General features: G+C 34.4%; 2 pseudogenes; one reads left to right on the top strand and one right to left on the bottom strand.

The window, feature by feature from the left end:
- The first annotated feature begins 247,889 nt into the window (after positions 1-247,889).
- LOC100688581 lies at positions 247,890-248,812 on the top strand (annotated as a pseudogene).
- A 35,536-nt stretch (positions 248,813-284,348) lies between these two features.
- The window catches only part of LOC106559101, a 5,800-nt pseudogene continuing 1,790 nt past the window's right edge, over positions 284,349-288,358 (bottom strand).

Below are 288,358 nucleotides of genomic sequence, written 5' to 3' on the forward strand. Positions count from 1 at the left end.
TTGTGAACAGCCCCAAGAGTTACCACAGGACATGATAGAAGCCATAATAAATAAGAAAATAAGATAATGGCAGCTGGGGCACCTGAATGGTTCAGTGGTTGAGCATCTGCCTCTGGCTCAGGTGGTGATCCCTGGGTCTTGAGATGGAGTCCTGAATCAGGATCCCTGCAGGAAGCCTGCTTCTCTCTCTGCCTATGCCTCTGCTTCTCTCTCTGTGTCTCTCATGAATAAATAAATAAAATCTTTAAAAAAGGATAATGGCAACCAATTTTAATGATTTGATGGAAGTCACATATCACCAGATTAAAAAGATGCACTTGAGTCCTAAAAGGTTAATAACTATTAATTCTACACCTAAATATACAGTAGCAAAATATATCAATGAGAAATATTAGAAGACACTCTAGACAGGGGCACCTGGGTGGCACAGTTGGTTAAGTGACCAACTCGATTTCGGCTCAAGTCATGATCTCAGGGTTGTGATATCAAGCCCCTTGAGCTTAACATTCTCTGCCTCTCCCTTTGCCCCTCTCACCCCTCTAAAAAAAAAAAAAGAAAAAAGAAAGAAAGAAAGAAAGAAAGAAAGAAAGAAAGAAAGAAAGAAAGAAAGAAAGAAACTCTAGACAGAAGAGATTATCCACAAATTGATACAATTTTTGATATAAGATTGGCAGAAGGTTTCCTATAAGAACAATACTAGAAAATATTAATATATTTAAGGAATTCAAAGGGAAAGTTTCTAACAAGCAATTGAACACAGGTTATGGTAACACATGCTGGTAATTTGTAAATTTGATTAACTGGCATGTTATTAGGAATGCTTACTTGTTTGAGACTAAGCTGGCTTCTCTACAGTGTTCTCTTTGTAATGTATCAATTTCGCTACACAAAACTACATTTCCCAAAATTCCCTTCCCTGTAAGTTTCTAGTTAGCCTGGGTAAGAAGAGATTTTATTTATTTATTTTTTTTTTTCATGAGATTTGGCAATCAGTAGTGAAGTGAAAGACATTTTGTTTAAAAACAAATGCTTGGGGGATCCCTGGGTGGCGCAGCGGTTTGGCGCCTGCCTTTGGCCCAGGGCACGATCCTGGAGACCCGGGATCGAATCCCACATCGGGCTCCCGGTGCATGGAGCCTGCTTCTCCCTCTGCCTGTGTCTCTGCCTCTCTCTCTCTCTCTCTCTCTCCGTGTGACTATCATGAATAAATAAATTAAAAAAAAAATGCTTGGAAGTTTGGGGAAGATGTAACACACTTCTTTGCTTATCTGGGAGGTTACCTCATTGGGGTTGGAGAGCTTTGGGTCAGCAGCTAATCTATCTCTTTTAGCTTCTCTTCTTCCTGGACCAGGTCTGTATTTAGCACTGTAAAGACATATTCCAACTTCTCCTTCAGGACACCCAGATTCCAACTTCTTCCTAAATTTAAGACACCCAGTTAACAAGGTTGGAGATGATAAGATGATAAACATGAATTTCCAGTCATTCCTTAGGGATTCCAGATTGGTTGTGGTTACAGACCCCAGCTCATTTTCATGAGTTGAAAATTGTCTCTACTCTCCTCTTCTTTACATCTGATTTTATATTCTTTGGACTTCAACCTTCAGTATAAGATACAAAGACAGCAGCTGTAAAGAGACTATTTAACCTCTGCCACAATTGCATAATGTCAAATCCCTGCAATGCATCGCTCACTTCATATGTAGGAGTGGTTATGTTTCTTTTATTGAACTCTAATACAAAATTTGGCATTGGTAGTATTTCTGATAGAATCTTAATTATATGTTCCCTGAATTCCTTTTAGGCTATCTAAAATGGATTTAATGGCATTAATGACTTTTCAATGATAAAGAACACAATGGTAGCTTATGACATGTAGAGGCAAATTATTACCTGTTAGTAATTAATATAAGTGTCTTTCTCCAAAAGGCAAAATTACTGGTGACAAAGCATTTTGCCATAGGAAATGCTAGGATATATAAGGATTATATTGGCATTGCGTAAGTATACTAGAGAACATGTGGTAAGAAGATCTTAAGCTCAAGGCCTTAAGTTAGTTTTCAACTTGGGGCACCTGGGTGGCTCAGTCGGTTAAGCATTTGACTTTTGGTTTCAGCCTAGGTCATGACCTCATGGGTTGTGATCTCATGGCTCCTGGGATCAAGCCTCTCCTCAGGCTCTTGGCTCAGGGGGAGAGTCTGCTTAAAGACTCTCTCCCTCTGCCCCTGCCCCCACTTGTGCACAACCACTCTCTCTCTCTCTCTCTCTCTCTCTCTCTCTCAAATAAATAAATAAATCTTTAAAAAAACAAGTTAGTTCTCAACTCAAGGTCTGCATAAGGGACCTGAAAGCTTCTGTGACTATTATAAAACAAGCACTTATCCTTTGTAGCCATGAAGCAGAGATTTCTGAAAACAATATCCAAAATCAAATCCTGCAAGTGGCTGACTTACAATGCAAATTTTATTTCTAAACATGTAATATATCTAGGAAGGGATGAGATCTTGAGAATTAGAATGCAGCCATATGGACAGATTCCAATGAAGCTAGGGAGGGACTTTGAACTCTTAAATCTTAATGAAATTTCTTTGCCAGCAGAAGCAGTCCTTCCATCCTTTCATACCGATAGTATTCCTCGCTTGCCTGAAGATCTGTAATGGCTTCTACAATGGTGGTTCCACAAGAGATTGCTAATTCTCTTTAGTACCTATCCCCACCACATTTTCTTATATATATATAACTAGACTGAATACCCAGCATGCCTTCAACAGTGAGTTACAAATGGGAACCTTGAGAAGATAATGTTACATAACCACAGAATTGCATGACTTTGCCAATTTATAGTAACAGAAATCTGTGGATGCTAAGAACATGAGATCAAAGTGTAAAGAATATAAGTTCAATCAGCACACATTTATTGATATGGCATAATAAGCAGAGATTCTAGATTCAGCGGATAGACTTGAGATGCTGGTAATGACTAGTCATTTGCTTGGTTAGCTGAATTGTTAACCCAAGAATGATCTATAATAAACTTAAATGTCAGAAGGTATTTAGAAAGGTATCCAAAGGCTTACAGGGGTTACAATGATAGAGTGGATTTGTCATTCAAGACCTGTTCTATTTATTCCCTTATGTGTCTTCTCAATTATAGAGGCTGAGAAGTCCTACAATATGCCTTCTGAAAGCTGGAGACCCAGGAAAGGCAGTGGTGTAGTTCTAGTCTGAGTACTAGGGCCTGAAAACCTGGAACACTGATGTCCCAGTTTGAGGGCAAAAGACTGATGTCCTAGTTTAAGCTGTTAGGCAGAAAGAGAATTCTCTCTTACCTTGCTTGTCTTTTTTCTTTATGCTTCCAATAGATTTGATAAGGCCCACCCACATTGAGGAGAGCAATCTATGTTAATCAGTCTGCTGATTCAAATGTTAATCACATCCAGAAATATCTTCATAGATACACCCAGAATGTTTAACCAAATATTTGGGCACCCTGTGCCCCAGTCAAGTTGACACGTAAAATTAATCATCACATTCATATATTCAGTGATTAAAATCCAATATCACTCTCTTGAACTTACTTGCTTTCAAATTTATTGCCCTTTACAAGCTGGAGAGTTCCTCAAAATTAGGGACTCATTTTAATTCACATTCATCTTCATATTCCCAAAGATGTGAGCAAATTAGATAGGGCATTTGATTAAATATACCTGAGGAAAACAGAAAAAAAAAAAAAAAAAAGTACATATTAGGCTCCGGAGATAGAATCAGGCATTCTCACTTGCTACTATGTCACCTATTGACATTAATATTAACATTAATTAATAAAAAGGAGTAGACTTACTTATACAAGAAAAAATAATTTCTGATATTGGTAAAAACAAACACAACTTCCTAAATATATAATATCAAAATGAACAGAAGTCCAGCATGAACATTATTAGAGACTTGAAAAGCAGTATTGTGAAATTCACAAAATGCTAGTTATGGTAACCCTTTAACTTGTTATTTAGCATAACCAAAAACATGTTTTTTAGGGGAGGGAAAGGATATATAAGTTGGCTTTTTTCCCCCTCCTAATTATGGCTTTGGAGGAGCAACTTTCTCAGCTACTTATCTATCACTTGACTGTAATAATAGTTACTATTTCTTGGAGCTAGACAAGAATTAAATAAATTGGCAACAGTGATTTTAAAAAAATATTTATTCATAACAGAGACAGACACAGAGGTAGAAACATAGGCAGAGGGAGACGCAGGCTCCTCATGGGGAACCCCATGTGGGACTCAATCCTAGAACGCTGGATCATGACCCTGAGCTAGGGGAAGGCAGATGCTCAGCCATTAAGCCACCCAGGCATCCTGACAACAGTGATTTTGTTTAGCAAAATTAAAGGTGTCTTAATTGATGGATGAAAAATTTGCTCTTGAATCTTGAGTGGGGGAAAGAACACCTCACAAACCACCAAAGCAAAGTAACACAGACTAAAACAAAACAGATTTAGAAAGCAGAAAAATAAGGGTTTGCAGAGACAATCTATACTATCTAGATTTCTTTATTTACAGTAAATATAAAAAGTAGCTTATATCTCTAGGTTATTAGCAAAAATGAATTATGTAATTATACATAATTTGAAAAAAGTTAAATACTTCCCAGGATGTTATTTTTATTTTGCCCACATACCAACACCTCTTTTCTATTTTTTTTTTCCTGTTCGTGGTATATTTCTAATCTTTAACTTGAAGAGGTTGATGATTTTCTTATTTATAATACCTTCAAGCCTCCAGTTAAAGGATCTGGCTTCCAGAATCAGATCCCCTAATTCTATGTACCTTTTCTTGAATGGTAGGAGTCATGGCCTAGGAACATACAGTACCAGTACTAGGAGCAATAGATAGCAACCCAAGCCAGGAACTAACTGGCACAAAGATAATCAGAATGCAATCATTAGTTTGCTGCTTTCTCTTCTGTAGGCTTCTAATTTTCTTTCACCTTATCACAGACATGCACCATCAGTGTTTCAAACCAGGATTGTATTGACAAGAATCGATGAAGTTCCCAAACTACCTTTGTAATCCAGGCATTTAAAAACTGAAGACTTAGGACTATCATTATTTCATTAATGAAAATTTTAGTTTTTCCTCCAATTTTTGACAAATGAAGAATAGGAAGAATTTTTTCATTAAAAAATATTGCTTTACATCTGACTCTTGATTTTGGCTCATGATTGTGAGATCCAGCCCCCGAGTCAGGCTCTATACTGAGCATGGAGCCTGCTTAAGATTCTCTCTCCCTCTCTCTCTGCCCTTACCCCTGCCCCGGGCTCCAGGCTCATGCAGACACTCTCTCTCTTTAAAAAAATAAAGTAAATTTTAAAAATTACTGCTTTAGATTTCCAATGAAGAGTGTTTCTTAGCTGCTCAGCTCAACCAACAATGGGATAGTGCTCAACAATACTGATAAGCTAGATTAATGAAAATTGGCACATTTCACAGTCAATATTTTATTTTATACTATAAGCATTTTTAATATATCACACTTTTTGATGAGAGAAATCAGAACATGTGGTAGGTGTTCAGCATAATATTTCATTTATAACCTCAAACCCTAAAAATTAGGTGTCATTGCCATTTTACAAAGGCATAAACTGACATTCATAGAAATTAAATAACACATAGAAAGCTTTAAAGCAAGAATCATATGCATATCTGAAATATCTCAAGTGGATAAATTTGTAGCTTTTTATTGTCTTACAATCTTACAGTTAGTGGTATTTATGCCAATTTCTTTTCACAACATAGGCTTGATTTTATAATTACTCAAGTTGAAATGAAACAAGTCATCTATCTATTATTACTATCACTCCTGCGTTTTCTGCAGTTTAGTACATGTCTAATTGCATTCAAAACCATTCAGAGGCTTTTCTTTTCTTTCCAAGCCATTATTACTTAAAAGGTCTCTCTTCATTAGACTGAATAAGAGTGCAGATTTTCAATTCCTTGGAGAGACTCAAGGCTATCTATCCCTGTTACCTTTTTATTATTCCTTCAGAGTCTCATTTTTTACCATCTGGCAAATTTCAAAGGCCAGAAACGTTCACTTCAGACATGATTTCAGATTCTGAAATAAAAGTCATACCTGGAAGCTTAATATAAGAGAAAAGAAATGGAATCTGGAAGGGTTAGGGAAGTTGCAATGTACTAACTCATTCAATTTCAGGATCAACACTTTGTATTTAATTTTGGGTTTTCTTCCTTAGCAGAGCATCTAGTTTGCAAAAATAGTTTCTATATACACAGTTCTTATTTATTTTCTGGATTAGTTTCTAATACTTTTTCCATCCATTTCTATGAATCGAATCTCCTCTTAGGATTTCTTCCACAGTTCTTTTCTTTGTGTCTAGACCTCCTCTTTTTTAGCCTTCTCTGACTTTTCCTTTCATTGTGCCTATCATCTTCTTTTTTCACTGCAGCTGTTAAGTTAAAAAAAAAATCAGAAAGCTATTGATGTCGCTATCTTTCTCCTGTCACTTTCATCAGAAAAAATGGAGTTCCAATGTGCAGCATCTAGTTGCTTAGCAACAATATTTTCAGCATCTCTGCCAGCATGAAGAGTGTAAAGCTGTTTCTGCTAATGTGGCTGCATTACAAAAAAAGAGCATAGTTTGAGTGGAAATAGGAAAAAAATAAGCCCTGAAAAATTCAACAATCTCAGGATATAATGAATGCAGAAAAGGTTGAGCATTTTTCAGTGGAAACTTTCTTTTTACCACATGACATATCACTTGCAGAGAAGTTCATTCTCTAAAGCAACACTTCAAGAGTTATGCAATCAAAAATACCTACATGACTGTTCTGCATCAAGTTACTATGCTGCCAGATTACTTTATTTTTCTATGTATATATTTACAATTCCAGGAACAACTAACTTTACTATTAATGTTTTAGGCACAAGCAAGAATAAAAAATTTTAATTATACCTTTTCAAAATTTCATTATTTGTTTTAGTGAACAAGAACTGATGACTTTACTATGTAAGTGTGCAAATGCATTCCTATTGTTTTTGTGACTTTATTTTAATCACACAGCATCTTTGCTGCTTTAGTAGACACTTGTATTTTTTCATGTTTGACATTTTTATAGTTGACTCATTTTCAAATAAAATATTTTGATTGTTTTATATTTATGTTGTTTGTGTGTTTGAAAGTAGAGAGATCTAGAAAAACTGACAATTGAAATTCATTAGCAACATTAAACGCAAAGTTATCCGTTCAATTAGAAGATACTGTTTAAATACCCCTTATTTTTGCTAACATCATTTAAAAAATATATTTCTTGTATACCATTTTAGAATTCTGTTTTTGTCAGCTCATATGACATTTGTATACAAGTTTACAGAAAGCTAATTATATATTTATTGAAATATTATTTAAATATTGAAATATGATACATTTATTTAAAAATTATTAAAATAAATAGAAATTTATTAAAATTTTAATATAATGTGTGATATTCTTTGTAGTCTGGAATGTATTTTTAATCAGAGACTAAGGTTCTGCATCTTTAAATGAAAATAATATTTCATAATTTCAGTTCTACTAGAAAAATTAAAGTGAGATAATGAATGCAAAACACTAGGCATGTCTGATGTGCAAAAAATATTCAGTAATTTAAAGCTATTGTTGTTTAGAAATTTTCATAAAATAGACTGCTGAACCAGATGGATTTTTTTCTAGATACTTTCTGCCTTTTTTATATAAATATATTTTTTGACCACCAAGTTGTGCTGAGAGTTGCAGCATTCTTGACATTAAATGTTTAAACATATACAATCCAAAGAAATAGATGAGATATGAATAATTAAAAATATTAATAATAGCCAGGAATATTGGATGGGTAGACATTAATATTTATTAATATTTTTGAATGATAGTGTAAATAGTAGATTGTGGACAACATGATTACAAAATTATTTATTTCCATAATTATGGGGATTATTTCTTTTATAGAAAGAAGTCTTCCACTTAAAAAGTAAAAATTAACTTTCTGTTCCTAAGGGCAAGAAATTCTCTCCAAAGATCACAAATGATAATACGGAAATATTGTAAATAGTATACGTTTATAAGAATGTAAGGAAAGAATCAGAAGCAGACACTGCCTTTTAAAAGAACTCATAAAACAATGTCAAAGAGGTTGCTGCCTCTATTCTCCTCTAGGATTTTGATGGTTTCCTGTCTCATATTTAGGTCTTTTAATCCATTTTGAATTTATTTTTGTGTATGGTGATAAAAAGTGATCTAGTTTCATTCTTCTACATGTTGCTATCCAGTTTTCCCAACCCATTTGTTGAAGAGATGGCCTTTTTCATGAGGTATTCTTTTCTGTTTTGTCAAAGATTAGTTGACCATATAGTTGTAGGTTCATTTTTGGGTTTTCTGTCCAGTCCCATTTATCTACAGGTTTGGTTGTTGTTGTTGTTTTTAGGGTGTGTGTGTGTGCGTGTGTGTGAGAGAGAGAGAGATACCATACACTGTCTTGATGACCAAAGCTTTGTAATATAGTTTGAAGTTTGGAATTGTGATGCCTCCAGCTTTGGCTATTTGTGGTCTCTGTGATTTCATAAAAATTTTAGGATTGTTTATTGTAGCTCTGTCTGTGAAAAATGCTGTTGGTATTTTGAGAGAGATTGCGTTAGGACAGTCCGGGTGGCTCAGCGGTTTAGCGCCGCCTTCAGCTCAGGGCCTGATCCTTGAGACCCAGGATAGAGTCCCACGTTGGGCTCTCTGCATAGAGCCTACTTCTCCCTCTGCCTGTCTCTGCCTCTCTCTGCGTGTCTCTCATGAATAAATAAATAAACTCTTTAAATAAAAAAAAAAAAGAGATTGCATTAAATGTGTAGATTGATTTGGGTAGTATAGACATTTTAACAATATTTGTTTTTTTAAATCTATGAGCATGGAATGTCTTTCCATTTCTTCCTGTGGCCTTCAGTTTCTTTCATCAGTGTTTTATAGTTTTTAGAGTACAGATCTTTTAGTTCTTTGGTTAGGTTAGATACCTAGATATCTAGGTATCTTATGGGTTTTGATACTATTATAAATATTTCGGGTACTGTCATATGATGATCAAAGAACAAGGAGGGGTCCAGAGATTTTTATATCATCCTTGTCAATATGATATGACTTAAAAAGTTGATAAAGATGTCAATTTTAATTTAAAAAATAATGGTAATTTAAGGCTCCAGGAAACACAAAATCATGTATTAGAAAAAAAATGCATTTGTTGCACAATACTTGCCTGTAAAGTGACTATTTAAAAGACATTGTAATGTAAAAACAGATTTTGAGTGTATTGTGAATACTTAGTGGCAACCCATAGACAAAGTATTAGCAAATGCACAACTCTACATAAATGATAGCAAACCTGACAAGGTAAAGGTAGAAATAGGAAGCAAACAAAAAAACCCAAGAACGTTGTATAATAAAGTAAGGAGTCCATACATGCTTTCAAGAAATAATGAAAAAATAAATAAATTTTTTCATTTGCAATTAAAATACATGGGACAGTTAAAAATCATGATATAACTATAATGCAAAAGAGAAAGAAAGAGATGATTCATGATATACCCTTAGATACTAAATCAGGGAATTAATAGAAAATGTCTAAAAGTAATTAAGTCAAGAAATAATGATATAAACATATGGTTTAGAGATATAAATTAAATAAAATACCTTTTAAAACATGAAGTGTTTTCTGAATTTACAAACTAGGTAAGGTGAGAGCCAAGGAGCTCTCGTTTTCCATTGTTAGTCCATCTGAGATATCATTTTTCATCAAGTTCACACATTATTTAAATATGTGTATTTGCATATTTTAATATAAATGAGTATTTAGAAAAAAAATAGTTTATAATTGTAATTTATTGTTTCTGCACTTTCAAAAGATTTTATTTTTATTTAGTTAGTTATTTGAGAAAGTGAGAGTAAGAGAGAGAGATGGGGGGCGGGGAGAGAGTGTGAGCAAAGGAGGAGCAGAGGAAGAGCGACAAGCAGATTCCTCCCTGAGCACAGAACCTAGGGCAGGGCTTGATCCCATGACCTGGTCACTCAACCAATTGAGCCACCCAGGCATCCTTGTTCTGTATTTTTATAGTCAATAATAAGATTATATGCTCTTCTCGAAAAAACAAAATAAAACTTGAGTTTCTTTTAGAATTGGTGAATAACTTAAAGATATAGTTCTTGTCTGTAAGATTTAAGACTGTTGAAACTAAAAATTTCAATATAAGTACACCAAAAAACTGATACAAGATATTAAAAAGAAAAACTACAGGACACATCATACTTAATAGTAAAAGACTAAACTTTCTCCCTATGATCACAAACAAATCAAGGATGTTTTTTTTCACCATCTCTATTTAATATTTTACTGTAAATCTTATTGCAATAAGGTAAATAAAATTACATCAAAGACATAAAATTTAAAAGAGATGTATTAAAATTAGGTTATGGTGATAGTTGCATAACTTTGTAAATTTTCTAAAAACTTTTGAATTATACACCTTAAACCTCATGGTATTAAATTATTTCTTAATGAAACTACTTTAAAAGAAGTTCAGCTTCCTTCATTTGTAGTTAATATGAAATAATAAATAGAAAATTCTGTTGGTTCCACCCAATACTACCAAAACTTGATTAATATTATAGCAAGATGGCAGGATACACAGTTTTGAAATAGAAAAAAATAATTTTGTTTCTGTATAGACTCAATTAAAAATTGGAAAATATTTTTAATATGCCATTTACAATATTATGAGAGCAATATCTAGTACCTAGAATAAATCTAAGCCAAATTATTCATGATCACTATAGAAAATGACAAAACATTGAGAGGATCTTAAAGAGAAACTAAATAAATATACCATATACTCTGCTCTGTATATGGACTGAAATAAATGATATTATCATCAGTTCACCTTAAACTGAACTCTATATTCAACACAATGCAATTGTAATCCAAGCGTGTGGGTTGTTTTTTTTGTTTTTTTGTTTTTGTTTTTTTTTTAATAGAAATTGACAAGCAGGTGAATGCTATTACTATTGTAGAAACTATGCAGAGGGCATGTGATGTGATGTGCACTGTATGTTACATGCAATTGATGAATTATTGAACTTTACATCTGAATCTAATAATGTACTATATGTTGGCTAATTGAATTTAAATTAAAGAAAGAAGCTATACATAATTTCTAAGGTTTTTATATGTTCCAGTATTACATAATTTCTTGTAATTTACAGAAATTACCAGATTTTATTGTCAATTGTATTAAATAAACCCTCATCAAATCATAAAAAAAAAAAAAACGGAAAAAAAAGTGGAAATTGACAAGCAGATACTAACATTTATATGGAAAGACAAAGGTTCTAGAATAATTAAAAATTTTGAGAAAAAGAAGAGTAAAATTGAAACACTACTCAATTTCAAATGTGTTCTCATCATCAAGACAGTTGTATTAGAATAGCAATATATAAATAATCTAAAGGAATAAAACTGATATTCTTAAGAACATACACACAGAAACATATACCCTTGCTCAATTAATTTTTATTAAAGACACCAGTTAATAAGTAAAGTCAGTTAAAAAGTAAAGGAATGCCATTTTAATAACTGGTGTTGGGATAACTGGATAAACATGTAGAATATGAAAGAACCCATTCACTTCACTCCATATAAAAATTAATTATTAATTGATCATAAATATAAATGTGTTGGAGCCTCCATGTTTCTATAAGAAAACAAAAGAGAATTGTTTTGTGCAATTAATGTTAAAAAATATTTTTAGGGGATCCCTGGGTGGCTCAGCGGTTTGATGCTTGTCTTTGGTCCAGGGCACGATCCTGGAGTCCCGGAATCGAGTCCTGCATCAGGGTCCTGGCATGGAGCCTGCTTCTCTCTCTGCCTGTGTCTCTGCCTCTCTCTCTCTCTCTCTCTATGTCTATCATGAACAAATAAATAAAAAAAAATCTTTAAAAAATATTTTTAGATATCACTTAAGAAATAACCTTTAAAAGAAAAAAAAACATGTAAATTGGGCTTTTATAAAAATCAAAAACCTCTGCTCATCCAAAGACATTATTTAAATAATAAATGATAAGACTTAGGTTAGAAGAAAGTATTCACAAAAAAAAAAAAAAAAAAAGAAGAAAGTATTCACAATATATGTCTGTGAAAGAAGATTTGCTTTTGGAATATATAAACAACCCTAATCCAACAACAAAAGATAAACAGCCCAATTAATAAATGAATAAAAATTTAGATGGTTACTTTATTAAGAATAATGCAGTGTTCGAAAAACATAAGAAAGTTCCCCAACATCATTAACCATTAAAGAATTCAATGTAAAGCACATTTAGATAACACTATAGACCGAATAGAGTAAGTAGGCAAACCAACAAACAAAAACACTGACCAAACCACATATTGATGAGAAGATGGAGCAACTGGAAACTCAGTATCACTGATGGGAGTGTAAAATGGCACAACACTTTGTAGAATGATTTCATAAGTCCTGATAAAGATCAACAAACATCCACCTTTTTACTCAACAATCTTCCTTTTAGTTGCTCAAAAGAAAGAAAACATGTCTGCACAAAGACATGTACTATAATATTCAAAACAGCCTGATTTAGAGTTAACCTAAGAATGGAATAAAGAATGCAGATGTCCATCAGAGGAAGAATGAATAAACACATGTTGGTTTATTCATTACAATAGCTTTTATTTAACATTAAAGAGAATACTCACATAATACCCCAGATAACATGATTTAATATTGAAAAGTTTATGTTGAGGGCAAGAGATGAGTCAGAAAGGAAGAGTATACTGTGTGATTACATTTATATTAATTCTAATGGGAAAACTAATCTATAAGGTTGGAAATCGGTTAGTGGTTGCTCCTGTGATGGGGGCAGGGATTACTGAAAAAGAACAGCAAGGGACTTTCCAAGAGGATAGATATATTCTTTCCCATACTCTCATGATGCAATGAATATAAGGGTGCATACAATTGTGAGAATTAATCAACTAAACACTTAAACTCTGTGTTTTTTATGTATGTGCATCAATTAAAATAAATACACAAATTTTAGATAAATATATATATTTCAGATTTTAATAGTACATATCTTTACTAACTTATAAAAATATATATATTCCTGAAAAATAAGTATTGTGTTATTACTGAATTTATATTTTGCTTTTGTTTTGTATATATCTTTTAAATTGGCTTATAAACATTCTTCAGATGATTGCATAAGTCATAATACAATTCTCAGTATGAAGAATGATAGTTATTTTCAATATTGATAGTATTTCATATGGAAACTTAACTATTTTTTAAGTATGTGTTATTCTAATATATAAAGACTAAATTTTCTTTGATATTAAGTTGTATAATTTTCTTCTCTGTTACAGTATGATTTTTTAAAAAACTGATTCCTGATAGTATATTAGGCATAAATTCAAACACAAGGTAACAAAAGTTTTGTTTTGTGAACATTTATTTTCTCATATAAGAAGAGATTAATCTTTGCAGCTTTTTATTATGTAGGAATAAATCTACTTTTCACGAATGGCTAGACGCTAAGTTCAGTTGCTTCAGAATGGGAAGTAAATTTAGGATAGAAGTAGCATCAGTATATACATACCACGGAATATGACTGAACCATATAAAAGAATGAGATCTTACTCTTTGTGACAACATGGAAGGACCCAAAGTGTATTATGCTAGATGAAATAAATCAGAGAATGACAAATAATACATGATTTCACTTATAACTGGAATCTAAAAAACAAAACAAATGTACAAACAGACAGAAACAGAATCATAAATACTGAAAACAAACTAGTAGTTGCCAGAGGTAGTTGTGTGAGGGATAGGTGAAATAGGAAAAGGGAATTGAGGGGTACAAATTTCCAGTTATAAAATAAATAAATTACAAAGATGAAAAGTACAATACAGGAAGTGTTGTCAATAGGATTTTATAATGTTGTATGGTTATAGATAGCAGCCACATTTACCATGGTGAGTATAGCTTTAGGTATAGAACTGTGGAATCCCTATGTTTTATATTTGAAACTAATATAGCAGAGTATGTCAACTATGCTTTAAAAAAAAAAAAAAAAGAGTAGAAGTAGGGATGCCTGGGTGGCTCAGCAGTTGAATGCCTGCCTTAGGCCCAGGGCATGATCCTGGAGTTCCAGGATCTAGTCCCACATGGGGCTCCTTGCATGAAACCTGCTTCTCTCTCTGCCTATGTCTCTGTCTCTCATGAACAAATAAATAAAATCTTAAAAAAAAGAATAGAAGTAGCATGTAACTTCTTTCAGGTTTATCCCTTTTTTAGTAAATATATGGACTGATTAATATTTATTATTAGAACATGCACTTTCTATGCATAAGGCTTTTTTTCTGACTGATATGCTAGTGCACAATAGCATATATAAAAGTAGTTCTAAGTAGCAATGGCAATAACATGGTAATTTGATAATCATTTTTGATATATTTTTAAACCTTTGGCCTCAGAAAAATTATCTGGTAACATGGGAAGAAAATAGGGCTTTCAACATATGTGAATGCACAGTGCCAAAATTATGCACATGGCAAGTAAAATATAGCAAATAATTCCCTCATTTGTTTGGAAATATGTAATTATTTAGTATTGTAAATATAGCAAATATTTTCTTCCCAATAACAGCCTGTGAAAATAATTAAAAATAGCATACCAATTGCTAAATTGTCACATATAGAAAATTACGCACAGGCTTCCTCTAAGAAAAAGAGTTTAAAAATGGTTAAAACAAAAAACAGTGTTCTTCCTTCTTGAAACACTTTTTTCCCTTGGATCCTGAAAATAATAACTTTCCTAGTCTTGATGAAATTACATAAATCTGTTTGTTTTTAATAAACGGACATAAAAAAAAAATAATAAACGGACATATTGATTATTAAGGTGATTACACTCAAACTACCACTTTGTTAACTTTTCTTAATTAAGAAAGCCCACTTAAAATTTATAATTTAGAGTATTTTGGTTAACATTAGCTTTTATTTTTAGCATGCCCAAACACATCAGTTAACACGTAGTAGACACTGATAAATGTGTGTTGTATATTAAATATATAATTTCAAAATTGAGCAATCTTCAATTGACATTTAGAATGGTCAACTGTTACATGATAAACCAAAACAATAGAATAATTAGGAAATATCATTCAATTATTTTAAAGGGTGCTGTAATGCTTCAATCTCAAAATAAAGCATGGTAGGGAGAGAAAGGAAATTATTTCATTGAGAAATCATTCTATACAAAAAATACTATTATTGGAATTCTTGATCAGAAGCCAGAAATTTAGGAATTTAATGCTTTAAAAAGCTAATTAGGCAAAAGAATATATACATATAATGAAATAACTAAAGAGTATAACTAATAAATAATGGAACATGATATTTTGGAACAAACTTCATGAAAGTTAATTTTATATTATGAATTGCCCAACATCTTTCCTTGACCAGGTGTGGCCTCAAAAGACCTGAGCTAGAGCACACAGCATATATCCATTCCACCTTCCTGCCTATATAAGCAATAGATTTTTCTTTTCAGATGGCCCAAGGACTTTTACTATTTTTCCAAATTGTTTTGTGTATATTTGAGAGGTAAGCCACCGCTCCAAGTTGCATTTTTCTCTCATACTACTTACCTCCTATTTGTTCTATTTAAAAAGTCTTTTATAAATCTGTCCTTCATTATAGATATTTGAGTGAATAAATTAATTTTTTGTCAGTTATAGCAGGACCATGAAAATGTGTACATGAAAGAATAAAGTCAAATGTTATTAGCCATTGCATTGACAGTCTTAGGCACCAAATATAGAACATAAAAAAATATTTCTTTCTTAAGAATAAATGTTATATGAGTAAAGGATATGTGAGGAATAAAGCATGGTTTCCAAGTTAAAATAATTCCTCTAATATTTGCTGTTTGTAAGTGATTAAAAGTAGCTCTTAGTTACTTCTCTTTGGTTTAAAAGCTTGTTTTATAGTATGATTGAGTGTTGGAATGTAAAGAAAAACAAAAACAAAAAAACAGAGAAACAATTGCCATTCCATTGGGGATTCTTTTGTGACAGTTTTATAAAAGTTATGTCATGGGAAGATAATTATTACAACTGACATTTTGACAGAGAAGGTATTATCAAGTTCCACCCAATTTTATCTGCCCTGTTCTATGATGTTGGTAGAATATTGTTTCCCTTACCTCTGTGAATATAACCCATTTCTCTGAGTTTTGTTTTTGTGTTTCAACTGAAATCCTAGAAATGCAAGTTCAAACTTTTGCAAAGGACCTTCATGAATTGGGGAGGTATTTTGTGTTGACATGGAGAGCCATCTTCCAGAAACATCAATCACCCATGATTTAAAGGGAGTCATTGCTTGGTGTATGAATGTTCCAAAAAAAAAGACTCTGGAGAAAAATGTAAGCAACCTTATCTTTGAAGTATAATGACCATTACCTTGAATTAAGCCAGATAACCAAGGTTCATATTTCAAACCCATCACTTTCAAGATTTCAAACTCTGGTGAATTTACTTAATTCTTTGGTGACTTGATTTTGTTATTGATTAAATTATGACAATAGTTTATTTACTTCATGAGGTTATAGTGAGCCCAAATTTAATGAAAAATACTTGAAGTCATCTCTGTCATTAAGTAGATTCAATAAGTAAAATCAATGTTATATATTACTACTATGATAAAAAAAAATGGCACCTCATTTGTAAAGACATGTAAGGACACCACACTTGTAAGCCATGAATGTAAGATGCCTTTCAGTTTCTTCATTGGAGGGAGATGATTCTCCATGTTGTTGCTGCATGTCTTAAATAATTTTTGTTCTAGAATATCTTTGCCAGTATATTGATATAGTAAACTTTATTGGAAGTTATAGTGCAGCACTTGGGCACAGAAGGCAGCTCTGTTTTTCGACTAGGCTAATAAAGATAATGTCTCCTTCACATGTAAAATTTGGGCTACTTGGCTAGTAATTTCCTTAAAAGATTGGGGGTTTCCTAAACAGAGTTCATTGGCTATGACATAAACCTGCCGTGTGTAAGCATCCCTTTGGGCTCTGCTTCTCATTTCCCAAGTGTGACTTTAACTTTGTGTGTGTGTTGAGGGTGGTGGGCAGTGGAACATACAAGAAGAATGAGGCTTATTCAGCCTCCTGCATCTTGAGCAATAATGCCCTTTTCCTGTGACCAGGAATCTTGGGCACTTTGCCAACTTCTATGAAACTGTGGCAGGCTAAGTTGCTAGCTTACAATCATAAGGATAAATACATCAAGTCCTTCATTGTTCTTGCCGTTAATTGCCTAAGCTGTAGCAGAAATAAGGGTGAGTCATCAGCCTTTAAAAGGTGTGACAATTAGTAAATATAGTAGAATGTAATAAAACTCAGTAAATAAATATTCACCTTCTCTACCTTCTATGGAGAAGTATAGTTTCTTACTGAAATGACTCTGTGTTTACCCATGAGACTTATATTTTATGAGTATTGTGAGAAAAAAGCCTTTAGATGTGCTTGTGTGGGTTGGTTTGACCTCTTGTGCTCCTGTCTTCCACCATGGGAAAAATATGCCAAGCTAGCTACTAGTCCTAAAATGTGACAAGAAATAAAGTTAACTTGAACCCAGTCTACGGCCTAGAATAAAGTCTAGCTACTTTCAGCCAATATTAGCTGAACAATTGGCAAACAGAACTATAAAAGGAAAATATTATTTGTGGTTAATGCCACTAATATAAAGGGTCATCTTGGAAAGTATATAATAAGCCATAAGTAGTAGATACCAATTCCAGGAATCAGTGGATAGCTGATTTTTCAAAAATGTCACCTCTAACTCGAATTATTTCTACCTGCAAAATCAAAATTTCCTCTAAGGTGAGAATATATAATTGAAATATAATATTAATATTTATGTGCTTATGCTAATCATAATAAGAACCTTAGCACTATTATAGCTTTCAGGTATGCAAATTATTATTATTATTTTTAAGGATTTTTATTTTATTTATTTATTCATGAGAGACAGAGAGAGAGAGAGAGAGACAAGCAGAGACCTAGGCAGAAGGAGAATCAGGCTCCATTCAGGAAGCCTGATGTGGGACAAGATCTGGAGAATCCGGAATCAAGCCCTGAGCCTAAGGCAGAGGCTCAACCGTTGAGCCGCCCAGGCGTCCCTCAGTTACGCAAATTACTACTTATTTTTACTGTGTGAACAAGAAAATGAGATTTCAGGGATGGCTTATATACATTTGTTTCAAGCCTAAAACTTAGACTTTTTATAAACTTGTTCAGAGCTCAAATTTAAACTATCATGATTATTTGCCACCTACGTTTATTATGTTTGCATCTGAATAATTCCCTAGGGGATAATTTTATAAAAAAAAATACTTTACTATTTCCTTTAAATACAATTTTATTGACTTTTTATACAAATACTAGTATTTTATAAATTTATAACATTTGTTATACATACAATTTATTTATATCTTACATATAACTTTACTCATGCATGCACAAGCACACATACACATACGTGCTAAAACTTGGATATTCCTAACTAAAAATTAGTGGAGATAATGACTAACATTAGCCAAATTTTCATCAGGGCATGTAAAAATATCTGAATCCAACTCCTGAGAAGCAATTTCTCTTCTTGAGGCCTATAAGGAAATGATTTTCTACAGGGAAATGGTGAGCAGAGCAACAACTTGATTTTGACTTCAAATAAGTCTGCATAGCATGTCACCTCTTCTAATCTCACTTAAAACTCACCATTTATCCAGTAAATTCACTGGGCTTTATTTAAACTTCTCTTAAGGTAGAAAAACAAAAGCTCATTCTGCCATTTTTTTTTTCTCATTATAGCAATACTTGTTTTTATTTGCTAGTACAGCAAAAACTATGACTCCTACCAGTGCACAGTCTCAGTGTGCAAAGATGCAGCACTTCCTCTCTGCCTGTTGCCAGGGCATATTGTCCCAGTCCTAGATATGACTGACATTTTTTTTTTCCTGGATTTATGGCAACTAGAGGTATTACTGTAGATACTTTTAATTCTTAGCCCAAAAGTAGTTCTGACCTCCAGAAGCAATGATATTCCTGCAATCTGAGATCACTGAGGAAAATTATCCTTAATCCAAAAAAAGAAATCCTTTGTGTGCCATAACAAGATTCTGACCTTCATTTTGCAACTCAGAGTACTATCTATGGATAAATAGCATTGGCTGTTATTCTCCCCCACTAAAAGTTAGAGCAATTTTTTTCCCCTAAAAGAAATGCAGATTCTTAGGCCATGCCCCACACCTACTAAATTAGAATCTGAATTTAGACCTGATTTCTAGTAATTTAAAACACATTAAAGTTTGAAAATCATTTGTCTAGCTGATTTCCTGCCAGTGCAAAAACAATGCCCACCTATAGGACCTTTCTACAACAAATGTTGATAAACTAAGTTGTCAGGTGTTCAGCACTGTTTAATAGAAACTTTCTGTGATGATAGAAAAATTCTTTATCTGTGCTTTCTGATATCATAACCATTTGCGACATGTAGCTTATCAAACAGTTGAAATGTGGCTAGTGTCATGGAGGAAGGAATTTTTATATTATTTTAGTTAATATACTTTCAAAATTAGATAGCCATTTGTTGCTAGTTGCTACCATGTCATTCTTTGATGATCTAGACAATACTGTTTTGTCCCATCATTAATGAACACACTTTCTTTGTGCATTCAGGACATTGAAAACAAAGTTTTGTGGTCAAAAGCATGGACACAAGGATTAGGATTGTCTGCATTCAAATACATCTCAACTACTTCCCAGTTGTGTAAATGTCTTAACTTGTTAAACCTCAGTTTCCTTACCTGCAAAATTAGAAAATAGTACTTATGATTAGTATAATATTAAAGGAATTAGTCATCTAAAACCATTAGAGCAGTATTAGGGAAATGATGCTAAATATATGTTTGTTAAATTAATAACTATCCTTTTAGCTCTACTTGAGTTAGAACCTTAAAAACTAAAAGAATGAGTTCTAGCCATTTTTCTAAATTTAAGCACGGTATTTCCTTCAGAAAACTGTTTGCACATTTAATGCAACCCTTAATAGAAGTAGTGAAGGAGGAATAATAACTGGACACTAGGACATTAGTAGGAGAATAGAAGGAAGTAAGGTTATTTTGTGACCATTGTGAAAATGGACACTGGACGTTAATAGAAGCATAAGGAAGCAATGTTGTGAGGGAATGCATATGAAAATCTTCAGATCTGAATATAGTTTAAAAACTTTCTGCCAAAGATATTCTGTCATCTGGATTGAGAATACTGTCCTAGAATTCTCTTTAAATTCTTAAACATGGCAGATATATGAGTTGTCTTGCTTAAACGATGTCAAATGTAAGAGATGGAACCTATAATTATGGCATCCAGGGACACCTGCCAGTAAATCAGCTTTCTGTCTCAAAGTTGTGTGCCTTTAGGAGATTCTCAGGAAAAGATTCTTAAAAACAAATAAATATTGGCTAGATCTTAGGCACAAAACTTCAAAGCAAGCTTTTCACTTGTCTATACTTGACTAGACAGGCTTCAGTGGCCTTCTTTAACATGGGGCTACACTCATTCCTTCTTGGTATGATAAAGTGTGGGGTGTCTGAATGGTCCTATCACTCCAGCTGCTAAGCAGAAAGCAAGCCTGGTGGTGAGAATATATCCAAGTATACTTGACTTTTAACTAGAAAACTGGCCTTTAAAGTGTCCTTGATTTTGACCAGTAAAGGCCTTCCTCCTCCTTAGGAATGCAGTTAAAGGAGAATGGTAAGTGAGTTTGAGCTTCTGCAAAAGGCCAAACCACAAAACATTTTAGACCTTCCCCGCATCTGCTAGGATGAAAGGTGGAGGCAAATGGCATCACAGACAGGGTACACTCCTGATCTCAGTAGGAGATCAGACAGCCCAATGTGGTATCCTTCATGCTGGGCAGCAGACCACCTGAAGGGGAATGACTGGGCCGAAGCTGGGTCAGCAGGAGTGTTGCACCTTATATTGGTGTATATTTTCTTCCTGCAGCTTCTTCATCTTTTTGGGATATAACATTTTTCCTTAGCTTAATGATGTTCTGGACTTGGTACCTCACTCTACTATCCTCTTTAGTTCAGAGAAAAGTTATGTACAAATACTTAGCGGAGAAAGTGTGAAATGATCACAGCGGGAGATCGTCTCATCTATGGCATTATGCGTTTGAGAATAACATTGTATCTGACTAATTGGTATATTATATCTCCTGTGATAATATCTCTTGTGCCATTGAAAGTTTGGTTTTGGTTTGTGTCTGTGGACATGTGTATATATTGTAATTGACATTTTTCTAGGTAAGCCCTCTGATTCAGGATGCATTAGAAATCTTAAGTATCTAACTGTGTAGCTGGGCTAGATTGTGTATGCCTTGTAGACACATCCCACCATATATAATTTTAAGACGCATTCATGGCCTGCATAAAAAAGATGATCAAAAGTGTTTTCAGACTGTGTTGATTTAAATAGTTTTGTTTTACCTCTTTAAAGAAGAGCACTTTATGCAAGATATTGTTTTAATTAGAGAGGACTAAGTAATATATATTTTTTAATCTATAGCCTATCCTAGTGGAGAGAAAAAATCAAGGTGCCTTTTTATAAATAATTTTCTTATATTGAATCTTAATTTTCAGTAGAGAATAGGTCCATTTTTCATTATATTGAAATCAACATTTATTGTGGAAGAAGTAAGGACCGACATAGATTTTTGCTTTGAAGGAGATTACACTTAATTTTGAATTAATCAGTAGACAAAGAACCCACTATTATTTAATAATGGTGCTCTGCTTTTCTTTCTGACTTAAGTTTAGTTGTCTAGATGCCAACAAGATGAGCAGATTTTTCATGTGTGAGTGTCTCGTTATTAGTTAAAGTTTATGTAATACTTATGAAAATAGATCTTTTTGAAAAGAATTACAATATCTTGTTTATTGCTAGGTTAAAAAATTTATTGACAAACAAAAATTATATGAGCACGGGCAGCTTTAGATTTTGTAAAATAACATGTTCATGGAATCAGAAGGAAGATTTTTTTTTATCATTATCATCTCATTTTAGAGATGAAATAGCTGGGCTTTTGTTAACTTCAGCTTTAACTAATGTAATTTTTTTCAGCTAGGTTTAATTTTTAATAAAATGTGACCATTCTGTGCTTAGTCTGGTATAACCTATTTGTTTTACTCATATTTTGAGTATTTTTCCATGTCATTTTATCTCCTACCACTTCCTTCATTCTTATTTTAGGTATATTTTATCAAGGATGAAAGAAAATTTATTCAACCTTGATTTTGGACATTTATATTATTGCAGATTCTTCTATTATAATACTTTGTAGAACGTGCTTGAAACTAGATCTTAGTTTATATACATAATTATTTCCTAATGTTGAAATTGCTGGTTTGGGCACATTCATTTTTTACAATTATTGATAAATGCTATAAAATTACTCTCTAGAATCCTTGGATTTTTTAATTCCTTATCCTTAAGAGGTTAATTATGAAATTTTGAATTCTAGATATGGGAAAAAAGTTCAAGGGATTTGAATTTTTAGTGATTTTTTTTCCAAGAAGGAAATCATTGTATTCTTATAAGAAATTTTATGCACACAGAATACAAATCTGAGTTTAATTTTCTTTCTTTTTTCTTTCTTTATTTGAGAGAGAGAGTGAGCAAGAGATAGCATGAATGGTGGGGAGAAGCAGAGGGAGAGGATGAAGCACACTTCTTCCAGAGTGGGGAGCCTGAAGTGGGGCCCAATCCCAAGATCCTGAGATCATGACCTGAGCCAAGGTAGATGCTCAGCCGTCTGAATCACACAGGTACCCCTGTGTTTAATTTTCTTATCATTATCATAATTGCCACCACCACCATCATCATCTCAGATTAGCAGATGCATCCATTTATATTTTAAGTCACCTCTTTAATAATTAAAATGAGGACTTTGTGAAATAAAATTTCCTATCAAAGAGCTATTTATTTGGCTAGGGGAAAAAAGGTAAAAGAGGAAATTGAGGGACGCCTGGGTGGCTAAGTGGTTGAGCGTCTGCCTTTGGCCCAGGGCGTGGTCCTGGAGTCCCAGGATCAAGGTCCCCGCAGGGAGCCTGCTTCTCCCTCTGCCTGTGTCTCTACCTCTCTGTGTGTCTCTCATGAATAAATAAACAAAATCTTAAAAAAAAAAAAAAAAAAAAAAAAGTACCTCAAGAGGAAATTGATATACTATGAAAAGTGCTGTCAGTAATAATGGTAGACATCTTCTCAAACACTAGACACTGGAAATTCTTTTATCAGTCTTCATTCCCTCCTGGAGTCTCCAGATCTCTTAAATGATTTTTATACATTAAGCATTATCTTTTGTGCTATAGAGTTCTACTGGTTTTGATAAATGCATTGTGTCAGGCATTTACCATTACACATGGTTCAGGATAGTTTAAAAATTTTAAAACTGCCTTGAAAATTCCCCTATGTTTTACGTATTCAATTATATTTAGTATGTACTGTAATACTATCTTCCATTTGTAGATTTCTAACTCAAGTCATAATTCCAAAATACTACTTGGGGACAAAGACTGAATCAAACCCAAAGGGAAAAAGTGTTTTCAACACTGATAGCTAGTCTGGTAACCAGTTTGATGTCTGGCCCCCAACCATCCTTACCTTCTAGTATTCATACTCACATGTGATATTTATGTAAAGCATTTTAACCTGCTACACAATTAATTCAAAGCCTATCAAATATTAATGATGCTTAGGAGCAATGCCTTTTCAGCTAATGTAGTTTGCAGTGCAAGCTTATTATATAGAGTACCCACAATGTTTGACATGTCTATAGCTGATGAGAAAGCAGATAGAGCCTGAAGTAAACCCCACCAAGACAACTGTAGTAGAGGGTGCAGTCCTTTTAAGCAAGTAAATATGTCATTTTTACGAAACAGTTTTGACATAACATATGGCTCTGACAGAGAGTAAATAATATACCAGGGACAACAAATGACTATCTAACATGAACCAAACCACTGTACTGCTATGTCACATTGACCTAGCAGCAACTTTCAATTCTGCACTCCAATATGATACCACATTCCAGCAGAACTAGCTAACCAATTGGATAAATTGGTTAGTTATATGGGATACTTCTCATTAGAGAGAGATTATGTATCTGTCTCTATTGGAATAGGAGCTTAGGCCAGATTTACATTTTCTTTATCTGCAAAGATATTTATATCATCAGCATTACCATTCTTGTATTTTCTGAATACTTTTTTTAAAAAAATTTTTTTAAATTTATTTATGAGAGACACAGAGAGAGAGAGAGAGAGAGAGAGAGGCAGAGACACAGGCAGAGGGAGAAGCAGGCTCTATGCAGGGAGTCTGACGTGGGAGTTGATCATGGGACTCCAGGATCAGGCCCTGGGCTGAAGGTGGCACTAAACCACTGAGCCACCCAGGCTGCCCAGATTTTCTGAATACTTTTATTCACCATTATTGTTTCTCATATAATATTACTCTGTCCAGGGAAATTATTTCCCAATTAAATATGAAGATAACCGATTAAATCTCATAGCTTATCTCTTCTCTCAGTTTCCAAAAGTGAAATACTTCTATCAGGAGACAATCCAAGTGAATTGAAAGTTGTGACTCTCGTCTAATCAGCTTACTTGCAGTACATCCAAAAATAGGGAGAAATAATGTTGGATTTAATGAAATATTTTGTCTATAAAGATTAAAGAGAACTTCCACCTTAAGATAAAATGATAGCATATAGATGGAATTCTAGGAAAATGCTGGGAACATTTTAGAACATCCATAATTCTCCAGTCTTTCTGGTGATTCTGGAAAATATTCTTTTTGTAATATTTTAAAAGAAAGTAGTTTTTACTCTTAATTTTGGTATAAAGCATATCTCTAATATGTCAGTATAGTGAAAGATTTATTAAAGAAGATACTAAATGCGCAAAGCGTAAAGGTAGATCAGTTTAACTAGATTATATTTAAAAATGTCAGACAAAGGGCACCTGGCTGGCTCAGTCAGTTAAGCCTCTGCCTTCAGCTCAGGTCATGATCTTGGGGTCCTGGGATCAAGCCCCACATTGAGCTCCGTGCTCAGCATCAAGTCTGCTTTTTCTCCTCCCTCTCCCTCTGTGATCTCTGGCTTTCACTCTCTCTCATAAAGATCTTTAAAACAAAAAATAAAAAATAAAATAAAATGTCAAACAAGAAATATTCATAAACTGAAAAGACAACTACTTGCCTTTTACAAAGCATACATTGATTCATATTATATCTTCCATAAACAATAAACATTTTGATGTTTGGAATTAGTTTATATTTGATGGTGCTAAATAAATATTATTAATATAATTAAGTTCTTTTTTAACTAAACTTGAATATTATTACCAGAAAAAGATCTGTAAATAACTTTATTATTTAGAAAACATATGTGAAAGATTACCTTATATATTTATTTCAAAATATAAATCTAAATTACTCAACAATTGAAACAAATTACACCATGACTCATTGTTATAGTAAATGCAATGACATTCTCTGTGAATATGGGTCTCTCATATTACCAGTATACTTAAATGTCATCACGGGAGGGACATTAGATGTTATTTATACTTATATATCAGTTTGGAAATAGTACTTCAATATTTCATTATGCTTAGATTTGTCTCTATTCCTTTTTTAATAAAGCCAAATAAGGATCACCAAGACCATGATCAGCAAAATATGAAAGACATATAACAAACACAATTAAAAAATAAAGAGACAGACGAGGAACCCCTAATCATGTAAAAAATGATAGTCATTCAAGATGCATCTTGGTTAAATAGTCTCCAGATGGCAGTCTAGCACTACCTCAGCCAAAAACTTGAGCTGGAGATGCTGGGCATCTTCTCTGTTCTTAATTTCTGGCAAAGGGATCACTTAATATTTACCATTGTCCTTGTGAAAAGTAGGAGTGAAAACTGAGCTTATTCAGTTAGCTGTTTAGGGCTTTCACAAAACATACAAGAAATAGTTCTATAACATTTAGTTGTTTTTGGAATATACATAGATTTAGTTTTTCTCAGATTTATATTTTTTTAAATGAAAAAGGTATATATTATCAAATGTATTTTTTTAATAATATTACACTTCAAACAATTGTACATCCAGTCAGAGTCTAGGGAATAGCTGTTCTTTTCACTCTCAAAATGATGATACTTCCATTGGACCCACATTCAGATAAGGCCAACTGTAAATAACTCAAATAGTTCCTTTCACATACATTTTAATAAAACCTAGGCTTTAATTCATTATTAATAATGTAGGAGAGAAAAATATTCTAGTGTAACACTTCAGTAATTTAAAATTATGGGCCTTCACAAATACTCCATGCTGTTCTTCATTTTAAAAAATACATTTAAATACATTTAAAAAATACATCTCTTCTGTATTCTTTGCTTATTTATTGTGTTCATCAGTTCAGGGTGCTGTGACAAATACAGTGTGATTGGGTGGCTTAAACAACAGAAATGAATTTTCTCATAGTTCTGGAGGTTGGGAAATTCAAGATTAGAGTGAAGGCCTATTTGGTTCCAGGAGAGAGCTTTTTTCCTGTTTTGCAGATACACCTTTCACTTTGTCCTCACATGGCAAAGATCTCTCTTCCTATTCTTAAAAGTTTCCAATCCTGATGGTTTTGGAGTCTACCCTTGTAAATCTCATTTGATCTTAATTATCTCCTAAAGGCTCAATCTCCAAATACAGTCACATAGGGTGTTAAGGCTGCAGACATGAATTTATGGAAGAGGCACTGGGAAATTCAGTCTATAACATCTTAAAAATAAAGAGCAAATGGTTTCAGTGTTACAGTAGATCCATTTTCCTTTCTGGCCAGATTGTCATAATTGTAAGAAATGAGAATCTAGTAATATATCTGCTATGATTTATTTTGTGAATTCTCTGTTGAATTCTCTACAGATGTCCACTATAAAAATGGGGATATACGGTTTTCAGCATAAGACTTAAAGTGAAAAGTTAAATAGATAGAATAAGAATCGTAAAAGAACAATAAGTAAAACTCACCAGAGAAAACTAATGAAAATAAAAGGAAAAGAAGATATCAGTGGATAATTTCTTTGAATAATATACTTGTTTACAAACAAAAAGAGAATGGTTATAGTGACTGAATGGAAAAAGGATCAGAGGAACAAAGAAAATTAGTTGGGGAAAGTTTTTTTTTTTTTTAAGATTTTATTTATTTATTCATGAGAGACACAGAGAAAGGCAGAGACATAGGCAGAGGGAGAAGCAGGCTCCTTGCAGAGAGCCCCGTGCCAAATTCCATCCCACACCGGGATCACACCCTGAGTCCAGGGCAGACGCTCAACCGCTGAGCCACCTAGGAATCATAGGGGAAAATATTTTAAAAACAAGTCTATGAAAAGATAAGAGCCAGATAAGATTAAAATGGAAGTAAAAATAAATCGATATATTTAACCTGAAATGTTAACTAAATGCAATGTGTGAACTCAGAAACTAACAATTTTTAGTCCAAATACATTATAAGTATTATAATGTAGTAAATTAAATTATATAACTACATGTATTATTACTAGAAGCATTATCTACTATTTTTAAAATGTGTCATTGACTACAAAAAAGGAGAGTATATAAAATGAACCATAGCTATTATTTTTTAAATGTCATTTGTTTGTTATGAGGATTATATATTTTCCCTAAAGGAATTTATGAAATACAAATAAGAATATATCATCAGAAAACAAAATTGACTAAAAGCTTAAAATGTACATCTTCTACCAGGGTTGAAAAAATATACATTTAAATCTAAGCAGTTAACGGCAGTCCCAGGAAGCTCAGCAGTTTAGGGCCGCCTTCAGCCCAGGGTGTGACCCTGAAGACCTGGGATCGAGTCCCACATCGGGCTCCCTGCATGGAGCCTGCTTCTCCCTCTGCCTGTGTCTCTGCCTCTCTCTCTCTCTCTTTGTGTGTCTCTCATGAGTAAATAAATAAAATCTTTTTTAAAAAATAAAATAAATCTAAGTAGTTAACTGGAAGCCATAAATAGTAAGCCAACATTAGAAAAAAACCTTAGTAACTTTGTAAGCTAGAGAATTTATATGAATACATAACAGAAAGTAAAATTCAGTAGAGATAATAAAAAATGATGTATTTTAATTAAGACATAAGCTCTGATGTTAAACCAGAATTGTATTTTATATTATTTTATTTTTATACTAGTTTATAGATTTGCATGGCATATACATATTTTAGACATTTAAAAAGTAGCTGAAAGCTGCAACTGTTGAATATTAAAATACATTTAATCATTTTAGTATCACTCATTCATTATTCCTTGGGAAACATAATTTAATTATTCATTAAATTTGTTTCTCATTTATAATAAGTAAATCAGTCTAATGGAATCTTAGGATTTCTTTTTTTTTAAGATTTTATTTATTTATTCATGACACACACACACACACACACACACGAGAGAAAGAGAGAGAGAGAGGCAAAGACACAGGCAGAGGGAGAAGCAGGCTTCATGCAGGGAACCCGATGTGGGACTCGATCCCAGGTCTCCAGGATCACATCATGGACTGAAGGCAGCACTAAACTGCTGGGCCACCGGGCTGCCCAATCCTAGGATTTCTTGATAGTTTTTTTGTTTTTTTTTCTGAAAGCCAGATGAAATCATATAAAAATCTCTTGAAATTTGCTATCATTAAAATTTGAACTAGAAAATGGGTAGAAAGTAATCTCCCACACTCTAGGGTAGAAGCTGTTTTCTTAGCCTCCTGTTTTTGGAGGATAACTCATGTAAAATATGAAGAAGCCTATTTAAGAAGGGAAGCTTTTAAATGGTCCCATCATCATTAATAAAGTGGTATAGACAAAACAATGAGAGCAATTGTGAAGGGAATTTCTGAGACCATCTGTATCAGTCAGGGTCCCAGAAGGAACCCAAGGCACTCAACAAAGGAAACTTTCAGGAAGATTTCAATGAAAAGACTATTTACCAAGGTGTACTTACAGGATAAGGAAACTACAGAGGGGTAGTTCAGTACTACTGTGCTTATAATAGTGAAATTGTAACCATCCTGAGGCTGGAAAGAATGAGAGGCAGAAGTTCCTGCAGGGACACCTGGGTGGCTCAGCGGTTGAACGTCTTCCTTTGGCTCAGGGTGTGATCCTGGAGTTCTGGGATCAAGTCCCACATCAGGCTCCTAACAGAGAACCTGCTTCTCCCTCTGCCTATGTCTCTGCCTCTCTCTCTGTGTCTTTCATGAACAAATCAATAAAATCTTAAAAAAAAAAAAAAAAAAAGAAGTGATTCCTGGAAACCAATAGTCATATACAGATGAACCCTGAACATTGCAGGGGTTAGGTACATTGACCTCCACAAGTTGGAAATCTATGTGTAACTTTTGAATCCCTAAAACTTAACTACTTAACAAATAGTCTACTGTTAACTAGAGCCTTAACAATAACATAAAGCTAACATATATTTTGAATGTTATATGTAGTATATACTATGTTCTTAAAGTTAGAGAACATGTTAAAATTATAAGGAAGGGAAAATACACTTATAGCACTATACTGTAAACAAAAAAAAAAAATCTGTGTCTAAATGGTCCCATGCAATTCGAACCTATGTTGTTCAAGTCAACTATACAGAGGGAAAGTTCAGTCCCTGGAAAGAAACAGTGACCTTCAGTCAAGGGACAAAGCTACACAATGGCCACTCAAAAGGAAGAGAGCCAAAGAGATGCATAACTTAACCTCACTACTCTTCACTTTAATCTCCTATTAAGTCAACTAGTTAGCTGAGGTCTGTCAGAACCCAGAGCTCAGGTATCCCTTGGATATAGTCTATGCAGGTCAGTCTCCTGGGATAGAGTCTACAGTAGAGTGGAGAATGGCAAAGAATGTGTATTAATTATGCTTCTCCAGAGAAATAGAACCAGTTATGTAATTATGAAAGCCAAGAAATCCCATGATCTATAGTCTATAAACCAGGAAGGCCACTAGTATAAGTTCAGTTCAAGTCTAAAGGCCCAAGAATTGGTAGTCGATGATATAAGTCCCAATCCAAGTCCAAAGGCCCAAGAATCAAGAGTGCTGATATCCAAAGGCAAGAGGAAATGGGTGTATCTCCTCAGGCAGATACATCAGCAATTCACCTTTCCCTTTTTGTTCTGTTCAGTCCCTTAACAGATTGGATGATGCCAGCCCACATTGATGAGAACAGATCTTCTTTACTCAGTCTGCTGATTCAAAGGCTAATCTCTTTCCAAAACACTCATGCAGACACACCCAGAAATAATGTTTTACCAGCTGTCTGGGAATCCCTCGGTGCAGTCAGGTTGACACATAAAATTAACTATCACAAAATGGATCTAGTGGGGCAACTGATAGCTATCTGGAAGATGGTGTCTTCAGGAAATATTTATGAAATGAATATAGTCAGAATAGTGAGCTTCTATTTGGCTGATAACCTAGTTCAAGTCCCATTAATAGATGCTTAAGATCAAACATTTTTTAAAGCTGTTCAAAGTTCTATATTAGGTCAGACTTGTGTGGGTCCACTTATCCATGAGTTTTTTGCATTCCTAGATTTTTTACAGTATACGTTATTCTATATACTCTGTGGACTTCTGCGGATCCATGGAGTATACAGATTCAATTGTGACTTCCTTGTCCTACCATTTAAGAATCTCTTCAGTCTAAAATCAACCTGTCATTTTCTCCTTAATATCTTATGGGTAAATATTTAAAACAACCATTTCTATTCTCCCTGAGTATTTTAGATTTTTTCTAGAAGCTTGATAAAGATGAGATGGATGTCAAATTTGTTATTAGGCTATGTACTATGGCAACAATGACCTAAGTTTAGCAGTCCATATCTGGACTAAGAGAAATAAAAATGCTAAGTAGAACATATATTTGGGTTTCTTTGAATCTGATTTTTTTTTTTTTTAACTGGTAAGTTCCAGGCAGAGACCTGGAACTTGTCTATGGTATTGTAATAAGACACATCCTAAAGACCATATGGCTTCATATTATTTCTATACCTGATAAAATTTATTTCATTGCTTCTGAAACCATCTTTGGGTATAGAGAATCACTCCTGGATAGCTCTGTGGACTGCTCCAAGAACTACCCTAAGTGAAGATAAACATGTGATTCTGCTATGCTGGCAAGCTCTGCTTTCTCTTCTATAGTCTTCCAACAAATCTAATGCCGAGGTTGACCTTAGCTGAGATATTTAACAGATTATCAATATAATATAAGTGGCAGGGGTAAATTGAAATACATTTTTCTATTACCTGGGTCTCAATAACTATACTTTATGAATCAAATAGGAATTGCATTTCACTGATAATCCTAGTGGCAGAAATACAGAAAAACATATGCTTAAATATTCTGGAGGTTTCATTTTCTCCCAAGTTAAATAAAAATAGAGTTAGATGTTACCAGACTAGTAGCATAGCTCCTCTACAATATTATCAGTGAGACGGCCTCCTCCAATCTTCCTGCTCTGCCATTCTTAGTGTATAACTTCCCATTTAAAGTTGCCTCATGATTACTTAGAGGTTCAGGAATCTCCTGTGTTCCATGCAGGTAAAAGCAAAAGGCTACTGGGAAGAGATACAAGCCCGATGAACCACCCACCTCCCCCTTTGCTTTCAAAGAGCATTCCTGATACTATGCTCAACAAAATTATATTAAAATTTTACTGGGTTGACCAAAAGAAGAACTAAGAGGAAAAGAAGGAGGAGGGGAAGAAGGAGACAGAGGAGGGAAATGTAGTTTTTTCAGCTGTAAAGTTGTTTCCAATAATAGAACGTATTCTTAAAAAAAAAAAAAAAAAGAGGTGAGGATAATATCAACTTCTGTAGGTTATGCCTTTTCTTGTTAAGCTTTTCTACATTTTTTTCTAAGGCTAATTAAGAAGAAAAGATTACATAGAAATTGACTAATTTCTACCTCAATCCCTCTGCTAAATCCTCTCATTTTTAGTAATGTTATAACATTGCTATGTTATTAGCATGCCTTTTGCTTCCAAATATTCTACTAAATGAATCAGCAAGAATTTTTAGATTACATTCCATATGTTCAATTGTGTATTCCACCCAAAACCACTACATTGAGCAAAGTTAAAATAGTATATTCATGATTTGTTAACCTAATGTCCATCTTGAGATGAATAAAGAAGATATGATATATACACATGATGGAACATTATTCAGCCTTAAAAGAGAAGGAATTCTGAAATATGAAACAAAATAAATTTTATTAAGTAGGTATAGAAATAATATGAAGCCTCTAGATTATTTAAGCATCTGTTTTACCGTCACTACGATTAACAGTGACAGGATAGGATCGCATAGGATTATGCAATTCCTACTTGATTCATAAAGTACAGTTATTGGAACTGAGGTAATAGAAAAAAAGTACATTGTATTTGGATACCCCTGCCACTTGTATTATATTGAGAGCATGCCAGCAGGACAGAATCACATGTGTATCTTCAGTTGGAATAGTTCTTGGAGCAGTCCACAGAACTATCCTGGAGTGATTCTTTACACCCAATGATGGTTTCAGAAGCAATGACTATTTTAGGTACCTCGTATAAGGTTGAATTGTGTGATATTTGTCCTTCCAAAACTGGCTTATATCACTTAGCATAATATCCTTAAGGTTCCCTTAGGTTGTTTCTACATTTTGGATATTATGAATAGTCCTGCAATTAAGATTAGGATTTCAAAGAGATATTCACATTCTAATATTCTGTTTAAGATGCCGAAGTTCAAGAACTGAGTTTGAGATTTGGAAATTTGCACTAATATTACATTCAAAAATTGTTGAATAAAATTTACTGTATTAAAGAATAAACATATTTATGTTCTAATTATGCTTGATCTAGTCATGTATTATCCAACATTTATTTAGCACCTCATATATATCAAGTTTTATGTTAGTTGTGAGCATAAGGTGGAAAATCTAACAGTCTCTGTCCTGGTACTCACGGCACAATGTGAGACGTGTTACAAACAAGTTCTGAAAGCACTGTAGTTCCAGCTAGCGGGAAGATCCTTGAATCCTGACCTGGAATTTGTGCAAAGGCTTTCGAAAGGTGATTACACTTGAGGTTTCTTTGTTTCTGTTTTGCTTTTGTTTCTTTTTGTTTTCCTGAGGGTTACAACCAGAAGAATAGGGATAGGAAAACTACATTTTTAAAAGAAAAAGAATTTAAGAGGATAATCTGAGGAAAGCTTTATGTGCTCCTTCAATTTTTAAAATAGGTATTCATATATATCTTATAAAATAAAACAGTACAGAAAAATAAAACAAATTGCTTTTTTTTTTTTAAAAGTTGGACTCTAATTTGACCTAAACTAGTGGCAATTTTTAGTATGCATTAGCTCCTGTCTACATCTAGTGAGCACTACAGTTGTCCACCACAGCATCACTAATTCACTCAGCTCACTGTCCTTTGGCATTTGTTCCTTTGCCATTTCTGTCATTATTTTTTAGTTCAGCTTCTGGAGTGAATAGACTAGTTAGCTAATTTTCATCATTCCTATTGAGTAGAGCCTTCTGATCCAGTCTCATCTACAGAGAAGCATAACCCCCTGCTTTACAATGTACAGTCTAGTTCTACTTTTCCTGAACAGAGAGCAATTTCAGAAGTTTGAAAGATATTGTGACTGAGTAGCACAGAATAGGATTTTACATATATATATTTGCACACCTTTGCGATGATGCAGTGTTTGGAGAATGTGTATGTGCTTCAGAACTTCACACTTTTTGTTTTCTCCCATTCTGTGATGGCCTTGTGGGTGTTTAATAGATTATTTTTTAATCTACTGAGGAAGTGTTTTATAACTTCAAACAAGAAATGAGAAAGGAAGAGAATAAATCCAAGGGTGGGTTTCTTCTAATTTTATATGAAAATTTCTCATCCTGTATATTCGAACTATTCTTAACTGGCCATCCTAGTGCTATTTAAATTTATGTAAATGTATATATATTTAAATCCTATTGAGGATTATTGCTGAGATGGAGACAATTCTCAGAATACTCCTAATGCATATCAGTTAGGAGAGATTAGAATTTATGGATTTCTAGTAGTGTTCAAAAACACTTTTGAAAAATGGTTAAAGAAATGTAAATGGTCATTGCCTATTTTTTGAAGTGGTTGACATTCTTTAATTTTGACAAAAGTATCCTTTTTTACTTCAACACTGATGTTATTATGTGGCATTGTATTTCATCTTCTTTTTTTAGAGGAGTATTTGTGTTTTGTTTGCTTATTTTGTTTTTTTATTTTTGCTATAGTCATTTAGTTATTAACCAGCTACCTTTGAAACCATTTTGAATGTGAACAAGATATTACTGACCACTTTTCACTAATAAATACTGAATCCTAGGGAGTTATTATAGAAATAAAATCACATCTCTTTATAAAATTTTCATTGTCTTTTTGTAAAAGGTAAGATACATTAGATAAATAGGTTAGGGGAATATATATTTATTAATTTGTCTTGGATTAGTAGTTTCCTCAGACTTGAAGCTCAATTTTCTAGACATGGTTTTTAGAGGATGATGTACTGCCGCATGCTGCAGCTCCTTGTTCTGTCACTGCTATTAATTTGCTTACAAATAGCACAAGTAAACCAGGGAATATTACTTATTGGTACCAAAAGTAATCACAGTTTAATGAACTAGCAAGAGACTATGTTGTGCTAATTCTTCCCTATTGAACCAATTGAGGGAAAGAAAATGTATGATTGCTTTTAAGTGGACATATGTTCCATGAGATTGTTTACGATGTAGATTAGGAATATGTTAAGAACACACCAAAAGGGGCATTAGAACTGCTTAATCTAGAAGTGTTCATATGGCTAAGGTGTAACCAGAAAATATACAGCTTGAATGATTACTCTAATACCAAATCATACGCAAGATCTCTTACAAAAAATAAAAAGGAAGAAACAGCCTAAAATGGGCAGGAGAAGAGACCAGAATTCATGTACTACTTTTCTAGGCCTACATTTTACTTCACTTTGTAACTGGCACATTAAAGATTTTTAATTCTGAGCTGCAGATTCCTCTTGCATAAAGTGATGTAGTGTGACTTACTTTCTAACTGGTTATGAGACAGTTCTTTAAATAATGAGAAATCAAGGTTTTATCGGATGAGATTTTAAGATTAAAGATCTTTTCTAGCATGCCACTTTGATTAGCAGGAAACTCTATATTGAAAAAGAAATAAATGAATTGTTTTTGTGGCTAAAAGTAAGTAAATAGCCACATTTTTAATTAATTGATTTATTAATTTCAAAATTAAAAAGGTAAATTAAGCCAGTGAAAAAGGTTTATTTAATATTACATATGAGATATTTGTAATCAAAGAATAAGTTTGTTGTTACAGATTTTTACCTGATACAATAGATTTTTCATCACCATTAAAGTTTCAGTTATCAAATCTTGTTCTAAAATGCAATGTGGGGGGCAGCCCGGTTGGCTCAGCGGTTTAGCACCGTCTTCAGCCCAGGGCCTGATCCTGGAGACCAGGGATCGAGTCCAACATCTGGCTCCCTGCATGGAGCCTGCTTCTCCCTCTGCCTGTGTCTCTGCCTCTCTCTTTCTCTCTCTATGTCTGTCATGAATACATGAATAAAATCTTTAAAAAAATGTAATTTGATGATGCCTAGGTGGCTCAGCAGTTGAGCATTTGCTTGTCTGCCTTCGGTTCAGGGCTTGATCCCGGAGTTCCGGGATCTGGATTGAGTCCCTCATCCCTTGTGGGGAGCACGCTTCTCTCTCTGCCTATGTCTCTGCCTCTTTCTCTGTATCTTTCATGAATAAATAAATAAAATCTTAAAATAAATAAATAAAATGTGCAAGGAATGTGCAAACACAAGGTTTAAATTATGAATAAATTTGACATCAAATAATCTACAAAGAAAAGTATGTATCTACAGAACAGAGAAGATAAGGCTGCCAGTAAAATACAGACACCAGAATGAAACATGCTCTTAATCAGCATCCTCTAGGAAGCTGCATGAGCCCTGAACCTAGAAGAGCTGCCTGATAGTACTTAAGAAGCAATGAGAGGAAGAAGCCCATATGCTGCAGTGCATCCCTCAGGCTCAAATGGTTTTTTGGATTTAGTTTAGTGCTTGTGGCTGCCACACAAACCACAGGGTAGCCTTCCTCTTAATCTTGCCTAAAGATTTCAAAATAGCTTCCTTGCTATGAATAAAAGGCAAAATAAATTTTTTAAAAAGTTGAAACTTGTACTGCTGCCACAGAAACAACGAAAACTTCTTCAGCTGTGCTTTACACAGAGGCAGGAGGGATCAGTAATAGTGCAGGGGGAGTTAACCTGAGGCACTCAGTAGCATGGGCTGTGGTTCATCAGCCACCCCATAGGATCACAGTGTAGGTCAGCCACCTGCCAGCATTAGATCTAGCGCAGCAGGCACCTGTATCTTTCTGGGGAAGTTGTCACCAGAGTTAGTTACTTACTTGCAGATGGTGTTAAGTGTAGTGACATGGAGTATGTACTGCATCACATGTGTCCTTAGGGATAGTCAAATTTCCCTTATAAATTGCCGCATAGTTTCCCATCAATTTTCTAAAAACAATGAATAAAAAACAAGTAGAGAAAATTATGTCAGAATTACTTTATAACATTCTCAGCCTTTGAAGTTTGGGGGCAACTCATGTATACATATACTCATGTATATTCACATGTCTAAGACCTAAATATAACCAGTAAAATGGGTAAAGGAGATTTAAAGAGGTCATTCAAGCTGATTTTATCTATTGCAAAGCATTAATATATTTTTATGGGTTCTAAGCTCTCAAATTCTTTGAGATTATTTTATTATATTCTTACTGTTATAAAATTGATTCTGGGACCAACTTTACCTAGATATGTTTTTGAGTTTTTTATCTTTGCTTTTTCTAGTTTTGTATAGGAATTTTAGCATTATGTTTGCATTCAGGATTTTCCAAAAGCTGAAAAGGTTTCACCAGCCAAATTATTCTTGCTTTGAAGGATAATACCTGAATATATGTACATGTCCTAACTGAAAGGAAAAACTGTTACAGAGTTTGAATTTAATGACTCTGAACATCAGAACAGAAACTTAGCTTTTTATCAAAGCTACATAAAACAGTTACCTGACAGGAAGATTTTTTTTTTTCCTGGAAAAGGAAGAATTATATTTGATCACACAGAGAAATCTAATTGAACATATTTCAGAATGACTCTCAAGTAAAACAGTTGTTGAACAATGATAAAAGTGTAAGACTTTTCTATATTGTCTTCATTGGCACATTATCTTATCATTTTCTGATTGGTTTAAGTGGAAATACTTGTAGAAATACTAAATTACATATGACTAATCATTATAGAGATCTAAGCCTTTGATTTTTATAATGTACTTTTCAATATTTCCTATACAAGGAATTCTTGTGTGTGTGTGATTTTTTTCTTACTTAGCTTGGATATTTATAATTGGACAACCTCATGACATGTAAAACAAAACTTTGGCCAAGTCACATTACTCATCTTTTGCAAGTCCTTTTTTTCCCCCAAATTTTCTTCATCAAAACCCTTGCACCATTTTAACCTTCCTTTAGTTATCATATCCTATATCTACTCTATTAGCATCTTTTATTCCATTCATTCCAAAGAGTTTTTATTTTTAAAGCTTTTAAAGATTTTATTTATTTATTTTGGGAGGGGTGTGAGGGGGAGAGGGGAGGGAGAGAGAGAATTTCAAGGAGGCTCCATGCATGCTGAGCCTGATGCAGGGCTTGGTCTCACAACTCTAAGATCATGACCTGAGCCAAAATCAAGAGCTGGTTACTTCACTAAACACCCAGGTGCCTCTATTCCAAAGCGTTTTTAAAACATTATTGAGAAGGAAAACAAAAAGCAAAAGTTCAAATGACTATGTCATTAATTGTGCACCTATAAGAGATTAATTCCTCTAAATCCATAGAATTATGAACTGTGCCCCTATTTGTATTAAATTAACTTCCTGAGTGCTGATACTAACTCATTTTTTTTCCACTCCCCTGTCCTTAAAGATCAGGAATGTGCCTAAATAAGCCTAAAATCATCTTAATTACTGTATTTTTAAAACTATACTTTGCATTTTGTCTTTGTCTTAATATTTCTTGATCTCCTGGATTCTATGTGACTAAAATGTCTGCTTGATTTTACTCCTGCTTTTTGTGTGTGTGTTTTTACTCATTTCTGGTCTATAATTGACTTCAGTTTTTTGCTTTGTATTGTTTTTAATATTTATCACTTTCATTCTGAGATTTCATTGAACATTCCTTGGACTAGCAAGCCCTTTCCATAATATGAGAAGTTGGCAACTTGACTTTCTACCTCCAGGCAGGCAAAATTCACAGTTATAGTACAAATACACAGAGAACATTTTTGACAAATATTAAGGGGAACAGTATGTGACTCAGCATTTTATGGCAGGTGTATGATCAAGTTAAATACTACCTCATGCTTTTCCTTGACTTGCTCTTCAATTGCAAATCAAAGCTTAACAACTTACCATACTTAAAGGGAAAGGTTTAAACTATATATAGATCTACTTGATGTCGTCTGAAAGGTAGTCACATCAGAATTATCCTCCATGAGTAATTTGGGCACTGTCATTTCCTTACTGGTTTATAGGAAGAGTGCCAAATCCTTAGTCATTAAGTCTATTTCCTGCGGAGATGTGGTGGCAGACTTCAGGAGAAATGCAAATACAAGCTACAGCCATCTCCTCAGATTTGACAAGAGGAAAATCCACAGCTATATGACTCTGGACTTCTGCCATAAGTAATCTTGAATAAATAACTCTGAACTTAGGATATATGAGCACATTGAAATTCAAATGAGGGCTTGAGAGTTCCAAGGTTCATTTAAACACCCCAGGATGAAACATGTTTAGCAGTGCTCCCAATTCTCTTACACAGATTCTCTGAGGCCACTGCCTGTCTATATCCAATTTAACTCTCAAGTAACTCTGCTTGTTCTGTATATTAGGATTATGTGGATTAAAAAAGTATTTAAAGGAAAACAATAATAAATGACTTATTCATAATAAAAATATTTTTATTCAAAAACATCATTAATGAAGCAAAAATTCTACACTATAAGGGCATATGAATTGATTTTCTTTTTACTTAATGATAAATTACATTTTCTTGATTCATATTTGTTACATCTGGCAGCAATTTTTGAAGTTTGTTAAAAAGAAAAAAGAAAAACAAGTGTGTTATTTCCATTGAAATTATAAATTGGGTAAGCATATCATTTATTGCCCAAACCAGAACACTTTTGAAAATGATGAAAATTCCTTTAGAATATCTCAAAACTGGATCTGTCCTGAGCACATCATGACACATGATCTCTTGAGTTTTGGAAGATATATATGTACTAATTTCTTTTTTCAAAAGTAACAAATGTTACTCTCATTGGTGATTAAACTATACAAACAATCCTACTTTTACAAATAGATCAGAATGTTTTAAATAAAACCACGTAGATCCATGTGATTTTCACTGATTCAGTTTTATGAAATTGTTTAAATTCTTCTAATTTTCTGTAGCTTTTGAAGGATATTTGGCAACTATCTATTGGTTTCTGAAGTTAATTGTCTATTTAGATTTCATTCAGGTAATAAGAACAAAGATCATATTTCATGAAAGTTTAATTTGGATGCATATCAAATTTATTCATATGGAATTAGGAGGGAAATTAGGATGCAGACTAATTTATATGGTATTAGGAGCAATATAGTTTTATTCCTAAATAACATTTTACACCTCATTCTCTCAAATATTTCTAATACTCAATGAACTCTATCACTGTAGAGATTTTTAATGTAGTAGATATTCCACAGTGTTTCATCAGAGGTATGTATTTAACATCACATGTGTTTTTATTTATGGTTCCTTACAATTTTTGGCAAGATAGACTGAGGGCTAATATTTCACTGGAAAAATCAAGCTGGCTGCCCTACATTTGAGTAAGTGATATTATCTCTTTGATACAGTGGTGCAGAGTGGACATTTAACATTTAGCATGGCTTCCTATAGCCCTTATCCATAATTGTCTCTGTGGCTTTTCAGAGTGAAGCCAAAATAAAATCCCTTCCAAAAGCTCCTTTATCTAAGTCAGCCTTCTTCATAACACCCAAAATTACTTGAGGTGATTGGTTATTACATTTGGATTTATAAAAATTTGATTTTAAATTCTAAGGAGGAAAATGATTGTTTTTGCCTCAAGACTAGAAGATAATCGAATTAAATGAATTATTATTATTGCATCAAATAGGTCTATGAACTTTCAATAACTCATCATTCCATTCTTTTGCAGGGTTTGAACAGCTTTGCAACTGGTCTTCTAGACCCTGTTATGATTCCATTGGCCTACTGCAAAGTAGAGGCTATCCTGGGTCCACGTATAAAATTACGTGATTGTTCTCATTTAGTTTCAACATTGGTTCTGGGGACATGTTTCATAAGAAAGGAACTACAATTACTATTTTAAGAATGGATGTGGAAAGTTATATTTCCTTTAACAATGCCCACATTTGAAGCAACATTTTTATTCTTTTCAAATGTATATGCTTTTATGTGATCAGGTGGTTTTTGCCCACAAGAAGTCTTTTATGCCTAACCCTATGCCTGAAAGTTTTTTTAAATCATGAAATTCTTCTCAACTTTATCCTCTCATCCCAGATCAATGTAGTTATAAGAGAAATAATTTACTTTCCAAGTATTTCTAAATAGAAAATTCCCACATTGTGAAGAATTTACTATTTCTTGTTCTAAATATAAATTATGTGATGGCTCACTTTTTGCTTTTGAAATCCTATGATTTATATCAAAATATATCTTGAAATGAAAAATTCTGAGAACAAAGAAAGTATTTTTCAGCTTGCTTTGAACAGTACTGAAGTGTCACTATGTGAAGTTTCAATGATTAAATATATTTTCTTTTACAAAAATAATGTGTCCCCTAAGGACAATTCTATTCCCAAGTAGATTGGCAACACTATCAGACGGGTTACTTTTTAAAGTTCCTTAATATAGTTATAATAGTTGCTTACTGGCCAAATAAAATCTGAAATGTATCTAATTATCACTTTTATCTTTTTGGGGGCAAGTTGACTACAAATTGTATTATATATCCTCTTAATTGTAAAATTAAATTTACTCTTTGGAGAAATGCTCAACAATTTAATAGATCCAGGCAAGGTAACTTTACTACATAAAGCCAGAGTACAACTCTGTGTCATGGAAGTGTATTTAAAGCAGAGAAAGACTAATATTTCTGAAGCATAAAGAATGTTGCAAATTGATGACTTTGGTGACTTAAAAGGCTGGACTGAGTGCAATGTCTATCTAATGCAGCTGTTGAATTATGTCTAAAATATTTTATTCCTCAGTAGAAGAGAGGTTTCAGTTACACACATCATTTATGCATGTACTATACCCCCATTGAAAATTAAAGGTAGTTATGCTGTATTTCAGCATAAGGTAGTTCATGTACTTGCCAGAATGAATGATACACAGGCACCTCTTCAGATGTCTGTGTCTATAGAGAGTTTTCTGCCTATGTGTGATTTTTCACATCTTGGCTCACATTTTAAATGCAAATCCAACACTAAGGGACATTATGAATATATGACACATGAAAGATCTGTTGATTTTGTGGACAAGGATTACACTTCTTTATGTATTCATCTTTTTAATGAGGAAAAGTGATACAACACACAAAAAATGAGCATGTAATTTAATTAGAGTAATTTGCATGGGGTTTAATTCCATTTTTAAAATGAAATTCTAATGTCTGCTTTATTTCAGTTTCATCTCTCCACATTTAAAATGGTATCTAGAAATAAATTTTATTTAATGAATGGAAACAAATGAATTCCTTCTTTTGCTGGCTGGCTGCTAATGACTGAGGAATGGACAAAGTAACCTACCAATGATGCTAAGGCCAATTATAAAATTACTTTCTTAAAATAGATTAATTAATTCACAATACCTTCTTTGTTCACTTTGACCTACATTTTTGGAAATATGGTAATCTTAGTTTGGTAATTAAGTAGAATTCTATTAGGTGGGGTGGTTTTTTTTTTTAATTTCTTTATTTGAGTATAATCCACATACAATGTTACCTAAGTTTCAGGTGTATAACATAGTGATTCAACATCTCTATATGTTATTTTGTGCTCACCACAGAAGAGGGAGAATTTAAATGTAAGTGGATTGTTCTGATTTAAGTAACTACAATGGTAAAATCTGGTCCAGAGCCATAGTATTTTCTTTTCTTTTTTTTAAATTTAAATACAATTAGCTAACATATAGTATATCATTAATTTCAGATTTAGTTTTCAATAATTCATCAGTTGCATATAATACCCAGTGCTCATCACATCACACATCCTCCTTAATGTCCATCACCCAGTTACTCCATTCCCTCCCACCTCCTCTTAAGCAACCCTCAGTGTGTTTTCTAGAGTTAAGAGTCTCTCATGGTTTGTCTCTTTCTCTTTTTTCCCATTCAGTTTTCCCTCCCTTCTCCCTTATGGTCTTTTGTACTACTTCTTGTATGCTGCATATTGGTGAAACTATATGATAATTGTCTTTTCTGATTGACTTATTTCACTTAGCATAATGACCTCCAGTTCCCTCCTTGTCTATGTAAATGGTAAGTATCCATCCTTTTTGATGGCTGAGTAATATTCCATTGTGTGTATATATATCACATCTTCTTTATCCATCTGTCAATGGACATTTCAGTTCCTTCCACAGTTTGGCTATTGTGAACATTGCTGCTATGAACATTGGGGTGCAGGTGCTCCTTTGTTTTACTACATCTGTATCTTTGAGGCAAATACCCAGTAGTGCAATTGCTGGGTCATAGAGTAGTTCCATTTGTAACTTCTTGAGGAACCTTTATACTGTTTTCCAGAGTGGCAATTCCAGCTTGCATTCCCACCAACAGTGTGAGAGGGTTCCCCTTTCTCCACATCCTTTCTAACATCTGTTATTTCCTGAGTTGCTAATTTTAGCCATTCTGACTTGTGAGAGGTGGTATCTCATTGTGGCTTTGATCTGTGTTTCCTTGATGACAAGTGATGTTAAGCACTTTTTCATGTGTCTGTCGGCCATCTGTATGTCTCCTTTGTAGAAATGTCTATTCATGTCTTCTGCCCATTTCTTGACTGGATTATGTGTTTTTTGGGTGTTGAGTTTAATAAGTTTTTTTATAGATCTTGGATACTAGCTCTTCGTATTTTCTTAAAGAAAATATTTCCAACCAGTGTGTGGCAAAATAATATCTTCTAGTAGATTTTGGATCTACACTGAGAAGATTGTTTAGAACAAAATTCTACTACTTGTTTTATTGTCAAGACTTGCTTCATCACTCATCCATGGAGGAACAGATCTAATATTCAATACAAAACAGTCTTTCTTTATTCTTTATGACTGTCAGTAATCCCCTGGTTCTTTACAGAATGGGGCTCTGTGTTCACTGTTTTAGGTTTCTGTATTACCTAATCTTCTACATAAGAGCTATTTTAATTTCCCTAAAAAAATTAATGTAATAGTGAAATGATGGAATAATTTAGTAAGCTTTCTTATAGCTATTTATGATGAAAATGAACACATTTAAAAAGTAATTGTTTATAAATGGATTAATGATGCAGTATTCTTTACATATCAAATTAGGTTTCAATCCTTTTTAATTTTATTATTTTTATATTTCTCACATATGTTGAGAAATGACTGATGACTATATAGAAACATGACAAAGTGGAGTTGGAACTCAGAAACTAAGAAGCTTATTTGAGGGCAACCGGGGTGGCTCAGCGGTGTAGCGCCGCCTTCAGCCCAGGGCGTGATCCTGGAGACCTAGGATTGAGTCCCACGTTGGGCTCCCTGTATGGAGCCTGCTTCTCCCTCTGCCTGTGTCTCTGCCTCTCTTTCTCTGTGTGTCTCTCATGAATAAATAGATAAAATCTTTTTTTTTTTTCAAAGAAGCTTGTTTGAATTTTAGATACCTTTTACAAAATTTAGGAATCTTAAACTGCTATTGTAACTCAGTTTAACAAACACTGTTTTGTGAGGGAATAGGTGATTTTGGTGATAGAAAAATGGCCCTGCTGAAGTTGTTATTGCTTCCTTTTTATAGGCTTCCTTATTCGTTCTTCCACCTTGTAATAAAATTGGCCTCTTAGAAAATTTGAAATTGTTCAACTGTGCCAAGTGCTGGCAGCTACAAGTACATCGTTAAAACACCAACGTTAAAAAAAAAAAAAAAATCAAAGCTCAATTATCATACATGATAGATGCCTGAAGCAATGTGAATCTTAAAACAAGCAAACAAACACACAGAAAGTTCCCTAAATCTGCAAATAAGAAGTTTAGTCATATGTATATATTTTTAAATTCATTCCTATCCTTCGTGCTTCTTAATGATGGATCCTCTTGCCTTCTCTAAATACCTAAATACCCTTTCATTCTCTCATTTTGTTTATACTTGAATACATTTAGCAAAAGTATTCATTCTCATACCATATGACAGTAATGAGAGGCATTTCCATAAGGTGATTGAATACCTCCTTGAATTTTTGACTACTAGAAACTTTGAGCAGACATCATTCCAGTTTGAGATGCTGAACTATGGTCTATCTATCCCATTTTTTGCTGTTGTTTGTTGTTGTTATTATTATTATTATAAATCATTTATGACAATCAAAGAGTATATAAGAGTACAACTATTCATTCAGGATGGATGAAGAACAGTAATTAGATGTTAGATTTACCTTTTTGTTAATTATGATCTACCTACTTTACATATTTATGAGCTCTTAAACATACCAAAGAATCTGTATGGCAATTATTCTACTCCAAATATTTCCTAATTGTAATGTCCCATCACTATCAATTTATATTTGGTAGTACTGGCTTTGTCTTCTTTTACTTCTTTTTATAGTGTCTCCTTTAGTGGGTCAAGTAATTAGTATGTAAGTTTGAGGAAATAAAATTGCTTTTATTATTTTGTTTTATGAAACTTGATCTAACAGAGTAGAAAGAAACATACGAGAATAAGAAATAGCATGAAGAGATATGGATCATGGGTAATGACTAAAATGAAAGCAAGGGTTTAGTGTAAACATAATCCACTTTACCCTGAGTTGATCAAGGAGACAAAAGTTGAATGGGACTACAATGAAGTCATAAATTCTGCCAGAACATTTAGATGGATGTATATGATGAGAAGGTTGTCAGGGAAAGGAGATTTTTTTTTAATTTATTTTTTATTGGTGTTCAATTTACTAACATACAGAATAACCCCCAGTGCCCGTCACCCATTCACTCCCACCCCCCGCCCTCCTCCCCTTCCACCACCCCTAGTTCGTTTCCCAGAGTTAGCAGTCTTTACGTTCTGTCTCCCTTAGGGAAAGGAGATTTTTAAGGGTATTTCTTCTCAATGAAATAGAATAAAATTATACCTCATGATATGAAATAACAGGATTATTGATCATGCAACATTTTTATTTAATGTGTGACTACAATAGATATCTAATTTATATATATGTATATATATGTATATATATACATATATATAAAATAGATTTAAGGCTAGACTATAAAGACCATAATCTTGGATACAAGAGAGAGTAATTTGGATTTTATTTAGTAGGATTATTTTTGGGTAGTGTTGTGTTGCCAGTGTTAGAGGGCTAAAGGTACATGAGCAACAGGCCAGTTAAGAAGGTACTGCAATTGCAAATGCATGAGATAATACCGCATGAGGCAGTAAAATGGATGCCAAACTAAAAGAAAAAATAGATTTGGGGAAATACAAAAAAAAAAAATTAGTAAGATTTTATTGCTGGCTCTGAAAAGTATATTGTTGTTTATAGTTCAAGATTGACAAGATAGAATTATAGTGTTTGTTGCATTTTCAGCACTCAAACTACATCAAAGTGTTTCACTAATCATCCTTTATTAGTTAGTTAAAAAGTATGTAAGCAGTTTATTAAAAATATAAGAACTCTTATAGTGAATTTAATAAAGATTAAAAATAAAATATATAATGAACCCAAATCCAACACATATACATATACAACATATGTTTAACTACATTCCTAGCCATATGTTTAATTATTAAACTTTAATTTTATCTTATGTATAATTAATATGCAAACATCAAGTTTTATATAATACTTTCAAAAAGCTTATGTCAGAATATGGTCCTGTGTCATTAGTGTTTTTAAAATTTCAATATTAAAATGCATAGCATGCAGTTTATTGAAGCATCACCTGTGGCTATGCATTTATGCTGCTTCTTAATTATTAGACTTTTCTATCCATTCTTTTGAGATCTTTATTACTAAAATCTTTGCACATCCCTAGGTTTCCTCTTGATATGACTATCTAAATGCAACATTAAATTAAAAAATAGAAATTAGTTGTGTTCTCATCAGATATGTTTAAAAGACAACTGCATTTAACAAACTTCTTTTATTCACAATTTAACATTACTATCATTTTTCAAGATCTTTGCTAATTTGACAGATTAAACGTGGTAATTTATTTTTTACTTCTTTAATTATTGGATTTATATTTCTAGATACTTATTAGTAATCAATATAACCTACGTGCACTCTCTGTATGATGACCTATTGTGTTTCTAATTTAGTTATATGATTATTAGTATAAATAATATGGATTAATTTTAATGATTTTTTATTGTTTTTGATGTCTTTAAGTAATTTCTTATACAAATGTCATATCTCATATGTAACACTCCTTTTTTCATGTTATAATAAATTTTGTCACGTTCTTGTCCTCATTTTTATAGTCGCTTTAACATTAGCAGGTCATTACTAGAGTTTATTTTGTTTTGGTGAAAACACAAATGAGTTTTTTGGTATAAAGTAACTCCAAAGTTATCATTTATTGCAACTTAGGAAATTGATTAATTCTGTATCAAAACTAACACTAATATTTAATGTTCTCTCTCCAATTAAAATATAACTAATTCCTTGAAAAATATACATCCAAAATGTATGCAAACTCTGGCTCTCAGTATAACCATTCTTTCTTTAACTGTTTTACCAAGTTATACTTTAACTGTCACTGCTTGAGAGTTCCGTTTTCTCCACATGTTCCCCAATGTGCTATAACTTTCAGACTTCTAAATTTTAACCAAAATGATAAATATGAAATTGCTAGTACTAGTATATTAGCTTACCTGAGTGCTAAACATCTTGAGTACTCTATACTTATGAGCTACACTAGCTTTTCTACTTTAAAAATTGTTTACAAACTTTTACACTAAACTATTGTGTTTGTCTAATAGTCTTACAGAACATCTATATAATTTTGGCCTAGTTCTATTTACATTACTTCTTTTAAAAATATCATTTCTCATTCATGGCTTGTATTTCATATTTTGTGATACATTTTATACAGTAGAATTTCAGTATATTAAAATTTCAGTGTTATTAACATGTCCGTTACATCTTGCCAAACATTAAATTGGGTTTAGCCATGTAGTTCTTCTGATTCAAATGTCATATCTCATTCAAATGTCATTGGCTCGCGTCATGACTCAGCTGCACTGCATTAGTGGCTGGATTGGGCTGGAAAATTCAAGAAGGCTTTATTACATCCTTGGCACCTCACTACACATCCACATGTTTCTCTTTCTCCATGTGGCTCTCTTGGTCCTTCACACATTGTGCTGATCTAAGGAAACTCAGACAACTTACGTGGCATGTAGCTTCTAAGGAGTATTCTAGGTATGAAAAAGGAAGCTGCGGGACTATTGAGGTCCAATGTCAGACTTTAACAAAGAATCATTTCCAGCATACTTACTTGACCAAAGCAAGTCATGGGCAAGCTCATTTTAAAAGGATGGGAATAGGGATCCCTAGGTGGCACAGCGGTTTAGCGCCTGCCTTTGGCCCAGGGAGCGATCCTGGAGACCCAGGATTGAATCCCACGTCGGGCTCCCAGTGCATGTAGCCTGCTTCTCCCTCTGCCTATGTCTCTGCCATTCTCTCTCTCTCTCTCTCTGTGTGTGTGACTGTCATAAATAAATTAAAAAAAAAAAGGTTGGGAATATAAATCTACTTCTCAATAGGATAACTGGCAAAGATTTCATAGCCATCCTTAATCTTCCATGGATTTATTTCAGACAAGATACAATTATCTTTTTCCAGTAGATTTGAATCTAGAAATACATTTCTAAAGTTGTATATGTGTGTATGTATATGTGTGCACAGTAGACTAGTATCAAAATCCCAAGGGTAGGCCATTAAGATGGAAAGTCAGAAAAGATGTTGCATCTTTGAGTCCAAAATAAATACGATAGTCTAGCAGTCTGGTACCCAGGCAGGATATCTATATTGTAGTCTTGGGGCAGAATTGCTTCTTTGGGATATCTCAGTTTTTACTCTTAAAACCTTCAGCTGATAGGATTAAGACCTTCACCAGCATTATCAAGAGTAATATCCTTTACTTACAATTAACTATTGTAAATGTGAATCACATCTACAAAATACCATCATAGCAACATCTCTAGTAGCCTTTGATCAAACAACTGGGCACCATAGCCCAACAGGTTGACATAAAATTAATCATCACAAGTCTGAGGCAAATGGGTGCACAGTTCTGAAAGAGGACCAGAGGGCTAGAGTACTAAGGGTGTTGCAAGCGAAGGTGTGAGTATAGTCCAGACGAGGTGGATCCGTGATATTTTCTTAATAAGAGCTATAAGCACACACTCAGTTATTCTAGCCTGTTTGACCTAATAGCATATGAACCCCAAATGCCTCAAGATAATTCATTGACTGGCCTTATTTGAGTATAACAAATATTTCCTAAAAGTAACCACATCTTCTCTTAAAACTTTTGTCTAAGCTACCATCATTTCTTGGTTGGACAATTGCAACAACCTAAGAGGTTGCAATTAGAATGGCTTCATTTCTACCTTGCTATTATCCCGTACTCACAGAGCAGCCTAATAATAGTTCAAAAGTGGGTTTCAGGGTTTAAGCCATCTCACAGCTTAAAATCCTCCATTGTTGTTTCAATTAGATTAAGTCTGAATTCATGAATATGATCAATCTGGCTCTGTATAGTCTGATTACTCCTAGTTACCTGACTACAACTTCTTTTGTTTTCATCTTTTTTTCATGATCCAGCAAAAAATTAACTTTAAGTTTTTTCTTTACAGAAATAAAATACATTTACCAGCTTAACCAAAGTATACAATTAATGATTTTTAATATATTCACAATGTTGTTCAATGATTGACACTATCTAATGCCAGAACATTTTTATCTCACCCAAAAGAAACCCTGGACCCATTAAGCAATCACTTTCCATTTTCTCTTCTTCCCTTACCCCCAAAACGAAACAAAACAAAACAAATCTAAATTGAAACTTAGTTTTGGGAAACAACAAAAAATATATTCTGTTTTCTATAAAATAAGGGTGATCATGATCCACCTGTGTTTGAATAGAGAAATGACATGCTTCATAACTGGAATGTGCAACACAGTGAATATGAACACCCCTAGGTGTTCAAAATCAGAAAAGTAGTTAATAGTGTTAAAGAGATATTATAATAGAGTTTGTTCCTGCCCCTGGAGAAATTCATTTAGAAACTGGAATCTAAACTGGGATTCATAGTTATTATTAAGTTGAAGAGAAGTCCTCCTATTGCCATGGGATGCTCAACACACAAAAATACTGAATGACACTCGTTCTAGAAGTGTTGCACAGATATTATCATCTCCACAAGATATGAAATAAATATTATGATATGTTAACTTGTGCTACATGGTAGCAGTGGGTAGATGTGCATATGCTGTATTAGTCTGTGAGGATTTATTAAAATCAATATAGAAATGATTTTAAAAGGCTGGTTCTTATATAGGCGCATGAGGCTTCTCAGGGGAAATCGTTAATCAATTACAATAGCATGTATTATATTTACATGAACAAGGGTGATGCCTGATACTTGCGAATAAAAGCCAAAGAAAACAATTTAGGAATGACTCACAGAGCAAATTTCATGCTTGAAAAGTTCATGAATTAAAACTCATTAATTGAAAACTCTTCTCTTTGCCTTTCCTAATTTTTGACTTAAAGATGACATTGATTTGAAAGGAAATGTTAAATACGTATATATTCAACAAACTCTTTAATTATTAATCTATTAGGTTATATTATAAGCAATATCTACTTAATTTTATTTATTTTTTTTAAATTTTTTATTTTTATTTATGATAGTCACACACAGAGAGAGAGAGAGAGAGAGAGGCAGAGACATAGGCAGAGGGAGAAGCAGGCTCCATGCACCGGGAGCCCAACGTGGGATTCGATCCCGGGTCTCCAGGATCGCGCCCTGGGCCAAAGGCAGGCGCCAAACCGCTGCGCCACGCAGGGATCCCTCTACTTAATTTTAAAATGATTACATAAACCCTGTTAGTTACTAATCTTAAAGGTAAGCTTTCAAGTATTACACCATTTCATAATTGGCTCATATATTTTTTCTGTGTCCTCCATACTAAGTTTCTCACTTATAGAAATATTAGATTACTATAAAATTATGAAGGTAGAAAGAATTTCTTTATAATAAAGTGCACTTAAATTTTATAATCTTTGTGTGTGATATAAAGCTTGGAATCCAAATAAGAAGCAGATCTATCCAGATAAAAATGTGAAGCATTTTCCCTTCTATAATCTATCATCTAAAATTTGGAAATTGTATTGCAGGAAAAAAGAAGGATTTAGTCATTGATCACAAAAGGCTTAATATTTATTTGTGTAGACATTAACATACCCATGTCCATACATAGAATATATTTACCAATATTTTAATTTGAAGTGATACTGCTGACCAAGATTAAAGTTAATTACATAATGATGATTTTGAATTATTGTAGGAAAACAATTAGTAGTAGAAAAAAAGAAGGGGTAAAATACTGTAGTTTTAGCTTCTGAATGTGTTAGCATGTGTGTGCACACAAACACGTGCACTCACTCATGCCTTGTTCATCAGAATTCATCCCAGAACAATATTTTCAAGCAAGTGATTATCTAACTCACCTAATTATGTATGAAAATAATATAATTTCCCCTAAAGGAAATTAAAATAAAGAGGTATTTCTACTAGTAGGGTTTTCAGATGTTTGAAAGATACTAACATATTCATTGGTAAGTGAGGGAGGCCTCTGTCTGGATATTTCAAACCCAAAACAATATCAGAAACTGAATGTGGCTAGCACACAGATGAAGACTTCAATTTGTGAATTATGAATTTGAGATCTTGCCCTTTATGTTTGTTTGGCAAATGTCAACTATTTGCAGTATGACTAAGATTACATCTCTCCTCTGAGGGACTGGTTAAGGATTCTTTTTGTTGCTCTGGAATAGCAAACCCCATTTAGGGATTGTTACAGTGATAACTAAAGGACAAGTTACAGATCCCTGATGAGGACCAAGATGCACACTACAGCAGTCATTTATAAAAATGATTAAGCAATCATTTGGCCATCTTGTTTTCCACTTGTTCAATGTTGTTTATTTCAGAATTGAGTGGTTAACTATTTGTAGGATTTCTTGTTAGTTTAAATTCATATTGTATGATACAAAAATTTATGATTTGGTCCAAGCTAAAATAGAATTGTTTTATAGTTATTAATGAATGTTCTTGTTAATATCTACTTCTCTTTACTATATGCATCCTCCTTTGCGTTACCTGATTTCTCAATCAGCCAAGATAATTAGCTTTGGCTACCCCTCATCATGCCTGTTCCACTTCATATTTTCATCACTACTTTCAACAAAAATTCTCCAAAATAGAGCTGGGGAAGCATTAACATATGAAATGCTTAAACTTGTGGTTTGTGTCTTCAACATACTACCTTTTTTCCAACAAGCATATTTTTTCATTAGCCATCTAATTACTATATTAGTGTTGCAAGTGAAGTAAATTAGATAAATACACAGAGAAAACCAACATAAAAGCAAATAATATTTTACCTCAGACTTTAAATCAGTGAAAGGAAATGCAGTTTCAAAAAATGAAAAATGCATAATTAGACTGTCAACATATCACATGAGAAAAATATTCTAAAATATGTTTATTATCAAATTATCAAGTAAGTTAATGGAAAAAAATTATAACAAGAACAATATAATCTCTCAACTCAGAAATAACATTTCTATTATAAAATAGAACACAGTAGATGTGTTCAAGTTGCCAATAAAATTAGGACCTTAATGTATTAATATCATGAGTTTATAAGTCTTATGGTGATTAGGACTAAATATAACAACTTAAGTTTTAGAATTATATATCTAAAAAACACATAAAGTAAGTAAAAAAGGTAGAACAGGCTGCCTAGAGAAAAGGGATTTGTTCAGTTCTCCAATTTTATGTTTTACATAAATTTAAACCTGTAGTCTTTATTTTTTATTTAGTGTTTTTGACAATTGTGAATTCTACATATTTAATGTGTACAATCTGATTATTTCATAGAAATATACCATGTGAAAAATAAATCACCACATTCAAGCTAATTAGCATACCTATCACCTCAGATTGTTACTTTTTTGCTTTTTTTTTTGTTTTATTTCTGTAATGAGAATACTTCAGATTTACCTCCTTGATAAATATCAAGTATATAATAAAGTGTTGCTAAATATAGTTTGCATTGTTGTACATGTGATCTCAATAGCTTATTCATCTTGCATAACATTTCACCGATTTCTCTCTCCCACAGCCTATGATAACCATGACTCTACTCTCTGTTTCTGTGAGTTTGGTTATTTCATATTCCACATGTAAGTGAAATCTATGATTTTTAAGTATGTGTTTGCTGGGATTCAGAAATGCATAAGCCTATTTATAAGATAGATATAGGTAATTTGAAAAATTATTGCTTCATTAGGTTGTGAAAAATGAGGTAGTAAAAATCATCAGAAAAATTTTTTTGAATACTTCAATTTCTAGAATGATATAATTTGATATGAACGAACTTTCTGGTATAATTATTAAATTATTTGAAATAACTAACAAAAAGTTATTAAGAAGAAAAAAAAATGAAAGAATGAAGTTGGAGAAGAACCTGAAAACTGAAGTGAAAGAAATTACATAAATATAATTTATTACCTTGGGAATAGAAATCTATGGATTATTAATTCTTTCCTCAGACTCCCAACTTGCTTAGTCTTTTGGTCATCATTATTTTGGTGTCAAGCCTAAAAATTCAATGCCTAGTTAAAGATCTTGTTGATTTTTTTTTTCAAAAATTCAGTTTTGTTTTATATTTGTCCTGAACCATTTTGATTTTATTTTTGTGTAAAATGTGAGGTTTAAGTTAATGTTTCCTTTTTGTGGGTGTTTAGTTGATCTAGAGACATTTGTTGAAAAGGATATCTATGTATCCTTTCTACACTGAATTTATTTTACACCTTTGCCAAAATCAGTTGGATATATTTATGTGGGTCTGTTTCTGAGTTTTTTTTTTTTTAATTTTTTTTTTTAATTTTTATTTATTTATGATAGTCACACAGAGAGAGAGAGAGAGAGAGGCAGAGACACAGGCAGAGGGAGAAGCAGGCTCCATGCACCGAGAGCCCGATGTGGGATTCGATCCCGGGTCTCCAGGATCGCGCCCTGGGCCAAAGGCAGGCGCCAAACCGCTGCGCCACCCAGGGATCCCTGTTTCTGAGTTTTTAATTTTGTTTTATATTCATCTATGTGTCTTTTTCCTCAACCAGTAATTGTCTGTCTTGACTATTGTACTAGGTAATAGGCTTTAATAGCAGATAATTATTTCCTCCTTATTATTTTTTAGTATAATTTTACCTATCCTAGTGCCTATTCCATTCTACATAAATTTTAGAAATAGCTTGTCTATATTTGCAGAAAGTTTTCTGGAATTTTGACAAGAATTGCATTAGCTCTATAAATCAATTTGGAAGTAATTGACATTTTTACTTTGTTGACTCTATGAATACAGTATGTCTTGATTTTTTAAGCCTTGATTTATTTCAAAATAATTTTGTAATTTTCAGCATATAGATCCTAAATGCTCTGTTAAGTTTATACCTAAGCATTTGATTTCTTTTGGAGTAATTATAAATGTGTTTGCATTTTAAATTTGCTTTTACACCTGTTCATTATTAGCACTTAGAATTGAAATTGAATTTTGTGTATTGATATTGTGCCCTATTGGCCTTGTTGACCTTACAGTTCTAAGACTATTTTTGTAGATTTTGGGGGGATATTCTATGCATACAATATCTGCAAGTAAGAACAGTTTTACTTCTTTCCAATCTATATGATCTTATATCATTTTTAAAAAATATTTTATTTGAGAGAGAGAGCAAGAGAGCATGAGCTAGGGGAGGGGTAGACTCCCCATTGAGCTGGGAGCTCGATGCAGGGATCCATTCCAGGACCCCAAGATCATGCCTTGAGTGAGCTGAAGTCAGACACCTGGCACCCCTCTATGATCTTATTTCATTTTTATGCCTAATTGTAATGGCTAGTATATTAGGTACTTGGTTGAATAAGAGTGATGAAAACAGACATTCTTGCTTCTTCCTAATATTACAGGGAAAGTGCTCAGTCTTTTTTTTTTTTTTAATTTTTATTTATTTATGATAGTAACAGAGAGACAGAGAGAGAGAGAGAGAGGCAGAGACACAGGCAGAGGGAGAAGCAGGCTCCATGCACCGGGAGCCCGACGTGGGATTCGATCCCGGGTCTCCAGGATCGCGCCCTGGGCCAAAGGCAGGCGCCAAACCGCTGCGCCACCCAGGGTTCCCAAGTGCTCAGTCTTTTAACACTAAGTATGATGTTGTTGGTTTTTGTACATGATCTTCATCAAATTGAAGTGGTTCTCCCCTATTCCTAACTTGCTGAGAATTTTTATCATGAATGGTTGTTGGATTTTTACCAAATGCTTTTTCTGCATCAACTGATATTATCAAATAATTTTTCTTCTTTAGCCTATTGTGATGGTGGATTACAGTAATTGATCTTCAAATGTTTAATGAACTTATTTTTCCACCCCTATATTCTGGGCTGGCTCATTAACCAGTGATAGAAGCAACCCTTTCCATTGTTGTCACATGGACACATATAGGCTAGCTAGTGGGGTGATGGAGACTATGTATACTAGAGACATAACATGCCCCCTGTGGCTTTCTTAAAAGCCAAATCCCACAAAATCAGCAGCTGTTTGAATGAACTTACTGAGAGTAAAACAACTACCTGCTAACCTGCAGACTCCTGAGCTATTAAATGCTTCTTGTTTAAGCAATTGAGTTAGGGGTAGATTATTATGTAGCGTAGTATACCTGATATAACAACAGCCTTGTAAAAACAGTATCAGAAAGTTTGTTTTCAAAATAAACTGAATTTCAATAATTTAGATAGTCAAAGAAAAAATAGACAAAAATTATCTACATGCCCAAGCTGATTTGATGTTAATAAGTGTAAGATGGATAAAAACATAGTTTCCATACATATTTTCTCTTCTTTTGTGGAGCCAATATGGAGAATCATTTTAAATTATTAACTATTAAATCCATCTTATAATTTTTTTATTTTTATTTTATTTATTTTATTTTATTTTATTTTATTATTTTATTTATTTTTTGAGAGAGAGAGTGCAAGCAGGGGGAGGGCAGAGGAAGAGAGAGAGAGAAAGAATCCCAAGCAGGCTTCACACTCAGCACAGAGCCCAAGGGGCTCAATCCCTGAACACTGAGATCATAACCTAAGCCAAAATCAAGAGTCAAATTATTAACCGATTGAGCCACCCAGGAGTCCCTAAATCCACCTTATAAAAAGCAAACTAAATTCCTTGACAAGGTGAAAACATACATACATGATTTAAATGAAGTAATATCCAGGTTCAGATGTACTACATTCTCAAATACTAAAAACAAATCTGTTCTCATCATGAAACCTTTATGATGAATGTAAAAGGCAGGAAGATAAGCAAAGAGATTAAGAGAGAAAAAGGCATTAATATCGTAAAGCCATAGAAAGGAGACTGAGAAAACTGTAGACTTCTTACTTGACATTAAAAAGAAAAAAAGAAAAATCAATACAATATTTAGGTCAAGCTTATTGATCTTTTAAACAACCATTATTGGGATGCCTGGGTGGCTCAATGGTTAAGCATATGCCTTTGGCTCAGAGTATGGTCCTAGGGTCTGGGGATTGAGTCCTGCACTAGGCTCCCTGAGGGGATCCTGCTTCTCCCCCTGCCTATGTCTCTGCCTCTCTTTCTCTCTCTCTATGTGTGTCTCTCATGAATAAATAAAATCTTTAAAAAACCCATTATTTATATACTAATTTCTGTGTTCTGAAGCGCATCCACAAAATGCCATTGGAGCATCACAACTACTCATTAACATATTATTTTATCCCCATTCATAAATTAAGGTACCTGATAGTTTATGGGATTTTGAATTGCCTAAAATGTTACCATATTCAAGGAACAGAACTGGAACTGGATAGAATTCAAGTATTCCAAACCGTATCCAGTGTAATTTGTGCTTTGTCAAATTTCCTACATCTGTGTCCAAGTTGTTTTTTGAAACATTTTGTGCAATGAATCAGAACCAATCTTGGGACATATAATATTAACAAGTCAAATATCCACTGGGAATCTATCAATCTATATCGATGTATGATTAAAACTGTAGGAAATAAATACACTCACAAGTTTTGCAGGAAATCAGCCAGCGTGCATTATTTGTATTTAATTTTATTTAAATGAGTGGGTTTTTTTTTTTTTAAGATTTTTAATTTATTTATTCAGAGAAAGAGAGAGAGACTGAGAGGTAGAGACACAGGCAGAAGGAGAAACGGGCTTCACGCAGGGAGCCGGACGTGGGACTAGATCCAGAATCACACCCTGGGCTGCAGGCGGCGCTAAACGGCTGCGCCACCGGGGCTGCCCATGAGTGTTCTTTTTATATTAAAACATTTTCAGCTAATTTTTGCATAGAAGAGACCACATTTAATTGATTTTATTGATTTCACATGAAAATAACATAAACTCACAGCATGACATTGTGTTTAGAAATATACACATGTGCGGAATAATATACTAAGATTAGGAAATAGAAATTTAGAATTGAATCAAGGGAGTTGCAATTTATAATCTGAGTAAGCTACAGCTGGGATGCAGTGTTCAGTTCTATATACTGCTAATAGCTTTTAAAAATAGTCTTTACATCAAAATCTATTAACTAACTAATTTATATTAGTCAGTGTGTCACTAGGTAAGTGTACAAAGCAAGACAAAACAATATCCTTGTTCTCAGATTCCCATGGTCTAGTTGTGATGTTGGGTAGAAATGCAAATCTTTGTGAAATGATATTAAAAAATGATATGAATAGGGGTTTAGTCCCTGATTAAATTAAGTAGAATGAATTTGGGTCCTCATATAAATAATTATTAAAAATATGGAAATAGTTATATATTGTGAAGATTGGCAATTGCCTCACAATTTAAAATATTTTCATATGGAAGAAAGCTTATACTATGTAATGCTAGCAGCTGGAAATTTATGAGTTTTGTTTGTTTTTGTTTATTTTATTTTTTGTAATTAAGTACAAAGATGTTCTGGGAGGTCCCTAGGCCTCAACATAATGGAAGATATTTCAAACAATCAAAATGCTCCTGAATTCATTAGATTACTATTAGAGAGAGTGAGCTCTCTGACAAGGGACATATTCAGAGAGAAACTGAATTATCTTCTGATAAAGAAATTACAAACTGAGTTAGTGCTTGGTCTGGATTATATTGAAAGACTATTCTAATTCATAAATTCCATGAATCTGGTAGACACTTGCAGGGAATCCATTATGTCATTTATTATAAATTAACAGGCCGAGAACTGAAAGATTAAATGACTGTCAATAAATTTGTCATATCCTATTAAGAATGACAAAAACAAAATGCACTTCAGGAAAAATATGTGAATCTTGAATAATATTTCAAGTTAATGAGTCTATAAGGGGCTGTAAATATTGTTAATTCTATCCTTTGTTTCCTCTTTCAACTCACTCAGGAAAAGTAAACGCATAATTGACACTGACTTAAGAGTTTTAAATGAGTATAGTTAGTCAGAATAATTAAACCAGCCTGAAAAAATGCATAGTTGATCCTTGAACAACACAGATTTGAACTGTGTGGGTCTACCCAAAAGTAGGTTTTTTTTTTTACAGGACTCTGTAAATGTATTTTATTTTTCTTATGATTTTCTTAACACCTTTCTTGTCTCTTATTTTATTATAAGAATACAGTAAACCATGCCTCCTTTTGCCTTGCATCTTATATATGTCTTTATTTTATTTTAGTTAAAAAGTAATGTGTGCTATACAAAAGAGGCCAAAAAATACATAAAGAAAATATCAATAATCTGCTTTTTCTATTCTTACAATCCCACATCTTTCAAATTAGCCAAAAATTGCCAATCCGTTTACTTTAGTATTTTTTCTCATGCTTTTTGTATGTGTGTATTAGATGCATGAACATATGTATTTTTATTTACTACAATTTTATATCATAGTAATAAGCACATACTTCATGCACTCACTAGCAACTTTTGACATAATTTAACAAAATACCATAAACAAAATTTCAATTGGGCAAAAATAGTAGTAACTAATTATTCTACTTAATTAATTTTTTGAGAAGGCAAATATAATATTATTTAATAACAGTTCCCCAACAATCAATTGTTCCTTTTTTTTACACCGAGAAAAGTTCCCTACTGCAATATTTTTGTTAGTATGAATTCCAAAACTGGGATTATTTGGTCATAGTACATATGCATTTTTAATTTTTAATATTGTCTTCCTTTGTTTTACAAGTGTTTTAGCTTTTTAATTAATCCACAAACACCTTTGCATAAGTCTGTTTGCCCTTTTTTCTTCAAGAGAACATACAGTAATCTGAGATCAGCACAGAATTTGATAATTGGGGCAGCCCGGGTGGCTCAGCGGTTTAGCACTGCCGTCAGCCCAGTGTGTGATCCTGGAGACCCGGGATCGAGTCCACCTTGGGATCCCTGCATGGAGCCTGCTTCACCCTCTGCCTGTGTCTCTGCCTCTCTCTCTCTCTGTATCTCTCATGAATAAATAAATAAAATATTTTAAAAAAGAATTTGATAATTGAAACCCATGATACATTTGGGCACACTTTTAATTTTTTTGTTTCTTTTTTAAAATTTTATTTAAATTCAATTAACTAACATATAATGTATTATTGGTTTTAAAGGTAGAGGTCAGTGATTCATCAGTCTTATATTATACCCAGTGCTCATTACATCACATGCCCTCCTTAATGCTCATCATCCAGGGACCCCATTCCCCCCAACCCCCTAGTCTCCAGCAATCCTCAGTTTGTTCTCTATGATTAAGAGCCTCTTACGGTTTGTCTCCCTCTCTGATTTCCTCTTGTTTTATTTTTTTACTCTCTTACCCTATGATCTTGTTTTGTTTCTTAAATTCCACGTATGAGATCATTTTGATAATTACCTTTCTCTGATTGACGTATTTTGCATAGCAGAATATCCTCTAATTCCATCCATGTTGTTGCAAATGGCAAGATTTCAGGTTTTTTGAAACTTCTTTTAATGTAGTTTGTTGACTTGGTTTTTTTTTTTTAGCTATAGCTTGATTGATTGATTGATTGATTGATTTTTGTTTTTATTGATTTTTGATTTGCCAACATATAGTATAACACCCAGTGCTCATCCCATCAAGTGCCCTCTTCAATGCCCATCACCCAGTCACCCCACCCCCCTACCCAACTCACCTTCCACAACTCTTTGTTCATTTCCCAGAGTAGGAGTCTCTCATGTTTTGTCACCCTCTCTAATTTTTCCCATTTTCCCTACTTTCCCTTATAATCCCTTTCACTATTTCTTATATTCCCCATATGAGTGAAATCATAGGATGATTATCCTTCTCCTATTGACTTACTTCACTCAGCATAATACCCTCCAGTTCCATCCACATCAAAGCAAATGGTGGGTTTTCGTCCTTTCTAATGGCTGAGTAATATTCCTTTGTGTGTGTGTGTGCGTGTATATACATATATATATACATACCACATCTTTTTTTTTTTAATTTTTATTTATTTATGATAGTCACAGAGAGAGAGAGAGGCAGAGACATAGGCAGAGGGAGAAGCAGGCTCCATGCACCGGGAGCCCGACATGGGACTCGATCCCGGGTCTCCAGGATCGCGCCCTGGGCCAAAGTCAGGCGCCAAACCGCTGCGCCACCCAGGGATCCCTACATACCACATCTTTATCCATTCATCTGTGTTGGGGTTAGATGTAGACTTTGGGAGCTGTTACCAAGAGGTATTATTTTCTCTTTAATTACTTTCTGTATTCAAAAGCCTTGATAATATCTTGCATGAAGCAGTTGCTCAATAAGCTCCATTGAATTACTGAAAATTGATCACTTGCCCTTAGTAAGTAAATTCCCATTACAAACAATACAGCTTATTATGGTCAATTATTAGGTTGTTTTGACTAAATATATCGGTAATACGTTTTAAGCTTAAGTGCTTTTTTTTCAACGTGAAGGGCTACCCTGATCCATGAGTCCTTTAGTTCATCTTGCTTGAGTCCTTTAGAGAAAATTCAGAATGTAATGTTTTAAGAATATCATTTTATTTTCCATTTGCCACCATGTTTTCTTCAATTGGAAATATAATCTTGGAATTTTAATTTGAGAAACCTCTTCATTTACCAGATCATCTCTGTTTTACTTTACTTTTGTTTTTGTTATTGACAATATTTAATCATGGGTAAATTTTCTAAATACATTGATGGGAGGAAATGATGATGGCTATGTTAATAAGTGTTTCATTGAATTTTTGAACCAGCAGAGCAATAGCACATTATAGCCTATCTCTGGAAGAAATATATCAAGCACCACAGGTTACGGGTGTCAAAAGACAGCAAGTTTTGATATTTGTTGGGTAGTTGGTGGGGTGGGAAGAGGGCATGAGTAGGGGTGAACCAGTTCACTACCCAGGTGTGATCTACCATTGAGAATGAAACCTGGAATCATGAATTTTTGGCTAAAGTGAAATGAACTCCTAAAATAGAGATGCTGTATCAGAACAAAAGTGGCTCTGGACAAAATCTACCTCCAGTAAATGTCTGACCTAAGGCAAATTATCATGATAATTTTCTTCATTGTGATTCTGAGAGCCCTGTGGACCATTATAATTCTAAGTTACCTAAAATCAGTTATTACATTTAAAAAGTCATTTTCTAAAATAGACCTAGAGTAATTAAGTCTCTTTTAAAAGCAGGTATAGTTATGATTTATACAGAAACATTATGAACTAAAACTTTTTTAGGAGGTAAAATGTTATATTCTGTGAACCTGTTGGAACCCAAAAGCTGCAGGTGTTTCTTTGAAAAATGACATTTCCATCATTTACCTGACAAGCAGAGCTGAAATATCAAAGTTATAAACATTCTGCTTGTGTGCCAGCTGCTGTTTCCGTGGAAACAGCCTGAGTTGTAAAAGGAAGGTAAATGTCTTTAACATAAAATTTCGAGGTTTTGAATATTTTACTAAATATGTATTTGGATATATCTGACATTTTTGAGATAATTAAAATGTTTATTTTGATTATTTTATGCACATTTATATATACGTATATAAGATCAAATATTATTAAACTATTAAGTAAGGGGTGCCTTGGTGGCTCAGTTGGTTAAGTATCTGTCTTTGGTTCAAGTTACAATCCCCGGATCCTGGGATCAAGCCCCCATATCAGGCTTCCTGTTCAGTTAGGAGGCTCCTTGTCCCTTTCTCTCTGCCCCTCCCCCTTGTTTGTGCTCTCTCTCTCTCTCTGTCTCAAATAAATAAAATCTTTTAAGCCAGAAGGGCATGCTCACGGGTCTGCCCATTCTTGGAGATACCTGCTTCAAATTCACCAACACCAGCAGCAACAATCAGGACAGCACAGTCAGCCTGAGATGTGCCTGTAATCATGTTTTTGATAAAGTCTCTGTGTCCTGGGGCATCAATGATGGTCACATAATACTTGCTGGTCTCGAATGTCCACAGGGAGATATCAATGGTGATACCATGTTCATGTTCAGCTTTCAGTTTATCCAAGACCCAGGCATACTTGAAGGAGCCTTTTCCCAACTCAGCAGCCTCCTTCTCAAATTTTTTGATAGTTCTTTTGTCGATCCCACCACATTTGTAGATCAGATGGCCAGTAGTGGTAGACTTGCCCGAATCTACGTGTCCAATGACGATGATGTTGATGTGAGTCTTTTCCTTTCCCATTTTGGTTTAGGTTTAGCGGTGGTTTTCATGACACCTGTGTTCTGGCAGCAAACCCGTTGTTGTTGGTGTTAACAAAATGGATTCCACTGAGCCTCCCTACAGCCAGGAGAGATACTTGGAAATCGTTAAGGAAGTCAGCACCTACATTAAGAAAATTGGCTACAACCCCGACACAGTAGCATTTGTGCCAATTTCTGGTTGGAATGGTGACAACATGCTGGAGCCAAGTGCTAACATGCCTTGGTTCAAGGGATGGAAAGTCACCCATAAAGATGGGAATGCCAGCGGAACCACACTGCTTGAAGCCCTGGATTGCATTCTGCCACCAACTCGTCCAACTGATAAGCCCTTGCGTCTGCCTCTCCAAGATGTCTACAAAATTGGTGGTATTGGTACTGTACCAGTGGGTCGAGTGGAGACTGGTGTTCTTAAGGCTGGTATGGTGGTCACCTTTGCTCCAGTCAATGTTACAACTGAAGTAAAGTCTGTTGAAATGCACCATGAAGCTTTGAGTGAGGCTCTTCCTGGGGACAATGTGGGCTTCAATGTCAAGAACATATCTGTCAAAGATGTTCGTCGTGGCAACGTGGCTGGCGACAGCAAAAATGACCCACCAATGGAAGCAGCTGGCTTCACAGCTCAGGTGATTATCCTGAACCATCCAGGCCAAATCAGTGCTGGATATGCATGTGTGCTGGATTGTCACACAGCTCACATTGCTTGCAAGTTTGCTGAGCTGAAGGAAAAGATAGATCGTCGTTCTGGAAAGAAGCTGGAAGATGGTCCCAAGTTCTTGAAATCTGGGGATGCTGCCATTGTTGATATGGTTCCTGGCAAACCTATGTGTGTTGAGAGCTTCTCTGACTAGCCTCCTCTGGGCTATTTTGCTATTCGTGACATGAGACAGATGGTTGCTGTGGGTGTCATCAAAGCAGTGGACAAGAAGGCAGCTGGAGCTGGCAAAGTCACCAAGTCTGCCCAGAAAGCTCAGAAGGCTAAATGAATATTATCCCCAATACCTGCCACCCCAGTCTTAATCAGTGGTGGAAGAACGGTCTCAGAACTGTTTGTGTCAATTGGCCATTTAAGTTTAATAGTAAAAGACTGGTTAATGATAACAATGCATCGTAAAACCTTCAGAAGGAAAGGAGAATGTCTTGTGGACCATTTTTTTTTTTTTTTTTTGTGCGTGTGTGGCAGTTTTAAGTTATTAGTTTTTAAAATCAGTACTTTTTAATGGAAACAACTTGACCAAAAATCTGTCACAGAATTTTGAGACCCATTAAAACAAAAGTTTAATGAGAAAAAAAAATATTTTAAGAAACTATTAGATAACAAATGCTTTTATTTTAATTTTAATCTTGCATGATATAATGTCTAACTTATAAAATTAATTGTACCAATCACAAATATATTGATTATTGATTATTTATTTATTTATTATTATTTTTTTAAATTTTTATTTATTTATGATAGTCACACAGAGAGAGAGAGAGAGGCAGAGACATAGGCAGAGGGAGAAGCAGGCTCCATGCTCCGGGAGCCCGACGTGGGATTCGATCCCGGGTCTCCAGGATCGCACCCTGGGCCAAAGGCAGGCGCCAAACCGCTGCGCCACCCAGGGATCCCTGATTATTGATTATTTAAATATTAGTAAATATTCATCAAAATCTTAGAAAACAGTGGAAATGGCATATGTAATATTTTATATTGTTTATCTAGATTATTTTTATTTATTTTTTATTTTTTTAAAGATTTTATTTATTTATTCACGAGAGACACAGAGAGAGAGAGGCAGAGACATAGGCAGAGGGTGAAGCAGGCTCCATGCAGGGAGCCTGACATGGGACTTGATCCCTGGACTCCAGGATCATGCCCTGGGCCAAAGGCAGATGTTAAACCTCTGAGCCACCAGGGATCCCCTAGATTATTTTTATGAAGAAAGAATCAAATACATTGTTGGATTTTTTTTAAAGATTTTCTTTATTCATGAGAGACACAGAGAGAGAGGCAGAGACATAGGCAGAGGGAGAAGCAGGCTTTCCACAGGGAGCCTGATGTGGGACTCAATCCCAGACTCTGGGATCACCACCTGATCACTACACAGGTTCCCCCCATTGTTGAATTTATGTTGATGGAGTCCAATATTTTCATCTTCTATTTCTCTGCCAATACACACAAAGTTTGATATAGGCAAAAAAGTTATGGCATGATGTCTGATGCAAAATAGCAGCTATTATGGAGTAATCTTGATATTTTCTTGACCTTTATAACATTTAAATTTGTAATATGTGATAAGTCAGTGAAAGACCTTTGCCTTCTTCAATATACCTTCTTTTTTTAAGATTTTATTTATTTAGGGATCCCTGGGTGGCGCAGCGGTTTGGCGCCTGCCTTTGGCCCAGGGCACGATCCTGGAGACCCGGGATCGAATCCCACGTCGGGCTCCCGGTGCAGGGAGCCTGCTTCTCCCTCTGCCTGTGTCTCTGCCTCTCTCTCTCTCTCTGTGTGACTATCATAAATAAATAAATAAATAAATAAATAAATAAATAAATAAATAAATAAATAAGAAAATAAAAAAAAAAGATTTTATTTATTTATTCATGAAAGACACACAGAGAGAGGCAAAGACATAGGCAGAGGGAGAAGCAGACTCCTTATGGGCAGCCCGATATGGGACTTGATCCCAGGACCTTGGGATCATGATCTGAGCCAAAAGCAGATGCTCAATCACTGAGCCACCCAGGTGCCCCAACATATCTTCTTAGACATGGAATTTATAAAGCAATAACTTTTATAACTTCAGGAAAGATTAAAGTATAACTTTATGATGCCCTTTATGTATAAGAACCAAGGATATTTAAAGTGCCAGGCCCTAAGAGCATAGCACTGGGTCATATTATTAAAAGATATGCTTTACTCTGTTATCAATAAGGCATTGTTAAATGTTGCTTCCATTATTGCAGTTACTTGGGAGATGAGTTTTTAGTAGCAATGACAGTTATTTGAAGAGTTTCCTAAAGCCCAATAGATTAACTTCAATTTCAAAATTTATAATCATGGATGGGCCGAGCCCCTGGCAGACTCTGTATCATTATCAATTCTTAGTTAACTTTGTTATAATCCAAAACAGTACATATATTCCTCTCATAATATTTGAAAAGGAATTGATTCTATTGCCTCTTGTTAGGTAAACTAAATGGAAGACATATTGATCTTGGATTAAAGCATTTTTAAGTTTCTTAATACTGTTCATTAATATTTTCAAAACACTGGGATAAAAATATATAGTATTAGAATTATTAAAAATCAGATAAACATATACATATAAACATTTTAACTACATTGGGTGATTTTTAGTGGCTGTGTTAAATATACATTTTAAAATAAGATGTTTAGAGATGCCTGGGTGGCTCAGCAGTTAAGTGTCTGCCTTCAGCTCAGGGTGTGATCCTGGAGTCTCAGGATCAAGTCCTACATGAGACTCCCCGCAGGAAGTCTGCTTCTCCCTCTGCCTATGTCTCTGCCTCTCATGAATAAATAGATAAAATCTTTAAAGCCAAACAAAAATAAAAAAGATGTTTAGAATGAGTAAAGATTATTAACTTTATAGCAATGAATTTTCTTATTCTTCAGGTTATCTATGATTACATCTAATTCTGAAAGTGCTAGAAGTTAATGTTTCTGTATTAACTCTGATTCTTTTCTCTACTACACTATCGAGGAATAACCTGGATCTTAGGTTGAGAAATGTGAATTTGTTGTAGCCATAGCATATAATTCAGCAGCTTTAGAAATTCAGTGAGATTCTACATGGAATATTATTTTTGTAAATCAGCTTAGGTTTTATTAGGAATAAATGTCATAAGACTTCTATCTTTTTGACCTTTTCTATGCTTTAATTAGCTAAGATCTATTTCTTTTTCTCTTCCCACTTTCTGTATTTTCCCTTCCAGTAATAACCTGGTATAATGCTTTGACCCCACTCTGAAAAAATAAAATAATATTACTCATTTTCAATCTGATTGTATTTCATATTACTGATAAAAAATCATTTATAGATAATAGTGTTGGTGGAAAATATAAATTGCAAGTTTTCATTATCATCCAAAGTTGTTATATATTAAGTATATCATGTGGCTCAATCAGTCACAAACCATTGTTTCTGCTATCCCCTTCCTTCTCTATTCTTACTCTCTATCATAATACAGTAGCTCTGGAATGGCTAGATGGCTGGTCACTTCTGAACATGGATGGCTACAGTGTCCTCACTCCCAAACCATGTCTCAGCCCTTCTTACCTTCCTACGTGTATCCTCTTCTCTACTTTTAGTTGTGGAGATTGTTCTGCCAGTCTTTGAGTCATTTCCTGGATTATTTACAATGATATGAGCATTATCTAGTTGTATCCCTAGGATGAGGTCCTCCTACTCCACTATCTTCCCAGCCTGTTATATCTCATATTTTAGCAATCATCTAAGTTCACTTGATTGTTTAATTTTTATCTCTTAACGATTTGATTAGTTATTTTAGGGAGAGGGAGAGAGCACTGCAGTGGAGGAATGGGTAAAGGAAGAGGAAGAGAATCTCAAGCAGACTCCCCTCTGAGCACAAAGTCCTGAGATCATGACCTGAACTTAAATCAAGAGTCAGGTGCTTAAATGACTGAACCACCCAGACACTCCTAAGTTCACTTTAAAACTAATGTTTGTCTTAGTTCTAACTTGATAATTCATTCTAATATGCACATATTTTATGAAATTATAGTTGTATGCAGGATTTTCATTTTAAAATTAACAACTAAAGAAAACCTTAAGAACTCATCACAATTACATTTGAATATGAACTTAGGTTTGTTTTCTAGTTTTTCATTTCACTAGAGATGTCAATTTGTTAACTACTCTTAGGATTAAACAGAAAGAATGATAAATAGTTTTCTTTGTTGTGAATATCTGAAAGAGAAATGATTTTATTATTATTTTATTATTAGAAAACTCACAAACATCCTATCATTTTCAACCATGAGAGTAATCTACTTAATAGGAATAGAATTGTCTGTGTGTTGATTATGACTTACTTGAATGCAATCTGCATGACAGCAGGTTTCTGTCAATTTTGTCCACTTGTTACATCTAATGTGCCTATAACAGTGTCTAGCATCTAGGTGAAATTTAGTAATTTTTGAATGAATGGAAAACTCTATAGTTTTAAGTTATTTTGCTAACTATACTTTGATAGATGAAGAATATGCTATGAGTTTATTGTGTTTATATATACATATGCTTGTTGCATGTGTAACATATATATATACACTTATATATATACATATACATATGTATATGTATATCTATATCTATATCTATCTATCTATCTATATATACTTTCTTTTCAACTTTGGGAAGTGAAACAACAAATTATTGAATTAGAAATGACAATCTAGGAAATTAAATTATAAAAATCAGATTTAAATGGACCAGGGGGATTACTGATATGGGACAGTCTATTTTTGAGCCAATGTAAGTCTTACAAAATAATTCTCTAATGTGATTGCAAATGTGTCTTAGTTTTTCCTTGTCTCTAGTTAGTGGTAAAAAAATAACATCTAGTTGATGAATCACTATTCTATAGCATGCAGGGAAATTTCTGTTACATGGTATCATTTAATTATCAGCACATATAAAAAATAATTAATCTCAAAACCCACAGGCCTGAATGGTATTTCCGTATATTATATTATATCATATGCTTAGTTCCTTATAAATAGCTATTTAAATATTGTGAGAGTCTAATCCATGACAATCTGAGTTTCTGTTTAATATTTTGAGTATCATAGATACAGATTGAGACTAACAGGAAACACAGGAATTAAAAATAAATAATATATAGAGCATAACGTCTGACATGATAGTTTGAGGAGCTACAGAAACCATTGCTCAGGGAAAGTAGTGAAAATGATTAAAAATACAAAAAACATTGAAAAATCTATGTAAAAATCTTAAGGGCAAAAGGCAAATGAAGAAAATCTATTGAAGAAACTCAAAATTCAGTATGAAAGTTGAATCTGCAGAATTTGAAAAAAGACCATTTGTCTTCTCCTTCAGCTCAGAAAGCAAAGACCCTAATCCAGACTGATGCACATAAAAGCACAGGACTTCCTTTCTTCTCAGGTCTCAGTTGGAAGACTTTCTTCCCAAGTCTTCTTCCCTAGGACAATGTTGGTGTTTCTTTTCTTGCCCCCAGCTATGTGGTGCTGAGGCTGTCTTAGATAAGTTCAGTTAAGAAATGGGATTCTTTTCTTTAACCTAGCCATTATTCATGGAATGGAGGCTATTCCTTGGGTATGGTGCCCTGGGAATACTGGGGCTCTAATCACTCTTGATCTTGCTTTTGAGGCTGTTCTTCCACACCAGAAGAGATGAACCAAAAGGACCTCAGACTGTTGTTTCCTCTCCAGCAAGCAGTCAGCTCCTAGAGCAGATGTGACACTCAAAGAAAAGCTTGTCATTGTCAACCTCGGCTACAGAACCCTGGCTTAGTGATTTTACTGGTCAGAGAAGAATGCCTTAAAAAAGAAAGTGCCCTGATCTTTTACAAAAGGAACTTATTTCATTTTCATCAAGGTATGGAGAAGTTTAAGTTTAAGGGTGCTCTTAAGCATAGTAGAGATTATGATGAAAGGCAATTGGGAAGGGTTTAAGAGACTGGCTAAACTGTAAGCCCAGTAGTTTCAAGAGAGAACTAGGGGATATGACAACTAGAGGAGTCCTCCTGGGTCAAAGTAAATATCAAACACTGAATTCAGAAACCATCTCTTCAAAGGAACCAGAATTTGATGGAATTACTTTTTAATTTATGCCAGAAGGCATTGTTGAAATAAGAGAGCAATTAGCTGGCAGTTAGTGGAACTTAACAGCTGTGCCTGGTCAGGGAAAGAGGAGAGGAGCCCTATCAAAATCACCGTCAGCCCAGAGTGAACCAGATTCACTAAAAGCTCATCTCCCAAAGGAAGAATATCAGAAGTTTAAGACTATGTGTGTGTGGGGGGGAGGGGGGGGGCGGGGGAAGGAGGAAGGTAGGATTGAGTGTTACTTCACTAAAATAATTCAACCAGTCAGTAAACAAATAAAAAAGCAAATGACAGTAAAAGTCCCAGGAGAGAATGAGACCAGTACTCAGAGTTACTACAATGTGTTATCTAAAGTGTTATGTTTCCAACAACTATAACAACAACGACAAAATAGGTTGCTTATACAAACAATAAAGTAAAACCCATACACTGGATAAAAAGCAGGCAATCAAAACTGCCTGTAAAAGTGACAGATACCAGAGTTAACAGAAAAATACTCTAAAGAACCCATTAGATTGACAGAACTAAAGGAAACCATGATCAAAGAAAAAAAGGAAGTTATAGTGAAGATGTTGCATTAAATAGAGAATATCAATAAACAGAAATTATAAAAAGTTAACTAAGTAGAAATGAAAAGAGTTAAATAGTGCAACAATTGAAATAAAAAATTCCAGAGAGGTTCAACAGATTTGAATTCATAGGAGAAAGACAATGTGAACTTGAGATAGAGTAGAGGCCATGCAAGCCAAGAACAAAAAAATCAAACAAAACAAACAAAAAGAATGAGGAACTTCAAAGAAATATGAGGAAGAGGTAGGCAAACCAAAAAAATGCAAATTGGGTGTTCCAGGAGTTGAGAGAGGAAGGAGAGGAAATAATGTTTGAAAACTTCCCATCTCTTTTTGTAAAATAATAACCTTCACATCTATGAAACTCAACAGATTTTAAATAGGATAAATGCAAAAAGAGCCACAAATAGACACATCATAATAAAAATATTGAAAGTCAAAGACATGGAAAAAAATCTTGAAATAAGTAAGGAGAAAAATCATAGATCACTTACCTGGGAATTTAAAAAAGACCAAAAGCTGACTTGAATAGAATATATCAAAAGACAGTGGAATAACATATTTGAAGTGCTCAAAGTAAAAGAAAACTGTCAAACAAGAATTCTGTATCTAGCAAAACTGTATTAAAAAAATGAAAGCTAATCAGTGACTTTCCAAGATGAAGAAAAAAATAAGAGAATTTGTTACTAAAGGGCCTGTCTTACAAGAAATATTAAAGAAAGTTTTTCAGGTAGAAAGAAAGTAATCTGATGTGGTAATTCAAATCTATACTAGTAAAGGTTACAATGTAGTTACAAAGATCAGTAAGAATCTATATTTTTTCTCTTTTCTTCTCTTTACTGTTTAAAATGCCATTGTATAAAATTATGTATGAAATTATGTATATAATTTGTATATACATAAATATGTATATAATTATATACATAATTTTATATTACACATATAATATATAAAAGTGTATACATGATATATAAAATATATAATGCGATACAATGCATAATTATAGCATGTCTAATTTCATATTAATATTTACACAGTATATATAGTGTATATAAATATGTTGGGCTTATAACATTGAAATATAACATACAACATATTTGGCAATAACAGAACAAAAAAAAAACACATGTAAGCAAAGCTGGTTTAGCCTAAGGAAATGACTAAAGATAGTAACTAATAATTATAATGAAGTATTGTTGGATTTGCACATTAATGCAATATGCATAATGATAATAACACAATGAGAGAGAAATACAACAGAGATATAAAAGTATAATTTTGTATATAACAGTAGAATTAAGGTGGTATAAGTTGGAAGCTGATTCAGATAAGTTGAATGCTATGTGGTAAATCTTAGAGCAGATAGTTTAAAAAAACCTCAAGAATACAGTTTAATTACTAAATAAATTAAAATGTTATGTTAGAAAACATTTACTTAATGCAAAAGAAGGCAGTAAAAGGGAAATAGAAGAACAAGACAACATAAGACATATAGAAAACAAAAAGTAAAGTGGCAAAAATGTAATTCCAAATATATCAGCAATAATGTAAAAGATACAAATAAAGTGGGAGTAAAAATAAAATATAAAAAATATTTCAAACAGCAACCACAAAAGCACTAGAATGGTTGTACCAATACCAAACAAAATAGACTATAAAACAAGAAATGTTTCTATTGGTAAAGAGGAACATTTTATAATTATAAAAGTGTCAATATAACAATGGGTTATATAACAAGAATAAGCATATATAGCATTGAAAAGCCCCCCAAAAATGTGAAGCAAAGATTAAAATAAATGAGAAAAAATAGACGATTCAATAATAATATTTAAAGTCTTCAGTACTCCATTTTCAATAATGGTTAGAACAACTAGACTGAAGATCAACAAGGAAATAGGAGAAACAAAGATATTATAAACCAAGTAAACCTAACAAACATCTATGGAACATTCTACCCAAAACCAAATATACTTTCTTCTCAATGGCACATGAAATATTTTTCAGGATAGAACACATATGAGCCCATGAAACAAACCTCTACAAATTTAAAAGTATAGAAATAATACAAAATGTTGTCAGAAATGGCAATAACTTATTTTTTATGGCTGTGTAATATCCCATTATATATTTATATATATCACTTTTTTATTCATTCATCTATTGATGGACACTTGAGTTGCTTCCATTCGTTGGCTATTATAAATAATGCTGCAATAAACATAAGGGTGCATATATCTTTTTGAATTAATGGTTTCGCTTTCTTTCAGTAGTGGAATTATTGGATCATATGGAATATTGAAACTATGTAACATTAAATGTCACTATACTCAAATTGAAAAAAAGCAAAAGAAATTGTACAAAAATGTTGCATTTGGGATCCCTGGGTGGCGCAGCGGTTTAGCGCCTGCCTTTGGCCCAGGGCGCGATCCTGGAGACCCAGGATCGAATCCCACGTCGGGCTCCCGGTGCATGGAGCCTGCTTCTCCCTCTGCCTGTGTCTCTGCCTCTCTCTCTCTCTCTCTGTGACTATCATAAATAAATAAAAAATGAAAAAAAATAAATAAATAAAAGATGTTTAAAAAAAACAAAAAAAACAAAAACAAAAATGTTGCATTTGATCACAATGGAATGAAATCAGTAATCAATAGCAGTAGAGAAAGCGAGGCACTTATAAATACATGTAAATGAAACCACATGCTCCTAAATAACAATGGGTCAAAGAAAAAATCAAAGGGAAATAAGAAAATCATTTGAGATGAGTAGAAATGAAAATAAAATATTTATAGGATGCAGCTAAATCAAAGCTAGAGGAAAACTTATAGTAGTACATGACTACATTAAGAAATAAGAAATATTTCAATAACCCACTTATTGAGTAGAGTCTGATAGATAGCTCTCCAGAGAAGGTAAACAAATGTCCAATAAGCATGTTAAAAGATTCTCAGAATCATTAATCATCAAGAAAATACAAATCAAAGCCACTATAAGATACCACTTCACATCCACTGAATGTATATAATCAAAAATAGCTATCTCTACATTCTCACCAACACTTGTTCTTTTCGTATTTGGTTTTCTTTTATAATTAACATACAGTGTTATGTTAGTTTCTAATGTACAGTTTAATGATTTAACATTATTCAGGGCTCATCAAGATAAGTGTATTATTAATCTCCTTATATTTCATCCATCCTCCCACCCACTACCCCTCTGGCAACCAACAGTTTGTTTTCTGTATTTAAGAATCTGTTTTTTGTTTTGCATCTTTTTTCTTTGTTCATTTGCTTCACTTAGATTCCATATATGAGTGAAATTGTATGATACTTGTCTTTCTCTGTCTCGTTTCACTTAGTGTTATACTCTCTAAGACCATCCATATCATTGCAAATGGCAAGATTTCATTCTTTTTAATGGCTGAGTAATAATCCCTAGTATGTGTGTATACAGACGTCACATCTACTTTATCCATATGGATTTATATATGGATACATATGGAGATATATATATATATATATATCACATCTACTTTATCCATTTATCTATGGATGGACACTTGGGTTGCTTCCATATCTTAACTATTATAAATAATGCTACAACAAACAGGGCTGCATATATCTTTTCGAATTAGTGGTAATTATACTTAACAATGTTTAAGGAACATCCATATTATTTTCCACAGTGGCTACACCAATTTACATTTCCACCAGAAGTTCATGAGGGCTCCTTTTTCTTCACATCTTTGTCAACACTTGTTATTTCTTATATTTTTGGTACTAGTTATTCAGACTGGTGGGAGTAGATATCTCAATATGGTTTTCAATTACATTTCCTTAATGATTGATTAGAAGCTGGGCGTCTTTTATGTATCTATTGGCCACCTATGTCTTCTTTCAAAAGATGTCTGTTTAGGTCTTCTGCCCATTTTTAAATAAGATTATTTGCTTTTTGGGTGTTGAGTTGTATGAGTTATTTATATATTTTGATATTAACTCCTTATCAAGTAGATCATTTTCAAATATCCTCTCCATGGTAAACAATACTTATTGTGGTGAGCATTGCATAATATATGGAATATAAAATCACTATTTTGTACACCTGAAACTAAAATAACATTATGTCAACTGTACCTCAACAAAAACCAATGTTATTATTAATATAAGCAGAAAACAAATTTACACTTTCCCACATCATGTGGCAATAAGCATCCATTTCCAAAAGGACTCCTCCATGAACCATATATATAGGTGGGTATGAATATTTTATGAACACAGTGTTTTGAAACCTGGCATTTTGTCACAAAATGAATTATACATCTTTTGATATCAAATATAATGTGTACCATAGCGGCATATGTCATGGCTATAGACTGTCTGGCTCCACTATTTAATCTGACTCCAGTTCTTAGGTAAATTACCTAAAGAGAAGGGACACCCCTTTGAAGGGATCATTTGCTTTAAAAGAGTATAATAATTATATGTCATTTAATTACATTGAAAGCACTTGAAATGATATTCTGACCCACCTTCTTTGTTACCCAAGTTTATATTACTCTATCTTCAAAGAAATTAAGCTGACATAAAAAATAACAGATATAATCATTGTTGCCAAGATGTGGAGAAATCAGAACCCTCAGACTTTGCTGGTAAGACTCTAAAATTACACAGCTGCTCTCAAAAACAGTTTGGCAGAATGAACAAAAAATTGCCCTTGAATGTTAGTAGCAGCATTATTCATAATTGCCAGAATTTGGAAATAGCCCAAATGCCCATCAACTGATTAATGGATAAAGAAAGTATTCCCTACAAGGGAGTGTAATTTGTCCATAGTGATAATGAACTTCTGATACATACTAACACATGGATGAATTCTGAAAAAAATCATGCTAATTGAAAGAAACCAGTCACATACACCTACTTATCTGATTTAATTCATATCAAATATCCAGAGTATAGAAATATGTATACTATGTTTGGAAATGTATATGTATGGAAATATATATGAAATAGACGTTTGTATATGGAAATATATATTTATATATACATAAATATATATGTGGGAATATATATTTATATATGTATATATGGAAATAAAAATACATATGTATATATATAGAGAGAAAGTAGATTAGTGATTGCTTAGGAGTGGCTGGGGTATGGAGATAAGGGGGAATAGCTACAAAGAACAAGCTTTCATTTTGAGATTATGAAAACATTTTAAAATTGGTGAGGATTACACGTATTTGTGAATGCAGCAAAACCATTGAAGTTTTCATTTTAAATGAATAAATTGTATATTATATGAATTCTATCTCAATAAAGCTGTTAAAAGTAAATAAATAATGTGTCGAACTAGTTTTTTAGAAATTTTATATCTAATTTTATGAAATACAATGTTATCTGTTTTCAAATAATTTACTGAATATTCCTTATCTCAATTTCTTGCTGGTGACAAGTATACAGAATTCACAACTATTCCTGGAAGCTGATAGAATTCCGGAGTTCACTGTCCTACCTGGCCTAAGACATTTGATTTTATGATCTTGACCCATTGTCTAAGTAATGCCAAAATTTGCTTACTTATTAGGCTTATTGAATACATCGGAGGAAATGAACAGACCAATCTTGTTATAAGAGGGATTGTACCTGGCTCATCTTATTCTAATTTGTTTTCCTTTTCAAATTAGTGAATCATATGTTATTTTTTTATTTGTCCTAAGTAATACAGGTAGCCACAGTTCAATAACTTTTCCCAAAATTTTGAAGACCCAGAAAAGAACAAAACCATGCATATATAAATTATTGTTATTGTAGTAATCTACTCTAGTATTTTGATTGCTAGTTTTAATGCTTATTATTAAAAGTAACTGAAAAGGAAATAATTACTATTATATAAAATAAGTTATTCATGATGATGACTTTATTTATATCTTTTAATGGTACATTGATCACAATACCTCTGTTTAGGGAACTAACTAGTATACCCCTAGTTTATACTTAGAGAGGGCATCCTACTATAGGGTATATAATATGTGGCCTATTTGGGGCCAAGGGCTAATGAGAAAATGGTGTAGAGCAATGCAATGAGAAACTAATATAGAGTAGTCAGATTTTCATGTAAATAAGGAAATGTCTGAGATTGTTAGTAGAGCTAATGTATGAAGAAAGTTGTGATAGCTATAGGAATATTAAACTTATGGAGGAGGGGGAAGCCCAGGTGGCTCAGTGGTTTAGCGCCATCTTCTGCCCAGGGCTTGATCCTGGGGACCTGGAATCGAGTCCCACATCGGGCTCCCTGCATGGAGCCTGCTTCTCCCTCTGCCTGTGTCTCTGCCTTTCTCTCTCTCTCTCTCTCTCTCTGTGTCTCTCATGAATAAATAAATAAAATATTTAAAATAAAAATTATGGCACCTGTTTGGCTCAATTGGTTAGGTGTCTGACTTTTCATTTCAGCTCAGAACATGGTCTCAGGGTCATGAGATCAAGCCTAGTGTCTGGCTCTGTGCTGAGCATAAGAGTCTGCTTAAGATTCTCTCTCTCCTTCTCCTTCTCTCTTCCCCGCCCCCATCTCTTTCCCTCCCTAAAAAAAATTATGGAGAAGAAATTAAGAGTAGATAGAGACAAATAGTATATAGAGAGAAGACAAGGAAAATGGACAAGGAAAAGGAAAAGTCAAAATTCCTGAAGGGGAAACCATATGACATATGAAAAAATTATAGCCAGATACATCTTGATACTATAAAGATTATCCATGTAAATCTTGACATTATTTGCACTTCAGAAATGAGCAATAGGCTTCTTTATATAGATATTTGACATTTAGTTGGAAAAAAAATCTTTGAGAATCCTATTAAGTGAACTTCTCAATAAAAACATGTTAAAATTCTCTTTTAAGCTTTTTTGAAATAATGGATCCAGAAGGTATTTATTTCTTTAATAGTCTTTCTTTCAGAAGTCTCTAAACATTGCCATGTCATTTAACTTATTCTTGACATCTTGACCTTTTTCCCTTTAACAACTGTCTCTATTACGAACAGCAGTTTCACATCAATGCTTTCCTAGCCAGAATGCCAGAAAAGGTTTAATCTGAAGTTTGATTATTTTGAGAGCGATGGTTACAATTCTCTAAATGATATAGATCTTGAGCTTTCATTCATGAAATAATGTTGATTTTAAGGTAGTATTTCCAGTTAAGTATATACAAAGTTGAAAGTACGTTAAGCAATGTCAGTGCTCTTCATACATTTTTCTTTTGTCAGAACCCTTGCATTTTCCGCCATAGATCAAAACAGTGCTTGTGAAACAAATCACCATCTTTATAGAACAAAAATTTAAAAATGCTCTTGTTAATAATTCCTAATAGAAAAGCGATCAATTTAGTATTAATAATTTGGCAAGATTACAATGCTTGATATATTTTCTTCCATTTTTATTAAAATATATGCTAATTATATATACATATATAATGAAATAAAAGTATTGAATAATATGGGTAAAAATGGAAATGTGAGGTTTAAAGTGTTATATTTGCCTCAATATTTCAGCATTTACATATTATTTTAACTCAGAATTGTGAAATATGCATACAGCACACCTAAACCAGAATAGCTACATGGCAGATGAGGAGTAGACTAGAAACATACTTACCCTTTATTTCTTCAGTTCACAGACATAATACCTACCCTTTTCAGAAACTAGGATATCAACTGTCCAACCACAGTTAAACTAAGATAAAGGTCAGTGGAATATTTACCCATATCAACAAAGACCCATAAAATGTCATTGTGTTACTAGAGTATCATGTAAATGAGGGATCTCAAGAGAAAAATACCTTTCCAATTACCAGCCTATACTTTATGTATCTCCAGAAAGTAGAAGGAAGAGAGAAACAAAAAAGATCTGTAGAAATTATTTCCTAAAACAGGAAAAAAGAAAACCTGCAAACTCTTCAAATGAATAAATCTACTATATGTTTAGTTAATAAAAAGGAACAAATATAGACTATTATGTTGAACATTTAGAAACTTAGAGTGAAAGAATTATCCCCCCCAAAATTCCAAACAATTGAAAATAAAAATATACTGCCATCTACAAATGGAATTCAGTTTGACTACAGATTTCCCATAATTAACTAACTAGTCAAGAAAGCAGTAGATTAGTATCTTGAGGAAGATCTTTGTAATCTACAAAGATTATAAAATTCCTGAAGAAGAGACGGAAATTTATGAAGGCCAAACACTAAATATAGGCTTATTAAAAGGCCAAGGCATAATCCCAACATCGTAGAATGGTCTCTCCTCCATACATTAATCCTATAGTCTAAACCTCCAGTATAAGAACAGTGGATTACATATAAAGATTTACATCACATAGATTGTCTCCGTGTAGCAATACATATGGAAATCCAAAAGCCTACAAGTAAAGCAAAAACAAGGACAGTAAAGAAATTTGAAATCTCTGGTACCTATAGCTACAATAAATGTTAAACATATCTCAAATTCTAGTCAGATTATCATAAATCCTCACACTAAGGGCCCATTTACCTTACTATCTATTATCTTCTGTAAAACATCTTAATTTAATTTTATTTTTTTAAGATTTTTTATTTATTTATTAGAGAGAGAGAGAGAAACAGGCAGAGGGAGAAGCAGGCTCCATGCAGGGAGCCCGACGTGGGACTCGATCCTGGGTCTCCAGGATCACGCCTTGGGTGGAAGGCGGCGCTAAACCGCTAAGCCACTGGGGCTGCCCAGCATCTTAATTTTAATTAAAGAACTACAATGACACACCAAAAGGTAAGAATAAAAGATTCTGAAGAGACAAAACAAAAGAACAAAAGTCAGATATGACATATAGATTGGAATTATCAGTACAAGAATTTAAAACAACTATTATTCAGGGTGCCTGGGCTGTTCAGTAGGTTAAGCACCCAACTCTTGATTTTAGCTCAGGTCATGATCTCAGGGTCATGAAATCAAACCCTGAGTGGGTTCCCAACTCAGTGGAGAGTCTGATAGAGATTCTCTCCCTCTCCCTCTACTCCTCTCCCAACTTGTGCTCTCTGTCTCTCTCTTTAAAAAAAAAAAAAAAAAAAAAAAATATATATATATATATATATATATATATAATAACTGTATATCATGGGTCTAATGGAAAAAATAGACAATATGCAAGAACAGATGGGTAATGAATGATATTAGGGACATGGGAACTCTAAAAAAGAATAAAAATGAAATGCTAGAAATCAATAACTAAGTAGCAGTAATCCAGTAGCAGAAACTCAGAAATGAGTAATCCCTTCAAAGTGCTCATTCATTGACTAAGGCAAGTATCAGTGAACTGAAGATACGTCAAGAGAAAACTCCCCAACTGGGAGAAAATATTTACATAGTTTATGTCTCCTATAAGACTGATCCTAAAAATATGCAGAAAGTTGTTCAATCCCAACAATAAGAAACAAAAGCCCAAATAAGATAGAATCGAATGACCTGAACTAAAGCTAATTCATGAAGATAAACCAATGTCAAATAAGTATATGAAAAGTACTCAATAATATTTGTCAGGGAAATGCAAATTTAAACAACAGTGAGATATTACTACATGTCTATCAGAATGGCTAACATTTTTTTTAATGAAAATACAATCACTTACAAGAATATGAAATATGAGGAATTCTTATTTGTTGCTGGTGGGAATGAGCAATGGTATAGTCCCTCCTGAAGAAAGTTTGGCAGTTTCTTGCAAAGTTAAACATAATATTACCATACCAGCAATTTTGTGCCTGGATATTTGCCCAATTGATCTGAAAACCTGCATGTGAAAGTTTATGGTAGTTTCATTCTTAATTGTCAAAAGCCACACCAACCAAGATATCCCTTCAGTAGGATGAATACATAGATACTGCTATGTCTGTATGGAATACCATTCAAAGATAAACATTAATGAACTATTACCATATACATCAACATGGATGAGCCGTAAATGCATATTGCTAAGTGAGACAAGCCTGTCTGAAACAGCTGCAAACTCTATGATTCTATTTATGTGACATTCTTGAAAAAACAATCTAGACTAGCTGTTGCCAGGTGCTTGGTGAGGATTTGAATAGATGAAGTTTCAATAGATGAAGCTCAAAGGGAGTAACTGTTAGTATGGTAAAGTCACTCTGATAACTCTAATAGTCATTACATGACATTATGCTTTTGTTAAAACTCATAGAAATTTATGGCACAAATAATACATGTGAATAAAGCAAAATTAATTAGGGAATTGGGAGACCTCAGGATGGAATGTGGAAGGTAACAAAAGAATTTAACTGTGTTAAAATGTATGGTAAAACCTCACTTAATGGGATTGGGGAAAAGATTTTATCTAAGTAAGTTTGGAAATAAGTGAACACTTTAAGGGCAAAAAGAACTGTACATTAGCATTGTACTCTGGTTATGAGGTTATTTCTCATGGGTGTGCGGGTTTACACATTACATGTATACTGAGATTTTTAAAAAGGAAGTAAATTGATGGTGGATGGTGGGAGCCAGGTTTCTGGTGACACGGGAGGTGATAAATAAACAACTAGGAAGGCTAGGAAGAACCATGTAGTACTAGATTAGGGCTGGATACTTCAGTATGAATTCATTCAAATTTAGTTCTAGATTGAAATAAACATATGTGAAAGCATATAGATAGAAGCAATAAGCACCCCCGGTACCCAGATCTTGGTTTCTAATAACAGTATGAAAAGAGAAGAAAATTAACAACTTGACAGTAGAATAACCTGATGAACATAACCTCTATCAGGTCATGAAAGTTATTGTTAGTAACCTATACACTCAATGTAATCATAAGAAAAACATTAGACAAACCCATATGGAAGGACAGCCTAAAAATTACATTATCAATATGCCTCAAAATGATCAATGTCATTAAAAACAAGGGGAAGCCTTCAGAACTGTGACTACAAGGAGTCATGATGGCTATAGATAATGTGGTAGATTGGATGGGGTTCCAGAAGAGAAAAAAGATATTCAGTAAAAATTAAGGACATCTAAATAAATTAGGGTTTAATTAATAATCATGTGTCAATATTCTTCATTGTGTTACAAGTTTACCAAACAAATGTAAGATATTAACAAAGGGGAAACAGGACATGGTGTAAATGAGAACTCTGTATTATCTTTGCAATTTTCTATAAATGTAAACCCATATGAGCGAAACCATATGATGATTGTCCTTCTCCGACTGACTTACTTCACTCAGCATAATACCCTCCAGTTCCATCCATGTCGAAGCAAATCATGGGTATTTGTCATTTCTAATGGCTGAGTAGTATTCCATTGTATATATAGACCACATCTTCTTTATCTATTCATCTGTCAAAGGACATCGACGTTCCTTCCACATTTTGGCTTTTGTGGACATTGATGCTATTAACATTGGGGTGCAGGTGTCCCAGCGTTTCACTACATCTGTATCTTTGGGCTATCTTTCTTTTGATATATTTCTTTTTTTAGTTCACTACCTTGATTCTCTATTACCCAGTGGTAAACTTCATAAATAATCCTGAACTGCGGTTAAGGTTTGACCTGAATACAGATGTACTTGTGAAGAAATTACTAATGCTAAGACTTTAATATGTTGTATCATATTCTACTTGTATTGAAATGGTTGTATTGTTCTAATAGAATTTCAATCTTATTTTAAAAAACAGCAGCCCTTGTCAGTTTGTACATCTAATTACATTTTAGGCTTTGGAACAGAGGGAAAGTATTTTAGTATAAAGCCTTTGTGCAGAACATCACCTCTTTCTCAGAGTTCTGGAAAACACAGTAGAGACTTCCATTAGAAGTAGTTAAGAGGCTATCATACATCTAACATGCAACAGACAAAGGTACAAAGGTTACTGATTAGGCAAATTACAGTAGAGTCAAAGTGCTGGTTTCTTGGCCAAATTAAATTAGAAACAATTTGGAATATACACATATAATGTTGATGTAAATGAAAATATCCACACCTAGTAAAATAATGAGGAAGTAGAGATGTATGAGAAGCTTTAAAATCTAAAGGCCTATGTTTCATAAATGTTGCTAGAAATCTCTGGTTTTTACAGTAAAAGTTAGCTAGAGGTTAACTACCCTGAAGATTTCACTAACAGAGATAAGGTACCCTTGGGCAAATTAATTTAAAAGAAGCAAGAATACAACTTGGGAAAATTATAAAATATTTATGTTATTTTTTTACCCTAGATTTCTATTTACTTTATTATGCATTTTATTTTTGTAGCTACTTTTATTAAAAAGTATCATTTGCTATTTTTGTTGTTGCTATTTCCCTAGCATTAGTGGCTGAACAGAACATGAGGCCATTCTAATTAATAAGATGTCACATTAGTCACATTTATTAATGTGACAATAAGATGTCACATTAATGTCACTTTTTGTTATTCTCAATCTCTATCCCATCCCTGAAAAAATTTGCCTATCACTTTCAAAATACAATTCTTCAGCTCCCCCTTTTTGTCATTATATATTTTCTTTACATTTTGGATTGGCACATTTCTCTGCTAAATTTGGCAAAATCGGCAGTTCCTCCTTTTTCCACACATGACACATCCACCAATCAGTCTATCTCCTTCATGTTATTCATATTTGTTCCTTTCATTTCCATTCCCATTGTCACGGTATTGAATATTTGTCATAGAGTCTCAGTCTGGTGCTCTAGAAAAAAACAAACAAATAAATAAAAGCTAAAAGAAAGATGATTATTTGTAAGGCTAAAAGCAAGGACAGTGAAAATGAAGAAAAGAGAAAATGAGGAATAGAGGGACATGAAGCAATGTGAAGTGGTCCAATATGGAGGTTCCTTCTGCTTCATAATGAGCTGAAAAGAAAGAAACAAAATATGTTTTTTGGCAGATGTGTATATCTGGATTTAGAGGTTGTGGTGGGTAAAATTAGGAAAATGACCCCCCCAACACACACATAGCATTTTTCATACCTTGTTATTCAAGTAAACATCAGGACACATGAATTTCTCATCATGTGGTCTTCTCCATCTTCAAAGTTAGAAACAGTGCCTTGAATACATTTTTATACTTCAAATCTCCCTTAGTTAGTCTTTTGCTGCTAGTTTTCAGAGGTACACCTTATTGGATAAGGTATAACCACATAATCTTCACATCTTAAGTCCAGCTGACTAGCTGTTTTACTTATGTCACAAAATAATTCTCTCACTAAGTGTTTTATAATGTTTACTTGAATAACAAAGCAATTAACATGCTATGTGTATGGGGGGGGGTGTCATTTTCATAACTCCATCCACCACAACCTCTAAATCCATTTAGTAGAGCCCAAAGTTTAAAAAATGAAGGAAGAATTTGCAGTGTATTAAAAGGGATAATTATAAGAAGAGGTAATACCAATATTATCCCTCTATTCCCAGACCCATGAATCCAGAGTATGGGAGAAATAGGACAGTATAATGATTTTTAGTATCTATCACATCAAGGAGGATATTATCCCAGCTCTACTGGGATCAAGCCAGCACCATGCCTAAATTTGCAAAGGGTACATTCCACTATTTATCGGGGTGGTGGGGGAAAATGATAAGATCAGTGAATTCCATGAGCGAGAACTGATTAACACACTTAATTTTATGAACAATGAGTTCCTTGATAAGAAACAGGGATGTTGGGAAAACAGAAGTAAAGATCTTGACACAAACTTGATGTGATTTAGACTACATCGGTGACATGTTTTCTTTTTTTTCTTTTTAGCAGAAACATTTAAAGCAGAGAATGCAAATCAATATCCAAAGTAGATCTCTATTGCGTGAGAACAAATCACTCCACCTCCCATTATAGAATTAACCCAATATGGTCAAAAGGTCCTCTTAAGGAATGGGGGCCTATTGTGACATCAGTGTTAGTCTCTGTTAACAGATTTGACACTCAACAGTGGCTGTAACCAAATGATTCTTGCTGAATAGAATGCCATGTTGCTGAATCCATCACCTCCATCTCTGCCCAAGACTACATTATTCATGAGTCCATCAAACAAGAAGGATAGCTTAAAGAGACTAAACACTCAAGATACCATTTTCTGATTATTAAGATTTTCATCTGCTTCCATTGTTTTTTTTTCATACCTTTGGCATGAGGCACAAGTATCTTTATTAGAAATGTCTCTCTATACATCTATTTGTCAACAGTTTTCCGATCATATTTCTTCCAAGTTCCTGACTCACAAGCCAAACTGTTAGCCACTGCCTATTGGTCAATGCAGACCTAAAGTTATATGGCCCAGATTAACAACAAGATACACTGCTTGATAGAAGGATTTTGTCTAAAAATTTTGTTTCAGAGCTACTCTTAAGGAAGGTGTTAATGCTGTAAATGTCCATTATTGGGAGATACCAGAATATTATGTAGAACTATTTGTAAGCCAGGCCAAAGGGTCTGTCCTCCAAAAAGTGAGCATAAGGAATGCTTCATGAATCATAAGTATCAGTTGAGAAAGAGGAGGCACTATACTGGTAGGAGAAGTAATGGAAACATGAGCACCGTCTCGTAAGATTTATTTCTGTTTTCAGTAACCACTTGAGCCTTATTTATTTATACCACCTCCACTTGAAAACTGAGTGCTATCGTGTAGTGCCCACCCAGCTTAAGGCTTGATGGGTCATACAATGCCCAACTAATGATGAGCATATGGAATTGGTGGACAAAGGTCAAATGTGTAGTCTCTTATAGGGCCCCTAAACAAGCATGAAATTGCTTCTCCTCAGGAGAATAGTTCTCTAAGGATGGAAGAGCTTTGTTCCAAAATTATGAAAGTGTGTACTGTGATTTACTCACAGAGGCTTGCCAAACATTCCAAACGTCATCCTTAACTTCAAATACTGTTAAATCTGTTGGGTCAGATGGGCAAGTGGCCTAAAAGTTTCCACGGTAGCCTGGATCGATTGCACAACCTCTTCTCTGTATCACACTCAAAACTGGCATGCTCTAAGCTAATTAGGTAAATAGATTGATATTGCAAACCCAAATGAAGTTTATATTATTTCTAAAATCTAAAGAGGCCCACCAGGCACTGCTTCTCTCTTAAACGTAGAAACTGTTGTTTTTAGTTAGATATACAAGTTCAATTGTTACATATTTCTATTTTCCAAACTTTCTGCGGGAAAGAGTGTTGCCAAAATTTCCAACACAGGGCACCTTTTTCTCTAGCCTCCAATAAAAACTTCCTCATTTCATTTTCATATTTACTAATATTCTCCTCAAGGCCCTTCTAGCTTGCACCTGACAGCTGGTTCCAAAGTTCATCCACGTTTCAGTTTCTTGTCACAACTGATCTAGTACCAATATTTGTTTCGGTTATCTATGCTGCATAACAAATCCATTTGAAAACTTTCTAGATTAAAGAGCAGGGATTTTTAAAAAATCTCTCATGATTCTGTTGATTGTGGCTCAGCTGGGTGGTTCTTTTGTTTCATGTCATTGTCATCAGGTGCAACAGGCATCTGGAGTCTATACTGGGCTGGAATGTTCAAGACATTTAATTCATTTAGTTCTAATTAATGCTGGCTGGGAGCTCTTTCATGGATGTTGATGAGAACAACACAGTTTCTTCAATGTGACCTCTCCATGTGGCTTGGATGGCAAATAGCATGGTGATTGGTTTTTAAAAGGAAATGTTTCAAAAAGGTGAAAGTTGACACTTCAGATCTCCTGTGGAAATTACACAGGACTGTGGAATTTACACAGTCACTTCAGCTGCACTTTATTGATCAAAGCTAGTAAACAGGACAAGCCAGTTTCAGTAAGAGGGGACAACTCTCTTAGTGTATTCTTAGTATAATATACACTAATATACTTAGTGACTACTCTAGTATTCACTATGTGTGAATACTACAAAGTCTCATTTGTTGGAGGCCATCACTGTGGATCAACTATAGTAGAAGAAGTTTCAAAACATTTGTTGCTAAATATATACAATAATAATGCCTAAAATCCCCTCATCTTGAGCATTACAATATGTTCTGCTTAGTTCTCTTTAGTTTTCTAGTATCCAGTCCTATTTCTGACTCCAGAATATTCTGTATAAAAGCGGATCATACATATCTTTCCACTACTCAATACCATTTAATGACTCCTTTTATACTTTAGAGTTTATGCTCCATATCTTACAGTGTTTTATGATTTTAGTTCTTAGCACAGGGTTGAGCAGATAGTGCAAATACAATTTTATAAATGAATGAATAAATGATGAATGAAGTAACATTTAGTGCAAGCTTCTCTAAATTGCAATTCCAATTTTCAAAACCAAGAAGGCATATTTAATTTCTCTACTCTATTAGGATATGATATGATCAGCATCCTCAAATTCAAAGCTTAGTAAGAAAGACAGATATAGAAAGTGATAAAAAAAAGTACATTATGGTAAATTCATGAAAAATACATTTAAAAAGCCTTTAAGAGAGAAATGGCAAAGTACTTAAAAAGAATATGTAAAAAAAAAAAAGACATGTATACATGCAAAACAATTTAATCTCAAAATTATTTTTTTTTATTTTTTTTATGATAGTCACACAGAGAGAGAGAGAGAGAGAGGCAGAGACACAGGCAGAGGGAGAAGCAGGCTCCATGCACCGGGAGCCTGATGTGGAATTCGATCCCGGGTCTCCAGGATCGCGCCCTGGGCCAAAGGCAGGCGCCAAACCGCTGCACCACCCAGGGATCCCGATCTCAAAATTATTAAGTGTTCCTTTGATGCCATGTATCTTTGCTTTTCCTATAAGATTTTAATTTATATAAAACTGTATGTGTATAAAGACATGCATGGGAAAATTATTTAATAAAGAAAAGATAATATGTATATTTCTTTTTAAAATAGATGCATAGGCAGGAGTGGCTTATTTTTATATTGTGCACTCAAGCACTCATATATAATATAGAAATCAATTAGATTAATTTTCATCTTGTTTTGTAAAATGTATAAATAATAGAGTAAGCCATGTGCATGCATTAGCTTCTGGTAGTAAACTAATAATAATAATAAATCTATTTGGCATTTTAGTGTATACATTTTGTTTTCCTAATTATTTCTACACTAATCAAAAAATTAAGATGTTGATTTAATTTTATTTTAACGTGTGCATAATAGGAAGAAAATTCCAAAGATTCCTAACTGACTTCTATAAACTTATTCTTCAGATAAATGATGGTCTTTAGCAAATATATTTATAAATATATTTTCTTACTATAATCTGCACATTTTGAAATTGTCTGCATTCTTGTTTTACTTACCACTTGAAAAAGATATGGCTTCTTGATCTAGGCATGCTTATCTAGATATTACTTTGGACAGTGTGCAAAAAATCTGTTCTGCATCCTGCTCTCAGGATTGGTTATAAAAAGCTTCTCTCCAAGACAAAGTCCACATATTTTAGATATACTAAATGTTAGTGTTAGAAAGTTAAGACAATGTTTTCCATATAGATTTTACATGTTATAATAAGAGTCATTTGTGTGTGCATATACATTTATACAAACGTAAGATTACAACATGTTTAACTTCGTGTACAACCAAATGTAATAGGCTTAATGCTGTCATTTTACTATATTGTATATTAACTTTAAGAGAGTCTACTTAATTTCTTCGTGTAGATTTGGATGTAATTGTGTACATGCTTAATTTGGATTTTTTAGAATTCTTTTACCTAGAAGCACTTTCTTATATGATCCCCCACCCCCATGTAAGCATTCTTCTCCATCAAGCAATCTGTGTTAACAATTGAATATGTATTTTAAAATATTTTTTCTTTATGCTCATGGGATCAGGAAAGGAAAGGCAAGCAATAAGGGCATGTCCTCAAGTGACTTAACCATGTAAGACACTGGAACATGTAAGCCATTGTGGAACTTGAAGGGTCAGTATAGCACATGCACCTCAAATTATCTCTCTAAAAGGAGCAAAAGAAATGGGGTACTTTTCCACCAGTTCCTCTCAATTATTGGTTGAAGGCTGTTATTGAGGGCACTGCACAGCCTGCAGTGTCTGCAAGCAAAGTGGGTTCATATTGTCAGGGAAAGCCCTCAGGCAAGTGATGCAAATGCTGGTACTTGGAGAACAGGCTGAAATACACTGCACTGCTAAGTTCCCTGGGGCTGTGGACAAGATGACTCGAACAGTTGCTGACAGAGAATCACCTGCTGATAATGGCAGAGCCCTTATCAGCCTGTGTTACTGAGTAACTGTGTGGAACCTCTACTCCAACACTTTAGATTGGACTTTAATAGAGCAAGAAATAAAATTATACATGTTGAAGAATGGAGACTAGGGGTTTATGTGTTACAGCAGCCAATGCTAATATATGCCTAATGCTTCTCTGACTCTGAAGGACCCTAAAAATGAAGAATCAAATTTTCAATAGCCTTAATCCTTTTTTGGATACTGTTGCCTCCTTTGTTGGATATTGTTCAAATCCATTTCAAATACTTTACGTAAAATTCTTCAAAAAGGGGGGCGCCAGGTTAAGTCAGTCAGTTAAGCGTATGACTCTTGGTTTTGGCTCAAGTCATGGTCTTATGGGTTGTGGGATGGAGCCCCACATCAGGCTCCCACTCAGGGGTGCGTCTGATTGAGATTCTCTCCTTTAGCCCCTCCCCCTTTCTTTCTGTCTCTAAAATAAATAGTCTTTAAAATTCTTCAGAGCTACTGAAATTTCTTTGTTACTCTCATTCTGCATTGCTATGGAGTGATGCATAAGTGATGCATAAGTGATGCGTAAGATGCATATATTTGATTTATTTTCAAGGTGACAATATCTTGCCTGCTAATGTGTTACTAGAATCATCAGAATTCTTGAATCTGGGATCCCTGGGTGGCGCAGCGGTTTGGCGCCTGCCTTTGGCCCAGGGCGCGATCCTGGAGACCCGGGATCGAGTCCCACGTCGGGCTCCCGGTGCATGGAGCCTGCTTCTCCCTCTGCCTGTGTCTCTGCCTCTCTCTCTCTCTCTCTCTCTCTGTGTGACTATCATAAATAAATAAAAATAAAAAAAAGAATTCTTGAATCTATTTTCATTAATTACCAAGATATCTATAGACTTCATCATCAGTCAATCATTCTCTACCGTCTCACCCTTCCTTTAAACATCACTTTTAGCAAGAAATTTTAAGCTCCTTCTAGATATTATGGTAAGAACAAATAGCAGAATAAAGATTTTAAAATTTTAAAATATTAAGAAAAATCCTTAATGATTTATTCTCACTTGGATTTTTATCTATAGTACCTCCTCTCATTTGTTGCCTGCTTTTCCTGCTTGCCTAAGGCTTACCATGGCAAGTCATTTTCAAAGTTCTTTATCCCTTTGGGTCTCAAATTGTGTGAATGAGTTAAAAACCAATACACTTTTATTATTCTCTTATCAACTACCTTTATTGCATTTGTTGGAATTAATTGGTTACTTATTAAGCATAGAGAACTTAGAACAACAGTTCATATATATTGTACATTTCAGTTATTATAAACACATTATAGAATAGGCACTAATATTTTGATTGATAGATGAAAATACCAAAGCTGTTGTCAAAGGTTTCAGAACCGTTAAGTGACAAAACCAAGTTTAACTCAAGTGTAGCTATGCCAATATACTCACTTTTGTGTACCTCCTCTCTCACTAGATTTATTGTCTACTGTCTCTGATGCCCAATGTTACAGCAACAGAAAAAATAGATTAATATCCCATAATATAAAACATCATTTGAGATATTTACCATTGAATTCAAGGATTAAGAACATTTCCTAATATTGAAAATATTTGTGGATGTGCCTCTTCACTTGTAATGCTTATTTTAAGTTACTTTACAACAATAATGAACTGGACAAATTTTTTTTTAAGTTTTATCACATGCTTGTTCTCAGGTTATAAGAAGATAAATCAGTTGCCTTTAGCAATTTATTCTCGGTTCAGAATAAACACTATACATATATTTGGCAGAGTTCTCTATTTGTTGTTATCTGAAGAAATATATTAATTTCAAAAGTGTGGCATATTTGAGCAAAGTAAGAGAAAATAATTAATGTGGTACAACAACATTGTGTGGGATTTACTCATATTACTGCCAAGATTTGAGCAGAATGTAAAAATAAGCGATGATCATCAGTGTATCATGATTTCTTTCATCAAGCTAAATCACAGTCACATCTGGAGTCTTTAATTGTGCCTTACAATAAGTTTGGCATACTGTAAGTGCTAATTAAAAGAATTGGAAAAGGCAACATGAGGGTAAGCAATTTCATGAAATAATGTATTTCTTTTAAGCTACTACCAGCATATACAATTAGTTATAGAATTACTCTTTTATTTCCATTGTCTTGTACCTAGGAACTTTAATGTAATGATGTGCTTTAGTAAATAGACATGCTCTTCCTTTTCCTTTTTTTCATTGTTTCAATCTCATTTGCTTTCAAATTCTTATTCTTTAAACTTATAATTTTTATTCACATTGAATTATTTTATTTAAATATTTTCTTTCTTCTCATTCAGAGTGAAGGTGGTAATTTGTTAGGAGGTAGGTATGTGGGTTTTTTTTGAAAAAGGATTTAGCTACTCTTAGAAAAATGCTATAAATAAGCTCCCAAGGAAAGAATCCTTTTTGGGAAAACAACATAGAGCCGTGATTTCCAAATATTAGTATGCTTGTGTAACCTGGACAGTTTTGAAATTTTTCAGTTTTTAGGACTCTACTTTAAGATTCTTTATTTTCATAGGTGGAGAGAGGAAGCAGGAAAATAAATTTTAATCAGTATATTGGCAGATCTGATTTAGGTGGTCTGGTAATGGAGAATCATTTATGCAGAATCTAAGAATAGAAGGTCTGATACAAATATTGTTGAGGAAGACTTTGATTATCAGTCTGTGTTTGTTCCTGGGAGGGAGACATCTAATGTCTAAGCCACCACATTTCATTGTACTCCAGTGGGTCTGATAATAATCTACAACCCCAGCTAGGAAATCTTTCCTGTTGCTAGAACTTTAGAACAGACAATAGTTAGATCTGTCCATCATACGTCAATATACTAGCAGGTTTTTCATGGGTCTCCCAGACTATCTCATCTCCTCTGAGATAGAGGGCTGAAGGATAGTGGTGCTGTCCAGTTTGGGCAAAGCACAGAAGCAAACAACTCAGCTGTCCAGCACCTGCCCCTGAATGGCTGACAGAACTTTCAAGTGCACTGAAAGCAGAATGTGAAAATTAGCTTTTCCTGCTCATAATCAAGTAGCCTTGCTTATATGTCATACTATCCTGGATATATATTTTAACAGTAATCCTGGTTGAAATGGTAGTATTGAATTTGATTATGTTACAAGCTTCTTGCTTCTTACCTAAAATAATTTTATTTCTAATAAATGGAATTTACTTTTGAAAGAAATGAATAATTAAAAAATATATATACAAGCTTTGCACACAATGAAAATGCTTTGCATCTACATTTGATTATTCACATTTATACTTCATTTATTGAATCATGATTCACTGACCAAAAGAACCTTTAGCAACTACACCAGAAACTCTCATCAAGCTTCCAGTTTATAGACCATAATTGCTCCAAAATGTCTCTGTACATCTTTATTTTTTTTATTTTTTAAAATTTTTATTTATTTATGATAGTCACACAGAGAGAGAGAGAGAGAGAGGCAGAGACACAGGCAGAGGGAGAAGCAGGCTCCATGCACCGGGAGCCCGACGTGGGATTTGAACCCGGGTCTCCAGGATCGCGCCCTGGGCCAAAGGCAGGCGCCAAACCGCTGCACCACCCAGGGATCCCTGTACATCTTTAACATAAAAAAATGTGTTTTGCAAATATAAGAAAATTTTGTTAATATGGACACATATTTTAGAAATTATTATAATTTGGCTAGTTTTCTGTCAAAAACGTAGAATGAAAAGTGGCATTTATTATGTAAATTTATTGTTTTTTAAAGCGATAGAGTTTTAGGCAAACAAATCTGAAAACAGTATAAACTTAGACTGTTAGATGTATCTATTTACACTTGATTAATCAATGATTAGCATTTTTTTTTTTTTCAGTTTAAAATATTGGGATGCCTAGATGGCTCAGTGGTTGAGCGTCTGCCTTCGGCGCAGGGTGTGATCAAATCCCGGAGTCCCGGGATCAAATCCCACTTAGGCTTCCTGCCTGGAGCCTGCTTCTCCCTGTGCCTGTGTCTCTGTCTCTCTCTGTGTGTCTCTCATGAATAAATAAATAAAATCTTTAAAAATATATTACTTATAGCATATTCTAGGCAATGTTTTGAAGAAAAGCTAGTTTTCAAAAGTGTTTGCTGTTCTAAAGAAGTGAGAAGTATTTTATCTAAGAGATTCCGATGGTGGTATTGTATCCTCAGCACCAGTAGTGTACAAAAAATCCTGCTCTATGTTTCTGAATTTTCAGGCTAGATTTTCTCCATTCATTTTTAAATAATTTCAAATTCACAGAAGATTTGCAAAAAAAGTGCAAAGACCACTCATATACCCTGCATTCAATTTATATAAGGTAGGATTTTGTTCTTTTGTCTCCAAATGCTTAGCATAAGTATTTTAACACCAAGGACATTTGTTTACTGCACATGTAATTATTTTAATTATTATTCCTAGTCCACTATGGTGGATGAAGTTTGGTCATCCGGTCAAATTACTATCCACCAGATTTTCCCCTATAAAATTAGCTTTCCTTCCTTCATAAGTGAAATGTGGCAATAATTTTTTAGACAACTTTTCATTTACCCAGTAATCTTGGTCTCTGTTGATAAATCTTACCTGAATTACTACTATGACATTCATGAAATGTTAATTTTCTCAATCTATTATTCCATGCTTATGATTTAATGTTCTATTGTTTCTTTTCCTTTTCTCTGATTTTTTATATCTGCCCATCATTTATCTTTTAGCTATCTATATCTATTTTTATAAGTACTGACTAGTGGATTAGTAATTTATTCAATGGATCAAAATTTAATATTTTTGTTATTCATTTTGATGTTCAAATCACGCTGGATTGGACAGTATTAATAGAGCCTTCTGCACTATTCCCGTGTTCCTTTTACATGATCCCATCACTTTTTTTTCAGGATTTCCTAACTTTTGATTCAAGACTTTAAGGCTCAGAATATATATATATTTCTTGCTCTAGCACTGGCATCACTAATCTTTACAAGATTCCAAGGAGACTTGGGTTAACTATATTGGTAAACAATATTTTACAAATACATATCTGGATCTGGGTTGTGGCTGTTTCTACTTGGTTGTTATTGCTCCTGTGCCCTTTAGGTGGACAAAGAGAAAGTACAATGTCATCAGTTCAGCCCGATATGTGGGGATACTTCTAATTCTAATCCAGTGCAATTTTCTATGTACTTCTCAAGTCCATGTCTTACATCATTCCTCCTTCAAGGGGAACCAGAGTTCCAACACCTTCTCAAAATTGGCTCATTTGCTCTTCTACCAAATAGTTTCAGAATGGCTGTATAAGTAAATATTATACATTTTTAAATTTTCCTTGTTTTTAACCAAAATGCCACTATATATGTGATTGTAAAAATAAATATATATTCAGTTGTACTTCTTTTAAAAGTCATAAATCCTAGAAATCCATCCATTTCATTTCATGGAGATCTTCCTTACTATTTTTACAGATATATAAATTATATAGCTAAAACAGAGTGCTTTCAAATGATTTCTTAGTTTTGGAGCTTAAGATCTTGTCACTCACTTATTTCCCATTAAAATTATCATTGTCATGGATATCTTTGTATATATATTCTTTTGTACAATTGAAGGCATATCTTTAGAATAAATACCTAGAAAGGAAATACCTCAGTTAAAGAATAAATGCATATGTGATTTTATACTTTGTTAGATACTTTCAAATGCTCTTGGTTAAAAGTTGAATTTGCAAGTCTCCTATTATGAGTAAAGATGAATAACTTTTCATAGGGCCATTTTTACAGTTTTCTTTTTTAATGAATAGATTATTCATGTCCTTTACCCAAGTCCATTTTCCCTAAAATTTTTACTTTATACTTTTCCTCTATTTTAAAGATTCTCTTTATATTGGGGATGTCGGCCTTACATTGGAATTATTTATTTATTTATCTTTCACCATGCAAATATTTTATTTACTTATATTTCATTTAATTAAACTAAGCCTATTCCCATACTCAGTTTATAGAGTAATTAATCCTAGGTTGCTTGCAGGATTTGTATGGCTTTAATATTAACATTTAGATTTGTGATACATATTGAAATTTTCTTGTGTATAACTGAATTTTGTTAACTTTTCCTGTATGAATTTCCATTTCCTGAGGCATCTTTTTTGAAGTCCATTTTTGCCTATTGATGTGAGATGCCACCTTTATCATATGATAAGCCTCATTATGAACTTAAATTATTTTTGAATTTTCAATTTTATTTTATTAGTATTTCTTTTTATCCATGTGCTACTACCACACTGTATTAATCAGAAAATTCTTTAGTATGATTTAATATTTATATGTAATATTTTGCTTTTGAATATTTCATAATTTATTTTTAGTTTTCATTCTATTAGATGTGCATTTATATTATTTCCAATTTCTAGCCATTGCTTTGATATCCCAGTTGATATTCCATATGATGACTGGGGCACATGAATTTATGTTGGGTATAAATCTAATTTCTTCAGTCACAAAGGGTTTACTCTTCTAGTTAGTCTTTCAGATAAATTTAATAAGTATTCCATGTTTTCCTGATACGATGTAATCTATCCTTGTGAGGATACCTGCTTGCACCTAAACACCTCTCTGGAGTTATTATGTACTATATCAATCCATTTATTTCATTCAGGTTATAATTTTCTCTTTTTGATGAATATTGATATTGTATGTATCCTACAATATTTGCATGGCTAGATTTGTGATGCAGGTCATATTTTTCTTCCTTTGATAATCACACATAAATATTGTTCTTGACATTAGTTTGTAGGAGGGAGGGGAAGGAAGATGTCTAAAGCAGAAATTTTGGTAAAACATGAATTAAGTTATTTCTTTAATGCTTCAAAGGGACTCTAGAGTAGCAAAGTGAAGAAAAAAATGATCAAAATATAATTCCAAATCAAGAACCAGCATGCCTGTATCATAGAATCTTAGAAATTTGCTTTACAGTCTCTAGGAGTGTCCAAATTTATTGCTCTTCTATTAGGATCAAGGCATCCAACATATGTTCTGAAGAGTAATAAGCAGCCTACCTGAAAATCCTAGTTATAACATTTCTGAAACTGTAAGCAAATACCAGAATCATCCAATTAGTTGGCATACCTGCATATGTAAGCTAGTAGGGTGCCCAAAGGTACTAGCTAGTGCCTGTTGCTCCCAGCTTTTGGATAGAATTTACTAGAATTATATTGACTATTAGTTAAATTTAAAATTGTATGTAACTCACTATATAATGAAGATGTTTATACATTTTCTTCCACTAATGTATTAGCAAATAAAAAGCCCTTTGAGAATTAATGACAAAAATGCATTTGAATACACTGATCATGCATTCTCATATTTCAGATATTTACAAAAGATCAAACTCAATTGTCTCATCACTGTTACCAATTAAAAATTTCATGGAGTCCATAAATTTTGATTATCAGTTTTGTAATCATTTTTAGAAAACAAAAACTAAATTAAAAATTATAAAAAGCATTGGCTAATACAATTCACTCATGGAGGATAATGTCTGCTGTCTTTAATTTCCAATTGAGAACAGAAAATCTGAAGAAATATTGAGTCATTGCCTATATTAAGCAGCAGTAAATATAAAATAATCAGTGTAATCCAGTGAATGATACCATGTGTTTTATTTTTTAAAATGTCCATATTTTTTTCAGTTTTATTGATATATAATTACACATAATGTTGTATAACTTTAAGGTGCACAACATATGATTTGATATATGTATGTATTATGAAATGATTACATAAATGTTTAGTTTACCACTACCTCCCATAGTTACAATTTTTCTCCTAGTGATGAGAACTTTTAAGGTTTACTCTCTTAGCAAATGCCAAATATACAATACAGTATTGTTAACTATAGTCATCAAGTTATAAATTATATCTTAGCACTTATTTACCTTGTAACTGGAAATGTGTACCTCTAGATTACCTTCACCCAGTTTCCATACCTTCTCACCCTTCACTCCTGCCATTCACAAATCTGATTTTCATAATTATGATTATTACTACTTTTTAGTTTCCACATATAAATGAGATCATATGGTATTTGTCTTTGACTTATTTCACTTAGCATAATGCCTTCAAGGTCCATTCATGTTGTTGCAAATGGCAGGATTTCCTTCTTTATATGACTGAATAGTATCATATTGTGTATACATACCACTTTTTCTTTATCCGTTTTATCTGCGGTGGACACTTAGGTTGTTTCTGTGTCTTGGCTATTGTAACTAATGATGCAGTGAAGATGGAGGCATAGCTATCACTTCAGAATAGTAAATTCATTTTCTTTGAATATATATATATATACCAGAAATGAAATTGCTACATTGCATGGTAGTTCTCTATTTTTAATTTTTTAAGGAAATTCCATACTGTTTTTCATAGTGGTATATTAAATTACATTTTACCAACAATGCACAAGGATTCCTTTACCCTATATGCTTGTCAGAATTTGTTTCTTTTGTCTTCTTTGATGACTACCATTCTGACAGATGTGAGGTTTGTTTTTTTTTTTTAAGGTTTTTATTTCCTCTTTGAACTCATTTTGTTCATGCATTGTTATTCTAATTTCATTTAGTTGTCTCTGTGTTTTTGTGGTTCACTAAACTTATTTAAAACTATTTTTTCTGAATCATTTGTCAGATGGTTCATAGATACCCATTTCTTTAAGGTAAGTTATTGGAGCTTTATTACTTTCCTTTGATGATGACATGTTCACCTGTTTTTTTTTTTTTTTTTTTCATGATCCTTGGTTCCTTATGTTGGTGACTGCATATTTGAGTAAGCAGTCTCTTCTTTCAGACTTTACAAGTTTACTTTGGCAAACAGTCCTTCACCAGTCAACTCAGGTTGTGGTTTTGGACTGATCAACTGGTAGCATTCTTGAGCAAGTGTCAAAGGCAAGTATCAGAGCTCTGAGGTTGAGAGGGTTGCTGCTGGCTGGGAACTTGGACTAGGACTTCCAGGTTTGTTCCTTACCAAAGTTTGGCTGTAAGATGAGTGTTATGGCTGCCTGGATTCTCTCGTCAGGCTTCCTAGTCAGGCCAAACAGCATACTATACTCAACAATAAGTGGGGCTGTGAATTAGCTTCCCTTGGCAGGGTGGCAGAATGGATCCTAAGGTTGGTACAGCTTGTTCTTTGGGGACCCAAACTGGCAGAATTGTGTAATCAGTTCTCTGGCCAGATAGAGCTGTCAGCTGGACTCTTCAGAAGGGCAGAGCTAAGTCTGGCCTCTTTGCTCAAGTGCTGCTGGGATAAGTAGCTTTGAAAGTGCTCCAGCCAGACATCCTGGTTAGCAGAGGCCAGAGGGATACATTCAAAAGTAAGCAGGGCTATGAATTAGTTTCCCTACCTTGTTAGGGTGATAGAATAGATCCAAGGCTAACAAGGCTCAGTGTTTAGGGTCTTAAATCAGGCACAACTGAGCACCAAATACCCTGATCAGACAGGGCTATCATCTTGGCTCTGAAGATAGACAGAACTGTGTGTTGAGATTTCTACTTGAGTGTTGCTGCAAGTAGGAGTTCAGTCAGCCACGAACTGAGTGCTGGCTGCCATAAGCCTTGTCCCCTTTCTCCATCTCCAGTAGTCAAGCCCCTCAGATTCTCCCTGCAATCGCCATTAGATATGACCTGAGTGGGCTTCCCAAGAAGGAACTCATACCACTGGGGATGCTAAATGTTCACCTCATGCTATCTTTTTCTTACTGGAGACTCTAGGCCCAGGTGGGCCCACTTGGTGCAGTGTGGTGTTAGACTGGGGATGCAATAATGCAGTCAGTCTTACCCCCTTGATCTAGGATCTTTACAATGATGTCTTGTTTATGGATACGTGCTAGTTGGTCTTCTATTGAAGGGGGCTGAAGTCAGAAACAACTTATATCACTATCTTGATGATCTCACACATTTTAAATAGGTTTCCTTCTTTGTGCAAGTTAAACAACTCAGTAAATCTGTAAATTCTGTTTTCAATGCTAAATGAAGGGAAACTAATACATACTAAGTGCTTACTATATAGCAGGCACTTTGCTAGACAATTTGTATAGTTATTCAAATGGTAACAATCACAAAATATGTGCTCTAGTTTTATGGCTTATAAAAATAAGTACAGAATTCTACCATTGGAAATTTTGCAAAATAAATAATTCAAAACTCCTCTCTTGCAGAATGCCTAGAAATGCTGAATAAATCTGATGATTCTTTAAATTCCATATCTGAATTCTCAAAAAGAGAAATTCCAGAAGCCAGGAACAAAGAACAAAATAAAAACAAGAACAGTAAATAAACATTGAGCCTTGGTAGCTTTGAGGTGTTATTACCTAGTATGATATCCAAGAGTCAGTGATTTTCCATTCTCTTAATTATAGGAGAAGAAACCTTGCGCATAAGCTAGCTGGAGAATAGCAAATGAAACTTCTTGATTAAGCCATCATCCTGAAAGGGCTAAATGTTTGTTAAAAGGGTCCACCAGACACAAGCAAAAACATATATTTATATATTACACACTCATATATAATATAGATATATTTTCCCCCAGTGGCAAAGAATGAGAACAAATCAGACCATATTGACCTGGTTTTGAAGAAGGATAAAAGAAAATCTCCCTTGAGATTTCATAACCACATATTTTCCCTCAGATGTGATTGGGATTTGAACTGAAACTCCAAGATAATGAATTAACATGAAATATTACCCTGAACAATACTAGGTCTGAGGTGATAGGAGGAAGGAAATACAAACTTATTTGTGAAGGTCAAACTCAAGGAACATTTGATTTCCATATTAGAATGAATGTAAACTCCAAGATCACAAGAGTCACAACTAAAACAATTCTTCATGAGTTAGAATTAGTAGAAACAAAACATCAACAAGGCTTCTAAATATAATTTACATCCAATAGAGTTGTTTCATAAAAAACAGCAAAGAATTACTGAAGATCATTTATAATTATAGGATGTTTAATTTCTTCTGGAAGATATAACACTTTTAAATATTTAAATAGTAATAGGGCTTCAAAATATATTAGTAGACAAATTCATAAACGCAGTGTGAGATTGTAATACTACTCTAAAATACAATAAGAAAGAGAAAAAGAATGCACATCCATACATTATTGTTGCAATAAAATTGGGTATCACTAAAGAAACTGCAGTTATCAAAAAGTTAAAGAGGATGTTATTAAAACTCTATGACAGTATATCTGAAACTTTTAGATGTGTTAGACTAATTCCAAAAATTAAACCATCAAAAACCGGTTCAAAAATACAGAAAACTCCACTATTTCTGCAAACAATGAATACATAGAATAACTAATTTTCTATAAATAATTTTTTCTATTAAAAAAACTAAGAATCCAGGAAGTCCTGCAAAGTTTTGCTCATAATTGTTTAACAACCATGAAAGGAAACATTTTTCTACTCACTTTCAAACTATAATCCAGAAAATTGAAACGAGAAGTTTTTCCTATCTCTTTGTAAGAAGCAAGAAATCTTTTGACACCAAAACTCAAAATGAGAGCTGACAAAAATAAAAATCAATACAACATTTCTAAACAACAAAGCAAAAGAACTTTGCAAACTAAATGCTGAAACCGATAAAAAGATAAAAGCAATAGGGCACTAGAATATTACTTTGCATTTTACGATATATTGCTTCATATTTGTAAACTACAGAAAAATAATGACAGATCTTTCTGAATTAAAACCAATTTGAGACATTTTAAAAGATTTTAACAATTGTGAAATATGAAGAAATGCTTAGCAAAATTGTAACTAAATTTAGAAGTATAAAAATAAAGTTTAATTTTTGTTCAGTGTATGGATATAATACAATGTTTCTTTAAAATTGAAAGCATGGGGGGATCCCTGGGTGGCGCAGCAGTTTGGCGCCTGCCTTTGGCCCAGGGCGCGATCCTGGAGACCCGGGATCGAATCCCACGTAGGGTTCCCGGTGCATGGAGCCTGCTTCTCCCTCTGCCTGTGTCTCTGCCTCTCTCTCTCTCTCTCTCTCTCTCTGTGACTATCATAAATTAAAAAAAAAAAAATTAAAAAAAAATTGAAAGCATGGGGCAGCCCAGGTGGCCCAGGGGTTTACCGCCGCCTTCAGCACAGGTTGTCATCCTGGAGACCTAGAATCGAGTCCCTCGTCCGGCTCCCTATAGGGAGCCTGCTTCTCCCTCTGCCTCTCTCTCTCTCTCTTCCTGTCATGAATAAATAAATAAAGTCTTAAAAAAATTAAATAAAATTGAAAGTATGTAACATTAACTAAAAATTAATGTTGATATTTCACTTTCAAAGAATGTAAACTATGTGTTGTGTGTTGTTACTATAGGTGTATGTCAAAGTTTAAGTTCTGTGCTGCTAGCATTTACATTTTATAAATACTGGGACTTACATATTCTGGTGAGCTTGAAAAAAATTTAGGCTTTAATCCTATTCTTTCCCTTAGAAGAAAGAAAATAATATGTAATTTCATATTACTGTCAAAGGAAATTGAAAGATATAATTCTCAATGCTTGTAATGTAATATGGAACTATTCTATACTTTATTACATTTATGGCTCCACATATACTTTTGTATTGAATCATTTAAATTTCATTACAAAATTATGGCTGGATATTATGAATATGTTACAATTTTGGTTTTTTTGGTTACAGAATTTGTCATAAGACAGTATAATTTTAATATTTTATATGCTCTGCAAATTGCAACAGAATGGAGTATTTTCATTTATATCTAAGTTTGATTTTTGAGTAAATTTGCACCTTCCATTTATAATATTATACTAGAAATTAGCAAAAATCAGAAAATGCTTAAGATAATGTAAAAATTTTGTATGTTTTTTGTCAATCTTCCTGGCTAGTAGTCACTCTTAAGTTTTAAATGTAGATAATGTACATAAAGAAAGAAGACAAAATGCAGATCTATATAAACCTGTTGGGTTTCAAATAAATCTATAGAAGTTTTGATATTAGTTCATATTTCGGTCAAAAAATCTACACTTCTAATGCTGGCTTCAGTCACAATGATTTTGAATGCAAACAATACTAGATAACTGTGTGTGTGTATGTGTGTGCACACAAATTTTATTAAACAAAAATCAATGACATTAATTATTTATAGTCACTGGTAAACATACTTTATAATTTTATTATTTATTTATTTGTATTTTTTAAGATTTATTTATTTATTTTAGAAAGAGAGAGATTGAGAGAGAGAGAGAGTACACAGGAGCAGGGAGGGACAGAAAGAGAGAGCCAGAGAGTCTTAAGTAGACTGCTAGCTGAGTGCTGAGCCTGAGGCAGGGCTCAGTCCCACAATCCTGAGATCATGACCCCAGCTGAAATCAGGAGTCAGACGCTTACTGACTGAGCCACCTAGATGCCCCTCTACTTTATAAATTAAATTAATTAATTTTATTTCATTCATTATAGCAGGAGATACTTAAAATTGATATTTTAAAACTAAATATATACTTGGTAATTTTTCCAAATAGCACACAAGCATATGTAATTATTATAAATTATGCAGTCCACGTGAAAGCACAAGTTTCCAGAGAAACTATAGTCTTTTATTTTTATGCAAGCAATCTTCTAAGTTTTTTTAAAAAAATCTTTTGTTATTATTTAATTTTTTATTTTATGACAAAATTGGTGTTGAATTAAACATGCACAGTTTGAAAGAGCATGGGAGAATTATTTTTCGGAAAATGAACATACTTGGGTAATACCACTTAAATTAAGAAAGAAAATATTACTAGCACTTAGAAGGTATTCTCCTAAAGCTTTGAGACAGCAGCATAACTGGAGAGCTGTTCCATTTAGTCGAAATGTGGTCATTTGAACTTCATACACCAATAGCCAAAGAATTAAAAAAATAGTTTACAACATTCTCTCATGAGAGTAATGGTGAACATAGGGGAGACTTAGGTGAATGCTAAGCAAGGAAGAGAAGGAGATGCAGGGATGGAACTCAAGGAATCCTGGGATACTCCCCTCATAATCTCTTGCTCATTGAAATGTTATATTTACCCTAAAGAGGTAGGACTACCAATGTGTAATACCTCTCAGGAATAAAGGTCATATCACTAGATAAAAACTTTAGAAATATGGAGAGAAAAAATAAATAAAAATATGGAGAGAATGCTGAGAGAAATGAGAATATGAGATACATATATGGTTGGGAGAAATAGATAGTGATACTCAGGAAAACGATCACCTTGATATATATCAGATTTAGGAAAGCAGTCACCTCATGTGGGAAGAGATGTTTGATTAGGTGTCTATCTGTCTATCTATCTATCTATCATCTATCCATCCATCTAATCAAACTCTTAAGCTCTTCCCACGTGAGGTGACTGCTTTCCGGAATCTTGTCTTGTCTGTGTCTTATTTAGTGGCTTTTAATAATAGGTATTTTTCTTCTAAATTTTAGTTGATGTTAACTGTACGGAAAACATCATAGAGTTAAAAGGGTTAGATAAGTGTCACCACAATGTTGGTTATTAGAAGGATAAAGTTGTTATCTGTTTTATTGAGATATAGCTGACATACAACATGGTATAGGCTCAAGGCGTATAGCATAATGCTGTTTTTAGAATTTTCATAGGGATGTATAATTATGCCCAGTTTTGTTTATGTACTCATATTGAGATAGATCATTATTTCAAAGTATACTATGTTTCCTCTCTCTCTCTCTTAATTTCTTCTAGTTCATGTATGGTTTTTCAGTGAAATAATAAGAAATCTTCACTGAAATAATAAGAAATTATTTCAGTGAAATAATAAGGCATCTTGGGATGCCTGTGCGGCTCAATGGTTGAGCATCTGCCTTTGGCTCGAGGTGTGATCCCAGGGTCCAGGATCGAGTCTCACATTGAGCTCCCTGGAGACCCGGAATTGAGTCCCATGTTGGGCTCCCTGCGGGGAGCCTGCTTCTCCCTCTGCCTGTGTCTCTGCCTCTCTCTGTGTGTCATTCATAAATAAATAAACAAAATCTTTAGAAAAAAAGAAATAATAAGAAATCTTGATTCCTATTATATAAAAGGAAAAGGAAAATTTCCAATATCTACGTATTTCATACTTATATCATATTTACATTTACCTGTGACAATCAAACATCCTGGTGGAACTGATAAAATGTTTTCTAAAAAATTATATATTATATAAATCTGCTATTAAATGATAAACAGTATTTTAGTAATCGTTGTAAAATTTTTTGCATACTATAACAATTGCCTTATCCAATTTGGCAACAGACTATAACATATGGGGCTATATAAGATTTTTCATTTTTAGGTGAATATAAAAAAAATAAGAATACTTGACAAAAATTAACTTTGCTTTATTTTATCTTCCTTGCATGATATGCATGATATTTAATCAAGGCTTTTTATCTTTAGCAATTTGTGAATACATGGTTTGATACTCATTATAAAATATATCTTTTCTGAGCATTTCAACACCTGGGGTGAATTATGATAATTAAATACTATATCATTATGTTCTTACTTTTCCTTTCTGGTCCCTACTGTGAAAATTCAATTTCCAGATGCTTTTGATGTTTCCAGTTTAAAGGTGTGAAAGAGATCTGTCTTTTCTAAGCTCCTAGGTTTGTCATATTGGAGATTCATTTTATAGCACTCTTTCAGTGGTTTCTTGCTTCTCTAGCCAAATTAGGTCATGCATTTTTCAAGGGAAAGAAAGATTCTGCATGGATAGGTTGGGTTCCATTGAAAGTATTTTAATATTTTAAATTTTTCTGATCAGTATTTTTGAGAAAACAAGAAGGAGTTATAATTAAAATTACATTGAATTTGTTATCTGAAAACAAACGAATTCCAGCTGTGTAATCTTTAGTGGGTCATTTAATCATCTGGTCAATTTTTTCCCCTTTTTGTCAAAGGAATACAACCACTTTCTAATGTAAACACAGTAAACATTAAATGAAATAACCAATATAGTGCATCCGATAACTACATAGCTCTATTTAAGAAATTAAGGTGGTATTGCTATTGTTGCATGATCATAATTTTCTTAGATACATATCTCTAGACTTGATCCTTGATGTAGAAAATACTATGTAGTGTGTTTTATTTACAAAATATATAAAGGTAATTATTTGTAAAAGGCCACGAAAAGGCAAGGTATATAATATTCTGAGGTTTCTAAATTAGCGTGAAGGAGTTACAGAGTTTTCTTTATCTATTCCTTACATTACAGGCCAAATTTTAAAGGCAAAATATTTAATAATAGTTTTGTTTGATATTCTATTGGGGCTCATACAAGAATGATTCAAATGCAAATGCATAATAAATGTTTGAGTAGTTGTGTTTGTATAAATATACATAAGACATATAATTACTTTTTTCTTATATCAAGAATCTGCATATAATGTGGCTGAAACTGTCTGCCTCAGAATTGACAAGTGGCATTTCTGAAAAACAATATACAGTAGAAAAACTAGAAATAATGAGAGAGATTTAAAAAGTGTGTAATTTGATGCAAGTGTCACTTATTTTCAAATTTGTTTTAAGATATTACAGTGAGATTCAGTTAAAGGAAGCAGGATACTGGTATATTTTATTTTGTTATTTTAAGTAAGCCATTAGTGTGTAACTTTATATTCTATAATTTTAAAAATTGTGAAGAAAGCTGTCAATATATATTTTTTAACTTTTAAACATAAGTTGGAAGTTTATGACAAAATGGAGTACATTATTGGGAAATGGAAATGAAGAATTATAATTATTATTTAGTATGGGAACTTAGAAGAAGACAGAAAATCAAAAAGAAGAGAGCTCTAGAGCAAATATTAGTAAGTCACTCTTCCAAACAAGTATTTATACTAGAAAGATAAGATAACAAAATGGTTAGGACTTTGGAGCCAGAACAGTATTAAAATTCTAATTTTATCATTTTCTATTGTGTGACCTTGAACATAAAACCTATCTGTGTATTACTTATTAATTAGGAAACAAAGATTAATTCAAACAAATTTAGAGACCCTGTCCAAGATAAATTAGGTATTCAATCTTTCATAATTTTGTCCAATGTGACTCAAGTGGAAATAAAGATTATTTAAGTTATCTATCAAACTGTCCCAATCTTATGATTTATAGAGTAAAATGGATCACTCACAAAAATATTATCTAAAAACTCTGGTTCTGTAGATTGCAGATAAACACTGGGGACTAACTCATGACTTCACAAAATGTCAAACATTCTGTCCTGAACCTGATGTTTGAGTTGGATTTCTAACACTCAGAAATGTGATTATTGATAAATCTTTAGGGGTTCACATGGAGGGAAGGCAGAAAGACAAAGGCCAAATTAAAAAAAAATCTATATTTAAAAGAAATCAGGGCACCTACCAGCTATAATAGAAACACCACTACCAACAACAAGAAAACCTCACTCCTAGACGTTGCATATCTCACTAATTCAGTCGTAGGGCTAGTTTGGGTCCAGAATTTATCATTATTGAGGGGCCAACAGTCCCTAGTTTTTAGTCAATAAAATTAAACTGGAAAGAAAAGTTTCTAAATTAATGAGTTAAATATTTAGCATAAAGTATTTAGCATAAAGAAGTTAGAAATAGAAAAATAGTAAAAGCCTAAAGAAAGTGGAATACAGTTAATAAAACAGGTGATGAAATTAAGAAACCAAAGAAGTACTAAGTTGTCATGGCCACTTTTATGTGACTAGGCCATGGAGTATACAAACATTTTATCAGAGATTATTCTGACTGTGTCTAGAAGGATGTTTCTGGATAAGATTAGCGTTTGAATTGGTAGACTAAGTAGATTGCCTTCCATAATGTTTTGACTCTCATTCAATCCACTGAAGTCCTGACTAGAGCAAAAAAGCTGACCCTCAGGAGCAGGAAGGAACTCTTCTTGGCTGACTGCTTTCTGACTGGGACATTGGGGCTTTTTTATCTCCAGACTGAAATTATAGACACCATTGGGTCTCCTGGTACTCAGGACTTCAGACTCATACTGAAACTACACCACAGAGTCTTCTGGTGTAGACTTTATGGTGTACACCATAGAGTCACAGACTGAAGATATTGAGATTTTTCAGCCTCCACAATTATGTGAGAAAATTCCTTTTAGTAAATATCTTTACGTATGTGTATATGTATGTGTATTTTATATATGTATACACATATCCTATTGATTCTATTTCTCTAAAGAATCCAAATTCAAGAGTATATCAATAAAAATAAAATGCTTTCTCTATAAAACAATAACAACAACAACAGCAACAACAAAAAGACAAACCTCTGGCAGAGATAATAAATAAAAAAGAAAGAACGTGTGCAAAAATAATTATAGAAATGAAAAATATATAGGTTTTATAGAGATACAGGATTGCATCAATGCATCTAGAAAACACTAAAAATATAGAGAATGACTTTTAGAAAAATCTTTTGCAAACATTTTTAATATAATTAGCTGAAATTTCCAATTTCCTAGGCAAATACAAATGATAAAACTAACAGGATAAAACAGAAAACTAAATAGTGCTGTAATCATTATACTTTGCATGACTAATTAAATATCTTCCAACTAGGATAACACCAGACCCATTTGGAAAAGAAACTAATTCTACCAAATAATCCAGAAATAGATCATTCAAATATTAAGTAATTAATTCAGAGATGAAATAAAGACCACTCATCCCTCAAATTATCTTATAAGTTTGATATTAATTAGATCTCAAAACAAGATAAGGACTGAATTAAACTAAGATATGTGTCAAGTATTTTTTGTCAACTCAAATGAGAAAATACTAACAATAATTAGTCACTCACTGCATTTCATAAGTGTAAGTTAACAGACCTTTGCTATATTCACCTTATTCCAGGAATTTGAGATATTTATGTATTATTTTTCATATTAGTTTATTTATCATATTAACTTATTAAAAAAATAAGTGCAAATAATCATCTCAATAGGTGCAGTAAAATATTTATAAAGTTCAGAAAGGGGGATCCCTGGGTGGCTCAGCAGTTTAGCACCTGCCTTTGGCCCAGGGCATGATTCTGGAGTCTCAGGATCAAGTCGCACATCAGGTTCCCTGCATGGAGGCTGCTTCTCCCTCTGCCTGTGTCTCTGCCTCTCTCTCTCTCTGTGTCTCTCATGAATAAATAAATAAAATCTTTAAAAAAATTTTGTTGTTGTTGAGATGTAATTGACATATCACATTGTTTAAGTTTAGGGTGTACAGCATAGTGATTTGATACATACATATATTGCAATATGATTGCAACTCTCTTGTCAGCTAATACCTCTATAATGTCACATAACTACTTTCTTTTTCATGGTAAGAACAATTAAGATCTAGTCTTTCAGCAACTTGGAAATTCATAGGACAATATCATCAACTATATTCACTAGAGTTATACAGTAGGTTTCCTGAAATTATTTATCTACTAGTCACAATTTGTATTCTTAAACCTCTCCCTAACTTCCCCCCACCAAGGCCCTGACAACCATCATTCTATTCTCTACTTTTATGAGTTCAGCTCTTTTAGATGCATATATAAGTGACACCATGCAGTGTTTGTCCTTTTCTGTCTGGCCTATCTCTAAGTGTCCATCAACCAATGAATGGCTAAAAAAATTTTTTAAAAAAAGGTGTATATATACAATTGAGTATTACTCAGCCATGAGAAAGAATTAAATTCTGAAATTTGCAACAACATAGGTGGACCTTAAGGGCATTATGCTAACGGACATATCTTTTTTTTTTTTTTTTTTTCCGGACATATCTTTTAAAATCACTTTGTGAGTGTACTTAGAACTTGAACTTGAAACTTTTTTCTCTCAATGCCAAAAATGTAAAGATTAGATTTTCATTGATACTATATATATATATATATATACATATATAATATATTTTAATGAATTTGAATTCATACAAATTGATTATTCATAAGTAGGATCATATTGTGTGTGTATGTACATGTATGTGTGTATAAAGCATTTTATTTCCCAGTCTCCATAAATTGGAAGACATGCAAATTCACAGTATTACAATAATTTTTTTTTTTTTAATCAAAGACATGTTTTTCTCCTGTGTATACAAATATGTTTTGGTCAGAGCAATTATGTAAATTTATGTAGCAAAATTATTGCATTAAGTGATTTAGTCATCAAAACACTAATTTTGTTATCACAATATAAATATGAAATTGATTACAAATATCCAAGTAAAGCTATTTGCAATGGAAATGTAATTGAGGTGATAAGACAAGGAAATTAATGTTGAGGTAAATGAGGTTATTTAAAACATTTTAGGTTGTGATTGCTTTATTTTAAATTTCACTTTCATTTGAAAAATTTAAATATGCAAAAAGATGATACTTAAGATATCTGATTTTCATTTTTTGTGACATTTCTACAATTTTAAATAAACCTGTCTCTAATCAATTTCTTTTTGAGAAACATATCCAAGTCTCAATTTGTAAAGAAAATTTGCATTTAGAGTATTTGTTGCTCTCATGTCCCTCCTCTCTAGTGAGCTATATACTCCCTTCACAGGCAACTTGACAAAAATGTAAGCATGCCTATGATCACAATTCATTACTGTTGAGTAATATCAAAGTGTTTTAGTATGGCTTACAAACTTTATAAGTTAACCTTTCTTATTTTTTTACTTGATTCAACCCCTTCCCATTTACATTAATTTATGTACTCATTCATTCATTATATATTTACCTACCGTCTACTTTATGCCATGGACTACTAGAACATCTCTTGTTATTTTGAAGCACATATTGAATCACTGCTAAATGCCTATATCTCTGAATATATCATGTTGTTTCATATCTTAATGCATTTGTTTGCTCCAGTAGCACACTCTTTACTGTTTACCACCATAGTTATTTGGCAGACATTCTATAAATTATTCAGAACTTCAACCAGCCTTAGTTACTGTGATGCTTTCTGTAACAGAGTTCATTATTTATAGGCATGTATAATTGCTTAATTTTACATATGCATCCAGTACAAATGCTTTAGTTTGCAAGTATAAAATCTACTTTAAAAAATCTATTATAAGGCTGCATTTCTTCCACTTAGAGAAACATGCAATCCATACAATGCCTCAAACTTTTAAAGCAGAGAGAAAAGCCCTTGCATCTGTCATTCTATTATAGTTGTTGTTACTCTTTTTCCTTACTGACACATAATATCAGTGTTTTATGTGGTCTTCTGACATTTGGACAGCAAATCAGAGCCTTACTAGAACTAAATCCTGCAGATCCAGCTGTCAGCACAGATCAGGATGATTTAAAGGAGAGAAAAAAAATTACTAAAGATGCTTCTCTCTCAATATTACATTCCACATAGTGTGCTCTAACCTTAGTTTTTCAGTCCATAGCCCTTAAGTTCCATACAATCATTTAGATAACTCTTACAGACATTGTCTTTTGAGGTCATGACACAGAAGTTCTGTCTCAAAAGTAATTTAGATGTTCATTTCTATTAAAACCAATGAATATTTTTTCTGGTTCCAGGACCTGGGTCCCACCAGAATTTTGGCTAGTTTCCTTTTCAATTCATGAAACACAATGGGATCTTAAAACTTTTCTCCTTGTCACAAGTATTTGATTACTCCAATGGAGCAAAACATTGGAATGCCAAAGTGTTGTCTTAAGGTGTCTTTAATTACTTAACAGTTTTCCTTTTGCAAGGTCAGTACAAATGGCTCATTATTCCTGCCTTCCATGTAGCTTATCTACTCCATACTCCTACCTCCCCAACACACAATCTAATCTATGGTTTGGGGAAAACTTCTATTAATCTATGTTCATGTGACCTCTTATAGATGGCCAAGTTCACAGCTTTGACAGAACAGAGAGCAATAAAGTCAACTCCATCATGTTTAATGTAGAGAGCTCCATTTTGCTAAACATATTTTAGGTTTGTACTTAGGTAATATTATATCTTTGTGTGGCTGGCAATCTTTCCATGTGAAGTCTTTCAAGCCAGGAGCCAAGTTTATTTATTACTGTACCCCAACTTATAATGGTATGGGTCGTTGGGACTTAGTTTTCATTTTCTTCTATTAATATTTTATTGAATTCATGGGTAGCCAACTATTATAAATTCATTATAAATAAAGTTGTATAACTCATGATAGAAGCTCAAATTTTAAACATGCATTTCAGAATCATAGTAAGACATATATAGGTTGAATCTATGACTATTGCTAAGATCACACGTGAAGATATGTACTGAAAGAAGAGACCAAATATGGACCCCTGGAAAATGTCAACATCAGTGGAGTGGCAGAGGGCATGATTCCTGTAAAAGAATAAATGTGGACAGAGGTTGAGAACCAGGAGAAAATACCAGCACAGTAATCTTGTAAACATCAAGTTTAACAATGTTTCAATAGTGGAAAATATGGCAAATTGTTAAGTAGGATCAAAGATGTGGTTAGTTGGTACTTACCTTGTAATTACAAATATTCAGAATTATAATGACAGGACCTTTGGAAAATGGGATGAGTTAAGGAATTATTAGAAATAATGAAATAGGGGATCCCTGGGTGGCTCAGTGGTTTAGCACTTGCCTTCGGCCCAGGGAGTGATCCTGGGTCCCAGGATGGAGTCCTGCATCGGGCTTCCTGCATGGAGCCTGCTTCTCCCTCTGCCTGTGTCTCTGCCTCTCTCTCTCTCTATCATAAATAAATAAAATTTTAGAAAGAAAAAAGAAGAAATAGTGAAATAGAACAAGCAAAGAGGAATACCAGAAAATATTTTTAGATATTTCCAGAAGTTGAGATAGGAGAAAAACAGTGTTCTCAGAATGCCTACAAAACCCAGTTTGCCATGCATGGAAGCTTTCCAAATCAAAATCCTTACCAATATGGATTGGTTTCCTACATGGTTTCCTACATTGCTCTACCCATTCCCATACTATATCTGATTTTATCACAGGTAGATACCTTACACAGAGCATGTTGGTTCTTTTAATTATGTAGATAATTTGCACTTGGCTAGGTTCACAAAAGAGTTTAAACAAATAGATTATTACTTTTTAAATTTTGAATTAAGACAAAGACTGAGACAGTAGGTCACAGGCTAAAAAGACGACTTGTGAAGTAAGACTGTGAGACAACAAGCACAACAATATGCAGGATAGAGACATAAGGGTACAGAAACAATGAGAAAATGGTGGATGCCTGTCAGAAAGGAGAAAAAAAGAAGAAATGTTGTAAGCCATAGTGAAAATAACCCATGAGAGCATACTGTTGAAAGAGTGGCTGCCCTTAGAGATGGATTTCCTTATGAAGCTTTTGTTCCAGCTTACCCTAATCCTTAATAATAAGTTAGTTTGAAAAATTTAAGCTAGTGTCTGTTGTGTGTAGTTTTTGCTTTGTTTTGTTTCATTTTATTTTTGTTGAAAGGGCCAAAACAAAACACATAGTAAGATTTGAATGCAGTTGAAAATTCATTCACTTTCTAGCAACAGGTATTCTTCTCATGGATGTGTTTCATTTCCTCATTTCTTAGATTTAGAGGAAGTATGGCACAATATCAAATATAAGCTATAGGTAAAGAAGAACAAGATCTCGACCTAGTTTCCAAGAAATGGGACTTTATCACAGTGACACAGTAGACATAGTAGAAACAGCACTAAGAAACAAAGCATGAGTGAAAACAAAAAAGGCTACCATAAAGTTTGATTTCCATGCCTTTTAAATTAAAATTTTATTTTATTTTGGATTCTAAACCATTGATTCTGGTTTGAGCCCTCAGCTGGGGAACTGGAGATTATTTTCAATGGAGAATGGACCTCAGTTCTAGGAATAATTGTATCTGTATTTAACTATTGTTGATAATGCTTTATAAACATTGGGATGCATGTATCCCTTTGAATCCATATTTTTGTATCCTTTGGTAAATACCTAGTAGTGCAATTGCTAGATCATAGAGTAGCTCTATTTTTAAGTTTTTGAGGAACTTCCATGCTGTTTTCCAGAGTGGCTGTACCAGTTTGCATTCCCACCAACAGTGCATCCTCACCAACACCAGTTGTTTCTTGTGTTGTTAATTTTAGCCATTCTGATAGATACAAAGTGTTATCTCAGAGTAGTTTTGATTTATATTTCCCTGATTATGAGTGATGTTGAGCATCTCTTCATGTGTCTGTTGGCTATCTGGATGTCTTCTTTGGAAAAATGGCTTTTCATGTTTTCCATTCATTTCTTAACTAGATTATTTGTTTTTTGGATGTTGACTTTAATCACTTATTTTTAGGGATGCCTGGATAGTTCAGTGGTTGAGCGTCTGCCTTTGGCTCAGGGCGTGATCCTGGAATTTTGAGATGGAGTCCCACATGGGACTCCCTGCATGGAGCCTGCTTCTCCCTCTGCCTATGTCTCTGCCTCTCTGTCTCTCATGGATAAATAAATAAATAAATAAATAAATAAATAAATATATTTTCTTAAAAAATAAGTTCTTTTTGGATTTTGAAGACTAATCCTTTATCAGATATCAGATTTTGAAGACTAACCCTTTATCAGATATGTCATTTGAAAAGATATTCTCCCATTCCATAGGCTGCTTTTCCATTTTGTTTCCTTTGCTGTGCGGAAGCTTTATATCTTAATGAAATCCCAATAGTTCTTTTTTGCTTTTCTTTTCCTTGTCTCCGGTGGCATGTCTAGTAAGAAGTTGCTCAAAGAAGTTGCTGCCTTTGTTCTTCTCCAGGATTTTGATTTTTGATGTTCTCCACACATTTAGGTCATTCATCCTTTTTTTTTTTTTTTTAAATTTTTTTTTTTTTTAATTTTTATTTATTTATGATAGTCACAGAGAGAGAGAGAGGGGCAGAGACACAGGCAGAGGGAGAAGCAGGCTCCATGCACCGGGAGCCTGATGTGGGATTCGATCCCGGGTCTCCAGGATCGCGCCCTGGGCCAAAGGCAGGCGCCAAACCGCTGCGCCACCCAGGGATCCCCTCATTCATCCTTTTTTGAATTTATTTTTGTATATGGTGTAAGAAAGTGTTCCATGTTCATTCTTCTTTATGTTGCTGTCCAGTTTTCCCAACACAATTTGTTAAAGAGACTGTCTTTTTCACATTGTATATTCCTTTCTGCTTTGTTGAAGATTAGGTGACCATATAGTTTTGGGTCCATTTCTGGGTTTTGTATTTTGTTCCATTGATCTATGTATTTGTAAACAAGTTTTTAAATGAAAATATATAAAACATCTCCATAATTTTTGAGAAAGCTAAGATTTCTTAAACATGTCACAAAAATACCAGGCACAAAGGAATAAAATTGTTAATTGGACTATATTAAAATTATCTTATATTAATTAAAATACAACATAAAGGTAGCAAAAACCCAGCTGGCAGATATTTCAAATACATAGATCCTATAAATATCTTGTTTCAGATTATAGAGTCAGCAAAAGACAATCTAATTGAAGATGAACAAAAATTCAAATGAAAATTTTACAAGGATAAATTAGCTCATGAAAAAGTATTCAACATCATTAATCACCTAGGAAATGAAAATTAAAGTATAATGGAATACTTTTGCATACCCACTAGAAATGCTGAAATCAAAATAATAGACAATAATAGACAATGCCAAGTGCCAGTCAGGAAATTGAGCAAGTAGAGCTCTCCTACATATCTGGTGAGAAATTTGTTTGGCAGGTATATGCATAGCCTATGACCCAGTAGTACCATTCTTAGGCATGTCTAACAGGTACATATACACATGTTTATCAAAAGACAGGTAAAATGCTAAAATCAGTACTTTTGTTTTTAATCCCAAACTGGAAAATATACAACTGTCCATGGAAAAGCACTTTGGATAAACAAATAGTTGTATATTCAGACAATGGAAAAATTTACAAGCACTATGTGAGAATTATAATTGTAAGAAACAATATGGTTAATCTCACAAAAATAATATTCAGTTAAGAAAAAAGCCAAAGACAAAGAATTATACAGTTTCATTATAGTTACATGAAGTTCCAACAGAAGACTTAATCCCCGATTTTATAAGTTAGAATAGTGGGGGCTATAATGATTAAGAAAGGAACGACTTGTTCTGAAATTCTGGTAACATATGAGTTACACAGGTGCATTCAATTTGCAGAAATTCATGATCTCTGCACTTGTAATTTGTGCATTTTTTGAGTGCATATTGTACTTCATTAATAATTTTAAAATGCAGGATGTCTGGGACACTCATTTGGAAGAGTATGTATGTTACTCTTGATCTCAGGGTTGTGAGTTTGAGCCCCATGTTGGGTGTAGAGATTACCCAAATAAATAAATAAAAGTTTTTTGAAAATTATGGTACATATAGATTTTACAGATTTTTCAGTATTTGTATGACTTTTATAACAATACTTAAAAGAATAAAAAGAAGGAATTGAAAACAGTTTTTGTCAGATAGGAAAAGATTACCATGGGATTTGGCAACAAATCATCGGTGACCTTGACAAAGAATATCTTGCTGGTGGTTGCAGATGGGTCTAACCCAAGAAAAATAAGGAGAAAATGTGGGATGGGTAGTTTGAAGGTGTGTTTTAAAAATCTCAGAATTGGGATCCCTGGGTGGCGCAGCGGTTTGGTGCCTGCCTTTGGCCCAGGGCGTGATCCTGGAGACCCGGGATCGAATCCCACATCAGGCTCCCGGTGCATGGAGCCTGCTTCTCCCTCTGCCTGTGTCTCTGCCTCTCTCTCTCTCTCTGTGACTATCATAAAAAATAAATAAATATTTTAAAAAAAATCTTAAAAAAACTCAGAATTTTCCTATGAAGAGAAATTGAGGAATCTTGTGAAATGCTGTTGTGTCAAGACACTGATTTCTAATGATAGTTGCTCTTAGTAATTTGGTATGCTAAAGAGAATGATCTAGTATAAAGCCAATGGGTAGTAATATATGAGACAAGATCTTATTTTGTTGGAAAAGTTCTAAAAAGTGCCTAAAGAAAAGGGACTTAAACCCCAGGTTGTGGTCTAGATCTATCTTTTCATAGGAATAGGGGAACTTTAGGTATAATAACAAAGTGAAAGCAAAAATTATGGGTATACTTGTGAATAGATTGGTAGTTTGGGTGGTGAAAAAAGGAGAATATTATAGTTGTATTTATAGTACCTTTTCTACAATATATGACACAAGGACATCAGTCAATAGAGGGATTTAAAATAGGAAGATTGAGGAGAGAAAAGAAATAAGAAATTTTCATTTGAAAGAATAGAAAAGCAGACTTCATAATGAATTGTGGCATTGTTCTTTTTGTTTCCCTTGACCATGAATTGATGGTATACTAACCAATACAGGTTTGTGTTGCTTTTTCACCAGTACTCATCAACTTCTGAGTTAAGTTAAAATGTTGACTGATATTTGGCTTTAAAATGAGTTTGTGTCATACTTGCAGAGTATAGATGAAGTATAATGTAGGGAGTCTGAAAGTGACTAGTAGGAAGTAAAAAATGGAGGATCGTATCCCATGTTTATGAGTTGAATGAATCGATACTGTTAAAATGTCCATATTGTTTAAAGTTACCTATAGAGTCAGTGCAATTTCTATTAGGATTCGAATGACATTTTTGCAGTCAGAAAAAACAATCCTAAGTTTCATATGGAAACATAAAAGACTCCCAATAGCCAAAGCAATACTAAGGAAGAACAAAGTTGAAGGCATCACAATTCATGATTTCAAGCTGTTCTATAAAGCTATAGTAATCAAAACAGTATGGTACTGGCATAAAAACAGAACCGTAGCCAATGAAATAGAGTCAGAACCCAAAAATAGATCCATGTATATATGGTCAACTAATATTTGACAAGGAAGCCAAGAATACTCAATAAAGACAGCCTTGGGGAAAGTGGATATTCATATGTAAAAGAATGAAACTAGACCCCTGTCTTATTACCACTCACAAACATTTACTGGAAATGAGTTAAAGATTTAAATGTAAGACTAGAAACCATAAAACTCTTAGAAGAAAGCACAGGGAAAAAACTTGGCATGGCTCCCAACAATGATTATTTAGTTAGGACAACTAAAGCATAAGCAGCAAAATACAAAATAATCAGCTGGAACTATTTCAAAGTAAAAACTTCTGTGCAGAAAAAAATTAGCAACAAAATAAAAAGCAACTTACAGAATAGAAATTATTTGCATATTACATGCCTCATAAGGGGTTAATATCCAAAATATATAAAGAATTCATATAACTCAACAGCAAAAAAAAAAAAAAAAAAAAAAAAAAAAAAAGAAAGAAAGTAATCCACTTAAAAAAATAGGCAAGGACCTGAGTAGACATTTTCCTGAGTAAGATATTAACATGGCCAACAGACACATGAAAAGATGTTCGATATCACGAAATTATAAGGGAAATGCAAATCAAAGTCATAAAATATATTAAGCACATCTGTTAGAATGGCTGCCATCAAAAAGAAGAGATAAACACTGGCAAGAAAGTGAAGGAAAGAGAACTCTCTTGCACTGTTGGTAGGAATTCAGATTGGTCCAGTCACTAAGAAAAACAGTATGGAAGTTCCTAAAAAAATTAAAATTAGAACTACCATATGATACAGCAATTCTACTTTGGGGGATATAGCTGAAAGAAACAAAATCACTATATTAAAAAGATATCCATACCCTCATATTCATGGCAGCATTAATCACTATAGTCAAGACATGGAAATAGCCTGTGTCCATCAACAGATGAATGGATAAAGGAAATGTGGGAAATACATACATAATGGAATATTATTTAGCCATAAAAAGGAAATCCTGCCATTTGTGGCAACATGGATGGACCTTAAAGATATTATGATAATAAAATAAATCAGAGAAAGACAAACAGATACCATATAACCTGATTTGTATGTGTAATCTAAAAAAAACAAAACAAAACAAAAAAAACAAAAAAAAAAAAAACAAAACAAAACAAAAAAAGAAACCAACTTAAACAAAAAGATCAGATTTGTGGTTACCAGAGGTTGGGGAATTGGATAAAGATGGTCAAAAGGTACAAACTTCTGATTGTAAGATCAATCAATTCTAGTAATATAATGTACATCACGATGACTATAGTTAATACTGCTGTGTGGTATATTTGAAAGCAGCTAAGAGAGTAGATCCTAAAAGTTCTCATTACAAGGGAAAAAAATTAACTATGTTAGGAGATGAATGTTCACTAAATTTATGATAGTGGTCATTTTGCAAAATATGTATGTCGTTATTATTCAGTATACCTTAAACTTATACAGAACTGTATGTCATTTATACCTCAATAAAACTGAAAAAAAAAAATGTCTGCAGAGCTGCATACCTTCTGGAGACTACAGGAAAATAGATTCCTTGCCTTTTCTTGCTTCTATAGTCTGCCTGCATTCCTTGGTTCATGGACCCCTTCCAGCAATGGCATTTTTTTAACCTCTGCTGCTATGATCTCTTTTTTCTGATTCTGACTCTCTTGCCCTTCACTTGTAAGGCTTCTGCCCACCAAGGTAATCCAGGACAATATGCCTATCTCAAGACCCTTATTGCATCTTCAAAGTCTCTTTTGTCATTTAATTTTGGGGATTAAGATGTGGACATTTTGGGGGAGGCATTACTCTACCTACCACATCAATACCCAAATATAAGAGGCTAGGGAAGAAAGAGCAAAATAAATTGAAAGTAAGTATAAATATATAAATAAATAATGAAGATAACAGAAGTTCAGTTGAGACTACTAGCAATTAATTTCAAATGATCAACAGAATTTTCAAAACTGTAGCTAGACTGATCACTAAAATTAAGAGAGAAACAATTCATCAATATCAGGAATAAAAATAGAGATTTTCATCACAGATCCTACTGACATAACTCACATGATTGGATAGATCAAGAAAACCAAAGTAACTTGACATAGGGCCAGAGATATCTATCATTCAACAAAAAACTTTTAACTCCTCCATACCTCCAAGCACCCTAATTTGTGTGGGGTGATATGACTACTTCTGGCTAATAAATTCAATCTGAAATGACTTGTGTTATGGAGCCAGTATAAAGCACTTATATGGCCAAGCAAGTCTCAGTGTCCTTACTGTGTTAACATAATACCCACCAGCTAAGATGATGGCATCAGAAGATGGAGGCAGTCTGGATGACTGAGTCTAACAGTGAGTTGGCCCACACAGTTTTTCTTCCTTAGTCAAATCAGCTATCCAAACACTGTCTCTGGTTTCTCCCTCTACCTCTGAACTTGGATAGAGCACCACACTGTAGGACATTGGGACTGGTTTCCTTAGAGTTTGCTCAAATGGCTAAGTGGATGACTTTCAAGCAGTGGAAATTAGGAGGTAGAATAGAGCCAGAATATTAATCCACCATTTTTCTCTCATTAAATATTCTTAACTTCAGTTTCCCAATACAGTTAGTCTGGAGATGTCACACACAATCAAACAATATTTTGTATTCATTTAGGAGTTTTCATGAAGTGGTGCTCAGCATGGAAATGCATCATAATTTACTTCATATTCTTTGTTGCCTCTCATGCTTTTTTTTTTAATTTATTTTTTATTGGTGTTCATTTTACCAACATACAGAATAACCCCCAGTGCCCATCACCCATTCACTCCCACCCCCTGCCCTCCTCCCCTTCTACCACCCCTAGTTCATTTCCCAGAGTTAGGAGTCTTTACGTTCTGTCTCCCTTTCTGATATTTCCCACACATTTCTTCCCCCTTCCCTTATATTCCCTTTCACTATTATTTATATTCCCCAAATGAATGAGAACATATAATGTTTGTCCTTCTCCGACTGACTTACTTCACTCAGCATAATACCCTCCAGTTCCATCCACGTTGAAGCAAATGGTGGGTATTTGTCGTTTCTAATGGCTGAGGAATATTCCATTGTATACATAAACCACATCTTCTTTATTCACATCTTTCGATGGACACCGAGGCTCCTTCCACAGTTTGGCTATTGTGGCCATTGCTGCTATAAACATCGGGGTGCAGGTGTCCCGGCGTTTCATTGCATCTGTATCTTTGGGGTAAATCCCCAACAGTGCAATTGCTGGGTCATAGGGCAGGTCTATTTTTAACTCTTTGAGGAACCTCCACACAGTTTTCCAGAGTGGCTGCACCAATTCACATTCCCACCCACAGTGTAAGAGGGTTCCCTTTTCTCCGCATCCTCTCCAACATTTGTGGTTTCCTGCCTTGTTAATGTTCCCCATTCTCACTGGTGTGAGGTGGGATCTCATTGTGGTTTTGATTTGTATTTCCCTGATGGCAAGTGATGCAGAGCATTTTCTCATGTGCATGTTGGCCATGTCTATGTCTTCCTCTGTGAGATTTCTGTTCATGTCTTTTGCCCATTTCATGATTGGATTGTTTGTTTCTTTGGTGCCTCTCATGCTTTTTCCATTACTCTGTCTTCCCTGGGATTGCACTTTACAAATAAATCTTTAGCAATTAATTCTTACTCCAGGTTTTTTCCTAGTAAAGAGGGCTAAGGTTACTGACATTGAAAAATGTTCTAGAAATATACTTTCAGGATAGGATTTTTGAGTTGTTTTGTGCAGAACGGCAAAAAAAAAATGATATTCTGGTGGTAAGTGGGGTAGTAATAACCTCTGTCAGGCAGTAGCATCACACTTACTTAAACTTTCCTCTGTTGTTGTTTAGGATGAAGCTCAAGTGGAAGGTAAAGCCTTAAGAGATAAAATTATACACTTATTAATCTGGTGGAATCCAAGATAATCACATACATTTTGAACAGAAAATCTGATTAATGGGACTAAAAACCATAAAGAAAAGAAAAGTTTAGACTCAAAGCAATTGGTTGCTAACTGACATTATGATCTGAAACCCAGAGGGTATCAATAGAACCTTAGAAAATTACTTTTACCTTGTGTAGTCATAAGGCAAACTGTGCTGAAAATCAGAAAAGAACCTACCAAAAATATTAAAGAGGTGAAAAGTTAAATGCATAGACTTGACATATTTCCTTTGTTAAATAAAGTAAGGATATTGATAGGAAAATTATGGGATACTAATACCTGGAATCAAGACAATTTTGAGAATTTTGAGGCCTCACATTTTACTGAGCCAGTAAAGAAACAACCTCCTTCTTTTTGCAAGAGAATATTTTTATCTTTAATGAAGAACATAGAATAATCTTACCTAAAACAGGTACCTCAAAAGTTGAGGCATAATATTTTTAAGAAAAACTCCTACCACCTGTCAATGCATCCAGGTTGATAACTAGTATTCATTTCAGCAGAAAAGAATCATGTCACAGAACAAAAAATGCTAAATATTTTGGGGAGATATATATATATATTTCCCCCAAATATTTATGCTATGGAGCATTCTGCATACAATTCTCCATTCTCCTTGAACAAAGGAGCACTTATCTATAACTTTACATTTGATGTATTTTCAAGTACACTAGGTGCTTGAAGCTGGTCTAATATTCTGAGATATTAGGCTTTTTAAAATCTGAGAATTGTTTGGTATGCATAAGAATTATTTGAAGGTCTTATTAAAACACAAATTACTGGAGCCTCTTCCCAGAGGTTCTGATTCAGTAGGCATGGGTTGGGGTCAAAAATATACATTTCTAGCAGGACCCAGACTTTGCTGATGCTGCTGGTTCTGGTACCATATTTTGAAAACAATAAAAAGTAAAAAGAACATAGATACTAGATACTCCTTCAGAGTTTTTGTGAAAACTTTCTGGAAATTCACAGAAGATCCATTCTATTTGAATGGGCTGATTTATAACCACTCCCAGAAGATGATTCCCAAAAGACCTATGGGGCAGCTTCTTTAATAAAAAAGTAATAAATGTGCCAGTGATGAAAACACTAGCATATTTGAGAGCTCGGTAGCCCTTAATAGTGGCCAGGATTGAGATTAGGAATGCTGCTATGGAAAGTGAACTCTTCAGTTTCTACAATGATGCAGTCCTGGAAAAAACAGAAGCAGAGTAGCCATACTTAAGCATTAAAGTAAGAGGGAATATAATTCCACTTATAAGCAATATAAGAATAGTAATCAGGATACCATTTGATAATTGATTGAGAGCTCCGTGGAAGATGTGCTTTGTTGAGCATTTATCTGTGCTCATTCCGAAATTACTTTACCACCAACTTGCCTTCATGTAACTTCAAAGGTCTTGGACATCAAGCCAAACTATTACCAATGTCTTATGAATTGGTGAGATCTCTATTGATAGTCATCCCCTACTTCAAAGTAAGTAGACACCCTTAGGTACCAAAGTTTTCATCCATACATTTTTTTTCAGATGTATCCCTGAGTGAGGCTCTAGTGTTTAAACAATCCAACCTATTCAGATTATGAAGCAATGTATAGTAATCTATAATCCATATTTAAATTTCTTTCTCTTTAGTCATCTAGTCATAAGGAGCTTCCCAGGAATCCATAAGCATGAATTGAAAGAAAAGATGCAAAGCAATACAAATAAGTGTCAAAAGAGTCTGAATGTTCTGCTCATGCAACGTACTTTCACTTCTGGGTTTGCCTGTGCTCATTCTCTTATAAATCATTTTCATTTGATGATACATTGCTGCTACACACTCTCCACTGTTATAGCAGGTTCAATCAGACAATGCTCAATTCATAATGGGAAGCTGAGGCCTCATGATTCCTAGATCTTTTATTTTTAGCCATTGTCTCTACTTACTCATTAGCAAACCAGGGTTATTTGTCAAAAGTGTAGATACTTGCAGAATAAGAAAGATATACCAGAGTTCTGTGCTATGATTTTCCTATGGATCTTTCCTGAGACTTCATATAACACTGACACTTCTATTCTGCTAGATCATAAGGCTCAAGTACTAGAGCAGTTATGCTGCAGGCTGGATTTGCTAGAGAGCCTTTTCTTGCTCTGGCCTCCTGGAAACTGGCAGCCTAACAGGTGAATCTGTAGATGGATTAATATAGTCCATACAATTGCGGTATATTTAGCCTCTCAAATCCAAAAAGACCTAAAATCATTGTCCCTTTTTCAGGGTAAGTGATGTCAGGCTCAAAACTTGTCTTTGGTGGGTCTATCTGAATATGCTCAAAATCACAGAACTCCTAGCAACTTTATTGAGGTAAAAATGCTCTTTTTTTTTCAAGTTCATATCCCATTGTCTATTCCATACATCTCTTATTAAAACATCTACAGCACTTGCTACTTTCTGTTCATCAGTCAAGTCAGCATATTATCATTAATACAGTGGGCTGTATTATGATGTTTTGTGAAATTTCAAGATTACCGATTTCTCTCTGGAGACAATTTCTGCCTTAGACCAAAATGGGGTAACATTAATCTTATTTACCCTTTTAAGACAAACAACTAAACTCCCAAAATATAGAAATGACCATTTTCAGATGTTAGATATCAAGCAGCCCAGTCAGGAATTCCTGAAGGAAAGAAATAAATGACTGAGTTCTGCTATTGCCACAAATTACAGCTAGGAGAGAATTTTCTCGATGTAGCAAAAAAGGAGGAACCCAGTCAAAGCACATCAATAGTTTTGAGTTGAGGATATGGATTAAGAATCCTTGGAAGTTCAAGAAACAGAGTTTTCAGAACAGAGTGTCAGAGAATAGAGGTGTGCACACCAAGGGAGCTCCAATGCCCTATTACTCCATCAGGGCTGGAAGAAATTTGGCAATGGATGATTTTTTAAATCTATACAAATGTTATTGAGCTATGTGCTGGGATATATTGAATCTTCTTGGAAATAGTTTGACCTCTTCACAGATTATTAGGTAGAAACAGAACAACATTAATCTGGGGCATATTATTTCTTCTGCATAACAACCAAATCCTTGATGAAATATATGAAAGAATACATTGAAATAATGCAAAGGATAGAGACCCTTGAGAGACAGGAAATAAATACTGTAAGCACAAAATTGCCCAAGTTTACTGCTTGAAGAAATGCAGGGTCAGGAGTAATCTCTGTCTCCACCAGTTAGAATAAAAAAATTTCATTATTCATGAAATATCAGGTAAAGTACTCAAAAAGAATTTTGCCTCAGAAGAGAAGAAAATTATTCCTTGAGTTAATACTGCACTAATCTCACCCAACAGAGGCTCATATTAGTCTGTTTCAAACACTTGGGCAAAAAGCCATTCATATGAATTTTATAGAATCATTTAAAATTTCCTTTTTCCCTATTTCTACTCAATATGCAAATATGGTCATAGTTGATACATGGTTTTCTTTTTTTACATCATAAAACCTTTTCTTTCCACAACACAAAATAGGAATTCTTGTTGAAAAAACTTATTTACTTATTATACAAATCTGTGAGAAAAGCATGTTTTCAGTTCAAATATTATCTAGCTTTCATATATATTAGTTAAAGAAGATTTCTATATTCAGCTATAGTTTAGCATATCTAATCATTGTAATTAGGTTATGCTTCTTTATTTGGATAATGAGCTCAAATATTTTTACTGATGATATGTGAAAACTGAATTAAAATGCTCTGTCAAGTTTGTTAAAACTCAACTGCATTGTACCATGGCATTTGAAATCTACTGCCAGAGATTTCATGCAGATAGTCAATTTTAAAAATTATATATTTAACTTATTATTGAAAACATAAAGTATTTTCTCTTTGAAAGTTTCATGACATTTAATTAAATTTGTATATACATTCATTTGCCTTATTTTCCATTTATTTTCTAGAACTGACCAATAATATTTACCTTGAGAGTATTATTTTGCATTCTGTGTCTGTGAAAGAAACGTATTTTCAATGAATACAACAGCAACAATTTTTATATTTTTCTCTATGTATGGAATCATTGCTTTCTTTAGATTCTCACATTACATATTATACCCAGATTACATTCGTTTTAATACTCTTAAATAACTACCTATAGCACATGGTTAAATTAACTCTTTGGGGATATACTCAGTTGTTTTCAATTGGAGTGAATTCCTGTTATTTATATGTCATTAGATTAAGTAATATAAAGACTCAACTACAAAATCTATGGCATGCTCACTGTCACAGAGTAGGTTGAGTAAGGATGATGAAAGGAACATTGATGACTACAAAAGAAGATAAAATACTATAGGTAAGTTATTAATGATACAGGAAGATAGCATGGAGCTGCAGTTTATATAGGTAGAGCATTAAGAGATACCTTCCTAAAGTAGGCTACATAATTTTAGAGTCTTGAGACTGAGAAGTATGGTGCAAATTTTCATTTATAGGGTGCTTGGGTGGCTCAGTTGGTCGTGTCTACTATTAATTTTGGCTCAGGTCATGATCTCAGGATCATGGAATCAATCCTCATCTCAGGCTCTGCACTCAGTGGGGAATTTGCTTGAGATTCTCTCTCTCTCTGCCCCCCTACTTGACTCTCAACTAAATAAATCACTTTTTATAGAAAAGAAGTGTTCGTTTCTACCAAACTCAGAGCTCAGTGGCAGGATGTTTAATCATGAGATCAGTGGAGATGGCATCAAAAAACAGGAAAGGCTTAGCTCAGAGTGAGGAAAGTGTTCACACAGGATTTTGATCCACAGAAAGGTTGCAAAGCCAATAAGCTTCTGAGGTTAGCCTATTGCAGTATCAGTACCTGAATGGGGAGAAGATGTTTTTTATCTGGTAGTGCAACCCAATATGGGATGTGAGAGTTTGACTAGGGTAAGAAGGGCATTTGTGTAAGGAGAAGGGCCAGAGTGGAGGTAGGAGATTTGTTACATATGGAGAATTTATTAAATGAGAAGATATAAGTTAATAGGAGCAAGGTGCCTCACTACCAGAGACAGTAGTTAGAAACAGGATAAAATGTATTCTGTGGTGCTGGACTAGAATTGGAGATAAGTATCAACTTGTGGTTTTCATTTGACTAGTAGATATATTTGATTGATAAATATAGACCTTGATGTACATATTTATTACAATATTATACTTATATACAAGAATTCCCTACTTCTTTCTACCAAGGTGATCTAGGAGCAACAGTACTTCAAAGGTAATAAGCACACCAGCATACCTAGCACATGACTCTTGGCTACTCTGACAGTTTTCACTAAAGAAACCAGGACACCTTGGAAAAATGTCTGATCTGAGGTCTGGACAATGAAAGTAAAAAGGGCTATAGAGCATCTTGTTCTTCCAGAAAGTGATAGGGTGTTAAGAAAAAAAGTGCTCCAAAAATGATACCATATCAAAAGGACACAAAAACCAGTTACCACTAAATAATTTAAGCTAAAACATAAATAGCCACCCTACAAGGTTATAGTTCATTGCATAAAATATAAGGGCATAAATATATTCTAATATAAATAATGAATAAATTTAGTTTAATAAGGGAAAAAATATTATACAATTGCATAGTGTCTTTCCACAAAATAATTTGTTACAAAAGGGAAATAAGAATAACTTCATGGTGGAAAAGTATGTCAGTCTCCACCTTAATGAATTAATCAAAGTGAACTTCATCAGTACTGGGACAAATTGAAACTGTTACCCTTTTTGAACTCGGCCATAGTAACTTCTTGCAAGATACATCCACGAAGGCAAAAGAAACAAAAGCAAAAATGAACTATTGGGACTTCATCAAGATAAGAAGCTTTTGCACAGCAAAGGATACAGTCAACAAAACTCAAAGACAACCTACAGAATGGGAGAAGATATTTGCAAATGACATATCAGATAAAGGGCTAGTTTCCAAGATCTATAAAGAACTTATTAAACTCAACACCAAAGAAACAAACAATCCAATCATGAAATGGGCAAAAGACATGAAGAGAAATCTCACAGAGGAAGACATAGACATGGCCAACATGCACATGAGAAAATGCTCTGCATCACTTGCCATCAGGGAAATACAAATCAAAACCACAATGAGATACCACCTCACACCAGTGAGAATGGGGAAAATTAACAAGGCAGGAAACAACAAATGTTGGAGAGGATGTGGAGAAAAGGGAACCCTCATACACTGTTGGTGGGAATGTGAACTGGTGCAGCCACTCTGGAAAACTGTGTGGAGGTTCCTCAAAGAGTTAAAAATAGACCTGCCCTACGACCCAGCAATTGCACTGCTGGGGATTTACCCCAAAGATACAGATGCAGTGAAACGCCGGGACACCTGCACCCCGATGTTTATAGCAGCAATGGCCACGATAGCCAAACTGTGGAAGGAGCCTCGGTGTCCAACGAAAGATGAATGGATAAAGAAGATGTGGTTTATGTATACAATGGAATATTACTCAGCTATTAGAAATGACAAATACCCACCATTTGCTTCAACGTGGATGGAACTGGAGGGTATTATGCTGAGTGAAGTAAGCCAGTCGGAGAAGGACAAACATTATATGTTCTCATTCATTTGGGGAATATAAATAATAGTGAAAGGGAATATAAGGGAAGGGGGAAGAAATGTGTGGGAAATATCAGAAAGGGAGACAGAACGTAAAGACTGCTAACTCTGGGAAACGAACTAGGGGTGTTGGAAGGGGAGGAGGGCGGGGGGTGGGAGTGAATGGGTGACGGGCACTGGGGGTTATTCTGTATGTTAGTAAATTGAACACCAATAAAAAAAAAAAAGAAAAAAAAAAGAAAAAAAAAAGAAAAAAAAAAAACTGAAACTGTTCACCATCTGTTGGCATGCAGTTGAGAACCTAACATAACTGCTGTGATATTCCTGCCAAGTATAGAAACCCTGAATCAAATCAGAAGAAAATATCAAGCACATTTAAATTGATTAGTAGTCTACAAAATAAATGGTCTGTATGCTTAAAAAGGTTATTAAAATCAAGGAAAGAATAGGACCCTACTACCTTTGTACTCCTTGTTTAGATATGTTGTATTATAGCTAAGAGTATTCCAAATAGTCTATCTTAAGTCTCTTTCTTCTAAAATTCATAATTTTTTGAAATCAATATGGCAAAAGCATGTTTTTTTTCATGCTAATTGGAAAAATCTCAAACTTCAGCATCATTATATACCATACTGGCCAGGAATCTTGCCTCACTACCTTCTCTAGCTTCTACTTCTTACTTACCAGAAAATTATTTCAAATTGAATTACTTTCTGATTATCAAATAGAATTCTATTTCATTTGATTCCATTTTTTTCTATTAAAATATTATTCTTCAGGACTACCTCATCTTTCATTTTCTTTATGAAATTTTTTGATTCCTTAGATGAAAATAGCTTCTTATTTCTCTAAACTCATATTGGTCATATGTAAATAAACCTGCCCTGCATTTTTTATATTTGTAAACAAGTATTTATGTATAAGGAATGTGCATAAAATTGTGTATTTTGTGCATATTCCTTGTTAGTATAAATTCTATTTTATCTTCCACATTAATTAGCAAAAATGTAGTGCTCACAAAAGTATTGGAATTGTGAATTATTGCTGTTTACATACTTGGTTGAGAAAAATCATGGAGCATCTAAACATAGTTAAATATGAAACTGACATAAATATTTTGTATGAAGAGACTCCTTGTATTTGGATAAACATTCATAATCTTCCCTATATTTTAAATACAAAGATAAGTGGGATTTTTTTTTTTTAGTAGATTCCACACAGCATGGAGCCCAGCACAGAATTGAACTCATGACCCTGAGATCAAGACCTGAGCTGAGATAGAGTTGGAAGCTTAACCTACTGAGCTACCCATGTATCCCAAGAATTTTATTTATAAATTATTTTTAAAATTGGATTTACTTGTTGCATACCTTCTAGCACCAAAAGTTAATATCCTATGCTATTCTTTCAAGGCATAATAAACGCAAGAGGTTATCAGTGAGTTCTGCATGAACAGAATCCATGAGTAATGTAACAAAATAAAGGGCTGAACTTTATGTCTTCACATTTTAACTTTGGGCGTTGCTGAAATAGGAAATTCAGAACAGACCCTAGAAGTCTCAAAAAGCATCTCTAGTGAATAAATTTTATCTTCCTTAGAAATCCACGGAACTCTATTTTAATATGGCTCCATTTAGCACTTATTTATCATTCACTCATTCATTCAATAAATGTTTTTTGAGCACTACACTGGTCAAGGTACTGTTTTAGGTCCTGATGATATAGTAATGAACAAAAAGGACACATTCTCTGCCATCATTGAGTTCATATTCTATAATGGAAGAGAGGCATTGATCAAATGAAAAAAAATAGTATAATTTAGATGATATAGGTTATGAAGAAAAACTAAAGCAAATTCTGCAATTACAAAATATATATTTTTTAAACTAAAGTAATAGTGAAAGGTCTCCATGGTAAGGAGACATTTGAGTTAAGATCTGAATGAACTGAGGGAGTGTGCCATGTGAACACAGAGGGGAAGAGGTGACCACTCTTTTCCTTGTTTAAACAACTGTCTTTATTACCACTCATTGATATTCTGTTATCATTTGCACTTGGTATTTCAGCGATCTTGAACTACCACAACATATGTTACATGAGACTTTCTACCTCTAGGCTTTTAAATGGGATATTTGGCCTCTGTGCATACCCTCTCAACTCTGAGTTTTGCCAAAATTCTAATACCGAGCCTTAAACATACACACCGATGAAACTAACACCTAAACAAAAAAGAAGCCGTACAGGGATCCCACTGCAGTCAATACCATACCAAGGTTACCATTATTTTGACTTCTTACACTATGAATTAGTTTGCATGTTGTTAAACTTAAATGAGTGGTATCATACAGCATCACTCTTTTGTGTCTGTATTTTTTAAATTAAATATTATGTGTCTATGATATCTGTGTTAATTTGTGTGGTGTTAGTGTGTAACTATATACTCTTATGGTTATTTTCCTATATATGAATTTTTAAATCAAGAGATTTAAATCATGAGAAAAAAATATATCACTATTATTTTTTCTTGTCTCCCTCTGTGTAGCCTTTTGTCAAAGTTTACTACTAGGCTTACTGTTAGGCTTAAAACAGCCTTTTAAAATAATATTGAGTTATTTTCTTTTTTTTTCTGTTCTCCAGAACACATAGCATGAGTATCAACTGAATTGGAATGGTGACTTACTAACAGAAGGCTATTGATAAAACATGTATTGTGGGGCGCCCGAGTGGCTCAGTGGGCAGAGCGTCTGCCTTCAGCTGTTGATTTTGATGTATTCCCAATAGTTTATTTTTGCTTTTGTTTCCATTGCTTCAGGAGACATATCTAGAAAAATGTTGCTATGCTGATGTCAGAGAAATTATTGCCTTTGCTCACTTGTAGAATTTTTGTGATTTCATGCCCCCATTTAGATCTTTAATCCATAGGAGTTTATTTTTTGTTTTTGGTGCAAGAAAGTGGTCCAGTTTCATTCTTTTACATATAACTGTTTAGATTTCCCAACACCATTTGTTGAAAAGATTGTCTTTTTTTTCTTTTCTTTTTCTTTTTTTTTTAGATTGTCCTTTTTTTCATTGCATATCCTTGACTCCTTTGTTGAAGATTAATTGACCATATAATCATGAGTTTGTTTCTGGGCTCTCTACTCTGCTCCATTGATTTATGTGTCTATTTTTGTGCTAGTACTATAATGTTTTGGTGACTACAGCTTTGTAGTATATCTTGAAATCTAGGATTGTGATACCTCCACTTTTGTTCTTCTTTTTCAAATTTGCTTTTGCTATTCAGGGTCTTTTGTAGTTCCATACAAATTTTAGGATCATTTGTTCTAGTTCTATGAAAATGCTTTTGGTATTTTGATAGGATTGCATTAAATCTGTAGATTGCTTTAGGTAGTATGAACATTTTAACAATATTTATTCTTCTAGTCCATGAGCATGGAATATCTATCCCTTTTGTTTATGTCATTAATTTTTTTCATTTTTTAAATAGTTTTCAGAGTACATGTCTTTTACCTCCTTGGTTAAATTTATTCCTAGGGGATAACCCGGGTGACCACTGTCAGCCCGGGGTAGAATCCTGGAGACCCGGGATTGAGCCCTGCATGGAGCCTGCTTTTCCCTCTGCCTGTGTCTCTGCCTCTCTCTCTCTATGTCTATCATGCATAAATAAATAAAATCTTAATAAATAAATAAATAAATAAATAAATAAATAAATAAATGTTAAAATATGTTCCTAATAGACTAAAATTTTTTAATAAAGACAGTGTCCATAATACATACACAATAAAAGATCAAATGACAGATAATTAGGTTTTACATGGTATGTTATTTTAAAATATTTTTTATTTACTTATTAGTGTTTATGAATTTGTGACTTAAAATAATTATTTCATTTATTTTCTTGGTTATGTAATAGTACATTTCCAACTTCTTAAGCTTTTTATTTATTCTTTATTTTATATTCTTTCTTTATTATTCATTTCATATCTTTACTATTGATGATTATGTTTTCTTTGTTGCAAAGCTAGAATTGAATGTTGACAAGCCCATAATCAAATCTAATTTAGGAAGTTATTATGTAAGTGATTGACTTCTATTTCAAATTTACTTGAAATCAAAGTTTTACAGCTGCCTTGGAAACATGGCTTGAATATAAGTTATAATTTACATTTGATGATTTGCCATAACATGTATCAAGTTAAATAAAACATAATGAAAATTGGGATACAATACTCATGAGAACACTTTTAAGTAATTATTTATGTCATCAATTATTATTACAATAAAAACCAACACATAATTAACATTTATATAAAATGAAAGCTAATTGGTGAACACTACAAATTAGCTTCAAAACATTACTAATTGTCCAAATCCATTGCTAATTAGTTGTTAAAATTTGGCAACTATGTAAAATATATTTCAAAATAATGTTAAATTAAAGGGCACAAACAATAAAGCCAAAGTGAAAAATACTTAGCAACTATCAATAAAAATATAAAGCAATCTAGATTTGTGATTTTAACTTTTATAATAGCCATAGTATTAAAATAAGTTAAAAAATAAGTGAAATTAGCTTCAATAATATATTTTATGTAACCAACTACCCCAAAATATTTTAATCTCCATGCTTAATTAAAACTATATTATTAGTGAGATTTTTTTCATAAGTCTTCAAAGCCTGGTGTACATTATACAGTTACAGTATATCTCAATTTGGAGTTGTCCTATTTCAAATTTTCAAGAGTCATATGTGGCTAGTATCACTGTATTGGAAAATGCAGATATAAAGCAGGGGTCCTTACAATGTCAGCTTTAGACCTTGAAAATCCTGATTCTATGAATGGTTGGCAGCTATATTGTGATTAAAGAGCTTAGACACTTAAGGCAGTTCTTAACTTCATGAGGGAAGTAAAATATGAAAAGTACATGTGTGTATTTCTATGCACACACAAATCTACATATGTATATACATACATAATGTTTTATTATTATTCACATTTAATAAGAGGATTCTAAAGCCAAAGCTTAAAGAAAACAAAAATTACTCAATGTCACATATTCAGAGTCTCTCATGCCATTTTCTAAATAATCCCTTTAAAGCCTACATTTTTAATCACTAAATAATCATTAAATTATTATGTCATATAAGAATCCTATTTAAGACTAAAATGCTGGATAGAGGTCACATGCATCACTGGGTCATTCTTTTTTGGAGGAAATAAAGAATGTTATATAAACCTTACGATTATGCTAAATAATTTTCTGATATATACATATTTTCTTTCATTTTCTGGTTTATATTTATTTATTTATTTATTTATTTATGATTTTTATTTCAATATTAATGAAGTAATGTAGATTCAAATAATTTTATTAAATTTACTCTCAGGGGATGTTAGAAGATATCACGTTCTTGCATTTCTGATGCTACAGCCTAATGATTTGTATATTTTATTATAAATTTAATGATATAAAGATAATATCAGAAATATTGTATATATATATGTCTGTGTTATAGAGGTACTCAGACATTGTTTTTACATTCTTCAAAATATAGTTTCATATAAACAATATACTTTTATGTAAATTGATAGAATTCAAAATAGAAATCAAAGTAAGCCAATTTAAAAGGAACAGTACCATTATCAATACCAGATATTTAAAGCATAGATCAGGCTACTGTTCTGCTGTATATTGGATGGTGGGATTATAACTAGATCAGGCATTTGATAAACACATGAACAAATCTATAAAAACAAGACATATTTATAAGTTTTTCTTGCTTAATTTGAAGATAATTTTTAAGGTTAAGCCCTCTGGGAAAAATCCTTTGATATTTGCTTTAAAAATGCATTCTTAAATAGATTTGAAAATGTTAAAATATTCATTTTAATATTAGCCTGGGAAATAGATCTCTTAGAATGAGTTCACTGTTAGCTTTTAAAATGGTCTTGAATTATTTAATGTATTTCTAAGATCTTTAGTGAATCATGGCATGATAATTTTTTCATGAGTTCAGTCATCACAATGGTAGAATTTTAAGGTTTTTAAAATTCATTTCCTTTTTACTTTGAAAGCTAATAAAATAACTCTTCAGCTCATAGACCTAGTTTCCCTAAATTGATGGGGATATGTAAGGAGAACTATAATGTCTGATGTTGCAGTTTTGGGTATAAGTATAAAGTTATGATATGTTCAATATAAAATTGATATATTTCCTGGTTTCTATTTCTGCTGAGCCATCAAAACTCAAAAACAAAGAAAGGAGGCGAACTCCTGCTAGACGATTTATGTAAAACTCGGCAAGAAACCATCTCAAAATAGTTGATGATTCATAGTCCACTGCAAACTTCAAAGAAATATAAAGGAATTGTAAGAAATTGACCAGAAACTTAGTAATAGGGAATTTTTTGTGTAGCACTGGGCTTAGATGTTTTGCTTTTCCTCTCTTATGCTTCAAATTACATCAAAGGGTTTTCAAGATTTTTATTCAGAAACTCCGGTATGTGAACACTAGATCTTGGAGGAGGGCGAAAACACAGGAACCAATAGCTGAGTCCTTAGTGACTTACCTAAAGGTAAGAGACAGATTGGAATGATCTATAGTGAAAGGAAGTAGTTAAAAAGTATTGCAATGGTGAGATAAGATTCATTTTCCAAATGGATCTGTGGAATAGAGCCAGTCAGTCATGAGCAAAGGGACGATCCAAGAGGCTCACTGTAGTGTGATTGTGTGTGTGTGTCTGTGTGTGTGCATCCTCACGCATGTGCTGCAGAGGATTGTCCTTCTTGGGACTTCATTTTCAAAATAACATTTGTATTTCTGCTACACCCAGAATTAACTAATGTTAGATTATACCCACAATAGCCATAACACTTTTTAGCTACTTTTCTCTAATTCCTCTTTTCATTAACCCTAACTTTGTACAATTTCAAATTCATACCTTGTTGTGATGATAGAAAAGGTTCCTACATTTCCACCTGTCAGAAGCTCAGCTGAGTTCGGAGAGAGAGAGAGAGAGAGAGAGAGAGAGAGAGCTGAGTTGCCAGGTGTCAGAGCAGCTGATTAAAGCAACAAACCAAGAATGTTAAAGTCTAATCACTTACTGATAAGCAAGTGTCTAAAACTTAAGAAAGCCCCAACTCATTCTGCTCTATTTTCCTGTATGGAACAGTGCTGAGGTGGAGGGTCAGGTGGATCAGGACAGGTACGGGGGTGATTGTTCTACTGTTGAGGGAGCCCTGAGCAAGAGGCTCCAGCAGTTTCACGGACCCTGATCTTGGGAGGAGTATGAAGAGTGGGGAAAAGTGTCTCCAAGATTTCTGCCTCCTCCCATCACCAAAAGGGCCTCAGTGAGGGGACAGAAGATCTCTGGTCAAAGCCTTAGATTTATAAGGACCTAGAAATGCACATGCCTGCATCAGGAATGTAAGTATTCAAGAGAATGACTGGCCAGAGGGATGTCCATTGTCCTTGACTACAACTCCTTTCAGAAACTACAATGCCCTGGCGGCCTGCCAGATAAAGTCTTTGTTATTTCTTGTGATCTGCCCTGAAAAATCATACATAGGTTTTTAAAGGGAAGCCAGACTCCTCCCTTTCAAATTAAAGGTTCATACATCCAAAATAGATCATAAATGAAAGAGAGGATTAATCCTTATTTGGATGACACTGATGTTTTGTTATCAAATGAACTGGAATTCTGTTCCTAAATATTTCTATAAAAGTTATAAAATAGGTGTAGACTCAGAGCCTGGAAAGAAAAGGCACCAGTAAGAATATATAAAGTTTCTTTCTAACTGAATGCTACTAACCCATCTTAGTCAATACACAAATCATATATAGGTATATATATATATATATATATATATATATATATTACCCATGTAATGTTTTTCTTAATATAAAAGCAATGTATATTGCTTTGGTGTAAGAAACTACCTAATAAAAAAAATGTAAGGTATAATTGAATTGTCAGGTATACCATTGTGGCAAGAAAGTGTGTCCTCAATTTCCTCTTTGCTCATTCAAGCATGTATAAGCCTATATAAAAAAAAAATGTGTTTCTGTTTATAGGTATATTTGTCTTTTTTTTTAATTTACCAAAGAATCCTATAACTTTTTCTAATACTCTACTTCCCTAGTGTATCTTTAAAATTAAATGAACTTGTGGTGAGAATAAACCATACATGTTTTTTTTAGTTCCAAGCATAGAGATAACTGAGGTTGAATCAGTTTCCACAAAGCACCTCAAAATGAATGTTGATGTTATCATCATTATTATTATTGTTGTTGTTATTTCCTGTAAATGCCTTGTTTGTTTAGAATGCAACTACAAAGAAGCAAATTATCTAGTAATTTACAGAGAATACAACTGAATATTCAAGTACCAAAACCTGTGAGAAAGGGGAGGACCCTCCTTCCTTGAGAACTGGACAAAGTGTTTCCTCTTAAGGTACACATAGGTTCCCTTGAATAAGGCTCAACCAGAGATATCAGTGAATTTCTGCAGGACAGACAAAAACAGAAAACAATTCAGCTGGTACTCTGAGACTATGTAAACTTCCTACTATATCCAGTCGTTATCATGGACTGGAAAAAGCAGAGAAATTCCTTTTGAATGGAGTAGAATGAAGTTTGATGATAACTTTGAAGTTTTAATTCACTGAATATATCAAAAAAAGTTGAGAGTATTAAATTAAAAGATTCTCTTTTATATTTGAAAATGCTAATCTACTTTTAATTGGCAAAATTTAAAAAAAATTATATTCTGTCAAGAGTGGGTGTGATACACAAACATAAACTCAAAATGGATGAAAGATCTAAATGTGAGACAAGATTCCATCAAAATCCTAGAGAAGAACACAGGCAACACCCTTTTTGAACTCGGCCACAGTAACTTCTTGCAAGATACATCCACGAAGGCAAAAGAAACAAAAGCAAAAATGAACTATTGGGACTTCATCCAGATAAGAAGCTTTTGCACAGCAAAGGATACAGTCAACAAAACTAAAAGACAACCTACAGAATGGGAGAAGGTATTTGCAAATGATATATCAGATAAAGGGCTAGTTTCCAAGATCTATAAAGAACTTATTAAACTCAACACCAAAGAAACAAACAATCCAATCATGAAATGGGCAAAAGACATGAAGAGAAATCTCACAGAGGAAGACATAGACATGGCCAACATGCACCTGAGAAAATGCTCTGCATCACTTGCCATCAGGGAAATACAAATCAAAACCACAATGAGATCCACCTCACACCAGTGAGAATGGGGCAAATTAACAAGGCAGGAAACCACAAATGTTGGAGAGGATGCGGAGAAAAGGGAACCCTCTTACACTGTTGGTGGGAATGTGAACTGGTGCAGCCACTCTGGAAAACTGTGTGGAGGTTCCTCAAAGACTTAAAAATAGACCTGCCTTACGACCCAGCAATTGCACTGCTGGGGATTTACCCCAAAGATGCAGATGCAATGAAACGCCGGGACACCTGCACCCCGATGTTTCTAGCAGCAATGGCCACAATAGCCAAACTGTGGAAGGAGCCTCGGTGTCCATCGAAAGATGAGTGGATAAAGATGTGGTTTATGTATACAATGGAATATTACTCAGCCATTAGAAACGACAAATACCCACCATTTGCTTCAACGTGGATGGAACTGGAGGGTATTATGCTGAGTGAAGTAAGTCAGTCGGAGAAGGACAAACATTATATGTTCTCATTCATTTGGGGAATATAAACAATAGTGAAAGGGAATATAAGGGAAGGGAGAAGAAATGTGTGGGAAATATCAGAAAGGGAGACAGAACGTAAAGACTGCTAACTCTGGGAAACGAACTAGGGGTGGTAGAAGGGGAGGAGGGCGGGGGGGGGGGGTGGGAGTGAATGGGTGACGGGCACTGGGGGTTATTCTGTATGTTAGTAAATTGAACACCAATAAAAAAATAAATTAAAAAAAAAAGATGGGTGTGAGCCCTCTTGGGAAATTTGAACTTTGTTATAAATAATAAAGAAAGCTACATACTTTTTTGTATATTTGAATAGAAGAGTAAACATTTCAACTTGACTCTGGAAGTGAGATAAACAATTCAAGAAATCATTGACTCATAGTGAAAATTAGATAAGCTATGAGCATATATATGAATAATAGGAGATACAAAATTACAGTATGAAATAGAAAGAATCTGAAAGTTAGAGGGGTTATCTCAGCTTTTTCCATGATAGAACATTAATCTTTGTAGTTTAAATGAAAATATTGTTTAAATTAATGAAACTGAATTGACTTTAAATTCCCAATAGTATTCCAGTATTTTCTCCTTAACTTTCCTTAGAGAAGAATTTAAAAACCAACACTGCTTGTGGAGAAAAGAATTAAGTTTCAGGGCAGCCTGGGTGGCTCAGCGGTTTAGCTCCACCTTCAGCCCAGGGTCTGATTCTGGAGACCCGGGATCAAGTCCCATGTCAGGCTTCCTGCATGGAGCCTGTTTCTCCCTCTGCCTGTGTCTCTGCCTCTCTCTCTCTCTGTGTACCTCTCATGAATAAATAAATAAATAAAATCTTAAAAAAAAAAGAATTAGTTTCAGCAATCCTTCTCTTCAGTTGTTTTATAATTAAAAGTGAAATATAATACTTATTAAATATGAACATGTATATGGAATTCATATGTATATCTATGCACCACATATCTGTGATTTCTCTGTGTGTCTATAATCATAAGTGAGAAGGATATTACTGTTAGCCAGTTAATTTATCTGAATTTTTTTCCTAAAGGACCAAATGTTTATTAAGGGTTTTATAATTTGGTTGACACAAGTATCATCAAATTTGATCAAACTTGGCAAGGGACATCTTAAATTCTCTATATATGGAGAGTTGGATTTCAGAATATCTCTTTGAGAAAAAATTAAGAACTTCCAGTAGGTACTAACTTGTCTGGCACTTATATTATAGTCCTATATGTAAATCTGAAGCTGTCTCAACATTAAGAATGTTCAATGACAAGCAGATTAAGTCAGCAGAAATGTCAAAAATGACAACTTCCATCTAAGGTGTATGGATTCTCAGCATTCTCAGCAATCATCAAGATGTCTCCAATTTGCCAAATACAAACTAATAGGAGTAACAGAAAAACATACATAGTATTGCAAGTATAAGAAATGGACATTTCAAGAATACCTCAGCTAGTGTGCAAATTTAATTATACACTTAGGAATGGCTGACTTTGGTGTTTTTTAATGGCATCTTTTTATTTTATGTTAAATATGTTGCTAGACTGAAAATTAGAACTTGCATAAGCCCAGTGTTTCTGAAGTTAACAAAGTGTATATCAAAAGAATTTAGAGAATTTGTTTGTATCCATAAATAAAATAAATATTTAAATCCTTCATTCAATAAAGATATTCCAGAATATCTCAGAGCACTCTGACCTATTTCAATCTTGAAACTTTATATTCTCTGTTCCACTCCCTTTCCCCCCAAAAAAGACATGCTTATGGGCTTATGGGGACTGTGACAATAGAATTGTTTACTTATCCAGAAGAACTGTGATGAAGAACTAGAACATAAAATACACTACTGTGTTGATTGAAGCTATCTCTTATTTAAAAATACGTTTTTACTCAGTATTTTAATAACAATATATACTCAAAGGATTATTTTGCCTTTCATGTAGCATTATATATTTATTTTATTAAATATTATTAAAATGCCTCTGTGAAGAAGGTTTCTTTGGGGGAAAAAGAAACAATATTGCCAATAAATTTACATATAAATCTGAAAAATGTTAAATTTTGCATTAATATGACGTCACTGACTTTAATACTGCTTGACAAGAATTATTTGACATATGAATGGTCTAGGTTGTCTTCTGATATAATAAAATCCATTTATTTCAGAGTCAATAATGAAGTAGTTAATGTATATTTTTTCATCATCGACCTATTAAAAATTAAAAATCTATTTGCAATGGCTCTTAATTCTTCTCAAATGACTTTTATGAAGCAAAAGAAAACTGCTTTTCCAATTCTTTTGCTTAGGTGAAGGCTCATTCAATCTCTCAACTCCTCAACCTTGTTAATGCACATATGGTAAATGAAATAATAGAATCATTTGTTTTTGCTCAATTTTATCTCCACATGTGATTTACTCAAGAACTTTCAGGACTGCAACTATTTCCAGAAGACTTTTAGAAAGCAAATTATGTTTCCCTGTTGGTTAATGTCTCAAATAATTGTCTTATTTTCAGACTGGAAAAAATATATTTTGATTTCTTAAAGAAAAGTGCCTAAATACACATGATTCACAGTCAGAAGAGAGGGCAGTGTAGTTCCTTGATTGATCTCTTACTTTAGATAATGTAATTTTGTATTCTAAAACAGATGTTGGAGCATGCTTATAATTTGTTTTACATTAAGAACAATCTTTATTTGGTCTCTAACTTCAATAGAAAAAATGACGACAAAATGTTATTTTGTATTAAATGGGAAGCTTGGCTATAATGTTAGTTTTTGTCTTTCTTTCAAACATATATACAACTAATTGACAGGTATGCTATGTGATAGCATTATAGAAAAAAATTCCATTAATATCTCAGTAATTTATATATGGCCATTATCACAGAAGTGAACTATTGTGTATTTTGTAGTGTATATGAAGTGTGAGAACTTCATTCCTTCAATTTATTTTGTGTAATGGAAATACTACACCTCATTTTGTTTTTAATATGCACTTTTCCTTTCTTTAACTATATTTCTCCCAATACTGTGAGAATGAATGGAAATTTACTCCTTTTAGAAATCTTTTAGACTGAACTTTGATGACTTCAGTTCAATGGTAATGTGTACTACAACATATTTATAAAATATATTTCAAAAACCTTGGTTAGAATTGAAGAAATGTAAAATTAAACTTTATTAATACTTTCAAGTTTTAAAATATTTCTTAGCCAATCTAAGCATTCATATAATTAATGAAAAATATATTAGGCTCTCTTATATTCATATAATTTCATTATTTCTGAATGTTATCATCAAAGTCAGTCTGGTGTGAAAATGCCCTCCTGTATTTATAAAACAACGGTTATTTGGGCCTCATATTTCACAGTATCTACACTCTTTGCATATGCCTTCAATCGTGTCAACACCAAGATGTTACCTCCTTCATATTACCCTCGCCAGGCAAAGTAGTGTGTCATTAAGAGGCAACACAGAGATAGCACAGATATAATCCATCAGAAAAATTAAAAACACTTAGCAGGAACTATTTTCAGTGCACTCTTGCTTGCAAACTTCGGATCTCTGAATATTAGAGAGCCTGATGTGCTCAATGTTAGAAAACACTCTATTCATTCTTTTTCTTTCCAACCTTCAACTCCTCTATTACCAGAAGCTCTTCATTATTTTAACCTTCCATCCTTCTGTTTTCTTATGCCTCTTTAGATTTTCATTATGATTGGTATGGTACTGCAGAAGCCTCTTCCCAAGAAGTAACCCATATAGCTTGAACATTTTAAGACTTTTACTTCATTAACCATTTTGCCAAAAAAAAATAATGTATTCTCCTTATGATTATATGGGACTACTGGTGCTGATAAGTACTGCCTCTTCTTCTTATAGTTTCAAGTGTTCCTTAATCATCTGATTCACTCTTGATATACGTCTTTCTAATTCAAGAGACATAGAACTAGAATTTAAGGGCAGAGACCTTTTCTGTATTGTTTACTTATCCAAGCTCCTGAAATACTTCCTGCCACATAGCAGTCAGTAAATAAATATTTGTTGATTAAGCAAATGATTGAAAATAGAATTTATATTCATGATAAGATATATAGTAAATACAAGCAGAATGACTGTATATAGCTACACAAATCTCAGTATTTCTACACCATTGTATTATTATCATGTGTCTTCTCCCATCCTGAAATATCAGTTTTGATAAATGCATTCAAAATTAATTCAGTGAATATTTATTGAACTTCTATAAAGCACTATATGCTGAAAATAAGCTGGTGAAAAAGTTATGGTAAATAAGAAAACTGAGAAAGCTCTTAAACTAAGATAATGTTGAGTTTATTAAAGACAACAATAAAGGAATAAAAAGTGATTAGTTACAATAGGTAGCTGAGAGATATGTTAGAGACGCTATGAGGAGATGTTTGAGCATAAATATTGAGTTATGTGAATAAACAGCTGGGAAAAGGGCATTTCAGATGGAATGAATACCAAGGAAATGCCTACAGTCTTGGAAGAATCAGGCAACAGCAGGAAGCCCAGAGCAGTTGATGCACAGTGAGTAATGAGGAGAGTGGTCATGTTTTGCAGGCTTGGTAATGCATGGGATTTAACTCAATCATGATTCAATAGTTTGGATTTTAAACACAGGAGTGGTATAACTTGACTGCCACTAATTTCTCTGTAAAAATAAAAGCATCACTCTGATGAGTGAAGAATACATTATGAAGGATCAAATTAGGAAAAGCATATTCAGAAAGAAAGATTTCAGGGAAAATATAGCTGAATGACCATACAGTTCTGAATAAATGTGAGGTTAGTGGTCATGTGTTTCAGGTGTGACTACAATACAATGAAGTGTTTTTCTAATTAGCTGCTTAACTGGAGTCACAGTATGTATAAATTTGAATCTCTGATTGGAAATTTTGTTTCCTTCTTGTTTGTTTTGTTTTTGCTTTATTAGTTTTAGCGTAAAGTTTAAAAAGAAGGACAAGAGATCTGAAAGTGATGCAAGGGATTCATTCTTAATCGGGCTGTATTTTTATCTCAACTAAGTTTCTGAAATACAAAACATGTATATTTTCAGAGATCATATCTTACCACTTCACACCTGTCAGAATGGCTAAAATTGACAACTCAGGAAACAATAGATGTTGGCAAGGATGCAGAGAATGGGGCACCCTATTAACTATTGGTAAGAATGTAAATTGGTGTAGCTACCTTGGAAAACAGTATGGAGGTTCCTTAAAAAGTTAAAAATAGAAGTATCCTAGGATCCAACAATTGCACTACTAGGTATTTAACCAAAAAATATAAAAATGCAATTTCTAGGTGGTACATGCCCCCCAATGTTTATAGCAGCATTGTCAACAATATCCAAATTATTGAAAGAGCCAAAATGTCCATTTTGATGAATGGATAAAGAAGACATGGTACACACACACATACACACACACACACACACACACACACACACACACTGGAATATTACTCAACCATCAAAAAGAATGAAATCTTGGCATTTGCAATGACATGGATGGAACTAGAGTGTAGTATGTTAAGTGAACCAAGTCAATCAGAAAGACAAATACCATATGATTTCCACTCACATATGGAATTTAAGAAACAAAACAGATGAACCTTAGGAAAGTGGGAAAAAAGAGGGAGGCAAAGCATAAGAGACTCTTATCTATAGAAAACAAGCAGAGTCACTGAAGGGGAGATAGATGGGGAATGGGCTAAGTGGGTGTTGAGTATTAAGCAGGGCACTTGTGATGAGCCTTGGGTGTTTTATGTAATTGATGAATCACTAAATTCTACTCCTGAGACTAATAATATACTATATGCTAACTAAGTAGAATTTAAATAAAAACTTAAAAAATATGCTTTTATGATCTACACATAGGCATTAAATATTTTAAATATATCATTACATTTAACTCTTATAAATTTCCTGAGATAGATTATGCTGCTCTTTGTATTTCACAGATCAAAAACCCTGTTGCAAAACAGATTACACAGGTAGTAGAAGGCAGAGATTGGATATGAACTTCTGTATTAGTTAGCCAGATACTTTACTTTTATCCACCAATTTTCACTTTTTTTCTATATCTGAGAGGTAAATAAAATAATTATCTTACAATCTGTAATTACTAAGATTTGATGTAATACAAACATATGTTTAATTATTAGTACTCTGTTCATCCTTCACCTGAATTCTTATAATTTACATTATCAAACAATTAAGCTTATCTTTTTCTCATGTTGTCCATCTTTACTCTGTTTGAGCTTTTTTGTTTGTGTGATCATTCAGAGCACTAATACAATTCCATCAATAATCATTATTACTTTAAGTTCTGTTTTTTTTTATTTAAATATTCAGAACTGGAAATTAATCATCTTCAGTTCTAGAGTGACAATTTACTATTGTGACAATTTCATTAAGCCTCTTCATTCTTTCCAAAGGTTCTTATTTATCACCTCCGTTGGTCTATTTTAATAGGTGCCTCTCAGATTTTCCTTTTTTTGTTAAAGTTAGTGACTTTTTGGGATATGGCTTGTAATTTTCCTTTGCTAATTCATGTAGGAGTTTTCTAAGTTTGTAAGATATATAAATAAGGGTACTGCTAGTCTCAGACCTCTTTGGCTAAACACAGTAGAAGTGAATTTTTCACCCATTTACAGTGTACCCATTTGTCAAGTAGCCTTCTATGAATATCTACGGATATTCATGAACTCAAATCTTTCTATCTTGTATATAACAAATTCTCTGGGCACTTGAAGTGTTTTGTTTTAAGTTTATGGTAAGAGGAAAAGAAAAGGTGAAAAGGTTATAATTTATAATATGGAAAATATAATCTAGATATGTGTCTATCTGGGACTCTTGAACAATTTCTGTCATGGAATAAATGATATCTCTGATAAATTTAGCTTTATGACACTATTTGGAAGAGGAGGAATAGGGATCTCAGTAGTATCTTCATTCAGGAGAAACTTGCCTCAGACTCTCCTGGACATTTCCACCTTCTTACCATCTGTTGAGCTCCCTGGAATTCTTCATCAGAATAGGCAAAGACATTTCACACATGCTTTGTCATGTAGAAAAAGTCTGGATTTAAATGTTTCACTGGTAAACTTCATCTGGCTAATGAAAAGAGAGTAGGAAGAGAGATGCGGTTGGAACTTAACACATAAGACAATAATTTTTAAGGAACTCCGTCTTCCAAGAAAAGAAAAAGAAAAATCTTTAGCATGGAAATAGCTTTCTTTTTGAAAATATCCTCCATTTTGTCTCTTATCCTTTTTCATCTCATAACTGTATGTCTTAACTAAATAGGTTATGCTACACTGAGTATCATTACAAATAAGTGCATTAAATTTGGACTGTTTAATTAACGATACCAGTACAATTGGCTGTGTATATTTAAAAATAGGTTATGAGTAAAAAATAAGATATGAGTAAACACCTATACTGTATCTTATCAGTTATTTTTAAAATGAATAGGACCTAAACATGAAAAGAAAAACTCGAAATTATCTAGAGTGTTTTCTGATGTCTTAGACAAGATTTCTTAAATATGCACATGATGCATAAATAATAAGTGAAAGTTGGGCAAATTTTAGTACATTTAAATAAAAATCTATGTGAACTTACACAACATAGATTTTTTTAAATTATAGAATGGGTAATTATATTTAAATATATATATATAGAGAGAAGAGCTGAGATGGTGAAGTACTAGGAGGACCCCAGGCTTGCCTCATCCCTTGAACACAGCTAGATAGGTATCAAATAATTTTGGATGCCGAAGAAATCGATCTGAGGACTAACAGAACAAAGTGCACAACTAGAGAGAGAGAAAAGGCCAATTATGGCATATAATTGCCATAGGAGGTATGGAGACATTGTTTGAGGGAGAAATGGATCTTGGGCGCTGTGGAGAGGAGGGAGCCCTGGTTATAGAGAGAGGAGAGAAAGAGAGAGAAAAATCAGACACACAGAGGGAGGAGCACATAGAGAATAGTATAAGGAAAACACTTCACAAAGCCTTTGACTGAGAAAATGAGAGGGGCTGATTTTCAGGAAATTTTTTAACCAGTGGGGCTCAAAGATTTGTTTTAGACATCTATGGAATGGCTAGTGTGGAGTCCTGAGGGGACTGCAGTGCTCCTGTGGAGAAAGAGAGCCCTGAGTGGACATGATGATCTAATGATCCCAGAGTATGCACTGGGAGAGATACTTCTGCTTTCTTGGAGCACATCTGGAAGAGGTGGCATTGCCCCTCTGGGACCACAAAACTGCTGGTGGGTACCATTTCCTTGCTCTCCCCCCAAGCATAAACTAACTTCAATAAGTAGCACAGCACCAACAGTGGTGGCCTAAAACTACATACATCAAAGCCATGCCCCTCTGTGTTCTGCTGGCCCTGCTTTTTCTCAGAAGAGTGTGCCTGAACCAGTGCAGTGGGCCCCTCCCCCAGAAGATGAGCACAACCCCACACACAGAAGCACTATGTCTATTGACCAGAGAGTTCTGCAAAGCTTCAGCTCTAGTGGAAATAGCATCAGGTCTCTTTTAAAAAATAGACCAGAGCAAAACTCATTAACACTTGCCATATTATAGCCAAGGTCCAAACATCCTGACTACAGGTAAGGAGAACTACATAGTACTGACCTGAAGGAAAGAGCAGCCAAAACATAACAACAGAGTGCATACTTCCTGAAATGCAAGTCTCTGGACAGTATATGACCTCTTCTTCATAAAGCCATTACTCTCAAGAGCAGGAAACATAACAGGCTTTCCTAATAGACAGAAGACAAAGACCTAGACAAAATGCCAAGACAGAGGAATTCACCCCAAAATAAAGAACTAGAAAAGGCCATGGCCAGGGATCTAATTGAAACAAATATAATATGCCTAATGCAGAATTTAAAGCAATAATCATAAGGTACTAGCTGAGCTTGAGAAAGAATAGAAAACACCAGGGACTCCCTTACCACAGAGATAAAAGACATAAGAACTAGGCCAAAAAAAAATGCAATAACTGAGATTCAAAAGCAACTGGATGTAATGACCACAAGATGAAAGACATAGAGGAATGAATAAGTGACATAGAAGATAAAGTTATGGAAAATAATGAAGTTGAAAAGAAGAGGGAAACAAAAATATTGAGACTTGTGAATGTCCACCAATGTAGACTTGGGAAACTTAGTGACTCCATAAAGTATAATAGCATTTGTACCAAAGGACTCCCAGAAGAAGAGTGGGAAAAGAGAGAAGAAGTTTTATTTGAGGAAATTATAGCTGAAAATTTACCTTATCTGGGAAAGAAATATCCAAACCCAGGGGGCACAGAGAGCAACAGACTTTTCCACAGACACTTGAGAGGCAAGAATAAAGCAACATGATATATAGTCAAGGTGCTAAATGGGAAAAGTCTGTAGCCAAAAATACTCTACCCAGCAAGGCTATCATTCAGAATAGAAGGAGAGATAGGGAGTTTCCCAGACAAAGAAAATCTAAAGAAGTATAGAACCCCTAAACTAATCCTGTGAAAATATTAAACGGAACTCTTTGAGTAGGAAGACCAACCAAAAGTGACAGACTATAAAGGAACAGAGAAAATATCTGAAACAAAGACAAAACAAGTAATTAAAATGGCACTAAATTCATGTTGATCAATAATCACTCTGGATAATGGGGGGGGGCAAGATGGCAGAAGAGTAGGGGTCCTCAACTCACCTGGTCCCACCAACTTAGCTAGATAACATTCAAAACATTCTGAACACCTACGAATTCGACCTGAGATTTAACAAGAGAACCTCTGGAATGCTACAGAGAGAAAAGTTTTCACTTCTAACAAGGTAGGAAGGCAAAAAAATAAAATAAAAAATAAAAATAATAAAGTAGAGGAGGGGAACTGCAACTGTCAGGGCTAAAGCAGAGTGGTGACAGCCTCTTGGGCATGAAAGCCCAGCCCTGGAGAAGCAGGAACTTTAAAAATCCGCACCTGAGTTCTCCCTGATGGAAAAGAGCTCAGCAGGGAAATCAGACAGAATTGCAGGAGGGACAGTGAAGCCTCAAGATTCCTGGAGTCACTATAAGGGAGGAGCCCCCGAGAAAAAGCTTACCACACAGCTTACTTACCGATATCAGTAAATGACTGGAGTGCTGCAGCCCTCCATGGCTTTTGGGAGAAGCCAGTTGGTTAGGCGGGCTGGCTCCAAAGAGGCATTTATACTAGAGACCAACAATGGATAGAAGGGGCTGTACTCTGTTCCTTTTGGAAGAGGCTGTCCTTGGGAGTACGGGTCCATTAGCACAGGGCCCAGGATCCCAGGGAACCCAGTCAGACAAAGCTGGTGATCCTCCATTCCTCCGGGGACAGGCAGAAATGGGGAGGGCATGGGAAAGCAAGAACTCTCTGCCACTGGGCACCCTGCAAGCTGTGCAGATCAGTCCAACCATGCCTGCCCCCAGGGGCATCTAGGCCAGTGTGGACTGGGAGATTGTGATTAGTTACTCACGGGGAGCTCAATTACAGAGCTGGAAATCTGGCCACCACCATTGTTGTTTGTCCTCTTTGTTTCACCTTGTGCCTGGGAGAGGCAGAGTTTCTAAGGAACAAAGGCATCAGCAAGTAAACAGCTCCTACTGACCACCTGGCAGGGGGCAGGGCACCTCCTCCTAGGTACAAACACCTGAGAATCAGGACAGCAGACCCCTCCCCGAGAAGAACTGCTGGAGGAAGAAGGGAAAAGCAAGTTTACTGAACAAGCAGCACCAGAAAGCTCTAGGACTGAGGGAAAATTTTTCACTTCTGGATTCCCCACAACATATTCAATTTAATTTTGGTAGATATACAAGATATGTGTATTTGTTTTTGGTTATTTGTTTTTTTTTTCTACCTAATTTTATTCTACAATGGTGCAAGTTAGTACCTTCTAGCACACGACCAAAATACACCCAGAACCAAGTGGAACACCATGTTGGTCATTCTGTGAGATTATATTCTCTCTTCCTTCCCATTCTGTCCCCCTCTTTTACCTTATTAAGGTTTTTGTGGTCAATGTTGGGGATTTATATGGGTATTGCTGGTTTATATATTATGTAAGTATTGCTGGTTTATATAAATTTGGGATTGAGCATCTTCTAACATACAGAACAAAATACCCTCAGGACCAAGAAGATCACCCTCTAAGACCCCTCAGATAGACTACATTCTCTATCTACTACCACTTCCTCACCACCACCATCCCCCCTTTATTTGTCTTTTTCTTCTTCTTCTTCTTCTTCTTCTTCTTCTTCTTCTTCTTCTTCTTCTTCTTCCTTCTTTGTTTTTGGTTTTGGACTTTTTTTTTAAATGCTTTGTTTTAAAATTTGTTTTTCACTTTAGTGATCTTTGTGTTTTATTTTGTTCTGTTCTTCTTTTTCTTTTGTTTTCTTGTCTCTGACCTCTCTGGAAATACCTAGTGTATATTTTACTTAGATCTTGGTTGATATTTTTGACTCAGTTCACTCATACAGTCACTCTGCATTGGACAAAATGACTAGAGGAAGAATTCACCACAAAATAAAGAACCAAAAACAGTACTCTCTGCCACAGAGCTACAGAATTTGGATTTAAATACAATGTCAGAAATTCAATTCAGAAGTACAATTATAAAGTTACTGATGGCTCTGGAAAAAGTGTAAAGGACTCTAGAGATTGGTTACTACAGAATTGAGATCTAATCAGACCGAAATTAAAAATAGATTAAATGAGACCCAATCCCAACTGGATGCTCTAAATGCTAGGGTTAATGATGTGGAAAAGAGAATGGTTGACATATAAGACAAGTTGATTGTAAGGAAGGAAGCTGAGGACAAAAGAGAAAAACAAGAGCCCATGAGGAAAGGCTTAGGGAAATAAATGATAGCTTGAGAAGGAAGAATATACGTCTAATTGGGATTGTACAAGAGGCTGAGAGAGAGAGAGGGCCACAAAGTATATTTGAACAAATCATAACTAAGAACTTCCCAAATCTGGGGAAGGAAACAGGCACTCAGATGCAAGAGATAGAGACGACTCCTCCCAAAAATCAATAAAAACCATTCAACACCTCAACATTTAATAATGAAACATAAATTTCAAAGATAAAAATAAATTCTTAAAGAAGCAAGAGACAAGAGATTCTCAACTTACATGAGGAGAAATATCAGATTAACAGCAGACCTCTCCACAGAGACCTGGCAGGCCAGAAAGGGCTGGCATGATATTTTCAGTGTACTAAATGAGAAGAAAATGCAGCCAAGAATACTTTATCCAGCAAGGCTGTCATTCAGAATAGAACGAGAGATAAAGAGCTTCAAGATAGACAGAAACTGAAAGAATATGTGACCACCAAACCAGATCTGCCAGAAATATTAAGAGGGACCCTGTAAAAGTAAGAGGGAGACCAAAGGAACGATTCACAAAAACAGGGACTGAACAGGTAATATATATTAAATTCATATCTTTCAATAGTTACTGTGAATGTGAATGAGCTAAATGATCCCATCAAAAGATCCAGGGTATAGACTGAATAAGAAAGCAAGATCCATCTTTATGCTGTCTACAAGAGACACATTTTATTTTTTTTATTTTTATTTTTTAAAGATTTTATTTATTTATTCATGAGAGACAGAGAGAGAGAGAGAGAAAGAGAGAGAGGGGGGCAGAAACACAAGGCAGAGGGAGAAGAAGGCTCCATGCAGGGAGCCTGATCCCAAGTCTCCAGGATCTCACCCTGGGATGAAGGTGGTGCTAAACTGCTGAGCCACCTGGCTGCCCAAGAGACACATTTTAGAACTAAGGACACCTACAGCCTGAAAATGAAAGGATGGAGAAACATTTACCATTCAAATGGCCCTCAAAAGAAAGCTGAGGTAGTAATCTTCATATAAGATAAATTAAAATTTATCCCAAAGACTGTAGTAAGAGATGAAGAGGGCACTATATCATACTTAAAGGGTCTATCCAACAAGAAGACCTAACAATCATGAATATTTATGCCCCTAATGTGGGAGCTTCCAAGTATATCAATCAATTAATAACTAAAGTTAAGAGATACTTAGATAATAATAAACTTATAGTAGGAGACTTTAACACAGCACTTTCTGCAAATGACAGATCTTCTAAGCAGAACACCACCAAAGAAACAAGGGTTTTAAATGATACAGTGGACCAGAGGATTTCACAGATATATACAGAACTTTCCATCTGAACGAAATTGAATGCACATTCTTCTCAAGTGTGCATGGAACTTTCTCCAGAATAGACCACATACTAGGTCACAAATCAGTTTTCAACTGATACCAAAAGATTGGGATTGTCCCCTGCATATTTTCAGACCACAATGCTTTGAAACTAGAACTCAATCACAAGAAGAAATTTGGAAGAAATGACGCCTGGGTGGCTCAGCAGTGGAGCATCTGCCTTTGGCTCAGGGCTTGATCCCAGGATCCGAGATCAAATCCTACATCAGGATTCTGCAGCCTGATTCTCCCTCTGCCTATGTCTCTGCCTCTCTCTGTGTGTCTCTCATGAATAAATAAATAAATCTTTAAAAAAAGATATTTGGAAGAAACTCAAACACATGGAGGTTAAAGAACATCCTATTAAAAGATGAATGGGTCAACCAGGAAATTAGAGAAGAATTAAAAAGATTCATGGAAGCTAATGAAAATGAAGATACAACCATTCAAAATCTTTGGGATACAGCAAAAGCGGTCCTAAGAGGGAAATACATTACAAATCAAGCTTCTCTCAAAAAATTGGAAAAACCTCTAATACACAAGCTAACTTCACACCTAAAGAATTGGAGTAAGAACAGCAAATAAAGTCCACACCAAGCAGAAGAAGAGAAATAATAAAATTTGAACAGAACTCAATGAAATAGAGACCAGAAGAACTATAGAACAGATCAACAAAACCAGGAGCTGGTTTTTGAAAGAATTAATTAGATAGATAAACCCCTAGCCAGCTTTATTGAAAAGAAAAGAGAAAAGCCTCAAATTAATAAAATCATGAATGAAAGACGAGAGATCACAACCAATACCAAGGAAATACAAATAATTTTAAATATGTATTATGAGCAGCTGTATGCCAACAAATTAGGCAGCCTAGAAGAAATGGATGCATTTCTGGAAAACCACAAATTATCAAAACTGGATCAGGAAGAAATATAAAACCTGAATAGGTCAATAACAAGCAAGAAAATTGAAGCACTCATCAAAAACCTCCCAAGACACTCTGGACACAAAAGTCCAGAACCAGATGGCTTTCCAGTTTATTTCTATGGAACATTTAAAGAAGAAATAATACCTATTCTACTAAAGTTGTTTTGAAGGATAGAAAGGGATGGAATACTTCCAAACTCATTTTATGAGTCCTGCACCACCTTGATTCCAAAACCAGACAAAGGCTGCCCTCCCAAAAAGGAGAATTATAGACCAATATCCCTGATGAACATGGATGCAAAAATTCTCACCAAGATATTAGCCAGTAGAATCCAACATTACATTAAGAGGATTATTAACATTGACCAAGTGGGATTTATCCTCGGGATGCAAGGATGGTTCAACACTCATAAAACAATCAGAGTAATAGATCACTTCAACAAGAGAAAAAACCAGAACCATATGATCTTCTCAATAGATGCAGAGAAAGCTTTTGGCAAAATACTTCCTGATTAAAACTCTTCAAAGTGTAGGGATAGAGGGAAAATTCCTCAATATCTTAAAAGCCATTTATGAAAAGCCCACAGAGAATATAATTCTCAATGGGCAAAAACTGAGAGCCTTTCTCCTAAGATCAGGAGCATGACAGAGATGTCCACTCTCACAACTGCTATTCAACATAATACCTGAAGTCCTAGTCTCAGCAATCAGACAACAAAAAGAAATAAAAGGCATTCAAATGGGCAAAGAAGAAGTCAAACTCTCCCTCTTTGCAGATGACATGATACAGTGCATAGAAAACCCAAAAGACTCCACCCTAAGATTGCTAGAACTCATAGAGCAATTTGGCAATGTGGCAGGATACAAAATCAATGCACAGAAATCAGTGGCATTTCTATATACTAACAATGAGACTGAAGAAAGAGAAAGTGTTCAATCCTATTTACAATTGTACCCAAAACCATAAGATACCTAGAAATAAACCTAACCAAAGAGGCAAAGATCTGGACTCCGAAAACTATAAAACTATAAAACACTTTGAACAAAATTGAAGAGGACACAAAGAAATATACAAACATCTCATGTACATAGATTGGGAGAACAAATATTGTTAAAATGTCTATACTATTCAAAACAATCTACAGATTTAATGCAATGCCTATCAAAATACCACCAGCATTTTGGTAGAACAAACAATCTTAAAATTTGTGTGGAATCACAAAATGACCCCAAATAGCCAAAGCAATCTTGAAAAAGAAAAGCAAAGCTGGAGGCATCACAATCTGGACTTTAAGTTATATTACAAAGCTGTAGTCATCAAGACAGCATGGTACTATCACAAAACCAGATACACAGATCAATGGAACAGAACAGAGAACCAGAAATAAAACCACAATCATATGGTCAATTGATCTTAGGCAAAGAACGCAAGCATATGCAATGAGAAGTCTCTTCAACAAAAATCTCTTCAACAGCAACATGCAGAAGAATGAAACTAGACTACTTTTTTACATCAGCCTCAAAAATAAATTCAAATGCATAAAAGACTTATATGTGAGACAGGAAACCATTAATATTTTATTTTTAAATAATCTCTATAACCAACATGGCATTCAAACTTACAACCCTGAGATCAAGAGCCACGTGCTTCATAGACTGAGCCAGCCAGGTACCCTTTTCGTTTTTTCAATTAAAAAAAAGAGAGAGAGCAGAAAGCATAACTAAAAACAATAGTCAAAACTAAGAAAAATTAGATAAGGGAAAACACAGCATAGAATGAATAAAACTAATATTGAAAACTAATTACTGCCAGTCTTGGGCTAAAAATGGAAGCAGATCGGAAGGCTACTATGTTTATTTTATAACCTTATGTGACACTGAATGTTACCCCCATGTGCATATATTATTTTGAATTAAAATATGTCTCTATTTAGATTAGATGTATGCGGTACATGGATGGAGGTGACAATGAATTTCCATGGCACAGTGGAAAATGTACCTGAATACCCTTGAATAAAGATGGATTTTGGGGATCCCTGGGTGGCGCAGTGGTTTGGCGCCTGCCTTTGGCCCAGGGCGCGATCCTGGAGACCCGGGATCGAATCCCACGTCGGGCTCCTGGTGCATGGAGCCTGCTTCTCCCTCTGCCTGTGTCTCTGCCTCTCTCTCTATCTCTCTCTCTCTCTCTCTCTCCCTCTCCCTCTGTGACTATCATAAATAAATTTAAGAAAAAAAAAAAGAATAAAGATGGATTTTAGTTGTGTCTCTGTCTTAAGTAGCCATTAGATTCTGGATATATTTCTTAATCTCTTCATATCTTACTTTCCTTATGAAAATATAATAACTACAGAATAGCTATACATTTTTTCCTATCTGATTTACAATGTGATATTCAATATCCACAAATGTGCTTTAAAAAACAAGTAGTGTAATCTAAACTAGCTGGTGATGTTTTACTCAGTTTCAGTCTGTAATTTTTCTCTTCTCATTCTTATAGCTTTATTATATTCACAAATCTTGTGGTTTCAAGTAAGAGATTTGATGCCTAAATAAATTACTGATTTAGTGTAAGAAAAAGCATGAGTGCCATTTTAACTTATACAGCATTTAAAGCTAGTACTGTTTAATCCTCTGACTAAATTAAATATACTATGTAACCAAAAAATAAAAATGTTGCCAGAAGTCATAAGACATTATCTAAAATAGCCATGTCTTTGGGGAAAGAATATGTGAATGTTTTGGCAAAATTTATAGAGGAAGAAATTAGTCCTGTAATTGAGCATTGGCAATGATTTCCATAATAGTCACCTCAATGTTATGGGCAAAGAAAGAAAACATAGTATTAGCAACATTTTATTGCCACTTTAATTAGAATAACTAAGTCTTCCAAAATGATATGATGTAATCCTATAAGGGATTGCAGTGTTCTGATACATTTTGGTTTCTATTATAAACCTTAAAGTAAAAAACATGAGTGTCATAATCACTACTTATAGGCATTCAACAATTATTGCATATAACATTATGTTGTATATAACATATTAATAATATATTAAAATATTTAACAATTATATATTGACTATTTAATATAGGTAATGTATTATATAACATTATACATTATATATGTATTGTATATATGCATATATGCATATATGCATATATATATATATATATATACAACGCCAACCATACATCAAACATGCCAGGACCTTTAAACAAGATTAATTAATAATCTTTTGGGACTACAATGAAATAAAAAAGGATGATCACAATAGAGATAACCACAAATGCCCTAGGATATAAATAAACTTTTTAATAGTGTATGGCAATGGACATTTATATTTTAACCTCATCACTCAGAGTTTCAATGAGATTAAAATTTGTCATTGAGCACATAGTAAGATCTATAAAGTGGCAAAAGTACATTCATCTTAAAATCATGTATACAGGACAGCCCTGGTGGCTCAGCGGTTTAAACTTTTTTTTTTTTAATTTTTATTTATTTATGATAGTCACACAGAGAGAGAGAGAGAGAGAGGCGGAGACACAGGCAGAGGGAGAAGCAGGCTCCCTGCACCAGGAGCCCGATATGGGATTCGATCCCGGGTCTCCAGGATCGCGCCCTGGGTCAAAGGCAGGCGCCAAACCGCTGCGCCACCCAGGGATCCCGGCTCAGCGGTTTAGTGGCGCCTTCAGCCCAGGGCGGGATCCTAGAGACCCAGGATCCAGTCCCACATCGGGCTCCCTGCATGGAGCCTGCTTCTCCCTCTGCCTGTGTTTCTGCCTCTCTATGTCACTCATGAATAAATAATTAAAAATCTTTAAAAAAAATCTTGTATATATAATTACTTAATGATCATGTTGGGTAGAATTAACATTCCTGTTATAACTAAGGAACCTGAAAAAATACAGGTTTTTTGACCTCATAAAATACAGCAAACTTATGATACAAAAATAAATTTGGAGTCTGAGTATAGAAACTTCTAATTTAGTGATTCACTGAAACATGCACAATTGTTCTACTATGTGGGTGAGACTGTGGTAAACAAGTGCTTTGAATTGATATGTTTAAAATTGATATGTTCTTTATTCCCTCATCTGTGCTTTTCCTGATTCATGTTGCCAATAATCTATTTATGGCCAAAAGAACACCTTTAATAAGATGGGCTTTAATGAAGGAAAAATACTGTTTAAAGCATCATTTTTGTATATATATTTTTTTCAATTTCCTCCAGTGTAATCTGTGTGTCATAATACTTTCTCAGCAGTATTTTCAAGGAAATTTGTTTTTGTGTTATTCTCTACTACAAATAATATGTACAGCTTCAACATATGTTATTATCATTATGAATCAGAATTAAGTATTATCTCCATGAAAACTTTCTATATGTTTAACTTATGTATTGTGTATTAACACATGCCCCAAATAACTGATAGACTCATGAATTGATATGATCCTTTGGTTCTTAGGTAGTTTGCCACAAATACTTAAAAACTTGAATTAAAAACAAAACTATCTCTTGTCCCAAAGAGTTTGGTATGCTTTCATATGAATATGTAGATGCAGCATTTTTGTGTCTAGAGGAGAAATACATAGTTCATTTATTTTTTATCTGAAGGCTATTTTAAGCCCCACTATTGTTTTTGATACTAATAGTATTAATAGGAAGAATGGCTATCACAAATAGTAATATAATTGGTTTTACATAAAATCTTACCACCACTAGAATCTGAATAGTCAGTTATATTTGATAGATAACCAAAAATAACTTTTTATTTTTTCTAGAATATAAATTAGGTTAAAAAAACTATAGTATTAAAAATATATAATAACTTGCTCAATAAACTAGTCTTGTAAACAACTGCAAAATCCAAGACTTCTTATCCATTTTGTAATCACCTAGTAGTGTAAAAAAAAAAAAAAATCACTAAAAATCATCCAATCCAGATTAGGTATTGCCAGAGTATACAAAGTTGAAAAGAAATTTAATTATTAAAACTGATGAAGTTTTTAAAAATATTTTATTTATTTATTTGAGAGAGAGAGTGTGCATGCCAGAGAAAGCAAGAGTGGAGTGGGGGGCAGAGGAAGAAGGAGAAGCAGGTCCCCCACTGAGCAGGAAGCCCAATGCAAGGGTAGATCCTAGGACCCTGAGATCACGACCTGAGCCAAAGGCAGATACTTGACTGACTGAACCACCCAGGCACCCCTAAAATTGATGAACTTTGTAAAAGTTCTAGGTTCAAAGAATGAAGAAGAAAAATCTTCATTTATAAAATATTACTACTATTACTATTACTACTAAAAATAACAAATCAGATGAAGAGTCCAAAACAGAACATCTTGTTAGAAAAAGGGCAAGCTACTTGGTTTGAATGTTGCACTATCGAAAAGGATGTTAGGGTTTATGCAGTATCCAGAACTTACTGCTGAATAATCAAGTTCAATAAGATGGTTACACAGTAGTCCTTCTTTATCTGCAGGAATATGTTGCAAGACCCCTGGTGGATGCCTGAAACTGCAGATATTCCGTGCTTTTTCCTATGCAGACATACCTATCATAATGTTTAATTTACAAATGCTGATTTATAAATCTCTCAGTAAGAGATTAACAGCAATAACTAATAATAAAATAGAGCATTTATAACAAAATGCTGTGATAGGAGTTATATGACTGTGGTTTTTCCTTCAAAATATTTTATTGCATTGTACTCACCCTTCTTCATATGATGATGTGAGATGATAGGATGCCTATGTGATGAGATGAAGTGAAATAAATAATGTAGATGTGGCACAGCGTTAGGCTACTACTGACCTCTAAATGTCAGAAGGAAGACTAACTGCTTCTAGACTGAGGTTGATCACAGGTAACTTAAACCACAGAAAGCAAAACTCTGAATAAAAGGAATTACTGCACATGATCCAGAAGTAGCAGGTTGTTCCTGGGAGGACAACCACCTTAGTGGACTAGATAACAGTGGCCGTAAAGTTCTTTTTCTGTGGAAAAGGGAATTGTCCTTCCTCTACCTTCAAAGCAATGTGCCACATGGAAGTGTCTGATATACACTAATACAAGCTATTCTGGACTGGCTTGATGCTGATGGAGATGTTCATGCAGGTCATGGTAAATGCTATGTTTATCTGAGAACCTTTTGCATAGGCCTTCCATGTAAACTCATTGCTATAAAATCACACAACCATTCAAATGTCCATATCAAATTTGTTCTCTCAACTTTCTCTTATAAGTTTTAAAGATGTTTAAAAAAGGGTGATACTCAAGAAAATGGGAAAAGACTGTATTGAAATATTTATATGGTTATTAAGACATGGACTGGTTAAAGAGACATGGATGAGATTGAAATGTAGCACTGATAGAGGTGAAGTGGACTGATTGGAGACTTTCATCATTTAAAGGCCTAAATAAAGTACTCTATTTTACTCAATTTGGAGGAGGCTGTAAATCTAAAGGCAAAATGAGAAACCCGACCTCAAAGCATCAGGTTTAAGTTAATCAGGAAGAGCATTGACAAAGGGACCAAGGTCCCTTGGCCCTGAACCTGCCATATGCACATGTATAGTCAAATGGCCAGGGGTGGAGAAGAAACTTTCTGAGGCTCCTTGACATGGGAGCCCAATGAACTGTGATTCCAAAGCTTTAGTGAAGACCTAACAGGGCTACCATTAGATTGAAAGGATGTATATGTGCAAACTTAGATGAATTAAGGTGAAAGTTTGGATAAGAATTGCTTTAGAGAAGATAGGTGCCAGTATTAACATCGTGGGGCAAACTGAATTCACTTTTAATGTGGAATGGTACTGAGCAGAAACGATTTGGGTACTGGAATGAGGAGATTGAGGAAATTCTTTTCCAGGAGGAAGATACTACCATGACTGAAATTTTCCTGAAGCCTAAATGCTGTGTCCTTAATGAAACACTTTTTGTTACTTTCTTTAGTGTTCTTTACCCATTCTTAGAAGGATGGAGTAACTCTTCTCATCATGAGCCTTATACTTTTCAAAAATTACAGTGGTATCTAGTCTTTCTATCTTACTTTTTTATATTAAGATCTTTTAGCCTCCTCTCTTATTACTTTAGACTCTCTCTCTACTTCCTGACCATCATACCACAGACCCGTTGAATGCTTTGATAGAATGCTGCTTTTGTCTCAGAGAAACCTATTCACTTATCAAGTAAACACTCAAGTTGTTTTAGACAGATCTACAGTATAAAATTGCATCTCTTAGTTTCTTTGCCTCACTTAATTCCAAATTTCTACATAGAAAAACTAGTTTTTATTCTTTGTTTTAAAGATTTTTTTTTTTTATAGGGAGACAGGAGAGCTTGAGCAGGGGAAGGGGCAGAGGGAGACAATCTCAAGCAGACTCTGTGCTGGGCATGGAGCCTGATGTGGGGCTTGATCTGACAACCCTGAGATCATGATCTGAGCCACAACCAAGACTTGGATGCTCAACTGACCAATCCACCCAGTCACCCCCAGGTTTTTATTCTTATATCCAAATCTAATATTCTATGATCATTTGTTTTCTATTGCTGCTGTAACAACTTTGGTGACTCAACACAAATTTGTTCACTTAAAATTATGGACGCCAGAGTCCTGAAATTAGTTTGTGCTAAAATCAAAGTGATGGCAGGGTTGTTTTCATCTGGAGGCTCTAAGGAAGAGTCCATTCCCTTGCCTTTTAAAGCTTCTGTAGACTTCCTGAATTTCTTGGCTCATGTCTGCTTCCTCATATCATTCTAACTTCCGTTGTCACATTTCCTATTTCTTCCTTTGCCCTCATTCTTTTGGCCTTCTTATGATAGTTACAGAGAGAGAGAGAGGGAGGCAGAGACACAGGCAGAGGGAGAAACAGGCTCCATGCACCAGGAGCCCGATGTGGGATTCGATCCCAGGTCTCCGGGATCACGACCTGGGCCAAAGGCAGGCGCCAAACCGCTGCGCCACCCAGGGATCCCTCTTTTGGCCTTCTTATAAGGACCCTTGTGAGAACATTTAGGGCCAACTCAGATATTATCTAAGGTAATTATCCAGGAAAGAAGATAATCTTGGAATTATCCAGGATAATTATCAAGGAAACATTCACAGATCTGTTGCCATATAAGGTGACATTCACAGATTGTGGAGATGGTGAGGTGGACACATTAAGGGACAATTATTCCATCCATCATCCACTATCATAGTTTAAATTTGTTAATGTCAGTATTTTGAACTACTTAAATTTCTACTTTCTATTTTTTTCAAATGTATACAAATGTTCCATGCAAAGTATACAGATGTTCCATGAATCCATTTATCTTTTTTATAACATGATTTTCAGCTTATGTGCAATCCGCACATATCTGGTGTTTACTGCTAATGGGGAGAAAGGTAAATGGAAAACAATGAAACAGTGTCATCAATCTTTCTTCTTTAATAATGAGATGCACGTGACTTTTGACTTCTTGGCTGGTTATCTAATCGGAATGTTAAAAAAATCTTCTTGAATTCTGGCCAACTTAGATCTTGAAGCTGCTGTTTATGTGACTCATTTTTTCCCCTGTCTCATTAGTTTCTATCTATTAACCCATATTATATGAAATTTATCATCAAATTAATATTAATTACTTACCTCTCCCAAATACTCCCTTTATTATTCATCTAGGCATTTTCCTGTCACCTGTGTGACACTATGTGGATTAACATTTCTAGAGTAGCAAGGATTTTAGGAATATCTAATTTTACTAGTCAGAAGAAGTGTCTGGACCACTTACATGATTAAATAATTTTAATAAGTGGTAAAATTTTGAACCCCTCTTCTCCTAAATCAAGTGAGTAAATCTTGAATCCATATCACAGTGGGTATAAAATAATTTGTGAAACTCTTATCTGTGATATTTCCAGTTTTAGAAATAGTTGGTACTAATATGTTAATCTTAGCAATTCATTCTATAAAAACACCTGGGTGCTGTAGAAATGGTGTGGGTTTTAGAAACAGATACAAAAAAGGGATCCTCTACACCTACCACTCACTTTTTGATAATTTGGCAAAATCCCTACAGTCTTTGTATCTCAGTTCTCTTTTCTATTAAATGGAGTTAACAAATACTACCAAAGATTGTAAAGTAGTTTTGAAGGTTGATGAAATAATGACTCTTAGACATTCAAAATAAATTCATTTCTGCCAATTTCATTATCAGTCTTTAATTCACTTTTGTATGCAAAATCCTAGGTATTGGACTTAAGTTCTGATAGTTTACTATTTGTTTTTGTTTAATTATAATAAAAACTGCCCAAGAGAAGTTATGAAAAAGTATGTGATCATATAAACCCAGCTGGCTTCTTTTAAGAATCTCTATAGTACAGCAGTCCCCATGATAAACTTTTAACTCAGTCACATGATTATTCATTAGATCTATGGGTCAAACTGAAACAATCCATAGATGAAACGATGGATATTTGAAATCTTCAAAATTTTAAACCAATATGTTAATATGTTCTTCCATAAAAGGAACAATATTGTTGAGAGAATTAATTTTTTGAATTGGTTAATCAGTACAAAATCTACAAAGAGGTGAGCTTTATGGTAAGCCAACATAATAATCAAAAGAAGCATCCATGCCAAAAGCCGGAATCAGTGTTATTATCTGATTCACATTTTAGACACACTTGCCACATGGATGGAAAAATCTCAGTCCATGGAGTATTTTTCGATGGCATTGACAACTACATTTACTTTTCCAACAGGTTGATCTTTTTAACTTTTTTTACATGATTTTTCTCTAAGCAAAATAGCAGTTGATGAATTAGATTTCTGCTTTGCAAATTAAAATTACATCTACTCTTGTCTTATTATACTCATGGTATCATGTTGCAGTTTTGAAATTTCTAAAACTCTTTGTGATATCATTTTCACAATTTTTTGATTTATTTTCCTAATCGCCTTTTACATGGAGATTTTATTTTTTCTCTCATAATGCAAACTTACTATTATCATTTTTGTCACTATATACTAGAGTAAATTGATTGTCATTCTCAATTACACATACTAATAATCCAGATTAACTGCTGAGAAAGCCAAAATAATTTTACTGTTTTGTTTTATAATGAAAATTATTAAATTTGTAATTCTGTAATGAATATTGTTTTTCCTAGACCAATAGGCCTGATGGATTGCAGAAGGGAGAAGAAATGTTCCAAAAACTTGCTAGTAGGGGCGTCTGGGTGGCTCAGTGATTGAGTGTCTACCTTTGCCTCAGGTCATGATTCCCAGGTCCTAGGATTGAGACCTGCATGGGGCTGCCTGCAGGGACCTTGCTTCTCCCTCTGCCTACATCTCTACCTTTCTCTCTCTGTGTCTTTCATGAATAAATAAATAAAATCTTAAAAAAAAGAGAGAGAGAATATGTTAGTCAGTTAGCCATATTATGGCTTTGAAAATGTCTTTTATGCAATATAGTTATTCTTTAACCAATTTTCTGTTATTGTTGTTTGGGAAAAAATTACTAATTATACTGAATTGAATTTTCTTAAATCATTGGCTCATAGTGTAATGTGCCTAAAAAGAAATATTTCTGTTTACCTAATGCTATCTGAGGACCAATTTTACAGAAGCTTGATTATTAAGACACAAAATTATGGAAGTGTATTTAAAATAGTAAAATAACTGGGATGCCTGGATGGCTCAGTGGTTAAGCATCTGCCTTCAGCTCAGGGTGTGATCCTGGAGTCCTGGGATGGAGTCCCACATCAGGCTCCCTGCATGGAACCTGCTCCTCCCTCTGCCTATGTCTCTGCCTCTCTCTCTCTCTCTCTCTCTCTCTCTCTTTCTCTCTCTCTCTGTGTCTCTCACGAATAAATAAATAAAATCTTTAAAAAATAGTAAAATAACTTTATTAAATATAAGCTTTATCTACATATTTTAACCACAGTATTATTAAAGTTAAAAATGTCAAAGAATCTGCCTTGATGGAACCACAATATATCAAAAAATTAAATTTTAATCTAAAGTCACTTTTAAAAAAGACAAATATTGAAAAAAATAATGTGGAAAATATGGTATTTATATTTATACTCGAGTAAATTTTATTTGATTTCAATAATATTTTTAAAAAGCAATAAATCAAATTAACTGTCTGGCATTCAGTGTAATGAAGAAAGAGCAAGGAAGCTAGTCAATTTACAGTCTCATGTATACCACTCCTTGTCTAGGACTGTCATGGTATTTGATGTTATTTTCTTATACAATTAATGCTCATAAATAAGACTACTATGATCCTTTTAACATAACATATATTACTGATTTTAATGTCACTTATAAAATAATTACTAGTTCATGCTGCATTTTTCTTAGAGTATATAATCTCTAGATGAAATTGTTTTTGTGCATACTTTCTCTAAAAATTCCTAGAACAATTCTGAGTTCTGAGACTAAAGTATTCACATTCACATGATACTAAGTTGAGATTTCTGATAGTTTAATAATCTCAAATTCAATAAGTTTTATCCTCAGTATGATAAAATTAGACATTTTTAAAATAACATTTCTGATTCTATTCTTGTCCAAAAAGTCATCATATAGAAAAATCCAATGGGTTGGATCCCTAAGTTGAGAATAAATCTTGCGCACAGCTTGGAACAGAAGTGGCATTCTGACTTGCAGTAGAAGAAAAACACTCAGACTTCTAGTTGTCATTACCTCCATTTAAATGTTTTGAACATTAGTGTCATTGTTAAGGGCAAAATGATAGTTAACTTTTAGCATTTGGGGTTGCTTACATGTAGCCAGCTATTGTGATAGGTCTTTATATTTTCTCTTTTACTTTGAAAAACTACACTATGAAATATGAATTAATAATAATATCTAATTGAATAGAAGGAGACTTTTTCTTGTAATGTCAGTATGAGTGGCTAAAGCAAAGAGCCCTAATGATTTTACACATTTGAAAATTATTTTATTATAATAGTGTTATTCAAAGTGTGGTTTCTGGAACTCTAAGGGAACCCTGATGTCTAAACTAGCTTCCTAAGAATTCTCAGACATCATTTGCCTATTTTACTCTGTTGAAATTACACTGATAATGAAAAGGCAAGGTTGGGTAATACTGCTGTTTCCTTAGTATGAATTAAGGCAATGACAACAAACTGTGCAAGTATCATTGTATCCTTTACTATTGTCCACTTGTAGAAAAATAAAACAAGGAAGAAACGAAATGAAAGCAAAAAGCCAGTGTGACTACAATATTTTTGATAAAGCCTTAAAATTTATCACATTTATTAAATTTCAATCTGTGAATATATGTCATTTTAATATTATCTGTGATAAAATGAGAAGCCCACACAAAGAACCTTTGGTGCATATTGAACAATGATGGTTTTCTCAAGAAAAATACTTGCAATGAGTGTGCAACTCCCAAATTGCCCTAGCCACTTTTTTTCATACAACACAATTTTTCCTTGAAATACTGATTGAAAGATAAACTGTAGCTATTAAGATTTGGATATTTTGCAGACATTTTCTTGAGAATAAGTGAACTATATCTATCCCTTCAAGAAAAACAAATGAAACTATTTGTTGCCAATAATTAAAGTTGAGCTTCTAAGCAAAAATAAAAATTTTGACAGACTTTTAACCACTTTCATGAGCTTGAAAGTTCCCTAATACTTAAAATTTTTCTAATTATATCAGTGGCTATATTATCAAATTTGATCTTCCAGTATCGTATAATGAAAATTTTCAACTTTTGTTAGATCTCTAGAACATAGTGAACTAATACATTTGAAATGAGCAGAGCACTATATTACAACCTATGCCTCAGAAAATGATTCATTCAAAGCGCAAGATAGGTCAATAGATTTTAACATAACAAAGTAGGAAAAGTTCATTGATATGGCTTCCGATTTCACACTAAAATTAATCTTTAAACGTTACTTGTAAAGTTTTGATGTACCATCAGTGAAGAATATCCATAGTTATTTAGAGACTCTAATAAAATACCTCTTCCCTTTCTTTCTTTTTTTAAAATTTATTTATTTATTTATGAGAGACACAGAAAGGGAGAAAGAGAGAGAGGCAGAGACACAGGCAGAGGGAGAAGCAGGCTCCATGCAGGGAGCCCGATGTGGGACTTGATCCCGGGTCTCTAGGATCACGCCCTGGGCAGAAGGCGGCGCTAAACCGCTGAGCCACCCTGGCTGCCCATCTCTTCCCTTTGTAAGTGAGATAGAATATTCTTTATATACTTCAGGGAAAAAAAAAATTAAGACAGCTTGAATGCAGAAGTTTTTATAATAATTTGGCAGTCTTTTATTTAGCCATATATTTCAGAGATTTGCTAAATTATAAACAATGCTGCTCTATTTTTTTTAAGATTTATTTATTTATTTATTTGAGAGAAGGAAAGCATGAACATGTGTGCAAAGGGAGGGGTCGAGGGAGAGAATCTTCAAGCAGACACCCTCTGAGCACAGAGCCCCAGGGAGACTCCATCTCAGGACCCAAGAGATCAGGCTCTGAGCTGAAACCAAGAGACAGATAGACATTCAACCCACCAAGCCAGGCACCCCATCATCATTTTTTATTTTGAAGAATATTTTTTTCTATAAGTAGTGATATTTATGTAGCATGGAAGGGGTTATTATGTTTAGTTTTAAATTAATAAATACATGTTTTTTAACTGCTAAGTTTTAAGCACATGTGGTTTAATTTCACAAAATCTTTGCAGTAGAAAGCAACTATAGGTTTGAAAAGGTTGAGAATTGTTTTACTGCATGCCAAGAGAACAAATTATAGAGTCTCAAGTAAAGAGGCAGAGAAAGTAGTTAAAAGGTGAAGAACAGTGGGGATTCAATTAGTGGCACTGGTAACAGAAAGATGGGGGCAGATTCAGTGATATTTAAATATAGACAAAACAGGAATTGTTCAGCAATTCATTGTGAAACATGATAGAAAGAAAGATTCAGGAATGGCCCAGAGTTACCTAGCATGAACGATTCAATAGACAGTGACATTTACTAAAATAGGAGCAAAAACAGTCTCTGTGAGTGTGGAGGTAGGAAGGAAGGTGAGCTAATGTGGCAAAGAATTATGAGTTCAAATTCAAAGTCGTGAATCCCTTCTTTGGTTGGATCCTATTATTATTATTATTATTATTATTATTAATTATTTATGGGAGACACACAGAGAGAGACAGAGACATAGACAGAGGGAGAAGCAGGCTCCACAAGGAGAGCCTGATGTGGGACTCGATCCTGGGACTCCAGGGATGAGCCAAAGGCAGATGTTCAACCACTGAGCCACCCAGGCATTCACGGATCCTATTCTTTATTGCCTTTTTATGAACTATCACTCAGTAATTTATCACAATTTAAAACTATTCCTGGGGGCAGCCCCAGTGGCACAGTGGTTTAGCGCTGCCTGCAGCCTGAGGTGTGATCCTGAAGATCGGGGATTCAGTCCTGTGTCAGGCTCCCTGCATGGAGTCTGCTTCTGTCTCTGTCTCTGTCTCTCTCTGTCTCTCTGTCTCTCCCTCTCTCTCTCCTCTGTCTCTATGAATAAATAAATTTAAAAAAAAATCTTAAAAAAAAAAAAAAAACTGTTCCTGCTCTCTTGCTGTTGATAGTTTAGGTAAAACCAAAAAAAAAAGTTTAGGTAAAACCAATGTCTTTCAGAATCTTACATTCTTTACTAATCCCTTATTCTTGAAACTTACTCACTTCTTGGTTCTTGGTATCGGTGTCTTCCTGGGAATTTTTGTCCTCTTACTCTTGCAATCTTTTCCTCCTCTCCCTATATGTCAATTATTGGTTATTTTCAAGACTTTGAGTTAATTTTGTGCTGGAAATGCACCATTTAGCTGCATCTTCAGGGTATGGAGGAATAAGGTCAGCAGACAGCCTTTAGCTTTCAGCTTCTTTAGTGTCTGTCTCAGTGAAGAGAGCTACCTGTCCAGAGGGCACTCTATCCCCAAGACAACTTATTTCTGATGACTGGGCAAGGCAAGTGTATAAATGCCCAGTCATTTCAGTTCAATGCTGGTAAGCAGTTCTCACAGAAGAAAAAAAAAAATTCCTGCCAGGTTGCCACTGGCTTTGTTGGGAATACATTAAATTTCAACTTCTCCCTCTGCTCAACCCTCTTCCCTCCCAATTTTTCACATATATTGAGCCCATACACTGCATATTAACATCTGCTTCCAGAGATTAAACCTGCAGAAGTTGGGATCCCTGGGTGGCGCAGCAGTTTGGCACCTGCCTTTGGCCCAGGGCGCGATCCTGGAGACCCAGGATCGAATCCCACGTCGGGCTCCCGGTGCATGGAGCCTGCTTCTCCCTCTGCCTGTGTCTCTGCCTCTCTCTCTCTGTGACTATCATAAATAAATAAAAAATTTAAAAAAATCTTTTAAAAAAACCTGCAGAAGTTGATATGAGGAGTGGTTTTAGGAGTACATTATAGGATGAAGTTTTGGAGCTAGGTAAAATATGAACCACCTGGCACTGAGAACCTCATAACCAACATTTTCTGGCACAAGATGGAAGTCCAGTTGTTAAAACATTTATTCCTGGTGAATTGGGACAGTAGCATTTGAATGGAAGGTAGAGCAAGTATGATATGTCTTTCATTTCAAACTTATGTGAAATGGTAACTGAAAGAACAATGGGATTGGATGCTTTTTACTAAACTCCACTAACTCAGTAGAAAATAATGTTACTAAGGAAAATTAATAGGTGGCTGAAAACCCAGAGGAAAGGCCAAAGGTTTTCTTTGCAAGATAAATGAAATCTTCCTCTCCTTCAGTAGAGAAGTAAAGAAATCTGAGAACCAAGATAAAGACATAATAATGGCTGAGAGGTTTAACTTTACAGAAAGAGAAGTCTCCGACCAAAGCTGGTCTACCATTCTGAAGTCAGGGCTCTAGCTGAAAATATCTGGGATTTTGATAGATGCAATGAAATATGTAGGTAGATATGTCCAAAGATTTTGACCACATAGTCTCCTCTGAAACTTCTGAGCCTGTAGAAGTGACCCATCCCTTCCTACAAAAACAAAAACTCCCAAATTGTTGGGGAAAAAAATGCAGAAGCATTTTTGTAGAAATCAAGAGTGTTCTTCTTAGGCTACTTCTTGTCCATTAGATCTATAATGAGGGTTAATTCACAGTATGACATAGATAGGACATGAAAGGCTTGAAATAAGGGTGGAAAGGAGTAAACTCCAAAGGAGCTAGAGAACCTAGATATCATATATCAGCAGGGGTGGGGAATACATGTGTGAGTGGATTCTTGGTCTGTGACATCAGGATATAAAATTGGGAGGGGAAGAAATGACTGACCTGAAGCACTCTCCCAAGATACAGGATTTTACCTCCTGGAAAGGACCCCAGAAAATGGTGTGACTTCACCACTAGAAAGACTCCTAGAAGGAAGTAAAACATGATAAGCAATTTTGACTAAAGTTGAAATGCCAAAGCTGTAATAAGAAGTGTTGGAGGAAGGGAATAAAAGGCTCAAGGGATTAGACATGCTAGAACAGATATACTATCTACAGCTGGAAGATGCAGTAAAAGATTATTTTTCACCAGACAGTTCAGCAGTCATACTATTCTTAAAATCATAAGGTTTTCACTGAGAAGAGGAACACTTTTACAACTAAAAAGATCATGGGTTGCTCTCCTCTCTAGGCAAGAGCTAATGGTATTGAAAACTTATGGTGGAACTTGGCCAGGAAACATGAAAAATTGTGATAAACCCCTGAAACAATAGAAGCCATATGGTGGTGCTTAACCCCAGAAGGCAAGTGGATACAATTGTCATAATGAGTGTCAGAGTCAAGTGGCTGCCAAGGGGGTCTCAGCACATAGACATGCTTAATAGAGCATAGTCATATTAGGAAGAAAATAAATGGACACCCAAAGAGAATTTTAAATTTATGTTGGAATCTGTGGGTATCTTGAGTAGCAAAATAAAATAGGCAGCCTTGTTCTATAATGTAGTTATCTAAAATATGTTTGTTGGTTTTATGACTAACAGTTGTATGACAAAGTTTGTAGGCTAGGTAGGAAAGAATTATCATTTGCAAATTACGGTGGAGAATGAGGAGGGATGGGGAAGGCATTTAAGACACATACAATAAATGAAGATATGAGGATAATTGATCTTCAAGTAGGGATAGCAAGGGAATGAAGAGAAGTGGAATGGAAATATACAAAAACTTTATAAAGGAAAAATAATAATTGGTTACTCCAAAATTTGAAAGTAGGAATGATGGAAAAATAATGAAGAGTCATAGTAAATCAAATATGAAATTAGTTATTTCAAATTAGACTAAATGGGATAATAAAGTTTGCATAAAAATTAGTCTTTATTTTATTCACTCAAACGTATTTATTGCAAGACTTTTCTGTCTTAAAATGTCAATATTGAATTATACCCCTTTGTAATGAAATGAGAAATTAAAAAAAGGAACAAATGTTGGGGAAGAAGAAATCCTGTGCCTTTTTTTTTTTTTGAGCAGTTAAAAAAATTACTCTTTTTAGGAGGAAAAAGGTAACAATTTTTTTGATGCAACAGTGAATATCCCAGAAGAAGACTAAATTATTGTGGATTAAAATATTTAAAACATTTCAAACAACAAAAAACATATAGAAAACCCCCTGCCCATACCTCCCTGCCTCATATAGTACATATGTTGAAATATACTAGTTTTACATAATACCAGTTATATCACTGCTTTATTAAATAATGGACTGTATTGTTTTTTATATGTTTCATATGAATTCATTTTTAAATTCCAATGAGATTTCTTTTCCATAGAGGGTTGAGGTATATTTTGTAGTTTATTTTTTAAAGATATTTATTTATTCATGAGAGACACAGAAAGAGAGGCAGAGACACCGGCAGAAGGAGAAGCAGACTCCTCACAGGGAGCCCAATGTGGCACTTGTTCCCAAATCCTGGTATCACGCCCTGAGTCGAAGGCGGATAGATGCTCAATTGCTGAGCCACCCAGGCGTCCCTATTTTGTAGTTTATATCCAACTCATAATTTTCTATGAGAGGCCTACTTGATGTACACATTTAATACACATAGAATAATAAATGATCTTCCTACAAGTTAATATAAGGACTCTTGTTGAAGTCAATATAGAAAAAAAATGTACTAAACTTAGAAAACAGTCACCAATATGGTGCAAAATTGTGGCCCTTTAAAATTAAATATATAATTTCCAAATTAATAAATATATAATGGGTATAATATTGTATATATTAATTTTATATATAACAGTGGGTATATAGCATATAATATTGTATATAATAATTTTATGTATAACAGTGGGTATATAGCATAATATAATAGAAAGTTTAATGAAATGTGTCACAGGACAAAGATGCAATTATAAGTGCCCTTTATATCTAAGAAAATAAATTATAACTATAATTGTAGGAAAGATATGGCATATAATGTGGGTTTGAGAGCTATCAATTGGATATTAAATAAAATAGAACAGCAATGAAATATGAGACTAAGTCATTCTGAGTGTAACAAGGAAGTAGAGAAAGAAGGTCAAGTAATTACATTTCACAACTGTACACCATCCTTACACTGTCCCCAGAATACACCATCCTTACACTGTCCCCAGAATTTCCTATAAGTGAAGTCAAAGATTAAGGGTACACTAGGTATTGGCTTCCTGGACAATACAAATATCAGTTTCAGGTCAGTGACTATACTAAAATGATTTGTATGTCATTATTTAAATAGAATTTTAGCAAATTGTATTGAGCATATGTTTAGGTTTTGAAATACTGTTTCAAATCTAGAAATCTTTGGTAGAAATATTTTTCATTTGTAACATATGGTTCTCATAAAAAATGTTTTGATTACTTCAGAAATATATAAAGATAAAGCTTAAAAATGGAATAACTTTGCTTTACTTGTATTACAGATTCAACTAAATTAGACATTTTATTTAACTTATTTTCTATTAGATATTGATTTTTTAAGAGATTTTATTTATTTATTCATGAGAGACACACAGAGAGAGACAGAGACATAGGCAGACGGATAAGCAGGCTCCTCTAGGGGAACCCGATGTGGAACTCAATCCTGGGACTCTGGGACCATGCCCTGGGCCAAAGGCAGATGCTCAACCACTGAGCCACCCAGGTGTCCCAAATATTGATGATTTAAATGAAAAAGATTTCATTGCCTGGCATGTAATCCTATTTCATTTAGTATGTTTTTTTTAGGTCATACTGTCATAGAATTTAGAATTGAAGGTAGCTTCCACTTTATACTTTTTTATTATATACTTAAGAAAATAGAATTTCATATAGATAAAGTGGATTGTGTAACTTTACAGAGTTAACCAACCAAATGTCTCAGTACTTAGCCCAGTCACTGTATTTCTGAACTCTTTAAAGGTTTTCCAACACCACTGAGGAATTAAGTTACATCTGTTTAAAAAATTATGTTGATCAGGGGCACCTGGGTGATACAGTCAGTGGAGCATCTGACTCCTGGTTTCAATTTAGGTCATAATCTCAGGGTTTGAGATGGAGCCCCATATAGGGTTCCATGCTTAGCACAGAGTCTGCTTATGACTCTTGCTGCCTCTCCTTCTGCCCCTCCCTGCCCCCACCCCCACTTGATCTCTAAAATAAATAAATAAATCCTTTAAAAAATTATGTTGTTCAAATTTCCCTTTTACATATGATCTAAGTGTAGCAAATATATATTTTTGATTACTGTCTAACTATATAGATGACACTAAGGGATTAAATAATTTTTAAATTTTTTTTTTCTTTATTTATGATAGTCACACAGAGAGAGAGAGGCAGAGACACAGGCAGAGGGAGAAGCAGGCTCCATGCACCGGGAGCCCAACGTGGGATTCGATCCTGGGTCTCCAGGATCGCGCCCTGGGCCAAAGGCAGGCGCCAAACCACTGCGCCACCCAGGGATCCCGGATTAAATAATTTTTAGTTAATATACATGCACAGTAGAACATTATAAACTCATAAATTTAGTGTCTATTTTGTGCAAAACACTGCATATACATTTTAAATCTTTTCTTTTTTTTTTAAGATTTTATTTATTTGAGAGAGAGAGAGAGGGAGCTCAAGCAGGGACAGAATCAGAGAGAGAAGATTCCCCATTGAGCAGGGAGCCAGATAGAAGACTTGATCCCAGAACCCTGGGACCATGACCTGAGGTGAGGAGAGATGCTTAACTGACTGAGCTACCCAGATGCCCCATATTTCTTAATCATTTCAACACTATATAGGAGATAGTATAGTCTACATAGAAAGCCAAGTCCAGAGCATCGTATCACTTTATCACATCAAAAAGCTAGTAAGTAGCAAAGGTATCTTTTTTCAAACTTAATTTTTTTAACATTTTATGTTTAAATTACACTAAATAATAATACAGTTACACTGTATTCCTTAACAGTCATTACTCAAGTGCATACTATTATGAAAATATTGTCCTAGATTTGAGATACAGAAGGATGCCCACGTTCGAAGACACTGAAGTCTAATTCTATTCCATAAACTTGGTCTCTGGCTCATTTGTACCAGAATTACCTTGTTTGCTTGCAAAAAAGTGGAAACTCTGAGTGCAAAGAATCAGGATCTCAGAAAGTAAGTTCATGGGATTTATATTTTTACTTTAAACCTCAGATGACTTGAATGCATACACTGACAGTACTAGAAAATAGATGAGGGGACATGCTGAAAACAGTGAATTTGCTCTTTCATTAGATGGAAATGAAATATCTTTGTGGCAACTACAAATGTGGATATTTTTCTTGTGTTTCCATATGAAGAAATGATCTAGGAAATCTGGATGCTATCTCCCAAAGTGATATAATTTATGGTGAATCAGGATTCAGTCTTAACCTTTTGGTTGAAATCTCTTAAACTTTTTCTATGATGAGATAATCATTTTTGAAAATCTGAATCAATATACCTCTTTTATTGCCTATGTCAATATTTTCACTAGAAAATGTTCAAGAAGCAAAATAACCATGCTTCTTTTTGTTGTTGTTCACTTGGTTTTTCAGACTTTTGAAAACATTAGTATCAGCTGAAATTCATGAGAATTTAGTCATGAAGAGTTCTTTTTTTTTTTTTTCATGAAGAGTTCTTAATTAAAAAGCTGAGGAAAGGAGCACCTGGGTGGCTCAGTCAGTTACGCGTCTGCCTTCTGCTCAGGTCATGATCCCAGGGTGCTGGGATAGAGCTCCATGTTGGACTCCTTGCTCAGGGAGGGGTCTGTGTCTCCCTCTCCTTCTGCCCGCCCCCACCCCCCCCCACACACACACACACACTCATGCTTGGTCTCTCTTTCTCTCTCTTCCTCAAATAAATAAGTAAATAAAATCTAAAAAAACAAAAACCAAATAGGCTGAGGCAGAATATGAGTGAACTTGCAGTTTTTCATAAGACTTTCTAGTTTTGAAGATTATAAAGAGGCTGCTAATTATTTATAAAGATCCCTTTCTCCTTCATCCGGTTATCTGTTTCTTCTGGGAATCAGACCACATTTTCTAACCTTTCTTTGAAAGGTATGACCTTGAAACTGAGTTCTAACCAGTGAAATAAGAAAAGGAAGGGTTATTTGCCACTTGCAAGCCAGGATTCTGAAAACTTCCCCCTTTGCTTTTTCTATATTCTTTTTTTCCTCCTCTGTTTGACAAAGATGGAAACCCACAGAGCTAATGTGTAAAGGACACACTAAAGTAAGCTTAGATTGCCACCAACCAGTTTTCTGTTCTGTAAACTTAAGAAAAAAGTCCTGTGTTTTCAAACCTTTACCACTTGAGGGATCTATCTATCTATTAATGCAGTCTGGCTTACAGTAATACAAAGAAGAAAACTGTGAAGACACCAAAATTTGATCATTAGTTTTAGTGTCAAATAAATGACTAAGAAATACTTAAGGCAAATTTACAAATTTTAAGCAAAAACTGCATATATAATTTCATTATCATGAATCACATAGTCTATTTATGCATGAATAGCCAATATATTAAATAATATTAGAACCTCTTATTAGATCCAAATTCTCTTGCCTGGATTTTTCACAATGATGGATATTGTAATATTTTTTGAAATTAGTCTTCTTAATTGTAGCTACTTCACTAAATCTCAAAGAATGATATAACCTGATATGAATGCTTGCTAAAGCCAGTGTGATATAGAGATCTCAGATGTCTGAACATACTTTCGCATACCTCTTGAGTCTCCTGACTAAAGGATATTTTGATTTTTATGTGTTACCTTTCAAAGCAGATTCATCTTTTCCCTTGACATCTGTGATAGTTAATAATTCATCCTTGTTTCCATCTGCAGGGATGACAGGCTGGGTCCCCTTCTTTAGTATTTTAGAAATAACCTTTCTAGAGAATCATATTATATACCTGTGACGATGCTTATCTATTGAACAGATAAAACGTGATTTTAAAGAGCAAAGCCAGCTTTAGCTTTTCAAAAAATTATATTCAATATAATTTTAAAATACAGCTCATCTTAACTAACCATCTTTCCTTAACTAGTTTATATAAGTAAACATATAACTTCATTCTTTGAGGAAAACTATTCAACTGCAATTTGGTAACAACAAAAACCATGGGGGAAATTATTGCCACAAATCAGACACCACCAGAGTAGGAAAAAAAAAAAAGGTCATGTATATTTAGGGGGGAAAACCTGTATGTTTTAAAATTATTTTAAGAATTTGTATAGGGTTAAGTATTCATATACTAAAATAGTATGCAGATACTAATAATAATGTTTTAAAAGAACTTTCACTGCCTTTGGAAAGAGCTCGGGGTATAGTGGTGAAAAAGTTAGTACTTAAACAGTGTGAACTTAATATGTTAAGAAAAAGAGAGATGAATAAATACCAAAAAAAAAGGAGTAATGAGAAATACAGTAAATATTATCTAGTTGAAGAGTTAAGTATAATATTTGTTTCTTCCAGGAAATCTTTATTTTCTTATGTATTATGTGTTAGGAATCTATTATTTTTTATTCTGAGTAAAGTATTTGAAGCAGACAAAAGGGTAAAAATATAGGAAGTTGATGTAAAGAATTATGCCAGAGTAAAACTCTCTATTTTCACAACTATATTAATTATCTGTTGCTATGTAACTATTATAAAACTTAGCAGCTTAAATGAATACACATTCATCATCTCATAATTTCTATGGGCCAGAAATATGGCCAAAGTTTAACTGAGTACTCTGCTGTAGGGTCACTTCAATTAAAGTATGGGAGTCACATCTGAAAGCTTGACTGGGAAGTTATGCTTATGTGATTTAATAGCAGAATTTAGTTTCTCAAGGGTTGTTGGATTGAAGGTCTCAGTTCTGAGATGCTGTGGCTTGGAGGTCAGCCTCAGTTCTTTGCCATATGACGACAGTTCTATGCAACATGGAAGCTTCATCTAAGCATGCATGATGCTAGCAATATGGAAGTCATAGTCTTTGATAACCTAATCACAAAAGTGACATCCCATAAATGTTGCTACATTTTTTCAGTCAGAAGCAAATTAGAAAGTCTTAAAACCAGAAGGTGGGGATCATTAGAAGTCATCTTAGAGGATCCCTGCTACACTGATTCACAAAATGTTTTGTGTGTTGCAGGCATCCATATTTTCTTGTGTGATATTTTCAGGTTTCAACAAAATCTTGGTACAAGGTGCTATTTCTGTATCTTTAAATCTTTTTGTAGATATATCTAATACAACCTTGTGTGTGGCTGTGCTAAAACTTAGGAGGGTATCTATAACTTAGTTTAGGGTAGAAGGAGAGCTTCATTTTCTTATACCCCTTAAATTAGACAATTCAATCTTGGGAATAGATGGCAGGGAAAGGCCTGATGCAGTTATACCTTTGCAAAATTTATAAGTAAGTTTTGAATTATATCAATAAAAGGAGAGTATGGATTAATTTGTGGATAATTTGAGAAAGGTAGAAGTGGTTACTGAAAGTAAAGGATTCAAAAAGTAAGAGATAATGGTGGGAATATTGCTATTTATCTCTTCTATAAAGAACTCAGAATAAGGAATAACTTTTTTGAGTTGCTTCTCCTCAGTGATAGGCACTAGTAGGAAAAATTATCAAAATTGTTTTTTCTTTTAATGTTACCAGCCTGAAACACATTTATAAGTTTTAAATAATAACTTAACTGATAACTTGATTAATATTAGAGCTGTCTCTATCCTTTAATCATCAGAATAAATGTCACTGGATTGATCTTCTTATTTGCTTCACAATTTATGAACTATACTTAATACATTAGCCAATTTCCAGAAAAGCTGAAGACTTACCTCTAAATATCACAGGCCAGTGACTGTACAATAATGGGGCACCTGTACCATGGAACTGTGCTACAATAGGGCACTGTGTTGAGGTGATTACCTATTTGATATAATGTCTTGCCATACTTTGCCTGGTATACCAATGCTCATTGTGTATCTCAGATGTCACTCCAGAAGGGACAATTGCAAGGATGCTCTGAAAAGAAAAATAAGTACTTTTCCTGAGAAATGACATTTTTAAAGATTAATTTATTTATTTTAGAAAGAGTCAGAGAGACAGAACATGTGTGCAAGCAGGAGAGGCACAGAGGGAGAGTGAGAATCTCAAGCAGACTCTCCACTGAGTGCAGAGCCTGGTGCAGGGCTCAGTCTCACAATCCTGAGATCATGACCTGAGCTAAAATCAAGAGTCAGATGCTTAACCTACCAAGCCATGCAGGTGTCCCTGAGAAATACAATTTTGATAGTTACATATTTAGGGTATATTTAGTGTATCATGGAGACCAATCTGTACTCATGCTTTCAGCATATGGTAGAAGCATGACAAGAGGATGAGATAATATCATATGAAGCATCAGTATCACTAAATATAGGACAGTATGCTTGAATGCAACTTCGAGAGCAGTCATTTACCCTTATCCAAAATTGATAATATACAGTTGACTCTTGAATGGTGCAGAGATTAGGGGCACTGACCCCCTGAAAAGTCAAGAGGTTTATGTTTAACTTAGAGTTATGTATAAGTTAAAGTTATAGCCTACTACTGACTAACAGCCTTACTAATAACATAATAGTTGATTAACACGTTTTGAATGTTATATGTATTGCATACTGTATTATTACAGTAAAGTAAGCTAGAGAAAAGAAAATGTTAGTGAGAAAATCATAAGGAGGAAAAATATATTTACAGTACTGTGCTGTATTTACTGAAAAAAAATCCATGTATTAATGGACTTGTGCATTTGAAACCCATGTTGTTCAAGGGTCAACTGTACTCTGTTAATGACAATAGAATAGTATATATTCTTAAGACAATGATCAGGTCACTAAGAAAACAAAGCAGAGTAGCACTCTTAAGGGAACAGTTAAAGCTGCCCATGTTATTATAGTATAATACTGGAAAATGTGTTCTTCACTGTTCTTCCCTTATATTTGGATTATAGAGTTAACTATCTCAATGGGATAAACAGAGAAGGTAAAACAAATAGTCCTCTATGTACCATGTCATTCTAGAGGTCTTAAAGGATACTTGGAAACCAATATTGCTAAAATTTTGGTTTGGTTTTGTGTATGTGTGTGTGTGTGTGTGTGTGTGTGTGTGTAATTGCAGTATTGCTATATATCCAGACCCATTTGAATAGTGTTTTATCATCAGTGACCTTTCATGACTACTACTATTTATGTAAATATATGGTAAATGTAATAGGAACCCTTTTCCTGAGAAAGACAGATATTTAGTGTAGTAAGTACTTATTTAATGTTTGATAAATTACATTTAATTACTTACTGTTATATATATATGCATATATACTATATATAATATAATATAACAAGGTAATGATTGCTGTAGTAAACATTCCTTTATATTTTATCTAGTGCTATCTGTGTAATAAAGAAACTTTTGGTAATTTCACAGAAATTGAAATCAATGTCTTTGCTGATAAGCATATAGAAGATAAAAATATATTTAGGAAAATTGATGGGCCTAAATGAAAGCACACTATGACTACTCTGGAAGTTCTAAGTCATGTTAACTATTGGCATATATACAACATTATAAGTATTGTAAATCTCTTCATAAAAAGAGATTCAATAAGACAAAATAAAAGTTTGTCCATTAAAGTATTAATCCAGAGTAAGGGGTGGACCAGCAGATCTGAACTCTTTTCTCAGAACTAGGATTTCCTGGGATTTGATTAAAATTTACCTTCTGAAACCACTCCCCACACCCTCAAATAAACAATGAGCAAAGATAAACGTGGCTGTTCACTGGGCCATTATTTTTGAATATCCAAATTGGTTACTCTTTAATAATTGCAGTGACAGCAGGAGGGGTGCACTTGGCGGTAGTCCCAGAAAGGCTATGTGACAGACACATTAGTAGATAGAGACAGAATGGAGGAGTAATTTCTCCAAGTTCATATGGAAGGGACAGGCATCTGAGATGTCATGATAATTCCCAAGTAATTACTGTTTGGCTGAAAGCTATATTGCCTGTTTTCTATATTTGAAAATATATATTCAAATATTCTGGGGTGCCTGGCTAGCTCAGTCTGCAGAGCATGTGACTTTTGATCTCAGGGTCATGATTTTGAGACCCATTTTGGGTGTAGAAATTACTAAAATAATTCTTTTTAATTTACCCTCTTTAAAAAAATAGAGTAAGTACACTGATAATCAATAGAATGTATATTATGTGTCATTTGATCAAGTCCTACAATTTACTGTTATAGAGACAGTGGTCATTTGCATTTAATAATGAAATGTGTTACCATTATCAGTTCCTTTCTTTTCTGTGAAACCTTCTTAAAATGTTTTTATTTGAGTATAGTTAACACACAATATTACATTAATTTCAAGTGACCACATAGTGATTCAACATCTCTATACATTATGCTATGCTCACCACAAGTGTAGCTATGATCTATCACCATACAGCACTAATACAGTATCATTAGCTATATTCCCTAAACTGTGCCTTTTATTTCTATGGCTTATTCATTGCATAACTTGAACTTGTATCTCCCACTCCTCCTCACCCATTTTGCCCCTCCTCCACCCTCTCCTCTCTGACAACTATCAGTTTATTCTCTGTATTTATATTTGTTCTCTTATTTTTGTTTGTTTATTCATTTGTTTTGTTTTTTGGATTCCACATATGGGTAAATCATATGGCATTTATCTTGTTCAGTCTGATTTATTTCATTTAGCATAATACTATCTAGGTCCATTCATGTTGTCACAAATGTTAAGATTTCATCCTTTTATGGCTGAGTCATATTCTATATAATACACACACACACATATATATATCATATATGTATAATATCTATCACATTTTCTTTATCCATTTATCTATGGACAGGTTGTTCCACATCTTGACTATTGTAAATAATGCTGCAATAAACAGAAGGGTATATATTTTTTCAAATCAGTATTTTGTTTTTTTAATACATACTAAATAGTGGAATTATTAGATAATATGGTATTTTTTATTTTTAATTTTTTGAGGAAGGTCCATACTGTTTTCCACAGTGGCTGTACCAATTTGCATTCCCACAAGGGTTCCTTTTTTCTCTACATCCTCACCAACACCATTCTTTATTTCTTTGTGGTTTTGATTTTAGCCATTCTGACAGTTGTAAGGTGATATATCATCATAGTTTTGATTTGCATTTCCCTGATGATTAGTGATGTGGAGCATCTTTTCATGTGTCTGCTGGACATCTGTATGTCTTCTTTGTAAAAAATGTCTATTCAGATCCTCTGCCTATTGTAAAACCTTTTTTTAAATTCCAAATGAACTCAAGTAAATTAAATAAAAAGAAGAAAACTGGGGATCCCTGGGTGGCTCAGCGGTTTGGTGCCTGGCTGCTGCCCAGGGCATGATTCTGGAGTCCCAGGATCGAGTTCCCTGCATGGATCCTGCTTCTCCCTCTGCCTGTGTCCCAGCCTCTCTCTCTCTCTCTCTGTCTCTCATGAATAAATGAATAAAATCTTTTTAAAAAATAAAAATAAGAAAATTGTCCCTATAATACAAAGCAAAAGGCAGTGCTTCTTTAGATTTGTAGGAAACAATGTTTAGTTGAATTTAAATGTTTCAATATTCCAGTTGCTCAAAGTGAAGCTCACTGATTTCTATTGGAGGTCCATCAGCAGGGCTTATTGATTATGGGTGATTCAGCACAGTACTGCTGTCAACCAATCTTGTAGCCTCCTACGGATATGTATGAGGAGACTGTTCAGTCTTTTAGATAGGAGCAGAATTTTCCATTCTTACCTAAGATAATCATTGTTGTTGCTTTGTTGATATTCATAAAAATAAATTTTATTATTCTTGATGGTGAAGGGGCAAAATTTTTACCACTTTGGGTGTTAGAGTTTACTCACACTAAACACATATTTTTGTATCCCTTCAAAAAAAAAAAAGAGGTCATCCTGACTTGCTTAATATTCAGATAATATAAATGTTTTATTTTCAAATACATCAGTGATAATTATGCATTTGTTAACTAAATCTTGTCAAAGAGAAATATTTTTACTTTTACTAATGTTAAACTAATCAAGTTTAACTTTGATTTAAATAAATGAACCAGTAGTAATTAAATTCTAAAAAAGAAATGTTTCTGGAAAGGAATTCCTCACTTGTAATATTACCAGCTTTGTGGTAGTAAGATCTCTGGAAAGTTCATTCTGTTGTGATATATAAGAGCTAGACAAAGAGCAATATAACGGGCCCAAGTCCCAGTCAGAAGTGAAGGTTTCAGTGGTTCATATACAAATTTGATATATATAATTATGTATAATATATTTGGCATAAATATTTAATATGTAATATGATAATTTGAGATTGAGCTAGACCGATGTCTTTTACCCATTTAAAAGGGAAACAACAATAAGAAGTCTTTTCACTACTATCCACATCTAAGGAAGAACATCATGCATTGAGACTCCCCCCCCCCTTTTTTTTTCAGACAGATGGGTGATTAGTATATTGAGCAGGTAGTGACATTTTTAGTGGCTATTACAGTTAAACCAATTGAGTCAACACACAATTATTATCTAATACCTACTACCGACATACCTTAGATACATTGTGAGTTTGGTTCTAGACCATTACAATAAAGTGAATATAGAGTCAAATGAGTCAAATTAATTTTTTGGTTTCCCAATGCATATAGCAGTTATGGTTAATGGATATTAAGGAGGGCACTTGTGATGAGCACTGGATGCCTATGTAAGTGATGAATCACTCGATTCTACACCTGAAACTAATATTACACTGCATGTTAACTAACTGGAACTTAAATAAAAACTTGAAACTACAGAAAAAAGTTATGGTGACACTATACTGTAGTCTATTAAGTGTACAGTACACTATTAAGTGTCTAAAAGACAATATACATACCTCAATTAAAAAATTGTTGCTATAAACCACTAACCATCATCTGAACTTTCAGGAAGTTGTAATCTTTGCACTAGTGAGGGTTTTACCTCAATGTTGATGGCTGCTGACTGGTCAGGGTAGTGGTTACTGAAGGTTAGAGTGGCTATGGCAGTTTCTTAAAATAAAAATGAAATTCACTATATTGATTGACTCTTCCTTTCCACAGACAATTTCTCTGTGGTACCTGATGGTGTTTGATAGCATTTTAACTATAGCAGAACTTCTTTCAAAACTGGAATCAGTCCTCCCAAACTCTGTAGCTGTTTTATCAAGTAATCTTGTGTGATATTCTAAATCCTTGTCATCTCAATGATCTTCATAGCATCTTCACCAGGAGTAGATCCTATCTCAAGAAACTACTTCTTTGCTAATCTATAAGAAGCAACTCTTCATCCATTAAAGTTAAATCATGAGATTTAATCACATCTCCAGGCTCCACTTCTAATTCTAGTTCTTTTGCTATTTCCACCACATCTGCAGTTACTTAGTCCACTGAAGTCTTGAACCCCTGAAAGTTATCTACCTTTAAGGGTTGGAATCAATTTTTTTGCTCCCTGTCAATGTTGATATTTTATTTTTTAAGATTTTATTTATCTACTCATGAGAAACACACACACACAGAGAGAGAGAGAGAGAGAGAGAGGCAGATACACAGGCAGAAGGAAAAGCAGGCTCCATGCAAGGAACCTGATGTGGGACTCAATCCCAGATCCCAGGATCACTCCCTGAGCCAACTGCAGACGCTCAACCGCTGAGCCACCCAGGCATCCCTAATGTTAATATTTTGACCTTTTCCTGTGAATCATGAATGCCCTTAATGGCATCTAGATTGATGAATCCTTTACAGAGGTTTTCAATTTACTTTGCTCAGATCCATCAGAGAAATCACTATCCATAGCAGCGATAGCCTTACAAAATGTATTTCTTAAATAATAAGCCTTGAAAGTTGAAATTACTTTTGATCCATGGGCTGCAGAATGGATGTTTTGTTAGCAGGCATGAAAACAGCATTAATCTCATTGTACATTTCCACCAGAGCTCTTAGGTAACGAGGTGCATTTTCAATTTCGAAATGAATCTTTTTTTTTCTGAGCATCACATCTTGACAGTGTGCTTAAACTATTCAGTAAACCATGTTGAACACAGAGATGCTGTCATCCAGGCTTTGCTATTCCATTTATAGGGCTCAGGCAGAGTAGATTTGGTATAATTCTTAAGGGCCCCAGGATGTTGGAAATGGTCAACAAGTACTGTCTTCAAATTAAAGTCACCAGCTGCATTAGTTCCTACCAAGAGAGTCAGTCTGTTCTTTGAAGCTTTGAATCCAGACATTGACTTTTCCTCTTTACCTATGAAAGTCCTAAATGGCATCGTCTTCCAATACAAGGCTGTTTTTTCTACATTGAAAATCTGTTGCTTAGTGTGGCCACCTTCTTTAATTATCTTAGCTAGATTTATGGCAAACTTACTATATAGCTTCTACATTAGCACTTACTGCTTCACCTTTCACACTTATGTTATGGAGATGGCTTCTTTCCTTAAACCTCATGAACCAACCTCTACTGGCTTCATATTTTTCTTCTGCAGTTTCCTCACCTCTCTCACTCTTCACAGAACTGAAGAGAGTTAGGCTTTGCTCTGGATTAGGCTTTGGTTTATAGAAATCTTATTTATGGCTGCTTTGATCTACCCAGACCACTAAAAATTTTCTCCATATCAACAATAAGGCTGTTTTGCTTTCTTATCATTTATGTGTTCCCTAAGGTAGCACCTTTTAATTTCCTTCAAGAATTTCTCTTTGTATTCACAACGTGGCTAACTATTTGGCACAAGTGGCCTTGCTTTTGGCCTGTCTTGACTTTCAAGATGCCTTCCTCACTAAGCTTAATCCTTTCTAGCCTTTTATTTAAAGTGACACACGTGTGACTCTCCTTTTCAATTGAACACTTAGAGGCCATTGCAGGGTTATTAATTGGCCTAATTTTAATATTTTTGTGTCTTAGGAAATAGGGAGGCCTGGGAGAGGAAAAGAGACGGGAATAACCAGTATGTGGAACAGTCAGAACATATACATTTATTGCTTAAGTTTGCCATCTTACATGGGCACAGTTTATGGTGACCCAAAACAATTACAATCATAATAACAATAACAAAGATCACTGATCACATATCACCATAACAAAATAATAATGGAACGTTTGAAGTTTTGCAAGAATTACTAAAATGTGTCACAGAGACACAAAGTGACCAAATGCTGTTGGAAAACATGGTGCCAATAGATTTGCTCGGTGAGGAGTTGCCATAAACCTTCAATTTGTAAAAAACAAACAGACAAACAACAACAACAAAAAACCCCACTATATCTACAAAGTGCAGTAAAGCAAAATGCAAGTGTGCATTGATTTTTCCAGTCAATGTGGTAGGTCATGGGGATACAATGTTAGCAAAATCAGGCATAGTCCCAACCCTTACAGACCTTTACAGGGGAAAGAAAGATAAATAATAAAAGAAGGCCATACAAATGAATGTAAAATTAAAACAAAAATAATTGTTATGAACATGATTTCTTAATTTTATAAACATTTGTTAACTGGAACCCTATAAATATAGGGGTACACTATTTATTTGTAAGGACATTATTTCTGTAGTGACTTTGGAAGAATATATAGGTGCTGACTGCAGGAGGGAGATGTGTTTGGGTAGAGCTCAAGGTAGAGGGAGCAGTTTGTACAAATCCCCCAAAGAAGGCTTGTAGAGTAGGAAGGTGGAGATCCAAAATCAATGATGACAGTAGTGTGGGATAAAACTAGAGAAGTAATCATGAGCAAGACTAATAAGATTTTATAGACAGTTTTGAAGATTTTTTGTAATTCTAAATGGTAATAGGAATCTGTTAGAGGGTTTTTAGCCAGGGTAGTTTAATTATGTATGCATTTTGAAAAGTTAATTTGATCTGTACTATTGAGAGTAATTTGGAACCAGGTGGGTGGTGCAAAATCAACAAGGGGTCTATTACAGTAGTGCAGGTGAAAGATTATGGTAGCTTTTACTGGAGGGACTACATGTGAATATATAGAATCCTTCTTTTTTGTTGCTTGGTTGTTAAAGAATGCTGAATTTTACTGAAACATGTAGATTTCCATGTAGGTATTCCAGAGAGAATTTAAATAAGCTTGTATAATTTCAGCTATTTCAACCAGTAACTATTCTTCCAGATTATGTCTGCAATTTATTTTTATTATATGCTTTCTCTAAATTATAGAATTTACCTGCTATAGAATGACTTAAATTCCTTAAGTTTTGTAATTTAATTATCACAAAAACTCTCTGTTGTAACTGTTATTATTCTTTTTTATTTTACAAGTGAGGAAGTTAAGTAATTAGACAAAGATTGCTCAGTTAGGAAGTTTCAGAATAGATGATTTAAATTTAGGTAGTACGAAACTCAGTTGTGGTTTCACCACCGTATCAAATATAGTAAATAGATATTCACAAATATTATACCAAAGGGGCAAAGAAAATGTAGCTTTTTCACTTACTGTAAGTGATCTGATTTTTCTCATGTGTGCATCTACTCTCTAGGAGAGTAGGGGTTAATGAGCTGAGCAGGGTGTTGGAAGAGTTTCTAAGCTAGTGCTGGACCAAGATGTCATTAACATTCCCCTTAGCTTGACTAAACCTCAGACAGATTTCTTCCTAACCATAGGCCCTTGACCTCCCTTTTTTGTAGAATTTATTTCACATTTTCTTTAGAAGATTTGAATTATAAATTCTTTCTGTCCCCCTTAACTGCACATAAATATTCTCCCAGCCTCTTGTCAGTTTTGCCACAGGAATTGTATTTCTCAAGGATCTGCAAATCATCTCTTTGAAATGAAGAGATAGCATTGAAGGAGAGAGCACTCCAGGCTCCAGCATCTGTGAGAAGTAGGAGCCTAACCTCCAAGGGGGCAAACCAGGAAACACTGCCAGCCTAATCACAGAGAAAATATTCACAAACTCAGTAATAATGTGTTATATGCCGGACACATCCATAGAGCAGCATGCCCCAGAAGCCTGCCAGTATTTTCCCACAAGCTAACCCCAGAGCTTAGAACTCTCTCCCTTTCTGTTTCACTTAGCAGAAGTGAGTTCAACCTGTCTCTGTTATGGTAATAGTCTTAAATAAAATCTTCCTTGTTTAACTTTGGTGCAATATTTGCTTTGATCTGCTGAATATTTATTAGATACATTTTTTGTGTTCTCTTAGTTACAACAAATGATATTTTGTCCACCATTTTATGGGCACCATTTTCCCAACTTGTATAAGTTTCCTCACTGCTCTCTGCCTAGCTCCACAGCAATGCCACATATTGTAGAATTCCCTTCCTTCTTTAGCAGTGTCTTATTTCTAATACCAATTTTTGTATCAGTCAGCTATGTCATAATAATGCCACATAACAAACTACCCCCAAATTCAGTGATATATACATATAACTTCTTATTTTTCCCATTTTAATTTTTCAAGTCAGCTGGTAGGGCTCTATTTTTGGTTGTGGGTCTGAAATTGAGCTGTTGTAACTCTGCTTCAGGATTTAATTTGGCTAGGCTTGGCTGTAATTTCTAGATCTGCTCCATGTTCCTCAATCTGTGTCTAGTTTGGCCAGTAATTACGCAAGGTATGTTTTCCTCCTGATACTGCCAGAAGCATACAAAAACTAAAGCACTTTTCAAGCCTCTTCTAACATTGTATCCACTAACATTATATAGGCCAAAATAAGTCACAGCCAAACCCAAAATCAAGGAGCAGGGAAGTACACTCAGCCCAACACAAAGCCATGGAAAGGATGCAAGTATATACAACTCTTTCAGGGGTCATAATATTTTTCCTAGATAGTTGCATTAATATCCATATTGCCAGAGTCAACTGTCCAAAGCTATAGAAACACATCTGGAGTAAATAGTAATAGATAAATTTAATTTTTAATTTGTTGCAATGAGGTAGAGCTGAAGGATTGTTGGCATCTCAAAAAAAAGGGAAAGTGGAAGGTTGGAAAATACTCAGTAAAGGATTTGAGACTGTGCTGAATGATTCTGAGGCGGGTCAGGGAACTGAGAGAGTCTCAGAGTGAGTGTTGATTATAGAAAGGAGTAATTGAAAGATAACATATCCGAGTGGTTTTTAATCTAATAGGTGAGTACAACAGGGTTAGAGTTTTCATTGATATATGTAGTTACCTGTATTACCTGGAAGTGGAGGATATTTAGTGGTCTTAATAGTTGCAGTGTGTTGGTTCTATGTCATGGCTTCAGGAGCAAAAGGTTTCTGCTTCCCTAAGGTAAGTTTGAAAAGATTCAGAAAGCAGGTAGGGTTTTATGTCCGAATACCACCAAGGGAGTTGGTTGATCTTTCAGGTCTTCTGCCCTGCCTCCATCCTTTCCTAGGAGCATGAGGTGGAGACTCAAAAGACAGGTGGTGAGTAAACTCCTTTTGGGATTCCTCTGGGACTTCAGGGGACTCTTAACTGTTATTCCAGTCCACATTAGCCTTTTAAAAGTCCATTCAAATTGTACTCATTTTCATACTCATGTTTATGGCTGCCACCTCTTTCTCCCATGCTTTGCTGAAGGTGAAACAGTTTCTCCTAGGAAAGGCTTAGTTAACTCTTTGGAATTCAGTTCACCTGGTTGCCTTGAAACTTTAGTTCTCTTATCAACTAAAAAAAATATATGATTTTGGAGATTCCATAGCTTTTTCTCATAGTAGGAGTACATTCTCTTGTGACTTCTATATCCTAAACTTTGAATCTGTAAGGTTTTATTTTTAGGGAAACAAATGTCATCAAATAAGTTAGTTACTATTTTCTCTTTTGAAAATGAGATAGCCAAGTCTCAGAAATGTTAAGCAATTTGCCTCAGGTCAGGCCACTAACATTTGATATGGCTAAAATACAAATCTTGCTGCAATGTCTAGGTAAATAGCACTATACCATACTGGCCCCAAACTGTATTAGTATCCTGCCTCTTCTTTTCATAAATACTAATCTAATCTGCTGTACATGTAAAAGGCATTCCAATGCTTTTCTACATATCATTCTTTCTGCCATAAAATAGTATCTAGGTTTTAAAATTTAATGTGTACAAAACATGTTTAAACTTGCATTCTTTTTCTTATGGAGAGTCCTCCACACTGGGAAAGTGCCAGGCTTCATAAACTTTGACCCATCTATGTCAGTGGGTACTAATTGGGCATTAACTTGAATTTCAAATAATAAATTTTTTTTAATGTTTTTTTTTTTAATTTTATTCATTTATGATAGGCACGCAGTGAGAGAGAGAGAGAGAGGCAGAGACATAGGCAGAGGGAGAAGAAGGCTCCATGCACCTGGAGCCTGACGTGGGATTCGAACCCGGGTCTCCAGGATCGTGCCCTGGGCCAAAGGCAGGCGCTAAACCGCTGCGCCACTCAGGGATCCCTCAAATAATAATTTTAAATAATCCCTATTATATAACCATAGAGAATTATAGTCAATAGCACATGCATACATGAAATAAGATGCTAGTTAGGAGGACTAAAGATAACAAATATTTTAGGTATTTATTTTAGAAGAAAGGATCTTTCTATTTTAAAATGCACTCTAATTTGCACCCAAAAAGTGGAATCACTGAAGCACAAAACCACTTTGACATCAAAATATGTCTTGAATTTTGTCTTAACTGTGATTGAATTGTGTTTTGAATGATGGATCTTTTAATATTTTTGGTCAAATTTACTCAATGGAGCAGTCAAAATCTAGTTAAAAAAATGTCAAGTGTGGCACTATAGGTGTTATGAGAGTATTTTATAAAGGAGGAATTGAAGTAAAGTGATCTATCTTGGATCTCTCTTTCAGCTAGGTAATGCTATTATAGTCCTGTCTCTTTATAATAGAGATGCTTTCTCTAAATGAGAAATAGCATCACAAAGAAGTAAAAGGTTCTGTGTGATCCCTACCAATGACTCTGCTTCATTCTATATGTTTAATGATGCCTGTAGGAAAGCTTACTTACTCTGACAAGACATTTCCATCAGCATCCTGGAGTTGAGCAGAATAAAAATGATGTGAAGATCATGCCTGCTTTTCATTTGGGTGAAGATCATGCCCCTGTTTGCTTTTTTATATGGCATTTAAAAAATACATATTTCCATGTTACAATTTTTAGTAGTGAGTGCATATACCTGGAAAGGTAGTAAAAATAATTCCTTCGTAACCACAAATTAAGTGTAATCTATCAGTAGACACTGTTTTATCTCAAATTCACATTTTTATGATTTCCATAGGTTGACGTACCAATAGCATTAAATCTCCAGAAATACTTAAAATGTCTGTATAGTGGTAAAGACGTTATGCTCTTTGTGGATTTACTGACTTAAGAATTTGAGACAAAAAAATGTTTAGATGAGGAACTTAACTATGGCAATATCAACATATTTTCACTATGAAGAAAATTGCCTTTAATATCCAAAGTATATTATCTTTATTGTCAGGATGGTAATAACAATCATGATTCATGACAGAATTAAATACTTCCAAAAAAGAACTAAATATTTCCATAAACATATTGAAAAGCTTATAATAAGGATTGAGACAAAACTACCTTGTAAAAGTTAACAATTTTATCTTTTAATTAATAAATATTATACACATGGAGATATACTCTTCCTCTACAAATTTTCATTTACTAGTTAGAACATCAGTTGATGATTATTGCTAGAATGAGTATTGTCTGAGTTAATTATGTCTATGTTAGTTGACAATTGGTAATTATGTAATTCCACCATTACTTCTACATTTATATAGTTTGCATTTTATTTTAGGAAATAACTTTTCCAATTTACTTATTTATTCATTTATTTATTTATATTGTTATGGATTCATGGATTCATAATTTGTTCATTGCTTTATTAGATTTTATTCATTACTAACACTATGTTGGAATATTTAAGTAAAGAACATTGTCTTAACGGTTGTTACAAATTTGGGCAACAGGAGTCTTGTTTTATTTTGTCATGCTCCTATTCTTCTCTGAATATTGTCTTACTCTCTGGCAAAATATGTTGTGTCTGGTTCCCAAGATCTGGGATCAGCCATTTCCCTGAGGAACTGGTTCCTTAAAGTAGGGAATAATACTTTGATACCAATTCTTTGACACTAGATATGCTAATTTATGAATGAAATCATATAGCGTAATTCAGAATATAGAACTGGGGAAATATTTTTATTAAAAAATTGCAAGTTTAGGGAAGCCTGGGTGGCTCAGTGGTCGAGCCTTTGGCTCCCAGGGTTCTAGGATGGAGTCCCACATCGGTGCCCAGCAAGAAGTCTGCTTTTTCCTCTGTCTATGTCTCTGCCTTTTTCTCTGCATCTCTCATGAATAAATAAATAAAATCTCTTTAAAAATAATTGCAAGTTCACAGTGATGCTGCACATTGAATCCAGCACCACATGGTGATCTCTTCTTTCCACATTTCACATTTACTTCATCTGTCTCCCACAATAAAAATTTTGTGTCCTAAACATAATATATTTACTCATTTGCCCTATGAAGAAAGAAGTTTCTGGTATAGTTCACTTCTTGCATCACACAAATTCCTATTTGCTCTTCTATTACATTCAGCTTCCATATTATAATAGGATGCCTACATATTAATGGAAACAAGATACTTACTTCCTATCCAGGGCAGGGGTGAAAGTATAAGTAATTATCTACAAAGTATAATTTGGCCTTAATTTATGAAAAAACTAGGCATATTTGATAGCAGTAGCTCATATCCCTGCAGCTAGTCCCAAATTCATAAGTGATATTTGTCACCTTATTCCTCCACTACTTTCAAGTTTTTCTCATTCTTGATCTGAGATCTGATTGGCTTTACCTGCTTGACTGATACTGAGACACAACTTTATCTCTGAATGACCTTAAGTTTTAAATTCCTTACCCTTATTAAACAACAATTCTTGAATTTGCCAATCTGTCATTATCACTGTGCGTGGAAACGCCAAGAGCCACATCTATTAATCCCTGAGTTCAAGAATAGGCCTGTTAGTTTGTCAGAACAGTAATCTCTTCTGTCTTCTGGGATAGACTGCTCAGTGTATCCATTAAATAGTCTTGCCTTCAAGGTTAGTTGAATATGTAGTTTGCCTTTGAAAGAACATTGTATTTTGTGCAAATCATCAACTCAGTCTTGTAGAGTCTAAGGTGTGAGAATGTAAAAAAAAAAAAAAATTCAAGAAGTATGTCAGTGGCATACAGTGTGGCAGCCAGGACTACCTAACTTTCCTGTTTTTTTTTTTTTTTTCACCTATATATTCCAGTGCCATATATTAGCAATTATTTGGCAAATATACTGCATCTTAGAGGACAGTGTCCCAAAACTGAAAGGAGTTATCCCAGAGTCAGCATCTTTTCCAAGCCTTTATCAGACCATTGTATTACTACCAACTGCTTTGGGATGTTGTATGTGGGGATATGTATATGGTATATGGCAAGATTATATGATAACATTGTCAGGAACCCATTGTCCCAACTCTTCTTAATCATGTGGAATATCATGTGGAATTCAAGCTGATAGATTAGCCATTTTGTAAGTAATAAGAAGATAATGCATGTAGAAGATAATCATGTGAAATAACATGTGGAACTCCAAGATGATAGATTAGTCATTTTGTAAGTAATGAGAAGATCATGCTCTGGGCAAGGAGGATAAACACAAATCTAAAGTAGGTATCTATCAATTCTAGTGAGGATGGATCAATGTCCCTAAAAGAGCTCCATTATAATCTCCATGTCATTTAATTGCTGACTTGCCTCCTTGAGCAACATTTCCATAAAAAAGTCTGAGCATGCTCCCCACCACCAGCAAATTGGATATTCATAGTGACAGTAGTTTGATAATTATTGAAGATAACTACAGATAGTCCCCAACTTAGGATGGTTCAATTTGTGGGGTTTTTTTGTTTTGTTTTGTTTTTTTGTTTTGTTTTGTTTTGTTTTTTGGATAGTGTGAAAGCAATACTCATTTAGCAGAAACTGCATTTCTAATTTTGAAATTTGATCATTTCCTGGACTAGTAATATGCAACATAATACTGTCTCAGGGGCAGTAGCAGTGAGCTGCAGCTCCCAGTCAGTCACATGATCACGAGGGTAAACAACAATACACTTACAGTCATTTTATATCCATCCAGCCATTCTGTTTTTCACTTTCATTAGAGTATTCAATAAGTTACATCAGATATTCAACACTTTAATATAAATTAGTCTTTGTGTTAGGTGAATTTTCCCAACTGTAAGCTAATGAAGTGTTCTGAGCATGTTTAAGTTAGGCTAGACTAAGCTATGATATTTGGTAGGCTAGGTGTATTCAATGCATTTTTTACTTAGGGTATTTTCAACTTGTAAAGAGTTTTGTGGAATATAACCCTATCATTACTTGAGGAAGATCTGTAGTTCATAGTTTTAGTTCCACATATAGTCTTAATGTTAGCCCATTTGGGCAACAGTGGGAAGCTATGGAAAGAGGCTTCCTATGTTTGAACAATGAAAAATGTGTACGTGAATTTTGAGAACTCGCGTCAGTTTCCTGTGGTTGCTATAGTAAGTTAGCACAAATGTGGCAGCTTAAAACGATGTAAATTTATACTCTCATGGTTTTGAAGGCCAACACAGGGCAGAATCGTTCCTTGCCTCTTCTAGCTTCTGGTGGCTATTGTCATTCCTTGGCTTCCTTGGGATGTGCCCATATTATACAATCTTTGCAATGCTACCTCCCCTTTTGTGTGTCTCTTCTCTGTATATCTTCCAGAAGGACAGTTGCCATTGTCCATTGCATCATCCACAATGATATCATCTCAACATTCCTTTTTTTCTTTTTTCTTTTTTTAAGTAGGCCCCACACCCAGCATGGAGCCCAACATAGGGCTTGAACTCAAAACCCTGAGATCAAGACCTGAACTAAGATAAAATGTTGGATGCCTAACTGAACTACCCAGGCACCCTTCATCTCCATATCCTTAATTTGTTTCCATCTGTGAATAATCTTTTCCCAAATAAGGTAACATTTACAGGTTCTAGGGATTTGGCCTGGGCCTGTCTTGAGGGCCACATTCAAGACACCATACCTGGCAAATGTGAAACCTTCCTGGGTGAAAGTATTGATATCACCCACATGTCATTCATCTTTTATCAAGCCTAAATTAATTGCATATTGATAAAATCATGTCAGTGAGGACATTTTCAAAAATCAACAACAACAACAAAAAAAACACAGGCAATGTTACATCCTTATTACTATATATGCTAAGATGTTTTATTGTGATATTTGCTTATTTGATATATAGTACAAAATGAAAGACATCCTAAGTATTAGTTAATGCTGCCTATAAAAAACCTTTCCTGGTTCTGCATCAGAAGTGCAGTGTGGGTAACTGGTAAAAGGGAAGATAGCCCGGTAGGTGGAGTGGCTCCTATCCACATTGGGCTTAGAGGGCCAAGATGCATGACAGGTGTGTGGGAGTGAACTGTGCATACATATGCCTCATGCCTGAACATCTAGGCCTCCTGGGATGGGTCCGTATGTCTGGACCTAGTACTGAGAGAGGCTCCTGGGCCACAAGTGGGAACTTCTGGACGGCGCATAGTGCTGCTCAGCCCCAGCCTGCTTTAGAGCAGAGATGCCAAACTATAATATTTTGAACTCACTAAGAATTTGTTTTCTGTATTTGGAAATAGTACTATTTTACAAACAAAAACCAGTAATGCCAAATTTCAATGTAATTTATAATCTAATGGCAAAATAACTACAAGATTAATAGGGAAATATTTACAGCAACAATATTACAAAAAATATTTCATGCCTTTAATATAAATGTTTAAATCTAACTTATTTATAAAGGGTCATTTAATTTTCATCAAGTAATGTTATGTCTTGGTTCTCAATTATTATTATTAGATATAACTCACTATCAACATTAAATCATAATGTAATTTTGTAACCTGCCTCAGACTAGAACATATTATATTTTGTCCATTCATTAACAAATATTTAGTCATGTTCCTAACATAGTGATAGAAAATTTGCATTTTAAAATGATTACCTATGAAATAGGCCTAGGGGTAAATACCAACATTTCTGAGTTAAGTTAAAATTCTTCAAACAATAATTGATTGGGTCCTCACAATCCAGAGATGAAAAAAATATTCTATGACTTTACAATTGGATTTTAAGGAAAGTTGTGTGCATTTTTAGGAAAGAATAAAGTCTCCTCACACAATTTTAGCTTTTTCTCCAAAAAGACACAGGTAAAGAAGCAAAGAATATGATTTTGAGAACTGGAAAGAAGGCACATATTCAAAAGCCTCTCAGAAGTTTTTTGTTTGTTTTGTTTGTATTTATGTGGTAATATGATGCTTCATAAAAAGGATAAAGCCAGGGAAATTGCAAGGTGAAGCTGAGCAGATTTGTCCAATATGAAATTCTATATGCACAGGAAATATATGAAGATTACATTTTTTTCTGAGCTTTCAACATATGCATCCATAAATGAAGAAATTGAGGAAGCTTTCTGTTTTTTTTTTTAAGTCTAATTCTCTTATATAATAAGTGTGCTTCAGTTGTTAGTAGCACACACTTTGGTCTAATAATCTTAGGTTAAAATATCGACTTCACAAAAAGCTAGTTTTGTGACCTTGAGCAAGCTAATTAACTTTTCTAAATTTCAGTTTCCTAATTTGTGAAAATTGGACTACTGTAAAGATTAGCTAAGGGACTGCATGTAACTTGTGTATCAACACCAGGTACATAGAAACCATGAAAGAAATGGCTAAAATACAGCTAAACACAATGTTATTCTTATTAGTGTTATTGTGGGCTTGATATTTCACCTCTTCCAGGTCTTTGCTCAACTGCCATTTCTATGAGAAAATTTTGATCTCCTTGTTAAAATGCATAAGCCCTGCCCCTTTCCAATTCTTTCCCCTGGCCTATTATACCTGATATCATTTATTATCTTTGGAGGTATTCTATTTCATTACTTAATAATTAACCAATTAATTAATTTCCTGTTTCTGCCCCTCTATTAAAATTTAATTTCTTTGAGAAAGAAATTTTATCTGCTTTGTTAACTCCTCTTTTCCTAGTGACTCTACATTCTAGATCCTAGAGCAATGCTCGGCATAAAGTATATGCATAATAGTTTTGAATGAATTAATATTATTAAACTGTTGTGAACTTCAACTTATAAGTGCAGATTTAGAGTCCAAGACTCATCTCATATATAAAAGTTAAATCTTACTGCTTATCCAAAATCAAAATACAATTTAGTAGTGGAATATATCCTATTCCTCTGATTCCTAGCAATCTTTTGACTACTTAATAATCATGATTTTTTTATAGCTATGCTTTGTTGAGAAGTACTACATGAGTACAACTACAACTTCTGTCTCACATATTATGGATAATTTTAATTTTTGAGTAAAGTTAAAAGAGAGATACCATTTTCTTCAGTTGTAAATGATTTTAGAGACTCGGAGTTTATGTGGTGCTTCTTTCCTCACCTCCAGTTTTTTCTTTAACTACCATGTTGGAACAACTGCTCAATTTTGTTGGCTATCACCCTTCATTGTTTCAAAGAGTTATCAACATTTAATCACAGACCTGCTATTATGTCTTCTCTCAAATTCTCATAACTTAAAATAGATAACCTGACCCTAAAGATTGCCAAATAAGATATTGCTTTCTATTGTGCTGTAACATCTTTTACCTTTGAAACATCCCTCAAAATAAACTCTCTTAGATGAAGAATTTAACTTTTTATTACTACTGTACAGGATCATACATAAACATGGATATACTGATCATTGATGATGGTCTTTTGAGTACTTAGGAAATCTTACTCCTTTATTAAATAAATCTCTGCCTAAAATTGAACAAAAAGTTTCTAGGTTGGCCAACGAAGCTGTTTAAATTATGCCAAATTTACTTCTTTGGTTTAACTATTTTTATGCCCTGTCAATTGCATTTCCACTGACATGACATTTGAAGAAATGTTTGTCTTTCAAAAACAAACAAAATAGAGAATGATTAAATAAAAAGACAAACTACTATTTACAGAGTATGTTCCAAAACTATTAGTCACTTTACGTGTACTATTTCTGGAAGATACCTCCATTCCATTTCTTCACTGGAAGAAATAATGCTCAGGATATACAGTTGACCTTTAAACAATGTGTACATTAGGGATACCAGCTCCAGTGCAGTCAAAAATATGTGTGTGGGGCACCTGGGTGGCTCAGTCGGTTGAGCATCTGACTGTTGATTTTAGCTCAGGTCATGATCTCAGAGTCATAAGATCAAGCCCCTGCATAGAAGTCCACACTCAGTGCACTTCTATGCAGGGGCTTGCAATTATCTCTTTCCCTTTGCCCCCCCACATTCTCTCTCTCTCTCTCTCTCTCTCTCTCTCTCTCACACACACACACACACACACTAAATAAAATCTTTAAAAAAATCCATGTGTAAATTTTGACTTTCCAAAATCTTAACTACTAATAGTCTGTTGATTGGAAGCCTTACTGACAACATAAACAGTTGATTAACACTTATTTTGGATATTCTATGTATCACATACTGTTGTCTTACAATAAAATAAGCTGCCGAAAAGAAAATAGTATTAAGAACATCATAAGGAAAATAAAATATATTTATAGTACTGAGTAGCATTTATTAAAAAATATCTACATGTAAGTGAACCTGCACAGTTCAAACTTATGTTGTCCAAGTGTCAACTCTGTAAGTAACTTGGAAAAGGGTTCAAATGGATGACCAGTCAGATCTTCTTACATACAACATTGAAATCAATGCTATTTCAAAATGTGTTACATTGTGACCTCACCAGGGCAGGCAGTAGTAGAAATAATCATATACAAAGTAGTACTACTATTAAGATTCCACCTTACCTTCCACCCATCCTCCCTTTACTGGGTAATGGAAAAAAATATAGGATGCTTGATGGATTATTTGGTTTATCTTTTGTGTCTACTGGTATTATGAGAATAGGAAATACTATATCTCTAGCACAACTCAAATCAATAAACTTCTACTAAGATTTATGGGAGTTGCAACATATTGAACTCTATTTACTTCTTTCCAATGATCATAGAAATCCACATTCAATGTCAATGGCATGGAAGCATTATAACAAGTGTAGAAAGTCTCAAAGATAATTCAGTTTTTCTTTGACAGCTGTCAGATAATCCTAGTTTATCCTTGTACATATTGTATATATTATATTAAATTATATCCAATATATTATATTCATTACACACAATGCATTATATCTTGAATGAGTGAAAATAAAATCAGCATGTGTCCCCAAGAGCTGAAGAAAACCAAAGTATTTAGTTATTCTAGAAATTTGAACCCACTAATTTTGCTGATAAAAATATATATCCATGCCAGAATCCATAAATACACTAAACACCAAAACTACATAAAACCCAAAAATTGGAAAGAGGAAAATCTCATCTCCACTATCTCTATAATTCTAAGATATAAGTAAAGGCAAGTGATCAACTCTGATTTTTAGTTCTTGGACATGAAAATGTGGGGTATTGAGAATTCTGTGAATAGTGAATTCCTCAATAATATTAGGAAATAGGCTAAGGAAGAATTAATACAAATATATGCTCTTTAATATTTCAATCCAATTTTATTTCTATAACCTAATAGTCAACAAAAAGAACTCTGAACACAGTATTATGAATTTTCCAGATTGACTATGTCTCTGTATCAGTCAGAACTCCAACAGAGAAACAGAACCAGTAAGATCCCCCCAACTTGTTCTCTCTCTCACTCTTTCTCTCTCTCTCTCCCTTCTTTCTCTCCCCTCTCTCTCTGTATATATATGATATATATTATCTATATCTGTATATATTGATCCACACATATACATCTATATAAGTATATACAGAAAGATAGAATAGATATATTTAGATATATAAAGAGAGAGAGAGGTAAATATATATATTATATATATATATGAATTTTTAGGTTGAAACTTCTTAAGCAGGAACTGATTTTAAGTTGATACATAAGTTGATGATGACAGTTTCACCCCTTGCTGTCACATATGCATATACTATCCTTAATCCACACCTAATTTATACAGAAAGACAATAACAAAGTCATACTTCCACTGAACATGATACAATTGTCCCACATATAACTAAAAATATGCTAAACTTCTCCCCAGAAAATAATTCGAAGTCCTTGGGTGACATTTACTCTCTTTAATGTTTTTTATGCAAGTATAATTAATATACAGCATTATATTAGTTTTCGGTGTGAAATATGATTCAGCAATTCTGTACATTACTCAGTGCTCATCACAGTGTATTCTTAATCTCCTTCACCTATTTCACTCATCTCCCCATGCACCTCCCCTCGGATAACCATCAGTTTGTTCTCTATATTTAAGTTCCTCAAAATACTAAAAATAGAATTACCATATGATTCAGCAATTCTACTACTAAGTATTTACCCAAAGAAAATGAAAGCTCTAATTGAAAAAGATCTATGCATGCCTCTGCTTATTGCAGCATCACTTATAATAGCCAAGATATGGAAGCAACCCAAGTGTCCATCCATAAATGAATGGATGAAGAAGTTATGGTATATTTATACAGTGGAATATTACTCAGCCATAAAAAGGAAATATTTCCATTTGCAACAACATGGTTGGATCTAGAGGGTATAATGTTAAGTTAAAAAGTTGGAGAAAGAGATAGTATATAATTTCACTCATGTGTAATTTAAGAAGCAAAACGAATGAACACACAAAAAAGACAAACAATAAAGCAGATTCCTAAATATAGAGATATTCACCCTTCTTGATATCACATAACTAAAATTCTGAGATGTAAAGATATAAATGATTATTAATACATCTTATGTTAGATTATAAGGGGATAGGAGGGAAAGATACGAATACCATATTTATTCATACAAACACACTCAAACATTAATAACTATAATAAAGAAGAAATACTTCATGAAAATTAGTTACACACTCACACAAACATATTCATTATAATGATAAAGAATAAATTCTCATGAAAAGTACAGTCCTTGTTTCTGCAACTGGTCATATGGTCAGAGTTGGTATTCTATGACTACCTTTATTTTGGTAGGCATCTCAGCTGACTGTCACTTATTGCTTGATGGAGTGACGTAAACTTTCATTCCTTAAGGGACTTGCTCATTAGCAGTCATCTTCAAGTTGAGTCATTTTAGTTTTCCATTGACCTTTATCACAGGACATGGTAATGCGAAGAGATGCCTTAAGGGATCTCCTGTGTTCCAGACATAACTTTACTGCCTGCACTGTGTGGTAAAAGTCTAATTTCTCCTTGGTAATCAGCATCAATGACCACATTCACTAAACCATTTGCCACATTACATAAATCAACATAGACTCATAACTCTGACCATTTCTCCTTTCAATACAAAATGAACAATCAGGTATAATATTCAAACTTTTCTGCTTGCTGGGAGGATTTCCATTCACCACTTTCCTTCAGGGATGTTCCAAAAAGATAGTAGTGCTATAGCTATCTACTTTTGGGCAGTTTCAGCGTATCACATAGAACCATCTGTAAACAAGGTTAAGAGTTCATAGGGAACTCTTCATGAGGCAACAAGTGTTACTGGGAAAGAGAAGGTAGCAAGAATAAAGATCATGGGCATTAGGGCTACTTCCTCATGTGACTTACTTGTGCCTTCAGGGCTTCTGAAGCCCATTATCCTTTGATAGTAGAGTTTTGCTGTTTACATCCGACCTTAAGACTTGAAGAGTCAAATGGGATTCAGTACATCATGGGCAACTCAGGTGATGTTATATCTTGGTGGCTCGTGTTTAAGCCTTTAATGTTTATTAAGGCTCAATAGCTAGCCAAAAGCTGTTTCTCAAAAGAGTAGTCATCCCCAAAGGATAATAAAGTTTTGATCTAAAATCCTGAGACTGAGGCCTATAGGGAGCTACCACAGGCTCCAAATAGCCTCTCATTCTGCCAATCACTTCAGGCAGCACCAGATCTGCTGGATTTATATGGTCCAAGTGGCAGAGTAGTTAGTATGGTAGTCTAGATCTGTTGCAGACCCTTTTCTAAATGTTCTCAAAACTAGCAACTCTTTGAGTTACTTGGTAAATAGAATGGAATAACACACTCAAATAAGGAATAAGTTGCATCCATAATCTAAATAGTGCTACTCTATGTTGTACCTCATTTTTGGCTATGAAAGAGGCCAGATACAATAACTTGTCTTTTACCTTAAAAGGGATCTATATGTGTGACACCACTGGACTCCTATAAATTTCACTGATTTTAGAGACTTCTGAAGTTTTGTCAGATTTTTTTCCAACTCTCTGACATGCAAATGTCTCACCAATATTGGCATTATCACTACTTCTTGCTCACTAGTTACAGTCAGCACATCATCGATATAATGGACCAACAATATGTCATATGGGCCGGTAACATGGTCATGAAACAGAAAAGTGATCAAGATCCCTATAAGTTAGAGAGTTTATATATAGAAAGGAAGGTATATTGCTGGTCTTATTAACTGAAAGCAAATTGCTTCTGGTGATTTTTACTAATACATATCCAGAAAAAAATTATTTTCCAGCTCAATAGCTGCATTCCACATACAAAGACATGGATTAATTTGCTCAAGCAAATTAGGGTCATTTTTACATTTTGATTCAGCAGCAATCTATACTGTTAATCCTGATAAAACACTTTGAATAGAGCTATATATATAGGTATTCTGAATTTAGATTGATACAGTAAATATTCTTTCTGAATCAAAATGTAAAAAGATCCTAATTTGCATACAGTTTTCCATAGCACAAATTAGGACATTTTAAATTAGCATAGAACAATTTTTAAATAACCATTAGCTGTTTTCCCTTAGGCTGATTTTAAAGCATATCAACATGTCAAAAATTTTTTTAAAGTGAGGAAGAAAACTTTAAAAGCTGAAAAAGATGTACAATGACAGATTCATAAAGCACATTCATGAAGAGACTGAGTTTTTGAAACAATAATTTTTGCCATTGTAATACAGATGTTATTAAAAGATTCAAATTGGTGTATTAACCTAACAGCTTGAAAATGGCAGTTTACACATCACTTAGTACAATGAGATTCCATCAAAGTCTATTACTATTATTAATCTTTTCTATTCACTGATAAATTTGATAAGGTACATGTTAGTAACTCTAAATTAAAAATAAGAAGCATTTTCTCTTCTTCATTGTAATAGTTATATATTAGTTGTCCTTAGCAATTTCTTTAAGCTATTGGAAAAATATCTTTAAAAAATTAATACATTAAATGAACACTCAGTTCAACTAAAAGTGTATGAGAAAGCATTTTATTATATCCAGATTCCACAGAGAGATTCCACAGAGGTACACCATCTATTTCCAAAATTACAGTATTTTCCACAGTAATATAATTTTAAAAAGTTAGAGTGAGATTTTATTTAAGGAATCATTTCACTTTTCTTATCAAATGATCTCATGATAGTTGACAGAATATCTAAGCAGTTGGTTTCATTCTTTAATCTCCACTAGCATCAGTTAAGGACTAGAAATTTGCATGTGGTTAACCTCAAATCAGACTGAGAATTTAGCCTGAGCTTAAGTTCTCGAGTAAAATTTGAAACACCAACCAATTCCATTGTATTCATAAATATGGTTAAAGTCTTTGACAGCTTTTAGTTGCTTTATCATGTGAAAATCTTGGTTTCTATAGACCTTTTATTATCATTAATTTACAACACTTTTGCCATTTCATACCAGACATTACTAGTGTCCTCCTTACCCCAGCAACATGCTTTTATAGATGACTTTAAACAATAATTGTATGATTAATATTTACAGATAAATTTTAAGCAGGGCTTAGGAGTCCCTGGTAAAGAGAAATACAGGCTTATGTAAGCATGTTCCTGGTCCTTTTTTTAAAATTGAAGTATAATTGACATATAACATTATATTGGTTTCAAGTGCACAATACAGTGATTGATTTGGCAACTGTAAATGTTACAAAAGCCTCACCATATAAAGTATAGTTACCATCTGTCACTATACATAGTTATTACAATATTACTGGCTATGCTCTGTATGCTTTTTATCTCTGTGACTTATTCATTTTATAACTGGAAGTTTGTACTGCTTAATCCCCTTTGTCTAGTAGAATCAGAAACCTATTTTACCCATTATAAATCTGTTTCTATTTTGTTTTTATTGTTTGTTTATTTGTTCATTTGTTTGGTGTTTTAGATTCCACATACAAGTGAAATAACATGGTATTTTTCTTTGTCTGACTTACTTTGATTAGCCTCCTATCCTCCAGGTCCATCCATGTTACAAATGACAAGATTATTTCCTTCTTTTTTATAGTTGAGTAATATTCCATTGTATATATCTACCGCATCTTCTTTCTGTATTCTTCTATTGATAGACACTTAGGTTGGTTTCATATCTTGGTTATTTTTTTTAAGATTTATTTATTCATTCATTCAGAGAGAGCGAAGAGAGAGGCAGAGACACAGGCGGAGGGAGAAGCAGGCTCCATGCAGGAAGCCCAATGTGGGACTGGATCCCGAGTCTCCAGGATCACACTCCAGGCTGCAGGCGGCGCTAAACTGCTGCGCCACCGGGGCTGCCCTCATATCTTGGTTATTGTAAATAATGCTGCAGCAAACATACAGGTGCATATATTTTTTTCAAAACAGTATTTTTGTTTTCTTTGGGTAAATACCCAGAATTAGAATTATTGGCTTATACAGTAATTCTAGTTTTAGTTTTTTTTTTTTTTTTTTTTTTTTTTTCAGGACAGTCCATACTGTTTCCATTATAGCTGCACCAATTTACATTCCCACCAGCAGTGTACAAGAGTTTCCTTTTCCCCTTGCCAATTCTTATTATTTCTAGCCTTTCTGATACTAGCCATTCTGACTGGTGTGAAGTGATAACCCATTGTGATTTGGATTTGCATATCCGTGATGATCAGAGCTGTTGAACATTTTTTCATATGTCTGTTGACCATCTGCATGTTTTCTTTGGAAAAATGTCTATTCAGGTCATTTGCCCACTTTTTAATCATATGATTTGGAGTTTTGTGTATGGGGTTGTAATGAGTTCTTTATATATGTTGGATAATTAACTCTTTATCAGATATATCATTTGAAAATATTTTCTTCCATTCAGTGGGTTGCTTTTTCATTTTGTAAATGATTTCCTTCACTGTGCAAACATTTTTTTAGTTTAATATAATCTCAATTGTTTATTTTTGCTTTTGTTTTCCTTACCTGGTCTTTTAGGATCATGGATACTGTAACTCTAAGGTAATTAAATTATTTGATTAAATCTAACCAGATTTGAGAACCAACTCTAGATTCCCATTCTTAATGTTCTGTGTCAATAATTAAAACTTGACTAATATTGAATTGGTACCTGAACTGGATCCAGAATTGCATTCTGTGGATCAATATAAAAGCATTCCATACAAGAATTTGGGTCACAGCAATACAGCAGTTGAGAAAAACTAAACACAGAGTGGAAGACAGTGAAGTTGATCTGGAATTTACCAGTTATCTCTGCATCTTCCTGACCCTCTATCTATCCACAGCAATTCAAAAGGTAATGATCACTGGTTTACTTCTTTCTCCAGAAACTCATATAGGTCCCTCTTTGACCAACTCTAAATTGAAACAATTCCAAGAGTAACAAAATTGACAATTGAATTATATATATAGTAATTTAAGGCTTTACCTTGGAAAAGAAGGTGAAGATAGCTTAACATAAGTGGGTGTAAGAAAACACTGAGACTACTAATTAAAGGGAACACATAGAAAAATGTAAAAACAATGAAAGGTTATTAAAAGAGCGAATAAGTAATACCAAAAGGAATACACATGTATTCAGTATACAGTTTTTTCTGCTTTCTATATTCAGCTGTGTTAGCACATTTTGGGTCCAGCTGTCAGTACCTGGTAGCATAACATAGCAGGGGGTAGTAAAATTACATATGAAACAACCCAATTTCTGCCTTTTATTGGTATCATTTACCTACATTTTTTAATCATCTATGAGCTACTTTTTATATAGAATTGCTTATTGCAGCACAAAATTCACTTTGCAAACATGTGGACACATCATCCCTAAAATACAGGCTAAGATTATCTGCCATAATGTTAGTCTTGTGTGTGTGTATATATATATATATATTTTAAGATTTATTTATTTATTTATTTATTTATTTATTTATTTATTTATTCATTCATTCATTCATGAGAGAGGCAGAGAGAGAGAGGCAGAGACACAGGCAGAGGGAGAAGCAAGCTCCATGCAGGGAGCCAGATGTGGGACTCAATCCCGGGACTCCAGGATCACGCCCTGGGCCGAAGGCAGGTGCTAAACCACTGAGCCACCCAGGGATCCCCATGTATACACATATATTATGTACATATCTTATCCCTAACAATTCTCCCTCCTATATTTTGTTTAATAGAAATGCAAATAAATGCATTAAAGATATTTATTGCAGTATTGTTGAAATAACAAAATGTTAGAGGAAGTATATATGCCTTTTGATAAGGAAAATTTTATTTAATTATTCTACCTGCATAAAATGAAATTATATCTATATGATTGTGTATACATATATGTGTATGTCATGTACAAATGTATACATAAGTAAACTTCTTATGTGTACATACCATACATGTGTATGCATGTCTGACAGCATATGCATATGAACAGAGGATCGTACACATATAATCACATACATACAGAAACATATACCTAGGCATGCACATATATATAAATAAATTGTCACTTGATTTGGTTTGATAACAACAAAATACATATCTTTGGCTTATAAGAAATACATTTTGGCACAAAAAACATGTTCACTGAAGCTCCGCTTCATATACTTTTCCTCCAAGATCTAGAATGATTGAATGATTCTTAACTGAGATATTATTGTTCACATGAGCCATGAGAGGAGAAAAGGAGAGAGACAGCAATCAGGTGATGTCTCTACATGCTTCTGCAGAGAAGAGGTATATATTAATTTTGCCCTTGTTTCTTCAGTCCGAAATAAGTCACATGGAGAAGACTGATGTCAGTGTGGTGAGGGAGATAAATTCTCCCAAAGGAAAGGAGAAGCAATTATATAGAAACAAAATGCTGAAAAAACACACATATATACATATACACACACGGAGGAAAGGGATTAATGTGTGTGTGGGTTTGTGTGTATGTACAATGGAGGAGTAGATCTGTATGTTCTTATTTTATGAAAAAGGATATTTGTAAGCACATATACTACCTTATTTCTTTGAGTTTGGATTTGATATGAGAGAATCTTTCATTTTGTTTTTGCTGTATAAACATTTTTAAAATGTAAAAATGAGAAAAAATGGTGCTTAATATTAAACATAAAAATAAAACTTTTAATGTGAAATATAAACTATCATAAATCTTAAAGATCATTCTTTAAAGGTTTTTATTACGAAAATATTTCGTTATCTATATAAGAACTTAAAGGAAGAACAATCCCCTTACAATAAACTGAATAAATTCAAAGTGTGTATATCCCAAAATTCCCCCTTGTTCTTTACCTTAGGAAATAATCTTTTACCCTGAGTAGAATGTTAGTTATGGGTTTTCCCTATATGACTTTCGTCAGGCTGAAGATGTTCCATTTTATTTCTAGTTTTGATAGTTTGATAAAAATTTTATTTTTTTAAATACATTGGAGATACATTTTGTCAATACAACTTCACAACTCAAAATGCAGAGGTTATTCAAACAGGAAGAATAGGTAAAACATAATAATGTGGGGTCACAGCACTTTATTTTGTTTAATAAGAGACTTATTTGAAAAGGAGAAAATTATCATATGACTATATAGAAGAAATCAAGAATTTACCTAGATTAAAAATTGCTATAATGACAAAAATTAAATTATATCTTCTACTAATTTTAGCACATTTGTCAACTTCCAAAATAAATGTTTAATGAAAATATGTCAAATCCTTTTATTGCAATTGTATGATAGCATATACACACACACAAATATAATTTGTTGCTATTGTTTGAATAAAAAAGTTATCTTCAATTAAGTATACTGGGTAACTACATTATTTTATAATAATTATCTCATAGTTTTTCTATGATTATAATTTATAAGTATAAATTATCATGTCAATTATAAGTATTTATGCTTACAGTTTATAAGTATAAATTATGATCATACATTCTCAATCTCCTTAAAAATAGTAATAATGATAATTTCTAATGTTAATGCCATATCCAACCTATACCATATTTACTCTGTAGAAAGAATAAGTTGACATGATAATTGCATCACAATCGGAAAACATTCTATTCTGTGACCCAGATCAACATGCTGTAAATCAACATTTAGTTCTAATTTTGACAATGAGTTACATATTATTTTAGCTTCATTGAATTTATTGTAAAACTTATGCCTGAAATATTTTCCTCATTTCTTTTAGCTACTGATTTTTTTTTTCTACCACAGTACGATCCATTTGAAACTATCTGGAATCAAATATTTTTTCATGATTTTATACTTAAAAGTGTAAATATTTAGACATTTAAATAAATTTTTATGATGTAGTTTTTCATGTAAAAGTGATAAGCCATTTGATGTAAAAAAATGATACTATATTGTTTTCCATACATCAAAAGTATAAACATATTCTTTCCTTTAGGCCATTTACTGAGGCAAACAGTAAAGTAACAAATTTATTTAAGAAAGTATAAGTTAAAAAAAAAACAACAACAACAAAAAAAAAAAGGAAGTATAAGTTAGGGCAGCCCGGGTGGCTCAGTGGTTTAGCATCGCCTTTGGTCCATGGTGTGATCTCAGAGACCCGGAATCGAGTCCTGCATCAGGCTCCCTGCATGGAGCCTGCTTCTCCTTCTGCCTGTGTCTCTGCCATTCTCTCTGTGTGTCTCTATGAATAAATAAATAAAATCTTAAAAAAAAGAAAGCATAAGTCAGATATCAGTATTTTGTAATTAAAAGTTAATTCTGATCTAATCTCCATAGTTCATATTTCAATATTAAATGTCAATATTAAAATTTCAAGTACTATCCAGATTCTGAACACTGTAGTGATCAAAAACAGACTAATATCCTATCTCTTTAATAGATCTTCTCATATCTCTTATATTGTCAATTGTTTGTCATTTCGGCACACACGTGTGTCCATCTTTCTTTTCTTTTACCTGATCAACAATATGGAAAGAAATAGGGCAGAAAGTAAAGCAACAAATAGTTTTTAAGACTATAAATTGAGATAGTTCCCAGTATTTCATAGTATTGTGTACACAAAACTGTATTTAATCGTATGAGTGAATAATTTTTATTGCTCTATAAACATATTTTATTTAATCTCTTGGAAGTTTCATCAACAAGTCTCACTTCTTTAAACAAACTCTTTTGTTGATTTTCATGATGCAACAATCTCCCGTTTGTCCTCCATCTTGATCTCCAACACTAGCCCAGTTTCTTTTCTTGGACATCTAAATCTTAGGAGCTCTATTTAGAAGCTCTTACCTAGTCATATGGCTTTGTGTAACATCCCTAAATGACAGTGCCCAAATTGATGTACTCTATTCTAGAGCTTTCCTCTGGGCACAATATCATATATTCAACTGTGTGTTTCAAACTACAACATGATTTCCCAAGTCAGATCTCTCTGGGAGTCATCCTTGAATTGCTACCCTTCTATGAATTCTTGCAGAGTTAGACTTCCTCATATTTCTCTAATCATTTCACTTCTTTTCATCTCCACTGCTGCCATTCTGATTCACGCCATCATTATCTCTGGTGCTTACTGCTACAGTTTCTAGTCTTCCTCCTCCAATAATACCTTCTGCCAATGCATTCTCTATAGGATATGTTGTTACATATATAAAATATTATATTATGTAACTCCCCACTTCAACTTAAGCTTTTGCTTTCCCTTACCATAAGGACAAAATCCAAACTCATTTATTTATCTTAGTTAACCCTAATTATCTTAGTAGCAAACTGTAAGTAAATCATTGTTAATTGCACTCTATTTCATATATATTCATATTTATATATGTAAATGAGTAACAATAAATTATAAGCTAAACTGTAGTATTAGGAGTATTAACCAAAATTTAGTATTCAAAAACAAAGGATCATAAGAAGGATGATAGACAGGGAGGCAAAGGGAAAAGTAGAGTTCTATATAATTATTTGAGACCGGAGATACTTTAAGGACAAGGATGTATCTGTAGCTCAGGAAGAAACTGGAAAACCATTTGCATTGTTTCTCTCTAGTCTCTGCTTGTGTGTGTGTGTATGTGTGTGTGTGTGTGTCCCCTCCCTGAAGAATAGATTTCTTGTTGGTTTTATGAATGGATGGAGAAACTTGATAAAATTAAATGTGAAGCCATATTTCCACAATCGTTTTCATTCTTTTCTTTAGGCCTGCCACTGGGAAAATGTATTTGCTTTTTCCTTGATACATATTTTCCTCAATTCACAATGGGGTCACATCCCAATAAACTTGTTGTATGTTGAAAATATCTTAAGTGGAATGTGCATTTAATACATCTAACCTATTGAACACCGTAGCTTAGCCTAACCTACCTTAAGCATGCTCAGAACATTTACATTAGCCTACAGTTAGGCAAAATGCATTGGCAAATACATTATGTCTATTATATAATAAAGTTTTAAATATCTCATGTAATTTATTGAATACCATGCTGACAGTGAAAAACATAATGGTTGTATGGGTATCGGTTCTTTACCTTCCTAAACAAGTGGTTGACTGGGAGTTGCAGCTTGTTGTCACTGCCCACACTATTGAGAGAATATGGTACTGCATATTGCTACCCTGAGAAAGGATCAAAATTCAAAGTACAGTTTCTGCTGAATGTGTATTGCTTTTGCACCATCATAAATTAGAAAGATCATAAATCTATCATAAGTCAGGGGCTGTCTGTACATCAAAATGTGCCATGCTTTTGAATCATCTGACTTCCAATTAAATCCCCCATGTCCTACAGAAATTTATCTCAGCTAGTTTTAATTTATTTTTTATTTTTTAAAATATTTTACTTATTTATTCATGAGAGACACAGACTGAGAGAGAGAGAGAGGCAGAGACACAGGCAGAGGGAGAAGCAGGCTCCATGCAGGGAGCCTGATGTGGGAATCAATCCCAGGACTCCAGGATCACGCCCTGAACCAAAGGCAAGCGCTAGACTGCTGAGCCACCCAGGGATTCCCTCAGCTAATTTTTAAGGAGAAAACTAATAAGCTAAATATGATCTGAATAAAATGAAATGTTTTCATGTTATAGAAGTTGATGTTTATTGGATAGAGTAGATTATAGTTAAATACATTTTATACAACAAAGTAGAGTTTTTGATTATTTAGATTGGTAAATTCTTAACTCACCCTAAGCTTCTAAAAATAGTTCAATTTCTTAGACCATATCACTTGAAGTATAGACTCCAAATAATGTTTTCTGAAGGATTATATTAATTTCTTAGTAATATACTCTAAGGAAAAATCACAAACTGTTGAATGTCTAAGAGTATGGACAATAACGAAGGGACTTGAAATCATGTGATAAAATGCTTGCAGATATTAGAGATATTTAGTCCTGACACCTGTTTTTTTTTTTTAGAGCTTAGTGTGTCTGTAACAGATATTTTTACATAGTTAAGTGTGTTAAGGAAGAATAATTTGAATCCCCATCTGTTGTTTGAGAGACAGATCATTAGGGTCATTAAAAATTTATTTAAGAAGCAATGGTAAAAGTACTAATCATCATTATATCATTAAATTTTCCGTATAGGTACAAACGTAAATATCACATAAGAATTTTAAAATGTTTGCTTTAAATGTCAGTTAATAAACTGAAGTCACAGAGAATTTCAAGAATCTCACTGACCGGGATCCCTGGGTGGCGCAGCGGTTTGGCGCCTGCCTTTGGCCCAGGGCGCGATCCTGGAGACTCGGGATCGAATCCCACGTCGGGCTCCCGGTGCATGGAGCCCGCTTCTCCCTCTGCCTGTGTCTCTGCCTCTCTCTCTCTCTCTGTGACTATCATGAATAAATAAATAAAATCTTTAAAAAAAAAAAAAAAGAATCTCACTGACCTTACTAGAAAAGGAATCAGTGTACAAATTTATTTAACACTCATTAGAACCATTCCCATTTCTTCCACACTTTTTAAAAGCAAACCTAATTATTCCTGCTGCCTTGACATTTTTACTACTTCATATGCCTCATCAGTTTAAAACATTTACTTCTGTGACTGCTGAACCATTGAGCAAATTGGTTCTTCAGATCAATATTCTTCAAAAAAGAAGAAGCTCTACACAGGTGTCTGGCAATGTTTATTCACTGAAAGCAGTAAATCTACTGTTGATAGTTGGCAAAGTGACACTCCATTTTAGGTCTTTAATCATTTATCCATTTCCTAAGAAAACTGTAACTTGAAAGAAAAAAAGGAGAGAAAGCTCAATGTGTACTATTAAATAAAAATAGCCAATCAGTCAACACAGAAACTCTCTCTTCATAGCAATCAGCAACAGCTGTATCCCAATTAAGGCTATGATTTTGCAGGTGCTCAGAGAAGTCTATGTCAAAATAAATCCACTTATTTAAAATGTTTTGAACCATTATAAAGTCTTCATAGACAAGTTCAGGGGGAAAAAAACTGCAGGGATTTTCAGACAACTTATTTATAAGTGTCAAGATTCTTGGGTAAAAGAAGCAAATGAGATCAAAACAAGGAGATGTCTAGAAAAACATCATTCTATTATTAGCTGTAAAGATAGAAAAGGGGAGTTTGAACAGCACTACATATAATTGGGTAGAAACTGATGAAACCCTATTCAATACATTTCTCAACATCTTATAGAAAAATAATCCCTTGTAATATCCAGCTCAACCGATGTGTTTATGTCATGGCATGTATACTTAAGATCATTTCTCTTGAATCATTTAAGATGGAATTTAATAAATATTACTTATAAATAGCACTAAAACAGTTATTTTAAATTTTACTTTACACATAAATCACAGAGTGATGTTTTCAATTTAAATTCCCTCAAGCTACTTCTAGGGATTCTGATTTTGCAGTAATATAATTAATTTGTTTAGGGAATCTTTATTTTTATCAAATATACCTGGTAAATATAACATAGATATCCCACTCAAACAATATTTTGAGAAAACCTAGTCTAAATTTGTTCAAGTAAAAGAAGCATAGTTTTTAATTTCCTTTCAAATTTTGTATTTTTAAAATGCTGATTTCTGAACTTAATAAAATATATATATTTTAAAAATGCTGATTTCCAAAACAAAAGCCAAATTCACACATATACACACAGATATTTTTTCCTTACATATACCAAGTAGTTTCTGATAATGGTTAGCTTTTTCTCTCTCTGAGTCTACTCACCAGAAGAAGGATGTATCTGTTTTATATTAAACAGCCATTATCATGAATGTTATCTACAGCACTAGGAAACTATAAAGTTTAATTATTCAATGTTTGCATGATACTTTGAAGATGAGATGTTTTGTTTAAGAGCTAAATATTATTGTAGCTATTAAACATCTGTTGTATATTATAGTTAGAGTTGATGACATTTTACAGCAGCATATGAAATTATTCCCCTAGAAATTCATAGGTTGTCAGAGTTGAATACATCATTTAGGGCAACAATACATTATTGATTTATTTTAAGAGATTAAGAAAAAGGGTTTTGTTATGCCAGTGCTACTACTTTTGTTTTTGTTTGTTTTTAAAGATTTATTTATTTGACACAGAGAGAGAGGGTACAAGCAGGGGGGAGTGGCATGCAGAAAGAGAGAGAGAGAGGGAGGCAAGCTCTGCCTGCTGAGTAGGGAGCCTGATGCTGAGCTCTAGGACCCTAGGATCAACGACCTGAGACAAAGGCAGAAGCTCAACCAAATGAGCCATCCAGGTGCCCCTACTACTTTTATTAAAAAGTATGAGAGAAATGTACAATAAATTCAATTTGAAATTAGGGGAAAGGCAATTTGATTGCATCTCACTTCTCAACAGAAATTATAGAAGACAGAAGACAATAGAATTATTACATTAATGTGCTGAGAGAAAACTGTCATTTTAGAATACTTTATGTAGGAAAAAGATTCAATATTTTTAGAAAGTATTCTACAGTTTTTGCTGGTGGAAAGGTAAATTGCAATAGCTACTTATTCATTTTACATTTTAATTGAAATATAAAATATATACATCTTATTGAAGCATAAAGTGTATCAATTATAAGTATAAAGTCTGATGACATTTTAAAATGTAAACATACCCACATTAGCAAAACCCAGATTAAGATGTAGAATATGTTTCATGCCTCAGAAACTTCCATTCTGCCTTTTCCAGGACTTTAAAAAAAAAAAAAAAAAAAAAAAAAGCATTTTTGTGACTTTAAACACTTTGATCTTGGATTAATTTTACTTAATCTTGATATTTGTATAAATGGAATCATTTATTATGCATTATTTTGTGTCTGGCTTTTTTGTTCAGCAATATATATTTTTAAGATTCATCCATATTTTGTATATAGTGTGATATTCACTGTTTTTATTGTCTTGTACTATTCCATTTTACCAATAGGCTACAACTTGTTTGTTGTACAACTCTATTATGATTGAGACACTTAATTGTTTCCAGATTAGGATTATAAGTAACTGTGCTGACATGCTACAGTATGACATTTCTCTGGATATATATAAAAGTAGACTTCCAAGGTAATAGTATGTGCATTTTGATATTATGGTTTTATTATTAATCAGTTTAATATTTAAAATCTAGTGTCCACATTTAATGCAATCCCTATCAAAATACCATGGACTTTCTACAGAGAGTTAGAAAAATTTATTTTAAGATTTGTGTGGAATCCGAAAAGACCCCTAATAGCCAGGGCAATTTTAAAAAAGAAAACCATAGCTGAGGGCATCACAATGCCAGATTTCAGGTTGTACTACAAAGCTGTGGTCATCAAGACAGTGTGGTACTGGCACAAAAACAGACACATAGATCAGTGGAACAGAATAGAGAATCCAGAAGTGGACCCTGAACTTTATGGTCAACTAATATTCGATAAAGGAGGAAAGAGTATCCACTGGAAGAAAGACAGTCTCTTCAATAAATGGTGCTGGGAAAATTGGACATCCACATGCAGAAGAATGAAACTAGACCACTCTCTTACACCATACACAAAGATAAACTCAAAATGGATGAAAGATCTAAATGTGAGACAAGATTCCATCAAAATCCTAGAACACAGGCAACACCCTTTTTGAACTCGGCCACAGTAACTTCTTGCAAGATACATCCACGAAGGCAAAAGAGACAAAAGCAAAAATGAACTATTGGGACTTCATCAAGATAAGAAGCTTTTGCACAGCAAAGGATACAGTCAACAAAACTAAAAGACAACCTACAGAATGGGAGAAGGTATTTGCAAATGACCTATCAGATAAAGGGCTAGTTTCCAAGATCTATAAAGAACTTATTAAACTCAACACCAAAGAAACAAACAATCCAATCATGAAATGGGCAAAAGACATGAACAGAAATCTCACAGAGGAAGACACAGACATGGCCAACATGCACATGAGAAAATGCTCCGCATCACTTGCCATCAGGGAAATACAAATCAAAACCACAATGAGATACCACCTCACACCAGTGAGAAGGGGGAATTAACAAGGCAGGAAACCACAAATGTTGGAGAGGATGCGGAGAAAAGGGAACCCTCTTGCACTGTTGGTGGGAATGTGAACTGGTGCAGACACTCTGGAAAACTGTGTGGAGGTTCCTCAAAGAGTTAAACATAGACCTGCCCTACGACCCAGCAATTGCACTATTGGGGATTTACCCCAAAGATACAGATGCAATGAAACGCCGGGACACCTGCACCCCGATGTTTATAGCAGCAATGGCCACAATAGCCAAACTGTGGAAGGAGCCTCAGTGTCCAATGAAAGATGAATGGATAAAGAAGATGTGGTCAATGTATACGATGGAATATTACTCAGCCATTAGAAATGACCAATACCCACCATTTGATTCAACGTGGATGGAACTGGAGGGTATTATGCTGAGTGAAATGAGTCAATTGGAGAAGGACAAACATTATATGTTCTCATTCATTTGGGGAATATATATAATAGTGAAAGGGAATAGAAGGGAAGGGAGAAGAAATGTGTGGGAAATATCAGAAAGGGAGACAGAACATGAAGACTCCTAACTCTGGGAAACGAACTAGGGGTGGTGGAAGGGGAGGAGGGTGGGGGGTGGGGGTGAATGGGTGACGGGCACTGAGGGGGGCACTTGACGGGATGAGCACTGGGTGTTATTCTGTATGTTGGTAAATTGAACACCAATAAAAAATAAATTTATTATAAAAAAAATAAAATAGTGTCCATTTTGATTTATAATTTGAATTACGTGGTTATATGTGTGCATGCATGTTTGTGTGTCAATATGTGCATATATTCATATATGTATAAATTATAGAATACTATACACTTTTTTTGTTACACTTTTTTTAAAGATTTATTTATTTACTTATTTGAGAGAAAGAGAGAATGCAAGCCTATGAGTAAGAGGAGGAGCAGAGGGAGAAACAGAAGGAGACTCCCCACTGAGCAAGGAGCCTAATGGGGGGCTTTATCTCAGGAAACCCAGGCCATGACCTGTGCTGAAATCAGGAATAAAACGATCAACCAATTGAGCCACCCAGGTGGTCCAATACTATACATATTTTAAATCATTCACAGTTTATATATATAGGCATATGCACACAAACAGAAGCATATAACCCCATCAGCTATAAAAATACACATTTAAGTATACATGTGATACATAATCTCAAATATTATAATACATAATACCATTATATATATTATATAGTATATTATACATATTTCTAATTTACTAGCTTTTTAATGTTTTTTTCGGTTACTCTAAGAATTGTATCAAAATATTTTACTATGGTTGGATTTGCATATTTTATTTTTAATTATGTCAGATTTTACTTTATATTTTACTATGATTGGATTTGTATATTTTATTTTTAATTATGTCAGATTTTACTTTATATATTATGAGATGATCTTATTCTTTCTTGTTGAATTAACATTTTAACATTATAAAATGGAACAGCCTTCTATACTTTTGTACTAATTCTAGCATCAAAACCTATTTCATCTTATACTAATAAAATTACATCAACTTTTTTTTGTATTGCATGATATAATTTTTGTTCTTTAATAATCAGTGTTTATATATTCTCATATTTAAGATATCTCATAAATAGTGAAGAATGTTGCATTTAATTAGTGTATCAGTATTTATATTTTGCTAGACTATACCACTTTTCAGTTAAGAAAATTATAGGTAAGAGGAGGGGCAGGATGGTGGAAGAGTAGGGTCTCCAAATCACCTGTCTCCACCAAATTACCTAGAAAACCTTCAAATTATCCTGAAAATCTATGAATTCAGCCTGAGAATTAAAGAAAGAACAGCTGGAACGCTACAGTGAGAAGAGTTCGGGCTTCTATCAAGGTAGGAAGACGGGGAAAAAGAAATAAAGGAACAAAGGCCTCCAAGGGGGAGGGGCCCCGCGAGGAGCCGGGCTGAGGCCGGGGCGAGTGTCCCCAGGACAGGAGAGCCCCGTCCCGGAGGAGCAGGAGCTGCACCGACCTTCCCGGGGGAAAGGGGCTCGCGGGGAGTTGGAGCAGGACCCAGGAGGGCGGGGATGCCCTCGGGCTCCCGGGGACACTAACAGGCACCTGCGCCCCGGGAGAGTGCGCCGAGCTCCCTAAGGGCTGCAGCGCGCACGGCGGGACCCGGAGCAGCTCAAGGGGGGGGGGGGGCTCCGCGGAGGGGGCTGCGGGGCGGGAGCCCGAATCCAACAGCGAAGGCCCTGGGCACAGGGCGCCGGGACACAGCCCAGGATCCCGCCTCCCCCCGGGACAGGCAGAGGCCAGGAGGGCCCAGGACAGCAAGGACGCTCCTGTCCCCAGCTGAGCAGAGCAGCGGCCCCGCCCCGGAGCCTCCAGGCCCTGCAGACAGAGAGCTCCCTAGTCACTGCGGGGGCTGACTCCAGGGCTGGAGAGCTGGCCCCGCCACTGCGGTTGTTCCTCCTGGGGCCTCACGGGGTAAACAACCCCCACTGAGCCCTGCACCAGGCAGGGGCACAGCAGCTCCCCCAACTGCTAACACCTGAAAATCAGCACAGCAGGCTCCTCCCCCAGAAGACCAGCTAGACTGACTGACAACTTCCAGGGGAAGCCAAGGGACTTAAAGTACACAGAATCAGAAGATACTCCCACGTGGTTCTTTTTTTTTTTTTTGCTTTCTGATTTGTTTCCTTCCCCCACCCCCCTTTTTCTCCTTTCTTTCTTTTTCTTTCTCTTTTTCTTCTTTTTTTTTTTTTGTTTTTTTCTTCCTTTTTTTTCTCTTTCTCTTTTCTTTCCTTCTTTCTCTCCTCTCTTTGACTCCTTTTCCCAATACAACTTGCTTTTGGCCACTCTGCACTGAGCAAAATGACTAGAAGGAAAACCTCACCCTAAAAGAAAGAATCAGAAACAGTCCTCTCTCCCACAGAGTTACAAAATCTGGATTACAATTCAATGTCAGAAAGCCAATTCAGAAGCACTATTATACAGCTACTGGTGGCTCTAGAAACAAGCATAAAGGACTCAAGAGACTTCATGACTGCAGAATTTAGAGCTAATCAGGCAGAAATTAAAAATCAATTGAATGAGATGCAATCCAAACTAGAAGTCCTAACGACGAGGGTTAACTAGGTGGAAGAACGAGTGAGTGACATAGAAAACAAGTTGATAGCAAAGAGGGAAACTGAGGAAAAAAGAGACAAACAAGTAAACGACCATGAAGATAGATTAAGGGAAATAAACGACAGCCTGAGGAAGAAAAACCTACGTTTAATTGGTGTTCCCGAGGGTGCCGAAAGGGACAGAGGGCCAGAATATGTATTTGAACAAATTCTAGCTGAAAACTTTCCTAATCTGGGAAGGGAAACAGGCATTCAGATCCAGGAAATAGAGAGATCCCCCCCTAAAATCAATAAAAACCGTTCAACACCTCGACATTTAATAGTGAAGCTTGCAAATTCCAAAGATAAGGAGAAGATCCTTAAAGCAGCAAGAGACAAGAAATCCCTGACTTTTATGGGGAGGAGTATTAGGGTAACAGCAGACCTCTCCACAGAGACCTGGCAGGCCAGAAAGGGCTGGCAGGATATATTCAGGGTCCTAAATGAGAAGAACATGCAACCAAGAATCCTTTATCCAGCAAGGCTCTCATTCAAAATGGAAGGAGAGATAAAGAGCTTCCAAGACAGGCAGCAACTAAAAGAATATGTGACCTCCAAACCAGCTCTGCAAGGAATTTTAAGGGGGACTCTTAAAATTCCCCTTTAAGAAGACGTTCAGTGGAACAGTCCACAAAAACAAGGACTGAATAGTTATCATGATGACACTAAATTCATATCTCTCAATAGTAACTCTGAATGTGAACGGGCTTAATGACCCCATCAAAAGGCGCAGGGTTTCAGACTGGATAAAAAAGCAGGACCCATCTATTTGCTGTCTACAAGAGACTCATTTTAGACAGAAGGACACCTACAGCCTGAAAATAAAAGGTTGGAGAACCATTTACCATTCTAATGGTCCTCAAAAGAAAGCAGGGTAGCCATCCTTATATCAGATAAACTAAAATTTACCCCAAAGACTGTAGTGAGAGATGAAGAGGGACACTATATCATACTTAAAGGATCTATCCAACAAGAGGACTTAACCATCCTCAATATATATGCCCCGAATATGGGAGCTGCCAAATATATAAATCAATTATTAACCAAAGTGAAGAAATACTTAGATAATAATGCACTTATACTTGGTGACTTCAATCTAGCTCTTTCTACCCTCGATACGTCTGCTAAGCACAACATCTCCAAAGAAACGAGAGCTTTAAATGATACACTGGACCAGATGGATTTCACAGATATCTACAGAACTTTACATCCAAACTCAACTGAATACACATTCTTCTCAAGCGCACATGGAACTTTCTCCAGAATAGACCACATATTGGGTCACAAATCGGGTCTGAACCGATACCAAAAGATTGGGATTGTCCCCTGCATATTCTCAGACCATAATGCCTTGAAATTAGAACTAAATCACAACAAGAAGTTTGGAAGGACCTCAAACACGTGAGGGTTAAGGACCATCCTGCTAAAAGATGAAAGGGTCAACCAGGAAATTAAGGAAGAATTAAAAAGATTCATGGAAACTAATGAGAATGAAGATACAACCATCCAAAATCTTTGAGATGCAGCAAAAGCAGTCCTAAGGGGGAAATACATCGCAATACAAGCATCCATTCAAAAACTGAAAAGAACTCAAATACAAAAGCTAACCTTACACATAAAGGAGCTAGAGAAAAAACAGCAAATAGATCCTACACCCAAGAGAAGAAGGGAGTTAATAAAGATTCAAGCAGAACTCAACGAAATCGAGACCAGAAGAACTGTGGAACAGATCAACAGAACCAGGAGTTGGTTCTTTGAAAGAATTAATAAGATAGATAAACCATTAGCCAGCCTTATTAAAAAGAAGAGAGAGAAGACTCAAAAAATAAAATCATGAATGAGAAAGGAGAGATCACTACCAACACCAAGGAAATATAAACGATTTTAAAAACATATTATAAACAGCTATACGCCAATAAATTAGGCAATCTAGGAGAAATGGACGCATTCCTGGAAAGCCACAAACTACCAAAACTGGAACAGGAAGAAATAGAAAACCTAAACAGGCCAATAACCAGGGAGGAAATTGAAGCAGTCATCAAAAACCTCCCAAGACACAAGAGTCCAGGGCCAGATGGCTTCCCAGGGGAATTTTATCAAACGTTTAAAGAAGAAACCATACCTATTCTCCTAAAGCTGTTTGGAAAGATAGAAAGAGATGGAATACTTCCAAATTTGTTCTATGAGGCCAACATCACCTTAATTCCAAAACCAGACAAAGACCCCACCAAAAAGGAGAATTACAGACCAATATCCCTGATGAACATGGATGCAAAAATTCTCAACAAGATACTGGCCAATAGGATCCAACAGTACATTAAGAAAATTATTCACCATGACCAAGTAGGATTTTTCCCTGGGACACAAGGCTGGTTCAACACCCGTAAGACAATCAACGTGATTCATCATATCAGCAAGAGAAAAACCAAGAACCATATGATCCTCTCATTGGATGCAGAGAAAGCATTTGACAAAATACAGCATCCATTCCTGATCAAAACTTTCAGAGTGTAGGGATAGAGGGAACATTCCTCGACATCTTAAAAGCCATCTATGAAAAGCCTACAGCAAATATCATTCTCAATGGGGAAGCACTGGGAGCCTTTCCCCTAAGATCAGGAACGAGACAGGGATGTCCACTCTCACCACTGCTGTTCAACATAGTACTGGAAGTCCTAGCCTCAGCAATCAGACAACAAAAAGACATTAAAGGCATTCACATTGGCAAAGAAGAAGTCAAACTCTCCCTCTTCGCCGATGACATGATATTGTACATAGAAAACCCAAAAGTCTCCACCCCAAGATTGCTAGAACTCATACAGCAATTTGGTAGTGTGGCAGGATACAAAATCAATGCCCAGAAATCAGTGGCATTTCTATACACTAACAATGAGACTGAAGAAAGAGAAATTAAGGAGTCAATCCCATTTACAATTGCACCCAAAAGCATAAGATACCTAGGAATAAACCTAACCAAAGAGGTAAAGGATCTATACCCTCAAAACTACAGAACACTTCTGAAAGAAATTGAGGAAGACACAAAGAGATGGAAAAATATTCCATGCTCATGGATTGGCAGAATTAATATTGTGAAAATGTCAATGTTACCCAGGGCAATATACACGTTTAATGCAATCCCTATCAAAATACCATGGACTTTCTTCAGAGAGTTAGAACAAATTATTTTAAGATTTGTGTGGAATCAGAAAAGACCCCGAATAGCCTGGGGAATTTTAAAAAAGAAAACCATATCTGGGGGCATCACAATGCCAGATTTCAGGTTGTACTACAAAGCTGTGGTCATCAAGGCAGTGTGGTACTGGCACAAAAACAGACACATAGATCAGTGGAACAGAATAGAGAATCCAGAAGTGGACCCTGAACTTTATGGTCAACTAATATTCGATAAAGGAGGAAAGAGTATCCACTGGAAGAAAGACAGTCTCTTCAATAAATGGTGCTGGGAAAATTGGACATCCACATGCAGAAGAATGAAACTAGACCACTCTCTTGCACCATACACAAAGATAAACTCAAGATGGATGAAAGATCTAAATGTGAGGCAAGATTCCATCAAAATCCTAGAGAAGAACACAGGCAACACCCTTTTTGAACTCGGCCACAGTAACTTCTTGCAAGATACATCCACGAAGGCAAAAGAGACAAAAGCAAAAATGAACTATTGGGACTTCATCAAGATAAGAAGCTTTTGCACAGCAAAGGATACAGTCAACAAAACTAAAAGACAACCTACAGAATGGGAGAAGATATTTGCAAATGACGTATCAGATAAAGGGCTAGTTTCCAAGATCTATAAAGAACTTATTAAACTCAACACCAAAGAAACAAACAATCCAATCATGAAATGGGCAAAAGACATGAACAGAAATCTCACAGAAGAAGACACAGACATGGCCAACATGCACATGAGAAAATGCTCCGCATCACTTGCCATCAGGGAAATACAAATCAAAACCACAATGAGATACCACCTCACACCAGTGAGAATGGGGCAAATTAACAAGACAGGAAACCACAAATGTTGGAGAGGATGCGGAGAAAAGGGAACCCTCTTGCACTGTTGGTGGGAATGTGAACTGGTGCAGCCACTCTGGAAAACTGTGTGGAGGTTCCTCAAACAGTTAAAAATAGACCTGCCCTACGACCCAGCAATTGCACTGTTGGAGATTTACCCCAAAGATACAAATGCAATGAAACGCCGGGACACCTGCACCCCGATGTTTATAGCAGCAATGGCCACAATAGCCAAACTGTGGAAGGAGCCTCGGTGTCCAACGAAAGATGAATGGATAAAGAAGATGTGGTTTATGTATACAATGGAATATTACTCAGCTATTAGAAATGACAAATACCCACCATTTGCTTCAATGTGGATGGAACTGGAGGGTATTATGCTGAGTGAAGTAAGTCAGTCGGAGAAGGACAAACATTATATGTTCTCATTCATTTGGGGAATATAAACAATAGTGAAAGGGAATAGAAGGGAAGGGAGAAGAAATGTGTGGGAAATATCAGAAAGGGAGACAGAACGTAAAGACTGCTAACTCTGGGAAACGAACTAGGGGTGGTAGAAGGGGAGGAGGGCGGGGGGTGGGAGTGAATGGGTGAAGGGCACTGGGGGTTATTCTGTATGTTAGTAAATTGAACACCAATAAAAAATAAATTAAAAAAAATAATAAAAAAAGAAAAAAGAAAAAAAGGAAAATTATAGGTATATTTTACTTTAAATTGTCCCTTTTTGATTTATTTATATTTTCTCTCCTTTTTCCTTGAATTCCATTATAATCTTCTTTATAATTAAATGGCACTTGTTAATCTTTAGTGTTTCTCTTTTGTATATATTTGTAATTCATATGTTTATTATTTTCTATAGCAAGTACAACACATATGTTTATAGTATGCATTAATTATAAGATGAATTGTCATGTAATTTATTTTAATATATTTTAAATTGTCCATGATATTATTCATGCATTTTAAATATCACAAGAATTATTTTAAACAATCAATATTATTTTATATTTAATTACATGCATACTTTTGCTGTTCACTTATTCTAGCATTACTCTATTTCTATTCAGTCAAAAAAAATCTCCTTATGAGATATTTTTTGATTTGGTTCTTGTTACAATGGATTTTCTCAGTATTCATATTTTGTCATTGTCTTTTCTCTCTTCTTTACCTCTGAAAAATACTTTCTCTACATATATAATTTTAAATTGACACTCCTCTTCCACACTTTATATATATGCATTCATAGTGTTCTGAATTCTATATGCTTAGATATAAACTATGAGTGTTATTTTTTTAAGCTCTGGCTGGTTTTAAGATAGTCCCTTTGCCTTTAATTTTCAGCAATTTTGCTATATTTTGGGTGTATTTTTTTTGAGTTTTTGTCCATCCCATAGTGCAGAAATCTAAAATCCGTAATTTATTTCTATTCTTTCAAATTAAAAAAAATCTCAGATTTCCTTCATTTCTTTCTTCTTCAATTTATATTCTTTCTCCTTCCCCTTTGGGACTACAACTACATGTATGTTAAATCATTTCATCATCGTCTGTACAATGATAACACTGTTTCATCCTTTCCTTTTGTAAACCTGTTTCAATGTGTCTGTATTATGTTAGCATATACTCAAATTCAATAATTTCATTTCTACTATTCATAATTTCCTTTCAAATGCATTTACTGAATAGTTTCAGATGTTAATAACATTTCAGTAAAAATTATGATATTGATTTTAATAGATTTTCTAATTTCTTGTGAAATTTTTTATATTTTTATGTATTTTCTTTAAATATTATAGTTATTTAGTATACCTAGTTTATAGTTATTTAATGTTTGATAATTTCAAAATCTGTATCATCTATGGATATCTTTCTTTTGTCCCTTTTAGCTCTTGAATTTCAGTATTGGGATTTGTATTTAATTATGTCTTATCATTTTTATTACATGTCAGATATTGTGTTTACAAAAGTTAGGTCTCTGGGAGGATGCTACCGTTTTACAGAGAAGTTAAATTTTTCTTCTTGCATGTAGATAGAGTAAAGGCAGATCATCTTGAGAGTGATTTATTTCTATTTTATTATTTTTTTCTAGATAAAAACTTTTAATAGTCTCAAAAAATGGTCTGGAGTGTATATATGTCCCTTTATCTGTGTGGCCCTGATTCCAATTTTTGTATCTATATCCTGTGACATTGCCAACATTTATTTTTAGCATTCTTTAGCCTTTTAACAACTGTTCTCTGCTTTGTTAGTGTGAGTGTTGCCTCTTATATGTGAAGCTTAGGGGTTACAAAATATCTTGAGAGTAGTTACATACAGAATGGGTTTCTTTTTTGTATATCCCTTTTTTTGCTATACATTAGAAGGTATCTTTCCTTCAATTTTCAGTAAGTGTTGGCTAGGTTTCCTTCAATGCTACATCCTTCCCATATTCCTTCTTTCTCCCATCTGGGGTCACAATTGTGTGTGCATGTGTGTATGTGTGTAAATATACTTTCTGCCTATGTTAGGAGAATTCTTGTCTCTGTAATAAATAAAATTCAAATTTTGGTGGCTTAAAATATGTGTTTAATTTATAATTATGCAACAACATAATAATACATGCCTTTCTGATAAATGAGAAATTTTCCTTTGCATGGCCATTCAAGAATCTAAGCTTTTCAGTCTTCTAACTCTGGCGTTACAGAACCTAAAAGTCCTGTATTTTTATGAAGTTTTATTTCATATAAGTTTGGCTTGTGTGACAAATATCGCTTCCACTTACATTTTATTGGTAAGAATCATAGCTACATTTAGAAGCAAGAGGATTGGAAATTGCTGCCCTTGAATTGTCAGCTGACTTATAGAGACTCCACATTATGAAAAGAAAAGCACAATTTCCTTTCTTTTTTTTTCTTTAAAAACTTTTTTATTATCTTAAAATACTAAAAGAAAATCTGATTTGAATCAAGCAATGAGCAAACAACACATTTATAAACATAATTTATAGTATTATTTCAGCATGAAAATAAATAGAAAGGTAAATATGGTAGATCGTTGAAGTGAATAATATGGTAGAAATGGTTCCACTCTGTGGGTGGAATTCCAGAAAACCCAAGTAAAATGAGTAAAGTGAAAAAAAAAAGACAATAATAGGATAGTATTATGAAATAATTCTATTTTTATAAAACTACACATATGCACGCAAAATTATAAAAATATGTTATAATTTTATTTACTATCATACATGCCTACATTAAAATGTTAAGTTAAAAATGCAACATAAGAACATGTTATTTCACTTAAAAATTGGGAACAACCTGGTTGGCTCAGCCAGTAGAGCATGTGACTCTTGATCTCAGGATTGTGGGTTTGAGCCCTATATTGGACATAGAGCTTATGGTTAAAAAAATTGAATAAATAAAAGCTCTACAAGGGGCACCTGTGTAGCTCAGCCAGTTAAGTGTCTGCCTTTGGCTCAGGTCATGATCCTCAGGATCCTGAGATCAAGCCCTACATCGGGCTCCCTGCTTAGTGAGGAGTTTGCTTCTCCATCTCCCTTTGCCCCTACCTGCCCCTACTTATGTACTCAATCTCTCTCAAATAAATAAATAAAATATTTTTTAAAAGCTCCAGATGATTTAAAATAAAACTTATTTTTGAGCATCATTTTGATTCATGTTCAAGATTTAATTTTTTTTCAAGATTTAATTTAATGTTATTTCCTTTCCTATACTTCTATTCTGAAACTCATCTTATAGGGCAGTTTATATGAACATGTCTGACACCAACATTTTTTGTAATGTCTTTAGGAAAGGTGTATATTACTTAATGTTTATTTCTCAGTAGTTAGCATGTAGTCATTTTTTTTGATAGTGAATTAAAATACCGAAAATTTAATTGTAATTTTCAAACATTTGATAGAGATGATGAGTATAGCTCTGTACACTTTATACTATAATTTAAATGCATTATATACATGTAATTATGTCCTTCAACAAATAAGAATGACATACAATTATGTTTGTTGTTTATAAAAGACAGTCAAATTACTATTCTTCTTTTAAAAACACCTTTATTTGCTTTTACAAACAAAACATTTTCACAATGATTTTTGATTATACTCAAGTCTATTTTTAGACTATTCTGTGTCTGCAGTAGATTTCTTTTCAATATTGAAATATCTTTAATGACTTTCAATGATAAACATTTGTCCTAGAGAAATAGTAAGGATGGCAACTCTGAGTAATAAGATATTGGTTGTCAGGATACTATTATTAGTAAAAGCCCATTCAACTTGAAATTTGGCAGTGATACAACAAGAAATGGCTTCTGGAAAAGCTTGATATTTTAGGGCTTTGTTCCAAACTTTCTAGTTTCTATAATAAATCTCATTGAAATGTGAAAGCTAAATACAGGAGCAATTGGCATGACACATTATTTTAGCAATATTTACTTAGAGACAAATATTTTGTATCTCTCTACTAGTGTCTTTAGAAAAGATCAAATATAGATGTATATTTTTACAGCAAAATCGTTAGTGTATTATCGATTTCAAGAGGAATAAATATCAATGGGAATATCAATAAGAGGAAATAATATGCTTCAATACAGAAAAATCTTAGCAATGGCTCAGGAACATTCGTAAACTTCCAGGGAAACAAAAATCAGGGCTTAATCACAGAAGTAGATAGATTTTTAAAAAAGAAATTGAGTGAAATATTTGTTCTAAAAAGAGTCTTGCCTTAAACATCAAATATAAATATGTTTTTATTTTTTAGACACTGAAATATCACAGATTTATATTATTTTCTAATATCTTGGCCTCGGGATCCCTGGGTGGCGCAGCGGTTTAGCGCCTGCCTTTGGCCCAGGGCGCGATCCTGGAGACCCGGGATCGAATCCCACGTCAGGCTCCCGGTGCATGGAGCCTGCTTCTCCCTCTGCCTGTGTCTCTGCCTCTCTCTCTCTCTCTCTCTCTGTGTGACTATCATAAATAAATAAAAATAAAATAAATAAAAAACTAATATCTTGGCCTCAATGAGTATGCCTAAATAATTTTGTTATTTTATAAAATTAATTTTTAAATTATCTCTTATTGACTGTTTAAAATATTTTACTTTATTTTCTGAAATGAATGAATTAAAAAGTACCAACCCAATTAAAATAACATTATGAGTTTGAGCAACATTATCACAAATCAAAATATTTTTCTATTCCAAACATTTGGGTGTATCTGATACTTAATTTTTAATTTTCAGTGTTTTATTAATGGCTTTTTGGTTTCTTGAAATATATTCATAATTTTTTTTGTAGTGTACATGAATGATTTTGATAGTAGTATTGTTGACACTGAGGAAGAGCATAATAAAAATGACAAAGTAGAAGTTTTAATAATTTTTCAGGCACTCTGAGAATACAGCTAAATAACTCATTAAAGATTTTTAGGACTGTGCCTGGCATGGTGAATACTTAGTATGTTCTTTTATTATTGTTAGGAAGATATGCCATTTTTCCTGATTTTAATATATCTTTTTTTTTTTGCTCAAAATAGTTACTTAAATAAATAAAAGAACATAATGTAAATTTTAATTAAAAAGAAAGCACATAATTACTTTTAATTTTGATAATTCAAGAAATTATTCTTCTTTCTTATAATAAACACTGTCCATATCTATGAATTATTATTTTCTGTTTTTCTCAAAACAAATCTTTGAATCTTCACTTCAAAATTGATCAATAATATGACCCTAGTTGTGTGTTTTACTTTTCTGTATTTGAAACAACAACTTTACCATCAGTACTACTAAATAGTATGTAGGAAATTTTTATTACTACAACAGTTTTTTAGTTGATAATTACCTATTATAGTTTCAGATATACAATGTAATAATTCAATAATTTTATTCTCAGTACTTGTCAAGATAAGAGCACTCTTGATCCTCTTTATCTATTTCACTCCTCCTCCCACTCAGCTCCTCTCTTAGAACCACCAGTTTGTTTTCCGGCTCTTAGAGTCTGTTTTGTTTGTCTTTTTTTGTTTGTTTGTTTTGTTTTTTAAATTCTGCATATGAGTGAACTCATTTGGTATTTATGTTCATAATTTTGGCTTACTGCTTAATAAGTAACATTTGAAATTGAATTTATTTTTTTTAATTCAGGAAAATTTAAAATTGCTTTCCAGAAGAACCATGTTAACATTTCTCTTCCACCCATAAGGGACAAGAGCATTTATTTTATAGAATTTTAATGGACTTTAGTATTTTTGTTACCTCTAATCTTTCTTCATAACCAAACTGAAAAAATAAACATATTTTCATTGTTTATTTTTGATGACTAGAGAGGTTAAAGTTATTCCCATGACGTTTTTGATATTTCATCTTTATTTTTATGGAAATTATCTATATAAGATGTGTTCATTTTAAGTTTAAAATGACTATAGCCTTACTACCACCAGTTCACATCTATGAATCTATTCATTCAACCAGTATTGATCACCTATTATACATACAAGACACAATTCTAAGAGCTATAAATACAGCAATGAACAAGATATATGAAAATGTCTGCCCACAAAGGAGTTCCCAATAATAAATAAACTAAATAAGCAGAGTGTTAATTACATTAAATGTTAATAAGTGCCATAGAATACAAAGGTTTCTTATGGACAGCCTGTGATTTTAAGTATGAAGTAATGAGCTGTGTGGATAAGTGGGGGAAGAATATTCTAACCAGAGTGAATATGTGCAAGATTTGGTTGAAACAACTTTACTTAGGGTAATATATAGAAAGCAAAGATTCCAGTGAATTGGAGTGAAGTGTAGGCTATTAGGAAATGGGATCAGTAAATTAATTCCTGACCAGATGTTGTTGTTTATGCTATATAAGTGGGATATACGCTACCTTAAATTTGTTTCAGATGTTGAACTGATGTTGAGACACACATATACCAGTGAAGTACAGATTCATTACTCACATAGTATAACTTTTTGGAAAGAGCAGGACATGCTTCCAAGGGGGTTTGAAAATGGGCAGCTTGGGTGTGGTTAAGGGACAGCGCTGAGGCAAGGGTGTTCCTATGAACAAATGTGGGGCTTGCATGGTTTAAACTTCCTAGTTGTGGCAGGGAGAAAGCATGCCAGCTTTCTCATAGGCTTTCCCAGATGTGGAACAAGTAGGTGAGAAGGAGGGTAGAAATTGAAATGTGAGCAGTCAAACATGAAAAATGAATTCCATATGCTACATTTAACTTATAATTAGAAGGGAAGCCATTTGAAAGTATTGAGCAAACAGCTGTGACATATTCTGATTTAGTTCTACCTGGAATGCTGTGAGTGCTATGTTGAGAACTGAAAGGGTGAGTAAAGGAAGATGCATGGAAGTGAGATGTAAGCCCCTGCTTTAGTGAAAGTAGTGTTTCAAAGCAAGAAGTTAGCGGTGGAGGTGGTGGGAACTGATTGGATTAAGAATATATTTTGAACATAGGAATAGCAAGATTTGTTTATGAAATGGACATAATACTAGAGAGAGAAAAAAATGGCTCTGAAAACTTGGGAAAATGAGGCTGATGGTAACTGTTAAAGGGAAAATTATGATATAACTATGTTTGAAGGAAAGCAAATAAGAAGCTGCATTTGCCACCCAATTAAGTAAGAGCTTGGAAATATAAATCTGGAGGTTAGGACAAAGGTGAACCAGTCATATTCGAGTGAAAGATATTAATGAGGAGATGGTACTCAAAGCCATAGAATTGGATGACAACCTAAGTAAATGACTATAATTAGGAAAACATAAAGCAATACAGGGAATGATCCATGGATCACTCCAGAATTCAAAGATCAGGTAAATGCTGGTGAATGAGCAAAGTAGACTAACGAGACTGAGTTGGAAGTAAAGAAAGAATTTAGGATATCAAGAAGAGAAAGTGTATCAAGGAGGAAATAATAGGGGCACCTGGATGGCTCACTTGTTGTACATATGCCTTTGGCTCAGGTCACAATCTCAGGGTCCTGGGATGAAGCCCTGCATTGGCTCCCTGCTTAGTGAGGAGCCTGCTTTCCCTCTCCCTCTGCCCTTCCCCGTGATGACTGTCCTTAAGCTCTCTCTCTCTCTCTCTCTCTCACTCTCTCTCATGCTTCCTGTCAAATAAATAAATAAAAATATTTACCAAAAAAGAGAGGAAATAATAAATTATGTTGAGCATTCATAGTAGGCCCAGTGTGATGAAGTCAGAGAACTGATCATTGCATTTAGTCAGGAGGAAGTCCCTGACAATCAAGACTCCAGTAGAGAGATAGGAATGAACTCTGCTTGGAGTAAGTTCAAGAAAGAGCAGGAATAGAAGACTTGAAGAGAAACAGGTACAACTGTTTTGAGGAGCAGTTTTATTCTAAAGAAAAGAACGACATGGATGAAAATTTTAAAAGGTTTAATTTTTTAATCAGTGAGAGAAATAATAGCATATTTGTCTGCCAATATGAACTACTCAGTAAATTAGGGAAAGTTTTGCTGTATGAGCTAGCAGAAGTGCTTGGATAAGATCTAGACATAAATGGCAGTTTGGATTTTACTATGAACTTTCTTAGTAAAGGGGTTTCAGCCATCATAATAAGAAAATAAAGCAATGCGTGTTAGCACAAATTTGGGAGATGGAGTGGTAGATCTTGTAGGAGCTTGTGACAGTTTTCTTCTATATTTTTTTTTTCTTAGTGAACTAAGCATCAAAGATACTAACTACATGAGGATAGAGAAAGAATTCTTAGAAGTAAAGAGAGAAAGACACAGTCCTAACATTTTGCATGGAAGAACACCCAGGCACTACTATGAATTCACAAGAAAAGTGTATGTATTTTTTTTTTTAACTTATGAGAGTACTGCAGTGACACTTGATTTCTAATGGGTATTATCCAAACTACTGGATTGAAGTAGTTCACAATTCAATTATTAGATTACGTTGCATTTTTTTAGATGGTGTCAGTCCTTTGCAAAACCGTCTTTTTGCTCTTTGCTCTGGGTAAAAGCAAATAATGTGTGAAAATCAGTGTGGAACAAGAAGTAAAGGTGGTGCTATCCAATATCATTTCAAGGTTTGAGGAATTATGCCATAATCAACAAGGTGCACAAATCTCCTTAGTGAGTAATTGTGGTCATTTAAAATTAAAAGAACAATGTTTTCTGTCAATTTATATGTACATTTTTTTCAAATGCTGGCTGTCATTTTGATATAAATCTTTGTTATATTGCCTGATTTAATTACTTCAGAAACAGAACTGTTCGGTATTTCTTTTGACTACGGGAGGCATGTAAAAATTAACAAGACCCTAAGGGTACTATGAACATAGAAAGGTTGGGTAACACTGAAAGAGACATCAAGACCATGAAAGAATATATGGACTAGGTGAGTCATAATATGATGGCTAGGTGGCATTACAGGTGCACTTTATGTTCGCAGTCATAATTTGAAAGTGAGATCCATCATCATGATTTTGTGTTTTATTTAAGCCTTCTTCCAGATATACAGATGCAGTATATAATTTGGGGGGGATTTAATTTAACAAGATTTATAATTTTTTTCAGCCAGCTAAAGGTAAGTCATGGAGAAATGAAAGAAAGTTGAAAATACATTAAAGAGAGTAATTTTAATATTTGATCATGTTATCTAATATGGATTGAAGGAGAATGAGAATGTGAGGTAAGTGGTGTCCAGTAAGTAATACGTCATAGGCTCCGAAGGGTTTAAGGTCTCATTTAGATTAAGGAGTTGTGTTCAGTGCAGGAGAAAAAATGGAAACCAGTATGGTTATGAATAATTTCAAGATCTATGAATGCAGGTAAATATCTTAGGAGGAATGAAAAAAAATAGTTTTATTGGATGTAAACTTGACTGAAGTTAGTTCAAAAGAAAGTGAGAATAGATTGAAAATAGCAAGTAAAAACAACTGTTTTGAAGATAGTATTTATTTACTTATTTATTCTAATGTAAAAAAAAGGCAAGATCATAGAAGAACAGAAAGTAAAGGATATAAGAAATTTCTTTCTACCTACTGCCTTCTGCAAAGTTGCATTTGGAACATGAGTATTTATTACAGTTATTAAAATGTGTAATAAATTAAAAGATATATAATAAGATTCTTTTGATAATCATCTTTGTGGCTATAAACAAAGGTGGTCATTAGGATTAGAACATTCCTGGTATATTATTATTCATATGTTATTATTGTGTATATAATTTAATACTATTAAAATAATCTAATCTATATTTATACCTCAGATGATGGACATGTCTACTTCACTCATGAAAAAGTTTTTTGTCTATATTTCTACCATATTTACTTAAGTCCTTAATTTAATTTTTTTCTCTACCCAAAATAGTCTGAGTCAATATTTAAAAAAGAAAAAAAATAAGAGGGCAGCCCCGGGTGGCGCAGCGGTTTAGCGCTGCCTGCAGCCCGGGTGTGATCCTGGAGACCCTAGATGAGTCCCACGTCGGGCTCCCTGCGTGGAGCCTGCTTCTCCCTCTGCCTGTGTCTCTGTCTCTCTCTCTCTGTGTCTCAATAAATAAATAAAATCTTAAAAAAAAAAAATAAGAAAAGGGGGGGAGAACCCTGTTGTGTTTTTCTTTGTATATAGCGTCCTCTTTAACATATTTTGCAGGCTTAATTTTACTTGACTAATATGACAAATTAGCAATTGCCAAATAGAAAGTATTTCCTGTTTCAATATTCAATAAACACATACAGGAATATAAAGATAGAGTACTAAGCTTAACATTTGAGAAGAGTTATACTGGATTCACACATCTTTACCTTTAGATGTTTGAAGAACTTCCAATCTCAGAATGACCTATATCCTTTGCAAAAGTACTAATTGCTCATAAACAAAATTATTTTACCAATCAACTGGCTCATAATTTTAAAATGTAATTATTATTTCTATATGTAGTGTACTTTAATAAAAACTAAGAAAAAATATACACACAGATCTTCTATTATGATTTGCAGTTTTTTGTTTAGCCTAGTTGATACATGATGCTACATTAATTTCAGGTATACAGCATAGTAGTAATTCGACAAGTGTATATAATACTCTATTTACCACAAGTGTAGCTACCATTTGTCACCATACAACACTATTTCAATACCATTGACTAAATTCCCTGTGCTGGACCTTTTATTCCATGACTTATTTATTCCATAACTGGAAACTTGTATCTCCCAACATCCTTTTGCTCATTTTGCCCATTCCCCCTCATCTCTAGCCTCTGGCAAACATCAGTTTGTTGCCTGTATTTATAAGTCTAATTCTGCTGTTTATTTGTTTACTCATTTTTTTTATTTTACGTTTAAGTAAAATTACATACATACATCTTTCTCTGTGTGACTTATTTCACTTAGGATAATACCCTCTAGGGCCATCTGGTTTGCAGGTTTGTTTTTTTAAGATTTTATTTATTTATTCATGAGAGACAGAGAGAGAGAGAGAGTGGCAGACATAGGCAGAGGGAGAAGCAGGCTCCCTGCAGGGGAGCCCAATGGGGGACTCAATCCCGGGACTCCAGGATCATGCCCTAAGCTGAAGGCAGATGCTTAACCACTGACCCACCCAGGCATCCCTGGTTTGCAGTTTTTAAGAGAATACATTCAATAACTTTTCTTTTCCAAAAGCCATTTTTTAAAGATTTTATTTATTCATGAGACACACACACACACACACACACACACACACACACACACACACACGAGACAGAGACACAGGCAGAGGGAGAAGCAGGCTCCATGCAGGGAGCCTGACGTTGGACTTGATCCCAGGTCTCCAGGATCAGGCCCTGGGCTGAAGGTGGTGCTAAACCACTGAGCCACCCGGGCTGCCCCCAAAAGCCATCTTTTAATTGAAATCTAAAGAACTTCAAAATTTTTCTTCCTTTAGACATAAAATTGTTCAGGGAATTTTAAGCTATTTTTCATTTTCTATCTTTCTAATGGACTTTTGTATGCTTTTATTTATAAAATATTTATTTTAATTTACTATATTATGATTTTCGTTTCCAGACTACTAGAGTATTTTTATTTTCACTGTTATAGTCTTTCCAGCCAAATAACAGGTTTCTAAAATATAAATTTGCATTTCTCACCAAGGGAAAAAATAAGTGAAATAAATTTCATCCTTAATTAGGTAATTCCACTATAAGAATTCTAACATATTAGTAAATCCATAGTATGAACAGAAGAAGTTATGAAGTAAAGCATTGTACTATCAGAATTTGTTTCTTTAACTGATACAATTTTTAAGATCTATAAAATAGAAACTGCTACATGGAATGAGGTGAATGAAATTAAATGACTGCATAACAAATAGGAAAAGGCAATAGAATTAAAGTCATAGTGGAAAAATGCTGAGTGGTACATTAGTACAGGGAAAAATTTCATTTTTATTTTAGTATACAAATTAAACATAAAATTATATAAGAAATGAATAATTTTTAAAGCACTTCTGCTAAAAATATACATTGCAAGTTCTTTTGTCTCAATATCAAATCTGATTGCCCGCATTTCAGCATAGTTTTAAGAATCACCTGAAAATGTATTTGAATCCAATATCTTCCCCACTAGGAAGATGTGTGAATTCTTTATTGAATTAAACCTGATTTTTTTTTTCTGTTAAAGTTGAGTGGGTAACACGCAATTGTTGACTATATTGAATATGGTCTGAATGTTAAATTGAGCAACTGGGAAAAGCACCCAAGATGGGTCATAGTTTCCAAGGTTTAGTGTGTGGCCAAGAAGGAGTGATTTTGGATGATAATTATTGAAATTGGACAAATACAGTTTCTGAAACCGAAACATATGGACACTAGATCCAGGAAAGAGTGGTATAATTAAGAAGAATACAGTAAGAGAGGAAAGAGGAAGTTAAAAATAAATTGCCCTACTTCACAGGTTTTCCTGAGCATACAAGAATATGAACTGTTTTCTTTTTCTTTCTTTTTCTTTTTCTTTTTCTTTTTCTTTTTCTTTTTCTTTTTCTTTTCTTTTCTTTTCTTTTCTTTTCTTTTTTCTTTCTTTTCTTTTCTTTTTTTTTCATTAACATTTTTTTTCTAATTTATTTTTTTTATTGGTGTTCAATTTACTAACATACAGAATAACCCCCAGTGCCGTCACCCAATCACTCCCACCCCCCGCCCTCCTCCCCTTCTACCACCCCTAGTTCGTGTTTTCTTTTCTTTCTTTTCTTTTCTTTTCTTTTCTTTTCTTTTCTTTTCTTTTCTTTTCTTTTCTTTTCTTTTCTTTTCTTTCTTTTCTTTTCTTTTCTTCTTTTCTTTTCTTTTCTTTTTTTTCTTCGTTCTTTTTTTTTTTTTTTTTTTTTTTTATCACCTGATAAAGAACGTCTATTTCGGGGCCTTTCTGATTTGAACAGGACTCTGAATCTAAAAATAATTTTTGGGATGCCTCGGTGTCTCAGTGATTGAGCGTCTGCCTTCTGCTTAGGGTGTGATCCCAGGATCCGGGATTGAATCCCACATCAGGCTCCTTGGAGGAAGCCTGCTTCTCTCTCTGTCTGTGTCTCTGCCCTTCTCTCTCTCTCTCTCTCTCTCTGTGCCTCTCATGAATAAATAAATAAAACCTTTAAAAAATAAAAATAACTTTCAATTGTCAAAATGATAATACCATATTATTTTTAAAAGCACATTATAAAATCCAATATTGTATCAGTGACTAAGGAGTTAAGTTTTACATTGAAAAGAGCATGTACAAATGACTGACTAAATATAAATTTCAGAATATTTGTATGTAGAGAAGGTGTCAGTAATACCTGAATAATTGAAAATAAAATGTTCAAATAGGTAGTGAGTAGAGATAATTGCTGTTTTTACTAATTTCTATTGTGGTACCCAATTTCACATGTACTCCAGGAAAAATCTCATTTTTAGTTGAGTCTCCATGCCTTAGGAAAATAAATGAAAAGAAATTTGCAAAATTTTGCTTACGAAAGCCAATATACATGGTATTTAAAATTTTGTAAAATGTATTATATTTCTCACATCTGTAGGCATAATAATGAATGTAAATTATTTTTACCACTTTTTAGATCAAGTTGTTAATTAACAATTTACAAAATTTTATCTAATAATAGAATATTAGAGTTGAAAGGAGTAGACAGCTTTTATAATGCTATATTCTTACAGAATTTTAATGCTAAAACTGGCATATTAAATTTATTAAGCAAATTCCCATTAGTAAAGGAGGAAGCATAGGAAGACTTTATTGAAGTTTATTTTATAATCTATTTAATATTTTAATGTATATTGCCCCAAAGATGGAAAGTTGCATAATCATTTTTCCTTAATGCATTTTACCATGGAATTATCTGTTTGACAGTTTTGGGGATTGCATTCCTATCTCTTTTGATTTGGGTAGTGATGTTCAGAGAAGAGGCAGTTGCAGGATACAGTCACGTGGTATCCTAATAGAAAGTTACTATTTAAAATGTTGCTATAGAGATAAGTAGTTTGTTAAAACATATACATCAGTGACAATTGTCTTCAGATTGATTAGTGATTAAAGTAAATCACACTTCAACAATAAACTATTTTTGCTTTCTGGGGACTATGTGAATAAGTAAATACAGCACTACAGTTCATATGAAGTACCCTAATATTATTCTTTGGTCTGCACAAACGTGGAGGCTCTGAATATAGAACATTTATATGAAAGGAAAACATCAATGGATAAGTTAGTAAGAAAGTTTACAAAGGAAGTTTACAAATTTATCTTTAAAAATACATTTATTAATTGTAAGAAAACATTAGACAAACCAAAATGGAGGGACGTTCTGCAAAAGATATATCTTCTGTAAAAATGTTAGTCGTGGTGAATAAGAACTGTCAGAGATTAGAAAAGATCTAAGAGATATGATTAAGTGCAACCTGTTACCCATGGTTGTGTCCTGGAACAGAAAAGGAATGTTCATTGGAAAATAAAATCAAAGTCTGTAGTTTAGTTAGTATTGTATTAAAGTTAATGTATGTTTTGAGGAATATACCATGGTTATGTAGGTTTTTTGTTTTGTTTTGTTTTGGTTATGTAAGATTTTAAGATTAAGAGAAGCCGACTGAAAGCTTTATGGGAATTCCTAGCATTGGTAAGTCTTCTGTAAATTCAAAATATTTCAAAATGAAATTTACAAAAATATACCAGAAGAAGGCATTAAAATATTTCTAGGAAAGAAGCAATGTTACATATGAATTATTTGTAAAATACTCATTATCTTAAATATTTTCAACATGTGCTTTATGATTAGTATATGGCATCAATATTTTCTTCTTTTGAAAATCACAATATTAAGGCTTTCATAAATTCAAATAAAATCTAAGTTCATTATTCTTTTTTTGGTCTAAGATATATGTTCATCAATTATGACATATTACCATATCTTTAGTTAGTGGGTTTAACAAGTTTGAAGTAATACTGATTGAGAAAATAATGACTATGAAGAAGATATGGAAATATTATATAAAATCTTGTTATTGATGCTCCTACATTTCTTTTTTTATACCTTTTTTACACTAGAAACTTTAGCATATCACTGATAATAAATTTTAATTCTGATAGTTCTGTGAAACATGTGAATCTGATTGTTGCTTTGTCCCTTTACACTATTTTCTTATCTTTTTGTATTCCTCATGATTTTTGCTGAAATTCAGTGGTATTACATTGTTATATGTTTCTCAGCTCTCCTTAGCCTGCTTGTGAGAGCCTGGGCAGTCGTATAGGGTCATATAGGGCAAGGTGGGGAATGGAGTACAGGTGAGATTACTTTTCTTCTCATCAAACCTCACTCTAAAGAGGTGCTGTGGGGGGATCCCTGGGTGGCTCAGCGGTTTAGCACCTGCCTTTGGCCCAGGGCACAATCCTGGAGTCCCGGGATCGAGTCCTGCATTGGGCTCCCGGCATGGAGCCTGCTTTTCCCTCTGCCTGTGTCTCTGCCTGTCTCTCTCTCTCTCTCTCTCTGTCTATCATGAATAAATAAATGAAATCTTTAAAAAATAATAATAATAATAAAAAATAAAGAGGTGCTGTGATTCTGGATTTTGATGCTGTGGACTTCCTGGTGCTCCTGTCATTCTCCCTACTATAGGTCCAAGCCCAGCATATAGTCCTGCCACTAGCCTTTTTCCCATTACAGAGATTAGAAATGCTACTTTGGCTCATAGATATCTCTTCCAAATCCTCAAACATTCCCTGAGAAAGAGCAGTTGCAAATGCCCATCTTCACCTCTCTCAACTTCCATTTTCCCGGGGATATTAGCCAGAAAATCCCTCCTTATGATACATATAGAAATATCTTCAGTTAACATCATTTTTCCAGATATTTTTATTTTCCTCTGTCTTTATTAAGGTAAAAGTCCTTGAAAATAGTTAAATGAATGTATCTGTAAAAAACATTAATGTAGGACCAAGATGATATGTCTTACAATGTTGAAGGTGACAAAAGCTAGCAAACACATAAATAATACTTTCAAGTATTTATTAGTATGGTGGGGTTTGCCTCACCAAAATGAAATAGATATACCTTAATAGTATAGTACTTAAAGCAAAGGAGATGATACTCCTATTTTGTAGGTGTGTGTCCATGTACAGGTGTATGTGTGTTTGGTATGTGTGCTTTTTTACACTTGACAAAAAATGCTGTGGTTCTGTGGTCAGTTTTTGATTGGTTACATAAATAAGAACTAAAGTAAAAATACTTTCTTTTTAAAAATTATTTATTTATTTATTTATGATAGTCACAGAGAGAGAGAGAGAGAGAGAGGCAGAGACACAGGCAAAGGGAGAAGCAGGCTCCATGCACCGGGAGCTCGAAGTGGGATTCAATCCCGGGTCTCCAGGATCGCGCCCTGGGCCAAAGGCAGGGGCTAAACCGCTGTGCCACCCAGGGATCCCTAAAAATACTTTCAAAAGTATTTGTTGATAAATAATAGAAAAAGACTGGGGCATCTGGGTGGATCAGTCAGTTAAGCATCTACCTTCTGCTCAGGTCATGATCTCAGGGTCCTGGGATCCAGCCCCACATTGAATTAGGTTCCCTGCTCAGCAGGGAGTCTGCTTCTCCCTCTGCCCCATATGAGAATAATGCTCATGTGTTCTCTCTCAAATAAATAAATAAAATAGTTAGAAAATTAATAGAGAAAGACTGGAATGAGTGAAATGAGACACTAGAGAATAATGTAGGACAAAATATAACAAGTAAACTTTAAAATTCTTGAAGGTTGTCTATAGGTTACATACATAGACTGAGGTTATTATACTAATGAAGCTTTCATTGCACAGAATATACTCTTGACAGCATTACTCTTTAAAATTGTGCAAATTCTAGTTAATTTATATGATACCGAAGGTTGAACAGGAGGACAGTATGTATATATTTGATAGATTCTGTAAGAGAAACATATTTTTTCATCTGAAAATTAAATATATCACTTTAATATTTTAATTAATGTATACATGCTTATTTTATTACTCATATAAATTATAACAGGACAAAAGTAATTCATATTGTCATTTGTGTTTTTAATGAAAGATGGTTTTTGCTAGTTCTCATTAAATAGTATATGCAGAGTGAATGGATTTTATAACACTTTGTCTTATTATTTATAAATATTTAATAGAAATGAAGATAAAAATACAACCTTTATTGGTATTATTTATTTATTTATTTATTTATTTATTAAAAATCTCATTAGTCAATGTAGGTACTGATTTTGGAGCTTATTTTATTTTATTTATTTATTTATGAGAGACACAGAGAGAGAAGCAGAGACATAGGCAGAGGGAGAAGTAGGCTCCTATGGGGAGCCCTATGTAAGACTTGATCAGTCACCCCAGGATCACGCCCTGGGCCAAAGGCAGATGCTCAACCGCTGAGCCACCCAGGCATCCCCGATTTTGGAATATAAAGTCTTTGTCTTGTGTGTGTCAAAATTCAGTGCAGACACTCTCATAACATCCTATTGTATAGGAGAAATGAGGAAAATGCTAGAGGACCAAAATAAGGGAGTCCCATAATTTAGATCATGCAATTATTTGAGAGTTTGCTGAGGTAGGTACGTTTTGATCTGGGTCTTCAAGGACAGAAAATAAAATTGCCAAATGTGGTATAGGGTAGAACCCCAGGCAATGGTAAAAGCAGTAGCTTTGAGGTACAAAATTGTGTAATCTGTTTGGGAGATAAGAGGTTCATCAAGTTTGAGCTATGGTAACTGGAGAGAGAGAGTTAAATCACATATTCCAGAGACTTGCATATTATATTAAGGGATAAAAGTTAGCTTGATTTGAAGTTATGGGAGTCTTCATATATTTGTCTGAGAACAGATTTTTATTTTTGGAATATAATCCTGATAGCAGCATAAAGCATGTTATGATGTAGGAAGAGAATAATGGTGTCCACATAACTACTTCCAAACATAAAAGATTTCTCCAAAGATAGATATCAGGTCCAATCCTTAGAGTCACAGGATAATGTATCTGGAATCTGCAAAGTATCACCTTCGTCCATATTAATGAGTCAGAAATACAAATGTCTAGTCCCAGAGTACCCAGTTACCAATATATCAACATAAATAATTGTTTAAAACCTTACCAGTGTATTTCCTTAGCCATCCTAGATTAACTCTCTTTGTAGTAATCAAATGGTTTATGACTGAAAACCACTCTAATTCCCATCACTATAAGGAATTAAGCCCTTTCATTTATAACATTGTATATCATCAGAAACTAGCTTTTAAAAATTCACCTTTGTTACACTGGTATTGATGGTAGAGTCTATTTCCTAATTTTTTTGAACTACTTACACTTCTAATAGTCTGGGCACTGTGTTATTTCTAGCAAGTGTTTGATTTACAAATAAAGATTTTTTTTTAACTTAAGGAGTTTAGAAAATAATAACTGAAATACACGAATAAACAGGAAATTATGATATTTTGAAACATGCCTCATCAGGAATAAGAAGTCACATGTCTTTTTAATAGTAATTTGTGGCATTTTCAAACTGTCTTTTTAATTTTCATTTCTCTTTAAACTGGTCTATTATTAAAAGCACTTATATAATTAAAAATAATTTTATATTCCTTGAAAATATGTGCTTTGATCTATTGAAATGTGACTTTCTTTAGCATTCAAAACATGTCATTGATTTATAAATACCAAGAATAATGAACATTTATTTAATGATACCATGAAAATAATAGAACTTACTAAAACATCAGGGTACAAGTAATGATTCATGGACAAGAGTGGGCATGCACACAACACAGTGATTCTCTGTGAGACAAATAATATAAAGATATAAAATATGTAAGATATTTATTGAAATATGACCATTGGGCACATTTAAATTCTTTTGAGTAAGATATGTAAGAGACTTATAGTAATGAGTATATCAGTCCCTGCTCTTAAATGATCTCTGTTCAGGCAAGAAAATTTAATAAAATCAAGTTCTGAAGTCGTTTGCTACCAAAATATCTTTAGAGAAAAAATAGTCAGAAGAATATCCTATTGGGAATATTAAAGCCTGCCGCTGCTTTATATATGGGCATATTAGGGGAAAAATTTTGAGAAACAATAAACAATGCTTGTGAAATGATTGCTTACATTTTAATTCACAATCTAGTACTTTGTTTACAGTATGTGAAATGGCAGGCTCCAGAGCTCCTTTTCAAAATGTGCCTAATGATCTGTGAGAACACGAATTTATCTATTGTAACAAGCTGTGCAGCTCTGTGTGATAGCTAGAGGCAAGAGTGATCTTCTGATAATCTACTGTTTACTGACAGACCAAAATACGTCTTTGAGAAAAACTGCCATTATTTCTTTCACAGATGAAGTCAAAGATTCTTGAACCAAAAGCTGTATCTGAAGAGGCTATCTATGAACCCAATTCCAAGCACGTAGACAAATATGATTCTAGAAAGCAAACACTGGCATTCAGAGACAATTACTTAGTTTTCCTAACCTTTTTCTTGTGGCATTTGAAATGACAAATAGATGGGGGCAATATGTGAGTATGTCATCTAATTAAAAATAAAGACATATGCCTTAGGTAATAAACATGGCTCATTTCAGAAAGAGACATTTAAAGAGGGTTGAATAGAACTGCAGCAAAGTACCTTATAAGGAAGAAAGAAGGAACATGGATTCCGTAGCTAAAAGAAAAAAAAAAAAAAAACACTGAACAAACAAACAAGCGAAATTAAAACAAACAAAAACTTGCCAAAGGAAGCCAAGACAAAGAAAAGATTAAGCAATCCTAGGAATAGTAAATTTACTAGAACATGACAGACTAGTAAAATTTGATTATAAAGATTAAGCAGAAAATCAAATACACAAAATAACAAAGCTGAATTAAACATGAACTTCTTATGGATCGATTCTGGAAGCGCATTCATTCCTACAACTCCATATCCTGATGGCACTGATGTGGTTGGATGGGGTAGAGAACTGAGATTTACTATTCTATTTACTAGAATAGATTTACTATTTTTTTTTCTGGAAATGAAAAAAAAATTATTTTTGTGTTTAAACATCATTCCCCCACTCTTGAAAACACAGACCATCCCCACATCACCCTCCCCACCTCCCCCCAGCCCTCAAACCTTCCCACTTTGAGACAAATTAATGACAGAGGATGGTTCTGGTGTGGTTTGTCTGCTTTCAGCCCTGGGTCTGCAGCTCTCTGAACCGGTGTGAGGCAGGCTAAGGATCAAAGCCACACCCCGTCCTTTATGAGACCAGCTTGTTCAATTTCACACTTAAATTTCACTGTTATTGGAACAAATTTGGAGTTCTTTAACTAGAGAATTTTAAAATAGAATCAAAAGGGATAGTGCACCTTTCATTTAAACAAAGTCTTTCCAGACTAAAAATAGATTACTATGATTGTACTTAAAGGGATGGTTAAATAATTTTCATAATCAAAGTGCTGAACTGAGAAATACGCATGTTATTGGGGAAAAAAAAGGAATGAGGAGAACAATTCATTCTGGCTTGTAATTCTCTGCCTGTATGAGTGTAACAAAAAATAGACTCATTTTCTAAATGTCCCACAGGCTGAATTGAGACTACTGTCCCAGAGGTGGCCTTTGCTACATCATACTCCGTGGTCAGGATGCAACAAAAGGAGAATTCTTTCCTCTGCCTGAACTGCAATCAGCATCCAGTGAGTAAATTCGTCAATTTTAGCCCGAACTTCCAAACAAATTCCTAAGGAAACAACTAGAAATATAGACAATAATGCCAAATATAAGAAACTATTTCAGTCTTCAATATGGTATATTAATGTATTTGACAAATTTTGAAAACGAGTAATAATTTTTACTATATTTTTTATTTAAATATTCCACTTGTTTGTTATTTATAAAGGTACAAGAACTATATAATGTACTTGCTAAAAAAAAAAGTACAGTATGAATCACAATAAATGAGCTCCCTAAGGCTAAAAGAATGTTTCAGTACAAAATATTCAGCATGGAAATATTGCTTCTGGCAGACATGATGGAGCAAAAGCATGTTTTAAACTAGATTTAATAATCTGCTTACTAAATTTGTTACATGGTACACATAGCATTTTCCTACTTTGCTCAATAACATGAATATATTAAATAAAAGCTTCTAATTTTACTTCCTGTTTAAAAAAATTTCTTTTTTGCTATTAAGAATTATCATACAAAAAAAGAATTATCATAAATATCCATGTTTTTCTCCTAGAATTTTTCTTAATAATGTAGCTTTGGATATACTTACAAAAATTACTTGGTATATTTTATAATAATCTTGCTTTTATTGAAGAAATTATTTCCATTGTTCTTTTTCTTCAGTTGCATCATCAGACTGTTTATATTATAATCATAATACATGAAACTTGATGGTAATAACTTTTCTCCCTCACTTCATTGCCTCTTAATAGCTGAAGAGACTATAATTTTGAGTTTTTAAGTAAATTTTGACAGTAAACAGAGGTATGGAAGTGGGAGATAGAGAATTACTGAGTTTGGTGCAGGGGTCAGGGCAAAGGGGTGAGACAAGAAGCCATTTCTAGAACATATAAAGTCTCCAGTGAATGTCAAGATGAATAAAGAATGAATCTTGTGGCCATCCTCAATATCTCTTCAGAATTTCCCAGCAGGGGCTTTATGTCCTTCTAGTCACATAGGCACATCAAGCCATCTAAACTATTATGCAGATAGAAACCGTTAATAAAATTCCATTGCCAGAGGAATTTAAGATTTTGAAAAGCACATCATAAATTCTATAGCACTTATCATGGCCAGGAGCGGCCAAAACCAAACATCCAGGCCTCCCCAGTGATGAAGTTAGAGCTTTTTCAGTTCAGCTATAAATCAGCTCTATCCTTCACAAATGTATATTAGTTTATGTTAAAATTTCACCGGAACAATAGCCAAACTGTGGAAGGAGCCTCGGTGTCCATCGAAAGATGAGTGGATAAAGAAGATGTGGTTTATGTATACAATGGAATATTCCTCAGCCATTAGAAACGACAAATACCCACCATTTGCTTCGACATGGATGGAACTGGAGGGTATTATGCTGAGTGAAGTAAGTCAGTCGGAGAAGGACAAACATTATATGTTCTCATTCATTTGGGGAATATAAATAATAGTGAAAGGGAATAGAAGGGAAGGGAGAAGAAATTTGTGGGAAATATCAGAAAGGGAGACAGAACATAAAGACTGCTAACTCTGGGAAACGAACTAGGGGTGGTGGAAGGGGAGGAGGGCGGGGGGTGGGGGTGAATGGGTGACGGGCACTGGGGGTTATTCTGTATGTTGGTAAAATTAACACCAATAAAAAATAAATTAAAAAAATTTTTCACCAGATACACTTTGTACTTTTTAGGAAATCTTAGTGTTCTGTTTTTCATTATCAATTTGACAAGATTGCAATTACTGCTATGCTATACATGATTATAAACAGTAAAACATATATTTTACCCTGAGAAAACAAAATGATGTGTGTACAAAATATAGTATTTTCTTGCACCTAGAATGTACCTTAGGTCTAAAATATTTTAATCAGTTCTTATTTTCCTCTAAATATGAGTTACTAATGTAAACTTAATAATGGACATAAATAATCAAATTAGATCTATGGTAATTGAAAAAGCACCAAATATACAATAATTTTCCATTCATAGTTTACTCTAAGAATCTCATCCAATTTATTCCCTAATTTTTCTAATGAAAAATTAGATTTGAGCATGGTCATAATGATTTAATTACACTACATAATGATTTAATGTACACTACAAAAAACTACTCAGTTTTTTCTTAGCATATTATTTTTGCCTTTCTGAACAAAATATCCACCATCACATTTTTTAGATAAACTCAAAAATAAATGAACTGAGGTAAATTGACCAAATATGCATGCCAAATACTCACTAAACTCAAGCATACATTAACCTCAGCTAGGGTAGGAAGTGAAAGTAACATTTTAGCTACTTCAATGGAATAAAAGCTGAATTCCTGAAAACACCTGAATCCTGTTATTACTGATGAACATCTACAAGAGGTAATTAGACTCACTCTTAGTTGAAGAACTTTGGCCAAGGGTTCTTTTAAAAGCAAACTTATAGCCCTGAAAACTTTGCAGTCTATTCAGTGGATTGAAGTTTATCAGAAAGAATACAGTTGGCACATTTATTAAGTTACCGTGGGTCACCTGCCAGAGCTTTTGGTTTTTGTTTTTTTGTGATAGATGATTTCCCTGAAAAAAAAAAATCTTACTATTTGAATTGAAATGTTTGAAAAATTGCAGATGTCTGGTTAAAGTGATAAGATAATGAAAAAAGTGAATTTTAAATTGAACTTCTTTAAAAACTAATGTAAATTCCATCAATCTAAACTATTAGATGCCACCATGCAGTGTATTTTATATCTTCTATTAAGAGAATACACATTTTTGTAAATTCAAAAATATAATTTTCTTACCTTTCAATAACATTTCATTGTTCAATCTCCAAAGAAGCTTTTGAAATGCATAATTATTTTTAAAAATGATGCTTAATGCCAACCAACTTATTTCCTTTTTATGGGAAGTGAAAGGCCCAAAACTCAGAAGAGTTTTGGAACATTTAAATGGTTTTCATCCATTGATAGTTCTATTGTTGCTGTGTCAGTAGAAATATATTTCAAGTTTAAACAACAAGCCACATGAATGAGGTGAATGTAAGTGACAATTATGGCTTGCTGTGATTGTACTCTAACCTAAAAAGAAAAAAAAAAATGTTTCTAGAGGAGACTGGTGTTGGAAAGCAGAAGTAGGGGTCTAAATTAATTATCCTACCAATTTGTTTGCTGATACTCAACACATCTGTTAATCTATTCTTAAACATCTTCATGTAGTACAGTTGTAGCAGTTATTAATTGATATACTGAACGCTGATGTGTTAAAATTTCAGTTGTGTTACTTTAAACATTTTCATTTGCTTTCTTTGGCATTGAGTTTTAATATTCCCCCAAAAGAAGACAGAAATAAAGAATATATTTTTAAAAGGAACTAAGCTAAGAGAGAAACAAAGAGTCACTCTTTTATCCCAAGTATCCTCACAAACACCTATTATTATTAAAACCAAAGAAAGAGACCCTAGATCATATATATATATATATACACATACATTAACCTCAGCTAGGGTAGGAAGTGAAAGTGTGTATATATATATATATATATATATATATATATATATATACACACACAATATTCCAATGCAGTGAATAAAATAGATTTGTAGTCAATAGGTGCTAATAAAACATTTGCACTGTGCTCAAAACATTAAACATTACCCTTTCTTCACAACAGCTCCATTAAAAAAATGGGGCACTTGGGTGGCTCAGTTAGTTAAGCATCTGCCTTCAGCTGGGATCATGATCCCAGGATCCTGGGATCAAGCCCCACATTGGTCTCCCTGTTCAGCAGGGAGCCTGCTTCTCCCTCTTCCTCTGCCACTCCCTTTGCTGGTGCCCAATCTTTGTTAAATAAATAAACAAAATCTTAAAAAATAAAGTGCAAAACAGTTGCTTTTTTATCCCTATTTTATTTTACTTTTTGAAAAGATTGTATTTATATGACAGAGAGAGTACAGGAGAGAAAGCACAAGTAGTGGGGAAGGGCAGAGGGAGAGGGAAAAGCATGCTCCTCACTGAGCAGGGAGGCCGATGTGGGGCTCAGTCCCAGGACCCCAATATCATGACCCCAACAGAAGGCATAGTTCAACCAACTGAGCTACCCAAGTGTGCCCTATTTTATTTTTGTTTTAAGATTTTATTTATTTATTTGAGAGAGAACACACAAGTGGGAGATGGGGCAGGGGTATAGAGAGAAGGAGAAGCAGACTCCCCACTGAGCAGGGAATTCAATTCTGGGCTGGATCCCAGGACCCCAAGATCGTGACCTAAGCCAAGGGCAGATGCTTAACTGACTGAGCCATCTAGTCGCCCCATCCCCATTTTAAATGTCCATAAACTGACATCTGGAGAAGTTTAGAAATTTTACTCCATGTTGCATTGCTAATGAATGATGTTGCATTAGTATTCTGACACCTATTTCAGAGATTTTGTCTCATAACCCCTAAATTAAAAATACAGAGGAGAGGAAGGCTATGGTTAATGAGACTTTTGTTACATATACTTTGAATAGAATGGCTTAGTTCTGAAATGAATTTTTAATGTTGGAGACTTAGAAATTAATCACTAAATTAAAATCTCTCATCCCAGGAATCTCCCCTGACTCCTGGGTTTTGAGCTTATCTCCCTAAAAATTTAGCACATATAAACTATGATATTTATTTCTTAAAAATTATGAAAAGAAAATAAAACTAGGTGATGTGAAAAAGAGTAATAAGAATGACTTGCCCTTTGAGGTAGGATATTCATGAAAGAACATTCTGTGATACAGTTTGAGCCAACACCTGTGGGTGGTGAGAGAGCAAGCTCTAACAAATATCTAAAAGATTATTCCAGAGAGAATAATTAGCAGGCTCAAAGGCCTGGGGTTGAGAACATGCTGGACATATTTTCTGGACACAGAAAATGCTTAGATTTATAATAGTGAGAACTGAGAGCACATTGGAACAATGTATCCATGTTAAGAAAATTTGGATAATATTCTCAGTGTAATAAAATGTTTTCATAGGATTTTGAGTTGAGAAAAAAATGACAAATTTTAAAAGATTATTCCAACTGATTGTGAAGAAAGGTTATAGGGGAATAATAATGAAAATGGGATTTATTTTTGGACTTTATTCATTTCCATTGATCTATGTGTCTGTTTTTGTGCCAGTACCATACTGTTTTGATTACCACAGCTTTGTAGTATATCTTGAAATCTGGAATTGTGATACCTACAGCTTTATTGTTCTTTCTAAGGATTGCTCTAGCTACCCAGGGTCTTTTGTGGTTCCCTAAAAATTTTTGTATTATTTGTTCTAGTTCTGTGAAAAGTGCTGTTGGTGCTTTTATGGAGATTTCATTGAATACCTATGAGCATTTTAGAGATGTTAATTATTTTAATCCATGAGCATGGTATATCTTTCAATTTGTTGGCATCACCTTCAATTTCATCAGTGTTTTATAGTTTTCACGATTATGGATTTACCTTCTTCATTTTATTCCTAGTTATTTTATTCTTTTTGGTGCAACTGTAAATGAAATTGTTTTCTTAATTTCTCTTTCTGCAATATTAGTGTATAGAAATACTATTAATGTAACATTATATATCATGTATACTCCAATGATTTTTTTCTTTAAAGAGTAGAAACAGGAAGGAGAGCTTAGATGACCCCATAGTGGTCTAATTGGGAGATGATGGTGGTTTAGAGAAGATCATTAGGAGTGAATACGGTGATACAATGTCAGTATACATTTTGAAAGTAAATCTAAAGGACAATTCTTGATTGTTGAGATGAGGGATGAGACAAAAAGAAAGGATTTAAAGATGATTATAAGATTTTTAGGTTAAGCAAGTGGTACCATTTAATCCCATGAGGAAACTGGTAGAGCAGCAGATGGAAGTAGAATTTAAAAATAAAGATATTGATTTTAGAAATGTTGGGTGTTCATTAGACATTCAAGTAGGAATATTAACTAGCTAGTTGGATATATACTTCTAAAAGGTAGAGAAGTATAAATTTGGATTGATAATTATAGATGACATTGAAGCCATTAGTATAGATGAGAGGAAGGAAATTATGAATATGAAGAAAAGAGGTCACAGCACTGAGCTCTGGGACTTTATAAAAATTTGCCATCAAGAAGAGGAGAGGAGCACCTGGGTGTCTCAGTCAGTTAATTGTCTGACTCTTGATCTCAGTTCAGGTCTTAATCTCAGGGTTGTATATTCAAGCCTCACACTTTTTACTAAAAAAAAAAAAAAAAAAAAAAAAGGTAAATCCATCAAGGACAATAAAGATCTGGAGACCAGTGAGGTAGCAATAAAATCAGAGTGTATTAACTCTGAAGCCAAGTGAAAAGGGGTTTCAAGAAACAGCAGATAATATACTATGTCAAATGATGTTCCTAACTCAGGTGCGATTATGATTTACTGACCACTGGACTTAGTGCTTCATTTGTTTTCAGGGTTGCCAAAAGAATTATATAAAATGTAAACAAAAATGTTAAAAAGAAAGAGATATAATTTTACTCTTTTCAAGGTGAGGATCAATCTTCTAAGATATGTGTCAGACCCATATGTAAAATTTGATGTGTGAGAGATATTTGCAATGGACCTTGGGAGATAAGTTATAGATCAAGTTAACATGGAGGCATAACCATAGGGACAAAAAAAATGAACAGTTTATGCAGAATACAGTATAGGATTTGGTAGTTGTGACAAATTGTTTACAAAGATTGCTACCAATAATTCCTTCCTTTTCTATATCCACATGCTGCACCTCCTATTGAGAGATGGATCTATTACGTTTTCTCTGATGTGCTTTGCTATCCTTGTGACTTACTTTAAGTAATAAAGTGTCTTAGGTCCCTTGGAACCTGAGTCGTCATGTAAAAAACTTTGACTCCCCACCCCACTACAGCGTGAAGACATGGACAGACCTTGAAAAATGTGAGACTACAAAGAGGACTAGACAGTTTTCAGACTTTTTAGTCCCCCCTTAGCAATAACGACATATATGAGTAAAGCCAAATTGGATCCTACAGTCCAGCTGAGCTGGCTTAACACCACAGGAAGAGACAAACCAACTCTGAGAAGGTCTGCATGGTTCCTGACCCACACACAGAACCATAAGCAGTAAAAGGGCTGATTTAAGCTACTAACTTTGAAGTAGTTTGTTATACAGAAGGCAATAATTTATCCAGTAGTTGATTCTAAATATTATGTGAATATATGAATGAAGTCTAAACTCAAGGTTTTTTCTTTTTTTTTTTTTTAAGATTTTATTTATTTATTCATGATAGACACAGAGAGAGACAGGCAGAGACACAGGCAGAGGGAGAAGCAGGCTCCATGCCAGGAGCCCGAACTCCATCCCTGGACTCCAGGATCACGCCTTGGGCCAAAGGCAGGCACTAAACCGCTGAGCCACCCAGGGATCCCCCTCAAGGTTTTTTTCTTATCAAAATCAGCTTTATTCATTTTAATGAATAAAGAGAGAACTATTCAAGCTATTGAAAATGACCACTTACAAACATAACACAAAAATGAGGCTTTGGAAAAAAACAGTTCCCAGCCGCAGCAGCAAAGGATGAACGGAGCTCTGAGAAAGATGCTGTGTCTGAAGACCGATACCATTTTTAAGCAAGGCTTTTTTCTCTTAAGGTATCACCACCTGACACATTTTATATATAGGCTCAGGACTTCAGGAGAAAATCCCATCTGTTCTGCAGGTGGCATTCTGCTAAATACCAGTCAGCACTACAAGTCAAAGCCTACCCATGGCATTGGAAGATACAAGCACCTAGTTAAAGCACAGGAGCCCAAGAAGAAGAAGGGAAAAGTAGAAGTGAGACCCATTAATTTGGGGTCAGATTATGAATATGGAGTTTTAAACATTCACCTGACTGCGTACGACATGGCCCTGGCAGAGAGTTCAGTATGTTCATCACCTCTGCAACTATCTATCCATTAAAGTTGAGGAAAGTTATGCAATGCTCACCAAAACCATGGAAGTGTTGTGGCTGCAGGACCAACGTAACAAAATGCTCCTGGACTCAGTTCTTACCACTCATGAACGAGTGGTTCAGATCAGTGGTTTGAGTGCTACATTTGCAGAGATTTTCTTGGAAATAATCCAAAGCAATCTTCCTGAAGAAGTCAGATTGTCAGTGAAGGAACACACTGAAGAAGACTTCAAGGGAAGATTCAAAGCTCGGCCAGAACTGGAAGAACTGTTGGCCAAGTGAACTAGCTCATTGCAGACCCTTTCATGTCAGGACTGGTGATGTTGAGTGCCAAGGGGAAGATCTTCCTGGGTGGTGAAAGTTAAGCAGAAGACACTGACCTTTAGATATCATAACTACCCATCCCCATTAGCCAAGAATGCTTCCTTTCTTGTATGGAGGAGTGCTTGCCGATTGTCACCACTTTCCTTTGAGCTAACCTAAGACATCCTTCATCTAATAAAAATCTGTAGCTGAAAAAAAAAATGAGACTTTGATGAAAATTTCAGTATATACAAAGGAGAGTCTTTAAAAAAAAAACTGTGCAGATTCTATTGAACTAAGTTTGTTGAATGTTATCCTATAAGTAAATTTCACAGATTTCTCTTATTTTCACTTTTCTTTATACAAAATGGCTCTTCTCCAAAACCAAAAACAATATTGTTTTCCTACACAGCATGTTAGACTGATATCCAGCCTTTGCTTCCTCAAAGTATATTATTTTCCACAATTGTGCTACTTTTAAACCAGCAATTTTTATATGTTATTAAGTCATGCATCTTATAGAACAGCAAGATTAAGCATAATCTTAATCATAATGTCTAACAATTTAGACATTTGTTATTTTTGTATAGAATCCCAATATGCTATCTTAAAAAGGCTTTTTAAAAAATAATGTGGAAACTTACATTGAAGTGATCATCTAACCGGAGGGAAGAAATCAATGAGGAATGATGAAAACATCATGTTTCATTCTCCCCCAGATTCAATGTTCACAACATGTTCTGACAATTGGATTTTTATTTTGAACAAATAACTCAAGGTCTTCATATAGAAAACAGCTTAACTGAATAAGAATGAAAGTCAACTTCAGTGCAATTTTTAAAAATCCATCTGATTCTTCTAGCAAAGAGGGAACAACTGACTCACGTTGGCAAGGTGCATTAAACTAGCCACCGTTTAATAAATTGCCATTTTTTACTAAGGAAATGGCAACAAAATAATGTCAGGTTCTATGGAAATGTGGCATCTTCAAGAAGAACAAAATTAGGAGAGTAATTTTTCTTTGATTATCTGTAAATAGGCTGAGAGCTGGGTAAATGTGGGGCATTGGGGGTAAGGGAAAGAGCTGAGATGCTCTGTCCCCTAAATCACCCCTTTCATTTTCCAGAACAAGGATATTTCACATAGAATACATTGTATAATTGATGAATATAGTTTACTTCTGCACTTTCCCTATTGGCTAGTAAGTGCTTATTTCCCAGATGGGTGCACTTTTCTAAAATCAAAGCCAAAGGCAAAGAGCCTCCAATAATCCCCAGATCTTTTTTTTTTTAATTTATTTATTTATTCATGAGAGACACACACAGAGAGAGGCAGAGACACAGGCAGAGGGAGAAGCAGGCTCCATCCAGGGAGCCCGATGTGGGATTTGATCCCAGGACTCCAGGATCACGCCCTGGGCTGAAGGCAGACACTCAACTGCTGAGCCACCCAGGCGTCCCACCCTCAGATCTTTTTTATAATGAAAATTTTATTCTTATTAGGACAAGGGCTGTAAACCAGGGATTTAGTATCACTTATTATTTTATATGCAAATAAGCGGTCAGTGAAAATGTATGTTTGTATTATCAAACATGTGGCATCAGATGCTACATAAGAATGTGTTGGGTGGGTTGCTTAGAGTTGATAATATTGATCATAACTCATATCCCTAGCAGTCATTGACCCCCGAGCAAAATGTGTTCTCTTTCCTTATGTCGTAAAATGACACAACCTATCCATTGTGCATTTTAGATGACAAAGTGATTATATCAAAATTATCAGCTCACAAAATGAGCTCATTTAATGATTTGTAATAATACTCACTGGGTATTTCCTTTTTGTGCACAGCTCATCTACTGTTTGGGGAGGGGGACCTGATAAGTCCTAGGGACTATTATAAATAGTTAATATCGTATTCCTTAATTCCAACAAGGAATTTTTAGGGAAGAAGTAATCTCTGAGTTCCCTTTCAGGTGTGAAAACTGATGATAACAAATGACATGTGATTTGATTCAGAAATCTATGTTATCTACAGTACTATGCTGACTATTTATTTTTGCAATATCCTTATCAGTCCCCAGCACTGTTCTGCTTTCCCACAAAGGTCACAACAAAGTTGAAGCTTAGTCCATCTCATTCAATTTTTTTTTTTTTGTCATTTTGGCAGCCCTGGCCTTGATTCCTTATACTAAGCTTTACCTATTTATTCTCTTGGTGGTGTCTATATGTCCTAAAAGCACATTGTGATATTTAATTTTAACCCCTTTCTAGTATTGTTCGGTTACTCTTCTCTTAGACTCACTGCTATATCTCCATTTTCTGTCATAAACTGATCTATTCTTATAATTTGTCTTTCAAACTGATATGTATTATCTTAACAGTCATTGGCATTCTACATGTTATTTCCTTGAGATTTTCACTTAATTTGTACTATCATGGAAATTATTATCCCGAGATAGTCAAATAGTAGTGATGCCTAAAGATTATCTTCTATATGAACTACTACTATTCTTTATTAACTTTTTATGGTTCCAAAATTCTAGAGGTATACCATTCAATACGGTAATAGCTTCTTCCACATGGGGCTATTGAGCACTTTAAAAGAGGTTAATTAAATTGAGATGTACTACAAGTGTGAAATACAGATTTGAGTTCAAAGATCTAGTATAGAGGGATCCCTGGGTGGTGCAGTGGTTTAGCGCCTGCCTTTGGCCCAGGGCACGATCCTGGAGACCTGGGATCGAATCCCACGTCGGGCTCCCGGTGCATGGAGCCTGCTTCTCCCTCTGCCTATGTCTCTGTCTCTCTCTCTCTCTGTGTGTGACTATCATAAAAAAAAAAAAAAAAAAAAAAAAAAAAAGATCTAGTATAGACAAAAGGACAAAGTAAGAATATCTTATATTTTTATGTTGAAATGGTATTTTATATATTGAGCTGAATTAAATGTTATTATTATGATCTATATATATATTTTACCTTTTTAATGTGGTTACTAGAAAATATACATACCTTTAATTTATGACTTACATTATAATTCCGTATAGCTTCAAATTAAATTTACCTTCAATCAAAAAGGCATGTGAGGTGTGAGTGGTAGTAGAGACAAGGAGAAATGTTAAATGAGGCTGAGGGAGAAATTGTGAAAGGAAGAATCATTTGGCACTTCTTTATTATTAGAAGTTGCTAGAAGAGTGAAATGCTAGAAGAGTTAGCAAATAACTTTTCATATGGCACTTTATAAATATGTTAAACTGCTGATGATTGTAGACTTTTATGTATGGGTGCTCGACTATAATTCTGGAGGCCAGGAAGGGGCAATTCCTTATCAAGATAGCACCTTGTGTACGATATCCCAATTAATACACAGTTAATTAAATTGAACTGTGAAAAAAATAAATGTATAAGTTCACTTAAGATGAGATTTGAGTAATGAGAGAAAAGTAGATAAAACAGTACTCATATTCTTCCTTATATCTTCCTCCTTTCAGTAATGGTACCACCATCCTTCCACAGGTTCAAGCCAAAAACAGAATGACTTTTCATTCCTCCATTTCCCTCATCACCCACACCTAACCTAGTATTGAGTTATAAACATCCTCTTCTCTCCATCTCTTCTAGTAACACTACGGGACAAGCAAAATCATAGTAGGACTATAGTTCTCTCCTGTATGAACTACTGCACCTCTGTTTCCATTTTGTCCTCTTAAATTTATTTTTCACAAAACATCCAAAGTGATCTTTTAAAAATGATCATCATACTTTTTTATATATTTCCTAAATTCTTCCATGTCTTGACATTGAATCTGGAGTAAAATCTAAACTCTGCTAGCTCTCAGAGCACTACAAACCCTAATGCCTATCTAATTGTCCATTGTCAGGTCTTATCACTGTCTATCTTGCTCACAGTGGTCCAATCACCCTAGCCATTATGTGTCTTCAACATTCTATCTATAGTTCTGATTGGGGCCTTTGCTTTTGGCATATTCTGCTTCAGACATCTTTCTGTGGTTGATGTCTCAGTTCAAACATCTTTTTTTCTTCAGGAATGAATTCCTACAGAGAGGATTTCCTACAAGTAATATGCCCCCTCAGACACTTCATTACCACCTTTTATTTTCTTCTTAAAACTTATTTCTACCTAAAATTATCTTCATCAGTTGTTTGAATATTTTAGTATATGTTTCTCTTCCAGTAAATTGCAATCTGCATTAGAGCTTGCATTTTGTCTGTCCCATTTCCTTTGCATTATCAGCAACCTTAATGGTTCCAGATATAGAACTGACACTAAAAAAATGAGTCAAATTATGCAGAAAGGTAAAATAAAATGAACATTAAGATGTAAAAGAGGAGTTTAGAAATGAAATCAGAACATTGAATGAAATCTCCCACTATTTATCATTTTTAATGAGCCACTGTATGCTACTGGATCTATTCTCTGAGCTTTATATATTATAAGAAATTATATGTTTTCAGATGCTAAAAATGAGTACCATTGAGAGGTTGGTTGTGTATAATATCAGCTTATAAATTTATGATAAAGTTCTGATGCTTAAAGGGCCAGTTCTATCAGAATAATAGACAATTTAGGACATGTACCTATAAGCCTTCTGCCTCCAAGGATCTCTTGAACTAACCTCATGGGTGACTGAAATGATGTCTCATAATAATTCAGAGTAGATATTCACTCAAGTGTTATAATTTTAAAGGTATCTGAGCAGATCACCCTATCTAAATATTTGGTCCTACATTAATTGACACAGGTTTACCATTAGATATTAATCCCTTGTATTAATATTTTTTGTCTTTACCAATATTTGAAAACTATAAATATTTTCTGATATAGAAACATATTAAGTTGTGATCTAATATTGACATCGTAAGATATGATGAAGAGCACCAGACTGGCTAGAGAAGAGCTCCAAGTGAAAGAAAATTTGACAAGAGAAACTGAAAGTAATCTCAGGGTTTTCCTATTTCATTTGCTGGGATAGGTGGTTCTGGAAATATGGTGATAGCATAAAGGTGGCTGAAAGGTGAGCATGGATCTCCTCAAAGATGAACAGTGATGAGCAGAAAGGCATGAAAGTAAAAATATCCAAAATAAATGCTTGAAATAATTCCAAGGAATCAAATTGGAAACTTTAATGGCAAAAGTATATAAATATCTTCTGATATGAGAAGTAAAAACATTACAGATATTTATAGAAATTCATAGTTTTCAAAATATTTATTAGCTTTTAGAAAGTTATAGTTTACAAAACATTCAAACATGGATTATAATTTTTTTTTCTTTGGAGACTCACAATATTCCATCAAATAGGTAGGGAATAACTTTATGTCCTTGATATGGAGTTTTAAATTTTTTAAATTGCTAAATATTTACTGATTGGTCCAATTGCAGTTAATAACTCTAAGCCCTTAGTTCTAAATCACTCAATTTACTTATTAGTTTTAAAGAACTATATCTGATGTAGCTGAAGAAAGAAAGGAAGGCCATTCCTGATTCAACTGAAGGGAGTAAACATAATTCTGAATGGTGACTCTTGTCTCGCATATTGGTTGTTACTATCTTAAATTACTAACTCTGAAGAGTAATACCAAAATAGGTATACTATAAAAATACAGATGAGAAATCAATACATGTAAATTTAAAAAATTAAAACTATGTAAGAGTCATCCTATGAAGGTAGTTCATTTATTAACTCCTAGTCCCACAGACACAGAGACAAATTTTATATGAGGGCCTTCCATTTTCTTATAAAAGACTAATGAATTTTATACTTTGGAATTTTACCATCTCACAAAGGATATAGTGACCAAACTAATCATTGTTTAAAAAATTATAATATTAAATGATTTCTAAGTGCTCCTAGTTTATTATTTAAGTTACATTTCAATTATATAAATGTATTATTACTCTGCTATGTTTAGTTAGAATAAATGTCTTCTTATTTAAGATATATTAATTTTGTATGAAAAAATACATAAGGGTGTGGAAAGAAGAGATAGATCAACTTAAAACAGTAAATTGGGATAATTTAAGACATTTTCATAACAAAAAAAGATTCAATGGAAAAAGAGGTTATGCTTTAAACTTGGTCATTTTTATTCTGTTTCTTTAGGGAAGAGGAAAAACTGTAAAGAGTTATACAATTAAAAAAAAAAAGAGTTATACAATTAATATACAACAAAGAAACAACCACAGTTAAATTAAAAGAAGATAAGACATTGGTAAGGGTAATCAATTTATAAACCATAACAGTATCATAAATAGTGAAAAGGCTGTGATGTTATTAAAAACCTCCTTGAACAGTGGATGCTGAAAGAAGTATTTATATGACAATGAATTTAATCTCTATGGGATATATTTGACAATAGCACATTTATGATAATGTCCTATACCTATCCCAGGATAGATTTTAATTACTGTGTCATTATGGCTTGCTATTAAGTATACTGTGTGCCTATGTGCTGATACTATTAAGAAAGGTCTGGATGGGGATCCTTGGGTGGCGCAGCGGTTTGGCGCCTGCCTTTGGCCCAGGGCGTGATCCTGGAGACCGGGATCGAGTCCCACATCGGGCTCCCGGTGCATGGAGCCTGCTTCTCCCTCTGCCTATGTCTCTGCCTCTCTCTCTCTCTCTCTGTGACTATCATAAATAAAAAATAAAATAAAAAAAAAGGTCTGGATGTATCATTACAAAATATTTTTAACAATTTAAATTATTTCCTAAACAGTATATGGTGAATTAAATTAAAGCTGCAGTTTTTTTTTTTTTCCCAGCTTTAAGTTAAAAAGTTTATGATAGAGTTGCCTAATGTTTTGTAATAGAAAATCATACTAGTATGTGAATTACACTTCAATTTAAAAAAATCCAATCAATATCATACTACATGACCTAGAAACTTCTAAGAAAACACCTGCAAGTTTAGCTGCAGTAAATTAGTCTCAGTAAGAAATAATAACATGATATAAGAATTATGATGTGTGGAGTGCCTGGCGGCTTAGTCAGTTAAGCATCTGCCTTCGGCTCAGGTCATGATCTTGGGGTCTTAGGTTCGAGCCCTGCATTGGGCTCCCTGCTCAGCAAGGAGTCTGCTTCTCCCTCTGCCTCTGACCCTCCCTCTTGCCCATACTCTTGCTCAGTCTCTATTAAATGAATAGACAAAAAAATGTTTAAAAAAAATTGCAATGTGTTTCTTTACTTTTAAAACTCTAAGATGAAAAAAAAAAAAAAAAACCTCTAAGATGACAGGCCTAGATATGTATTAGCCCTAGAGTATGTTCCCTTACACAGTAGGGAATTTGCTTTTGGATAACTAAGGTGTTACTTTAATCAATGTAAAAATTCATGATAATAAAAGGAAATAAAGGGATTATTATGTTCAGAAATAACTGAATTGCAAACACTTGCACATAACTCTTTTTTGCTAGACTTTAGCTATAAAATATAATTGTTAACACTAAAAATGTATTTTTATATATAATAGTTGTTCTATATAATTAAATTAAATTATATAAGTAAATATATACATTATTATATATAATGTAATTTTTCTATATAATACTTTCACGTGTCCTTTGATACATCCCCAATATATCCCCAATTATTATTATTATTACTATTATTTAATGACAAATGTATGGTTATTATTTTTAGAATATGTTAGTAGTTAATCACTTCTAAATATGTGGAGCTTTTCCTTATTGAAATTGCATCTCCAATATGATGTCATTATATACCAGGATTTTGTAGAATAACTGCACTAGACTTTTGGTCAAATTTATCAAAGGAAATATTTAGTAAATGATTCAATATCAGAAAAAAAAAATTTAAGCCCATGTTGACCTGCTAAAACTGAAGGATTATCTTTTACTGTATTTGTATTTGATTAAGTATTGATGCTGCTACACCTGATTCCATCTGATTTTAGCTCTTCTTCTTTGAACTCATTGTGTTCCAAGATAATTCTTGATCTGTGGGATTTTATTACCCATACCTTCAAAACTATAAAGTTCATAAGAAAGCAACTTAGATTTTTTTCTTTTCTTTTTTTTTTCTTTTCTTTCTTTCTTTCTTTTTTTTTTTTTTTTTATGAAGTCTGCCTTTATATGCTAACTGGTCATGTGATATAATCCTACTACACCCTTTCATCATGATGGACTCCTGAAAAATCAAGTAACTCCTCTGCAGACCTGGACTTAACTTGTCCTTCCTCCTTCCATGATGCTGGAGTGTTCTGATGACATTTTTTTTTTGTTTGATTTTAGGGTGATTAATATGAAGACCCTTCAAGTTAGCATTAGCCATGTGCTTCATTTCAATATATATTTGAAAATCCCCGCGCAGCCTAGGTGGCTCGGCAGTTTAGCGCTGCCTTCAGCCTAGGGTGTGATATTGGAGACTGGGGATCGAGTCCCACATCGGGCTCCCTGCATGGAGCCTGCATCTCCTTCTGCCTGTGTCTCTGGCTCTCTCTCTCTATCTCTATCTCTATCTCTCTGTATCTCTCATGAATAAATAAAATCTTTAAAAAAAATCCTGTGCTGGGGAATTTCTATGACTAGTGTCACTATTAACAAAGTAGGACATTTTTTTTTTAATTGAATAGCAGACTAATTATGCAGTGGAAAAATAGAAAATTCTTCAATTAGAAAAATTGCTCAAAAAAATCTTAACACTCATCAATAAAGATATGGTTAAACATTAAAGATGTGTAGTATAAAATGCTACTCAGAGGCCTAACATAAAGAAAGGATTCATTTGAACTAATGTGGCAATAACCTAAAGAACTATTGTTAAATTTGAAAAGTATACTTTGGTGCACTAAGTATAATATCATACAATTTATACAAAAATTACACAACACAATGATTTATAAATGTGTATATGTATATGCATATGTCCACAAATGTATAGGAAAAGAATGGGAGCATACAGACCAACAAAAGACACTGGAAATTTCAAAGCTGGAGGAAGACCAAATATATATTTCTTATTATAAGTCATATACTTTTGGGGTTTGCTTGGAAAGTTTCTTTACATGGTCCTGCATTATGTTTATAAAAGGAAAATAAAGTTACTATGAATTTAAATATACTCACATATACATATATATATTTCTGTTCTTTATTATTTATAATGCACTATTCACATTTTGAGTCACAAATATTTAATCACTACATTTGACAGGTTAAATTACTTTTTCTGTTGATTGATGCTAAGTTTTCTTTGTTCAGAAAACAAAATTCTTATCTCTTTCAGGGCTTGAATAGATCATTTGCATTTCCAATATCAGCCAATGTTCTTTAAAACGTACTTTTAATTACTCTTAAATATATTTAAGAGTCCTGGTTTCAGCTCTGATATGTTAAGAACTTGGAAACATTCATTCCTGTCAATATAAGTAATGACTTTTCTTGGACGCATCCAAAAATTGAGAACACAGGGCAAACTGTTACTTTGAAATCTGGAGACACAGACACATACACAGAGTAACAGCCAAAATCAGTTTACCTGGAGCAAAAGTTGCTGGAGCTATAATCTGGTAAGAACACTTACGTGATAATGACAAATAGCTGGATGTTCACTGTGGCCATCTTGACAGTGAGAAATTCCTGGAGGAATGCAGATTTAGGAGTCCCCAGCACATTCCGTGAGTTCACTCACAGAAAACCCAACAGATTGTCACAATGAAGACCCCAAAATAATCCTACTGCTTCTGGCAGGGGGAGAGGAAAGGTACCATTTTCAAGTTTATGATCTATTGTAGATAAGAACTCCACTTTAAATATACAGAGACAGATTAAAAGCAAAGGGATAGAGAAAAGATATAGCACGCTAACATTAAAGAGAAGGCACTAAACAGTAAAAAAAAAAAAAAAAAATATTGCAGGACTAAATTAGACAAAGTCAAATAGGTTGAAATAACTATATCCCAAGACTTTCTCTAATCAGAATTTTCTTTTTAGACAAAAATTATTTATTTATTCATGAGAGACACAGAGAGGCAGACATAGGCAGAGGGAGAAGCAGGCTCCCTCCAGGGACCTTGATGTGGGACTCAATCCCAGGACCCCAGGATCACAACCTGAGTCGAAGGCAGAGGTTAAACCACTGAGCCACCTAGGTGTCCCTCTAATCAACTTTCTTATAAAACCTTAATAAATTGTTTTATTTGAGTCTGCAGACTACAAAATGATATATTTAAATTATTATGTGATCATATCCTATATTTGCTTTTCCAATAACTTCTTGACCTTAATGCATTATTAATTCCTTATAAATTTTTAGAAAAGGCAAATATTTGAAGATCATGGTATAAATAAATATTCAAATTATCAAGTCTCAAGTGACTTAATACTTTTTTATTCACTAGATATTTAAATTGTATCCAAATAAGCAATGTGATAACAACATAATTATGTCATAGCTTAATAATAAAAACATAAAGCATAACTTGTAAAATAGTCTATTTTACCCATGTACATAATAATCAGTGAAACAGTCCACTTAGTCCTGTCCTCAGGCACATGGGATTTTAATTATGACCCTAAAGTCACAAAAAAATAATTTTCTGTTTCATAACTTGTAATTCATTTGTAAAATGCAAATATAGTCTATTGGGCTTTGCCACTGCTGCAAAGTTTATTCAAAAGAGTAACCAAATTATAATTAAATGAACAGGGATCTGCTTGGCCTGTGTAAATATTGTAATTGGTTCATAAATATGTAATGCTATTAATTAATGTGTAGTCCCTAGCAATTTTGAAATTAGAAGTTTTGCTGTCTCCAATGACCATCTTATACATAAAATATTTTAACTCCCAAGAATGTATTTTGAAAAAAAAATCAAAGTTCATTTAAGTAGAACTTTCTTTAAATATAAGGATAAGGAAAATACTAGAAATTGTGTGTTATAATGTATATAAAAGTTCCCAATGACTGACAAATCACTTTTTTTGTTGTTGTTGTTAAGACTTTATTCATTTATTCATGAGAAACACAGAGAAAGAGAGAGGCAGAGACACAGGCAGAGGAAGAAGCAGGCTCCATGCAGGGAACCTGATGTGAGACTCGATTCCAGGACTCCGGGATCACGCCCTGGGATCACGCCCTGGGCCTAAGGCAGATGCTCAACCACTGAGCCACCCAGGGATCCTGACAAATCATTCTTAATAGGATTGTCTTCTTTACCACTATGTTTTGTGAGAGGGTGCTGCCACAACTTCTGTTCCTATATAATGGCTACAATGCTTTCCCATTACAGATATCCATGGGAAATAGAAAGTTGTCTTCAACTATAAACTTCTGTCTTTATATCAATTTAAAAAATTTCTCTTCACAAAGAGAGTTGATTGGTCTGCATTAAGAAACACATAACAGGGCAGCCCGGGTGGCTCAGCGGTTTAGCACCACCTTTAGCCGAGGGCCTGATCCTGAGACAGTGATCAAGTCCCACATGGGGCTCCATGCATGGAGCCTGCTTCTCCCTCTGCCTGTGCCTCTGCCTCTCTCTCTCTCTCTCTCTCTCTCTGTGTGTCTCTCATGAATAAATAAATAAAGTCTTTAGAAAAAAAGAAAAGAAACACATAACACATATTTTCAGTCTTAGAGGTAAAAAGCTACATTAAATAAGACCTCACATGCCTATAAACCTACAACTCACATTCATCCCCTCTCCTTTCTTCATTTTGATTTTTATCAAGTTCACTAATATGTTACATTGTCTTCATTTATCTTTTCCTTTCTACATTTTCTAAAAGTTCTTTAATGAGCAAATTAACTCTTAAGAAGATTTCAGAATAGAATGTTTTATTTACCAATATCTATTGTCTGTCTATTCTCTCTGTGTAGATTTTTTTTTAAATAATTTATTTTTTTATTTATTCATGAGAGACACAGAGAGAGAGGCAGAGACATAAGTAGACTCCATGCGGGGAGCCCAATGTGGGACTTGATCCCAGAACTCCAGAATCACACCCTGGGCCTAAGGGCCTAAGACACCACTGAGGTGTCTCACTGTCTGTGTAGATTTTAAATGAGCAAAGTGCCAGATGGGTACATATTTCCTTCCTTAGTGGAACTGCTGAAGATTTCCTCATAAAAGTTAAACCTATTAAACATTTTTAAAGCTATTTTATTTTCAGAAAGCCTGTTCATTCATGTGTCTTTATCTGTTTTTATCCAAAATTCCAATTAAACAGATGAGATATCAGGCACTTTGCTGGGGACTAAAGTTTAATTTTCCTTTAGGAATATATCTTGTCAATTCAGAATAAGCAAATCTATCCAGGAATTTTCTGGCATTCAATAGTGTACCTATAAATTATTCATTCGTTTGTGTATTTCATTTATGTCAAATCTTGTTAGAACAGTTAATTTTTCATGAAAGTTATTCTCAGAGGAAGTTCTTAACAATTGGACATTAGCATTTTTGAGTGAGTCAGCATTTTTCATGTAACAAGATTCCTGTCTTGTTACATTTTCATAATTTAATCATTACACAGCATACTATAGATCTAAGAATGCCATTTCTTGGGTTATATATTAAAATTATGTGCTTAATAGTCACTTAGAATAAAGAACAGAATATTAGCAAGCATATATATTCTATTAGGGAATAGCAGGAGGGAACCATGTCCTTAGATAAGCCACTGTTTTGAAATCAAAATGTTAAAACAGTCATGGAAGTAAGAATTCTATCATCTAAACATATAAGTGAATACCATACATTGTTAAAAAAAATACTTTAAGTTGACTATAATGATGTTTTATGGGAAATTATCCTGGATTAGTATAAAATTTATCATGTAGGGATGCCTGGATGGCTTAATCAGTTAAGTGTCTGTTTTCAGCTCAGGTCATGATCCCGGGGTCCTGTAACCGAGTCCCGTGTCAGGCTCCCTGCTCGGTCGGTTGGTTGCTTCTCCCTTCTCTCTGCCCCTCCCACTGCTCATGCTCTCTTTCTTGCCCACTCTCTCTCTCAAATAAATAAAGTCTTCAGAAAAGATAATTTTTAAAAAAGGATTTACCATGTAAGATTATTTTGCTATTAAATGTAGATCTATGGCCCCTAGAAATATAAATGTTTCTCTTATTTCAAGAAACTTCTACATTTAGCACCAATACAGTTAGTGTTCTGTATCTAAAGGTTTCATTTGGATTCCTTAACATAATAATAATCATGATCATAAGGCTGGTTGCTGAATTAATACTCAGGATTTTTAGCATACAGCACTCTGAGTCTGTCTTTCACCTCTTCCATTACTAATTCCAAACATTAGCCCCTTCTTAATACTATTTGAAATTAGATGGGAAATTAGTTCTGACAAAGGCAGCCTTAACATTCCCCTCAGCTTGACCAAACCTTAGACAGGCTGCTTCTTGCTGCTAGGTCTTACTTTTTTCTTACCCAGGTCTTACAGAATCCAGAGGGACTAACCACAGAGTCCCCTCCTGTCTGCTCTCTTAGAACATTTAGTTTAGAAAATTTGTAAATTCTTTCTCTGCCATTTTAATATGTAAATATTTTATTTTCATTTTATTTTATTATTTTTAAAAGATTTTATGTATTTATTCATTCATAAGAGACACAGAGAGAAAGAAGCAGAGACATAGGCAGAGGGAGAAGCAGGCTCCATGCAGGAAGCCTGATGTGGGACTCGATCCCAGGTCTCCAGGATCACACCCTGGGCCAAAGGCAGGCGCTAAACCACTGAGCCACCCAGGGATCCCCCCTAATATGTAAATCTTTTTAAAAGCTTCTTGTTAGTGTTACAATCTATGATTGACTTTCTCAAGGACTCAGGAGTAATCTCTGAAATGTAATCATCAAGGAAAATCAGATCCATAACTCCTGGTCTCTGTGGGAAGATAAAACCCTAACTTAGGTGGACACCTAGCTCTGAGCTGTAAAACTACCTTCTGTCATAAGGAAATAAGTAAATTTACTTTTCCTTTGAGTAAAACCAATGAACAAACACAAGGCCTAGTATCCCACACCCCAACTCTTAAAACCTCTCTCACCACTTTTTCAGTGGAGTTGAGTTCAGATTGTGTTCTTACGGTCTCTCCTCCATTTCAATAGCTTTTTTGCTTTAACAGTCTCTCTTCTTGAAACCACACATGACAAGAATTGCTGATTTGGTAAGTCATTCTTGTTGTCCCTATTTCAGAGCACAATGATTATAGAAGCATAAAATTACTATCAGAGATTTCAGGGAAACACTAGAGGACTTTTTATGCTATGCAGTTGGCTTACCTGAGAGTGATTTCCTCTCTCCGTTTGTAGGACTGAAGACACCTAGAATGATCTAGCATAAAGACCTCATTCTCAGTGAACACATGGATAATTAAACAAACAAACAAACAACTGCCTTCTCACAGGGCCCTCTGAGGAATATCAGACAGGAAAAAAAAAAACAAAACGTAAAATTCATAAAATAGAGCTGCTGTAGGGAGGTGATGATGATATGCTTTCTCAGGAAAACAACTTAATGAATACATTAATGTTACCTTTAAGGATCTGACATTAAATAGTATATTGTAGTTAATGGTCTGAAGTAGTAGATTAGAATATCAAATGGAAGATTTTTGCTGAAATAAGAGAAAAAATAGAGAAGGAATATATGAAGGAAAATCCTAGGAGCTTATTTGAAAAACACAGGAGACCCAATATGTAAATAAGAATTTAAAAATGAAAATGTAGTACATGAGAAAAGTAATTAGTTAATAGAAGAAATATTTTTATCTGAAGAAAGATTCATGTCTAAGTTTGGAAGTTTCGTAGAACATCATGCTGCCAATAATGGAAATAATAAGTTAATAAGAACTAAGAAGATATTAGAATATTACTATCAGATGCTTTGAAACACTTGAGGCTACAAGACATTAGATATTATCTACACTCATTAGGTATAGAAATTTGATGAGTGGAACACAGAAATCCTACACCCAACCAAGATATCTTTTTATTGTTAGTGTGGAAGATATTACTGAATATGCAAGAATTTAGAGTGTATATCACAGATTTTGTAAGTGCAATGCTCATCATACAATGACTCCAAGCAAAAATATAGAAGATTGAAATATAAAACCATCAAAGAAATATGTGGAAGGAGAATGTAGTGGTGATTCATAAACATTTTATATGACTGAAAGAAATGTGAAACAGCACTTTGTTGTAGAAAGTAATACTGCTGATATACACACACATACACACACACACACACACACACAAATACTATCTACAACCCTGCACACATGAATTTGTCAACGTAGATCAAATTAACTATTTTCTTATAAGATGCAAAAAATTACAACCCACTCAATATGAAAAGATGATTTAAATACCAATATAGCTATTAAATAAATTAATTTTCAAGATACCTAATTTTTTAGAGTAGTTTTAGTTTATAACAAAATTGAGAGGAAATTACAGAGGTTTCCCATATACCTCTTGCACACATACACACTCTCCTTCATTATCAACATCCCCCACCAGAGTGGTACATTATTTACTGAGGAAGAACTTACAATGACATCATAATCACCCAAAGTTCATGCTCTACCTAATGGTTGGTTCACTCTTTTGTGTTGTACATCCTATATGTTCGGTCAAATGAATAATGACATATTTCCATCATTGTAATATCATAGAAAGTATTTTGGATGAACTAAAAATCCTCTGTGTCCTGCCTACTTATCTTTCTCCCCAACACCCCTGCAACAACTGATCTTTTGTTTGTTGTTTGTTTATTCATTCATTCATGAAAGACAGAGAAAGAGAGAGAGAGAGAGGCAGAGAAACAGGCAGAGGGAGAAGCAGGCTCCATACCAGTAGTGTGACTGGTGGTCTATATGTTAAGTATATTTAGTTTTCAAAGAAAGTGCTAACCTGTCTTCCAAAGTGACTGTATGGTTTTCTATTTCCACCAGCAATCTGAATGAGTTTCTGTTGCTCCAGATTCTTTCTAGCATTTGGTGTTAGTGTTTTGGATTTGGTTCTAATAGTTATGTAGTGGTATTCTATTATTAGTTTAATTTTAATTTTCCTGATGACAAGTGATGTGGAGCATATTTGCAATGCTTATTTGCCACCTGTATATCTTCTTTGGTGAACTGTCTGTGAAGGTCTTTGGAACATTTTTAAATACAGTTTGTTTGTTTTCTTATTCTTGAGATTTAGGAGTTCTTCGTATATTTTGGATAACAGTTCTTTATCAAATGTGTCTTTTTCAAATATTTTATCACAGTTCATGGCTTGTCTTCTCATCCTTTTTTTATATTGCATTTTGCAGAGCAAAAATTTTTAATTTTAATGACATTAAGTCCAGCTTATCAATTAATTATTTCATGGATCATTTCTATGGTGTTATATCTAAAAAGGCATCACCATATCCAAGGTCATCTAAATTCTTACTATTTCCAGGAGGGTTTTTTTCTCTCTTCTTTCAGATTTTTTATGTATATGATTATGTCATCTGCAAAAAAGACAATTTTATGTCTTGTTTCCCATTCCGTATACATTTTATTTCCTTTTCTTGCCTTATTGCATTAGCAAGAACTTCCAGTACAGTGTTGAAAAGGAGTGGTGAGATAACATTTTTGCCTGTACCTGATCTTAGCAGGAAAGCTTTGAATTTTTCACCACTAAGTATGATGTTAGCTGTTGGCTTTGTAGATAATTTTTAGCAAGGTGATGAAAATATCCTCTATCCCATTTTACTGAGGTTTTTTTTTTTTAAGATTGTATTTATTTATTTGAGAGAGAGAGCAAAAGCCGGTGGAGGAATACAGGGAGAGGGAAAAGCAGGCTTCCCGTTGAGCAGGGAGCCTGGTGTGGGGCCAATCCAAGGACCCTGGGATCATGACTTGAGCTGAAGGCAGATGCTTAATGACTGAGCCACCCAGGTGTTGTGACCTTTTACAGAGAGTTTTTATCATGAATGACTGTTGGATTTTTGTCAGAGGCTTTTTCTGCATCTACTGATATAATCATGTGATTTATTTTTAGTCTGTTAATGAGACTGGTTTCATTAACTACTGATTTTGAATGTTGAACCAGCCTGCATACTAGAGAGGAATACCACTTGGCCATGGTATAGAATTCTGTTCATGATTTTTTGGGTTAAATTTGTATAGAAGTGCTGACAGCACTGACTCCATCTTTGGCCCTCCATCTTGTTCATGCCTACACAATGATCTCCTTCTGGGCAATGTGTTCCAGAATTCACAGAAGTTACTGTATGCTCCAACTGGAGTGTGGGAAGGGAAGGCTTTTTCTGATCTTCCCTAAAGTGGCAGACACAATTTAGATAATAGTAGAGGTGACTGGTATACAGATGGTGTCACTTTAGATAACTACCATGTGACCTCAACACCATGCTCCCCACTGGGGATTAACGTTTGGACTTGGCAGAAAGTAGGGGTAGAGTATAGCTGCATAGAGCTAGGATTGTCCAATCCCTCCATCAGTAAGTTAACCTGAAATAAAATTCTGTGTAAATGGACTGGAGTGGCTTGCTTCATATTTGATCTCAATGTGACTTCTCAGTCTGGAGGATACTTTACTGACCCACCTCTACCTTCTTTTTTTTCTTTTTTTTTTTAAGATTTTATTTATTTATTCATGAGAGACACAGAGAGAGAGGCAGAGACACAGGCAGAGGGATAAGCAGGCCCCCCATGGGAGCCTGATTTGGGACTCGATCCCAGGACTCCAGGACCATGCCCTGGGCCAAAGGCAGACACCCAACCACTTAACCACCCAGGTGTTCACCCCGCCTCCACCTTCTAACAGATTTGCTAGTATTTTATTGAGGATTTTTCGTTTATTTTCATGAGAGATATATAGGTCTGCAGTTTTCTTATAGTGACTTTGTCTGGTTTGATATAGGGTAATGGCTTCATAGAATGAGTTAGAAAGTATATATTATCTCTGCTTTTACCCTTTGAAAGAGATTATAGTGAATTAGTACAAGGGGAAGTAATGTGATGAGTCTGCAGGAGTAAAGAGCAGTCCTTTGCTGAAAATAAGACCTACAGCTGCAAGGAATTGGATTCTCCTGATAAACTGAATGAGTTTGGTATCAAATTCCTCCCCTGATGAGATGGTAGCCTGGGCAGAAACCATGAATTTGGCCTTTTGAGATCCTGAGCACCGAACTAACCTCAGCTAACCCAAACCTCTGATTTACAGAATAATAATGAATAAATAATGGAATGATAATTAGGTATGATTTTTAATTGATAAGTTTATGGCAATATGACTGAATTATCAATCCCAGTGTTACTCTTTTTTTTTTTCTGCAGAAGAAAATAGATGGAGACAGTCTGTTTGAAACAGATCAGTTTCCCTTGCTTCTCAGTAGCATTTGTTGATTACATATTCTATCAGTCATCTGCTGCTCTATGGAATGTTTTATTGTCCAATAAGTAAAACATCTTTGTTTCTAAAATGCAATTTCTGGAAAATGCTATCAAGATTTGGCTTTCCCACAGCTGACAAGAACTGAGGAGATAGTACATAACTATAGTTTCTCTTCCCAAGTGGATTTCAATACAATTTAATTTAATCATCCCCTGTAGGTTTGCTTATATATCTTGTTGATCAGTACAGTTGACACTTCTATTCTGGAAAATCTTTTATGGTTTACTATATCTCCAGGCTTGACTCCAATTGGTAGGAAATCTATTTTGCCAAGGCAATAGATTATAAATAAAACAAATAGTGCTGCATGAACTTTAAAATGGTCTGAGTCCAGTGTCAGGTCAAAGCAAAAAGACTACATTCCCAAAGCCACAAGACATAATTATAGAAGTTCTCAATGATTATTTGATAGGATAGTTAAAAGCTATTTTATTGTAAACTTCTAAACAAAATTCTAGCTGCTGCCATAAATAAGAGAATGCAAACAAATAATAAAAAAAGAGGTAATTGATTTTTTTGAAAAGCATGAACACGTTTTCCACCCATAGGGAGCACGCAGACAACTCCCAGTGATACCAAATCAAGAATAGAACAAGCAGCAGGTTGTGAGAATGTCATTCATCAACCCTCCAACTCACTCACCTAAGAAACAAACAAACCCTTAAATATCAAGGAGTTTCAAAATTATATTTACATTGTATTTTACCCTCTGAAGTATGAAGAAAATATTTTTTTCTGACCTGAGCAATGTACTGATAGATCAAAGTATGCTTAAAGACAATTTTTTGTTGGTATTATTTTTGGTTAATACATTTTTCATTAAGTGTTAGGTGTGCAAATGGTTACTGAATACTCAGCATCTAAAAAGGGAAACAGAACAGATGCATAATACTTTATTCTCTAAACTCTTTGTCAAGAAAGATGTCAGTTACTTTTCTAACATTAAAAAATGAGAACATACTCAACCCAGTATATAGTAAATTTTAAAATGATCAAAACAGTGAATTTTGCCATTCGCTTTTTAATACTGAATGTTATATATATTTGCCACAATAAAAACAAGTTAATTCAAATGTCTTGAGAGAAAATATATTTTCCTATGTTCAGTAAGAAACAGCTCATAAGGGATCCCTGGGTGGTGCAGCAGTTTGGCGCCTGCCTTTGGCCCAGGGTGCGATCCTGGAGACCTGGGATGGAATCCCACATCGTGCTCCCAGTGCATGGGGCCTGCTTCTCCCTCTGCCTATGTCTCTGCCTCTCTCTCTCTCTCTGTGTGACTATCATAAATAAATAAAAATAAAAATAAAAAAAGAAAGAAACAGCTCATAATACTTATAGGGCTCTCTTAAGATTAGAGCTGCACTCTCCAAGACATTTCTACCAGTAGCCATATGTGAATGTTGAGCACTTAAATGTGGCTAGTGCAACTAAGCAACTGATTTTTACAGTTTATTTTAATAAATTTTAGTTTAAATTTAAAAGCTGAAGCAGTATACAATAATTTTTCTATTAAACTCAATATTATTAAAAAAAAGCCCTCAATATTATTGTTCTGGTAGGACTATATTTCACTTTAACAGTTGCATTGCACAAGTTATTACTGCAGTATTATAGTATGTCTGTCAAATATATATCTTGATTCCAGTAATATATAGCAACAGACCACTTATCTATGTTGTGTCAATAGATCGATTTAGTATAAATGACAGTTCCTATACTCTGATAAAACTGTCATGTCACAATTTGAATATCTTATTCAGACAACACGAATTACAATTTTACCCATGAAATCATATTTAGAGATAATCATTATTTTAATTATAATATATTTAAATCATTTTTCTATTTTAAAACGTAAGGTATAAAACACATTTGTAAATTCATAATGAAAGCATACTACTGATGCTGAAATGAGCAGAAATGCAGAAGCTAGTGGGAAGACCAGAACTTTGAAGGAAAATAAATATTGGAAAATGGTGTGTCACATATTTCATTAAATGTCAATTTGCTATTGACAAAAATTTTTTGTTGTGTAAACTCTTTTGGAGATAATAATGTAGATAACATCAAGAATTTCTTCAGCTAACAATGAATCTGATAAGAAATTTCCTCTCAGAAGTCAAAAAATAATTGACAAATAGTGAACTAGTGTCAGAATTAACAAAAAATTTAAATTATTTTTAACAGGATCTGAGCTCGTAATTTGACCAGCTATAAAATGACTTGGTTTCCCTCCCAGAAATGGAAAACCATTTTTAGATGGTGATATGGTAAAATAAATTCTTATTTCAATTATGGGATCTCTGTTAAAAAATTACAACTAAGTGACTAATAAATTAGATCTTTTTAAAAATGTGAATGATTTTCAATTAAGCATGACATATTTACTTATAGAACAAATCATCCAAAAAAATATTGAATATATTCTGAGGCAAAATTTGAAAATTGCAATTTATATGGGTCATGCATTATAAGACACTGCCCAGTTAATATTTTGTGTGTCTTTCATTTCATATGACTTCAATTCATTATTTAAATAGTCAATCTATGTTATGGATTTTTTGAAAACATTTACATCTGCTCAACAAAGGTATCAGTTTGATATGAAGACATTACTTTCTATCAGAATTATGATAGTTACGTCAAAAATGTCAAAAACCAGGACTGTTTGCACTTTTAAAACAAGAGAGTGGTAATTTCCTTACTGATATGTTCCACTCTATGATGCATAATGAAAACAACCATGATACTATGAAAAGCATCTTGCATGTGGTTTTAAACAGCATACAATATTTATGCACAAAAGCTGTGAGTTATTTAAAACAATTTATTAATTTTAATGATAAGGTTGATGTGATCCTCCAAGGATTCTATTCAATCTGTGCCTTACAAAAGCTTCTTGTTCACTGCTGTCCTTTTTTACTAAAGAAAAATCTCTGTAATACTGTTTTACAGCCATCCCTTCTAGAGGCTGAGAGGCCTCTAATACATGGTTAAATGTTAACAAACAGAATTTTGTGCCATGAAAATGGCAGGATTTCTCTGAATCATAGTGGCAGCTCAATTATGGAAACTCTCCAGTAGTTTGAGGTATAATTTGATCATTTCCTTTCATTAGACTTTTCACTAGTCAGCTTTTTCTTTCCACCAACTCCACCCCCAGGCCGTGGTCCTTGGAAATTTGCTACAAATATATATATATAATTTTTTTATCTAGTCGGAGCACTGGAATTAGTAACAGAGTATTAAAAATACATTAAGCAGGGCAATAAATTTCATTTGCTTTGCACATTTTCATCTTGCAAAATCCACAACAGCTTTATTTTGAAACAGGCTTCTTACTGAACAGATGCAATAGCTACTAAGCAAGTAGGACTAAGAATTCACAGTTGAAGATACTGTTGTAATAATGTTTACTGAGTTTTGTTGACATGTGGAATAATTGGTTGTAGACCATGGAATACATATTTTCCTCACTTTTGGGAAGAAATTGAGGAATGATTTTATAATACAGTATTTTTTTTAATTAGCATTGCTAGTAATCATTAAAATGACTATGATTTCCAAAGTAGGCAAAGAGAAAGTTAAATCAATTTCGTGAATCCTTTTCATATAGTGTCACCAAGACCATGTACACACATTGATTTGCTTTCCAGAATTAGCTAAAAGCCTAAAAATGGTTCTATATGAATGTCTGAATAATTATTCTAAATATCTAAAGCCACTTTCTCTTAGAAGCAGTAGATAACTTCCTCATTAAAGAATTCAAAAGAACAAGTTGTGGAATTATATCTTGTTGAGAGATGTTTTTTCTCCTGTGAGCAAAATAATTTTCAGAGTATAGTTAATGGTTCAGTAGCACTATAGCAACATGAAAATGTCCACAATTATTACAGGGCTTTCCCATTTTACTCCCTCTTAAAAGAAAAAGGCTGTTAAAAGTTAACTACAGTTTCTATTTCTAGGATGGCTTTGTAAGATTTTAACAGAATAAGTCTCTCATAAATAATGACCATAAACCCAGAACACACAAACAAATACTATAGAAAGGATTTGGAAACAGAACAAAGTAGACAAATTTTGGAGGGCAGTTCAGTGTTGTGGGAAAGAGCTGGCATGGGATGGCCTGATGTTTCAGGAAGAGTCTACAAGTGTGACACATGGTGAATAAAGATTCAAGAGAGTAAGTCCATCATCTTTCTGGCCTGAGGAAAGTGGAAGCAAAGTTGCAAAGTTTTGGACAACTATGGCCCATGAAGAATGAGAGCAGGTACTGAGAGAGAGGCAGGAAAACAAAAACAAAAACAAAAACAAAACCTAAACTCTAGTGGTCCCAAATTCTGTATATTTGTTTTATCCAATTCTCTGTTTAACTCCAAACCAGTCATGTGCAGGGTAACTCGAAGCAAGGAGTGGAAAGGATTAATTAATTGCCCTTCTACCATTACCATCGAGGTAAAACAGATTTTACAGTGAACATAACCATGTCAATGACTAGATTAAATTAAAATATCAACACTTGGGGTGCCTGGGAGCTCAGTTGGTTAGTCATCTGGCTCTTGGTTTTGACTCAGGTCAGGAATTCAGGGTTGTGAGATGGAGCTCCCCAAATCAGACTTCGCACTCAGCAGATAGTCTATGGGAGATTCTCTCTCTCCCTCTCCCTCTGCTCATCCCCCTTCCCTGTCTCTGTCTCTCATAAATAAATAAATAAATAAATAAATAAATAAATAAATAAATAAATAAATAAAATCATGAATAAATTGACATTCTTCACAGCAGTATATCGAACAGAGGGAAATATGTTTAAGCACATTATATCCAAACTGCTAAAAGACAAAAGTAAAGGAAGAATATTGAGAGCTGCCATGCAAAACCACAACATTGAGAGGATTCCAGCTGATGGCAGAGTAGCAAGCACCAAAAATCTCTCTCACCACCTAGGCAACAACCAGATTCTATCTGATATGTCTATTTTGGAACTTGGAGTCTATTGAAAGCTTACAATTTGACAGGAGAAGACTTGTAGGATAGATTGCAGTTAATTTCTGTCAATTTCAGCTCTTAGCACACTAGCAGCTCTGCCTCTCATATCCACAGCCCTATGACAAGTATTTAGAACATATATTTTAGGAGCATCTTCCATGTAGTTTATGGAAATGCGGGTGGATATTTGATGTCCAACAAGAATCGGGGGTCTGTGCTCTGATCACTGACTGTTGTTTTTGATATCAGTGGTATAAAGAGAAAGGTGGCCCTTGCTGTGGTACCTCACCACTTTTTTTGCCCTTCCCACTCTTGCTGAAGTGACTTCCAGGATATTTAAAAGTCTAGCACTCTTAATACCTAAAGAGGGAAAAATGTGATGGTACAGTATGATGACTAAAGGGTAAAAGATGAAAGGGGCTAAAAGATGTATAGTGTTGCAAAATATCTAATGTTTAAATACATTATTAATGCTGAACAACCACTAGGGTGATCACAAAAAAATAACTGCAAAGGGACTTATAAATTTCAAAATAATTCTTTAAAAAATTAAATAAATGCAAAAAGAAAGGAAGAGAAAAACGGAAACAGAAGAATACAGAAACAAAAAGTGACATATTCCACCATCCAACATACACTGTACAACTTTTACTTTATATATTATCAGTATTCTCACCCTCGACTGGGATGTAAGCTACATGAACATAGAGATCATTTATTTCATGTATTTATTTATACATTTTTTTATTTATACATTTTTAAATTAATTGCAACTTCACATTATCTGAGTACCTGAAACATATTAGATGCTTAAAAACTACTGGTTACATAAGTGAATACACTCCAGATTTAATTTAATTTTTATCTATTAAGGTAGAACTAATAATCAAAAGTGAGCCAAATATACCCATATGAGAGAATAAATGAAAATCATTTATATTCTTCACCTGCGTGTTAAATCCAGTTCCATTATTTATAAAGCTTACTATTACTATAATCACATATTCTTAGTTTTTTAATTGTAGTGTAATTTCTGGTTCATTGGCAGCTCAAGTTACCATTTTAAATCCTATCAAGAAAAGCATGAGTAGAGATGAGTGAGACTCAGTGGAGTCTGGTTAGACTCATATTATCAAAGGCCCTCCCAGATGCTTTATGATGATAAAAATACTGTATGAACACACTAAGTTTGTTCAAGTGAGCCGCATAGTCCTTTACAGACTCTTGTTACAACGTTTTGATATTTTAACATCTAGTCCCAGAAGCAACACATGCAGGAGTATCTTGGAAAGTTGGATAAGAAGGTCTCTTGAATTTAATGATTTTGTACATATTTATAGTTACTGGTAATATTATTCTGACACTTGGGATTGATGCATATGTTTTACATTAAATGGCGTAAGTATATTAAGTACTATACAAGGTACCTGTCACATTATTTCTCTTTAACATATTAAAAAGATAGCTAGTACTAGATGAAGGTAAAACATCACCTTCTCTTCAAACTAGCTTTGTCTGTTTATCTAGACAAGTCTTAAGGTTACCTTTGGGTTTGCTAAGGGTGTTGATTAAACAGATAAAGAGAAAGAGACACACAGATAGACAAAGATAGGGAGAGAGTTTGAGTGAAATTAGTTTCCAATATTTATTTGTACTTTTCAACAGATCAAATACCAGAGTGTAAGGAAACATCCAACTAAACTGTGACAGCCAAACTAAGGGCTATAGCTTCTGAATATCTGGAAAATTTAGAATAAAGAGAGAATGAGGATGACCCAAAAGAAATGGTTCATTCCTGCAACCAATCATATTATTAATCTTTTCCCTGAAATCACTAGTTTTCATTTTTATGTAAGGTAAATTTTAATAAGTTAAGAAATTAAAGGAGCTTAACCATCTCATTGAAGCTTACCAAAATTTTAGTAGGGATGGGGGAGGTAGAACAAAACAGGAAACAACTATCACACATTGGCCTAATTCTTAGGAAACCCAAATGGAAAATTTTTACACTGAAAATAAGAGACAACCAATATTAACAAGGCCACTTACAAGTTTCATCAAACTAGCCATGAATATACTCCTTAAAAAAAAAAAAAAAGAAAAAGAAAACTACTTAGCAAGTTAGTTCTCAAAATTTATTTACTCTTTTAACATGAGTTTATGAAAATTGCTCATCTCTGTTTCACAAAACATCAGTTGAAGTGCCTCACCTGGGAGCTGCAGAACCTGCTTTTCTCTCAGATCATGACTTTGGCTGCCAAGTGCTGCCTCCTTTGGCCAGAATGCTTGGTCCTGTGCTTATGCTGTTAACTAAGGTCTCCCTACAGGTCTTTTGGGGTTCCTCACAGTAGGGTGGTTGGTTACAAGAGTGACTATCACAGTAAATTGGTATCTTTTTGACATTGTTTCAGAAGTAAAATGGCATCATTTCTGCTGCACCCTATTGGTTGAAGTGGCCAGAAAACTGCCCAGTTTTTTTTTTTTTTTTTTTTTTAATATTTATTTATTTATGATAGACAGAGAGAGAGAGAGGCAGAGACACAGGCAGAGGGAGAAGCAGGCTCCATGCAGGGAGCCCGACGTGGGACTCGATCCTGGGTCTCCAGGATCCTGCCCTGGGCTGAAGGCGGCGCTAAACCGCTGAGCCACCCGGGCTGCCCAAAACTGCCCAGTTTTAAGGGAAACAGATATGGTCAACTTCTGTTGATTCGGTGGTGGTAAAATTCTAGAACTGCAGTAGTGGCCATCTTTGGAAAATCCAGACTTTGATACTCAGTTATTCTGTGACCTACACACCGTATTTTGAACAAAATAAATATTTAGCCCTCTGTGAAAAATATCAAAAATTCATGTTTTCACACATAGATCATTTGAGCACTTTCACATGCTTCAGTTCCACTTCGATAAGGTAAGTTCCAAGGTTTCAGTTGTTCAACTGCTTAGTTTAATGTTTATAGTTGCTGGCTTACAGTTAGCACTTTACATAAATCTGAGACATGTCTTCATGCAAGTATGCTAATTCTTATCATGCTGAATAAATAATATGATTTAATTACTTTAAAAAATTGTAAAATTCTTTATCAAACTACAGTATAACCAAAATTAACACTGATTTTTTATTACTCTTTCCCTCTGGCTTTTTTTTAACTCTATACATTTTCATTTCAAATTGCCCTATCCTGAACCATATTTAAGTTATAATATTTTTATAAGTTTTTTTGTTTTGTTTTGTTTTAAAGAGTTATGACATATCAATTGGGTACAACACAATATCATCTCTCTCTTAGGAATTACTTGGACTTTTCTTTGAAAACAAATGAGGAAACTGTGAATTCTGTATGAAAGTGTTCATCTATTTGTATTATTACATCAGTGGCACTTTCTGATTGGTTTCCAGATAAATACATTGTGATTATTATTCATATCCATAGAAAGATTCCAATAAATATTGTGAATATTATGAAGTGAAAAAAAAATTACCCAGTAAGTTAGTTTACAAATCTTCCAATATGTAGTGACATTATAAATCTCAGTACAAAAATTCACCATTACTATTAGTTGACAGCTAAATTGTCCTAAGGTATCTTCAGCTGAGCCAAGTAAATGAGGCACCTGAACTCTAGTCTCCTGTGGTCTTCAATATGTATGGTCCTTGAAGGTAAGATCATATTAATAAATAAAATTATTAAGAATTAACATTGATAACAAAGCAATCCCTATTATGTATACAGTCTTTTTCCTCACAAACCCTATTTTCCTAAGTATAGCTTATCATTTCTGTTTGCCTCAGTATTAATCATGAAGCAAGTTGTGAATATAAGCAATGATTAGAAAGAAAGCATAAGATAATTGTCTTCAACATTTCTCTCATCTTCCAATCACAATAGGATAATGTACGATGACATGCATGTCAATAGGAATAATGCAATCATTTTTCTAAATGAATGAGATGAAACGTGATTAGGTGAAACCCTTTTACTTGGTTTGCTTTAGTTTTGCCTTTTACTGCTTTCATTTCAGCAACTAAACATTAGTGATTGGCAACCAAAACAAATCTATCTTCTGTTGAATTTAGTTTTATGGAATTTCTAAGATCATGAATGGTTTCCAGTGTGCAAAGAAATTATTATAAAATGGTAGAAACCATATTTCTGTGGGTTTTTTTTTGAAATTGCAAATTACATGAAGTCGATTAATCGACCATTATTTGTTGTTCTTCACATAGGATATATCCTTATCCAGTAGAATTTCAATTGCTTAAAATATTTTTGGAAATCTCTCTTCTAAAACTTTCTCCAAAGATACAAAAGACCACAGAAAATTACTATATTTTTAAAACTATTATGGAAAAAAAATAATATTTCTTATCATTAGTTTCTAAGAAATTAAATATATCTTTAAGTGATGGAAAATCTTGTCCTGGAGATGATGAAACTAAATTGATTCATAGTTTACCCATTCAGTATATGTTTTCACCAGTGGATTTGACAAGTTGTTTTGTGCTCACTTTTAAAAATTTGGAATATTTAGCCGTTCTGATTTTCTATACTAATTAAAAATTTTAAGGTGATTTTATCACCAAAATGACTCTCAATTTTCTCTTCAATTTCAGCATTTTGTGTCATGTTTCTCCAAAATGCTTTAAACAATAAAGTATACAGCAATAGCGTAAAATATATTTTTTTTACAAATTATGTCTGTCCCTGAATCACAAAAGTGCTGAGAAAATATATGTTGAATGTTTCCCTTATGATAAAAATCACTAAACATTTGTCTTCTTTCTTTTTTGTATCTCATTATGTTATTATACAGTTGAATAAAACAATATACTGTGAAACTTTAATTCAGTAACACTGTCAGAACTGTATCCTAAAAATAACTCTAGATTTTTCAAGTATCCATTGTGCCTGGTAAATATTTAAAACTGTCCTAGATTCTTCTGCCAGATAACATGCTTTGATGCCTTCTTAATAGAATATAAATTCTGGAGCCAGAATCTGTGTTTAAATCCTTGCCCTACAATTTCTTGTCACCCTAGAAAACTTTTATCAGTCTTCTCCAGGTACCATCTGTAAATTGGTGAAAGTACATGACTTACAATGATGGGAATTAAATTAAATACTTCATCTAAATATTTAACATATGATCTGTCTTTTAAAAACAATATAGCTTTTTTTAAGAAATAACTTTTCTGCCTGGGACCATCTATTCAGGTGATGCAAATTTTAGAGTTGGCCATACCAAAAATGATTGTTAGCAAAGTAAATATTAATTTTCTACTATAAATCAGTTCTCTCAAAAGCAAATAAAATGACATTTGAATTTTTCTTTTCTTAATGTTTGTTCTATAACTTTCCTGTATTAGTTTGAAAAAGGAAAAGCATCACTTTATCTCCTTGTTTCTGCCTCATGAACACTGACTTTCAGAATATAGAAAAGATAATTTGGTATTGATTGCAGATTTTCTAGTGATTCATTTACTGGTTCAGCATGCTTATTTAATAATGAGCACATATTCATTTCCTGTTTGCAAATTTTACAGTACAATTCTGTATGTACTCTACATGAGACATTTGGATATTATAAATTGCTTTTAAGCAAGTGCATCAAAGCACAATTCACAACTGACTTGTTTCTGCATATTAATTCATTTGCTTAGCCACTAGAGGGAAATAAAACACATACTCCCTGCCTATAGTAAATTTCAAAGGTTGGGTTATAAGACCTTATCAAGGCTCTGACTGTCACTTTTATTCTAGTAGCTATATTCTTCTCTTAAAGTCAAGAGATATTATTACTTCAATTACATGGTTTTCAATATGCAGATAACCTTTAATCTCTGCTAGATTTTTCAGAGCTAAAATAGGAAAAAAAAAAAATCCAGGGCATAAACCCACTTTCCAAATGTCCCTTTTTGGGAAATGAAGAAGGTATCTCATAGAATGTATCTTGAAAAAGCCTCAATTATTTTAAACTAAAGAATATATAAATATATATGATTACCAGTTTATATAAATTAGTTTAAAATGAGAATAATACTAACAATTTCCAAGTATTTATGATTTATTATTGATTTATTCCACACTTTTATTGTCTATTTAGTTATGATCAATGACTCCATTAGATAAATGCTATGAAAAATGAGAATAATAGTAGAGAACTTACGATAACATAGTTTAGATAAATAAAGGACCAAATGGTAAATGGTTTTGTTTTTCTTACTTTTCTGCTTCTTTAAAAGGAACAATAGACAATACTTTATTTAGATGATTCAGTGCACGCCAGGTAAGTCAGCCCTTAAGAAGTTGCATGCCTCAATAAAATAAGATTGAAAAATGTCATGATAATGGGAATGATTAAATCTCTTTTTCAGTTTGAATGTGTAAAGTTAGCATAGGGTAAAATTAAACCAATGAAAATAACTGGTAAATAATATCCTAGAGTGTATTTTGTAATTTTTTTCCCTTGACATGTATTTTATTGAAATTTTTAATAACATTGTCACTTTACAAAATTAAGATCATCCCTTCAATTTACCAAGTGACTGGACTTTTTTGAGTCTTCTGAGAATAGTAATTCCTAATTCATCCATTGTACTCAAATGTGTTGAAATGCTAATGGCAATTGTATCCTTGCTTTTAATAAACCCACATGCACTTAAGTTGGAAATGTATTAATTCTTGTTGCTTCTCTTATCTAGTGCACCAGCTAGCTAAATTCAGCTCAAATGTATGTGTTCCAAATATTATCAGTTGTATTTGAAGATTTACGTTGTTGCCACTTTTGTGTTACAAATCATGTCTTTTATGCCAAAGTCTACCATTACATAATATGACACATATCATAAAAAACTATTAGAGTTACTTTTAATCTCTTGTCCATATTGCTTTTATGTCTCTGCACACTTGTTACTGCAGTTAACAGTATATTGTTTGCAAAATGATTCTGCTCCTAACTGTAGTACTAATTAAAATATTTTCCATATATTTTTAATATTTTAGTTTTTAATTGTGACACATTTTAAACATAGAGACAATAGCAGAAAATATTACATATGACTATCAATTCATTATTATAACTAAACATACATTATATTACCATCAGCTGATTTTTTTTCTCATTTTAGAAATAAAATCAGACATAGACAAAAGTCCACATGCTATTCTTTTCCTCTTTCTCATTCACAAAGTTAACTAAATTCCTAACATTGGTATCATTTCCATATTTCTTACTGTTCATTTATTGTGCATGTTTCTTTATGTAATACACAGAGCACATCTTTTCTATCCTCTGAGAAATCCTGTCTTGAACACATGCACCAGATAAGCCCAATCAGACAAAGGAAGTCCACATGAAAGCCTCTAGGTCTGGCTCAAGGACTATGAAAGGGAGCCCCTGATAATCAGAGAGGGTATATATTGTTTTCTCTTTCGTTTTCTTTCCTCTCTTCTCCTTTGCCCTAGTCCTTCACCCATCATGGCAGCCACAGTTGACAGCAATAGAAGCCTGAAGGAGCCAAAATTCTAAGGGAGAAGATACTTCATCTTCCTTTAATGAAATGTGTTTCCAAAAGAATGGGTAAAGTTCCATTACATTTTTTACTTTCTCTGTCCTTGTTTTGCTAGGCTCTGGATGCAGAAGCAGTTTGGGGAATATGCACCAAAGCCCCAACATTGATGTCAGAAAGAAGTAAAATATTTTTTAATTACTGAATGAAAAAAATTCTATCCCCGAATTCTAAATCTACTGAAATTAATATTTAGGAATGACGGGGAGAAAAAATAGACATACACAGATAATGGAAAACTGAGAGAATTTGTTGCCAGCACATCTACCCTAAATGAACGTCTTAAAGGCAGTTCTCTAAAAAAAAAATTCACAATAAAAGAACGAAACTTGGGACATCAGAAAGGAATTAAGAATGTGGAAATAGCAAATATGTGGATGTGGGAAAATACAATGTAATTTTCTTCTTTTCTTAAATTTTTCATTTGAAGTTGAAATGAACATTGGAACGCAAAGATGTTTCTAAATATATGTAAAGCGTTTTTTTAAGATAATTATAGAGCAAAGTAAGCTCAAAGCAAGCAGTAAGATGGTAATCATAAGTGCAGAAACCAATGAAAAAGACTAATGAAAAGCAACAAAGAGAATCAATGAAACAAAAAACTGGTTTTCTTGAAAAGATCAATAAAATTGACAAATTTCAAAGATTGACAAAGAAAAAAAAAACGACACGAATTACCATATCAGGAATGAAATATGGAATATCACTAAAAACCGTGTAGACATCAAAAAGATAATAAGGGATGACCAGGAACAATATTATATACAGGAAGTTGAGTTTTTGATAAAATAGATCAATACCTTGAAAAGCATAGTCTGCCACGACTCACCTAATATGAAATAATAACTTTAATGCCATATAACCATTAAAGAAATTGAACTTACATGTTAAAAAATTCCCAGAAAGAAAGCTCCAGGCCTATTATCTTTTAAGAATTATGCCAAATTTATAAAGAATAAATATTGAATCTAAACAATCTCTTCCACAGACGCCTGGGTGGCTCAGTGGTTGAGCATCTGCTTTGGCTCAGGTCGTGATCCCAGGATCCCAGGTTCGAGTTCCGCATCGGGCTCCCTGCATGGAGCCTGGTTCTCCCTCTGCCTATGTCTCTGCCGCACGCGCTCTCTCTCTCTCTGTGTCTCTCATGAATAAATAAATTAAATAAATAACCAAAAAAAAAAATCTCTTCCAGAAAGTACAAAAGAAAAGAAATTCATCTTTTTTGAGGCCATCCTGACCCTGATACCAAAATATGAGATATTACACATAAAGGAAACTATAGACCAATATTCTTCATGAATATAAATGAAAAAAAATTTACAAAAAACTAGCAAATAAAACTCAGCAATATATAAAAACAATTATAGACCATGACTAAATGGAGCTTATTCTAGGGATACTCTGCTGTTTAATTATTCAAAAATCAGTCAGTGTGATCCATCATATGAACAAGCTAAAGAAGAAAAATTACATGATCATCTAATTATCTTCAGAAAAATAATTTGACAAAATTCAACACTCATTCATGGTATAAAGTCCCGGTAAACTTGGAGGGGGGGAAATCTGATTTTGATAATGGGCACATACTGAAACCCATACATCAAGGTTCACAAAAAAAAAAAAAATGTGTTTTTGCCCTTGAGATTGGACACAAGACAAGAATTTCTTCTCTCAACAAATCTAAGAAAAAAAGAAAAAAATAATCACAACCTTAGAACTGAGTTTAACATGGTCAAAGGAGGCAAAATAAACTCATAAAAAAATCTATTGTATTTCTACTTATGAGTCGTGAACATGTGATTATTAAAACTAAAATGTTATATCATTTACAATTGTTCTAAAAATGAAATACTTAGATGTAAATATAACAAAATATGTAAAGGTAAAAAAAGAAAATACTTAACATCTGCTGTAGTGGAGAAGTTGAACCATCAATGGTGTCATTAGAAGGACCTATTGTAGAAACACTAGAAGGAGAACCGTGTAATCAACCTGGGGACACCTACCATGGAAAGCGGGTGAAAAAATTTAACATCTGGAGGGAGTAGCAGAAAAGTTCACCCATCAGAGGAGATGTCTGAAGGACCTACTGTGGAGACCCCAGAACGAGAACCGTGTAGACAACGTGGGGACACCGGCCCTGGAATGTTGATGAAAATACTTAACATCTGCTGTAGCGGAGAAGTTGAACCATCAGTGGTGTCATAAGAAGGACCTACTGTGGAAACAGCACAACAAGAACCTTGTAGGCAACGAGGGGACACCCGCCCTGGAATGTTGATAAAAATACTTAACATCTGCTGTAGTGGAGAAGTTGAACCATCAGTGGTGTCATAAGAAGGACCTACTGTGGAAACCCCAGAACGAGAACCCTGTAGACAATGTGGGGACACCGGCCCTGGAATGTTGATAAAAATACTTAACATCTGCTGTAGCAGAGAAGTTGAACCATCAATGGTGTCATTAGAAGGACCTACTGTGGAAACAGCACAAGAACCTTGTAGACAACGAGGGGACACCCGCCCTGGAATGTTGATAAAAATACTTAACATCTGCTGTAGCAGAGAAGTTGAACCATTAATGGTGTCATTAGAAGGACCACTGTGGAAATGCCAGAAGGAGAACTGTGTAATCAACCTGGGGATACCTACCATGGAAAGCGGGTGAAAAAATTTAACATCTGGAGTAGCAGAAAAGTTCACCCATCAGAGGAGATATCAGAAGGACCTACTGTGGAAACCCCAGAACGAGAACCGTGTAGACAACGTGGGGACACCGGCCCTGGAATGTTGATGAAAATACTTAACATCTGCTGTAGCGGAGAAGTTGAACCATCAGTGGTGTCATAAGAAGGACCTACTGTGGAAACACCAGAACCAGAACCGTGTAGACAACGAGGGGACACCCGCCCTGGAATGCTGATAAAAATACTTAACATCTGCTGTAGCAGAGAAGTTGAACCATCAGTGGTGTCATAAGAAGGACCTACTGTGGAAACAGCACAACAAGAACCTTGTAGGCAACGAGGGGACACCCGCCCTGGAATGTTGATAAAAATACTTAACATCTGCTGTAGTGGAGAAGTTGAACCATCAGTGGTGTCATAAGAAGGACCTACTGTGGAAACAGCACAAGAACCGTGTAGACAACGAGGGGACACCCGCCCTGGAATGTTGATAAAAATACTTAACATCTGCTGTAGCGGAGAAGTTGAACCATCAGTGGTGTCATAAGAAGGACCTACTATGGAAACAGCACAAGAACCTTGTAGACAACGAGGGGACACCTGCCCTGGAATGTTGATAAAAATACTTAACATCTGCTGTAGCGGAGAAGTTGAACCATCAGTGGTGTCATTAGAAGAAGCTGACCAAGAACAAGCCTGTGACAAGAGACAGACTACAATGATGGAAATAACTGACGTGAATGAATGTCAATGAATCACCAAATTAATCATTTGTGAAAGTATACAACTGCTCAATTTCTCATGATATACGATAAACCTTTTTTTTAAGAGCTTAAAAAAAAAAAAACTCTCAAACTCTAGGGGGTCCTCCCAGCAGCAGCCCAGCGGGGTCCAGGCCTACTACTCCCCTCCCCCCCTGGAAAACAGCACCTCTGACCTCAAAACTAATCCCCTAGCCCTGCCCCCATCGGATCCATCAGGTCCCTGACAACTCCCGAAATGCCTGGAGTTAGGGAAGGAAGCTGCAGGCAACTAGCCCAGCTCCCATTCAAACTCAAACTCTGCTCCTTCAGGCCCCGTGGGACCCTGGAGGTTAGGGCAAGAACTCCTCAATTCACCCCTTCTGTAAGGAGTAGCTGGCCTCACCTCTAGCCTTTGAGGGGGCTGAGGTTTGGGTGTCCAAAGACTGGACCCAGGCCCGCCCTCTACCTCCACCCCCTCTCATGCATAAATCGGTGGAGAGGACCTCGAAAGGCAACTTGTTTGATCTGATTTTATTGACTCTTCCACCTTCTATTACTTTCCCTGGGACCGTCCCAGGCCCTTTCCCCAGGCACAAGGTCTGCACCTTTGGAGGGGAGGCGGTCCCCCAGCCCATCCCCTACAAACCAGAGAAGCAAACTGGGGGAGGGGGCTGATGGATCCAGGGGGAGAACTTCTTTTACCCATAGAACCTTTTAAACTGAAAGCAAACAGGAAAAATTAAAGGGGAGAAACTTCAAAAAGGGGACAAAAGGGGAAAGGCTTGTGGCTGAGACTGAAGACATCGCCAGTTAGGGGTCACCTGCCTTGGTCAAGGGAGAGGGCTCGGGAAAAGAGGGAGGGAGTGATCTGCCCCTAGCTCAGGCTGTCCGCTCCCCCATGAAGGCTCTGGCGGGGCTCGGAGTGCAGGGGAAGGGGGGGGGAACGGTTAAAGGCCTGGATGGTGGGGGTGGGCGATGCCCCAAGGGAGCTGCCAATCACCTCCCCACCCCCACGACGGCCCCCTCCACCCCTGGCTCGCCCACAGAAACGACCAGTTTGTCCATCACCAAGGTCTCTCTCCCTCTTTTTTTTTCCTTGTCTTTGAGCGGTAGCCTCCTTTACTCCCCCTGGGGTGAAGGCCCTGCCCCCAGAGATCCGGGATGGAAGAGGGGAGGGATTGGAATCTATGCCTTTTTCCGTTAAGCCTTCTCGTGACTGCAGCCCTTGGTTCGTCTCCAAAGGATGAGGGGGAGGGGGTGTCACCCCAAACACTTAGGTGCTTGAAGATCACTGTCACTTGAGGTCCCTCTGGCCGCAGCCCATAAAACGTAAAGGGACAGGCAAAATGTGAGAAACGAGGCCCTATCCTGGGGCCTAAAGCTTGGCCGTGGCCCCCAATTTTCCCCGTTGGCAGAAGAGGTCTCGGGCTCCAAGTTCCTCCAGGTGGATCCTCCAGAATTTGAGGCCTGGGGGCTCAGGGACAGCAGGACCCCCTATCTGCCCCCTGCACAGCGGGTGGGCAGGCGGGGGCTTAGCGTCTCCCTGCGGGCGAAGCGAGGATGCCGGCCCTCAGTCTCCGTCCTCCCCGCCACCAGGGCCGGGGGCAGGGGAAGGGGTCGAGGAGGCTGACGGTGCTGGAGGTGCTGGAGGTGCTGGAGGTGGCGAGCGTCGGTGCGGGGCGGCGGGGCTGTGCGTGCGAGGGGGGGGCCGTTGGCGTTTCTTGGCGGTTCCCCGGGCGGGCCCTTCCGCGGGCGGCCGCTCGGGAGCAAACTCGGAGCGTCGAGGGCGAAGCCGTTCGCGTAACACCGAAGCTTCGACCCGCGGATCAGACGAGCGGCAGGTTCCTGGCGCAGATCTCCGGGCGCGGCCGGGGCTCCGGGGCAGCCTGCGGGGCGTTTCCATCGATTGCGGCCGTCGGGCCGGCGCGGGCGGCTCGGGCTCGGGGGCGAGGCCCGCAGGTGGCGGCGGAGGCGGGGAACCGGGCTCCTGATGGGGGCTGGCGGCGGGGCCGGGGCTGGGAGTCTAGACCCGAGGCTGGCGGAGGCGGAGCGGAGGCGGAGCCGCTCCGAGATCCCCGAGGGCGCCGGGGCGCCGGGCAGCGGCCGGGAGGTTCGCCGGGGCGAGGGCCCAGGTGCGGGAAAGCGCCTCCGCCCCCTTCCTCCTCGCCGCGGCCCCGGCATCCTGACCGGCCGGGGAGTCCGGGTCGTTGGAGCGCCCGGCGGGTCCCGCGAGGTGCATCCAGGCCGGGTGCACGGGGCGGGGCGGGGGGGCGCGAGGGCCCAGCAGCACGCGGCCCCGCGGCGCCAGCTCCCCAGGCCCCAGGTCCAGAGAGGACGCCCGAGGTGTGGCAAGGGCATGCGGGCACGGCGGGGAGAGCTGGGCCCCCCGACGCGGCTTCCGGGGTGTCGCGGAGCAGGGCGACCCTCGCGGGGACGCCGGCACTGCGAGGCGGGGAGCGGGGCACAGAGTTTCGCTGGAACCGCCGGGGGGTGCCCACTGCGGGGCCCTGGTCCCGGCGGCCCCAGGAGCCCACGGGCGAGGGGAACATCGCCCCCGCTCGACGGGGAGGTCTCTGCTCCCGGGCGCCCCGGGCCGCACCCCCGGGCCGCACCCCCTGGCTCCCTCCTCGACCCCGGCACGCGGCCCTCCCGGCGCCGGACTCCTGGGTCCCTGCGAGTCCCGGCGCCGTCGGCCGCCCTTCCCGCCCCGCGCTCCCTGCGCAGCCCCGGCGGGAGCCCCGCTTGGCTAGACCAGGGCGCACAGGCTGGGGAAGCAAAGCGGCGGGCGGCCGCGGAGGGCGGGAAGGACCCCGGGCCCAGCGGCGGGGAGGGCGCCTTCCGCCCGCTCGCCTTTCTTTCTTTTACTGTTTTCGGAGGGCAGGGAGGTTTTGGCGAGTGGAGTGAGGATTGGCGGGAGGGTCTGTGGAGTGAGAGGTATTTAGGTCGGGGGATGTGCCTTTCTTCTTCTTTGCGTGGCTATTCTTTCTTTCTTTCTTTCTTTCTTGTCTTCTTTATTTATTCTTCTTTTTCTTTCTTTCTTTTTTTCTTTCTTTCTTTCTTTCTTTCTTTCTTTTTTTTTTTGTTTTTCTTCTTTCTTTTTTAAATGTAAATATGTAAGCTTAAAACTATCAAAATCCCTGACAGATTCATTATGGAGATAGGCATGATTAGTTTAAAATTCATGTGGAAAAGCAAAGGAAATGTAATAAATTAAAAAAAAATTTTTTTTTAAAAAGGAAATGTAATAGATAAAACAATTTTTAAAAAGAGAAAGAAGGTAGATGGATCACTATAGCTAGAATTAAGTTTTACTATGTAACTAGTTGTGGGTTGCCATTGGCAATATAAACACAGTGATCCATGGAACAGAAAATGGAAACCAGAAATAAATCCACACAAATACCTCCAAATGAACTTGAAAAGGAGCAAAACCAGTTTAATGGTGGAAGGATAGACTGCAACAAGTTGTGTTGCAGCAGTAGGACTCCCATAGGCCTCTGTTCCCTTCTGCAAAATCTTGATCTAAATGTCACACCCTGTACAAAAATTAACACATAACACAATACTATACAAAATACAATACCTGGACAGCCCGGGTGGCTCAGCAGGTTAGCGCTGCCTTCAGCCCAGGGCGTGATCCTGGAGACCCCGGATCGAGTCCCATGTTAGGCTTCCTGCATGGAGCCTGCTTCTCCCTCTGCCTGTGTCTCTGCCTCTGTCTGTGTGTGTCTCTCATGAATAAATAAATGAAATCTTAAAAGAAATACAATCCCATAAATAATATACTATAATTTATTTAAAATACAATACTACAAATAATATACACACAAAAAATACTACAAGACAGTTAGAGAAAAAAAAAAATGGAAAATGTTCAGGACCCAAGGAGGGCAAGGTATGCATGCTGAGTTAGACTCAACTCCAAAACGCAATCCATAAAAGTAAAAATATGTAAAAATCAGACTTAAAAACTTTTACTCTATGAAAGTTTCACTCAAGATGTTAAAAAGACAAGATACAGACTAGGAAAAAAAACTTTTGCAAGTCACATATCTGACAAAGTACCTGTGAAAATAAAGGAAACCTCATTTAAAATGGGGTTAGAAGCGCTGAAGGAGGTTCTCACAGACATACCATTCCTTGCAGCCTACTTAACTGGCAGGAAGAAGAAAGATAATTCTTTTACAAGGGAGGACACTTTTCAGGTAGGAATTTTATTTTCTGCCTATAAGTAAGGAACTTCCCTCTCTGTCCCAGCAACAATGAACTAACCACTGTTGTGCCCAAGATTGCGAATCCGAGAAACCACCAAGGAGCCGACATCGATGCAAACACTCGAGGGTTTATTTACCAGCTCGAGCTTGGGTCCAAGTGTGCCAGACACTGCGGAGCAGGGACTTGGACCCCGAGGTGGGGGTCAGCTTAGTCTTAAGGGCTGGTCTAGGGGACCTCCAGAAGGGGGGGAGGAATTTCTCAAGTTCTGTTTACATTTTGATATGGAGCTTTCAAGGGCTTTGAGCTCTGTTCTCATTCTAATAGGGGCTTCCTGCCCTTGGCTTGGGCTCTGTTCTTATTCTAATATGGGGCTTTCTAGGAGGTTAAGCTGTAAGCTGTTTTCTTCCTGTAACTGAAGTAATGTAAATGTCAGCTCTTGTGCACAGGGGCCTGGGATGGCTGTACTTGTGCTAACGCTCAACTTAAAGTGGAATGGCCTTGATTTTCTCGGCCTCCACAATATTAATGGTACAGTGTTTTGGTATACATTCACACATAAAATTGAATTGTGTTCCCCCCAGATCTGTAAACTGAAGCCCTAAACCCCACTGCCTCAAAACGTGACCCATATTTGGAAATAGAGTTGTTGCAGATGCAAATTAGTTAAGATGAGGTTATACTGGAGGGCCCCCTAATCCAATATAAACCGAATACTGGGTGAAGATGAAGGCAAAGACTAAAGTGATGCAGCAGAAGCCAAGGTGCAGGAAAGATGGCCGGCAAAGCCCCGGAAGCTAGGGGAGAGGCAAGAATACATTCTCCCTCACAGCCCTCAGAAGGAGCAAAACCTTGCCAACACCTTGACCTCAGACTGTGAAATGATAAATTGTTGATATTTAGGCTACTCAGTTTGTGGTGCTTTGTTAGTATCTATTTTTTAAATGTCTGTGAATGAGTCAAGAGTAACTTGTACTGAGGACCTTATACTGTCCAAAAAGTGAACAGTAATGTAACTTGGTATCATGGTAAATCAAGTTTGTATGTTGAAAACTCTATGTTAATCACTAAATATATAGTAAGCTCTGTTTAGAAGCCAAGCAAATAGTGACAAAAAAGACAAACTATTTTTTTAAAGA

Source organism: Canis lupus, chromosome 8, assembly GCF_011100685.1.
Source record: "Canis lupus familiaris isolate Mischka breed German Shepherd chromosome 8, alternate assembly UU_Cfam_GSD_1.0, whole genome shotgun sequence".
Classification (NCBI taxonomy): Eukaryota; Metazoa; Chordata; class Mammalia; order Carnivora; family Canidae; genus Canis; species Canis lupus.